The 255,741-nt window shown below is 40.3% G+C and overlaps 1 protein-coding gene and 3 long non-coding RNA genes across 7 annotated transcripts; 2 read left to right on the forward strand and 2 right to left on the reverse strand.

Moving 5' to 3' along the window:
• Positions 1 to 1,775: 1,775 nt before the first annotated feature.
• On the reverse strand, positions 1,776 to 156,072 carry GHR (growth hormone receptor). 4 transcript variants are annotated; one of them, XM_048291206.1, is made up of 10 exons: positions 155,938 to 156,072; positions 78,860 to 78,944; positions 65,769 to 65,848; positions 17,629 to 17,758; positions 15,238 to 15,398; positions 14,031 to 14,209; positions 10,252 to 10,423; positions 7,642 to 7,732; positions 4,831 to 4,900; positions 1,776 to 4,568 (listed from the first exon to the last, which is right to left on the reverse strand). In XM_048291206.1, exons 3-10 carry the CDS (start codon positions 65,836 to 65,838, stop codon positions 3,609 to 3,611), a joined length of 1,833 nt encoding a protein of 610 aa, XP_048147163.1. In that variant the 5' UTR covers positions 65,839 to 65,848; positions 78,860 to 78,944; positions 155,938 to 156,072; the 3' UTR covers positions 1,776 to 3,608. The 4 variants fall into 4 exon arrangements, with proteins under 4 accessions (XP_048147163.1, XP_048147162.1, XP_048147164.1 ...); XM_048291205.1 differs by lacking the exon at positions 155,938 to 156,072 and adding an exon at positions 120,211 to 120,417; XM_048291207.1 differs by lacking the exons at positions 78,860 to 78,944; positions 155,938 to 156,072 and adding an exon at positions 120,211 to 120,418.
• LOC125319718 lies at positions 125,924 to 136,500 on the forward strand. The gene is made up of 2 exons (XR_007200871.1): positions 125,924 to 126,112; positions 136,268 to 136,500. It is a non-coding gene; the product is annotated as an uncharacterized LOC125319718 (long non-coding RNA).
• Positions 156,073 to 229,529: 73,457 nt separating the features above from the next.
• LOC125320560 lies at positions 229,530 to 235,844 on the reverse strand. Its single transcript, XR_007201182.1, has 3 exons — positions 235,779 to 235,844; positions 231,141 to 231,253; positions 229,530 to 230,419 (listed from the first exon to the last, which is right to left on the reverse strand). It is a non-coding gene; the product is annotated as an uncharacterized LOC125320560 (long non-coding RNA).
• Positions 235,845 to 235,864: 20 nt separating this feature from the next.
• LOC125320559 lies at positions 235,865 to 236,747 on the forward strand. The gene is made up of 2 exons (XR_007201181.1): positions 235,865 to 235,950; positions 236,455 to 236,747. It is a non-coding gene; the product is annotated as an uncharacterized LOC125320559 (long non-coding RNA).
• The last annotated feature ends 18,994 nt before the right edge of the window (positions 236,748 to 255,741 follow it).

Raw genomic sequence — 255,741 nt, forward strand, 5'->3', positions numbered from 1 at the left:
CAGGTAGTCTGCATCAGGCACTCCTTTTTATCTGTCTGATAGTAGGCCCCTGAGATAGTAAATCTCAATGCAGGAAAGAAAGTTGCCTGTGGCTAAATGTCGTATGGTTTTAAGTTTCTCTTTGAACCAGAGAGTTACTTTCCATTCTTACAACTATGCTGATGCATACGTGATTATATATACTAAGCTGTAAATGACAGTAAAGTGTTCCCAACAGAGACTGTCATCATTAATTTGAAGCATTTCTAAAATCATGTCAGGTCTATAGAGCACTCAACTCTTTAATACTCCATTTCTAAATGGAAAATATACCTTTGGTAATGTTAATTTTCATTCAGACTGAACAGCTCTCAAAATTGGCTGATCTCACTTCCTGTATCATCAGTCAGAAAAAATGTTTCACCCTAAGTAATAAAGAATAGTAGTATAAGTCATTATGTTTGACAGAATTATTTCTTATCTTAATGAAAACTGGCATAGATTATGCTGTTTTAAGTTTCTCGTAACACTACGCCTTGGACATTTACTTTGTCTTTGATGGATAAAAAGAGGCTCAAATCCAAACTCTTACAAAGCACAGTGGCTTCTTGATGACACCAAAAGACAGCTGGCAGAGCAACTTGAGTTCTTGCTTTTCAGAACCAACATGGTTTCTGAATAGAGATATTGATACAGATTAAACTCTGACAGGTAATCTATGAACAAAGTGTCATTCTAAGAAAGGGAACAAGTGCTGGCAGTTTACATGCAGGCTGGCCAATGTGTTTGAGATGGGCTTTAAAGTGAAGGGCCTCAGGTGTGGGATCAAAAATGGCAATGCTCACACAGTTGCATCCAATTAGGAAATAAACTAGGCCAACCAGAGCAGTGACAGATGTTCCCTAGCTGCCTTCAAAGGTAAGAACAAAGAGGTCAGCCACCTCCAGGAGGGGGGTGTGTATGGTTGTGGTAATTCTCTTGCACCCCTCCTGGGAGACCTGCACGCTTGATTATCTCCCTGGAATGCTTGTAGACGAATGCATGTAGCTTAGGGACTAAACAGGAAGAATATGGTAGCCTTCTATTATGGAATGGCTGGCTGGGTAGATGAAGGAATACCAGTGGATGTGGTCTACCTGGACTTCTGCAAGGCTTTTTAACACTGTCTCCCATAACATCCTCACAGGAAGTTCAGGAAGCATGGGTTGATGAGTGGACAAAGAGGTGGGTTGAGAACTGACTGTCAGAGCTCAGAGGGTTGTGGTCAGCAGTACAGAGTGCAGCTGGAGGCCTGTAGTCAGCGGTGCTCTCCAGGGGTCAGTACTGCATCCAGTCTAGTTCAGTTTATTGATAAGTGACCTGGATAAAGGGACAAGTTTGCTGATGACGCAGGACTGGGAGGAGTGGTTGACACACCCAAAGGCTGCGTGAGAACTGGACAGGCTGGAGAAACTAATGAAGTTCAGTAAGGGCAAATGCACTGTCCTGCAGCTGGGGAAGAATAAACCCATGCACTGGTGCAGGCTGGGGACCAACCTGCCAATCACAGGATGTTCCAGCAGCAGGTAAATGGGTCTGCTAAACTGGTAACACGTCTTGGCCAGCTCTGGGTGCAATATGTCCTATCTCTCCATACATATTCATCAGTGAAAACACTGTTTCTGTTGTTTCTATTCTATGGAAAGTGGCATTATGCTTTATTCAATGAGAAATACTAGATTTCTCCTAACACAATCTCTATTTTCTGTTAAAAAAAGATTAATTACCTGCAAAAAACCACATTGTGTCCAGACAGATCAAAGACAATACATTTATTAAACTTTGAGAAAAACAAACAAAACACTAACATAGAGAAAATTAAATAGAAACTGAAAGACACATCTTCTGACCGGTGTATCATGGCTTGTGTGACCAGAAAAGTACCAAAATGACATTCTGAGTTTGACTGAGGTATTTAACTATTTTTGGCAATAGAAACAGAGTAAGAAACTTCTTTCAAACACACACATAGGCATTACTTGCAATAGTGTCTATCATCTATGAAATTTTATATGAAACTAAATAATGTAGCTGTTAGAAAATTATAGCAGCAAATTAGCAGAATATCTAATGCACATTTATCATAAAGTACGTGCTAAACTTAAAAATCCCACCCAGTAGTTGGGCCCAGTTGTGTAGCACTTGGTCACAAAAAGAGCATCAGTGAGTTCAGTTGGAGACATCATAAGCAAGACCTGAATTTGCTGCACATCATACACTTCTGTTCAGGTCAGAGTAAAGAAATGAATGTTCCTATTCGCTTTCTAAGAAGAACCCTGCTGTGATGAAACCATGGCCTAGGAAGGTAACTCCTGAAACAATAATAATTAATTGCAAAGCTCTATCAGTTTCTTAACATACACAAGAACATAGAGAGCTTCCTCACTGAGTTTCAGTTTTCTCTCCTTTCTTTCTGAAAGGCTGCCTAACACGGTCAGAGGAGATGCTGTTAGGCTGCAAAAATGAAAACCACGTTTGAACAATACTGCACTTGATCCCCTTGTTCCACTGAAGTATTTTAATCCTATTATATCTTTAAAAATTAACTGCTGGCTAACTTCTGAAGTCCTTAATTTATTTATTTTTATCAAGACTTTATGTGGCACAGACTAGTAAATGTAGCGATACCTTTGGCTGTGGAGGGGCTTCAGAAGTTGGTCAAATATGAAGATACTATGCTGCTAAGTTATCAGAGCTTATTCACATGTTCTCAAAAATTTTCAATAAAATTTTAGTTGCACAGTGTTTAATACTGTGGACAAAAAAATTTTGGTTATAAAAAATATATTATTATTAGCATTAACTAGAATCTGATGAAGAACAGAATAATTTGCCCAAGTGTTCTGTATATTTTAAAATTTTACACGGAACTTTAAATTGCATGTTACTAGTTACCATAAGAAAGTAAAAGAATCAGTTAATTTTAAGTTCCTACAATATTTCAAAATTTTTCTATGGGTTTCTTTGGAGGTATAAAATGGCTCTGTAAAAATCTATTTTTTCTTTTAGCTGTGAACAAAATTTTATAAAACAGAAAATTCCTTTTTAGGACTGCAGCAATTACATTACTTAAATGGGTCATCATAATTGAATTACAGTGTGTAGTGTAATAGAAAACATTTATGGTTTTATGACCAAAGTATTAAAATATATTTTACCAATTTATGTAAATCAAAACAGATGTGTTATTTAGTCAAGCTACTTTTGTGTTTTCACCTATATGATCAGTTCCCAATTATTGATATAAAGATCTCTGCCAACAGCAGTTTTTTCTAAATTCTTAGACTTTAAACCACCTGATTTTTAGCTTTATCAAAATGCACAATTTACTGTATATTAAACAGTAATTTCAATGTTTAATTTCACAAAAATCAACACCCACAAGAACAAGACAAAACAGCCTCAAGACAAATTCATAGATAATATTTACAGAACACAATAGGAATATTTTGATTTATATTTACGTTGCAACATTTCAGATAAAATTATAAGAACCACGAAAAACTTTTAGACTTCATTTTGGTTTCAGCATACAAGCCCAAAACTGACTCTCTGCTGTGAAACACTACACACACCTCATCAAAAAAGAGCTATGGCATGATTTTGTTCAGCTGGTCTGTGCTCACATAGCCACAAGACACGTTGAATTCCTTGTCTGGCACCGGCAGCGCAGTTGCATTTAGCACAAGGCCTTGTGGAGAGTGAACGATGTGGATTGACGTATAGTCTGCGACAGGCATCTCTGAACTTGGGGGTTCTGCTGTTGAAGCTCCAAAATTGCCAACAGTAGTGGTAAGGCTCTCTGTGGTGAAGTAACCATCTTCATTATAGCTTTGTTCCTGAACATGTGGCTCATTCTCTTCATGGGAAGTCACAGCAATGCATTTTTTCACATCTGCCTCACAGAAATAGGTGTTGTCCATGGTGAAGTCTTGCTCTGTGCAGCCTTCATGCTGTGCTCTCCCCAACTTGGATTTCTGCCCTGGTGAAAGTACAACCCTGCCTGCTGGAGTAATATCACTCACTTGAGCGTAAAAGTCAGTACTTGTCAATGAATTCTGGTTGCTTATCTGGGTATGGGCTGATGGACGGGGTGACTCAATGCTGTCTGCGAAGGGTGCCCATGGGTGGCTGTTTTCAGGCTGAGTATTCCCATGCTGGCGTTGGGGATCTGTGTTGGCAAGGCTCGGAAGTGACTCATCATCTTGTCTGTCAAGGCACAAGAGATCCTCTTCTTTTTCAGTAGCCTTTTTGAACTGATCACTGTCAGAGGTGGCATCACATGTGTCGCTTGCACTGAAGTCTGTCTCTGGAATATCTGGTTCACAACAACTGGCCCGTCCAGAATCATCATCCTTCACTCCCAAGCAACCATGAGATTTTAGATGATCTTCACTCAGGAGCCTGTCAGTATCTGAGGCTCTGTTCTTTTCATCAGGGTCTTCTATGTCCAACTCAATAAACTCAACCCACAAGTCGTCATTGTATAGCTGTGCCTTGTAGGTGTCATGGCAGGCTAAGATGGAATTCACTTCATCTAGCTTTCCTTTCTGCAAAGCAAAAAAAAAAAAATTATAAAGGAAATAATACAAATGCTTGTCCTTTTTATAATGTTAACTTAGGTAAAGGTGACTGTAGCTACGTAGTAATTGCAAAAGGCTTCAAAATTATTTTATGCAAACTAATTCTGTGGCAACTCCCCCAACATCAGAATTTTCTTCTACAAAACTTTTCTGCCTGGGACAACAGTTGCCATCTGCTACTACTACTACTACAGAGATTCCCACTGTATATCTTAGAGTTCAATATTACCTTCAAGAGATCTGGGTCAATCCCTTTAATCTTTGGAACTGGAACAGGAGGAAAAATAAGCATTTTTAACCTGGAAAAAAAAAATTATGGCTTTTAATTGACAGTCATCTTTTTAAAGGAAGTTAGAAATAAGACAGGCTTACATTGTATTTATATTTAATTAGTTCAAAACCCAAATGTTTGAAAATGAAATTTCAAATACTCCTAAGGAAAAGAAGTAATGTTTTCCCTCACTGCAAATTAAGAAACAAGCTTTCTGCAAGCTTCCTTGTTGAAATCCCTTACATTTATGAGGGAATCCGTTTTGGGGTCTGGTCTTTGACAGTTCAATGCTGTATAGAAAGAGAGTGAATTCCTAGTTTCCCTTTTTACATACTTTTCAATGGAATCTGATACAAGCCTCAGTATGCAGTGATTTTCCCAACAATTTTTTCAGGGACACAGTAGCTTTGCATACACCCAATAAATTTAAATAGGGGAACAGAAAATGGGAATTGGTGGAAAGAGTGAATTACTTTAGAAATAATAAATAAAACTGAAAAACTCTGCAAAAATTTAGTCTAGTATTTTTCCATCTCTATGATACTTCTGCTTTTTGAATCATTAGTGCAACAAGTAATATATAATTAAGGCAGGGGATTACCCTTGTAGAGAAAGGACTAGTAATTTGTTTGTGCATTTGCAGGCTGTGGAAATACGTATTATTATAATCCTTCATAAAGTGCATTCCTTTCTTTTTGAGGAGACCAAAAAGAACACCAAACCAAACCAGCCCCCCCGCGACTCCCCCCTCCCCTCCAATTCTAACAGAAAGATAATTTTCCATTAATAATAATCCAACAGTAGCTGGTCATGCTTTTCTCTTCTATTTTACCTTCCTTCTTCTTTTGCAAACAGATAAACAAAAGGAAAATTCAGAATTCTCTTTATACTGGGTTACTTGCCTATTTTAGAAAGTAAGGTGTGGGAACAGCAGATACAAATCCAAATATTACTTTTGCTGCCTTGTTAGTGACCTTGGTGAGGTCCAGAGAGGGTCACAGGACTTATAAAAGACTGCCTAGAGAGAAATTTAGGCACCTTTGGCTTAACCATAGCAGGTCCAAATTCCTCAGATGCTTCTGGTTTTGGGCAGAACCTCAGTGTTCTGCCCAGCACGCCCAATGAGAGCCAGAAATCCAGTAATTTTCCACCTAATCCCTGGAGAGGCAGTGTAAACTGGTTGGGCTATCAGAGTACCAGCTTAGGGCTTGTGCTTTACAGTTGAATCCACAAATCAGGTATTCTGACAGGACTGGGCATTGCTTCTAATGCAAAAGACAAAGAATTTTACCATTCACTGCCTGGAGAAGACATTTGGGAGGGAGAACTATGCTCTGCTCCTTTCTTAGCCTAGCATAACTCAAGCTTTCATCTCTCAACTCTAATGACCTAAACCTATGGCATCTGTCCTAGAGGGACTCGTTCTGAGCCTGTGAGATCAAAACTGAGGAAAATATGAATTGGTATTTTTGAGAATCAGGAGGAAACCAAGCCTGGATATTTCGCATTATGGAAAACTTATGCAGGCTGTTTTTCTGCAGAATACATTGCCATTCCACCACCAAATGCTTCAGTTTTGAAGGAAAGGGTGCACGCCAACCATCCAGTAAAACTTTCCCCATGAAGAAGTTTTCTCAGTGGAGAAAAGCTTCTTCCAGCATTCATGATTAGCATGGAAGGTATTTATAAAGTCTGATCAGAGATATGCTCCAGACCTCAGGATTTTCTGAGACTAAGCCACCCGTTGCTCAGTGTGCTGACCTTAGCTCCTGGTCCCACATGCACATTGCCCCATTCTCTCACCTCAAGCTTTTGTCATGAATTGTATCAGTAGCCTTGCTCTTAAATCTGGGATTGGGATGCTATTGCAGGGAATAGCTTCCTGAAATTAAACTCTGTCAAAGCATAGGGCCTACTAAAATAAAAAATTATTGTTTAATAGAATTTTCTTTTTATCTGCTCCAAATGCGCCATATAGTTTTCATCTCAGTACGTCAAATGAAATTTCACCATTAGCTCGTATGTGCAAAACTACTTAGTGTTCATTTTCAAAGTGTAAACACAAGACCACTGACAACATGCATGGGTGCACTGGGTCTTGACCATGGTGTTGCTCCATAGTGTGGAACAGTACTGGTATGACATCCAAGTTGAATTCTGCCAAAACCTATCCCTGAACACACATACCAGGGGATTAATTGATTTAAGATCTGTCATTTTTATGTATGTTTTCTTCTTTCATTTTTATATATCACAATTTCGTAATTTTTACAAACAATGCAATTCTGTGCTTTGTTTCATTTTATTCTTGTTATCTACAGAAGCTGCAATTTATCCACAGAGACCAATATTCCCCTATGACTCAAGCTCTTTCCCTTGGCTTCAAGAAGTAGAGTTTAGTGGAATGATCTAAGAACAAAATCAAATATATAAAATATATAGACACAGGTTTATATGAAACTTTTGAACAGCATGTGAATAAAAATAGTGTTAAGAAAATTTGAATTAACTAAAAAACCAACCCCCTTCAAAGCCTAAGTAAATCAATTGTGTAGAATAAAATGTTCTGCAGAGTAAGAGGAAGATCAACATAATCAGATTCCCCGTGCTGAAGGCCCAATACATACAAATTCTAGTTTTATGTAGTTTACAAGAATGGGCAAAAATGGTCACAATGGCTCCTAGTCCCCCAGATCTGAAATAATTGAAAAATTTTTTTTTTTTTTTAAGCCACAGGTACATAAAATCCAACAAATAAAAATTCTCTACCTTGGTTGTTTAGACAGCATGATTGAGATCACTGTTACAGCCAGCCCACACACTCCAAAGACAACAACTAAGAGCCATGGAAACTCAACTTCTGAAACAACAAAACATGAACATATAAGCAGGAATCTCCGTCACTGTCACATCTTTAATTTCAACCTTGTCTTCTACCACCTGAGGATTCCAAAGCGGTAAAAAGTGATGAAAATTTTTGTTACGTAAATGTGAAAGTTCTGTGTTCAGCAGAAATAAAAATGTGCTTTTGTTCTAGTTCTGGCCAGGACTCCGAGGTTCTTCGATACCACCGCATGTCGTTGCTAGGGACAGACAAAGGAACTCTCTGGCTTCCAAGAAAAAGGATGTGACTTCTGGTTGAAAAATGTGGTGGCATTGTCTGACATTGCTTGTCTGTGCAGTGAGCATCTCTGTGTGTGAACCACCCTCTCTTTTGTATACTTTTGCTACAAATATTGTTGCTGTTACTGTTTGTTCTCTTATCTCATTGCTATTTCCAGTAAACCATTCGTATCTCAATCCATGATCTTCACTTTTTCTGTCATCAGTTCTCAACTCCATCCCGCTGGATCAGGAAGGAGAAGGGGGTACCGAGTGAGCGGGGTGTGGTTTGGGACAGTCTCAGTCACGGCAGTGAACTGGGGAGTACCATTCCTAATCCATGGCAGCTTTTGGTCTCAGTATCTCTCCATGCATTTATGAATCCACTGAGACTCCTTGCAAAACCAGACTGATTTCATAAATCTAAACAAGATCTTAGTAAAGATAATACCTATAGCAAAATCAGCCATGAGGAACATTCTGCCTGCTTGGAACATGGTATCAGTAGTTCTGATAGTGTATAATGCCACAGACATGCTACTACTTGTTCATCCAGGCTGAGAGAATATTTAGTAATAGGACATGAATCACAGGCAAACTATTTTTCTCTCACAAAAGCTAAAGTGTGGTGGTGTCGAAAAACATACCACATCTCTTTCTAAAAGTTAAAGATTAATTATGTTGTGAACCAACTGAATCAACTGAAAAAAAAATATCCCTTTTATTTACCTTGTGGATGGCTACAAAGAATTTAGAAATTAATTGAGAAAAGCAATTCTGTAGAAATGAAGAACAATGCAGATAAATGAAATGCTTTATCTCTTGAATACTAGATTCCATTATGCGTAATATGACATTGTAGATTACAAAGCATAGAGAAATTTGTTCTATCTTTAGTCTTAGATTTTTCTCATTTCTTCATAACTTTAAGTTTTCCATAAAAATTTCACTCTTTTTTTTTTTTTGGACCAAGGAATACTAGACAGAAAGCTTTAGAACACTATGACGTGTTGTGATATGACGATAAATGACCTTTCAGAGAAAAAACAAAATATAGAATTCTGGTACAAGTTTGAGACCTGTATTCCCAGCTCAGATTTTGACCAGACATGCTTCCAGGCATCAGTTAAGTTCTATATGGGTATGTCTGCATTAAACAGGTCTCTCTTTTGGTAAGTCATTGTCATATCAGTGAGACCAGCAAATGCCCAGCTACTTCAAGAAATTAGAACATAGCATTAGACGACTTTAAATTATTAATACATGAAAAGTATCTGAAGTTTATTTCTGTGTTCCTGAAAGTGATATACAAATAAGTAAAATTAAATTCTCAATCAAATCAGCTCACTGCTGCTGTGTGAGGTGTGTGGATTAAGATCACCTTGGAGAATCTGAGTTGCAGTGACTGAAGAAAACTGACTGTAGGATGGCCTACTGGATTTTCCTAGTATTTTAATTTAATTCGTATGAAAACTTTGACCTCTTAATGCAGATGGGGTTAATAAAATGATGCCACATGTAGAAAACATTAACTGTTCCTATAAATTAGAAATGAGAACTAGTAATAGGAAGAGCTAAAAAGGAGAATATAGTAAGATTTTGAAAGTGAAGAGTTACAGATTGTTTGATGTTATACCTTCACTAATACCCTGGAAAATGAAGTGAAGCAGCTTGTTAAAATTACTTGCTGAAGACCTCATATTTTGAAGAGTTAATTTAGTAGCTCAGACCTGAGAACACTTCTGGGAAAGGAACTATATCATTCTTTCAATAGAAAAAATGTGATTCTTAATGGCTGCTTCTTCTTCTGTCTTTAACAGCACTTTAAAATGATTACCAGTCGCAAGCAAGAATGAGAAAAACACTCAAGGCCCTTGACAGTATATCAGGATGATCAGAAAAGCACATAATTCTGGAAACCAACTTGGCCAACAGTATTATAAGAAATCACAATTCTTCTCTTCCCAAATGAAGTGCTCATTTTAGATGATGAAATATGAGATTTAATTTTGGTTTAGACTCTATGAGATGTGCAACAGCAGTTATCTCTGATTCTTAAAGCTGTTCGTATTCTTGCTCTCTGATGAGCTGTGAAACAATCTTGCTGAGTTTGCTTTGGAACTTGTACATGGAACTTGAACATTCTTAATCTCACCATATGATTCTCAGTAGGCTGAATTATCTATGTATTCAACCATACAACATGGTGGAAAATACCCTCCATCCCATCACCAAAAAGACAATAATCACAGCTATAAAAACACTTTGCTTATTTACCTTCCGTACAATGATCACATCCAATGCCTATTTGAGAAAATGATACATAGAGGATTTCACTGAACTCCCCGAATTTTTCAGAAGTTCGTTGTCTTGATCGGATTCGTATCTCGTAATCTCTTGCTGTCTTCAGAGAGTACAGTGGAACCATTGTTGAGAGCCTGGGTTTTAACTGTAAAGACAGAGGGACTGTGATTTATTTGTTTGAGTTGTACCGGAAATTTTACACTACTGCTTGATTTCAGAAAGAAAAATTTGAGGGTGTTTTTGCTACTGGGAATTTTAAGGATACCGCAAGAAGGGTTCAGAGAAAATTCACACCATTTACTGTTGACTTAGTAGTCATCAGGCATTTCTGTGATTCAAGGCACCAAAAGCAGAGAATCCAAGCTCTATAAATACAGTCAGTGAAGAAAGGCAGCTTCCCCCAGTTAAAAGCCGTAAGTAGATAGTGTGAACATCTTTCACTGATCTTATCAGGTTGTAAATCCTTTCTACTGTTATAACACAACATTACTGATTGAAGAATGCCAAAAATATTGTTAAAATAACCGGAGAGTTCTAAAACTACTGCAATCTTCTCTACAGGTTTAATTGTTATAGCCAGACATATTGCATGTTAAAAGTGTTTTTATTTGGACAACACTGTATTAGGTCCCCAAAATCTTCAGCTATATACAAAAGGTGATAATGGAGACTGTGTGAGAGCTGGCATCAGACTGTTGGTCTTTGAAACTTCTATTTTAACTGCAACATACTTAGACACTGCTGCATATCAAACAGTGTGGGAAATCACATTAGAGATCCTAATGGGTGAAATTTCTCCCTTTTTCTATTACTCCTCTAAGAATATGCATTTTAATTCCAACAGCCCAAGAAAAGTATACAAAAAATAAGGAAAGTGTCCTCAAAATAGAAATTCATGTGGCAGATATTATATTCTACTCTTACTTCAGAATCATGGATGATACCAGAAAAAAACCTTCATGGGCTAGGATTTAAAATATCTGGAAAGCAGTGGGCTTTGGGAATTTGAAGGACAATTCAACAGTACAGTCCTATAATCTCTGTAGATGCATAACCTAAACTTGAGACACAATCTGTTGGTGGCTGTGTTCTCTGGAGTTGTCTGATCCCTGGTGACTCCAGGCTCCAGTGTTCTTAGAACCAACCAGTCAGATTTTGGAGGAGGCAGACTGCTTTTCTCTGCTAGTAGTTGAGCATAAGATTGTGGAGAACCATTGCTCTACACCACCAATGTTTTAACATGTGAAGAATATCCAGTTGGAAAGCATTAGAAGGAAATTCAATATATACCTATTTCATGCTATTAAGCCACAAAGAAATAGTTCACTGAAGTTTCATAGGTAAGTTTACATGCATCCCAAATAATGGTGTCACTTGGAAAAAGCAGTATGAATACAAAATCAGAGCCTTTATGAAAGACACCTGGATGAGGCAGGATGTATAGACTGGGGAAAGTTCAGCATGAAGTGAATAGATGAACAGCACTTTTCTTAGTCAAGTAATCAAGTAAAAGTCATAAGAGAGAAACATCATAAAAGGTAACTAATAATTTGTCTCATGAGCACCCATTATGTAAGGGTGGATATTTTATTGGGTTTAGAATGTTTCTCAGAAAATAATTTTGGTCCTCTTATCACTATAACTTACTGTTATAACACTTTACTAATTATTGTTTCATCCTCTTTCAATTAAGATGTTATTTATTTTCAATTAGTAAATATATTGAAAAATAATAAAGGCTATACAAGAAAAATCAAACAATCATCCCCAAACATATAAAAAAATTACAAACAAGTCTCAGTAAGGGGGGGACTTAGTACAATAAAGTCTTATCAGAGACTTTATTGTACTATAAATTAATTTTTGTATTAGTTATATGTACAAATCATTATGGTATATTTAAGCAGTCAAAGATTATCCTTTGTGTAAAAAACTAGTAATAACTAGACATGTATAACTTGACAATGTAAAACCAGACATTTATCTCTTAACGTGCTTCAACACTCATTTGAGAAAATATTTGTAGCAAGGAATCCAAAGAGTGAAATTCTAGCATTGCTTCAACACTGTTAATCAGAAATTTGCTCTTGTCGTCGGCCAGACCAGGACTGTGTTCAGAAATTTGTGCTCAGATAGTGTCTCAGTGAATTATTCCATGTTTATCCTCCTAAGCTGAAAGGCTTACAAAACCATACAATATACACAGCTTAAGTACAACATAATCTATAATACTTTGTCTCTTGAGGCAAGTATAGCAGTCCGGAATTCCTTATCTGTGTTCTGAAAGAACACTGATCTTCAAATCTTTGCTCTCCAGAGAACTCTTCTCAAAGCATTCTGGGATTATTGATAGTACTGGAGCAAGAACAAAGCTTTATTACAGTATTTATAAGACTGATACCTAAAGGCTTATAAGAAAAACCATCAAAAATGTGCATTTTTAGAGAGATACTTGTATTGACACTTTCTTTTGAAAAGCTACAGATTTTCAATTTCTTAAAGACTATTGATTTACTGCCTAAGCTTAACTCATTTCATAGGCTTTAAAACAGGGGCTAATATATTAAGTACAGCTTAAATCAGTATAGATAGAAAAGACAGAGAAGTATTAGGCAAAAAACGTTGCAGACATTATAGGCCTGTCTGGCTGTAGGCTTATTAATAAGGAGTAGTGTAAGGAGAAAATGCTAACACTGAGAAGGATCAGAAGTGAGGAGGGGGCCAAGGTCTTTCACAGGTGAAAGGCAAGCAAACCAGTTTGACTGTGTTTCAGTTGAGGATTTCCCTATGTTCAAATTGTTTAAATTTGCCTTTCATACTTAAAGACAAATTTGTAACAGTATTATCTGGGGTTTTTTTCTGCCAGCTAACTCAGTTAATACTAATAAGAAAGCAAAGGAAGGATTCTGCTCTGACATGATGTTCTTACTGCATTGAAGAAAAGTTCTGCATATACAAATATGCCATGACACACTGGCATTTAGCCTTTGCATTCAGGTAAGATGGGTACAATATCTGCCCTGTAACAGAAAAATGAACTTCACAAGAAGTTAAGTGATTTTCAAATTGAAAACCTAAAAGATTTGAAATATTTTGTTTTATACTTTCATAGACTATCCACATAGTCACAAATTTGCCCTTGATGTCTGTTACGCAATTTGTAAGTTTTATCTATGTTGCATTATTTTTATCTGCTTTTTGTATCAAATATTAAATTGTAACTCAAAGCCTTTCTTTCTTTCTTTCTTTCTTTCTCTCTCTCTCTCTCTCTCTTTCTCATTCTCTCTTCTTTCTTTCTCTTTCTCTCTTTCTGAAATGATAATTATAAATATTAAAATTTTACAGGCACTCTGAAGAACCTGAATTGACATGGTGGCATTTACCAAACAAAATATTCCTGTTCTGACTACTGAAAAACCATGCACTTTTTAAATAGCTGACGTTTCAAAAAACAATAGAAAAATATTTTATCCTTGAAGAAACTTGCATATATCTGGCTATTCCTGTAGTTACTTATCTAACACAGGGGTTTCTGGGTTTTTCATTATCCTCTCTGTCAACTATCTTGACACACAAAGTTACAGTGTTTGCTAGAAAATGTCAGACAAAATATAGGCATATTGTTTAAGAATTAAGGTATTGTCTAATTAGTAATTACAAACATATTTTTCATATGGTGGTACAAAAATGTTAGGGACAGAACAAGCCTGCCCTGTGCTATGACTATTGCATAATAAATATTTGTTTCATACCTCCTTCCATTTTGTCTCATTAACTTCTTTGTACTGCAACTCATACTCCAGAGTAATCCATCCCTTCCGAACATCTGCTGTTGGTGGTGGATCCCATCTTACCTGGATATCCCCATGGATCCCAGTCTGACTAGTATTTAGCAGAGTCCAGTTAAGGCGGACAGGAGGATCAGGTAGTACTGTTTAAACAGAGTATTTGGAATAAAACAGCCAGTTTTCAATATGAAATGATAATTCTTACTACACACTGATAAATTATTTCAGGACTTAAAAAGTATATTAACCATGTATTTTCTGATGAAAATTGAATATATTGCAATGACAAAGTCATTACAAGTTTCGTAACAAGAAGGCACCCTGCCATTGGCAGTAGACGTGCTCTGCACAAATCTCACCCAAGCAACTTATAAAGAAGATTAAGAATGTATTCCCTATTGAAGTATATTTCTGAACAGCAGATTATAAAACACTAGATATAAACAATTATCCATCAAAATTTAAATCTAGAGTTCTTACTAGAAATAAAAGCAATAATTGGAGTAGCACAGAAAGAGAAATATTTAGTAGCTAATATACAAGTACATTGAAAAACTTTGGTATTCGAAAAACTAATCTAAATTTGCTCAGCTGAATAAAAGAGAGCACTGGGTATTCTAATCATAGAAGGAATAAATTATCTGGATATGCAGTTAATGGTGGTACACTACCACTCTGAACAAGCAATAACATCTGTAAAGTTCCAGGCACAGCAAAGTCACAATACATATTGTCATAAATATAAATCCTAGCTTAGAAATACTAAACATCCTGATGCTTTAGATTACAGTTCATTCAGGAACAAAATAGTGTTTTGCTTCCAGAGCTTTGGAGAATCAAGGTTTTAATGCCAACCTTGCTGGACAAGGAGATGTAGCATCCATTTAGAAAGAACTCAAAGTGACAGCAAAGACAAGCTCATTTGAACATGTACACATTTAAGAGACCACTAGTATTTAGAAAAAGAAACTACATATTTGCTTTTATCCTTTAAGCTTTCTTCCAATCTAGGCAATATTTTCTGGTGTGGATCACATTACAGGTGTTACAAAATCAAATCCCTTCCTATGTATCATATATTTTAGATACTAACTTTTCTGAGAGGCAATGTTTAAATACAGTCTGAGTAATATAAAAGCTTATAGAGGTAAGATACATAATGCAAGCATACCTATTTCATCAACACTGAAACATTTTTTATCGTACAGTTCATTTTTACTGGCAAGCTGAACACAATATGGTGTCCACACAGAGGTGTAGGACGCGTTGAAATAACAGCTATTTTTTCCTGAAGTGATATAATCAGGGCATTCTTTCCAGTCTTCCTCATTACTAGAATGACAACAAAAATGCAATATTCATGAGAGAGAGAGAGATTTATAGACCTTACGAAGTCCAAATTACAGGTGTTAAAAGACACAGTACTGATAAGTTTTAACATTTATGAAAGGGAGAAAAATATGTCAGTATTGATGGTGATTTTCAATGAAACCACTACTGAAGCAACCTTCATAACTAAGTTTAGGCACTCATGTACTCTTAACGGCATTTCTGAGCTTTGGATGCTGCTTCAAAAGCACTGATGGCTCACACTCAGGAAAGTGCCCAGCTGTGGATGCTGCAGGAGCACAAACCAACCCAGGACCATACGATGTAAAAGAAGAGAAAAACAGTGCTGTGACTGAGGACGGGCTACATTGCATGGGATACAGAACTTCTAAAGCACAAGCTTGGAATTGCTAGCAAGAAAACCTCTTTTACATTTTCACAATGACTTTTTTCAAAAATTCATAAATGTTCTTTGTAAATAAAAGAACTGCAGCAGGAGATATCACATCCATTTCAGCTCATAAAAAAGACAAACCAGTAGAGTTATAGAGTGGCATAAACTTCAGATTGAGATAGCATTATTTTAACTACAGCTAAGCTTAGACTACTCAGTAGGTTCAGAAAGGTCTTCAGTTAAAACAAAATAGGAATGGCTAAGTAGTTATTAATACTCTATAGGAAAAGTGACAGATGTATTCAACATTTCTGAAGTCACCTTAGAAAAACAAATCTCATAGCAAACAGACCTGCTGTTGTTTGTTTTTATCTCAATACTCTTTCTCAGCACAAATACAAAGTGAAAAACGATCTTTTCAAAAATTACAGTCCTACTTTGTTAAAAATATGTACCATAAATGCTTATTCTTACTAAGAGCCACTGAAAATGTTCAGAGGCATGATTACATCAATTACGCCAAGTGCAGCCTTCAATACTGGAGTGGGTGCTCTAAAAACTAGGTAAGGCAGATGCTACATAAATTAGAGTAAGAAACATTTCTGCCACTGGTCTTGTGCCCAGCTGATGAGACCAGACACTATTCTGAATGAAATGCTGTAACTCTGCCAGTCAGGACTTGGTAAAGGTGCACATGATTAGATGCTATGGCTTCTGTGAACAGAAGACTGGTTTAGATGACAGAATTCAGTCCTGAGCTTTAGCTATTGCTTGCCTGTTGAAACAGAAGTACTTTTACCACATCTTTTATTGCAGTATTCTAATTTCTAGGACAAAGATGAAATATGTAATCTGCTCAATGTACATGGTATTGCTTCATCGTGGAGTTTAATTAATTTTTAACGTTTGTAACCTCATCATATATGCTATTGACAACTGTCAGCTAAACATTTAAACATAAGGAGTGTGTCCTTCCCCATGGCAGAGGGTTGGAAAATAGGTGAACTTTAAGGTCCTTTCCTTCCCAAACCATTCTATGATTCTGTTATTCCATGATTCTCTGATTTCTGAGCGGTCTCAGAGTAACTAAGAAAGCCAGCCTTGCTGTTAGGCTTAAGTCTGCTATGGAAATGTATCATCATCATCATAATCATCAAAAAGTGTCTGTAGATCAAAAAGATCAAAACTCTATTCATTAGAGGGAACAGAAATTCACATCCTCCTTTTCCTGTGAACAGAAGGCCTATTTTATTTAACAGCCATTACTGGTAATGTCCATGTCCTTTTTCAGGCTAATCATTGTAACAACCTGAAAATTAAAAAAGCTTGAAGAATCATAATTGAACAGGACTCAATGAAACATTATCCCCATATCAGAGCAGCCTTTTTACCTGGACCTGGACCTGTACCTTCAGACTTTATCACAGCAACTGATCAATGGTAACTTTATAAAACTTTAATAAAAGTTTGAAAACTTCCACATCTGTGCACAGATATAAGGAATCGCGGTATTGCAGTTTAGACAGATACAGAACAAACTGAAGTTGCCTACTAAGAAATCCTTACCCAAGCCATATAGTGTTCAGTTTTGGATTCTGCAACCTGGGCTAAATTTAATAAGAATGTGTTCTTAATTATCTGTCAAATAATGTTTGTTGCTGCAAATGGCATAATAATTACCAATAAATTCTGACATTGAAAAAAATGTACTTAAAACATAGTTTTATACCCTTAAAAACAGAATGGCTCATATCACAGCAAAAAAATTAACAGTAACAACCTAACAAGAATGGCAAAATAAGTAACTTCTCTCTCTTTTCCTGTTTCAGCTTTTATTACCTTTTCTTGTACAAGAGCTGTATTATTCTTGGAGCAGTGAGGTTATAAAAATTTCCAGCAGTCCAATAACATGAGAATGTCTCCATTTCAGGTGATCTGCATTTGCTGATTTGCGGCCACTGCAAAAGGTCTGTCAGGAAAAAAAGCAGGGGACAGAAGGATACACATTAAACAAATCCAAAACCCAGACTAACATGCTATTAAAATGAAACTCAGCACTTTTAATGAATAATTAAATTTTCTTCTAATCCCTTATGTATAATGAAGCAAGATTTAATTCTTCTCATGTGCATACATGTAAATGACTATAGAATCCAAATTTACAAGATGGGCCAATCTCTCTTTTGTACAGTGTAGAAGTGATAGTATTACAGCCTGACACTTGGCGTGGGGATTTGCCAGCCCTGTAGCTGTAACTGAATAGAATAGAAAAGTCTATTTTGGATGGAAGGGACCTAAAACAACCACCCAGTCCAACTGCCTGGCCACTTTAGGACTAACCAAAGGTTAAAGCCTGTTATTAAGGGAACTGTCCAAATACCTCTTAAACACTGGCAGACTTGGAGCATTGACCCCCTCTCTAGGATGCTTGTTCCAGCATTTGACCACTTAAAGAAACTCTTCCTAATGTCCAGTCTAAACCTCTCCAGGTGTAGTTTTGAACCATTCCCATGTGCCCTGTCACTAGCACTCTTACCAGCTTTGTTTCCCTCCTTGAGATGCAATCAAGGACCTTCAAATCAAGGATCTTCAAATCCGGTACTGCAGAGCTTCTACCACACTCACCACAGCTCAGCACGTACCTACCTGAGACGTGTCACAATGCCTGCTCATGACAGAAGCTACCTTGAGCTGAGCTCAGGTTTGTGTGCACAGCGCTGTGTGGATATAACCTTGTTCTGAGGGAGATAAGGGGACCTCTAAGCATGGCCTGTTAGGCCACATGCCATTTCTATATCCATAATTTCTATTCTTTGTCAAAACTGAAACAGTGAAAGGTCATAAAATGACTGCTACAATAATTTAGCCTCATCAACCCTTGTGAGAAAAATAAAAGCAAAAGTTTCAGGTATGACTCATTGCTTTCAAAGTAAAGCCTTAACTTTTTCCTGATTTTGAATGGTCTAATTGCCAGTGTTCCCTATTTGGCCTGGAAAGCTTTCAGAGGAAGATCAAATGCACATGGAATTGTCTACCTCTCTTCACAGACTGGGAAATATGATCATTTATTTAAGGAAATTTCTCCAAAAGACACTTAAGATGCAGATGTTCGTCAGGTATTGGGTGGTGAAATGATCCCTGAAAAGGGAATGACATGATGCTACTACACCCTGTGTGCAAAGTCCTTTGAGAATGTTTTGGCAGTATCACAGCTGTGAATATCTGAATTTCATTAAAGATATAAGGAAGAAACGGCTTATATCAGGGTGCTGAAACCCTGGAACAGGTTGCCCAGAGAGGTGGTAGGTGCCCCACTCCAGAAACATCCAAGACCAGGCTGGACAAGGCTCTGAACAACCTGGTCTAGTTGAAGATGTCCTGGCTGATTGCAGGGGATTGAACTAGAGGATCTTTACAAGCGCCTTACAGCCCAAACCATTCTGTGATTCTGTGATAGTACTTGATATAAGATATTTACCCTCAAAGTCAGAAAAAGCATTGAGATACAGTCATCCACAAGCACTATGCACTTCCTCCTACACAAGAGGATATTGTGGCCTTCCTGAACGTTGACTCCTTTATTTATGGCTCAGACAGACACAGCCATGCCTGAACAATCTGTGTTTCTTGGGCTCAAAGGTTTAAATTGTGTGCTCTACATTATACACTGCCAAGCATCCACATCAGACAGTAACTAATACATGAGTATTATGAATTTCTGTTTTGCTCATCCCATACAATTGTACACTTTGAACAATAAAAAAGGCCTGAGCAAATATATTTCACAACCTGGTTAGATTAAACTTCCTGCCCTCCCGTCCCCTCCTCTGCCTCCCCAAAGCATTGAGAATTCATCTTGCCATCCTAAGATAACTGAAGTTTGATTAGAAAGATTTAAACAAAGTTGGCTTTTTTTTTCCTTAGCCAGCATGTTATATTTCACTCAACTTTAAATAAGTTTTTTTTAAAGCTGAAAAAAATTTTGAAATGAACTGTTGCTACAAGTGGAAGAAAATGGCACTGTTCTTTTTTCAAAAAATATTAAACCAGAATATTTTTACTATTGTGCCTGAATTTTCTGGTATGGTATTCAATGTTTGACAGCTTTGGCAAAACTCCAAAGTGCTTCTGGGATTGACCAGAAGTTTTACAGTTTTCATGTGGTAGATGTCTTTGTTAGAAACAGCACATGATCACGAAACTGCAAATTGTCATAACATAAATCCAAAGTAAAAGAATAAAAGGTTCAACAATAGCATTATATTTATACTTTTAAAAAGTGTGTTCCAGCTTTCAAACTTGAATTTTCTTATTTAATTGAAAATCAAATACTTATATAAAAGCAAAACAAAGAAAGATAAACAGAAGAAAAAAACAGAAGAAAGAAGAATGAATTAAAATTTCTGCCTTTACTTCAAAGACATGAATGAAATTACCTCAATTGCATAATATCTATAATCAGGAAGATATGTGTCTCTCCCTTCTTCTATAAACAGATAGTGTGGAAGGAAGTACATGGCTTTTCCTGTTTCTATCCTTAGCTACATGCATATATAGTTATTTTTACTGTAACAGATTAAGAATTTGAGAAAATTATATACTGGAAAACTCCCCTAAATTATAATATTTTTGTTGATGTATTTATAGCTGTATTTATAGCTAGAATATACAATATTTAAAGACCATGCAGAGCCATGTTCTCATCTCTTGGGGTAAATTAAGTAATGCTGTCACTTTTTAACATAATGGAATGAACTGAATCAAATAAAACTTCACTTAGATTTTGAGAGGTCCAGCAGAATCTTAGATTAGATTATTAAGACATTGTAGACAATGTCTTAATAATCAATTCTCTGGAATTTACCAGCTTTATGGACACTTTCAGATGTACAAACTCTTTTAGGAAAATGATAATAACACAGCCAGAATGGCATAATTTGCAATGGAGAGGATTACCAATGCAGAAAACAAATTAAGACTTGGTCACTTACATCCTAACGTCAGAGGAATGCATCCCTAAGTCTCTCTTTTCCACTTCATCATGATAGGACTGTTAATTCTTTCTCTTATAGATGTTCCTTCAACAGACGCAAGAATTTTTGAACAGGGAGTATTTTTGTTTGGGATTCAGTATTCCCGGTTAACCGGTTTATAGCAATACATATATTTTAATTTTATGACTATTTGAAAGAAATATTATCTTATGATAAATGTTTCCAGTTTCTGTGTCAAGTTTCCAGCCTTCAAAACCACAGGTTTTGTGACTGACTGAAGAAAACTTTAACATATTGACTTGTGTAAGTCTTGGCATTCCTGGAGTAGAGCTCATGAATTCCTTGTTTCCCACACCAGTCAGTTATCAGCGTTGTGCAGGACCCTGTGTGAGCTCCATCTGAACAAACTGTCCCAGAATGTGATAACTGTAAGCAATAGCTCAGGTGAATGCATTTAGACAAAAAGGCAGCAGGGTACTGAAGGTAAAGGCTGTCAAACCGAGATTTTAAATAGACTAGAAGAGCAAAACAAAGAAGAGCAAAACAAAGCATGGATGTACACTTGCTCTTTTCCTATCTAATCCAGTAAGTTCCAGTCAAGCTGTCATTAATAAAACCACTTGCTTTGTTCAAGATAATGGCTTGACCAAATATGCCAATTCAACAGGGAAAAAAACATGGAAAAAAGTGTCAGAAAGCTAATTCCTTTAGAGATTGAATTTCCGTTTTTCTTTCCTTTTTCTTCTCCCTTCCCTCCCTTCCTTAAAAGTCCATCTAATGAAATAAAACTTTAAAAGGAGCTGCAAGTGGAAGAGTAAAGAACTGATATGTGTAACTGGGGTCTAGCAAAACAGTTTATCATCATCTTGGGGAAAGTCCTACTGCCAGAGGAGTACCAGACCTCTAGTACTTCTGCAGGGACAACGGTGGAGGAGTACAAAAGTTGTACAGAAATGTCCCACTTACTAGTGTGGAACCTTGGTAGGTGAAATAATAATGAGGATATGACTGATTCATAAAAACCAATCTAATTAAACAGAAAATGAAAAAAAGGCGCTGTACTTTAGTTGAACAAAAGGAGGTGTTTCTGGTTGTGAATTTTTGAAGGTATACATAGAATTATCCATTATCAGAACATCCTGTACCAGTCAAACTTACAGCTAAGTTAAACTTACAGAAGTATAACATGTCCCAATACGCAAATCAGTGATAGATGAAACCTTACGCAACAGCACATCTCTTCATATAATCCACTCTGAAAGCACATACAATGTGTCACTGCTAGAGCGCAATAGAAAAAGGTGGAAATGCAATATAAGGAAGGGAATTCGTTACATTTAACACTGAAAGCAGCTAAGAAGAGCTGCAGTGCTATTTCCTGTAGCTCGAATTTGTACATTGGCAGTAAATGCTCTGTCAATTAGGTCTTGCTCCTGAACCCACCAAGCTCATCAAAGGCTGCATCACTTAATAAGAGCCAGTTGATTTCTATGCTACCAGCAAATTCTAATTTGTTTAAATTGGGCAGCAAAATGAACCACATTTGGTGTCAGTGGATGATATTTTAAATAGGCACAATCTAGTACTAATAAATTGTCAGACATCCTATACAGAGAGTGGGAGACTCAGTACAGGGAGACAACAACTAGGTTGCTTCTTCATCAGGCTGCTTGCTAACCTGACCCAGTTTTTGCCCTAAGTAAAACCTGCCCATAAAGGACCAACAAGTTCTTTATTCTTTTTTGGGGAAAGAATAAAATTTCTTTCATAGCAGTAACAAATCAGATCCTTTTGTATGAAATACTTGACAGAAACAAAGCAAAGCTTAATAACTCAAATATGCTGTATTACAGTGAAAACAGAATGGAAATGCTGCGTAGGAGAATATTTTGCCCATGGAGTAAGTCTAAATATTTTAATAGTTCATGATAAATTCAGGTGTTTTGCTTAGAAGTATGAAAGTTGAATAGTGTTTACCTCTGCGTTGAAGACTAATTTGGTGACGGCTACTTTGAAATACATTATGTAGGCATCCCTGAAAAACAGATAACTATTCAGGCTGTTCTTTCAGAAAAAAACTTCTGTCTTTTGTCAAGTGAGACTGATGTAGTTAAAAGCATAAAAGCCTGCAGAAGCAGATCTTATTCCGTAGCATAGAAGTCCAACGGCTGTGCTGGTTTCCCACACTTCCTGTGCTACTAAGCATCCATAGAACAGAAATCAACATGGCTCATTGATGTGGTCCATAAGGGTAGTACACAAAAACTAAGTAAATAAAGCTCAGGATTGAGGGAAATAGCAATCATGCAGCGTTACTTGGTACCATTGCCCATGAGACAGTACAGGGAGCAGAAAGGATGTGCACATGTGTCATGTCCATGGCACTTGTTATGTGCTTTTCAAATCATGCCCTCCCATGTGCACTGGTAGAATCAAGTGATTTCTGTTGCAGGCAAGCCCCATCTACTGGCCTGCCTTCATATACAACAAATAAAGAGAAGCAAAGCCAAAGGTCATGGTATCTGTAAATGAAAGGCAGTTAATGTAAAAAAACCCATTTCCAATTCTCTCTTAATTGCTTACATAGTTGTAACTTAAATTGAAATGACATTTTCAAGAAATTATGTACAAAAATAATAATGTGTAATGTTTTTATCTGTTACAGCCATTGCTGGAGATGTTCAGTATTGACTAGCATTATGTGGTAGAGCATATGAGGAAATATGAAAGCACAAATGAGGTCCCGTGGGCAAATAGAATGTGCAATTAGCAAATACCACAAAAGGTCTTTCATGCCCTTCTCCATGGGCATGAAGCAAGTCCAAACAAATTCTACAGTACTGAAAAAATTTTCAACATTCTTCTTTCTCCTGCATATGTACTAGCAATTTCTTGTCTGAAGCCCAGCTCAGAGTTAGCAGCTGTCTAAAACTAAATACATTGCTCCCCACCATGCAACAATGAGGGGTTATCCTTGCTGAGATGTGGCCCCTCCCAAACTACCAGAGACTGGTGCTCAGAACCGGCACTAGAAAGACAAGCATTCTAGAAAGGCAAGCTAAATTCAACCCAGCATTCCCAATCCAGGCTAAAACACCTTCCCAAACTATAAGTCAAAAGCACTCAGAGGACATAGGGAGTTAGATTGTCAGGTGTGAACCCAGGTTAAGAGCTGCAACTTGACAAAACTTAATGAAAAGTCACTCTAGGGCATATCTTAACGGTCCTGCCTAAATTTTGCAACTCACTTCCCTTGTTTTAACATTAGCTCCCTTCCAATAAACAAGAAGATGTGTGGAGGGGGCACTTTGACAGCACTACGGCAACTACTGGAACCGGATAAGGGTAGCCAGGTCTTGGTCTGACCAGGGCACAAGGAGGAACCAAGTCTTGAGCCCCAGAGCCTGGTGGAGGTGTCTGGGGCATGGAGCTCACAAGGGGCAGGGCACTGTGGAGCACACTTCGCAAAACCAGGCAGCAGCAAACACCTGTACAGTGGTGTTTGTTAGGAAAGCAAACAGCACAAGTGCCAGCCTGAGAACAATACAGAACTTCCTTTAACAAAGGAAAAGCTACAGCACAGCTAACACCTGCAGTGGGAGTAGAGAAACAGAGCCAAAACAGAGAGAAAAAGAGAAAGAAAAAGGAGGACAAAGACATAGGAGAAAAGAAGGATGAAAAAATGACATGTTTGGAAAGCAAAGCACAAGAGGGCAGTAAGTGGGTATGAGAGGAAGGCAGGGAAGGGCAGCAGAAGACTTGAGGTAAAGGCAGAACAAGCATGATATTGACAAACTAGAAATGAACCAGTGAAATTTAAAAATCAAACCAGAGGAGAATCAAAAGTATTGTTTTCTCCTCCTTTTATCCTCAAACCTAAAAAGAACATGAGTCTATGCAATTTTGTAATGCTTTTGTAAGAACATCCTTTCGTGTGGGTTTCAAAAGGAAAATCACTGTGACAATAGTTCTTTCCCCTCTTAAGCAAAGTTCTAGTACTCCTACGAGCATTGTCCTTTTAATAACATTTGTAAAGCAACATTCTCCACTCCTAATGGTCAGAAATGAAGCCAGTATTGTGATAGATCATTTAAAAGTCCTGCTAATTTACAAACAAGTTTTATTTGAAAAAAAAACCCAATCAGCAAATCAGAGTAACAAGCAGTTCTCACAGCCATGACTTGACATATGTGCTTTGGATGCTGGCTGGATTCCTGCACATGAAAGGAAATGTATGTGACACAGCTGTAAATTACAAATAGGGAGTATCTGAAGTTCTTCCCAAAATGGGAAAGTTGCTGAGTTGGACGCATCTTGACTTTATCTGAAATTGAGGATGATGAAAATACCAAACAAAAGAAGAGATCATGTCAATGATATTAGACTGATGGAATTAAGTCAACAGTGGAAAAACACACCCCCACCTCCAGAAGTACTGGCAATTCAGCACTAGGATGAACAAAACACCAGAGAACATACAAATGGGAGACGCTCATGACTCAGAAGTGAGCTGGGCTTAAGGGAATAATACATATTTTCCTTCAGCTTTTATTTCTGTCATCTGGCTGTGAACCTAAAAGATCTGATCATCTCAATCAACATCATCTCTGGGTGGCCAGAAGTAAGCCTTCAGACTAATCCTTATTTTACTACTGCAGAGGAGATTTGGACAAAACAATCATATTCAAAATCACAGTGGACAGATTTATAGAGGAAATTTTTTTTTTTTACAGACTGCCAAAAGTGATTTACATTATGTATCCTCTGCTGAACTTGACTTTCTCTGACACGTGTTTTGTCTTTCTAAGAACCCAGTGCTGTCAACCCTGAACTTCAGAGCTTAGATAGGGAAGGGTCACAGACAGAACACTTGAAGTACTTTACAGTACTTGAAATAAAGGCTCCTGAGATATTCTTGAAGTTTGAATGCTATTAAAAAACGGGCCTTTCACATTTGGCTTGTTTCCCATGTTCCTCCAATGACATTTCAAAAACCAGTCTTTTCAAATGACCATACAGGTGTTTAGAGGGAAGACATGATTTTTTACATTTCTTAACAGGAAAAAACCAAGCCCAAACATTCAAGTTAACTACTAGGTCTCCCGAATTACTGCAGTCTTCAGCATTCCTAAGAAGACTTCATTTCTGATAAAAGCATAGACTTTTAACAATACTATGCCGAGGAGGGGCTCATTCCCCTGAGTGCCATTCATGCAGAAGGAATATAGTTTTCATGCTTTATTTAGATTAACAAAAGATTAATAGGCACTATCAATAAGGAAAAATCTAATGAGCCTTTAAAACAATCATAGACATATAGGTCAGTCAGGAAATGGTCTTACATACCATTTACAGGAACACACTTCCTTCTCCTCTAGGAGCTCTCCAGTATGCAGTTAAAGTCAGGAGCTTATGAATATTTTATACACAACACATGAAGAGTTTTCCAACTGCCCTCATTCAAGTTATCATTAAAAAGTTACACAAAATCTCCCCAAAACATTGCAGGGGAGAAACAGGAGTAGCAGAGAGGTTTGCTTTGTGAGCCCCAAATGAGTTCAGATGGTCACAACAAAGAACAGTTGCTAAGTCCAAAATGATTATTAAGAAAATCCTGCCATCAACACCTTGCTGCAGATGCGTCGGACACACATTAAAGACACACTAAGTGCCAGTCAGTTAGAAAGCTCCATTTGCAAACAGTTTTCTAAATGCTGGTGGTTAGTCACTGATTTATGTGCTGTTCACTGACACTAGGTATTACACTGAGATACACCTCGCCTGCTTTAGAGACCTTGTAATTTTGGAAACCTTGAAGGCAGGTACTGCAAAACTCATCTCCTACAGCAACCATGTGTCACCTCACTTCTTACCCAACTTCCCTTCCTTTCTTGAGTTCTCTCTCTGTAGCCTCTGCTAATCTGTAAATGTCAGCAAACACACCATTAAAGCCAGAAGTTTTTCTGTTATTTTGCTCCAGTGCCTTAGTAAGGGCAAATTGATCTTACAACAACTCACAGACCACTTGTGTGCATTTAGCCAGATTTGCCTGACTACAGTCTCACAACTGTGATGATTCCATCTACACCCCTGCACAGTGAGAGAAAGAGTTTGCTACTTAGACAGGTCTAAACAGTAATATTATAATCACACCATCTTGTCATCAGCAACTGCAAGCTGTAATTATGTAAGATGACCAAAATGACATTTTTGGCACACTGAGGAACATGAGATTAAGTGATTAAGTCCCTCTACAGGTGAGAAGAAAAACCTGATGAGCTCAAGAAGGTTAGACTCGTCTTTAAAAACAATGAATACGAAAAGCTGTGAGGATGACTCGTGTGAGATCATCCCTAAGTGATGACACGAAGTTTTACTTCAGGTAATTGTTCTGTGTCAGCAAAAAACTCCTCTCTAGTTAGTGCTGGTTGTACTACTGTATGAATCAACATCACCAGGTAAAATGGAGTTACACAAGTCTAAGACAGAGACAAAAACAAAATCCAGTTTAGTTTTGGGTAGAAACTTACTCTTTAATTTCCTACTACAATTAATGTTGGCAGCCTTGTTTCACATGCCATGTGGTTTACCAATTTTGCTCAGAATATTTAAATTTTTTTAAGAAATATCCTCAGAACATGTCTTTAAGGAAGTTTTATAGAAGTTACCATGTCACTGCACAGTCACAGGTCTTTTGTACTAGTCTTGGCAGGCGCAAATACAGTGAACCACAAAGAAGAACATTATGACTTCTTTTTCAACAAGAAGACATTGACAGCAATATTTTCCAAATTTCTGAGGTGTAGAATTTTAGTAATCATCAATCAGCATATGTTTGTTCTTAATAGACCATTTCTGAAGTGAAATTTTTGAAATCCAGGTTTTCAGCATCATGCTAAGAGTGGATCTTCCTATGGTACAAGCTGTTATATGCTAATGACTATGGGCAAATATCAATCGTAAATATTTTTACTGTTCACAGAAGTCTGAGACACTTTCAACAGTAATATAAAGAAATTTTTGTGAGATTTTCCTACTTTGTGATTATTTTTTTTTACCAATGCAATATGTTGTCTTATGAGTCTTTTAAATTTGAAATGTTATGGATAGTATTTTTCCTAAGTTTTTTAAATTAAGAAATATCTAAGGCTGTATTGATATCGTTTAAGAAAACAGAGACTAAATGATAAGACCAGAATCAGAAAACATCGGGCCATAAAGTAAATGCAAACACCTGTTTTAAAGCAAATAATGTGCAATGTTGATATGTGAAAGAAAACGAAAGGAAAACTAACCTGCTTTGGCTTGTTTTCAGTAATGTACTTAAGTAAAACAAAATCTGATTAAATAAAAGATGAGCTATATATTTGATCAGATTTCAATGGTGAAGTACTATCTGAAGATGGAAAACCTAATGTTTATGACTAACTAATGACTAACTTATCTCCCAAAAAGAAGTACATTTCTTGAATGCAATTCAAATTGGGATCAGAAAGCCTTTGTAATTATTCCCATATTTTTGCTGTAGAGATAGCTGCCTCTGTTATAGCAACAAGAGTGACCTTGTGAAATGTTACCCTTTTACTTAGGTACAATTCTTGATTATAGAGCAAATCACACTGTCTCAGTTTATTTAAACAATTGCCAAGTCTTGATGGTCCTGCAGAGCCAGTGCAAGTTTTGAAAGGTGAGATGAATTATGAATTATGGCATGTGTTTCAACAGACTTTGTCAAGAGACAGTTGCAGAATCCTTACCTTGAGACTTATACTGGTGAACCCCTCATACAACATTTAAATATTCCAGTATTTTCAGTTACTGCAGAAATTATTATGTTAAGCTAAAAGCAGCCCACAAAAAAGTGAAAAAAGACAGAAGAAAAAAAGGAAGAAAAAGCATGCAGAAAGAAGACAAGAACCCAATTATGAACTATAAATCCTATGACACCTATATTTGGAAGCAGCTTTTTAAAGGCATGTTGTAGAAAGAAGCTTAAACAGAAACTAAAAATGAACCTAAATTTTGTGATTCTTTCTATTTCAAAGAGCTGTTTGCTTTTGCCTGACCAGATGCTGGAGCTGCTCACCCCCACACAAGAAGGTTGTTTGCTTGCCCACACAGGCAGGGAGCTGCCCTGTCCCCGCACTCCGGACGGACATGGAACACCCCAGCCCAGCTCTGGCAAGGGTTACTGCTATCCTGCACCACAGAGAGCAGCAAAGCAGGGTGAGGGGACACTACCAAGCCAGTGGGGAATGGTTGATTGGTGCCAAGCTGATCTCAAGGGTAGGAGTTTCATAGCCGTTTCCAAGTCTGGACAGTGAGAGACAGCCTCAAACAAATTTGGCTGTGAGGGAGGAGAGCACTCCCTTCTGCCTTACTTGGTGGAACAAACACCTGGCTGAGTGCTGCTTGAGGGATCGCAGGACAGACCGGAAGCCACAGCAGGAGACTGACTAAATAATTCTGCATAAGCAAATAAGAAGGTGAGATATCAGCGACGTACACCTGCCAGTGAACAAAAAGCCCATGCACAAATGTTGTTACTCAACTGAAATAAGTGACACCAGTTAGTCTCTATTACAGCCATAGGTGATATTTATTCTGGTTTTCCAAAACGTCAAAAGGGACTGCACAAATTGGTATCTGCCCCACAAACCAGCCTAGGATCATTCACAAGCTCTGAGTAACAGACAAAACCCCCCTAATTTTAAGAAAACACTGGTTCTTTCAGAATATTTAATCTTTGCTATTCTGGGTAGCTACAAAATTATTTTTAATGAAAACATATAAAAAGAAAGAGCAAAATCTTTCTGTGGAAAGTTGACATTCAAGAAACTCAACAGAAAGGCAGAAGTTACAGCAAAATATTAGACCTCAAAAAGCTCAAGACAGAGGAAAAGGATTAGATGGCAGAAGTAATCATACAGTCTGTGTAACACGTTGCAACCTTTCAGACCTACTTGCACGTACTGGCATGTCTAAGAAGTGAACTTGTCAATAGCAGCCCATGATGTTTGCTCTCCATCATTGATTTTCAGGCCAGAATGATCCTGAACAGTCAGGCAGGTTTACATCAACCATTGTAGTTGAACTTTGCAAACTGTGAAAAACATGGATTTGTTTTCTAAAACACTGCAGTAAAGACTCCACCAAAAGAACAACACTATTTCCATTAAAAAGCCCTTCCTTGGCAGATGTTCATTTGTGTTTAATGCTGGTCCCAGCTGGATTAAACTCAGAAAAGCTGAGCTCAGCACTTCAAGCTTAGATGCTTATTTGCATCTCTACAGACAAATTCTTCTTCAGCTTGCAATCCAGCTGGGTATAGCCAGGCAAGGGTTACAGATTTTGTCCCATTGCTTTCAAAGCTGAGTTGAAGTCTCTGAGCAGGGGCTCCCCTGTGACTTTCAGCACCTTCCTTTTATAGCTGGGCTAAAAGTCATGTTAAAACAGGCAATGCAGTTATCCTTTGGAAAAAAAAAATATGCCTAGAGAGGCTATCTTGATTGCTTCCACCTACTCTGCACTGCATCACATACAAAGGTAAGTCTCTAGAGGGAATATGCAAACTGCAGAGGGGTCATTCAAAGCTCAAATCAGCATCAAAATCTGCAAAGTTCTGAGTTTATGGCAAACTTCTGGGTTTCTGCCACCTTGTTTATTTCAGTGACCAAGGCAATGTTACACTGAATGACATCAGCCATCATATTCTGATGGTTACCCCAGAAATAACGTGCAAATAATTTCTGCTGTGTCTGCACAACATGTGGTATTAGGGTAGTATATAGTATAATGTGATTACCTTCTGCATGATTAGCTTCTAGCAAAGACAGAGTCAGGCCCAAGAAAATAAAAATACATATCAGTATACTACTACTACTACTACTACTACCTGTTTTAATTTCAAAATAGAAAAAAATGTTGGTAACTTAGGAAACATGAAGATCATTCTGTCTTCAGATACTCTCAGCTGTTTCTTTTGAAAAGGTAAGAAAAAACAGATCACATCAGACAGTGTCCAGGCAATAACAGAGATCTCTTCAACAAATTGATCTTTCACAAAACAACAAGAAGCTGAAATACATAACAGCTTAGTCTAAAAAAATAAAAAGATGTCCAAGTAGTTATATCCAAGCAATGGTCCTTTAAGTTTCAATATTAAGCTCACCCCCATTCCCTGAGATAGAAGAGTAATACAATAAACAAGAGGGACTGACATGGAGACATGTCCACTGGTGACACAGAAAATTCCGTCTGCATTTTACAATATGTCTCTCTGTTCCCTTTCTCACAAGCCAGCCAAGAGACTCAACTGCTTCAGGACTCAGAGAAAAGAGATGAGCAGACATGATCTTCGTACACTTTGTCCTGGTGAAAGGCTCCAGATGTTACAGCAGAAAAAAAATGGCAACTGTTCTAAGAAGAGAGGACAACTGAAATATGAAAGATTATATTCCCCACAATAGCACCATGTTCCCTCTGCTGCACCACATGTGGTCAGGGTCAGCTCCACAAGGGATTTCTGAGTACACACTGCTGCTCTTAGGCAATGAAAACATAAAATTAACAGTGCAGTTACAATCCACATCTCAAACCCCCTTCTTCACACTTACAGGACCAGCATTGTGTTTTCATACAACCATTTGATGCAGCCTTGCCATTTTGTCAGGCTCCCAGGAACCTCATTTATATTGACTTGATCAATGTGACAGCAATGGAAGACAGCTGACTTTACATGTATACATCACACCTTCCTTCTCCCCTTCCTCCCTGTCCCTCCCATCCTTCTTCCTTTTCCCTGATGTTCAGTGTGGTTCTTCCTAAGATAGGAACACCACGTGGGTATTGCAGGAGGAACTGTCTGTGTGATTGCACAATTAATGCATTCCAGAGATGGGGGAGCTGAGATGTTTACATTTACTTTGGAGCACATCAGACAGTAAAAGGGTATGAAATGCTGCTGGAGACTGGGACAACTGCGCAATCCGGCCTCCCAAGGTCACAGGCAGCTTCTGTGTGGATGTCTCTTCCCTGCAACGGCAGCCTGCAGGGTCCATCCAGCCCAAAGATAGAACACTCACTTTTGGATACCTGATAAAAGTGAGTAAGATTCAACTAAATATGGAGAAAAAATCCTAAAGCATCTCCATAGGTGTTTTGTTGCTTTGTAGTTGTGAATTCTGCAAGACCAAAGACTGTAAACCTGTATGTTTCTAGCTGAACCTGCTTATAACTCTTTAGATAATGTAAATCATTGCAATAGATGATAAAGTTGTTATTTAGATACTGTATTAGTAATAAATCCAATCATAAACTTCCTCACAAACACTGTGTCCTACTTCTCATATCTGACCAAGAAACCTTCCCTCTACAACTCAGCTACACTCAGTTTGGTCCCTTTGCTGCCCATGAAGTATCCAGTGCCATCAGGGATTTCCTCAAACATCTCAAGATACATATGAGAAACCTAAACAGTAAATCAAATCACACCCTAAACCAATGTATTTGCCTTATGCAGGAGCCACAGGATAGTCAACAGTTACAGGCTGGATAATCTCTCTGTGGGCTTCCTACTATTATCAGAGCAAGGGAGCGCAGGGAATCTTTCCATGCTGCTATCAGTTGTGCCTGATCTCTACAAACAAGACTGGCATCCCCTCTTTAACATCTGTAGCACAGTGATGTCAGAACGGCCCCACCGAACACTTCCCAGGGTGCTATGGATACATGCCACTACTGTTGCCCCAAAGCCTTCCTTGTTCTGTGTGGGCTCTACCACTTTCCTTCTCCCTAGGCTTCTTGGCATGCTTTCTGGGTGCAAAGACATGGAATCTCACCCTCTAACTTCAAAGAGCTTAATTCATGCCCTGAAGAAAGGAGCTGAGATGCTTTGATCTCCCATATGAAGATACTAATCTGCCACCTGGAGATACTGATCTCTCCTCCTTGACTGCAGTTCCTTGCCAGCTCCTGCAGCAGGCACAGCTGGCTGTGCTACGGGAAGAAGGAGGCTCCAAGGCCACTTGCTCTCTCCTGGCCCTAGAGCCTGTATGACCTGTTGGTATAATGGACCAGGGAAGGGAAGCAGCTGACTGCTATCACCAGAGGTGGTATTGGGGTGGGTTGGGAGCATGGTGGGGAAAAGGGTGTTTTCCAGCCAAATCAGTTTGTCAAACCATCTTTCCATGTGACTGCAAAAACAGAGCTTTTGCCAGGCATGTGGGAGACAGCCATGATTTGGAAACAAGCAACCAGGCACAGATGAGCCCAATTCTTTCACTGGCAGTGAAAGCACTTATTTTGGGAAATAAAGAAACAAGAAACCACCCTTGCTCCTCATGAGGTGCCTAAGGCTGAGTGCCAGTGGTTCTGCACAGTTTAAAAATGATTCAGGGGTACACTGGGTGGAGTAAGAGGCACAAGCAGTACATTCAGTCCTTTGTCTTGGCCTGCAGTGTGGCTCCAGCAGCAGGAATGAGCATGAAAGACAAAAGAAATCAGCTTGCACTGTTTTCACTTGCCACACATGAACTTAATGTGAAAAATGTATATGGATTAAATGAACTTGAAATTTGGAAGAACATTTCTGTGTTGACTGTATAACCAGCTCCAGCAAGTTAGGCTCCAACGACTCTGAGATATGTGTATATTGAAGACTAATAAGCAAGCTGGTTTAGGAAACAACAACAGCATGAAGTTTTGTATAAGTTTACTGCCCAGCTTTACTTTGTTTGAAATTTGAAAAAATGAAGGTATTTTTTTACTCCTTCAATTTTTCTTAATCTTTAACTATGTTTTTTAGTTCTATCAGGAAGAATAAAAGGAAATGTCAAATTATAGTAACAATATGATTTTCAAGGTATAAATTACTCCAGCAAAACCAGAAACCAAAGAACATGGAAAATACTAACATATACCATGTAAAATTTCCAGGTTCATTTCTAGATGATTAAGCTTGAGAAAAACATCCAAATTAAATCACAACATTTCAATAAGGAGAGAAAGGGAAATTACGGTCTTCAAGAGACGGCGGCGATAACTGTAAAACAAAACTCAAAAACTTTAGTAGTTTTTGTGACCTCATCTAGCAAAAGAGAGAAAAATTGTTGAAAAATGGGAAGAGTAGTGAGAGTAGATTCAGGGTCTGCATGACAAAACAGAGATATAAGATAACAACCATGTTAAAATAAAACATGTATCTGTAGCAGAGCTAAGTCTTCCTTACACATCCCACAAAGAAATCTAGTATTCAAATGTTTTCCTCTTTGCTCGTATTTATTCATTTGAGGTGACAATCTCAGTATCAGGTACCTGTTTTTCATGGAAAACTCTGTCTGAAACAGTTTGGTGATTCTTAAGTGGTTTGCTCATGCTAAGTAAGTACTCTGGGTGTTCTTAATTTTGAAAATAGCTTTTGAATTAGGAACACCACGTCATTTTGTGGAAATTTGCTCCAATTCCACTACGCACCATAGGCTTCACACTGTGCCTAAATTTGCATTTGCCTAAATTACATTCCCTGGCATAAGGAACAATTTTATCATGCAAGGCGCAGCTAGACTTGTCTTAAAGTGACTGCTTATATAATGCTATTATAGGTCAATGTAGGTCTCAGTCTGCTGGTGAGATGTTTGTGCTGTTATCTGAGCTGGGAAACCAAACATAGGAGTGATCCCTTTTGAGTTCTAAGGGCACGGAGCATGGTGGCACACGTTGGAAATTCCTTACGACAGTGGCAAAATGCTGACAGATTAATCTACACCTGGCCCCTAAACATGCCTACGTACGTCTCACTGAACCATAAATCAAATATGTTTTTACAAGTTTTCTTCTTTTAGAAATCACTCAGCAAATATTTTCAGCTCAAATCAGGATCCTTTTTCCCATAAAAGTGCCAAGCCCTTTTCAAACCATACTAAGTGAGAAGCAGATTAAAGTATCAGTTGCTTAAGCATCTAGAGGAGTAACACTACAAAGGAGCACCTCTAGTGCTCCCTTGTGGAAGGTATGTCAAGGAACCATCGCCCATTATCACTGCGGAAAGCCTGTAAACTTCTTTCAAACAGCTGCTTTCACATTTGACAGCAGCTGATTTGCATGATGGGGCTCTCTGTGCTCCCCCAGCTGCACTGTGCAAGTCCTACCACAGAATTAACCTCCGAGGATGAAACAAGTGTGGAGTGGAGGGCAGAAGTTTGTGTACCCATTCATGAATACACAGGTACATCAGTTCCCTCCCCCCCTTCATCACAATTGGAAAGGAAAATCAACATCCTATCCTAAGCTGCTTTCAGACAAAGCTATCAAAAAAGCTAAAGAACAGATTTTTTAAAACAGATATGCTAGGGCTTCCCTGAATGGAAAAGAGATAGTTAAGCAGTGAGATTTACAAAACAAGAAAGAACAGAAGAGATGACCTGTGACTGATTAGTCGCTGTCTCTTTAAACTTATGAAAAGGAAAAAAAAAAAGCGCTAATGAAACTAGCAAGTAGCAGATTCAGAGGAACAAAAGGACACATTTCTCCACTCAACTTGTAGTTGAGCTGTGAAGGTCCTTACTACATGGCACTTAGGATCCTAAAATTTTCTACATCTGCATGTTCAAGAGGACAATCATCAACTTTACAACAAAAAGTATTCAAAGGTAATAAATCAAGGTACCACGTCTGGCTCCAAACCCCACAAGGCACACAACACCAGAGGAAGGCACATTCAGTGATTGCTCCACTCTTTTCACTGTGCATTTGGCAAGCAACCACTGGAGATGCAGGAGATAGGATACAAAGCTAAAGGAATTTTAGGTTTTCATTGGCACAACTATTACTGTTTCACAATGTTTTTGAAAAGACAGGCCTGCAACGAAGACAGACATGAGTAGCAACCTGTGGTAGTTCCAAATATTTTTTCTACTACAAAGTAAATTACTATTTATTTAATTAGTCAACCTAGTTTTGTTATCCCTTGTCGGTATGTCACAAACTTAATAACATTTTCTGTGTAGTACAAACATGATATGAGCTCTTTCTTCTACTTTTAGCAAAGAAATCCTGGGCAAGCTCATGTCAGTTCACAGCTGTATGCCAACAATTCCTATTTAATTACCAGAAGAAAACCCAGCTTATGTACAATGTATATAGAGAGAGCTCAGAAGGAGGTTTATGGCAGAGGTACCATGAAATTCACAATTTTGAAAGGTGTAAAGCCCTCTACTCTTCTCTTGAACTCTACCCTGTCTTCTTTCTGTAAATGGCACCTCTCAGGCTCACTTACAAATTACTGTGAAAGCACCAGTGTGGGAGTGCAGCCAAGCATGGGGAAGCCTAAGCTGCATTCCCTGTTTAGTCCACAGGCAAAGTAAACTGTAAGGAAAGGCAACTTAATAAAGCCCCTTAACATGAAGTAATTTAGCACCAACAAGACCAGTAGGTACTCCCTTGTGGAAAAAAACCTCCTAGTAATTTCTCCATTACCAGAATAAATACAGCATTCATGGTGGTTTTTTGACTGCTCTAAACCCAGCACACATCCAATAGTCAGCAGCAACTGGAAGTTCCACAGCCAACCTTTCTGAATTCTAGGCGGAGCTGCGACAAGCAAGAGTCATTTGAAGAACTAAAGGAACAGAGTATTTCCTGAACTTTTGCCATATGCTTATTCTGTTGCTGAGACTGTGCCAGAGATAGATGGAAAAAGAGTTCTTTATTACAGGTTATGATCATCCCCCCTCCACACATCACTATCCCCCTTGCAAATCCTGTGGAGCAGTTCATGCAGCATTTACTCTCTCTGTGACTTCTGAACCACACATGAAGATAAGGCAGAGGATGCACAGTTTTGGGGTCCAGTCACTGATGATAGACCACGATCAGTGAGAGATGAATAGGAGGGATGAAGAAAAAGGAAGGGGCTACCACGGCTTGTAAACTTGTAAGCTCTCAGAAGAGCAAAAAATACCTCTCGTTTTCAATTCCTCAAGAATCAAGTGTGTGGCACTGTTTCTGAATGCTGTGTTGTAGTGTGATAGGGCCAAGACACAATAGGAAGAAATTGTGCCTAGAGGAAAAATCTAATCCAAGTGTACAATTAACATTCATACATTTCAGTGAAAACTGAGCCAGGCACTTAGGAAGGTGAAAGTCAAAAGAAAGGCAATGCTAGGATTTTTTAAGTCCAGTTTGTAAAAAAGACAATAGCTAATATTCTTGTGGTGGGGCAATCACAGAAAACATTCCCTTTCATGCTGTTTCAGAGGATTCAGTGACTCAGATTTTGTCACTTAACCTAATGGCAGAAATCCTCTTGCACTTCTCATTTTCTCCTTTTCTTATCCCCTTCTTCCCTCCCTAAGGTCTTTGTTTCCACTGATGTATTCCTTGCATTTTTCCTCAAGGTGCCTTCACAGTATCACAGAAAGGGTCAGGCTGGAAGGACCCACTGTGAGTCATCTCATCCAACCTCTCTGCTCAAGCAGGGCCATCCCAGAGCACATGGCACAGGATTGTGTCCAGACAGTTCTTTAATATCTCTATTATGGGAGATTTCACAGCCTCTCTGGGCAATCTGTTTCAGTTCTCAGTCACTGCACAGTAAAGAAGTTCTTCCTCAAACTCAGGTGGAGTTTCCTGTGCATCAGTTTCTGCCCATTGCCTCTTGTCCTATTGCTTGGCACCACCGAGCAGAGCCTGGTCCATCCTCTTCACATCTTCTTCCCTCAGCCCCTACTTTCTTTTATTTCCTCTGATATCCCACACTACTTGACTTCAAGACAACATTGCCTCTAATGTGTGCACGAGGGAATGTGTGACATATCATTTCTGAATGGCAGCAGACTGCTTGCTGAGGGACAGATCCTGGTGTGGTCCCAGGACACAGTTCTGTTTTCTGTTTAGGACCAAGAGTTCCCAGCAAACCTCCTGAAATGGGATGGTGGAAACAAGCTAATTTAGCTGAATCCAGGGAGAGAAAAAAAAATCAGCCCAAAGGATTTATGAAAGGATCTATCTTGGTATCTTTAATTAGGGTGCATCCAACAGTTGTCCTGACTTCTCCACAGGAAACACTGGGTTTTTGCTATAGAGGCAACATAGCTGACTACTAAAATTCAGAAAATACATTTTGGCAAGCATTTAGGAAGAACATATAAAGAACTAGGAATAACTAACATTAGGAATAACATATTAGAATGAAATTCTTCATCATGAGGGTAGCAAGGCACTAGAACAGGTTGCCTAGAGAAGCAGTGGATGCCCCATTCATGGGGGTGGTCAAGGCTGGGCTGGATATAACTCTGAGCAGCCTGGTCTACTGAAAGATGTCCCTGCCCACGGCAGGGGGGTTGGAACTAGATGATCTTTAATGTCTCTTCCAACCCAAGCCATTCTATGATTCTATGATTTGTGTGAATTCTGTTTTGCCATTTGAAGTCCAGAAGGGTCTGTGAGAACTACAGCTCTGCTATGTGACTGTGAACACTTACCTAAGCATGTTTAAAGACTGCAGCAATAAACACATCAAACAAAACTCACAAGTATTACAAATGAAAACGTGTCAAGTCCTTAAAATACCACAAAGCTTTCTCCAAACTGCTGCCACAGAATCTTTGTCATCCTTTCTAAGATCCTTGCATAATGTGGGTGTTGCAGCATTTAGCTATTTGTTACAGAATTTATAAATGGATTTACTTTTTGTCACATGCACTCTGGTGAGAAACCTCTTGTTGACACAATGGCAATTTCTTCTATGAAAACTGCCTTTTAAGTTCACATCAAAGATACACTGAATAGCCATTAACATTTCAACAGCTTGTTAGAAAGCTGGGTATAAATTAGGCATGTCAAGATCATAGTGACTCCTAAAGCAGTTTAAGTCCTATCACACAAAAAAGGACACAAATTAATTATGAAATGAACACAGGGTGGGGCTGGCTCTGCCATGCTTACTCATGCAGAACAGGGTGTACCTAGACAATTCCCGCAGGGGACCCTTCTGCAAAATGTACTACAGGCCTGTTCAGATTAAATTGAGAAGAGAAACATAATAAAATATTCCCTCTTTAACTACTTAAAAAGCTAGTATCTTGCTTCTAAGGAGACCAAACTGGTGTGCTCCTGGTGCATTGCCTGGGTTAATCTCAGTCACCAGCAGATTTATGGGTTTTTTTTCTGCGGCTCCAGTGCACAGTGAAAAGAAAGTACTTATGTACATAGGAAGAAAATATGTAATAAATATGAGCCAACCTTCCTGAATTCCAACTGCAACAACACTGCCAGGATAGGGAAATGCCTAATTGCTGGCATTCCATATGTTCTTTGCTTGACATGTGCTTTGCCAGTGAGATTTACATCCCTTTGGCATGAAGCAGCAGAATGATGAGACAGAAATACAGATCTAATTCAGGCTCTGGAATAAAGCAGGCTGTAGGGATTATGCAGAGAGTTTCTATGCATTTCTTTGCCAGTGTGATCTCTTGAGCCTCAGTATCACAAACCTGTCATTTGCTTCTTGCCCTTATCACAGAATCTGCTCTTCAAGTTGTTGCGCTCAGCCCCCGTTTTCCATTCAGACCATCTTTATCTTTTCTTGGTGTGTCACCACAGTCCTTCAACACACAGCAAGCTGCTGTGCAGGGGCCTTTCCTTTCACCCTGTCTAACACAGTTCAGCCTGGCTCTCTGCCTGTGTATCCAGCACCGCGTGTCTCAGGCAACACAGACCCTCACCTGCCCTGAAGTTACGCAATGCAAGAACACCTTCAGGGAATATTTACATGATGTTAACAGTCATCAGGCTGTCAAGAGAGCTGGATCCAACTGCACCTCATGTAAGCTTCTTCTAAAGGACTATCCAAATAAAATTTCAGTATTTCAAGAATATTCTCCTGGAATATGGAGACACCACTACAGGAAGGAGCCCCAAATGCATGGAAGTGCTTAAGCAAAGCAGATGGGCATCTACAAGGCCACCAAGACACCTTCAGCTCACATCCACACAGCTGCATAAATACAACCCTTGCCTGTATCCCTTTCTCCCAGTTAATGTTTTGTCCCCACAAAATTTGAACCTATTCCCTTCTTCACACTGCTTTGGCATCAACAAAGGGGTCACTGAACGCACGCAGGAGACAGGCTTTCTGCTCTCGCTTCCCAGGCTTGGCCACATCCCAGCCCTCAGCAGCTGGCTCTGGCTGCTGGAGAAACTCTGCTTCATCTCTGCAGCCCTGGGACACAGAGTGCTCTGACACCCTCCGTCGGGAGCACACACAGGCTCGTCAGTGCTAATTGCTGGGAGAGCCTAAGCAAACTGTGATGTCAGGGTCTTTGGAGATTTCAGTTTCTAAGTGCAAGCAAGTTTCTACTGAGCACACACATACAGAACTGAGAGTTCTTGCAGGAGCACCAGAATTTGAGCACACTTTCAAAACACAGTGAAAGATAATTCTGGTAACCTACAGGCAACTGTGAATATTTCAGTAAGAAGACTACAGCAAATCATAACCATGTAACACCTTAGCACCACTGCCTACACTCTTTCTGTCATCAGTGAGCTTGCAAGTGCAGAGGAGCACATAAATTTGTGTATATTTATGATGCATATTTTTATGAGAATGACAATAATTTAGGTTAGGAGGGACTTCTTGGGGGTCATCTAGTTTAAACTCATAGCCAAAGTAGGACCATCTTTGAAGTTAGCTCAGGATGCTGAGGGCCTTGCCCTGTCATGCTTCAAGTACTTCAAAGATGGAGATCTTATGTCTTCTCTGGCAAAACCTATTCTGTCTGCAGAATGTTTTTCTTATGCTCATATGGGTCATCTTCTCTTGCAGTTTGTGACCATTGCCCCTTCCTATTTTTTGTGTATACCTCCCAGAAGAAACTGGTTTGTCCATGAAAGCTCCTGTAGGTAAAAGAAAACAAAATCAGTTTCTTCCACTTCCCCTTGTTTATCGTGTGCTCCTGCCCTCTACTCATCCTAGTGTCCCTCCACTGGACTGCCTCCAGCTTGTCAGCAATATTTGCAAGTATTTATAAAGCTCTCCAGATTGCTCAATCCCACAAGAACACACTGGCTTAATAACAGTAATATAAATATTATGAATACATTTTAGAGATCCTTCGTGATGCATTGAAGAAAATGATTGCTAGCAAAGTGGTGGATCTGGCCTGTAATTATAGTACAGTACAGAGCAGTTTCTGTAGGTGTGTTGTACAGTAAGGTTAAAAAATAAAGCTTATGCAAGAGTCTAACTATTAGGTAGAAAATGTCCCAAGGTATTTGGTAACTCTAAACCTGAAAGCATGTTGGGTGTAACTGCAAGGTTACAAATTTTGAGCCACAATTACTTTCTTTCAGAATATTCCACATATGGCAAAGCCCCATATTTCTGTGAACTGAGATGATTTTGATGTGCTTCTGAAAAATATTTCTGAAAAGAAAGCCTCATTAATTACTTTCCACACTTAAGAAATGGAAACACTTCTTGTGACTGAACATCAGTCAGTTTGTTTGAAGTGGTCTATAGAGAAGCTCTCCAAATTATCCAACTCTTGGGAAACAATAACTGGTGAAAACTCCTCCAGCATAGCCAGCACAGTTACCTTATCCTATGGCACTGTTCTGTTGCTCTCATGCAGGGTTTTATGAATTGTCAGGTCACAGTGAGTTTTGTTGTCATGAAGCCTGACTCCTCTCTTTTCATTGTACAGAGAAACAATGAGGAAAGTAGGAACTACATGGCACAAGTTCTGATATTCCCAAAGGACAACAAAAATGATGTATTTCTGACAATGCTTGCCACTGCAATCAGCAGGGCTGCCAACCTCGCTCCCATATTCCTAATACCAAAACCATTGTTAATGACTTTGGTGAAATTCAAGTTCAGGTTTCTCAGCAGCATACTTCCTCCACAGAGCAGAAGGGGAATCAGGTATCAATACTGCCTGACACTCATCCATATGACACCAGAGGTTCCACTCTACCCCCTTGGTCATGCAGTTATGGGTCAGTGCCTATCAAAGGCTTTGCTCTTCAATGCTCATTCATGGGCCGTAAGATTGATCCTACTTCTCCAACTATATTTAAAATTGCATTTAAATCTCTTTTAAAGACAATAAAATTAAATCTTTTGGATTAGTCTACAAAGTCTGGTATAAAAATTCAGTGAAAACACCAGTATTTATGAATTACAGCCTATCTGGTATACAAAGGACTGTAGTCATGGTGTTGAGTGAGACTGACAGAAACTTTGCAGTATAACTCAATATATTTATCAGAGTGCTATTCTGAAATAAAAATTTCACTGCCACCACCACAAAAAAACCCCATAAAAGAACAACAACAAAAGACCACCAAACCAAGCCCAAAAATTTTCAGAATCAGCATTTGGAACTGGGGAGGCTAAGTATGTTGAGATTGCTGCAAGGATATTTAAAGACCCAATAACAATTTCTGTTAAATATATATTGTCATTTACTGTATTCTTAATATCATCCGAAGTAATGAAAATAACAACAGTACAGTAACAGCATTGCATCTGATCTGCCTCCCATATACAACAGTGTGATAGCAAGAGAAAAAGGGGAAAAGAAAATGTGGACATTAAACTGCTATAAAGCTTCTCCATTTGCAGACAGGAGGAAAATGCTTAGATAATTTAAGCATAATTTTGAAGATTGATTATGGAGGTGTCTCTTCTAACTCCTATGCATTTTTGACAAATCTAAATAACAGATAAAGACTGCCACTGAAGAGAAGCAGGGGTCATGTGCTTGATGTGCAAAGTTACCTAAAAACATGTAACAGCTGCCCAATTTCCCTCCCTATCTTTTCAAAACAGCTGTTGAACTCTCCTAACAACTCCCTGCTTCAGCTTCACGTACTCCTCTCCTATCTGGCACAGCACCTTCTGCTATGATTTCCAAATGTCCTCTTGACACAACACTTGTGCACGTACTGCTGCATCTGTTACTAATTAGGGAGGGATATTTAGCCTGGTTGGAGAATGACGCTCTTTGGCAGGAAAAGGAAGCCTGCAAGTTAGAAACACCTTTTCACTCTACTCCTATTAATTTTTATACACAGCAAAACAAAAAGAAAAGAGCCTGTGAACCCTCTACAGAAGGCCAGTGTATCTGTGCAGAGTCAGGTTTCTTCCCAAGATGCTGGAATTTTTTTTTTTTTTTTGCTTTCCTTTGAACTCCCAGTCAGATTGGCATTTTTCCACATACCTGTCCATGACGGACCTTTTCTACTGACAGTTGTAAAAACTCTGTCTAGGCTGTCACAGACTGAACACAAATGGATACTGCCTAATTCAGCCAAAAACTATAGTATGGCACTGTGGAACAGAAACAGCAGACAAAATTATCAACTTGTCAGGAAATGTGCAGAGCAGACAAGAAAGCCTTTATAGTCTACATTAGTTTAATTTGCAAACATTTTGGAGCAAAGGAACAGGATCTTCAGTACCAATAAAAGCGTTATAGTAAATTAAAGTATATTCTCACCAATGTTAAATGGTACATATAGTGCTGCTTATGCCACAACAACACCCCCATATAGGACAGGACAGAATACTGCAACTATAATTTCAGTAAGTTTGTACTTTATCTTTCAGGATTCCCATATCCACAAGTAAGACAAAGATGTGATCATCTATGTCATCAAAGGTAAGATTAATCAAATTCAGTTTTAGATACCCATGATTTATATAGCAGTCAGCAGACTTTACAATCAGTGGAGAGAAACTGGTGACATGTAAAATCAGATGGACATCTGCTTTATGATGAGCTGAATCATGGTCGAAGCATGTCTGCTATTCTTGTGTTACTGTCAGTCTATCTCCAAAGTGTCTCTAGGTACAGGTGTGGAAAATTTCCCTATTTACTTTTGAAATCCAGGTGAACTGAGTCTATCGGTGACAATTTTTTACTGCCGACACTGGGCAGGACAGCTGAAGGAAATGCTTTGCAGGACCTGCAGTTAGGGAAGAGCTGGTAGGGGGTATGAAGGTCTACAGCAGCTTCAGCTGTGGAGACCATGGGAGTTTTTGGGACTGGTGAAGGCGCTGAAGAAGTTGGTGTAATGGAAATTCTGGTTAGACACAAAAATTGTTTCTTTTCCCCACAGTCAGGGTGGTCAAGGACAGGAATAGGTTTGCCAGACAGTTTGTGGAACATTCAAAACTTGACAAAGCCCTGAGCAACCTGGTCTAAGTTCAAACTTAGCCCTGCTTTCACCAGGTGGGTGGACTAGAGACCTGAAGAGTTTTCTTCTGATTTAAATGATTCTGTGACTGAAGGATTCTATGACTCAATAGAGGTCATAAAAAACAGATGCTTAACTGTTAACTAAGAAGGCTGTGGTTCTTCAGCTTAATAAAATGGGCTTCAGAAGTTCAACTTTGGATGAAAACAGTAATATCTGGAGATGTGGTGAGAACTGCTAAGGCTTTTCTGAATCAAGGCCTTCCTAAACATAGTCACTCCAGACACATTTGAAGACCCAAGATCATTTCTTCCCTGCTGCTGCAAAGGAACAAAGAATGAGTAAACTCTGACAAAAAGAAAATCAAAACAATCTTACAGATTCTGCCAGACTCTGGCCTTCTTGATGAGCCAGCATTTTGCAGCTTTCACTTATACAGCATTTTCAGAATGTCCCTGATTTTTGCTTTCCTCATATTGTTATTGTTACCCTTCCTCTCCCTTACTTCAGCTCTTTTATGCATTTCTAGTCCTCTTCAGCCATACTCTGCTGTCCAGTTCATTCTTGACTTGAACTGCAATCCTAAAAATTACTTTATTTACTCTCTCTCATGTGAAGACAAGAGATAAAAATGTTCAGTTGAATACACAAAAAACCATGCATATACACACTTGCTGCTTCTGTTTCCATCTAGTGGACAAATGGTGTTTAATTTTTCCTAACCTTCCATATGCTGGTCTGTTTGTTTTATTCCAAAGATCTTTACACAATTCACTACCAACCTAGAAAATGGGCATTTGTAGAACAATATATGAAATTCTACTGAATTCCTTTCATCATAATAACATTTAGAAATAGGCCTCTCAGACATCTGGCAGCAAGACTAGGAAAATGATAGTTGCACATCTCTGAGTGCACCATAAGCATTTCCAACAGTAAATCTCACTGTTTCCCTGGAACCTCTTATTCCTCACAAAAGAAAACAAATCTGAAAACCATTGCTTTAAATGCTTGTGCTTCTGTCAGTAAAAAATGGTGCCATTCATTAAGAAGGAAAAACCCTTTTTATGAGAACTGTAAGTCCTATTGACAAATGGAACAGCTTATCATGTCCAGGACAAATGTTATAAATCAATAATTAGTGACAACACGCAGAGATTTAGGGCTCACTATCCTGACATAGAAAAAAACCATCTCCAACTTCCATGGCAACACCATATGCAGAATCCAGTTGTATCTGCTCATAAGACCAGGCCAAGCCATGATTTGTTTTTAGAGTGGACTATGTCTGCTATTTAGAGAATCATCTCAATAAGGATCCTTAATTCTTCCTAAAGCACAAACAAGACTGTCCAGTTTGTGACAGCAGACAGGAAGGTCAAATCACACAATCAGCATGATGAGAAACTTACTATTTCCTAACCCTGAACAGAATTTGTTTGCTTATTTCTGGAGGCAACCTAGCTCAAAGCATTAATGCATTTATGTTTTACGTCCCAGATTTCCAAAACATAGGAATGGGTTCTTATGCTGACTGTGGTATGTATAGAACTCATGTATAGAGCTCCAGATACTCATCAATAAAAATTTTGCCTGCCTTTTTGTAATGTTGTTTTATGTTAAAAATACCTAGTTGCTACACATTCCTTTATTCTACTAGAAAAGAAAAAGCCTGAAATACTTTTTTTCTTGAACATATTCTGCATCCAAACGCAGAAATAGCATTTGAATAGCAGTATTGGCCTTCTTCATTTATCCCTCCTTTTTCCAGAAAGTTTCATACTCAGTCCACAGTTTTTAATTTTTTTTTTTTAATTTTTAATTGCTCTGATCTTCCAGTATTTTCTTTGGTTGCAATTCCATGTTCAATGAATGCTCAGTACCATGGGTCTGGCAGAACTGGTGTCCTTCAGCGCAGATCACCATTTTCCATGTTTCCTTCTCTGAACGACTTAACGATGTTGGCAATTTTCTCACATGAAGTAAAAATAAACCCAGGAAGTGCCTTTAATTTTGAGTGCTGTTGGGTGCAAAGGGTTTTCAGCTCCTTGTAGAATGAAATTTGCACCTAACAGGCATACTCAATCATTTGAAATACAAATGTTCAGTCAGAAATTAATAAATTATCTGCATAGGAGTATAAACTGCAAAACAGAGCACTAGTGAAAATCTACTCCGACAAGTACTTAAATATAAATGCAACCTAAAATCAGAAAACTTTGAATTTGCTGTTTTTTCAGAATACAGACAGCGTTGTTCCTACCTTTCAACTTAATACATATAAAATGATTTAATTATCATTACAATTACTAAAAGAGCATTGCTCTTGATAAGAGTGGTCCACTGTGTGGTCACTGTAGCTTTCAATCTCACCCATCATCATTCACCTCTTCTCCATTTCTGTTTTTCTTTTGTCTTATGTGGCATGGAACAATCTTTCAAGAAGCGCCCCGCCGTGAGTATCTGCAGAGTGCACTCTCATAAATTCAGTATTACCAAACAGCATGATCCCTACCGTAACATTTTTTTCTTTGCACATTTTGCATATATTTTTTACGTTTCAGGCAACCTTTAAATCATTCCACCAACATGATGATTCAGAAAAGCCAAAGTATTCTCATATATTGCAAATGGTAAATTAAGTGAAACTGTCAACACTTTATAGGAATTTTTTATCTCAGCAGACTAAAAACTAGTAAAATATAAGCAGTGTTACCAGCATTACAAACAAAATCTCTCTACTTCATGCTTTCAGTGAGGGGAATAGTACCTGAAGTAAAACACAAACACAAATAAAATTTTCTTCCACCCCTTCCCAAAACATCAGATTTGACTTGCATACACAAGTATGCAAGAAGATCTATTGATCTTCCCTCCCAGCAACTAAAAGTCACAACCAGATGTTCTCTATATTTCAAATTATAACCTATCAGTATAGCACATACATTAAAACCATCACTTTCATTACTAACACAATATAAATAATGCAAAAATCAGTAAAATGAGAAACCTGCTGCTCCATTAGGATTTTAGTTATTTCTCTGCCAAGTCAGCACATTCTCAATCATCACATTTCTGGAAAATCACTGTTTCTGTATACTGCTGTTTCCCTCAGCAGTTAAATGAAAATAATACTCATGAAACGTGTTGTCATTCTGTATTAAATCTCTATTAAGTATTTCGATAATGTCAAATGTAAGGTCTTCTATAAGAAGCATATTCAGGGGTCATTTTTCTCTCTATATATGGTTCTGTTACTAAGTCTGCACTGCATATGAAGACACCAAAGCTTTCTAAAGATCATTTATCACAACACAGTATACAACTACAACTGAAGTATTCCATTTATTTTAAATCAAGTTGTAGCACTAGTATAGTCCAGGGCTTTGTTTTGAAATTACATTGTGTCTTGCCTTCACTGGGTGACCAGGTCATAATCCTCCCACAGTAGTGGCTGGTGAGATTGCTTTAAATTAACAGGCACTGCTAACAATTACTTGAAAACAGATAGTCCTGTGATCCAAATTCCACAATTCCTTTTTTTTCCCCCACCAAATCTGCTAAAGTTTTATTGATCTATTTATCCAACATTATTGTTAGCTGTACCTCTTTGTCCTTAATATAAATGAGAAAACTGGAAAATAAGCCAACTACACTTACGAAACAGTGCAAAATAAAGACTGAACATTGATTTCAATGACTGAATTTTTTCCACATAATTCAAAACTACAGTGTGAGTGTTTGGATTTTATATGCAGCAGCAGGTTTGATAGAATTCACTATGTTCTGTTTTATCTTGGTGGGTAAACTGTTCAGCTGCTTATTTTTGAGGAGAAAGATTAAAAAAACAGCACCAACCCCCACCATTAATCTCTTATTCTCTAATCACACAAAAGAAATACTCCATAACCTAACAACATTAGGTAGCCATGCCTGAAGTTTCTCCCTTAGGAAAGCTATTTTCAGTTCTCTTGCTACATCAGATGGGACCAGCTTGCTGCCAAGAGCCTGTGTTCTTGGATGTAGCTGCAGTTCTTGAGGACGGATAAAGCCTCCTCAGCTGGAAAAACCTGGCTGCAGAAGGAACGATGAGAAGAAACACTGAGTGCTGCCCATCCTTGCTCTGAAATGTTCTGAAGTTTTTCTTCTCATGTTTTTTTCCTGTGTTTGTTATTGTTTTGTTGTTTTTTACTCTAACTCATGGTACTCATTTCATACCAGGAGCAGAAAAGGAGCCAAGGACTCCCTCAAGCTGTCTACAGACTAGACAATTTCCAGTATTTTTTGTGGAAATAGCACAAATACCAGAATGGAGGAGAACATAGGAAAACAGGAGCTGCCCTTATCCTCTACTACATTTCTATTACTCCTGCACAATAACTGAATTTTTATTTGGGCACAATTTTTTTGAACTCTAGCTTAAGGCTGGCAGACAAACAACCAGAGGAAAGTAAGACTTTTGAGACCCTTAGTCTTTCATGGTTTTCTTTTAAAAATTGGCTGTGTAGTATTTGTCTCAATAACTATTTTTGACCCCATGTCTGCAGAAAGCTTGTGTCAGATGCAATAACTAGTATAAGAGGGACTAGACCGAACCAGAATTACTTTCACTATTTGCACACCCTGGGACAGAGTGTAAAGTTAGCTATGCCAGAGGGCTTCTCTCCAGGGTATGGCTTGATGCAACCTGTGTACTGCCATCAGGTAGTGTCTGCACACAGAAACCCAGCTGGCCTCTGCAAGCACAAGTGAGAGACACCTTTGCTGTTGAGGCTCTTGGTTCTTCATTTCAGGATGTAGATTATAAGAGCATCTGAGGAGTAACAGCTTGGGAAATGTGAAGGTGAAGGAAGACCTTCAAGGAATCTGTTCCAGAGCTTTGTTCATCCTTATTGGCCTTCTCTGCACTTTTCCAGCTCTGCTGCATGTCTTTGGTGTGGGGAGGAACTGAGCTGTGACAAGCCGTGAGCTGACCTTGGGGACAGCCTGTCACAACAGCAACATCCCATCTCTGAGTCATAACATTTGGAGCACGTGAATTTATGTGCCACATTAGGGTTGCATTTTGCCTACAAGCATCATTTGACATTTATCTACATTGAGTATCATTTGCGGATTTATTACCCAAGCATTTTTCCTTGTAAGGACCTTTTGCAGCTCCTTAGCTGGCCCTCTGAGGTTTAGTGGGGCATCGACAAACTTCTTGTTTTGCAAACTTCGGCATTTGCCTCCTTTGCTGAACTGTTTACGAATACACAGAAAAGAACAGGTCCTGGCACAGATGTCACCTCATTTCACTGATTCTTGCTCTCTATTCCTTAGCCTCCCTCTCCATGCAAGTACTGCTTTCCCTGTACCTCTAAGGGATTAACTTTTCCTTACACAGACGAAAATGGTGTCCTTCCTACTAATGCTCACTTTACATGTGCCTACTGTTTTGTGTCTGTACACTAATGACAATTCAAGATCAAAGAAAAATTCCAATCAGTTGCAATGAACTGACTAGATTTCATATACTTTCCTAAACTGATGTACTCCCCAAAACTGCTTTGCTGGTTTGGCACACTGTGCCTACTGCTTTTAGGGAAGAGCTGTTAGCTTTCTTCCTAGCAGCTGGTACAGTGCTATGTTTTGGATTCAGTGTGGCTCAGTAGTGCTTACCCTACGTCAAGGACGTTTCAGAGAGGAGGCTCCATATCTGGCCCAAGAAATGTAATTTTTCAGGCTTTGTAAGTTTCCTGAACATTTTTATTCACTCATTCTGCATGAAATGTTAAATTGAACTAGAGCTCTCAGAAAATAACAGAAAAAGGAAAGAAGCTAATTCAGCAGGAAGACTGAATCCTGACTTGTGAGACTTTTGTGATCCAACTCTGCTCTGGAAGCATGTATTTTAAACTTTCCATACTATTTCATCTTTGAGGATGAAAGGATTTCAGTTTCAACAGCTTTCAACACACACCACTTTAAATGCACCAAAAAAAATTTTTAAAAAATTGAAAACATACAAATGGAAAAAAAAAGTCCCTTACAGTAAGAAACCTCCCACAACACTGAACTGAAATGACCAATATATATTTCTGTCTCCTCTATAGAGATTTCATTTGCTGTATTTTGCAAACAACAAACTATTTTAAGCTTCTAAATTGCTGTATGAGTCACACTGATGATAAAAGCCAGCAGAACGCATTTGAACTTTGCACACGTCCATCTCTCCTTGTTTTTAATGGTTTAGAACAGCCCTAATGTATTTACACAGGTTAGGCAGCTTAAAAGCTGGAACACAGGAAACCTTTGGGCTAAGCTCAATATGATTAAAGTTCACAGTAATGGATGAAAAGAAAAATCAGAACACACTACAACAACAAAAAAATTCTAAACAACTGTTTTGCAAACACTTTAAATTGCAGAATTTTGTTGTTCAAAAAACAACTAAATACAATTTTCTCACTTACTAAAAATACTTTTATTACAAAATTTTCTTCATTTTTCAAAAGGCGGTTTGGCAAAAGGATTAAATATTACGTGTGGAATATGTCCTTATGTAGTAAATTTCATGCTTTAAAGTAATCCATACAGCTAACAATTCATCTTCTCCAGAAATGCACTTAACAAAGTGAAAGAAAAAATGAAGAAAATTAGAAACTCTCATTGTGCTCATGTTCTACAGCTATAACATGACAAACATCTGTAATTGTATTTCAAGGAATTGAAACCAGAGATTTATCTACTTGGAGATCTATAAAGATATTTTAAGTGGCCCAAGTAACACATACAAAATATTATGGTAACTCATCAAAAATACAGATAGCAGTTAGACAAGTTACCTTGAGGGTGGAAAAACAAAAGTCTTCTTCTTTTACAACGTCAATATTTATATTTCACTAAAAAAGGTTCTTTCCAAGATCATGAAATCTTTTGTAGCTTGAAAGGTTTCAGTCTCATGTATGCAATTCAGTTTCACTAATTCTTAAAATTCTTTAAGACCATTTAAAAATAGTGAATCTTTTATAAAATATGTTTTAAATTCACATTCTTTTTGTAAGGTCTTTTCTTCATTAGTAAATTAATCAAGACTAGGAAAAGGAGGTAATGGGCATCAGGCCTACATGCAGAGATATTTAACTTGGTAATATCAATTTCAATATTACAGGATCAATTAGGTTGGAAAAGACCTCTGAGATCATCAAGTCCAACCTGTGACTGAACACTACGTTGTCAACCAGACCATGGCCCTGGGTGCCACATCCAGTCTTTCCTTAAACACCTCCAGAGATGGTGACTCCACCACCTCCCTGGGCAGCCCCTTCCAGTGTTTAATCACCTTTTCTGTGAAAAAATTCTCCCCAATGTCCAATATAAAGCTACCCTGGCATGGCTTGAGGCCATGTCCTCTCTTCCTGTCACTGGTTGCCTTCGAGAAGAGACCAATTCCCTCCTGGCCACAACCTCCTTCCAGGCAGTTGCAGAGATGGTAAGATTTCCCCTGAGCCTCCTTTTCTCCAGGCTAACATCCCCAGCTCCCTCAACTGCTGACCCTTCGCCAACTCTGTCACCCTTCTCTAGACTCACTCGAGCACCTCAGTGTCCTACAGGAAGTGTGTATTGTCAGTATGAGCTTCATTATAGGTAAAGGATTATAGCTGGTTGTGAGCTCTCCCACTTTAAAGCAAAATTGTCATTTAAGGAAATGCAAGCAGAACAACAGTGTGACAATTAGGTGTAAATCCCATCTCAAAATCCCACTAAGTATCTGTAGTCACCTGTAGTTATCTGTAGTACCATAATAAAACATAATCATAATAAAATTAAATTCATCATAATTAACTTACACTCTTAGTATGTAGTCTTCATTTATTCAGACTTAAAAAACCTTTCAAAACAAAAAAAGGAGGAAAGCAGGGGAACAACCTTATAAACTATACAAAGTCACACAGTTAGGGGATTATTAAGGCTCATTCTCGACTGTGACATCTGTGGCTCATCCTTTACTTAGGAAAGGGCCTGCTCATGGCTAAAGGTGCTCACACACAAGACTGAAGTGCTAGACAGGAACAAGTGCTAGCTTGCTGTATCAAATGATACTATAATTAACATTTATATTAATCCAGTCAGTATTTGTGTATGCAGAAGAAATTGGCAGGTTTAGACTGTTTTGAAGGCAGGGAGGGAGCCAAGCATTGCACTCTGCTGCTGGTGTTCCTTTCGTCTCACTGAACAGTGCCAAATTCACAGTCCAAAGCAAATGTGTAGCTCAGCCAGTGACAATGCAGCCTTTTCCACAACATTTCATCAATGTATTTGAATGTGCTTCACACAGAACTCCTTTGAAAGGACAATGGTACAGTGAGAGAAGCCCTTGTTTCTTGACCCAAATGATTCTGTAATGCTGCTTGCCAGCAAGTAACTTGGCTTCAGTAGCAGACCTAAAAAAGCTTTCAAAAACTAAGCAGTTTTTCAAAAATAAGTCCAATTAAACCTATCAAAAAGTGTAACTAGAATTGATTAGAGCACCTGCTTGTACGAGTACTTTCCACAAGCACTTGTTGGTTAGCAGAAACCAAGTGCCAGTGACACTGCCTTCTCCTGTCCAGCAGACATCTTGGTCACTACCTGCCACTGAGGATAGCTAAGTCACTTCCAGCTTCTCCAAACTTCAGCCATCTAAGGTGGGATTCTCCAAATCAAGTGCACATCTCACAGGGCAAGTATTTTAGAAAACTTCACACAGGACAATATGGCCTGAGTACAAGAAAATGGGAAAATGGGTTTATAATTCAAAACACAATACTTTCATCTTTGAAAAGCTCCAGTATTTGCACTTTTATGTTTGCGTCATATTTTATTCTGTGGGGAGAAGGGTTGCAGGGTCACACTGGCAACAATTAAAGAAAAAAGTGAAAATTTCTTAGGACTGGTTGTGCCTTTCTGTTGGCTCTGAGCACACCAATGAACTGAAGGAACATCAAGGGGTACTCTGGGCATGTCAGTAATGGAGCAGCCCCATAAGACACAGTGTTCCAGGTTCAGCTGATGCTTCCAGAATCTTTAACATGAAAGGCAACCTTTCATAATTCAACTTGACCATGCTACACCAGGGAAGAAACATACACACGCACTAATGTGCGTATGCTGACACACAGATGGAACAGTATGTCTGAACACAAGCTCCATTCAGATATAAGAGTGTGGGTGGCCATTTCGGAGTTTCCCATGGCAACAATTAGTTATGGGCCCACATTAGCACAAGTCCTTGCCTGTTGGAAGAAAAGCATAGTTTCTGCAAGTATGCAGATTTATGCAGAAAACAAATATGCACTGGAGGACACTTCAGTGTTTTCTCTGCTTGTGGGTGGTGTCCCTTACCTCCTGACAAGCACACAGTCACCTTTCCCTGCCTTGGCAGAGGAGGCAGCCTGCCAGCTTCATGAGTACTGGAAGAGGAGATACTATTTTCTATCATTTTGCTCTGCAGTTAAGGCAATGCTGTTGACAGAGGATGTTGCACAACCTCAGCAATTTCATTCACCATAACATCTCATAAACAGATTAAGAAGTTTATCCTTAAAGCACATTCTCACTTTTAAGCTAGGGAGCCAGGACACAGATATTAATCAATTTTCCAAGGACATGGATGAATTTCTATGGCACAGCCAGATGCTGAAAGCTTGTTTCAGACCAGTATCGTTATTACAGAACTATTGCTTTTTGGAAACACAGGGATTTTGCCTTCTTTAGGACAAGTAAATGGCTTTGGAAGCTCACCCATTCCTGCCAACATGCCTCAGCCTTATCTGGAGAGCTCAGATTATTGCTACCTCTTTGCCTTTCTGCTGAGACCAACAACAGGTATGTCTGCCAGTTGTTCATTCAGGCAAATGTTTCCCTCCAGGAATGCAAAAAAATGAAAATGGTAATTTCACACCAATCATGTGGGAATCACCTATGAATAATAAAAAAACTCAACTAACCCCCCATCTCATTCATGTCTTAGTACTGAAATAAACAGTTGGGAACTCAGGACAGCCTGAACCTCCTAGAGACATGCCTACCCTGTAGCCATCTCAAATATGGAATAACTTGTATTGCTTATTTAATATCTAAGACTTGCCCTGATTAAAAGGAAGTAAGTTTCATTTTTATGCATTTCTGTAAAAAATCATGTCTTTCTAACATGCTGCATTTAAATGCTATGGTGCATTAACAACTAGGAAATGCTGTGAGACTTCCTGACATATACAAGTCACAGCAGCTTTACCTCCGGTAATGATATGATGGATTCAGGGCTTTTCTAAAAGTAATTTGTTAGAAGACTATAGCAGCTTTTCATAAACTACAGCTGAATGCATGATGGGATTCCCACAGCAATTAGAACAACATACAGAGACCACTTCTCTTTATACCAAGGAGTCCTACCAATGCAAACCAAACTGGTATTTTTACCAGTGCCCACCTGTGTTCCTAAACAGGGTTAAGATCCACATACTAAGGCTAATATTCCGTTTTCTTTAGGGATAGCTATGACTTTGGGAAAAACAATGCTGTTTCTAGAAAGCCAGTGCTTATATAGAGGTATCTTGGGATTACGGGAACTGTTAATTGTATTTCACACATCTTTGCAAGTTGCTGAGATGTGAAGTCCATGAAGTGAGAAGCACTGACATGGTCATAACTCATGTGTTTTGAGAAATTTCCAGGGGGTATAAAGAAATTAAATAGCAAGGCTTTAACTGTTGACACTTCTTTAAAACAGAACAAAACACAGCCTTAAGAAAAAAATGCTCTTTTGGATTTAAAAAACTGGAAAAAATATTTACATTGAATTCTCATGGTAACATGCTTTCATAACTGAAAAACAACATTTAACAATAATTTATAATCAAGTCTTCTGTTATAATGCTGGACAACACAGACCAAACGCTAACTCTGATAGATATTATCCTTTCAGTCCTTCCTGTAACTAACACTGCTACTTAGGACTATTAGCTAGAAAAACTGGTGTAGTAGAATAGCAGCACTGCTGCAGTGAGGGGATAAGATAACATGTCAGATTGGGAGCTCTGCAAGGAGAATATAGTTATTTTGAGATGGTCAGGACTTCTGGAAAGAAACCCTCACCTCCTGCAGAACACCAACTGGAAGCAGTCACTCACTTATCTCAAGAAAACATTCACAAGCTTGTACCACATGCAAACGTGCCAGATTCTGTAACGCACGTTCCTCATGGTAAAAAACCAAATATTTCTTGACTCAGGGAGGAAAAAAAGGACAAACCAGAGAAAAATCTACTTTAAACTATGAACAGTGTTCATAGTCTTGGAAAACTACATAATATCAGCTGCATGTTTTGGGCCACCACATGAAATTCTGACAGCTTTGTCTCTGTTACCTCTCTTAACATGATGTTTCTGTCAGGAGGGTTTTTGCAATATTATTGCAAGTATTTTTGTAGACAAGGATTTAACTCTACTTAACTGGCTTGGCCAGGAATAGGAGGTTAAACTGAGTCAGCTGTGACAGCTGGATAGCCTGAAGAGCTCCCAGTGCATCCTTTCAAGAACAAAATCTTGCCCTCTACATCTGTAAAGTATGGCATCATCCAGCCAGGACTTTAATTGAGTTCTGAAGGTCCCTAGGTGCGTTGAAAGGCATGTGACAAGAGCACAAGGAGATACCTTGGGTTTTTCTGATAAACTTCTACAGCTTCCTATTGTGCAATTGCTATGGAATCAGAAAGGAAAGATAATAAATTATTGATCTCACATCCATTTCACTACTTGTGGAGTTGCCTTAGATGCTTCTCTTTTAACTGCAAAGTGGCTTAATAGATCTTCACAGCATGAAGGCTGAGCTCTGCAGCCAGGTGGAGATATCCTTGGGTAACAGGGCAATTTTACACAGGACAGTTACAGTCAAAGCTAACTCAACAAGTTAGCAAGACCAAACATCCTCTACAAATCCACTGAAGAATACACTGGAGAATGAAACAGCTCACTAGAAAATAAATTATGTTGTTTTTATATACATAAGCCAGCATTTCTGACATTTTTCACCAGTGTTTTATACCCCCCCTTTTAATAAACCACTCATATTTCCTTTGCCCTGTGAAATAAATGGGCTTAATTAAGTGGTGGAGAATAATCAGACCAGTGACTTACACTTCTCGACACCTCACTGGGATGAATCCCAAACATCACATAGATTGTGACAGAAAATACTTATGTGTTATACTCTACCCTCAACTATTTCTGGTGCCGGAGCCCTCTAAAAGAAACACCAAGAACTTGAAAAGGCATTTATTTTCCTTGCCAAACCATGAACCACTAATAATTTCCATTCCTTTAATAATTACTTTTAACTTCCAGAAAAACACTTCACTGCAAGCAAAGATCAACAGGGGATATATAAAAGGATTAAAACAGATGGTTTGGATTAAAACCTATACAACAGTAACTATAGTTGACATCAGCATTTTTACTGAAGTAATTGCATTGGCTATTAACTACTTGATCACTAACAGCAGATAATAAATAGACCATGTTAACATTTATAGTTATTTCCTACATTTCCTTCCTTAACACTTGCAGTTTTCCTGTTAAACTATCATATTATTCTTTGTTTGGTGTTTCAGCAATGAGGAGACCAGACACAAATTCAAAGGGCATAATGACATTCTTTGGCTTGTACACGTTTTTTGTTGATGGCTTAATATTTATTAAATACTATCTGTTTTTCCTGTTATACAGTAAGAGTAGGTAGCAAACACAAAGTGCTTTTAAAAACAATACAATGCACATGGTGTTTGCCTGCCAGGCACATAATTGGTCTTGTTATTTTGTCTTTACAAAGTAAAAAACAGAGGAGGGTTCTAGCAGATAGGGATTCAAGGTTAAATTCTTGATCCAAGTCAGTTTTCAAATTTGCTTGTGAAGTTTCTGTCAGTTTTTAAGCCAAGACTACACATTTCTAGGGGAGTAATAAATAAACAAAATCCCAGACCAAATACAAAATAAACATACTTCCTTTCAGCATGTTTCTCTGAATATGCTCAGGGTACAGTTTGGGATAGCTGACAGAAGACACACTTCTTGGTCTGGGTGAATCTCTGGCATTTCCCCGGGCAGCCCCCACTCCACCATTCCAGCAGTGCTGTGCCGAGTGTTTGCGCACACGGCTGTGGGGCTCCAGCAGCCCCCACTCACACCCTTCCCCGTCACTCCCTTGGTGCCCTGCAGAACTGCACTGCTTTCCATCCTGTCCTGCCACACACCTCTCCCAGCAGAACAGATCTTGATTTAATTCCTCCATGTGCAATCTGTAGACAAGAGACACCCTTGGATGTGGGAGCTCATTTGCTCCTCTTTTCCCCTTTTGATTAATTTTTTAAATCTATACAAGCCCTTCTATTTTATCCCTGGCATTTTTTAAAAGACCCTTTGTTTACAGTGCTTTATCAAAGGCTCTCACAAAACCCACAAAGCAGGGAGTGAACAACTGTCTCTCTCCCTGACCAGCTTAATGAGAATGAAACACAGGACTGCATTGGCAATATGCATGGCTCTTTAGATAGTCCACCAACTTTATTAGCCTACATTATGGCTATTCAACACCCCTTTGCAGCAAATGACTTAGTAAAAGACATTTAATTATCTGTTAAAAAAAAACCCCTGTACTTCTACAAAAAGAAAATCTTCACTGCATTATGCAGGAAGAATTCTAAGTCCCTAGCAGCATGACAATCTGTTAGATATTCTGGAGAAAACTGACCATTGCTGTTACTACTTGATTCCAGAGCATGCTTCTACAAAGGGCAAGAATAGCAAGCAAAGTAGAGAAACCTTTATCTTAAGTAGGAGGACTTTTTCCAGCTTTAGAAGCTAGAGAGTCCTACTGGTAGTTTGCAGCTCTGCCTCTCACCTACTGCATCATTCTTGCATAGTTCATTCCAGGCACCTCTCCAGTAGTACAGAAGGGAAAGAGATTATGCCAAGTGCTTTTATTCTCCAAGGGGAACCTTGCCAGAAACTTGTTGTGGAGGGTCACACCAGGGCCAAGCTCCCCAACCGTATCTCATTCCCATTCCCCTTTCCATCCTCAGAAGCTGTTAATCACCTGGGTACCAGTTCAGTGTGCTGGAGTGTAACAAGGAAGACTGGGGCAGTTGCCAGGGTTGGGAACAGGAAACTGGGGGAGTCTCTGGAGCCCAAGTGACCAAAAATTCTTCAAGGCTGGAATTAAGTACCCTTCAGATGGTGGCTCCAGTTCCAAAACTACCAAACTGTGCTCACAGTTCTGCTGCAATGCTGAGAATCATCTGGTTCTGCTGCAGGTGGTGGCCAGTGCAAAGCTTTAAAAGTCACTCTGTGTGACTCAAGAATGGCATCTTGTGAACTCCTGCTCTAGAATGTTTCTTGTTCACTTCTGATCCCTTGGAACAGCTGAGGAAAACATCCAGTTGTGCCAAAATATTGCTGAGGTACACACAATACTCCCTCATTTATACTGGTAGAAACCAGGTCTGTTCAATTACAGCTCTCCAAATTCCAGTCACACTTTTGCTCAGTTTCCAGTACAATCCCCACTGTCACTTCTGAAGAACACAGCATAGAAAGGGAATGTGCAACATTGCAAACAGTCTACTGGTTCTATAAATCTCTTCTCTTTTAAATCAGGCAGTGCAAGTTACTACACAATAACTGCATCATTGTTTAAATTAATGAAAAAGTCACCCCTTCTCTGAGCACTCCATTATATGCTATGAATATGCAGCAAATAGAGGTTCTTTTTCCTGTTAGAGTTGGACGGTATTGAAAGAAATTCGCTCTATGTGTACTTTACTGTATGGAATGATTAATTACAACTCATGTAATCTGCTTTTGTAATATAGAAATGTTTATTTGCTAGAGCTACTTTTCCTTCCCCTGATGCGGAGTTAGTTTATTAACTGCATTGATTTCACTAGTGCAGTACACCCTGTTTCACTAATTCACATTAAATACACAACTACATTTAAAATACAAAGTGGAGTTAAAGACTGTAATTAGGAATTTTCTCACTTGTTAGTTTCTTAGATAGTGGTAACAAACTGCTGTGTATGGTTTTGCATAATTTCTATCATCCAGTCTTCCTCCATAAATACACAGGCTTCACTGCATGTGTGGGCAAAAGTTCACATTTCAAACTGGCCTCCCTCCTCTGAAAGCAAGCCACAAGTGGCCACCATCTGGAGCAGTTCTGGTTCACAGGAGGACCAGCGTGTGTTGGTGGCTAGGCTGCAGTCTGTAAGTCTGCCTGGGAGAGCAAAGATCTGCTGGGATCACAAGCTTTCCTACTGGGAGGGAGAAAGACTGACCTCTCCTTCTGACAACACCAGGCACTAACCACTGATGAGTTGCTAATTCTCACAAGTTGTCTCAAAACACAGCAATCAGAGGACTGCAAATTGGCAAGTCTGTATTTAACAAAGAACATATGATGGCAACAAAAGAGCAATGAAGGAAATACACACAATAGCAGGAATATTAAGGATGACAGAGATAACTGGATGGGGAAACTTTGGCATGTACATTATTTTACAGGGTGTCTGACTGAAGCTGATTGTCCATGAAGTGTTTTTGGCAGGCTTGCAGGTGAAGGTATTCAAAGGCTTGAAAATCTCCAGTAGATGTTGGAGTCACAGATGTGGTTTGGAGGACAAGACAAAGGAGACTAGTTTCTGCACCCCAGGTTAGCATTTAAATCATTGGGTCTACTCAGATACAAGCCTAAACACAAACATTTAGGGGCACAAATACCTTAAAATGTGTTTATTTTTTGAGTTTTCTTATAAAATATAGCCCTGTCTGCAATTTATTTTCAGCATGTGTTTTCCACGTTTAGAAATCCCAAATAATTTTCTGTTAAAGACAGACAGGCAAAGTGAAATCCTTTCTTCTCCATGAGATACTGTCACACAGGCCCAGACAAATGGTTTATCTAAAATATACACTACTTGTTAGGAAGCAAGAGCAGTAAAAGCAACTCAGAAGTGCACTTCCTTGGCCTTCCCTCGGATTTTTCTGCTAGTCATCAAAGCCATCCTTAATCCCAATGGAAAGTGATGATGGAAATACTATTTTTCTCTCTGCCAAAATGAATCTTCCCTTCAGCTGAAATGGTTTAGCCAGATCACAGTGGTATAACTTACGCTTCCCTGTGCCAAGCTTTCTGATTCTGGCTCTTGGAATGTGTCTGTAGCAATTTCTTCTGCATAATGGAACACATTTCTAGCTCAGAAATACTTAAACTTCAGGAAATAAGGCAACTATTCTAAAGGCTTTGTTTTGAGGTGGAAGTTTTAAACCTGCCTTCTCAACAGTTTTGCCCCCATCCACGTACACCAGGATGCACCACATTGATCAGTGTTTTCAGCTTCTCAGATTTTACTGCCAGCTCTGCTTGGACTCATGTTCCATATCTAGCTGCATATAATTGAGAAAACAGGCAAAACAGAGAAAGGCCATAGCAAAGATGAACCTACTAGAAGAACTGAGAAGAGAAAATGACCACCATGAATGAATGATTACCAACTTTATTATGTCACTACTGTTTACCAAGAGAAGGCAAGAATGTTTGCAGCTTAAGCTAAGGAAGAGTCTGTCCTTTTGCTCCTTCCTAACAAGATTAGGATTGTAATATACACAAATATGTCTAGTCTTCATGATTATCAAAGAAGCTATTAAAAATAAAAAAAATACCTGAGAAATGGTTTGTCACTGCACTGACTGCATCTATAAAATTTGAGTTCACCTAAATCACAAAACATGTTTATAGACAAGACCATTTTTCTGAATAGTTCAGGCCAAGCGAGGAAGTCCCTGGTACCTCCCGACTCCATGAACTGATGGATGAATTTCCCTTTCCTAGAAGAGAATATGCTGCCATTCAAAGGCCCCTTTCTGCTTATTCTAATTCTAATAATTCCTTCACATGGCACAAAAGTCTTTAGACAACGTGTCTGCTACTAAACTCCATGGAGATGGCAGGACTCAACTGCTTTCTCTCAATCCAGTGAGAAGACCCCTCACCTTGGGAGCAGCAGAAAACCTACAGTGGGTGGCTGAGCAGCTATGACACTACCCAGAAGAAAGCACACAGAATTATGCACATTGAAACAAGGCAGCTGCAAGGAAGAGGCCCAGGTCAAAATGAAGACACCTAAATTTAGCTCTCTTTATGCCACATAGGGCAAAATGCAGTTGCCTAAACATGTGTAGCTATCTCGGACTGCCCAGGATACTCTGCCTGCCTTCCAGCTTCTGCTTTAAAGGCATAGGCGTGCTATCTACAAGTTTTATGGAGATTTTTTGAGTACCTAGAGGATATCCCTGTGATGAATATTATTCTTAGGTGTCCAAGCTCCCAATAGTCATTAGAGAGTTAATCAAAATAGGCCCTGGAACAAAGAGTAGCCAATAGAGTTGATTTAATTGCCTGAAAAGAGATGGTCAAATACATATCAAATACTGGCCTTGAGGTTTTCACAGAGCTCTTTAAGCTTCTGACCATTCCAGAAAGATGCAGATGTCCTGCAGGTGCTCTGGTATCACCAGGAGCCCTGCACAGAAGTCTTGGCTACTCAGGCATGTCTTTAATGACACTGAAGCCCTATGCACGCGTTATGGATTCAGACTCCAGCTCTGCAAGTGGAGCACTGATACCCAGTGCACAGATATAGTAGGTTGGTTTATCATGAATATGTAGTGCACACAAAGCATCAAAGTACAACAATAGACACCAGTAAAACAAAAGGACATCCTGATGGAAATAAAAATTTGATTGGATTTGTTTTAGAAAGGAAATAACTTATTCTATTTCTTACATAAAAGTTACGCAAATAGAATATTTGAGCATAGCAGATTCATCAAATAATTTTAAAAGTTGTAATGGAAAAAGATAAATACATTTTTCAAATCTGATTAGATAAAATGAACAATAATTTAAAGCTTGTAGCTCTTAAAATTGTCATTGTACAAAACCAGTTCACACAAAATTATTTTTCTTGTGCTATCATTAAATATGAATGCCTCTCTAAACCTGTTTCAGAGGATGAATTAACATAACTCTAATAGTCTGGAATGAACTTTGATCTATCATAAAAATACAGTAAAAGACATTTCCCACTTTTTTTCACTGGGAAGAAATTAATTTTGGAACTTCTTGAGCTTATGTATTGTTTTATTAACTGGGACTAATTCCCAGTTTATTCCTCTATGTCCTTATGTGAGCTACACTCATCAGTTGTAGAGAAGGAACAAGCAAACAACATTACAACTTTCATTTTGCTTCCTGAACATATTTCAGTCTGTGTCTGGAGCAAATCCCTTCAACTGCTTCTGATGTCAGCAGGTATAGTAACCAAAATACCTCGGTGAATTCTGGATATGTATTTGAAACATCACAGTTACATTAATGTAAAATCTCAAACACAAACTGTGTATTCGTACACAAATATAAGCTTTTTTTTTTTTCCCCCTGAACTACAATTAATACTGCACAGATGTAGGAGATCTGCTTATGAGGCAACACTCTTTCTTGTTTATGTACCTATTTAACTAAATTAAACTAAAATGTCAAAATCACACAATTCCCCATCTTCAAAGCAATCTAAATTCCCAGAAGCCTAATTCCACCGACAAAAATGTCTTAATCAGCTGTGAAAATGGGCCCTGTGCTTTCTAATCCTGAAGGCACAAAATCCATTTACCTATGGTAATTATGCACCTATTAGAAATTACCTTCCTGTTGTTGTGGCCTTTACTTTCTTTCTACCCCTGCCTCTGTTCTGCCCTTGTCATTGTACATCAGGCAGCTACAGGCATGGACAGCACATGGGTCAGCAACCCTGATAAAGGGCTGAAAGTCCCAGACCTGCTCAGCCCTGAATTACAGTCAGAGACCTGGGGCAGTGGACATGCTTGATCACTTTGAGCATCACCCTCTCAGAGACAGTGGGCACCGCTGTCACTTCATGCTAGCTGCAGTCTCAGCTTAGGGAACTGGCAAGCCAGACTCCTTGCAAGAGGAGAGCATGAAAAACAAGCTAAACCAATAGAAAGCCTCCAGCAGAACTGGCTACCAGCCTGGAGACAGCAAAGAGGTGACTAAATGTCCAGTGTCTGGTCTCAACTGTTCTGCAGTTGCCTGGCCAACTGCTGGCCTCCCACCCTTGATCCCACCAGAAGGAAATATATATGGGGTTTCACTCTGTCAAGGCTGGATCTGGCTTCATGGCACTAAGCCAGCCCCAAGCACCCTCTTGTAAGGCTGATCTTAAGCTTTGTTTACTTTCAAGACACAAAAGCATCCCATGTACAAGTCTGTATTACACTGGTTCAGTACTGGGCTTTGGTACAAGACTACCCAGCATATGTAATTTTTATTTCTCCTGCTGCCAGAAGAAATAGAACTACTGACGTGAATTTTTTAGGGAACCATGACACCATAGATCCAATCCCCAGGCAATATATCAGATATGGTACAAGTACAGAGCACATTTAATTAAGTTTATACGGAGGTGTCAGCAAGACTGTGCTGGGCAGAGCACTTTAAGATTGTCAGGATTCATCACCCGAGTGGGGCTGGATACTCACGAGAACTTTTGCAGATGTGAGCACACTCACATGGAAGAAAAAAAGAACAAAACATATAATAAACAGGTCTTGTCTAATACTCCATCCTAAATCACAAAAGAACAGCAAATGGATGTTCTTTTATGCTGTTATCTCAAATACCCATGTTCAATTTATGCTTCCTTCTCTGACATTCTCAACTGAGCATGTGCCCAACTCAGAATTAATGCGTTAAAGCATTAGAAGCAATCTAGTCATTAGCAATCACTAAACAAAGTGATTCCGTTCACATACACAATCTTTAATAGTACAACAAATCAGGACATAAATATTTAGTACTGTGTCTTGTATTTAAACACAGAAACAACCAAAATATTCTTAATTTTTTGTTCTGAAGGTAATCTAATGGAAGTTACTGTTTCATCAGTATAGACAGAGTCACACAAAGATGATGCTGTGGTCAAGTTTTATTTGTAACGCAGACTATTACTGCAGTTAGGACATCTGGACCACAGCTCATCTGCCAAGGATCATATAATCCTCATGTGCTGTTAAAACTCAAGAGAAAAATCAGTTGGTCCAGTAGACTGCCCTGGGGATTATTTTTGAGTTGAATGAGTCTACTGTAAAACGCAGACATGGCAGGGGAAAGGATCAAGTCAGGACACATTAATTTTTGTTCTACTGACCATTCTGTAGTGGCAATGAAGAGAAGCTGGTACCTCTATATATTTCATAAATGTTAAAGAAAAAGCCTTAACTAGCAGTCTTATAGATTCTTTTCCTGGTAACACAGAGGACAAGCATTTGAGACACACACATAGAAGTAAGTAAACAGAAACTTGTGTTTTCTCCATCCAAACCTGTTTGCTAATAAACAGAATCAACTTTATAGAAGAATTGTCTGAGAACCGATCACCTGAGTCTTAATTTTTTCTTATTTCACCTTAATGTCTCCATTAACATCAAAGTCACATCCCATATGCCTCTCCAGTGCTTCAGCATATACAAGATACCTAGAAATTCAAAGTATGCAACTCCAAGAAAATACAGAACTGCATCAGTACAAAGAACTATGGTTATACCTTTAAAATGTAGGCCAGTTGTGACTACAGGCAACTATGTCATAACCTTTTGGCTTAGTATCATATTCTAAAACTAGAACTAGAAAGGCTAATGAAACATGTCTTGCAATTCTATGTACATTTAATTTGCACTCAGTAACACAAAAGAATGGAGCTAAAGAAAAAAACTGAGAGATGTCAGAAATTTACATTGACAGTTGTATCACTTTATTTAGAGTTTGCTATGGAAGCTGTTTTCATTCCACTTTTAATAAAATTTCTAGACAAACTGCCCCTTCTGACTTGTTCTGCTAATACAGATTTTGGTTAGAAAGTCAGGAGGGGCACCTGTTTACAGAGCTGCAGCTGCTCTGTAACTTTGGGAGAAGCAGTGACACGTCTGCATGAAATTACTAATTATGGAAAACTGTTTCTGCTGTCTGTTCTGAAGACCAGAACAGCACAGAGCTGACCAGCTTGAGCTGCACTTCTTTACATAATTAGATCATAGCAAGCATAAGCAGATAATCTGGCACAATATGCAAGTCCCATTGGAGTTCACAGGTTTTGTTAAATGACTTTAAGACCAGTCCCAGCTGGCTGGTCGAGGGTACACATTCTTTTGAAATCCCATAGTCCCTACTCAAGAATTACCAAATTTATTTCTTATGAATCTTGTTCATATTGGCCTGAGATTTAAAGCATACAGTCTTTATATGTTTCCTCTGTATGTTCAAATAGTCCTATTCTTAACATATGACTATACTAAAAGACTTGTTTGAGAAAAAAACACTAGTTCATATAAAAAATGAACCTCATACAATTCTTTCATAACTTCAATACCCACTCAAAGAAAATCCAGATTTATCCATCTTGCTTACACATCAAAAACTGTCTGCGAAATTCACTTTCATTTGGCAACATGTCCCAATCTCATCCACTATGTCTACAAAAAGATTAACTGATGCATTTTTCACATTACATACATGGGTTACTGCAATCAAGAAAGTTGCATGAAAAATTCAATATAAAAATAGTGTTTATATAAATCTACATAAATATACACACACACAGAGAAAGGCATGGAAAGGTATCATAAAACTTACCATCACTTGCAGAAAGTGAGTCATTTGCACAGATCAGTGCCAAAGTAAACAGCAGACGCCGAAGATCCATACTTCTGACTCTGTCGTGACAAAAGACAGTAAGAGAGTTTCTTTATAAGCAAATACTACTAATATGATATGACATTTAAGATATCATCTAGTTTTATTGAATTTCTGATTGGATTTAAACCAGAAGTATATTTAGTTTACAGTTCATTGCCTCATAAAGTAATACATCATCTTGCAGTCTAGAACACATAGTAAATACCGCATTTACAAGAGAGCTGGCTTATGTGTCTTTAGTTCATTAAATAGAGGGTGGAAAAATCATGTATTGTCAATTGATAGACTGCATCCACAAATGACTTTACAACCTCCAAGAATGCAAACCTTTACAATCCTAGCAAACCAACAAGCCTTTACAATTTCCCCAAAAAAAGTACACTCCTCATTTTCCTTAATTCACTTGAGCCCCATTTTCACTTAGCTTACTCCACACATCATACAACCCCATTGCACAACCCTGTTTTGAGACACTACTTTGCTCCTGCCATTATCACCAGCATCTGGTAACAACAGTGAAGGGCAACAGCTGCTCTGTGCTGGACCTGCAGACTGTGCAGAGTTCTGCACAAAAGTGTACCTTGCAAAAAACCCAGAACTTCATGAGGTGTCCATACAGAAGTATGGGGAAAGCATCCATACCACGGATTATGACCTGACCATTTATAGCCACAGAGATTACCAGAGACCTTCAAAACTAAAGCTACAACACACATGCTAAAATGAGCATGGATGGCTGGACAAGTCAGGCAGCAGTGTTTTGTTCTGTGGCACCAAACTACCACGATACACTGACACCCCACTCAGAGAGGCAGAGAGAGAAAATAAGAGCTCGACCTTCATATTTGACTGTAAATTGATTTGACAGACCTTGATTCTACACTGGACTGTTCTCAATTAGAGATTTTCTTTAGGTGACAGCAGATTAAATCACAAACATTAAATCCAAACAAACAATCCCACTAGCAAGTAACAATTTCTAAGTGGGTGTTATCAAGTAACAAACAATTCATGCTATCAAATCTGGGTGTCAGAAACTAGTCAGTTTCTTAGTGCAGTTACCAAAGTTTGAATTAGGTTAAAAACCATAAGACACAAGAATGCAGAGTATGTAAAGCTATAGTAATGCCAAATTTAAAAGGTAATACTCTCAATTTTCTTACACTAAGAGAACAGAATGAATCACACTAGAGAAAAAAGCCAAAACTATTTCCAACTCCAGATTTCTCATCCATGCTATACAGTACAAAACTTGAAAATTAGAAGGTATTTTCTCACATCCTCATTAATGCAACTGCTCAATAATTCTCAGGTTAAAGGCTCAGTATAAAAGGCATTTAGTCAAACTGCTCTGGACTGGCAGAACCTCAGTCAGACCTGCAAAGGCAAGCCAGGAAATGCTCCCCACTGCACACACATCAGGACAAGGATGCCCAGCAGCACCACCCAGACAAGCTTGGGCCAGCCTGAGTGGGCATGGGGCTGCTACACAAGGAGAAGAGCTGTAGGAGCTCTGTGGACTAGCCAGGCATCAGCAGGCCTTTTCTCTGGCCAAGCAGACATGGATCACTCCAAACAGGACTCCCCTGTTCTCAGTGAACTGGGAGTAAAGAAGGGGTACAGAAGTGCTTTACTGAGGACTTGGGCAGTGTGGGAGTGAGACAGCTTGGGGAGCAGGACCAGGAGAAGTGACAACAACAACTGTTGGAATGTACCGACCTGGGACAAAGTTAATAAAGCAAATGACAGGCCAGCTCTCAGAAGAGAAGATATTCTGCCACAGTACAAGGTTCATCCAAGATCAGCCATATTTTCAGGTAGCTCAATTGGTCCCCCTGCTTCATCTGTACTCTTTGTTTAAAGAATTCTTATTATCTCTTATTAATAAATCTTCTACAAAAATGTGCCCCTGTGTTTGTCAATTCCTCTCTTACACTGTTTCTACCCCATCAGTCTCTTCTCCCCTTCAGCTCTTCCACTTTCTCCCTAAGTGGAGATTTTCTCTTTTACAGGCCTGAGCACAATGTCACTTTATTTACAACTCTCCTGTTCTCTTCCGGAACAGTACCCTGGCATCCCATGCTGCCTTCCTATTCACACTTTCCTGTTCTCCCCCATCCACCAGCCCATCTTCCAACCACTCTTTTCCAAGCCTTTCTACTACTTCCTGCCTAGTAACAGCCACAAAAGAAGGCCAAACCCTCACAGGAATACTCCCATGAGAACAAATGTGATCAGAATCCATCATTCAGGGCACACAGTTTCATTTTTCATAACCACACCGAACAACTCTGGTGGGACCAGGGTTGGTGCCCACATGCAGCTGTCACAGCATGGCTATCCTCTCCATCCCTGCACACCTGACTGGTGGCCATCTCAGCATCCTTCCAAAAAGAGTGGTTTGACAGCTGAAGCACTAACCCAGGAGCCTGGAAACATCACAGAGGTCAACAAACATTGCACTTCAGTAAGGTCATGTTATTGCAGATGAAAACAATCCCCTTCCAGTACTGCTGTTCCTCTTGCACTGGCAGACTTGTTTACATAGCTGCAACACAGTGAACTCCGTCAGGAAATTGTTCCAGTTAAAATGAATCCATAAATATTCATTGTAATGAACCTGTTTGCAGACAGGTTTTATTAGGACTCCACAAAGACACAGCCCAGGAGCAGAGCCAGGGCAGAACATGGGAGTGAGCAGTCAAGGTGGAGGGGAAGCCACAGCCACAGCCACCCTCCAGCAGCAGCTATTACTTGTTTAAGAGTAATTATACAATTATTGGGAAATTCCCTGCTCAGCCACAGACCTTGACTAAAACAACCAGCTCTCTGAAACAGGTCATAGGATTAATTCGCATTCCTAAACCTCAGAGGTGATCAGAATTGCTCCTTCATCCCTTGCCCTTTTGCCAGTAAAACGCTGTATAGAAACAAATGATGCTTCTTCAGCGGACTCTCACAAATGCCAGAATCTCAGTGAGACAAAACAACACTGCCTCTGCTCTGCCTAAAACCACATAGGGTATCCCACTGAGTTATCCATTCAGACAAGTTGTGTCTGTGAAAAACATCCAGTTGGTATACTCTGAACATACCCAATATGGACAGGACTGTGCTCAAAAACAGTAACTGCTCTCATACGGATGCATCATGCTCCACCCTCTGTCCAGCAGCCTCTGTAAAGGACAAGTTGTGCTATGTCCTTGGAGCTGCAACTCAGAGCCCTTGGGACAGGGCTTGTACTCAAGTCCTCACCCAGGCAAATGGAGCTCTGCATGGGGTGTGAAGCACCAGGGACGTGACCTCTGCATCCAGCACAAACACCAAAAGCTTGGCTGGGCTGCAGTTATGAGGGTCACTACTAGCAGTATTTGAGATTAAGAGAGAGCTACACTGCCACAGCTTCACTCTCATGGGAGAAGATCTGGTAGAAAGCAGGAGCGGCCCCATTATGAAACCACTTTTGGTGGTACAGAATAAAAATTCTGAGAGAAGGGTCTTCTGAAGTGCCACCTGCATCACCGTCAGACAACTACTGCCTTGCAGAAAGTTCTCAAAAATCTGTTCCGTAAATGGCCCTTCCTCTAAGACACTCTTGTGAGCTTGCTGTCAACAAGAACAGTATTGTCCAGAGGCTTCACTGTTAACATAGCAAGAGACAGCTTCTCTCTAGACATTAGGACAAACCTGACCTTTTACAATCCAATAGTATCTACCTCCCAACATCTACCCTATGTGCCTATGAAAGATAAATGGCACTAATAAAGTCCCTCTTATTCAACAGAAAAAAAACCCTCAAGTGTCTGTAACACACACTGTTCTAAAGAATAATATTCTATGTCTTACCCAACTCCAGCAGCTTGTAAGAATGAACAGAGTTAAAATCAGGGAAAAAAAATTACAGCAGCTGACTGTCCTCAAGCCAGCTGAAACTTGACCACAGAAACATTTGGCTAGAGGTCAGCTCAGGCTAATTACATCAGTACAGGAAGGGAGCCAGGAGTTATAAAAAGGATAAAAAAAAAAAATCTTGGCCCTTTTCTATAGCAATGTTGGAGTAAGGTCAATCACAAGTGAATTTAAACACAACATCTTTCCAGTGGGATGTGAATAGAGTCAGCATAAACAGGAGAAACTGGGCTAAGAAGCTCCCTGAGAAAAGAAACAGTTTAGTCACGGCACACTGAGTTTTTTTGCATCTGCTCTGGTCAGGTAAAATTGTTAACACTCAGAGTAAACCAGAAGGGGTATTGCTTATAAACAAAACTTGTTTGAAGTGAGATCTTGACCTTTAGATAGTTTCTGAACCTGAAAGAACCAGAAGGAAGGAGAAGAACAAGGACATTGAACTGCACCTATCACAGCATTTCTGCTTTTGCCACCACCATTAACTCAATATACTCCAAATATGAGAGTTTTTCCCCAGTAACCTCCTCGAGTTTATAATTTCTTGTCACAGCATCATCTCTGCAACTCGTACAGAACCAAAGGTAACCCCTCTGCTGCAAACCAAACCACAAAATTACTGAGTGAAGGATTAATCTGAAGAGTTTTCCATACACTGCTGTTTCATCATTCCATTAGATCATAAAAAGGCAAGAGCACAAGAGTGTGCCATGCACGTGAACATACACCAGCAGATCCACCACCAAATAAGAACAAGTACTGAGAAAGGAATGTAACTCCAGGCTTTCCAGGTCTGTCCTGAATCTTTATTGCAACTACCAAATATATATGCATGTACTTGTGAAGAATTTTTCTGGGTGAAAGGCCTTTATTTTTCACAGTGTGGACATTTTTTACAAGTTATTTCAGGGCAGGACCAATGACACCAAGAGGTAATCTTTCTGTGCTTGCCAAAAAACATCCACACCACTTTGGCTGATCATGCACAGCTGAAATCACTTTGCCTGCGTACCCTCCTTCCCCTGAGTGCCAACAGGATGGAGTCATTCTGCAACTGAAATTAGTTTTAGCCCTTCCAATCAACACAATCTAAAACTGCAACGGACTTAAAGCCTTCTTCCCTTTCTTGCTGATACTACAGCTTGATTAAGTCATCAGCAGCCCTTGGACAAGAGCCTGTTTTTATAGAGCCCTTGTCAGGGCTATATATTCAGCCACAGTAAGAAACAGAAATAACAAATTGTCTCAGCTGGTATGAGTAACACACCATTCACCTATTGTGTGCCGTTATCCTGGACATTGAAAGAACAAGGAATGATACCACAGAAGCAGAAGTTACGTACTCCAAATTAAAAAAACAACCAAACAAAAACCTCATGAAGGGCACATTTCAATTAAAAAAAAATAGAAAAGAAGTCAAAACCTTAACAACAAAAGAAGCACCAGATAAAGTTGCATTTACTATGCACGTTTTTATGCAAATTTGAGAACCATAAAAAAGTACTCTATAAATACAAATTAAACCTATGGAATAGAGGCAATTTTATATATTAATTAGGTCTTTATATAAGTTAAATAATTTATAGTAATTTCAAGTGTTAACATGTTAAAATTGCAACTGGAAGCTATTGAATTAATTGCTCACTTTGAGTTTAAAAAAAATTTTTTTCCCTACATTCACTTTTAATTTTAGAATAGAGAGTATATGAAATTTTAATATCAACACCCAGTTTATTTCTCTCTCTATTGTAATAGACACCTTTAGTGCTTTTAGTTGATTTGTTTTTCCTACGGATTGATATGTCAGCTAATGACTCTGATTTAAACTTGTAACAGGCCAAATGATTATCAGTTCTTGGATGTGGTTAAGGAGCCCTTCAGTGAATCCATACTTTGGCCATTACTCTGGGCTTGTACTAAAGCTGTTTAGAGTAATTCTCAAAAAACTTGGCTAAGATGTCTAAGGATGGCTGTGGCACGTGATGTATCAATTCTTTATTTACAATAAAATATGTTATACCTTGACTGCAGTAACCAAATGGACTAGGTACATAGAGGGTGGATCTCATCTCTAAGATTAGTAGATCTCTCCATCAGAAAACAATTCCTAAAAGAGGACTGCAGTTATAGCCTTAAATTTCTGTCTACCACACAGAAAAATTTGAACTTGGAATAAACTTAATTCCTCTGTTTGCCTTTCAGCCCGCAAAACAGTGAAATAGATGTATTTCAGGTAAAAGAAATTGCAAACATTTAGCTGCATAACATGCAGATGTGAATTGCTGAGCAGATACTCAGCTTTACATATAATTGTATCATTAAGGAAGATTCAGACCTGTTTATGAGAATGGTAATTTTTTCAGGCTAGAAACACTTTCTCAACTCTAGTAGTAATTCTTCCAAGGCATCTCCTTTTTTTAAAATTATTTTTAGTTATTATTAGCACTTAGATAGCAGTCGTCCCATCTTTGCTTTGTTATTTGTACAATGAATCACAAAGAAAAGTTGGAGAATTTCTTTATTTAAGCAAATGTATATTCCAGTTTGTTTGAAGAAATATAATGCATCCATTTAATGTCCAATATCATGTCAAGAAAACAAAGAGAAATATCTATGTCTGTATCTAGAACCAACACCCTAGTAATCTGTACTAAAAAAAAGTGGTTTTGCTCAAAAACATTTCACTGAGATAATTATTCTCACTCTACATAAAGAGATTAAATGATATTTCCAGTGCTGTGAAAAAAACTTTGTGCAAGTGTGAAAAAACCCCAAACCACAAACTCTTCAGTGTCTTGCCAGCAGCATTGAAGTTCAAATCCAATCAGGACTACAGCAGTATGGACCCAAGCCAGCAAAGCAGTATAATACATCTCATTTCAAGGAGGCAAGATTATATATTTAACATGAGAACACGGCTAAGTAATTCTCCTAGCACTGGAAGAGAGCTTAGCGCCTCAAAGAAATTAGGAAAAAATTATGAAGCACAGGAATCACGGTGCAAAGCAACCTGTGTGACACCACTGGGAGTTAGACTGGAACAGGAGGGAAAACAAACAGGAATAATTTCATGCTTGATAATAAATAACCATCTTACATGTGATGCTGGATCTTCACTATACAGCAGTCTTCAGCTGGCACATTCTCTGCAAGCCTTCTCTTGTGTGCCAGTATCTGCAAATCACTTGAATTAAAAAACATACTACCTGGTACCTGGGCAAATATAGTCAGTTAGGTTTCAGCACACATCCTAAGTAAATCCTCATCTGATCTCTTGGAGCTTTTCTGTAACATGAAAACCCTGCTCCCTCTGATTTCCTTAAACTGCTCTTTGAAGTCTGCAAGGCAGGTTTGGGTTTAAGGTGATTGGAAGAAATTGAGGATGCTTTGTTCAAAAACACTTGGCTATAACCTAATTCTGTTTCACTGGAGATCAGGAGTTTCGTCATTTTGAAACAGTTAGGTAATAGCCAGTCTTTTTTGCCCAAAGAGCAATTTCAGGAAATCAGAGGGAGCAGACTTTTAATTTTAAATAATATTTATGTTTAAAAAATTTCTTCTAGGAAAAAACATCTTCAAGAAGTTGTAAAATTTAAGTTCAAGACCTGGTATTTACCCTAGACTAATGAAATTACTTAACAGTTCATTACCATGGGACAAATTAATTATATGGTTTAATTGCATGCTAAATTATTCGTGTGCTCCTAATCAGATTAAAGACTACATAACAGAGCCTGTATGGCATTTAGGAAGTCATTAACTTAAATAGCACAGTAAGTGAAAGCTAGTAAATGACAGACAAAGCTTTTCTGGATGTCCACTCAGGACTCCAAGCACTCACGTATTTACTCTCATTTGGTCTACAGGAAAAGAATAATCATCTTGACAGAAGGTTTAAGAGCAATCAGTGCATTTTAATTTAGTGAGGTTTTTTATGTCCTGCAGCTCACATAGGTTTAAGATATGTTGTATATTCTTTTAATTTGAATCTGTAATATGCAGACTGAAGCAACTTTGAATTTCAGTTAAACAGGTGCAGAGTCAGAATATGAGCACACCTATTCAATGCAACTGTTTTTCACAATAACTGCAAAGCAAAATTATCTGTTTCAGAAATTCTGTGTCAATGAGAAGCAGCGTGATTCCATGTGTCCTCTCTAAGATCATACCAGCATTGTTCCCTCCCCTATTTACTGCTGATTTGGTGCTTTAAGTTCACACAAATCTGAATATATAAATGGTGGGGACCTACCAAAAAGTAGCTTACTGCATGCAACAGCTGCTTAAACTACTTCATCTAGACATACAGAGAGATTTTGAGCTAGATCCTTAATTGTGAAAATCAGCACAAAGTTGAAAGAAATAATGAATGAAACCAGCAAGTGGAGAAGATCACTTGGTATTTTTAAATGCAGCACTGCCAAAACAAGTTTTCATGAGGTAAGAAAGAACTTGTGAAGAAAATCTGATCTCTGTTCAAACCTTCATAAAAATCTTAAAAAATCTGTTAAGTTCTTCCTCCACTTGCAATGGTAAGACCTGGAACATAAAATACCCAACTTTTAAGTTTAAGGTATATTTTGATGAAGCATCTCGCATACAGCAAAAGACTATGCCCACACTTACCAAAGCGGCTTAGAAACATATGAGCATTTTTAGCTACCATCCAAACAGGATCTCTAAAACCTTTATACTGAAACAATCCCTTCTGATACACATTTTTATGATGCAGCTGTTAATGACATCTTTTAAGCCAAGAGCTGTAGGTGGAATGCTACTAATTTTTAATCAAAGATTTTTCCAAGGCTAGAGTGTCTAGTATTTCCAGATATAGGGGGACTAATTAGCTGATTTTGATGACAGAATTTACTGAAAGCCAGTCTAATGTACAAACTGTGTACACTGCTTGATTTTTCATGGGCTTCAAGTAACTTCTTCCAATTCACATTTTATAACATACCATGGCATTATTTTAGCCATTTCAATTACCACAGGTCCTGAAAGGCTTTTTCCCAAAGAAGCAGCAGAGGTTGGGTTTGGTTTGTGTTCACACGCTTACACACACTTAACACACACATGCACACAGGCATATTGGTGTTTTGATGAAACCTGAAGGTGTACCTTCACCAAGAACTCAGAGCATTATTTATATCCTCTGTGTGCATATATATAGATATATATTTATATCCTGAATATTGATATATGAGAGGGAGATATTCCATCCTGTGAGGCAAATGACCATGGGTTAGAAGACAAAAGACCTGATGAGCAAGAAGTATGGGACACCTCATAGAAAGTCTTTTTTCCTCCACTGGAGAGGTCAAAGGGTATGTGACATGAGATCCAGAACAACTTTGAAATGATTATTAAGGAAGTGGAGACAAGTTTGGATTGCCCAGTGAGTGATGAAGCCAGCCTGCCTTTCAAGGGGAATAATGCAAACAGACATGCCTGGTAATCTCTGGAGTTGATGACCTACTGAACAGTTACTAGTTTAGAGAGTTTACCTCCTAGTAAATCTGAGTGGGCACCTGCAGCTGACACAGCACTACAGTGACACCATCGTCTGCAATGGAAATAAAGAGAAATGCCAGATTGTAGTTAGAAATTCACACTGGAAACTGACAGAGCTGTGTCCCTCTAAAAAACTTTACCAATGAAGAAACTAAGAAGTGTCTGTAAAATAAGCCACAGAAACAACCAGATTAATTTTGAAGGTAATTTGACAGATATGTTTCTAAAGAGGTATTTTAATGATGTCAGATAATATTTTCCATCAGCAAATCCTGAAGCAGTCTGCAGCAGGAGTCAGTGGCATTATCCATCTAACAGACAGGGAAAGGGACACACTGGGAAGAGGAACAGCTTGCCTGCATTTACACTGCAGCCTAGCAGCAGAGTAAAGCATGGACTGCAACCCCCTCCAATGTCTTACCTATCTCAGAATATTACAGTCTTGTGGGTATATTGCCAGCCATCCCAGCAACACAAAATAAAGCTGTAGTGGATTTAAAAAATCCCAAAACCAAACCCAAACCAATAAATTGACAGGTTTTGCACTAAGACAGAAAGAATTGCAATTACGATAAAGAGAAGCTCACCTGAAACACTCAAGCAACTAGAACCTTCTTAATAAGTGTACAGCTCTTTCACAAACAATGGGAATGAAATGTGGCCTTTAGCTCTGGTAACACCAATGCAGTGGATTTAAGCCATTAAAAATACATAGCAATCATAGCACATATACCACTTCTCAAATGTCAGAGACAAAAGCATAGTTCAGCATTGCAACCTTTGATTTTAGACATCACACATAAAACACATGAACTTTAGACTGATCAGCTCAAAATGGGATGCTCTGCAACCAACAGGTGCTACAAGCAACAGAGCTGCCCAGCGCAAAGCTGGCTGGCTGGCCAATGGACAGCACATCTGCCTCCACTGGTTTTACGACTTCCTTCTCTGCAGGAACTGCACCACAATACCAACTCATTAAAAAAGTGAAACTTTGGAGCACATTCAACTGCTCATTAAAACAGAGTAGTGCATTCACATTTTTCCACTGCTGTTATTGTTATTTTACACAGGACCATGAGGAAATAGATATTAACAGATAAAATTCACAAGGTAGCTGCCCTGAGAAGCAGCTAAGAGCCTGGGCCTTCACACACATCCACAACTCTCAGTATTTCTCAGACACAAACCCACTCTGTGCAATCCATTCACAATAATAAATCCCATACCAAGCTAGATCTCAGACATACAGTTCAAAAAAGAGAGTGGACTAAAGGGCAGGACGTTGGAGGGAGGTTTGTAAAGCCCTGCCGGGGGCTTTTGTCATCTAGCACAACATCCAACTCCGCAGAAGTCTGACCAGCAGCCTTGCCTCAGTACCCATTTTTATACTGAAGCAGGGAGCAAGGCTGCTTGCACAGATGCCTGTCAGCAAAAGTCTTAGGAACTGGCTCTCTCCCTTTAATCAGGGCACCAGTGACCACCCTCACATCACTCAGCCCTGGGCTCTGAATGGCAGTCTCACCCACATGGCCATGTGGAAAGAATCAGCGTGGAAAGGAAAAAATGACTGTTCCTTTTTGTAGTTCTGATAGCAAATGAATTTAGTATCACAGGAAGCTGTATTTCTGGAGAGGTCAAAGGCTTCCATCTTAAGAAAAACTTTACTATATATAAAAAATTTTATCTTTTTTTTTTAAGAAGTCATTAGCAATAATACCATCTGCACCTGAAATATATGACTCTTACCAATCACACCAATCTTGTGAAAGCAGCCATGTTCACATAAGTGTGATGAGACTGACTGCTCTTAGGCTCACTACAAATTGTACAGCAATATTCAGTAAATCACTTCCTCACAGCGTATATTTCCCCCAACATTATTAAAACTGTGGAATATCACAGCAGGTGGAGTTTTGAATTGCCCTGATGCATAAATCAGTCCAGATTTTTAGGTCACTTATTGCATACAACTTTTTGTTCAGTAATCTCACTTGATAGCAGATGACTAGATTCATACACTTAAAAGAAAAAAAAATGGTTACACTTAATTGCAAAAGGTTTAAATTCTCCCCTGGTAACACCATGTCAACATCACATCAAATATGACACGGCACTGTGCAAATGACAGCATTTCCTAAGGACTGGGATCTTTTGCTCCCTTCTGAAAGTTCATAATTATCAGCCTTCATTTACAAACATGAAACTAAAACACAGAAAGGTTACAGAGGGTGACAGAACCTGAGTCTGTGGTGGAGCTCAGAACCAGGGCCAGACCCTGTGTCCAAGCTGTGTCCTCCCAGTGCTAGGCTGCTTGCAGAGGAATCTGGAATGGGAAGTTTATCTATGGATCAAATGGCTCCCTGGACACAGAAAACCAGGAAAACAGCACAGAAAGAGTTTTCTGTATGGCTGTTTTGACATGTTTCAGCTATAAAATCAAAGAAGTCATTCATAAACTGTTTTTCAGGTGTGCTGAACTCTGCATGAAAAGGCATGGTAACCACACCAAAGAAGGCTTTGGTTAAGGAGGTCACTAATGACTAATTTATACATAATTTACAAGCATTTTTACAAGTAACTTTTCACTATTCTGACCTTTTAATTTTCTTGGTGAAATTGGTATAGACAACTCTCCCAAGGAGAGACCCATGGTGCAATGAATGAACCTAGAGTTCTACCATCTGACTTCAGAAACAGTATGAACACAGACACAGGATAGATAACAAATTTTACCTACTGTTATTGTAACCAAAGCATGAAGTATCTAGAATTTCTCTTCTATTTAATGACAGTACAACTGTCTACACTTAGACAGGAATAGCCAGTTCAAGTCTCATAAAACTGCTACAGTACACAGATAGCAGCTGTAAAGTCTCATGCAGCAATTTAACACCAGATAACAGCTTTTCAGCTTCACACCATGAGCAATCACAGGTCTGAATCCCTTATACAACAGTGTATTTCTGTGATGTTTTGATTCAAATTTATGCCACTGTACTCTGATTAGGCTTTCAGTAATACATTCTGGATATGAATTAGAACCAATATATACATTCAAACTCAATGACACTTGTGTCATTTAAACCATTATTTGTTATCTACAATGTTCTGATAGGCATTTCACATTCTCCCTCACTTATAAAATATAGATTTTTTTTCTCTATTTTTTTCAATAGAGTGCATTTAAAGAGTCAGGCAATTAATATCCTAAATAACACACTAAGTAGGAAATGGCTCATTAAAACGCAGTATAATAATTTTTCTCTGACAAGGAAAAATGGCTTTTAACCACTTTTAAGGGTCACCAAGCCCTCTGTCTCAAATGCTGGTTACTAGAGATTGACAGAAGGGCGTGAAGTCATCAATTTAATCAGGACTGAATCTGACAGCCTTAATTCACATTTCTCTATTGTTTTGGGTATTAAAATATGACAATTAAATCCCAACCACAATTTTGTATAATGCCTATTATAATTACCACCTCCTTCAGGAATGAATCCTAGGATCTGTTATCTGTAGGGCACTACAGGGTTCTATTGATCAATCTGCTTAGCCAACATTGGTAATAAAGTCAGTTGCAGGTAAGACAAAAGTTATCACCCCACCTCAAATGTCAGCAGGGGATGGACGATGTGTCACGCCTCCCTCAGCTCAACTGCAAATCACGACCTTCTCCAGCCATCCCAGCACCTGCATGAAAACAGGAGAGACAGACAAGAGATGAGTTCTGGAACAGCGAAGGTCACCTACAGTGGGAGGGCAACATGACAAAATCCAAATGTGCGTCCTGGTCCTGCTGTCCCTCAGGGAAGGCCACCAGCGGGGCAGTTTGCTTGGCTGCCCTGAGCGCAGCACCTGGGCTTCTCACTCAAACTGCAGCAGCGGCCTTGTCACTGAGGGCCTGCCAAGCCACAGGACCCTGTGCTAACCTTGACATTAAAATGAACACACATTTAAAAGGCAAAGAGAGGTCAGGGTGACCGATCAACTCATTCCTAATGCACACTCCTGGTGAAAATCAGCTGCCCTGGAAGAAATCTCTGGACCATCAAGAGGATGAGTAGTAGCTCACTACCACTATGCCTACTACTACTTCTTTAGACATTATATTACAGTGCAGTAACTTATAAACTAGTAAAATTAAGAAAATAACATTTCCTTTTCCTCTAAAAGCACAGTGTCTAAGTCTCAGAAAGATGGCACGCTGATAAAAAAAGGTAGTATATTATGTTCTGAATTCCTAAGCACATTATTGCTGCCGTGATAGTTGGCACAGCAGCATGCAAACCAGTTCTGAACTAGTAGCATTTCTATGTTAAATAAAAAGAACATAAATTCAACATAGAAAGTTACCTCTTCCCAAGGATGCAAGTCAGCTTTTAAAAGCATTTTAAAAAGTCAGACATGGTGTTTACATTACTTGAATAATTCAAAATAATCTGGTTTCTAGTGGGTGGGACTACAAAAAGAAGACCAGATTTCACAGTATCAGGCTCTTTAAATAACCAGGGGAAAAAAAACCAGCCTGCCAGACCCCACAAATAACATCTAAAGAACTATTGTGTGCATGCAAACTGAATGCCTAGGGGCACACTGCCCTAGCCTGAACAAGAAAAAAAGTAACATTTTAAAAAAGAGTTTTCCTTTACTGAGTTACCACCAGCTGAAGAAAGAGCAGCAAGAATTTTTTTGTACCCCCAGAATTTTCTTCCTGTTATGTGTATAATTTTATTGTAGAGATAGATCACTAAATAATAAATAATGGAAAGTAAAATATGATTGTGAGTGAAAGTTTCATCATTACTTCTCTGCAATCTTTCTACAATGCAATGTGTAAAAGGCTATCACCTCTGTATTTATAATAAAAAATTCCCAAAACAATACACCCCCCAACTGCCAAATGAGAAAGTCCTTCAACAGAGAGAAAAATTAAACAGATGTTTGAAATAAATAGAAAGCATTTTCCATGCCAAAGCATGAATAATATCAGTATTATTATAAAACATCCTGCGTGTGGTTACTCAAAGTAAAACCTATAAGCAGGGTTCCCTCCTGGTTCACATCATGAAACAAGTGGATTAGACAAGTCCCTACATAGTAAATCTTTACGTCAGTCTACTCCATAATATGCACTGCCAAATTCTATTATCACACTTTTTAGAAAGTGCCTGCTCACATTTCAGCAGGCTGAGAATATAACTGATTGTGTGTCCCATTCATACGTAATTCCACAAGGAGTCTTGTGTTAGTTTAATTTCTGGGTTTCCAAAGATCTCTGAATTTCAGAAGAATAAATGAGCAGTGAGCAGCAACTCTCTTTTCCAAAAATAAAGGGACAGCTTAGTGTAGAACAAAGTTACAAAGTCTGAGCCAGCTGTTGACTGAAGTGAGCTACCAAGGACTACTGACAAATCCCTTTTTCAAAACACTCGCTATGGTATTAACAAGGGGAAATGACCTTTATATGACAAAGTCAGAATCCTATTACAATAAGACAGAAAAAATTATTCCAGTAGTCCTTCCAAAATATTTTGAAATCCTGCTCAGCAGCAGAAAAGATCTCTCAGCTACTTTGTGGGCAACAAAGAGAAATGTCCTAACTTCTGATTACCTGATTGTACTCAGAACATTTTGTTTCACTCTTGGCAGCTGCGGCAATATGCCCCAACCCCTGCCGTTTTCTGTTTGAGCAACAGCCACCCGGGGTGGTTGTGACGGCTACGTCTGGCTCACAGATATCAACACAATAGTTAAGGGCCATAAATCTTGCTTGACACCTAAGGGCTGTGAGTCTTGTTCAACAGCTGAGGGCTAGTTGAGCATGCGCCAAACGAAAGATGGCTGCTGTGCAAATATGACCATAAGTCAATCATCTTACTCCATTAACAGTGGACAGCCTGAGGTCTGTTCAGCTCTCCTGCATAGCAGGGGCTGTAGGCCAGGATCTCCCCTTCAGCATGACCACATCTTCTGGTTACTGCTTGAGGCTGAGAGATTCCTTGCCATAAAAGTGATTAGTAATATGCTAAAGTTTGAAATCTTACGTGACATAAAATATTGATTGTGCACATACAATCCTTTAGACATAAACTGTTGACTGAGTTTGGGACTAAGTCTGGATGCAGCCACAACTAAACTCCAAACAGAAAATTCAGAGCACAAGGGAGTCCTTTCCAAACCTCATGACTCAATGGGAGGGTCCCCTGGACAGTTTTGCCTGACCCCATCCTCTGAGCTGTAAACAATCAAGTATACCTTGCCATCGAATATTGTTAAACTGCTGACGCATTTACCGCCAAACTTTGTTAAATCGCTGTTTTACATCAATAAAGATATTGCTACTTCTTTCTTGCAAGTGAAGTGCGTCACTCTATCTGTGGCAGCAGCAAGTAATGTGATGGCACAAAAAATGCCGGCAGCAGCACCATTTATTTGCAGTATTGCAGTGTAGAACAGCCATACAAGCACAAAACCAGCTATATTTGCACTTGGTTTTGACAGTTCATTATGTGTGAAAAATAGGTAGTACTCTACAGAAGGTAGTGAGCTAGATTTAAATGATTAGCAAACTCCCTTCAATACGATTCTTGGAAAAACTGCAGCTTTGCAAAAGGATAACACAGATTCACATGAATAAGTGATACAGGTAAAGCTCTTTTTTTTTTGAGAGACATGTATTTTGTCAGAAGCACATTTAATTACTGTAACCCACAAGGCAAACAAAAGGATTACAAAAGGATGAGTTGACAGGGCCCATCCAAACTAGTTTGCTTCACAAAATAAGAAACAGACTCCAACTCATCAGTGCCTTGATTGTGATCTGAGGATCTTTGCCCATTATTATCTTCTCATTATGCCGCAAGCTAGCCTACCAAAAAAATAATAAACTGGACAAGATGAAATGGACCCAAATGTGCCAAAAGTTCTTTTGCTCTTCAAAAAAGCATCTAAGGAAAGGTCTGGTGCTGAAAAAAGGTTGGAAAGGCTTTTGAATCTGTCTCAGGTAAAATCTTTATGATGACGTACAAACTAGTGAAATGTACTGAAAACTGGGTGAAATGCCCAACTCAAAACATTTCAACCAGCAGCACAGCCACTAGAGTAAATGCTGTTTAAGTATTCATTAATGACCTTTTTCTTTAAAGAGGGGACAAAAGAGTGGAAGAGATTGCTTAGAGGTTGTGGAGTCTGGGGGTACTCAAAACTCTTACGGACTCAAAGCACAACCGCATTAATGAAATCTTGCTCTGAGCACAAGGGTTGGACTAGATGATATCCAGGCATCCTTTCCAACCTCAGTAATTCCATAATTCCACAATTCTGTACATTTACGTATCTAACTGAAAAGTTGCAGGCAGCAGGCAAAAAGAGGACCATGTAAACTACATGCTTTGCAAGAAAGATTGCAAACCCTGTGATTGCATGGAACATCAAAAAGGAGTGGATTATATCCAAGCAGACACATAATATGGATTCACAGTCCTGAAAAATGGTCCAGGAGCTCCTGCGTCTCCATTATGCTGGGATACCAACAGACACATCAGAGGATTCCTGGCACCTGCGAAAGCTGGAACCTATTTCCAGGGTATTTGTGCTTATGAGATTTGATCTAAGGAATACTAATTGTCTCTTTATTCTATTTCTCCTGTACTTTATTTATTTCCATTTCCAGTTAAACCACTACTCTACATCTTAACTCAAAGGAAAACAAAATAATTTGTCTGAGATGTATTCTAATTTTATCTGATAAGCACTTTATTTCCCTAGATTTCATCAACTGTGATGTGTGACACTTGCTGAGAGGCTTGAACTACTTTTTCCCAAACCTTTTGAAAATATTTATCTCAAACAGAAGGAAAAATGGACACTTCACATGCATTTTTAAGTTATTCCAACCATTTTATGGCAAGTTGAACATGAGTGAGCAGTGCCCTGGCAGCCAGGAGGGCCAGCCCTGTCCTGGGGGGCATCAGGCACAGCATCACCAGATGGACAAGGGAGGGGATTGTCCCACTCTGTTCTGAGCTGGGGCAGCCTCACCTCCAGTGCTGGGGGCAGCTCAGGGTGACAATATAAGAATGACATCAGATTGTTTAAGTGTGTCCAGACAAGGGTGCCCCAGATGGTGAAACGCTATGAGGGCAAAACTTATGAGGATCATCTGAGGTCAGTTGGCTTGCTCAGCTTGGAGGAGAGAAGGCTGAGGGGAGACCTGACAGCAGGGTACACCTTCCTCATTGGGAGGCCAGAGAAGGGGAGGTGCTGATCTCCTGTTCCTGGTGACCACCAGCAGGACACAACCAGGTGGAATGAAGGGGCCCTGGGGAAGTTCAGGTTTGGCATTAGGAAAAGGTTCTTCACTGAGAGGGTAGTTGGTCACCCCAACAGGCTCCCCAGGTCATGGCACTGAATCTGTCAGGGGCCCAGGGATTGTCTGGACAATGCTCTTGGTTATATGGTTTAGTTCTATATGGTCCTGAGAGGAGCAGAGCCCATGATCCTTATGGGTCCCTTACAGCTTGATATATTCTGTGATTCTGTGTTCTTTTTTAGGTTCAAACTTCTTACCTTCAAACTCTACCTCTCCAGTATAACAAGGCTTCACATCTTCAGCTGAAATAATGTTCTGCAACTGTGAACTCAATCCTTACATTCTCTCATCAATTTCCTCCTCCGTGTGGGAATTCCCTAAATTCCTTCAAGGAAATCCTAACAAAACACATCAGAACGTTCCATCAACATTCCCTTTTTCTTCTATTTAGATAGTAAAGACTTTGAATCTGTTTAACCTTTACACTTGTCTCACCAACCTACTCTGGACAAGAGATCACGTTCTAGTTCCAAATCAGAGCCTTTTTTTCCCCCCTCTCAATCTATTCATATCCTTAAGAGTCTAACAATAAATCTTGCCCTTCATGCTTTAAATACTTCACCGAACCACATTTCTGTTCTTACAGACTTGGCAGTCTTTGCCTCTTTGACATAACAATAACCGGAACATTTTCTTAGCAGCACTAAGCTGAGTAACAACTGATATTTTTTTTGGCACTCATGATAGGGATGAAAGATGAATTTATGTTTTCCACTGCATTATGGTTACAAGTATATATGTGGACAGGATAGCTCAGGAGGTCTGCACTGCAGTACAAGGCCAAATATAGGAATTAATACACCTCTTTGGCCCTTTAAAAGAAACCATCAGTATTGTAAAGGATGTAAACAGGCAAGAAATCCAAGCAATTTCACTGGACAAACAAGACATCTCTTTTGGTATCCAGAAATTCAGACTGCCTTCTAAAAGTGAAATATGTCATATTCTCAGCTACAGCTAATTATCTTCTTGTGTTGTAGGAATGTTATGAAGAATAGTTTAGTCAATGTCTATAGAAAATATTTTGAGACCTGGGCAGATGGAAATCCAGAACTCTATTAGCTGAAACTGTTGCTGACATGTCAGTAACTTAAAACAGAAAGTCTTTTGATAAATTATTAGGAAAATGCCAAGTACAAGATTAGAAAAAAGATGTATTACTGTTCTTATGTCCGCACTCAAGGGACTAACAAGCTTTAAAACAGCATGGACCTAAAAACGTTGTTTGAAGTCTTGTTTATAATCAAGGTAATAGCCAGTTAATTGAGAAAAAGTACATAATGGATTACCGTATCTGATCATAATCCATATGTGGAAGAAACAATAAGCAGTAGATTGCTCTTTAATGAAACATAAGAGATACTGAGGAATTGAAAATAGAAATAAGGAACAAAAGATCTTTGACAAGGCTGAAACAGAATGAAAACTGGAATTTACTAGAAGACGAATAATATTCATTTTTAAAAAATCTTCATCACTTCAACACGCTTTTCAAGTACACAGATTTCTAGGTACAAGTAACTGCTGACCTGTGTAACAGGAATACAGAAAATTAGGCAGTGCAGGACTGTCAGACAATATCTGGTCCAATCCCATTCTTCACAGCCAGATCAATTAATGCAATTAATGCAATTCAATTAATCTCTCTTTTGATTAAATATTTCTCAATAGGCACATAAAAGGTCAATTGATATGTAAAAACAAATCTATTGATATTAACTAAAGCAAGAATAAAAACAGGTTCGGGGAAATAAGATTGTAAAAAGGGTGAAGAAAGAAAATACAAAATTTTCAAAAAGCAAATACAGCATATTAAGAAAATCACCCAATAAATGTATGTTGCCAAAATTATCACTGGTCTAAGAAAAAACATAGTGTATAGAATGACTTGGCAAACTGTTAATACAGAAACATACGAACAGTACTTATTGAATCAAAAAAGCTCATGACTAACCAGCACAGTGGGTAAACATTTTAGGCTTTGAAGTACCGGGTTTATAATTTGGAGATACAAATGTTTTTTTAGGCTTACTGGTGCCTTAGTATGTAAGTCAGGCAAAGATGAAACCTCCATGACTCCCATTTCCCCCCTACTTTTTGAAATAGTGCAACCATAGCACATTGTTCTTGAGAACAAAGGAGGGAAATTTAGGGGATAGCAGCACATTTACCTTATCTCCATCACTGCTATGTTTGAGTTTAGTTTGGCTGTTAAGTCTTGCAGCTGCTGCCCTAAGCACTCCCAATTTTTAAATGACTGGCTTTCCAAGTTCTGCAAATTGGTGACTTTCAAACAAAGCATTACCCGCAAGTGGTCACTTTCCTCAACCTTCTCTTCACTAAACAGCAAATACAAAAAGCCCACTTTGTTGTCATATCCCAAAACAGTTACTCTGTTTTCTGCCTCACTGTCACTTTTTTTTCCTCAAAAAAGCTAACACTTGCCATTTCAGCTTAGCCGGGTTCAGATTTCACTGACATGAGAAATGTAACTCTTCATGAGTTACTGAGTAGCTTGAGTTTCACTCAAAATTATGTAGCATAATAGGCTGATCTTTCTAAGCTTTTGAAGTACATTCTCAGCTTTTCAGTCCTGAACTGCAGTTCCTCAGAGCTTTTGCAGAGTCAAGAGAATCTGGACATCACTTGGCTATGCAGAGCAATGCCTAAAAACCCACACCAGCTGAGCATACAGCTCCAAGGTCTGCTTGACCGGTGCTATCAAGAAGGAGCCCCTGTGAATAGATTAAGCGTTAAAGAAAGGGGTTTACAGAAGTTTGCTAAGAAGAAAGGTGCTGAAGTCTGGTGCAGGAGTGAAAAGTGCAGCTGGGAGGTGCACATGCATGTAGGGCTGAAGGGCTAAAATGCAGCCTTTCCACCCACTCTAGATCCCCAGCCAGGCGCTGAGTTAGGCATCCTTGAGTTAGGCATCCAGGCCTCACCAGACATTCCTGCAATATGCTGAGATACTTGTGGCCTCAAATACTGCTGGAATAAGAGTGAGTGTAGTAATCATGTTCAAAATAAATATTTTGTTAATATAAAGTACTGGTCTTAATTTTGTTCATCAACAATCACCACTGAGCTATCATGTAACAGGCAAAAAGAGTCACCAAGATTTACGTCTTAGTTGTGGCTTTTCTATTGCCCTCTGTTGCAAGCTACATATGTACTTTATGTATTTTCATATTCTAAATATATTTCTATTCTGCAATCCTCCACAACTTTGGAAAACAAATACTCTTAATGCTAGAGAGCTGTCTGTTTAACAAAGCCACAGGAGCCATATATGCTATGGCTTATAATAGCTGTTTTCCAAACTCTAAAAATTGCTTAAGAAACATTTCTTTGTTGGTTTTAGTCTTCCCTTTCTTCATGTCTTCAAAATTTGTAGTTTCTAAAATCCAAATCTGAAGAATGACCCTACAACGAAGAGGCTAATAGATCAGGAAAAAAAAAAAATCTTTTAAAGGTCTCAGGCAAGGACACTCAACATTTTATTTCAGAGCCAAATGTTTCATCTAGGGAGATCTCAAATCCAGTTCCTTAACTCAATAAAGATTTTACATGGCATTACTGGCCTGTAACATCCATGGAAAGAGAGACCCAGAAGAGATATTCCAAGGAAATAGAGACCCAGAAGAGATATTCCATGTCACAAATTCTGAAGCCTATACAGAAAAGACACTTTACAGTCAATTTTGTATTTTTCTTCCATTCTATTTTAAATATTCTATTATTCTATTCTATTATTACTCAGATCAATAGAAGAAGGAACACAGCTCCAGAATTCCTCCATGGAAGTCAATCACAATGAGGCACTTGGGAAATCTGAGCATTTAATTCATACCCTTCCATTCATCTTTCCTAGGACTGCATGGGCTTGCATATATGTATACATTTAAATTAAAGGATTTATGCATACAATACAAGTTTCTGTTTCATTTTGCAAGTTCTTGTCATAGCCATCATTTATTTTCTCTTAAATTCTTCTTCTGATTCTCATGTACATTTGCATCCACACTGCCTCTTTAGCTTGAAGTCTTTTTGATACATCTCAGGAAAAGAGCAAGACAACACGTTATCCAGCCGATGAAAAACAGAGTTCAACTAAAAGACCATCAGTATAAAAAATTAAGGTTTCTTTACCTGTGGCTAACTAAGGAACCGAAAGTATCTGTGGCAGGAATTTTTTTTTTTGTATGGGGTCAGAATTTACACAGGAATGGGATGGAGAATTTCTCCAGAGTGTGTTTAACCTGAGTTGTCAAGTGAGAACACATATCTTGTGGAATTCACATTTCCAGTCAAGTACTTCTCCATTGATTTAGGCTTGTTTTTCCTTCTAAAAATATTAAATCAACACTCTTAAATCAGACTCAGGAATTCAAAGAGGCCTATTTTCAGGGGCTGGCAGGAACACCACTGATGGCAGGACTCAGCTTCCAGCCTGTAGCCGTTAGACTGAATTAGGAATATAAATTTACTTATGTATTTACACACCTATACTTATTTCATATAGGTATTTATTGGCTATTCTCTCATGTTTTGTTATACACACCAGAAATACTGAATAATTGCAAAAGACAATCAAGTAAATTTACTTAACACTTTCAATTAAAAGAAATGGAGAGGGCTTCCTCTTCTCATTTCAGTATAAGAACATCATAAAGGTTCGCTGCAGAGATTCCTTTATGCCAAATCAGATAACCTCTAATAACTTCCTTATGAAACAGTTATAACTTGATGGTAAATGAAGTCATTAAAAACAAAAGGATTTGCAGTTTTCTTGCATTTCTAAGATATGTTTACTAATGTGTTTGTAAATCTAATTGCCTCAATATAGAGATGACTTGCAGTCCTATCAAGGACCCCAATATTTACAACAGGAAAAGAACCTAAAGCAAAGAGATGTGGGGTTTTTATATAATATGTATTGTATTTTTTATATAACCTCACTTTATTTCAGAAGTTTCATCATAATGGACTAATTGATGCTGGCAATAACTGAGTAGAAGATGTCACGGAGAATGCTCCTGGGAGTAACAGCTACTGATTCCCACAAAGCATGTGCATTTATACAGATGAAAATTATGTTTCCTTGTTCTTCCACATAATGGTAAGTTTAATGCAGAGTTCATTTATACTTCACCCATTATTATAAACCTGAGTCCTCCTTTTCCATTACTGAATGATTAATTTAATGAAGCTCTAATTTTCTTTGTCAGTGTTTAAGAACCTAGACTAAGGGATCAAGGGTTTCACTTTGTTACACTGTAAGTCTTTGAAAAGATTATTTACAGGCAGCTCTTTCTGTAAGCAGTTCTGTACAGGGCACAAAGGAAAATGAAGCCAACTTCCTGGAAATAAAACCTGAACATGATTTAAGAAAAATAATATACCAAACTCAGAATGAAAAAAACAAACTATACAGATAAACAAAAAATAAGTTTTACTGAAAAGAAACCCTCAGTTAAAAAAAAAAGCAGTATATTTCAAACAATTTTCAATTCAACTTGTTCTTCATAACTCTGGTGCATGCTACCTTGCCTTGCCAAAAATAATGAATCAGAACAGTGGACAGCAGTTAGATTGCCAGCGCAGCATGAATTACAGAATAGATCATTGTCAAACTGAAAACTGACAATAATGGTCATAAAGATAAAAGTAGCATTTCACGATTTGGTCACAGATCTGAAAAAAAACTGTGTAGATAAATGGTTTTGTGCAATCTTTAGACTGCTTTGTTTCCTTCTACAGTAGCACTAAGTCCTCAGACCACATGCTGATATCAGAACATTTCAGTAATTTTATGACTTGGAACTTCAGATCAATCAATGATTTAACCTTTTTATGATACATAGCTTACTTTGGTAGCTGATTATTCAAAGACCTAAAAAAGAAAGAAACTGTTTCCAGCAACTCAAGTTGCAATTGCAGTGTGAGAAACTGATAGTGCTTCTCACCACAGTGAGTGCTCTTCTCCAAACTCATGAATTTTGTATGAAAATTTTCACATAAAATCACCCACAAATACCAAAGCAAGATGCAGTTACCATGCCATGAATCTGTTGTTTCTGAGTATCAGCCTGCTACAGAGAGCCCAGCAGACAGAATAAGCTATACCCATTCACTTGTGAGAGCCAGTTCATAGAATACTGAGGTAGGATGAGATTTATCCTGCGATAGCATTTCCCACCAGTGGCAATCCATTCCTGTAACCACTGCTGAAGTGAGGTCCATCAGGAGAAATCACCCCAACAATTTACTGATTTACTTTGATAATTTACACAGGAAAGCCAGTTTCAAGCTAACAGCACATCCTCTGTTTTTTAAAGCATACTATAGACCCACTCCTTCAGTACGTCCCAGCTGCCTCAACAACTGCAGCACATGTCAAGATTGCAGCATGTTATGTCCCTGAGTCCCATCCTTCAAAAGGACTTCACACTCTTGATTAAAGACTCCTAAGAATCTTTCAGCTGCTGGATGAATAGGGCATGGTGGGTCCTATCACATCTCTGAGAGCTAGACTTGTCAATAGGGAAGTATTGTATGAACAAGGACATACCTGAATGAGCACAGATGGATTCAACTCTGACAGTGCAAAAGAGAGGTCAAATGACACTCCCTGTGTATTAGAAAAATTAAGTGAGAAGAATGAAGAGTCTAAAAGAGCCTGGGAAGAGGGTGTAATGAAATGTGGAGAGAAATTAATAGAGTAATAAAATATTATTCACTATGTACTCTTAGCTCAAAGGGACAAGGATGCACAGGCAGGGAGAGACCCAATGCTGGTGAGGTGGCTAGATGTCAGGCACCAAAATTTGGATTTCTTATTCACCATGAGCCAGAAGAAAGTCTATGACAAAATTTTCAAAATAATCAAGAAAGATTGGAAACAGACCAACAAAACTCACAGTACAGCGCAGTCTGTACTGATCAAGAGCCCATCTCTAGGCTGGCCCACAGATCAGCTCTTCCCACATGGGTGAGGACTCAAGGATAGCATCATTCAGACAACATGGGTGGTGTCGTTCTGCTTCTTTCCTAGGTATTAAAAAAGGGCTTCAGGGGCATTATGGAGAACACTGAACAAACTCTGTGTATCCTTTATGAGTCAACATTCAAGCCATTCTAAGGCAGAGCCCAGGAAAGAGAAGGTAACTACAGGACACATCAATCTCCTGCTTAGTGAGAGATCTTGGAAAAGTGCAGGTAAAATACACCAGGGAGCTGCCAAACAGCTACTCCAGATGGGCCACTGTCCCAGTGCTGCCACAGGGTCACCCGCCAGTATAACTAATCTAAGACTTTTCCCCTCTGGTATCTTTCCTTTTGGAGCAAGGAAGAAAGGAGTGGATTAGTGTTGAAACAAGATTTCAAACAAGAAATCTGAAGATTTTTCTCATGTATTAAGTATAGGATTTTTTTTTTTGGTCTACTTTAAGTCCTTCATCTCCCTTCTCTTGCTCTCTGTCCTACTACTTCTCTCTTTCTCTCCTTCATGCTGTCTTCTGACCTTTCACTCTAGGGCTCTACCTTTCCATTATAAATGTGTTCAGTATTTCTCATCCTACAAATTCTCTGTTCTGTCAGCCCAGAACTATTATAAGTCTTTCTACAATTTTCACCTCAAACTCATCAAACCAAATGCATCCACTCACTATAAGTCTAATCATCCAGTTTTTGGGCCTGACTTTAAAATACAGATTTTTTGCACCTAAAGAAAGTTCCTAAAGATCTGTTTTTGGAAAAAAAAAAATCAGAATCTTAATTCTGCCCCTCAGTCTCCTTTGCTCACTGTTCTGATTGAACTCCACAAATCTGTGGTTTTTTATGATGGTTTCCATTTGAGCTCCTCACTTTCACACTCACAGTGCTCCCTCCTTCCCTCTTGTATTTTGGAAATCTCACCCAGAAACACCAGCTTTGCATATATGTAAAATCCTCTGACTGAGGATACTCCTTCTACCTCTTACTCCAAATCAATTTCTCCTGTCACACTGAAAAATACAGTTGGGAATAAGTTGAAAGTAACTGTAAACTCAAACAGAATTTCACAGACTTGAGATGCAATAAAAGTCTGCAAAAATTTTCTTTTCTTCCCCCTGAACTTAGTACCTACTGCAGTACAAAAAGGCAGAGATTTGTTTAAAAATATTATTTAAAATTTGACCTAAATCTTACTTTAAAAGGTTAAAGGACAGCGGAAAGTGAAAGATAATATTTGAAGGACAAAGCAAATTTAAATTAATCACCCCCTCAAGTAATAATAATAATAAAAAAAAATAATTCAAGGAAATTCTTGCCAGAATATAAATTACTTGAACGGCTTAAAGCTGCACAAAGAAGAAAATTTTGAAGTTAAGAGTTCATAAGCCACTGATCTCATTTTTAGTGAAAGATTGCATACAGCTGAAGCACAGTTTTTTTATTGACATGTCAACACAAAAGAACACAAAGGGAAATTTGAAGTGTCTATCTGATATAATGAGTTCTTTATGGAAAATTACTTTGTTTCTTTTATTTGATGCCAAAATAATAGTAAATCAAGGCAATCAGAAGACGTTTCACTACCATTGCTTATACTTTGATAAGCACAAACACCTAATGCTTTTAAATGATAGTAGCTTTCTCCACACTGAGAACAAAATCACACTAGCTTCTGATTAATCAAAACATATCAGTTACTCTACTGTTAACTGCTTTGAGATATAGACAGCATCTATCTATATTACTTCATAAATATGCATTTATGAAAATAAAATGGCAGTTGCCTACCTTTCATAATAATTTGTGCTTATTATTAGAATGACTGCTGTATTTTTTCCTCTGAGATGAACATTTCCATGCCATATACTTATGCAGATGTAAATTTCTGCAGAGAAACATTTTAAAATGGATTTTCTTTTAAAAATATTTAATTTTTTTTAAGAGAAGAAGAGCAGGTACAAAACAAAGTAGAGTTAGTGAAATGTGATAGGCAGAAACAACAGATTAAGAATCCCAGAAAATTTCACATTATTTGTGACAGATGTAGGCACTAGCATCCTGGAAATCCCAACTCCCACACATACACATCGTGGCCATATGATGTGCTCAAGGGGTAAAAGCATCGCTGGCAAGATCAAGGTAGAGCTAAGCATTAGGAATGCCTTATGACAAGAGACACTAACCCAAATGCCACTCACTTCAAATGCAGAATAGTGATTTTGGCATTACTCATACAACTTCCCTCATTTTTAGACAGTAAAAACAAACTGGTAGGGCTATATATACATTGAGCCAGCAGTCCAGTCACTTCCCAGCTAAATTCTTCCTTTGTCCTAGCTCACAACTCATTAAACAAAATCTGATTATCTTCAAGTGCCATTTTGTTAAACACGCCAGAAAGAAACAAGGCCCCAGAAGCAGTGTCAGCTACTTTCCCCACCCCCCACCATACAGCAAATATAGAGTATCTACAACAGGAGTAGGGCTTCCTGGGAATAGCCTAAATCTCAGTCCTACCGACACCAACAACATGGAAAACAACTGAATATGTAAAATAAAAAGTTTGAAAATGGGAGCTATTAAGACTTCATTTTTAAATTAACACTTACTTCCCCCTACACACTACCTGAAATCTTTAGAGTGTGGTATTTTCCCCTCTGACTCAAAATGTTTCTACAGATCGCTCCTGGGTCCTCTGATACATTAGTGAAATCACACAAGGGCAGAGAATATATTAGTTCAGGTATGCTGGAGTTGAATTCTGTTCTTAAAAGTAAAAAGGAGAAGCATCTATCATACAGCAAAGAAGAGGACATAGAAAATGCTCTTTTCGTTTCCAGTGCTGACTAGCTAATTATGCGTATCTGTAACTTATGAGTAGCTCCTAACATGGAAAATCACCAGTGCCTGCTTATGCATCATTTACATGGAGAAGTGGACTCAATCCTTAGCTACAAATCAGTGTAGTTTAGAAGAGCTATGATTTCAAAGATATTGCAATACTCAGGCATGTTCCCTCACTCCACTCTTACTGCCCTGGGTTGCTGAGAGAATGGTCTGTAAAGCACCACTGCAGACTATTAGACAGATGGCAGAGTGATCCTGGACAGAAAATGGGGCATTTGTAATGAAAAGCTGAAAGTTCTGTTTCCCACAATCCCTTTGCATGATTTACAACAATCATGGTATTTTAAAACTGGCAACCGCAGACCAGAATGCTTGATTACTGTTGTTTCAGTAGCACAATCAAATTACCCCTTTTGGGCTTTTACAATTAACTTGTTACATGCATATGTTATCACTTCCTAAACAGTAATATTATCAGATGAAAAAATTCAGCAGGGAATAGCAACAGGAACAATATTGTGAATATAATTCCTAATCTGAGCCCCAGTGAGAAGTCCTTTATCATAATATGCATTTTATGCCTAAATATAATTTTAGAAACTTTTATAGTAATCTGTTCTTTTCCACTCCAGTCCTAGAAAGGGAATGAAGGAAGGTCTTTAAAAATAAACATAAAAAATTCCCGAACACTAAGATAATTGCATGTATGTTTAAGTAATCCCTCAGGCTCTCAAAGGTTTAGTTAAGACTTTAAGCTACGAAGAAACCAACTGCCAAAGCTAACTCCAGCCAGATACCTGCTTCTCTGCCATGTTAGGATTGTGAATTATGGCAAGATCCCCATGCATGATGAATCAGCCAGAAGTGTAAAAGGTCATTCTTTTCTTAGGCTCACTTTTTGGATGAGATTTCTCATCAACATTAATAAGCTAATTCCACATGACTAACATGCAGCTGTGAAACACACAGAACATTACAACAAACATCGCTGCACTGCTGTCACTGTGGTATTACACTGAGCAAGAGGAATGAAGAATAAAGCCTTCTTTATGCATCACCTTGAGGAACAAGTGATGAATCACACCAGGCAAGCAGCCTCACAGTACTTACTCTGTAAAACAAATGTACGGAAAAAAGGTGGGGTCACTTGGCACTTTTATGAAGGAAACTGGATGTATTATAAGCTGCAGATCTAAGAATTTCAGTGAAGGAAGTGGATGGTTCATACTAATCAGATCCTTTCCTATTGAAGCAAGGGGAACCTAAAATGGCATTGTAACACTGGCAGACATCAGCCCATGTTTACACACTGTCCTGCCCAGCCGTGGGTGAAAAATGAGCTGAATGTTGTGTGTATGCCCTCTGTTGCTGCTCAGATCCTGTCCTTACAATCAGGTTTGTTTTATTATGGCTCTGACCCCGGAGAGACAGCAACCCCTCAGAGGCATATTGACTGCTTGTTTACTCTGTGTTTGGGATTTCATCCAGCAATCCTGTGCCTTACTCCTGTTAAGCCCAACTTACATCTGCCTAAAGCATTAAGAAAACAGCCCAGAACACCAAACCTTCGGCAACAGTAGTTGCAGAAACTTCTTGTCAAAACAAAGGTTTTGCAAACAGTATCACTATTAGCTGCTCTTAAACGCAGCAGCAACTTAAAAATTTGCCTTCCATTAAATAAATATGATGACTTAAGAAAAGTTATTGCACTGCTATGAGAAGATACCAACACCCAGGTGAGCAATATCAGCCTCTTCAAAAACCTCCCTGGTGCTGGCAGCTGTGTGGGCATGAGGGTCTGCTGTACTATAAAAACCAAATACGTTCTTGAAGCCACCAAACAAGCCAACGGTGTTCATTTAAAGAGCATTACTATCTTTGGAAGCATTAAGAGATACTGATTTGGCTTTAACTGCAGGAGAAACCTGAAACAGTTAGGTTTATACTAGAGAGCAAACGTGTTGTGACCAGATCCCTACTCAGCTGAAAATTATAACGGAGAAATACAACATCACAGAAACCTATCTGGCTTTGCCGCAGCAGTTTTGAAACAAAGAATGAAGAACTCAAGTGAATTTCCCTTATTTTCTCTAAAGTTCAAATGCATAAATGCTTAAGAAGTTTACATAGATGTCAAGTTTAAATAAACCAAGTCAATACAGGAAAAGAATATTTGCACCTTTTAGAAAAAGTTGTAATGGTGAAGAGAAGTCTTTGCCTTTTCTTAACAAAAGATGAGCAGAGCCCTTACACTTTTGCTTGTGGGTCTTTTCCTGCTCTTCATCTGCCATTTACTTATTTTATTCTTACTGAAAACATCAGGGATTCACAATCACATTAAACAGTATTCAGCAAAAAAATAAGGGTCTATAATATTAAAAAGGAGAACTTCTCACAATGGTATAGACATAGCTCGAGAGCCTGACGAATAACAGACAAACATTCTTAGGCTTTTGGAGACAAAGATTTCACACCCACAGAATTATCAGTGTTTTTCAGAGTAACACTTGCAATTCTTGGGCTTGTTATTTCTAGCCCAAATCTTGAAGAAACTCACGTGCTTGTTCTTTGTGGAGAACATGTATTTCAGGTATTTCAAAAGCATAAGAAAAACACGCCACAGAGGTACAAATTATTATTTGTTTGTTTACTATCACCCACAGCTCTTTTCAGGTGTATTCTCTTACTCAAAATAAATATTGGTATTTTGATACCATATTCATACAAATCAGTTTCTTTTATTTATATTCTTTTCCATTTAGGCAATCCTGCCTTGAAAGCCAATTACTTGCCAGCTGCCAGTTTAGAAAGAAAACACAGAAAAATGCAAATTAATTGCTATTCAACAGCCAAGGAAAATTGCTCATTAACTATAGGTCATCAGTATGAATACACTCAAAACTTTCACAAACTTTATTTACCTTCTGTGCAACTTAAACTTTCTTACTGAAATGCAGAGGTCTATCGTTGTCTATAGAGACTGGGCTTGTGGCAAACTAAGTAGCTCCAACAGAACTACATGACTTCTTTATTATTGTTCCACCCTCCAAATTATTTATAAGTGAAATTCAGTAGCTGCGCCACCTGCACCGGGGCAGAGTGTTTTGTCCTCTCTCTGGACTGCACTGGGGGACAGGTGCTGGCAGCCCTGACAGCATGGGAAGATGGCACTTCCATCAGGTGCCAGAGGAGGCATCAAGAGCCACTCAGCTTCCATAGAAGCAGCATACACACAGTGTGTAAGATTCTGCACAATATTCCAAGGGATTTTGAAAGATATACTGGAAAAAAATTATTGATCGCAGGTATTTTTCCACTGCAAACTCATGCTGAATACAGCTCATACTTAATGCAGCCATCTTGTTTTAAGAAGCACCTACTAAGTTCAATGTATATCATGGGTTTTGTTTTGGTTTTATTTTATTTTTGTACTTAGGTGCTATTTATGCATGTTCCAGTAGTAGTAGATACATATACATAAAAGCACTTAGACCTGAAAGGTCACTTTCTGAAAACCTGGACCATTAAAGCCAAGCTTTTATGTTTTTAGTTTGACTATTTTATTTTTAATATAAGATGGAACCCCACAATGTTTCTGAGGAAGCTGCTTTGTATTTATAAGCTTTTGCATCCCCTTTACTCCAGGCATTCCTAGATACAACTGCCCAGTGACACAGTGGTGGCCATCAAAAGCTGAGGTAATGCAAGCACTAGGTATTATGATTTGAATACATTACTGCACTGACTGCCAAAATCACAGGACAGCACCAAAGTGTGCACATAAAATTCAAAGTGTCTTCATGTTAAATATGAGGTTCTGGGAAAACAGACCTTGCTAAGAGTAATTGTAACATATAAAGATTAATTATGTTATCGAGAGAGATTTCCTGGTTTTGATACTACCAGAAACCAATTATACAACATAATAAGCACAAGAAAACCCTTGTGTGATGTCTCTGTTGGAAACCCATTAAAAACAGTTTTATGCAGTAATGAAATTGAAACTAAAATGCTATTCTCTCCTTTTAAACTAGATCTTCACCAACTCAAGGCTTTCCTCCTATCCAAAATCCTTGGTCAATTTGGCCTTAGCATCAATCAGGACATCCCTTCTCCATCATAGGAATTCACCACGGTTTTGCTTTTTACTCAAAAACATCAGGTCTTCACCACCAGATTGCCAAAGCCATAATATCCTCCATATGGAAAGGCAGAGGAGGAGCAAAAGGACAAGTATCACATGTCCCCACTTGGGCTGGGTCTCAACCAAACACGGGAATGTTCCCAGGCACATTGCTCCTGAAAGAACGATCATCCCTTTTCCATGAAGCCTGGTTATCTCACCATGGTCCTTGGCAGAGCCCTGGCAGGTCCCTGGCTTGGGTCAAGTCCCACAGTTGAAAACAATTCTTGTGTGTTTTAAGAAGAAAATATTTTAATAGTAAAGAAGCAGCCATTATGCAGGTCCCAGTTCCAGATATGCTTAAAGTACCAATCCACAGCTCCCAGGCAGCCATTTCCACCTGCTGGAGAAACCAGTCTCAGAGGGATGCTGCAATGCCATTTTTAAGGGGCTGTGGTACAACAGCAGGAGCACTACAGCCACGCCTTGTCACTCCCTGACCTTAGTCCAAATAGCCCTGCAGTTCCCCCAAAATACATTGTCCAAGGAGGCTCTCTTGCAGAAAGGATAGAAGGATGAAAGCCAAGTGCTGGTGTTCAGCAAAAGCACTTATTGAAAATACTTCTGGCATGGCAGGATGCACAACTGGACAGTACTGCCTGGCCCTGTTTCACACCGTCACCAATCCCATGGTGCTGTCAGGAGTGGATCCCAGTGAAGTGATGGGGAACTGCCATGTGAAAGAGCCAAAAATAGTTTTTAACATCCTGAAAAGAAATGCCAATAACTCTACTAGTTTTGAATACTGTCAATCACACTAGTTGTCAAGCCACTTTCAGCAGAGTTGCAGTCTTACTAATAAACAGAAGCTATTAACAAAGACCAAAACTGTGGAGGTTCATAAGAGGGATGACAGACATGCTGGGAATGACAGACAACAGAATATGCAGAATGCAAAATTCTGAGAGAGAAAAAAAACAAACAAAAAAAAAGCCAACCAAAAAACCCAACCAAACAACAAAAAACCCCCAACCAGGCCTTTTAACAGACTACAATATCCCTAAGCTCAAAACTGTTTACCATACTGGTGGATGTTCAAAAGAGTTACAAAATACTTAAAACTTTCTATTATATTTGAAGTATTTTTCTGTAAAGGAGGGGATTTTTAACGAATTACATTTCTCACCAAATACATTATATACCAATATGTTAGGTTGTAATAACAGCTGGGAAAGGAATGCTTAGTAATGGTTATTATTTGTACAGAGTGATGGTAAAATAAAAGTGTGCTGTATATTTGTTTTGCTGGCTTTATGACTACATATGTCAGAACAAGAACAGTCCACTTTGGACTCAGGATTGACAACTGGCTTAAGAAACTTGTAAAAAAAGATTCAGAGTATAACTGCCCAGCCAAAATACATGTGAGATGCACGAAGTGAATAAGGGCATAAACCAGTCTCCAAGCACACACAAACCCTTGAAGGGACACATCAAAATCAGAACCTATTTCTCAAAAAAATGTTACTTAAATTTAGGTTACTCCAACTAAAATATCCTGTTAGATTTTATAGCTATTTTTCTAATTTTCCTAGTGTATTTGTCTTCCTTGTTGGTGTAGCACTGGATATAACTGTGACATAAATACTAAAAGTTAGTCTAAAATGCAGAGATAAGAAGAGAACAAAAACCACCCAGCAATAAAGAGAGAATAATAATTACTTATTAATTAAACTTTTACTAAAAATCAGCAATTAATTCTTTTTAATGCATTCTTTTACAAACTACCATTTCTCAGGTCATTTGAAACAAAGCTTACCTCCCACTAGGCATTTCTATATCAGTTAATGCAAGTCATATAAAATGATAACTAAATCAATTTTTAGGTAAAAATACATAAAGGGAAAACAAATACAGATATCCCTGCATAAGCTGATTACTTTGCAACCATTAAGTAATTCAGCACTAAAAATCTAACTCCTGAAATATACACAAAGGGAGATAGGGAAGAGGAAAACATGATGTGAATGTCACCACTGGATGATTTATGTCAAGCATTATCCATTCTCTGATAATGGCAATCAAATCAAAACCTCTAAGGGAACACTAAAGGTGAGTAGGATGAAAGTACAACTCCCATCCCTTTTGCAGACAGCTGCAGAGCTGGCTATGGTCTGCACGATGGGACAAGGTTCAAAACTTGATGTCTGCCCAGTGTGTGCAAATATAAAGCAGTAGTAACCCTGAGGACAGGGAGGAGAATGCCATCTCAGCCTTGTAACTAAACCTCACTTTCTGCACAGGTAAATAAGTAATAATTAGTTTATAAAAATCTGATGATACAGAGAGTAGGCAAATTCTATGTCCTTATTTCAGGGTGGCCTTCCATCAACTGGACAAAAATGACATTCAAGATCCACTCCTGAGATCATAATCAAAACCACCAAATGCTTTACAAGTAAAAAGGCAGACAAGGGTTTTGAGACTTTAATAAAACTCACTCCATCAAATAAGAAAAGCAATTATCAGAAAACTGAGACCAAATTAATGTCTGGGGTTTTTTGGTGCCTTTTTTTTTTTTTTTTTTTTTTTTTTTACTTTGTTTGGTTTTTTTTTTAAACTAAACTGATTGCAGCAATCAATAAATAAGTTTCAAAGAGTTCTTTCAGTAAAGACCAGGCCTAGCCAACAGGTATTACATTAACAGTCATTATCAATTAGGGCTCACTGGGAACACACATTATTTACAAAGCAAGAGTTCTGGGAATCCACTTGTGTTAAAAGAACCTCTGTACTGCTCCAGAGTGATGTTAGCAAAGCTAAGTGCTGCTTCATTAAGTGCAGTACGTACACCTCTTAATGGAGAGCAACTTTAATAGTCAGAGGGAGTCCATCTTTACCATCTAGTGTTGGATAAACACATTCATGTTAGGAATTTCAGAAACAAGGGAAAACATTGTCCATTTTTCTTTTTCTTTTTTTCTTTTTTCTTTCATTTTTTCTTTTTCTTTTCCATTTTTTTTCCCCCCCTTAGAAAAAGACATCATAAATAAAGGATCAGGGTAAACTGAACATTCTTCAGAGCTACCAAACTCTTTCAGGCCTTAGCAGGTATAAATGTAGTGAAGGAAGGTTAAAAATGACAAAATATTTCACCCCCTGAGACCCACCTCCTCAATTCCGTTCAGGCAAACATTGATCACTCTAGTTTATGATGGAAATAGCCTCACACGGGAAAGAAAAGAGGACAAGTATTTCTGATGAGTCATTTTGTTATTTCTCAATAAATCCTTCTCCTCCCTTCTCTAAAAGCCTCTTCCAGCAGATACAAACATCAGAAACATATTTATTAAGTCATATGTACTTTTCAAAAGGCTGCTCTTTTAACATTTTGGTGATAACAAAGTGTGCAAGTTACAGAAACACAGAAACATCACCGTAGCTGCATTCGACTTGAAGACACAAAGGAAACATATTAAACAAAACAAACCTCTGTTCTGGGTAATCAAGATTTGAAGGATTTGGGGTTGGGTGCAACAATATGAGCCATAGGTGACAAGGAGATGAACAGCACCACTCCCTGTAACAAGAGAAGGCTCTGAAATGCTGTTAGTATTTACACTAAGACAATGAAACACATACACAAATGAATATATCAGTTTCTTTTGAGAGGAAAACATCTTAAGTAGTACAATTAAAAAGATAAAAAAAATCTTTCACTGCAATCAATGAAACATAATTGTCTCTCCTTTTAATTAAAGGCCACTTGTCACCACCCCGATGTGACAAATAAATTGCAAAGGGCAAAACTTTTTCCCAGTTCAGTGTTCATCTATCTCCCAATGATAAGTGGCATTGAGTGTCATTGAAATGGTTTGACTGTTGCTTAAAGAAAAAGTAGGAAGAACAGAGGGCAAGATGAGTCTTCACTTTTAAAAGCCGCTTAATGCTGAAACATGCCGAAATTCCTTTATTTGGGAAGGTTTGGGTATCATCCTATTAACTGAGAGCACACTCTCCTGAAATAACAATTTAACTACATGAATTCCAGCAAGCAAACACAACTGCTGGTTATTTTAACATGAAAAGTAATTTTTTTATGTTTTTAAGCAAGGATGATTCAGTCCTATACAGTAGTTTTACTCCTGTCCCCTCCCTGCTCTTGAAACAGTTTGTCCAACATTTCCATGATGAAATGTGCCTTGTTGCTCTCTCTCAACACTGCCCAGACATGAAATGAGCCCTTTTCACAGAGATGCTTGTGTTCTCATCCTGCACCAGTGATTTCTACACTGGCTTATGCTTAGAAATTGCACTGCAGGATCGGGACCTAAGTTGTGTCCATCTTGAGAAAGCAACTAATATACAACATACATATCTGTACATCAGTTTGCTCACTGGCTGAGAAAGAAGATGTAGAGAAAAATGTTGTTTCTACTCTCTTTGTTTTAAATAGCTGGGGCATTCATACACAAAAGACAGTGAATGGGATTAAGTGTATTAAAAAGTTACTTGACTCAAGCTTACCACAGGCTTTCAGCATTAAAGAGGCTGTCTTAAAGTTGTGCTTAAACATGAGCTTTCTTATTCCTTCTGGGGCCTCAGCCTTTAGGATTTACATTTGCAAAACCCTGTAGGAAACACTGAAGGCTATAAAATTTCATTAAAAGCAAGGCATTTCATTAAAAGAAAGGCATATTGCACCTCTTTAAAAAAAATGCTTTTTGGCGTTTTACTGCACCATGTGTAAGATCAAATCTCTAGCAAGGTGCTAAATGGACACGGAGGTAAATAGGGAGTAAAACAAACAAAATGAACCTTGTTACATGCATTCACCTCTTTTCAGCATCCAACCCCCTCCAAACATGACAGTATCAATAAATAAACAGGACTAATGAGAATAGAGGCTATACCATCCCTCCCCCACCCCCCATGAGGCATTTACCACTACTGAATGTCACAATATTCAAGTGGACAGTGCCCTTTTCAAAAAACAACCCCTCTATTACAGTCAATTGGCTTTAGCAGAAGCTCATAGCCGTAATCTCTCAAAAAGGCACCAGGCTTCCCTCAAGTAGTTGAACATAAAGGGCAACATTGTACACAAAAACACTCTTCGCTCCTGCCCAGTTTGCAACTTTTTATTTAAAAATAAATAGCATTAACTTTCTCCATGTGCTCTCTTTATTTAGCAGGTTAAAAGGTTCACAGGAATATACAGCACTCATTTAAGTAGCCCATGGTGAGCAGTAATTATATCTGAGCCATCATAGTGGAAATGGAATGCGAAGTGATTAATGCTGAGCAAGGAAAAATATTCCTCAATACAGAACAGCCCCATCTTCAAAGTCTCTGTAAACCAGTCCTTATAACCCAGCACTTCTGTCCTTCTCACCCCCTAAATGCATGAAAATAACAATTAAAAGATAAAATAATCCAGCATCTGGATTAAGATGAGCAAGCAGGCTACTCAATGAGAGCTCACCTTTCGATACACATGCAGTCATGGTCAACTTCAAAGGAAAAAAGAAGCTGGAATATCCAAGAGGAGACAGGTTTGGGAGAAGGGGGGCAATCTGTGCCCAAGGTGAGTGGATGAAGGTAAGTAGGTGACCCCTGGCAAGTCTTACCTGCTGCACCTTCTCCTAGATACCACCCTGTCCCACTTGCCCAACAGTCAGAACACCCAGCTGAACATCACACCCATGTGCTACCTGCCCATCTCCATCTCTAGGTATGCACCTCATCCATTCTTTGTCTCTCGTAACGTGAATATTCCCATCCATGGTGCTAAAAATTCAATAACATCTAAAATGTCAACTATGTATCCCACCAAGTGTTTTCACAGCAAGAGAGAACAATCACCCTCAGCACAGTTTGGAAATTGGGCTTTTATTAAGTCTTCCAGGAATAAGCCCTCTGACAGAATAAACAAGAAAATGTGTTAAGGGATCAGCCAGAATTTTAAAGGCAAAACTATGTTGTGTGAGAGCAACAGCCCTGTGTACCCAAAAATCAACAACCAGATTCCAAGTATTTTGGAATATGAACTCGGTATTTCTTTTGTTATCAAAGTTTACAAACCTGAGTTGATGCCAAAGAGAAAGGGAACGTTCTCATTTTGCAACAGACCTCAGGGAGAGTGAAAGCTTTTATGAGGGCTCTCCCTGTAGCTGAAGACAAGCAGCCTGCCAGCTTAGGAGCTGTGTTTGCAAAGTTTTATAAGTAGCACCTAGGATCCAAAGGGAAGCTGTACTGTCAGACACTTGACTTGGGCACTGCAGTTACCACCTTAGCCCATGAAGAAAGCAAAGCCAGGACATTTACACACCAAAAACCAAACAGGACTTTGAGCATTGGCTCTGACAAGGGACAGCAGCAGGGCACCAATGTCACGCTAATGTAGCATGGGACTTGTCCAAAATCCAGAGCAAATCCTGTCATGCCCACCCCTAACCAGGAAATAAAGATGGATGTTGTGTGTTTCACTCAAGCAATTTTCAGTCTGAAGCTTCACACATTTTTTTGGGCAGCATCTGAAGAAAAAAAAGAGAAAAAGCAAACAGAAAAGACCAAACAAAAAACTGATTACATCTAGGGATTTCTCAGGATTTAATACACTTTTCTCATTGCTGTATTACAAGATTAAATGTGTCATGTTGTACCACTAACCAATGTCACATAAAGAGTTACAGGGTAGGCAGCAGTTTTGCAAGGAGAAGAGGGAAAAAACCCAAACCAGTGGAAATCAAAGGGAAAAAAGGTTGATGAAAAAATACCACTGTCTCACAGGCACCTGGAATTCTGTAGCACATTAATGGGAGCAGCACTTGTTAGAGGGTGTCTCTCTTCCAATACTCTTGCCAAATGAAAGACTGTGCCAAAGAGGGCAATGAAGATAAAATGTTCAGAAAACCTATTAGCGGAGAAAGTTTTAGGGAGTGACAGTTTGTTTACAGAGGAGATGCAAGATTTGTGAGGGAGCAAGGAAAAGGGAGGTGAGCCCAAAGCCCTGCAGCCTGGAAACCACACTGTTGGTGGTGAAGAAGTTCTTTTCCAGCAACTTCCCAGCTAAAGCAAAACAAAATGACCCTGTAGCAGACCCTGTGGAGCTCACTCGGAGGTGCTGAGAGGCTCTGCTGACCCACCAACACGAGAGGCAACAGCTGCCTACACACACTGCACACTCTCCAAAGGACAGAGGTACATCCATTCAGTGCTCACCATGGCACCAGGAGCAGCGGCATTATGTCTGCCATAATCCTTGCCCAAGAGTATTATCCTGCACAATCAATACCTTGCATCAGCAAGTAATCATTTAGTAAAATTCTGTCTTTTTCAAGGCATTTTAATATCTCCATGAACATTGTAAAACTCTTCTCTATAAAAAAAAAAAACAACTGGCAGCAGTTATCCTGGCAGCAAAAAAGAGTTTAGCAACAAGTGACATAAAAAAAATTCAGTTGGCTTCATGCATGTTGATGTATAATTCTATAGTGAGACTGAAATTTTTATTTCTAGTGAATTTGTACCATTTTATGTAATAGAAAAAAAATTTTATTTGTATGAAAGTACTTGAAGTTATTTGAATCTATTTGAATTTATTTGAAATTATTTTTGTTTAGCTGTTTTTTAACTCATTAAAATAAGCCTTCAGGCTGAAAATCTTTTATTTTAAATGTGTTTATCCAGTCCAGCATTTATGAGTTATACAATCATAGCTACTTCTGAGAGATCAAACTATTACTCTAATTCAAGCCAGAAGTAGGAACTAGTTGATTTCTTGAAAATGTTTGTTTTTACAGAAAAATTACTATTTATTTCATCTAGTCAGAGGCAAGCTTATAGTGAAAAGCTTATACACATCATTGCACAGAAGAGGCTAATTATCTTCACTGTAAGTTAAAGATTCCAGGATTCCTGTACTGTCATATTTCATCAGGTTATATTCAAAATTCTTTTAAAACCTCAGATTTCAGAAAAATATTTTCCTACAGCTATTTTAGCAAGGTACAAAGAAGCAACTAATATTGGGAATCATTAGATTAGGAATACGGTCTACAAAAAACATACTAAAAGCACAAGTATTCACTGTGCGGCACAGCTGCAGGTGACTGTGTTTTGTTCAGCACCATAAATTATCCTGCTATTCCTGAATGCTGTCTGCCAGCTCTCCAGGGCAGGTATCTTCCTTCATATTTGTTAAGCATAGCAGTTGATGGCTGTGGCGCTCTATAGGTAATAAATTATTGTCACCCGAGGCAAGAGTCTTTGCTTCTGTTTATCACAGCAGACAGCACATTGCCAGCAAAATTCAGCAGGTACCACCGAAAAGCAGGCACTAAACTGAAGTGGCTGACGCGTCCTTACACTTCTCATGGTCTGTTGAGTCTTTACAGAAGGCGAATTAATAATTCGGGTATCTAGTGGAGATACTTAATGCTACATCATATGAGTTCCTTTCAGCAACTTTAACGAACTTTGGAGACCACCCACACAGATGAGCTACCATTAGGTCACATTTCCCATGTGCTGGCTGGTACACAGGGCTGACAAAAAGCAGCTTTGTGCCTGGCCAAAACCAACCTTGTTGTGGACTGCTGCCAAAAGGACTTGACTAGCCCTTCCTGGTGACAAGGCAGGCCCCTGCCACAGGATCCCAATCTGGATACCCAATCCTGGTACCAGGCAGCTGTGGGACAAGTTGCATCAGCCCAGTAAAAACTGAGCTCCCAGCCAGGGGTGCAGCTCACGCAGCCTGTGCTGCAGCCTCCATGGCAGAGAGATGACAGCCACCCCAATTAATCAATCTGGGCTTTAATTTGTGGCCATAGCCTTTGAATGTATTTCACATTTGTATCTATTCTATGCAGCCTGTGTATCAACACACTCCCCACAAAGTTGAGTGACTCTTAATTTCAGTGACTGAAGATTTACATTCAGACTGAGGAACAACAGCTATTTTTGGAGGTAATAGGCTTCCTGTACTCCAGCATACTGCTAGAGTACTCAAGTTGTCAAGTGACTATCAAGACAGAACAGAATGTAAAGAAACAAAAGAAATGTCAGCTGGGAAACTCTTTTCTTCACTGGTGCAGTTTCTATTTACCACTCGCCTCAGGTGAGTTATTGTTGCTCACTTGGTAGCCTATCTGAAGGGTCAGAACTACAAATCTGCTTCCCTGTACACATTTATGAATTTGTGCGTATAAAATCTGATATGCAAACACAGTGTTTTCCCTTGGTAAAACATGCTGCAGTATACAGAATACCTGCAGGGAAAAATCACTTACTTGCATGCTTCGAAAATAGCAACATGCTTGATGATTAATTTCCAGTTATGAAATGCAATAGCCTTATTCCTTCAAGACAAAATACTTACTGATAATAAGAGACAAAACAAGTTACTCTTTTAGAAAGGAAGAAGTTATTATGACCACAAATTCTTTCTCTCAATAGTTTTCTACCTCACAGAATGACAGAATGGTTTGGGCTCCACGGAACCTTAAAGGTCATCTAGTTCCAACTGTGCTGCCGTGGGCAGGGACACCTTTAACTAGACCATGTTTCTCAAAACCCTATCCAAACCAGTCTTGAATATTTTCAGAGAGGGGGCATCCACCACCTTTCTGAGCAACTTATTTCTGTGCTTCACCACTCTCACAGTAAAGAATTTCTCCCAAATATCTAATCTAAACCTAGTCTCTTTCATTTTAAAGACATTCTCCCTTGTCCTATCCCTGCCTGCTCTCGTAAAAATTCCCTCTCTGACTTTCTCGTAGAAGTCTTTTTTTTTCTTTTTTTTCCTTTCTTTTTTCTGCTAGCCTAGCTAAAAAAAAGTAATCAAATGCATTTTCCTGTCTACAAAACACCCAGAAACGTGCCAGAAAGTAATTAGGAACGACAAGCATATAATGACATACAAGCTGCAAGTATTCAGTTTTTAGTCTGGAAAATAAAACACTTAACGGATATGGAATGCTTTTTGCTCCAGCTCTTTTATGCATAGCTGGCATGACTGATCTGAAAAATAAGAGAACATGTGCCAGTCTACTTTTCAGGCAGAGTTCAAACAACAGAGAAATTTAAACAGAGGAAAGAAAAATCAGACTAAATACCAGGTGACTGACTTTACTTTGCAGAGCAACAAGGAGTGTATCTGAGGGCTTGCGGTTAAGTCTCCACAAAGAGACTGGTTTTCACTTGAAGACTGCCAGATTCCTTTTTTTGCTAAAGAGCAAGTTTTTAGCCATTCTGAGACTGGTGAAGAAGTGCTTGTTTCCTGCAGATAGATAATCATGTGGCAGAGATCAGAGTTAAAAAATAAGTTTATCTTAGAGGATACCTACTAGTGTTGTTTTAGTTTTTTTGGATTTATGAAAATAACTTTCAAATAAGTTTTGACAGTCCAATGTGAATTTGCTGAAAGTATGCTGCGTTTTGAGCAAATGCTTAGAGATCTAGTACAGTATGGAAATCTTCAAAATAAGCAGATTTGCTAGTGAGCAACAGGATGTACTGACACCTTGACTAGAAACTTTCCCTTAAATCTCAACAGAAGCAGAGCTCCTCTGGCTCAGCTTGCTGATGAACAATGGAGGAAAGTTTTATGATGGAAAAAAGTTGGTTTTTTTATTGTGCAACTTGGCAGCAATAGGTTATCAAAGATGTATCTGCCCAAATAATGCTGGCACTGTATTTCAACTACTTAGCAAAATAGCTGTGCAGCATATTATTGTCCTGTGCCTCATAGGACAGGCTTGCTGCCAACTGGGTCATACAATAATCAACAAACCAGACTCCAGAAAGGATGCTAGATTCCTCCCAGAAGCACCTACCATTGAAGCAATTAAATATACTTGGTGAGTATAGTGCTGGATTGTCACTTTTTTAAGAAATTGCTCAAAGGGGCCTGATCAGTGAATAACTTCATACTCAGCCATGAATCTTTAATTCATGTAAGCTTTTCAGCTCATGCTACTGCCAAAAAGAACAGCTGGAAGAAGAGGAATAGTCTGTTTGTAGGCTCCCTAGACTCTTGGGTTGGATACATTATCCATGAAACACAAGCAACACCTGGCTTATTACTAATTCCACAACTGCATAAAAACTAAGAGCACAATACATTCAAAACAATACCAAAATACTCAACCAAGTATTCCCCTCTTCCAAGAGGAAAAAAAAAGTAAGAGGTTTTGCTATGGTTTGGAAACCAGTGCCATGAGCAGAAGCTTCGAAGGCTCACATCTGGCTGAGATCTTTCTGAACTCATTGCAGAGCCTCCCATGCAGTCATGGACAGGCTTATGGCTCTATTCCTAGCCACAAGCTGCATATCGCTTCCAGGAGCTACTGCTTGGGAAATACAGACCAAATTTTTCACTCCAATCCCACGATCTGTGCTACAATCCCTCTTTTCACAGCTACACTGAAATCCCAAAGAGAAGATGCTGTATGCATTCCCACAGCTAACAGGATAAGGTGAGAAACACCTCCCTCATAAACATAACTTCTACCTGCTTGTCCATCATTCAAACTGTAGAACAGTCCTCAGAGTATTAATAATGCCCTAAAACAACTGGACTGATAACTGGCTTTGAGCAATTCCAGAAAACTAATTCCCACCACAGCGGTTGCTGTTCTCTTTCATTCAGCTTGAGCATCTGGCAACAAGTGATTCCACTGAGTAATCTTGGCAAAACTTGGAGACATTGTTTCGAATTTCCTTCACAACCTCTCAATGCCCGGCTGTGTTAATAGCCGAAGAGAAGCTACTCTTGTGGGTCTTCCCCATGATAAATATTTCTAGTGGTCCGTGTGGCTCTTCTTGACCCTTTCAACATTTGCTTAAATTTATAACAATTGAATGACCATGCTCTACACAGTGATTTCCTGGTAATCCAGGGAAGAGCAGGCAGCACTTAACAACCATGAACACATCTTTTGAGCCAAACAATGTCAAGAAGTACTAACACTACATAAAATATACTTAAAATTTGTAATGCAGATAGCTCCCTAGGGTCTTATGTCATTTATCAGAAAGGAGTTGCAATGACAGTTTTGAAAGCATCATTCCTCACCCACCTCACACACCACGAGTCTGAAAAGAAAAAGTCAAAAGAATATGAGCATTTGTTTTTGCTTTTTCAAATGACAAAACAAATAATGAATGGCATTAGTTCTTTCCTGTAGTAATTGAAGTGCTCTGCCAAGACAAAGACATGAATGGTAAGAGCAGTAAGGATCAAAATTCAAAGAAAAAAGCTAGAGCTGCCGATAAGAAACTATTTATAATGTAGAACACACAGAAAGGTCAGTGCTGTTGAGGCAGAAGTACATACCCTCCATCCTTGATCTACACTGTTAGAATTATTTGATGTTTCAGTTCTTTCATGATCCCAGAAAACTTACACAAGGTAAAGTATCAATGCTTTTGTTTGTGCCCTTCATTGTGATTTTTCTAATGCCCAAATTCCTCCAGTACTGTTTGTGACTATAGCACCCATAAATGACAGCCAGTCACTTGTGTATGAACTGCACAAATGGAACAAAATGCAGATTGACATTCATCTTTCCCCAGAAAATGCCTCATTTCTGTCCAGTAATTGCCTTAATGAATACAGCTGTTTATTCAAACTTCCTCTTCTTCTCTATTAGCAAGTTTCTGCCTCCCCTGGTGCCACATTTCTACTGGCTTCTGCAGCTCTGCCCCACACTTAGGGATGGGCACTCAACACATGGGCTAGATCATCATCTGCTTCTCTGGTGTTAGGGGCCACAGATTGCTGAATTCATATACATCAGTCCAGACTCAGAAAGACTTCAACTTCTGCTCAGCAGAAGCAAAGGGAGAGGGGCAGGTGAGGAACACAGCATGGCAGCTGTGCTCACAGGTTGCTGGATGCTCAGCTGAAGCCAGAGCTGTCATCTCTGGCTGAGCACATTCAGCACTTTTCCCAAGCTGGTTTCAGCCTTTGTCATCTGAAAGGCTCCACAAGCCACAGCCTGTAAACAAGTGCACTGCTTCTGACCAGGTATTTTAATAACATTTGTAAGAGTACCTATCTGTATTCTTAGGGTAGGGAGTGATCAGAGCATCTGGAAAATACCAATCTACTGGGATATGAAGCAATAACGAAAAGTCCCAAGGAGAGAGAGCTGTATGACCTGCAGGTCCTGAAGCCACAGCTGAGGCTGCTGCTCTGTAGTATTGCTCAGTCTTAATGAGAATGAATGTACTTCTCACACTAATTTGCAAGATATTTGGTCAGAGCAGGTGCCCAAGATGTAGAAAGCAGGAAGGATAATTCTTCTTTTCCCCAGAAAGCCACAGTTCTGCTTCATATAAATGGGATTTTATATATGTACAGTTCGCATGAACAGTCACAGCCTCTTGTAAGACCAGGCTCCTTGGAAGGAACATTTATGAAGTTAAAAAAATGTAACAGACAAAAATGTAGCTAGTGAGGGATAGATCTTCTATTTCAGCCCTGTCAACATATGGTGCCAGTCCTTTTTTACTGACAGCTTACATTTTGTTTTCACACTCTAACATAAGTAAATAAAACACAAACTGCAATATAGACAAACAGCATGTGTACCAGCTGCTCACATATAAAATGAATAAGTGAATGACAACAGTTGTTTGATGCAAAGATACCATCTTCCCATTTCCTATATTTTTACATGCTGTTGCACTGACAGGCTGCTAAAAAATTCTGCAACCAGTATGCCATTTGGAAAGTACAGCAATGCAAACCACTGACAAAATCAGTTCTACTCTACCCAAAACATTTCTACTCCTAGCATAGCTCTATCCATGAAACACTATAATCTTTACAATAATAATAATTTTAAAAAATAAAAATCAGTATGAAAATATACTTCTTGGTGCATTTCAAATTACATTTGAATTTTTTAATCATTTTGAGGAAGTTGGGTTTTTTACTGTGTTTTAGTCCAGCCACCTCAAACTTCCTTAAACAAATCATTACTCTTGGTCTTAAACATGTTATTTTGATTACTGGCTGCCTAATGTTCAGCTATATGTTCACGTAAATGTCCACTTAAGACAGTGGAACCAAACACTTCTATAAAATGTCTATAACTTCAGTCTTTCCAACAACCATTAGCTCCCCAGGTTTTCATGTCCTGATCTTCCTACTTGCACATATTCCATTTTGTTTTAGAAATTATCCAGTATCTGTATGCAGTCCTTGGCTCTGGATCCTTCAACCTCTTCTTTTCTGCATGATTTAATAAACTGAAACACTGAACACATTCTAACACTGTGAAAAACTTCTTCCCTCTTCTAACCGAGGATCTCCTGTGGTTAACTAGGCTCCCAGTTTCCTTGGGTTTGAAATAACATTCAAACAATAGGCCAAAATTATTTTGAAAATCTGCAACTCCTACCTCAGCAAAGAAAACAGGAGCATGACTATAGAAGGTTCTGCATGAAGATGTCCATTATATAATTCAATGTCAATGTGAACAACTAGTCAGGAGGAGTCTCTCTTCCTAAATCCTATGTTCTTTCTTTTTGATGGATGGACTTTTTATTCACACTGGCTCCATAAAGCTCCCTTGGGCTCTTACGGAGAGATCTCTTCACCTTCATCCACAGTAGTAGAACGGGAGAGGAAAAGGGACATGCAATGATTTTCACAATATACCTGATTACCTCAATAAAGGTATTTTTTTTATATTTCAAAAAAAAGCAATAGAACAGGCCACAACAAACACATGGTTCCAACAGTAAACAAGGTTACTTTTTCCATCATGGCATTAAGTTCACTCATCTATGTCACAAGGTGCATCAAAGATAAAATGGCCCAATGTATTTCCCCTGTATGCCGGCTACCATTACACACCATAAGCCTGAAAAATCACAGAATCTTAGAAATATTAAGGGTTGGAAAGGACTGTAATGATCATCTAGTCCCAACCTCTGTCATGTGCAGGGACACCTCCCACTAGATCAAGCTGCTCAAGGCTTAATCCAGCCTGGCCCTGAACACTTCCAGGACTGGGACATTCACAGCTTCCTTGGGCAACCTGTTCCGCCACACTCATAGTAAAGAATTTATTCCTTATATCTAACTCAAATTTCCCCTCTTTCAGTTTATACCCATTACTCCTTGTCCTGTCACCCCCGTTCCTGACAGAGTCCCTCTCCAGCTTCCCTGTAGTCCCCCTTCAGATACTGGCAGGTTGCTATGAGGTCTCCACACAACCTTCTCATCTCCAGGCTGAACAGCCCCAACTTGCTCAGCCCATCTTTTTACGGGAGGTGCTCCAGTGCCGTTGTCAGCTTTGTGACTTCCTCTGGACTTGCTGCAGCAGTTCATGTCACTCTTATGCTGGGGACACCAGGGCTGGACACAGTTCTCCTGGCGGGAACTCACAGGAGCAGAGCAGAGCAGCAAAATTCCCTCCCTTGACCTGCTGGCCACTCTCCTTTGGATGCAGCCCAGGATTCCCCTGGCTTTCTGGGCTGTGAGCACTCACTGCTGGCTTGTGCTGAGCTTTTCATCAGCCATCACACCCAAGTCCTTCCCCACAGGGCTGCTCTCCATCACTTCTCTGCCCAGCCTGTGCGTCTGTCTGGGACTGCTCCAATGCAGGTGAAGGACCTTGCACTTGGCCTTGAACTCCATGAGGTTTGCTTGGTGCCACCTCTCAGTTCTGTCCAGGTCTCTGTGGATGGCATTCCTTCCCTCCAGCATTGTCTCAACCGCTCCACACAGCTCAGTGTCATCAGCAAACTTGTTGAGAGTGCCCTCAATCCTGTCACTGACAGAGGTGTGGAACAGTACTGGCCCCAGGACTGACCCCTGAGGTCCAGGACTGACCCTACTTGTCACGGGTCTTTATGTGGACAGTGAGCTGTTGACCACGACTCTGTGTGTGGCCATCCAGACAGTTTGTTATTCCCCAAGTGGTCAATCCATCAATCCATGTTGCTCTAATTTACAGACAAGGATGGCCTGTAGGACAATGTGAAACTGCATAACCCCACATAGACAACATCAGTTGCTCTGTCCCTGTCCACCAAAGCTGTAGCCCCATCACCAAAGGTCACCAAATTTGCCAGGCAAGACTTTCCCTTTGTATACAGCCATGCTGGCTTTACAATGATGGATAAAGCAAATATTCTTGTTCCTCTTGTTTCAATGCAAGTTACGCAGGACCCTCACACCACTTAAAGAAGTGAATGCCATGCTTCCTTAATGTCAGCACCAGTACCTCTGTGGTCAGCTAAAGCCCTGAGAACCATCAAGCAGAATTCACTGTAGTTTTGTGTGTGCCTTGTGGTGGATGAAATTACATACAGCCGAAAAAAATCTGGACCTAGTACAACCAAAGAATTTAATTTTCTCAAAGCTACCCATTATTTCAAGGAAATTAGCTTTTCAAATGAAATACTTACCTATGAACCAGCAGTAGTGAGGCACAGGCTGCTTTACAACAGTGACTTCTTTTTCTGAAACGTTTTCTCAACTGATATGGCCATCCTAATTAAAGCACCTCAGAGCTGGAAGATACCAGAGCTCATCACACAGTTCCACAAAAATAGTCTTTCTCACAGGGAAGCAGAGGGCCGTTTCTCCCCACCTCAGGCTGCAGTCCCTCCGTGCTGTACACGCTGTCCTGCAGCAGCAGAGCTGGCTGGTGTACAGCCAACCAGCAGTGACCATATCATGTAACAAGCACCTCTCCCGTGCAGTGTTTGTTAGCACCACCCAGCATGAGCAGACCCAGAGGCTCACTGACGCGCTCCAAAGGTCAGAAATCACAGCTGAAAAGTGTAAAGCACTGTCTCACACACTCTTTCTGATCCTACCACAGAAACATTGCAGCTGTAAGATAAGCTCATTCACACGTGCTGGACCAGTAGGCTGGGACTATTTGGAACTAGCACCAGCCGGAAACCTTTCAGTTGCGTGTGTTGCAGTTATATATGTGTGCCTCGATCAAAACCTGAAAACAGATTCTAAAAAAAGAGCAGTATTTCCCACTACACCCTGAAAATCATTCGTTCAGGTGGCTCAACTCACCTAGTATATGCCCTAAACCAGTCAGGACTCAACCTGCAAGACCAAAGCTCCAGCATAAGCACAGCTCAACGGGCTTCAGCTATGCGTCCTATGAAATAGATGACCTGGTAGAGTCCTGACCAAGCTGTATTCTACTCTGTTTACTTAACATCTGACTTAGTCCTTAGAGCTACTCTGTGTCTGAGTGCAAACTGTCACAGTCATTATGAAAGCTATGGTTTTCTTAGAGGTTTCTTTTTAAGTATTCCACAGTGCTCCCCTGACATACTGTAACAGGCTCAGCCATAAAATGCAATCAAAACCCAAAGATACAGCAACTTTTAATTGCTCTTCTCTTAATCCTCATATCAGATCTTCCTTCCTCTTGGCAGAACAGGTAAAGTTTAGTCCCAAAGTAATTGCACACAACTAGTCGTCTTCAACCCATGCAAAGCAAGGGACAAGAACCACCATCTAGAAGGAATCCTGCTTTGTTTTCACTCACTTTTTATAGCAACACATAAAGCCATTAGCAATGCCACAAACCATCAAAACACCGAACAGTTCAAGCTCTTCTGTATGAAAACAGTAAACAAGGCATTGCTCAGAAAATTATAAAGCAGGCTCATAATATGACTCTTAAACAAACATAGTTTAATAAGCATTCAATAACAAATTCAAACAATATTTTCAGTCATACAATGAAGGAGAGCCCAATAGGTAGCACTAACATAACACACATATGAAAAAGGCAAAAACGGAAAACATGGAATGCAGCAGAAATCAGACTGCTTGCTGAACATTTGAGAGCAGCTGGGAAACAGGCACATAAGGCAGAAACTGACTGCATCCTCATTTAACTGAGATAGCTGGAATAAAATGTGCTGGTTCTTTCAGTCTGTTTCTTCTGTCCTACAGACTGTACTTCATGGTCAGACTATCCCCAAACTCCAGCAAGACTAAGGGAGTTGTTTGGCTATAACAACAAGGTTGTAGAGATAGACTGTGTAAGGATTAAAACCCAAAACTCTTGCATACTGGTCAGGCACAAAGATATCTGTTCACAGACCTAACACAGGCAGAGTTTCTACCAACCAACAATGCATCCTAGAGATTTACTGCAATGTGGAGTTTTACTGATCCCATTTTGTCTTGAGGCAGCAAAAATTCAAATTCAATTTAAATGATTGAATGCTGTAACATGATAGTTGTTATTAATAACCTAACTCTTTCCAACTTTTCCTCAGAGTTGCTGTCTGTTAACTACTGACAAACTTGTTTTGTACAAAATTACTGTTGTGCATCCAAAAGAATATTTCATGTTTGGACTGACCACTTACAAATGGAGCTTGAAGACCACAATGGATTTGTGACAGTATTTAAGCAGCTTTTGAAGTTTTAAATATTAATTATTTCCATCTCTGTTAATGTCCTACTCAAATGCAACTGATAATTCATACTTATATTTTCATATATCACCTTTGTTGTAGGATTACAAGCAATAAGCTTATTAAGTGATCAGAGGCAGCAATCTGCTGCCTTAATGAGCACAAAGCCAGCAAAGCATCTTTGCCTTGCACATTCTGAGTTCAGTTTCACACATTATGAACCCATCCCCAGTAGTCACCCTGCGCCTCACATAGAGGACAAGCAGGTCTAGCACTGTAATACACTAATGCTCTGAGTCTCACTAAATGTCTATAGAAAAGGAGCAACATAAATCATTCCAAACCAACAGAATGGGTGTTGTGTTTATTCTCTTAATGCAGAGAGATTAAAATTTTCTGCTACATTTACCAGAGTTTCATATCCTCTCACCAGCAATCACTGTGCAGAGTTCTTCGTCTCCACCACCTCTCCAGTGTTCTCCATGCAGCCCTGTACGACCCTCCTCCACAGGATGACAATCCCACACAGTGGATCCCCTTCCACAAAACCTAAGGGCTAGTTTGGACAAACAGCAGGACAAAAGACTATGCTGAAGACTGTGTCACTACAAACAGGAGTACCTTTGTAACTCTATAAAGCTGAACATAATTTAGTAGGTACAGGTGCTGGCATTGCAGTCAGTGGATCTCTTGGCAAGCCAAAAGACAAACATAAATGATTTAAATCAGCATGGTAAGTATGACTAGCATGGCAGATGGAGTTCTAAAACTCAGAAATGCTTGATTACCTATGTAGTCCTTCAGCTACTGAGTATATGGATAACAAAGTGGGGCAACATTACATCTGAAAATTTACTCTGACTCAAGAGTCTGCACACAGGCATCCACCACCAATTGTGTTTTCCAGCACTTATTCCTTCAGTAAAAATAATTTTAATTGTCTTTTACACCCTCACAACACTGTACATCTGAAATGCCCAGCAAACAGCAAGGTACATTATATTGTTCAAGTGAGATATTAAATTCCACCCTGTTGCAAGCCACCGTGCTACTGTGAAGCATTTCTGAAGTTTATAATACCTTATTAATAATGAAGAAAAGAACTAATTCTAGTGATTAAGGTATTTTCAATAGAATACATGCTTTCTAAAGGTCAATAAAATATGTGCTTAAATGTATTTTCAATTCATAACCTGCAGTACACGTGATATGGACAACATTCATCTCTGTCAGAAAACAGCCTTTACAGTTTTCTGGGAAAAATTGTATCTCATACACTGAAAAACAGCTCTTTGGCAAGAGGATGCTTAAGAGAGGAAGCATCACCATCTCTCATGAACTAAAATGATGTGTAAACAAACACCCACCTCATATAAAGATTTAAACTGGGATTCATATACGGTAAAGGAAGATTTCCCTTGTGATAAACAATTTGAGCACAAAGTGTTCCTTCAAGTCCTGACATAAATCAGTTCCTGCCAAGCTAGTATCTCATTGCGTCAGCCTTTCGCCTTCGCCACAGCGAAGTAGCAGCCCTACTATCTCTCTCCCTGCTTTCCTCATACTCCCCTCTCCCCAGAATTACTACCTCAAGTCCAGTGGGCCAAGGAATTGTCTTTCCAACAGACAAATATTTGGTAAAAGGATAAGAAATGTCCTTTATTTAAAAGAAACCTGACACTCTTGCTAACCTATCATTGAAGGGCTGCCATGTGGACTGAGTAGACTCATTATTACACTGCTGGTAACCTTGCCTTTTCTTACCCCACCAGCTTTATCCCCCCTTCTTGTTAGTCCTATAATTCTTACTTATTTGTAATGCTTTTAAAATGTTTTGATGGGCATCTTAATATTGCGAGATCTTCAACTGAGCCGAATGCAAGCAAGTGCTGTCGTGTCTGATAGAGCACTTATTTTTTAATAAGACCAAAAAAAAAAAATCAAAGTATCTCTGCCTACATTGCTTTCTCAACGAAAAATATTCACAGCTTCTATTTTATCTATGGAAATCTGGTGTTTCAAATAAGATACATGATGTTATATTTATTCAGTTCAATGCTCTTTTTAATAGCACAAGATAAATACCAGCTTTGATAAAAAACAATTTCTGCAGCAGAAGTTTAATTTAACAGGATCAAGGCCTAGCTCCAGTTTATATAAGCACTTACAGACAAGTACGTACATTCAGGCAAAAGAGACCCTGTGAGTGAAGGTTATACTCTGACAGGACTACTGTATACTCATACTTCCTCAGTCTCCAGTTCATGAAAAGGAAAGGTACCAACCTATAAACAGAAGATTTTTCTTCAGAGTTTTTGATCATTCCTTACTGGAAAAGGGCACAAGAAGTCATATACAGTATTACATGCTACTTCAGTTTGTAAAGATGTTTAGAACTGAGCTCTCTAAATTTCCCCAACACAGCCAGTGTGGCACAGACACCCATGCACTCTCTGGGAGCAGTGCTATGGGCTGCACAGTGCTACAGGAATTAATATGTCTACAGAGCCCTCAACTTTTTATACTTGAATGGTGCTACACTGTGCTGTGCAAATACATCAAGACCAGGAGAGGAAACAGCCCATGGTAATGAAAACAATGATTGACCATACTCAGAGAATTTCAAAATATTTGGTGGGTGTCTATGACTTCTCTATACATTAGTGTAAGTTTCAGCAGTTATGTATTTGATAGAAGTACCACTACCACTTGCTGACAATGTTAGAAATTACTTCTGAGAAGGATGGAAAGCTGTCTTGTTTGTCAATCGTTTATAACTATTAGACCATGCTAATGTAGTGAATTAACACGGCAAGTAGCAATTCTAGTAATGCAGGACTGAGATGTGGTAGAGATGAAAGACACCACATTCCTTTTCAAACAGCTCAAGCTGCCTGACTAACTTTCAGTAACACATTTATCACTCAAAGCCACAAGACATCTCAATTGCAATGTACTTTAATCTCAATACTTTAAATAGCATATTTTAAATAAACACCAGCATTTAAATAAATTTTACCAAATCTCCTTAAGTTGATTCTATGCCCAACTACATTTTCATTGCTGATGTGAGCAACCAAGTCTATGCTATAGTTAAGTGTCTTTTGGATTTAAGCTAAAAAGATCTTTACTTGACAAATAACTTCAATTTTTAATATCAGTAAATACTTGCTTAAAGCATTAATAAAATGGGATCCAACTCAAGCAGTGGGCTACAGTTTTTTAATTGCTTCATTCTTATTTCTAACTTAATCACCACCAGAAAGTTAACCAGGTGTGGATCTTCTGCAGTTGCTACACAAAGAGAAAAGTGAAGCTGTGACTGAACACCATAAAGTTAATAATACACTATATTCTAAACAAAACCTACTGTACTGAAAAGATGAGTAACTAATTCACATCCTCTCACTTGCTCTCTAGCACTAGTCCCATGAGAGTTTGCAACAAGTTTTACTGAAGCCGTTACTATGATAAAGCACTAGTTACTGCTCTGCTATAACCCCTCTGCACACTTCTGCCCAGAACGTTTGCAGTATTTTTTTAAAACATTCTCTATTTTTTTTAATCCTATGCAATACGTACAACACGCCACACAACAAGAAACAAAATTATGGACGAATGGCATTTAAAAAAATAAAAAAGAGGGCGGAATTGCAGGGATTGTATAAACTGGAATAAACCATACAGAAGAAAAATTCTGATTAGGTCTATTACAGCAGGGAAGATTGTGACGCTGGCAGCAAAACGACGAGTCTTGCTCTGCATTTTAAACCCAAGTCCACACAGAAAAGAAGGTTTCTCTGAAGAAAACTTTCTCCAGATCTTCGAGGCCAAGCTTCTCTTCCCCGTCACCCCCTCCATCACCCACAGCACGCGACGTGACAAGAATTCTCGCCCCTCGCCCGCCGTCCCAGCCCCAGTCAGGGTTGACGCCGCGGTCCCGGCCCGGCTCCGGCGCCGCTCTGCCCACACCAGCGGGACACGCCGGGCGGCCCCGCTCTCGGAGCAGCTCCGACACCGGCCGGGACCGCGGGGCAAGCTCGCATACCCCCGCCAACCCCCGGCGAGAGCCGGGCGAGGTGAGGCGAAGCCGGGCAGGAGCCGGACCCCAGCCCGCCGCCGCCGGGGGCGGGGAAGCCGCTGCGCGGCCGGGGCCGGCGGGGAGCGGCGGGGAGCCGCCGCCCGGTACTCACCGACTCGCTCGGAAACTTCCCCCAAGTTTCGGCGGCGCGGCGGGCGGCAGCGGGCGTGCCCCACCTCGGCGGACACCGGCACCATGGGAGCACCTCAGCGAGCGGCCGCCGCGGCCGGCCCCAACTTCTGGGGCGGCAGCGACGGGCAAAAAACGCGAGCGAGAGCGGCGGGGCGGCGGGCTGAGCCCGCACTCCTCCCGCGGGGCGGGGCGGGGCAGGCGGAGAGCGGAGTGGAGGGAGGTCAGCACGGGGCGGGGGGAGGTGGTGGGGAGCGCTCCCCAACACCCCTCTGCACACCCTGTCCCCCAGCGGCGGCAGCGTTGGCACTCGCTTCACTCGCCGCAGTCCGCTCCGCGCCTGTCCTGCCCTGCCGGGGCGCGGGGCACTGAGCGGCCACTGCCGCGTACTCCTCCTTCTCCTTCACCACGGCAGCTGCCGACCCGGCCGCCGCGGGGAGGGGGTCAGAGCGGGGCCGGGCAGCGTGTCTGGCGGGGTGGGGCGGCTCGGCGCGTCCCGCGGATCGCTGCCGCGCGGCCCGAGCCCCGGCCGGTGCCGGCACTTTGGCTGCGCCGCGGGGCTCCGTCTAGGGGGGGACGGCGGCTACTGCAGCGCACATCCCGGCCGGACGGGCGGGAGCGCGGCCCCGGCGCCAGCTCAGCGCTGCGGGCTCAGTCCCGCCAGCGATGGCTACCGGGGCCAAGCCCCGGCCTCCTGGCCCGGCCTGGAGCAGGGGCTCAGCAGGGCTGGCGATCGCGTTCGTGCTCAGGAAGGCGACGAACAAGATTTTAGGTTGAAGGGGGTGTCAGTGTGCCAGGGGCACGTGAAGTGAAGTGGTCTTGCACTGATGAAAGGATGATGGCACCTTCCGCGACCAGGTGTGTGGCAGTGCACACACAGGGATGAGTAGTGTGAGTGTAGACAGGTGCTACAGCAAAAGAGAGAGCGGGTGCCAGGGATTGTCTTAAAATAATACAAGATTTCTCTTTGAGAAACAGTCTAGGAAAGAAAACATTCAAAAAGAGCATGGTGTCATCAGTTTATTTAGGTATAATTTGCGTTGACAAAGTACCAGAGACAGACCCACATGTGCAAAGGTGACCTCAGCAGTGATACATTGATCATTTAGGCCCTTGCGGGCCCCCTGTCATATGTGTGTCCTCCACCTTCAAAATGGCTCAGCATCTGGCTTCCTTGTAAAACAGAGGTGGGACAAGAGCCCCACGGGTCAATGTTGTAAGAGTTTCACAATCATTCAGTAAGTCACAAAGTTCCCTGTGAAATTAGCTGGGAAGAGAAGAGAATTGTATCTCGCCCAAGCTTTCTCCTGTGGTTTGGCGAACAGGAATAGCAGTGCCAGCATATGGAAGTATTTTGACTGTAATGACTGGGAACAATGCAGTTCCTGGCACCTCTGGCTGCTCAGGTTGGTGCTGCCCTTCCCTTGCTATTGAACCAGGTGCTCCCAGACTGGGAGCTGCTTGGCTTAGGAAGCTGGGGTTCCTCAAAAGCTGACCTGCAAGCAGCAAGTGATCTGCCCTCAACTGGGCTGGTGATCCAGGCTTGCTCTGCCTAGAACAAAGTGTGGTTCCAGGGGGGTAAAAACATGTACCAGGGGTAAGATGGACTGTAAGATGTGACCACATCAATTTCCAATTGACTTAAGAGAATTAAAATCTGACATGTTAATAAGTACACAACTTATTAACATTGTATCACTGAGGTTTTAAACTAAGGGCCACAGGTTCATCTTTCTTACTTCTACACCAGAACCATCTCCTGCCTTTTCCTCATCCAAAATCACAGAATTTTTTTAACAGTATCAAGCAATACCATAGTATTTGCATTAATACAGATGCAAAGGACATTAAGTTCCAGTTCTTACCACTGGTCAGGGGATTCACACCCACTTCTCTTGGGAGATGCCTCTGCTGCCAAACTAGTGGTTGTTATCCAGGCCTTTCATTCTTACCTCTTGTACTGAAGCTATGGCAAAGCATGATTAATAAGTCATTGTGTTAGAAATTGCAACCATAGATCTGATACTGGCCCTGTAGTTTTGTGGTTGAAGCACTGTGTTAAAAGAGGAAGATTCCAGGTCCAGAGATATTTATGGGGTTTGTTTAATACAACATTCCTATAACATAATAACACCTGAGACTATGACAAACTAGTTTACATTAACCAAGTAGCAGTGAGAGCTGAGCATGTAAAATAACACATAGATAAACCAGAGAAAAAAATTTACTGCTCCATCATTATATGTACAAAAAAACTTGGATAATAATAAATCCATAGATTTATTATATATTCTAGGTTTATATCTGCCTGGACTTTCTCTACACTATATAAAGTTTTTTATTTCTTCACATGATAGGTAGTTTAGTTTCATGAGGACTGATGTCAAACACAGTACACTGCCAACAAGACCAGATTTAGGCAAAAGCAGCCAAAGTAATTTTCAATCAGAAAGTTTGTGAGGGTGTGGGTGGGGCTGGAAAGACAGGAGACAGGTAAGAGTGGAGTTTCCACATTGTCTACAGCTGGCCTTGGATCTGTGAAAGCACAAGGCTGTGTGTAACTTGTGTGTATGACAAATATTTTGAATTTTCTTAATCACTCAAATACAAATAAATTGCATAATAAATGGTCAGTGGTCTTTTGGCTTCTCTCTTATTAAAAAGAGGTCTGTCTTTTAATAACGATTATTCTCAGTTTCTTTGGAGGATTTCAGGGGATATTACAGTTATTCTGTACTGCTAGTAGTAGTTAAATCGCCCAGAGAAATTAGTTTTAAAGTATCCAAGACTGGCATCTTATGAAGCATGAATCTAAAATGTAGCTCAGCAACAATATAGAAATTGCCTGTATTTTTTATACATCTGTTAGGAAACATCTACTTTTAAAACTATGTATCATTTCATCTATGCCCATGTCCTTCACTTTTTCATTTATGCTGCATTACCACTCTTCCAGATTCTGTCCAATCTCCTTAAAAAGACTGGAAAAGCAAGACTGGCTTGAGGACACTCAGTAAAGATACCTGAATTCTGACCATTTGTTCTGACATAATATCCAGGGATGCCTACACCTACCCTTTTCTCTGTACATGCAGTTGCTGCTTCATGCCTTTCCAAACAGCGTAGTGAAAGTCCAATCCTTCCTGAGCATGATGCTCTGGAACCAAGTGCTGAAGACAAAATCATGTCTGAGTCTGGTTATGCTCTCTGTTTACATTAGTGTATAATGCAGTGTTTATCAACAGGATGTCAAATAGGATTCCAACGCTCAGTCTCTGATAATTCATCTGAAAGAGGTTCCTTCACTGTTGAGTGTCTAAAGCAAGTGCTGATTGTAATTTCTGCCAGACTTACTGTGAGTGCCTACCATAAGCACTGACTAAAATCCGAGCTTTTGCAACATAAAGGTATAGCTGTGTTGGTAAAGTCTGTCAGCCAAACTCCTGTAGCTTGATTTAGCAGGCAGTAGCTGCTTATAATCAGCAAAAGCAGAGTTCATTTATTTATTTCTCTATCAATATAATGAGGCACACATGCAAGGTCCATGCTAGAAAAAAAGGGTTTTCTTTGCCTAGCAGAGTTTGTATTGAAAGGAAATACAGTGACGTTCTGTTGGGCTTTTTGCTAATACAATAGTGCAAAATGCACTCTTAATTGATACTGTTTTACCTGCAGAGCTTTTAAATGAGGCCTTAAAAAAGGTAGTTTAGTCTGAGTAGTTTAAAATTCCCTGTGGTTTGAGGTTAAAATGAGCATGGATATGTTTCTCTTGAGTGAAAAACTACTTATGTTAATTACAAAAAGAGTTTTTGTTTTTCAAAACTGCATGAAAAACTTCAGGAAACAGATGAAATCAAGATATTGTTCATGTTGTGCATTCATAACTGCATTTTAAATCTATCATCTTATTTTCTTGGGTTCTTGTTTGACACAATCATAAACACAGAAAGTCCACAGCTTGGAAAGGATCTCAGGAGCTCCCCAGTCCAACCTTCAGCTCAATACAGGGTCAGTGAAGAGAGCAAATCTTGCTGGGCTTTACCCAGATGGGTTTCAAACACTTTCAAGTATGGAGGCTGCATAGCATCTGGGGACAAACTGCTCCACTGCTGCACTGTCCTATAGGGCAAGAGGTTTCCTTACTTCTCCTCTCTGAACTTCCCAGTTCTCATTATGCCCATTGTCTCTCCTTTGTGCACCATGCACTGCTGTGGAGAGCCTGGCTCTGTCTTCTCAATGCCCTACTTGTAGCAAGGGGAAGGCTGCTCTGAGGTGCCACCAAGGCCTCCCCTTCTCATTGCTGAAACAGCCTTGTCCCTCAACATTATTTTGAGGGGCTCATGCTCCAGCTCCTGAGTTGAGTATCCTGGTAGCGCTTCACTGGGTCACTCCAGTTTGGCAATATCTCTCTGTACCACTTCATGGGCTTCTTTCTCCCCAGGGCAGGATTTTGCACTTGTCCTGGCAGAATTTCTCACAGTTCACATCAGCCCTCTTGTCCAGCCTGTCTAGGTCCTGCTATGAGACAGGCCTGCCCTTGAGCATATTGACCCTCCAGTTTGGTGTTATCTGCAAACTGGTCAAGAGTACATGGTACCTCTTCCACGTCATTGATGCAAATATTAAACAGGACAGGTATAAGTTACTGGCCCCCAAGGACAGTGACTATGAATCCATCATTTTTCGTAATACAGCACATCTTTTTCCAATTAATCGCCACTGATTTTATCTAGATGGTAATAAAAAATGGGCAATGTTAAAGGAAAATGTTAGTCTTTTGGAAATGAGAAAATGATTCAGATTATGTGTTTCCCTCTTTATGTCATGCTTTTAGAAAACTTAAGGGGAAAGAAAGTCCACTGATAGTGTGTGAAACTTAGGTGATAACCTTTATGGAGAGTAAATCAGTCTTTTAGGCATTTACTGTGTTTTCCATCAAGATATTTGTTTATAGGATGATAGCAAGTAAAAATTCTATGCAGGGGGAAGTCAATTCTTTCCTCCCTTCACCTTCCTAATATTCGTTATTCATATAAGGAATAAAGAATAGCATAGCTGAAAGAAGAGAAGCTCTCTTTTAATCTAAATTTCCATCATAAGTAGAATTGCAGGAAAAAAGTACCACGACACATGATTGCCTGCCACGAAAAGAAACCACACTAATAAAATGCATATTCCAACCATGATCAGACTTGTACCGAGAGCTGGGAATGCACAGTGCTTGCTGTATGTAAAAGTAAAAACAATATTTAATAGCAGCTCTGTTCTCAGCCTCTGAATATGTGGAAAAATCTAGTTTGTGGGTTGTCTGGGTTGCTTCCTTTAAAGCTACAGAGCAAAGCTCCCCCAAATACTTTATATGAAAGCAGAATAATTACCAAACCAATAAATATCTGTGGAAGCAGAGAATTTTCTCTGAGGAACTAATCTTCAAGGAATCAATGTGAACACGCATGCAGGATAAGAAGGCACAGGCAAAGCAAGGAAGGAAAAAATGAAGAAACACTGCCACAGCCTGAGGTCTCTTACTCTCTCTGTGTTGTTTCTAAGTCATCCATCATGTCATTATCTACAGCTAATATAAAACAAAGACCTATCTGGCCATGTAATGAATACAATGACTTTCTGGTTCTCTGGAAAAGGTGCAAATTGTGGCATTTTGCTGTCTCTTTTTTCTGAAGAAGGGAGATGGAGCAGTGTAGAAATGAAGGTTTTACTTCAACTGATTAATTCACTGGTCTTTTTTTTTTAATATAAGAAATATCAAAGCTGACGTCCTGGCCTGTTTCTAGCTCTATACTAGTTGTTCTGCATCCTAGATGTTACGCTATCCAGAAGAACTTCTCGAAATGAACAGTGAAAAACATCAATGAATACATACTATAGTACGTATATGTGTATACATATATTTTTAATGTATATATATGTGTGTGTGTGTATGTATATTATTTTATGAATGCGCTACTGTTGCCCTCTGGATCTTAACTGAATCCCGTCCTCAGCCTGTCAAGGGTTTATTGAAGACTGTGACTAGGCACATATTGCAAAGCTGGAATCCAGATCCTGAGACCACTTCCTGCACCTATGTGTCCACATTGTCCTCCATTTCATTCCACCAATAGGACAAGTTGTCTGGTGAAGCTTCTGCCTACAATGCTATTGTCTAAAGTGTCCCAAAGGTTTAGACACTTTAAACAAGGCTGTTGGGGTCCCTCCCCTGCCGTGTAGCCCTGGGAGAGGGGCCCTGAGGGCACAGACACGGGGTTTCCCTGCCCCTGCTCAGCCTCGTTCCCATTGGTTGGTTTGTGTTCCCTGCGCGGGCAGAAGGACCCTTGGTCCCGTGACTGGAACAGTTCCTGGGCAGAGCTCCGGCCATGCGGCTGGAGAAATAAACATCTCTGAAACATCTAGCAAGAATCTGTCTGTCCATATATATTTCCTTTCCACGGGACTCCTGGTTTGACATATGCGTGTTGCAGTATCCCCACTGCAACATAATGGTGGAGAATTGTGAGCAGAACGATCCCCGATCCCTAAGCGACTGATTTGTGTGAGTAAACCCTGGAAACTTTGGATTCCTCTTCTTGGTTTTGCTTTGCTATTCCATATCTAAACTATGGAGGAACCGTGGGAAGACTCTTGGCTCTCAGAGCCGCATATGGACATTTATCTTAAACTTAAAATGATTCTTGAACAACGATTTGTAAATTTTAGCTTGATTCAAGCTCAAAAAGAACTGAAACACTTCCTGGCATGGTTGTTTAAGAACTTTTTCTATGTTTCTTGGGATTTAATTCTTACGAAGGGCTTTTGGAAAACTGTTTGGACACAGTTAATATTGGAGTCAAAATATATGCCGATGGAAGAATATTTTCGTGAATATTATTTAGTTACCGAGACTGTTGAGCAATGTCAGCTGTGTCCTGGCGAAGGGAAGCCTGGCGCAGGGACCGTGCGGCCCAGGCCACGTGCGCCGAGCGCTCCGCGAGCAGCAGCGAGGCAGTTCCCGCGCGCGGGCGGAGCCACGCGAGCCGCAGTGTCGGTGGTGGAGCGAGGCGCAGCGGGAGCAGCGGGACCCGACGGTGCTCGCACGGCGCAGCACAGCGCGTGGTGGAGCGAGCCCCGTGAACGCTCGACCGAGAGGGGCGGCACGCGGGCGGCAGCTGGCGGCGATGGCGGTGGAACGGAGCCGCGCCGAACCGAAATGTGCGCTGGAGCAGGGTGCGGGGGGGTCGTCGCTCGGGGGCCCGGCCGAGACGTGGGTGCAGCGCCCGGCAGCGGCAGCGAAGCTGCGACCAGAGGAGGCGACGCACGGAGAACTGAGCGGCGCGGCCTGGCCCGGCCCGCGCAGCCCCGAACGCGACCCCGGGAAGAGCGCGCAGGCACCAGCAGCCCCGACAATCCAACACGGGAGCGACCAAAGGAGAGAGCAAAGACGCAGCGAGACAGAAAACAGCAGCCACTCAGAAAAAGGAAAAGATCATAGTAACTAAGACCTTAGGGATAGTAAAATGGTATAATGTTAAGCAAAATTATGGTTTTATAACAAGGTGTGACAACCAGCAAGACATATTCGTGCATAGAACTGCTATTAAAAAGAATAACCCTGAAAAATGCATCCCAAGCTTGGGAGATGGAGAGGTGGTGGAATTTAATATTGTACTAGGGAGAAAAGGGTTACAAGCATCGCAGGTCACTGGGCCTGATGGTGTTCCTGTAAAAGGCAGTATATATGCAAAAAATCGTAGTCATGTTAGACAATATCTCCATTGTAAGTCCCCCCTACAGTCTCCCTTTCCTAATCCCACCTTTCCCTTTTACCCTATGTCCTATTACCCCCAGTGTATTCCCAATCCGTTTTTTCATCCATGGTTTCCCTCACAAAACCATACCTTTGCCAATTGTTTCCCCAAAAATCCCTTTCCAATGCCGAGTGGGGGATGAAAAGGGGGAGGGAAGAAGTTAAACCTTCTCCTGCCTCAGTTTCCCCACAAAGCATGCTCAGAGAATTCTGTCTCCCTTCTGTCAGCCCTAAGATGTTCCAGAGAATCTGATTGGACATTTAAAGACTCAGGAGGGTGGCTTGTTTTGTCTTGAAACGGTTCTTGTTATGTTTATCCAGTTGTTTTCATTCTCCTTTTATTAAAATAAAACGGGTGAGGTGTTGGGGTCCCTCCCCCGCCGTGTAGCCCTGGGAGAGGGGCCCTGAGGGCACAGACACGGGGTTTCCCTGCCCCTGCTCAGCCTCGTTCCCATTGGTTGGTTTGTGTTCCCTGCGCGGGCAGAAGGACCCTTGGTCCCGTGACTGGAACAGTTCCTGGGCAGAGCTCCGGCCATGCGGCTGGAGAAATAAACATCTCTGAAACATCTAGCAAGAATCTGTCTGTCCGTATATATTTCCTTTCCACGGGACTCCTGGTTTGATATATGCGTGTTGCAGGATCCCCACTGCAACACAAGGCTACTTGGTTGTTTTCCTGTGTTTGAATCCCTAAATTCTAACACGTTATAGACCTAACTCATTCACTTCTCCAAGTATTTTACATTTTATTTCTCAGAGCATGTATTCATTGTCTACCCATGTTTCATGAGTATTTTTCTGCAATTTTTGCTACATATTCCTGCTCTCCATCTCAAGTTCTTTTGTCTCTCAGATTTAGGTGGAAAGCAGAACACAGAAGCTGGAACAGACACCATGCTTGATTATTTGTGTACTTAAATTCACTTTACGCTGAAACAGTAGTGCTGCCATGCAAAAGACAACAGACAATAATTTGGTCAAGGTCACAGTGTATAAAGGATGATACTTAAATTTCTTGGTAGTCAAAGAGTGTAAACAAAGCCAGACAGTAACTTTGTCTGTTGTTTTCATAAGTCTGCTAGTTCCAGGAACAGCAGCATCCTTTAATTTATGATTCAGCTTAAGGTCTCTAGTTGACAGATGTGATGTTTGTGACAACAAGGGATTTGAAATGGATGGACTGATAAAATACGTGCTGTTGCCATCTCTGCGTATCAGGTGTTCTTCTGTTCAAGACAACATTAACCTTTTTCTGACAAGCTTGGGTTTTTACAACAATTCACTATTTTGAGAAAATTATAATATCAGTAGAGGAAAATCTGACTTGTATTATTTTGTCCTTCAAATACAGGGCAGTTTCTTTCAAAGCAGAACATTTTTATGTACATGGAAGTTCTTAAGACGATGGCAGGTATCATTTTGACTCTTCAGAACGAATGTGTTTGTTCACGTGCTTTCCAGTTCTACTATCATCCATCTAATCGGGTGTAAAAATCAGACCCACAAGCCTGTAGTTTCCTGGTTTCCCTTCTAGAGCCTTTTTTGCAGATGCGATTACACCGATCATTCTCCTGTCAGTAACCTGAATGGAGCCATAACCACCTTATAGTCAAAATACAGATCTCTGGATCCTTTTGTTCTAACTTGAAGAGTTCTTCTCCTCCATGAGATCCTCCCATGGACTTTCCAATCCATTCACAGAAAGTGTTTTTGCTGTCCATCCACACAATCTGTGGTCGTCTAGCCCTCAATCACTGCCTGAGTGAAATTGCTGCATATGATTATTTCAAACTCTTCATCCTGCATGCTTGTACTTTGATGATTCTTAATGCTCATAATGGTACTGATGGCAGCAGTGACTCAAGTCAGCTGACACAGAAATGACCTCAAGAGTCATCCAGTTTGGCATGTCTCCAGCCTTTCTGGTTAACGGAGTTACATAACAATATTTTACCTTGGATGAAAGCCGTGCGATGCGTACCTTATGTCTTGGGAAGGCCAAAGAGCAGGAGTCCTGTGAACAACAGTGCTCTTACACAACTCCTGAGCTCCATCATGGGATGTGGGGCAAGCTACATATAAAGCTGGGTTCCAGAAAAATAGGTGACTTCACTCTAAACAGGATCTGATTGTAGGTTTATGGGCGGGTTCGGTCGGGACGGAGACGGATGGAGACAAGAGATCTCTATAGGCAGGTCTTGGGACACAGTCGGTTTATTGCAAAAGGCGTGGGTATAGGGGCACTGCTCAGAGCTGCCAGACTCAGCTCTGAGCAGGCCCAAGAGAGCAAGAGAGTAAGTGGGTGAGAGAGAGAGAGAGAGAGAGTGTAAGAGCAAGAGTGGAGTGGAATGGAAGTAAGGAAAGGAATGTCTGAAGTCCTGGTTACAATACAATAAATCATCTTCTGTACTGAATATTCTAATTGTCACTAACCAATCTAATACAAGATACAAATCCTATAGCATTTACATACAGCCTATAAGAGTTCTTATATTACCATAGAGTGTTACATCTTAACTTCTAAAAACTACTCTTTGGACCCCTTCTGCTGAGCTAGTAGGGTCTGCTCTGACCCTTGGACCTGTTTGCAAGCAGAGGGTATTGTTCCATCAAGAGGGGATTACCTTCAGTCGGCCATACCATTGTTTTCCAGTTGTTCAGTAACTAAGACTTGGTATTTCAAAAGTGGCTTTCATTTCGATGTTACCTGTAGTTTTCATATTCCCAAAATCTTTTGTCAGGCAGTCATATTTATAAGGCTTTCCTGTTTCATCTTCCCCAACATCTGATAACTACTTCTTTTCATCGATGGAGACTCAAATTGAGCTGTAGCTCCTACACCAGAACAGCCCACCTGCTCATCATGTGCTTGACATGCTCGACATGTCATTATTTTGACATGGTAACCACATTTGAATTACTGAGAAGCCAAATAAGCCAAAAGCTATGAGTTAGCTATTCATGGTGTAGTTCATTCATGTGTCCCAAAGCAGGATTTACTGCCCTTTCCTAATTCTTGGTATTTTCTTGACTAGCTTTATAAGTATCTCAGTGGCAAAGACTCCCTTGCCTACTAAAGCCACCTGTGTCAGATACTCACAAGTTTATTATTAGAATGCTTTCCATAACGCCTATTTCTTATTTTTTTGCTACAATTTAAATTCAAGAATTCTTCTATCCCCATTGAAATTGGTGGTCAGGTTATTCTCTTCTGTGTTTGAAAATAATTGCCATGTACTCGATAGTTTTTCCTTTGTCTTAGGTCAAACAATCTCTATTTTTAAAATCTTTCATCATGGATCACATTCTCTTTGCTTCTAATCATGTGCACTGTTTTGGGTGTTCTCCAGTTGCCCCACATCTTCTCCTAAGTAAAATGCCCCAAAGGGACCAAGTTCTCTACATGATGTTCTAAGAGTGCTCAGAAGAGAAAGGCTTGAAGGCTATATTGCTATTTATAAACCAGAGCATTAAATTTGATTATTTCCACCTAAGTGCAGTACCTCATGTAAAATTTCATCCATTTTTCATTCCACCACTGCAATTTCTCAAGCTAATTCTGAATTTGAATTATGTCTTCCAACACATTCATATTTGCACTTTTTTTCGACTTTGTCTCATCTCCAAGCTTATTAAGAGTGTTATCCAGATTGTTAAGAAAAGGTTGAATAAAGTCAGAACAAAGAAAGTCCTGTAATTTTGTGATATGACAGTATCAATAGAAAGAAAATGGGTCAAAAAGATATGCATTAGCAAATTAGTTTTTATGCTATTACTTTTCATTTAAAGGATTTACAAATAGTTTAATTGATTCTAGATATGCTTTGGATTTGGTTCTGGGGTTTTTTTCTGTGAGTTGAAATGAGATAGATTAGTTTATTATTTCCAGCCTCCTCTTCCTCTGCTTCCTTCCCTCTCATTATATAAGGCAGCTTTTATTTTTTGTCCTTTCCCAGACTGAAACCTTTTAGCCGTTTTTGACAGATTCTAAAGTAATTGCTAATCTGAAGAATTCACCTCATTCATAAAATATCCCAGGCCAAAGTCTGTCTTGTCTGGCTAACTTGAGACTATTCCATAATGCTCTCCTGTCATATTTCCTCCCTGTTTTACAGTAAGTACTTAACATTTTTTCATGAATGTTTAATGCTAGTGAGGTGTCTGCAGCTTTTTTTGTCACATGCAAAAAAAGGTTTTAAGTATTCCAGTCTTCTTGGGATCATCAGTTATGTCATTTCCTCGCCTCCAGTCTCACAAATAGGCAGGAAAAACAACCGTAATTTTCTTTTCTCTTTGTTATTTTTAATGCACATTTCCTTTTGAAGTGTTGTCTAGAGCTATGTTTGGTTTATGCCTTAGTTTTCTGATTGGATCTTACACATGTGCTGTTATTTTATATGTTTTACAATTTGATCTGATTTCCACTTTTCAGATGGAACTTTGTGAGTTTGAGATAAAGGAAAAGTTCCTGGCTTACCTAAACTAATCTCTCTCTCAATACTTTTCCCTTCTGATAAGAATAGCTTATGTTTTCTGCTACAACTTAGTTACTTTTTCCTTTGACTTTTTTATTGACTTGACTTGGTGAAAGTTGCCTACTTCAAGACCATGATTTTTTCCTGTTTCCCTATAGTCTTCCTTAAGATTGTATACTCTGTAATTTCAGTCACTGTCTCCAAGTCAGCTTTCATCATTCTTTTCTCAAGCAGCTACTTTTCACTGGTGAGAAACACACCTAGAAGAGCCTCTCTTCTCTCTGTTTTTAACACAGAAATAGAAATGGTGACCAATGCTTTTCAGTATAGAGCTTGCTAATTGATTTATTCCTGATGTTTCCTGTCCTACCCATTCTTTGGATAGTTAAACTCTCTCTTGTGGCTCTCTGCTTCTGTGCGTTGGGTGTTGAATGATTTGTTGTGTGTGTTATTCATGATAAAGGCTTCCACTACATATTCTCTATTCATGCGTGTCTCGGTTTTGGAGACAAAACTAAAGGAGGAAACACTTCGAAGGGGAAAGGGTCTCCCCTTTTCCTCCACCAATAAGACAAGTGGGTCACAAGAAGTGAAAGTGGAAAAAAACCAAACTGTTTATTAACACCAGAAAAAACCCCAGGGTAGAACAGGGTGGGAAAAAACCTCAAAATACAGCAAATTCTCAGAGAGGGAACAGACACCCAGGACCAGCCGGGGCCACCCCATGGGCCCACGGGGGCCACCCCCGCAGGCTCCCCGGACCGGCGAGGAGGGAAGGGAAGCAGTGAGGCAAGGGGAAGGAAGAGGAAAAAAGAACAAGAAAAAAACCCAACAGAACCTTTTCCCAGCTAGCTGGAACACAAAGGAAACCAAAAAGCAGCACAGCTCTCCCGGCGCACTCCCGCCCCCTCGGGTCCTGGCTCCGGCCCCCCCAGGTCCATCCTAAAGGCACAGAGTCCTCGGGCATTGAGTGGCCGGTTAAGGAACAAAGCGGCTTCATAACGTCACCCCAGGACAAAGTGGTTTGGTTTAATGATGGCAGCAGCTGAGTCCTCCTCTTCTTTCACCACCACCACTTTTAATGAGTCCAGCTTTCTCCTTTGTCTGGAGTTCAGCACCAGTGCAGGGCTATGTCCTTTAATGTTAGACTGCCCTACTACGTTAGTTATCTTATTCATAACTCTATTTTACCAACAAGGTCTTTTTTGTGGTCGTGTTTTAGATATCCTTACTCCTCTTGTTGCTTTCTTGTATCTCCTCATGATTTCAACTTGGCTCGTCATATTCCTCCACAACGCACACAATTTCTTAAATTAAATTTGTACAAATTTGATTACTGGACCTGAAAATTTCACATACAAAGAGTCACACAGAACAACACATACAGAGTGAACACGACATATAAAATTAAATCTAAGCATGTAATTTTTCCGCTGTTCTTTTTTTTTCAAAGGTTTTTTACAAGATTTTTATGTTACCTACTGTCACAAAGACCAAACCAACAAACAGGGAAAAGAGGTCTTTTATCAAAATTCTAAGTTATATTGTGCTTTTATTTTTCATTGTTTACTCGAGTCTAGTGCAGTTTAGATAGCAGCCTTGAAGTCATTTGCAACTGCAATATTTAAATGGCTTCAAACAATGGCAGTAACATTTATGCAATGTTGTTTGGTTATTTTATTTTTAATCACAACTGTAGTCCCGAAATGGAGCACCAACAGATGTGTCCTTTCCAGTTGCCTTTGACTGTACTTGATAACATTCCATCCATCCTGACGCTTGTAAACAGACGCTTGGATATCCAGCAAGCCCAAACCTTTGACACAGGCCACGTCTAGAAATAGCCTATAAAGAAATAATCCCATAATATAGCTGACACAGCCAAGAGGAGGTCTCTGTTATGTTGAGACTTGTGCTACTTCTTGTTTAACAGGAACACTAATGACTTTGACCTCAGCAGTCATGCTCTAGTAAGAAACTGTTACAAAACTGCTGTTTCCCATTTCCATAAATTCAATCTTTCACTTTTATAATTTTGAATTAGTGGTTTTCAGCTATAACTCCTAGTGCAGACACTGGCCTGACACGATGAGGAGGTGAGCAGCCAGGGCTGTGGACTCAGCATTGAAGCTCTGCCTCTGCCCTCACTCTCAGATCAATCCACGCCTGGTCAAAGCCTCTCCATAAGAGGCTTTTCCTGTTGCAGCCTAGAAATTTAATTTAAAATACGGAACAAATCATTAACTTTCCCAAGGACAGGGAAATGTGAGGGAAGTCTGTAATTCTGGAGATGCATCTCACAAGAAAGTATAGCTTCAGTTACTTGTGGAGCACAGACACTGTTTATGTCACCCTAAAGAAGTGGCAGCTCAGAGCTGCCTACAGGACTGGAATCTTCAAGCCCCATCCATTGACCTGCAGTGGAGAAATAGCTGGGAAGGATAGGCTGGGTCAGGCAGAGCAAGGATTACAATAATAAGATTACTGTCTTTCATATGTACATATTTCAGTGGTTTCAACAAAATATTGTCATGACTGTATATCTACTCATGTGCTGGGACTGCCTCATTTATTTTTTCCTCACAACCTGATGATTTTAATGAAGTGTAGAGACAGCAAAACCAGAACAGTGTGAGAAGTTTTGAATAACTGCTGAGAAGGGAAACAGAGGCTTCTCCATCACATAGTATCATGTAAAGAGCCTACATACATCCTCACAGCTAGGAATCATGAGATACAGGTGCACACCATTGACTCCAAACTGCTTACTCATGTAGGCAGAGATGGAAGATTGATGTTCTTCAACATATCCACTGCAGTTTATATACAGGTGTCCACAATTTCCAGCTCTTGTGTCATCTAAACCTCTCAAACTCTCTCAGAGCCCATTTTAAGCAACGCATCATTGAGATAGGAACATCAAAACTCAGCTTTTCTAGTGGTTATCAGTATTCACTGGACTTCCTGCTTAAATACATTCATGGACAGCAAAAATCCTTTTCTTCATGAGTCAAAATTGTCCTTTACCTGAAATTACTCACTTCCTTTCCAGTTCTTTCATTATGTATATTGATAGTTACATTATTGCCGTTTTGCTTTGACTTTGATTTTAGTGAGCAGCTGTAGTGACCTCTCAGGTAGAAGACTGACACAATCAACAGTCAATTCTAGTATGAATGGAGATTCACCTGGTGCTTTGTATTTCATTGTCCTAATAATCTTGCTGCTGACCTGCCCTAAAAGGAGAATTTCCAGTTCAATGCAAACATTTTTTTCTACTCCTTTTTTGTTTGCTTTGTTTTGATTTTGACCAAAATCTGAACATTTCAAAATTTCCGGTGAACTGAACTTCTAAGAATGTAATTCAAAAGCTGCCCACTTGAAGATCAGCTGTCATCTTAGTTCTGCTACCCAAGGTCCTAAGCCTGTGACTTTGGTTGGAGCAGTGAAATACAGGTATTTGGCTCCCATAATTAGATCTGTCTGCTCTGGAGCCACAAAATCTGAAATTCACATCAGTCCTGGTGTGGTCCACTCGCTGAACCTAGTGTGAGCAAAGTGCTTTGTTTCTTGGAAGCTCCCAGCAATCCAGCCCCACCTTGGGTTCTGCTGAGGTTTCTCAGAGATTACAGGGTCCAGATCACATGTTTTGGTGGGTGAAACACACTGTTCTGTGAATTGTCTTTTTTGTTCATTAATACTGACTTATCTCTGTGCAAAGTCCCTTGTCTGACAGATCTTTCTGCCCCCGGTTCCTTCTTTAGAGCAAGCCACAGAGACTACGGTGCTGCTGGAGCTGGCGATTGCTGTCAGAAGAGAGGCCACTGCTGCAGGGGAAGATGAGAAGCCTTGCCACCCTGAGGAGTGGGACAGGCAGCGGCAGGAGGACTACATGTACCTATGTACTATGATTCCCTAAACATTGCTGACAAAGCTGGATCCACTCATTACTTGTATTCCTCTTGTAATAAATCCCATCTTCTCTCTTTTAGTGAAAGTAATTTCAGTGCAAATTAAAAATGAAACAGGAGCAGGCAATGAGATTGCTCACTGGGCCCCGTATCACCCCCATCACTTAACACACTCTTAGGCATAGTTTTGACCTGAGTCAGCAAGTCCTAAACAATGCCAGGGGGATAGCACTGGCTGGGAACTGTTTCCAGTAGAAAGTACAGAGATGACTAAACCACTGGAGCTGGCTCCTTGCTCTTAGACTGTCCTCCAGCACTATCCCAGCAGCGCCTGAATCCCTGGGTACATGGGTATAGCATGGTACACATCAGGGGTATGCAGCAGATTTTTGCAGTTTCACACTATGAAAACACTGGTCTGGCAGACTGAAACCTGAGCCTTAACACAATTTTAGCAGAAATAATCATTATACTGTACGAGTGCTGGATGGGGGCCCAGAGGAAAACATGGCCAAAAGCTGTATAGTGTGGCATTGGCCATCAGTGACTGCTTCTGTTTCACTTAGTAGTACAGATGTAGACATGGTCATCTGCCTACTTGAGCTGTCTCTAATTAATTTCCATAACTTAAAACCTAGTAGCATGAAAAAAAAGCGGTTTTTTGTCATACTCTATCCAAACATCTACCAGTTTTCTGTCTATGTAACCCAAACAAAAGCTCTCTTTGAGTCAATTCACTCAGCTTTTAAATGGTGCTTTGTGTAAACTCCTGTGAGTTTTCCTGACAGCTAGTGATCTTCCACCACAACCTCCCCTCACCCCATCCAGACACAGCTGTTGGAGATCACAGTTCAGAAATACAGAGTTGGAATTAAAATTACTAGAGCAGCTATGCTCATTGTCTCAATTGCTCCTTTCAGTTGCTGCTTGATATATCAAGCCTCACTTTCTCGAGTCTCTTCCATGTCAAAAAAATCCGTTAATATTTATATATATTAATATTCTTTCCAAATCTTTGCCATCCTTTTCAGATCCCACCTTCTTCCTTCCCTGCTTTCAGCTGCACAGCTATGCTTCAGTTCAGGTTAATGTTTTCAGAGGCTGAGGCTCCTTATGATCAGTCCCAGCACACTTTTGTAACAGAACATAAATTTCAAAGGTTTTCTGGAAGAAGACTATCTTATCTAGTAACTGATCCATTTATTTGCTTCTGCACCCATGATTTCAGTGCCTTGGACTCACAGGCTTTTCTGTTACAGGACATCAATTAACTCTTTCCCTCCTGCATGGTGGGGGAAACTATCTTCCCTTCCCCACACTCAGGATTTATTTATTATCTTGAAAGTTTTTTATATATATCTGAAATATCCATCTGAATAAGTACGTTAGAGGAAAGGAGACAGGGAAGATATGTGTCACAAACAAAAGTTTAGTGCTATTCTGAATTGACTTGTTCTTTTACATAATTAAAATAAAATCTGTAAATTCTTAATCCTAGGAGATGGTTACTGTTCTGAACTCTGCAGTTTAAAAATTTTGGCTGTTCTTTGTCTGCCAGTTTCAAATAAAGGCCACACCACAGGGCCAGGCCATTCATGTACCCATGACAGCTTTGCTATCTACAGCAGCTGCAGCAATAAATGCAGCACCTGAATCCAGGCGGAACGGCCACTACACAGAGGTATTACACTGAGCACTGAGACATTTATTTAATAAGATAAGTAATTAGATGCATCCTTGCATGCCAACATTTGAGGTCTCTTTCCACAGCTTACAGGGTCTGGTCTGAGAGTACCAACTCCAAGAACGTGCTTGGTGTCTGATAATCAAAGTGGGGCTAAGAGCTGTGGCAAGCTCTGAAATCACAGGGCTGTGGGACTAGAGCAAAAAACAAACAAAACTTTTGTGCTAGTCTCATTTGCATAGTATCTATCAAGTCTTCTTCAATTCAATTCAATTCATTCATGAATTATTCAAACAAAAGAACTAAATTTACAAATATACACATTATTTTGTATAGCAGTCTAATCCCCATCTGTCCCCATTGGGTGGTAATCACCACATTTTTTTCCAAGCAAAATGAAGACCATGATTATTGTTAAGTAAAATTTGAGCAAAATTGTTAAGTAAAATGAGAAAATTTGTCATTAAACTAGACAAAAAAGCAACATTGATGTTAAACTGTGCATAATAGCAGAATGAGCTAATGAATGCTATCAGTTACGGTTTTGCTGCTTATTTTCTATAGCCATTTTATGGCAATAAAGACCTTGTGGTTTTGTTAAAATAGGAATGATAAACATCTGTAGTGTCCTGGGCAACAGACTGAAATGGTCTCTTTCAAAGCATGTGAAACTAATAAAACCTCAAAACCAGGTCTGAAACAAAATCCAGTGCTGACAGAATAAGCCAGAACTGTACTCCCTTGCTAATTTTTTACATAATTACACTCGATTACAACAGATGAAAATGACTTGATTTTTAGTGATAGAAATAGACTAGATGCACTGAATCTCGTGGTCCTTTCTCTTGTTGTAATGACCTGGATATCTCCACGTCGCAAGAGGGAGAAAAGGATCAATTTGCCTCTCAGTAGTAAGGATGATCACTTTTTCTTCATATTTCCTAGATTCTTTGCAGCATTCAGACATGTGCCACTTTATCCTGTAAGTGTTCTATCACTATACTACAAAGTACAAATTTGATATGATAGTTGTCTTTCTTACCATTTTTAATATTAAGCTCTCCTTTTTCTTCTCTATCTCAACCTTTTGTTCTTTCTCCCTCAGAAGGCTGCCAGCTTAGTCCATGGTTACTACCTCTTCTTGCCTTCTCTAGAGATATAATGCAACTCCGTCAGGACAGTAGACATGGAAATCTCCTTTGCTGGTATGTCTCTCACTGCTTCTTAACTTCCTTTTAGAGTATTGAGCCATTCGTCTTCCCGCCCCAAAATTGCCTCTTGTATTTCATTATAATTAAAAAAAAAATTCCTCCAGGTCCCCATAATGTAGCCTAACAACACATTTGGTAGTGCCTTGAACTATTAAAAAGAATGTTTCCATTATTTGGGCACTCAAGATATTTATTTATTAGTGTCCTGGCCATTTATAGGCAGCAGAGCAGCTGACTTCCATCTATTACTGTAGGGGTTTAATTCCTTTTTTAAATCAAACCATCATCATTGAGATGGATGAGGCTCCCCTCTTCTATTTCAAAGGCAGAATCCATGAAATTTTTATTGAATGTGAAATGCAGCTTGAAAGAGCAGAAACAAAATGCTGCTGTGACCATTACAATACTCATTCTTCTCGCTGTTCCATAAGCATCAAAAATTGGCCCTAAATGTAGGACTCAAGCAAACCAGAGACTCAAAAATAATTAAACAAGGCAATTAGAGCAGATATGTACTGGCAAGTGTTGGAAGCAGCAAGACTTCCTAAAGGTATGCCATTACCCGGTAATCCTGCCTGCAGGGACAAAGGGGATCTTGGTCCTGTGTATCCTCTGCTGATCTTCTGTGCTATTCCATAACATTCTGCTTATTTCACAATAAGTCAATGAGTCTACTGTGTTGCAACTCCACCCCAGAGCTACTTAATTTGCTGGGCTGGCAAGTGGACTGTTTGCTGGGATGATAAATACCAGCAGAACTCCCAGGTCACCAGGGTTTGTGGCATAACCTCTGATTGTAGTCTGGGCAGAGTCTGAGAGTAGCATGAGTGCATTCCCGCCAGACTCTGTCTTGTGACCAAGGCACCTCAAGGGTGTTTAAATAAAGGCCTTGTCCCTCCAGCTAGTCACTTTTTGATCCCTCTTTTTCCCTACTAAAAGCTATTCCACATGGTGATCCTATAGTATCTCTGCCAGTAACTGTGTGAGAATGGTTTAATACAGTGATTTCCCCTGCTAAGGGAAAAGGCCTCAGAAGGTGCATAAGTCTGTTTTGGTTTTTAACCTCGACAGATAGCATCTTTGGATTTGACTCTACTAAGCTGGGTGATTCAATTCACCCTTCCTCCTTTCCCAAGTGTTGGGTAGCCATGAGTCCTATCACACTCATGGCCCACACCACCACTAAGAGAATTTTGCTGTGGACATCAGCATCTGAGATCCAGGAGAACAGAAGGTTTCACTGTAGGTTGTTCTATGCAGAGTGCCATTGCTCTGCCAGTGCAAGAGAGCTTTTCATCCTCCCTGACCAGACTGGTCAAGATTCAGGAAGAATGGGTAGTGGAAATGAACACAGTAGTCTGTAACACAGATTGTATCCTCAGCCAGAAGAAGGCTAAACTAAACAAAGCACAGAATCCACCAAAACAAACGACACTAGCATAAAAGTAAGGCATAAATGGCTTTCTGATGGTAGTTTTGTTATAAAATCCTAACAGATATCACTAACGGAATTATAGAGAAAAGCCTTCTTTTCTGTGTGCAGAAAGGAGATATGCTTTGAGGTACAAAGCACTTGGGATGTGAAGGAGGTCTTAATGGGTGACTTGCTTTGATTAAGTCAGCCTGTGAACTTTGAGCATTTATTTCTTGGGCAATCTTCAAAGACTGCCTTCCCTCCAGATTCCTCAGAAAGCCATGCCTTTACACAGAATGTACTTGTCTTTCTACTGAAGAGTTGTTGTTTGCACTACAGTAATTCTTGCTTTCTCAGCTTACTGAAACCCCCATTAGTCCCTGTGATCAGTTGCTACCACAATTCATTTTCCATTTTTGTGTTCTGCTTGAATTCATTTGGCTTTCAGAGGACTGCTCATCTCTGAGCACAAAAAGGCTCTCAGTTCTTCACTATCTGAAGGAAGTAATTACTGTGCTCACAGCCTCTGGCTCCTCAGCCATCACTAATGCCTAAGGAAATTGCAGAAGCATGGGCCAAGACAAACTCTATTCCCTATCACACAGTTACCCTGACACAGTAAATTTTCTGACATTTTTGTTGCAAAGCCTCTGTAACGTGGTCTGTGTCCGGCACTGACAGAGCTGTAGTGTCAAAGTGCAAATGCCTGACATTCTTCAGTGCACTTATCCTCATGAGGAATACATTTCAGATGCAGAGAAGTCCCTTCTCCCTGCTTGTAGATGGGAAGTGAGGTCTCCAGAGGGTGAGATTTAAAAAGTTTCATCCCCGGACACATTTGTCTATTCCTCCTGCCTGCAGAGAGACCCTTAATAACTGCAGGAACTAGAACTTCTAACCATGAGTTAGACCCTGTCCTTAATTTCTTACTAAAAACTGCAGAGGAGGTATTTTAAGATTCGGGGAATTGGACAAGAGTATTTTGCAGGCCAAAGTATTACTGAAGGTGTTGGTTCATTTCTCCTATTAACATTTCTGCCTTCTTGTGCTTGGTTTCAAGAGGCAGCTGATATATTCTGTACTCTGAAGAAAGATTTCATTTCCCTTGCATTTATTGGTAAAAGACCAAGAAGGTACATCTGATTCCAAACAGAAGTTAGAAAGACAATAGGTCCATCATTTGAGAAATGACCAAAAAGAATAATTGTGATTTTGTTGGGTTGTTTCCTCTCACGAATGGTTGGGCTCCAAGAAAAGAAGATGCACTTGGCAGTGAGAGACAGCTACTCCCACTGCACTGTCATTATAAGTCATTATAACTGGAGATGCATAAATAAATATACAGACAAGATTTGTAAAGACAAGCTGTCCCTAAAACAGCAGCTGAGGACTGTCGGTTAAAGTCACAGGCAACCTCCAGCACACCTTGAAAACTGATCACTGAACATTTATAATATTTGCATTCAAATTGTACCACACTGTTACCTGAAACTAGGCCATAAACCATTTTTGGCAACAGCAATGATTTCAAGATTAAGCCACTTAGCCACTTTTTCCCCTTTTGAGGTAGATTTCAACAGCAGAAGCTAGGCAGAAGTTTCTGGGCTGCAGTATGAGGACTTGCACATGAGCACCGACCTCATGGTGCAGCAACACTCTTGAAATCTAGGACTGTAGTAATTTCCAAGGTAACAATAGCATCTGTTTCATGACTGTACCATAGTAATCTTTGCTGACTAAAAAGAGATGAAAAACCTGATTTATTGCTGATAATGAGATCAAGACTGGGCAAACTGGTTTTCTTTGGAGAGTTGTCAGAGATTCTAGGCATTTTCTATAGTAAATGCTGTTCATCAAAAACAGAGCAGCACTGTAACTCTTCTCCTTTACAGATGCCCATGTTAAATATGGCTGATCAGGTGAACAGTAAAGTTCAGAGCACAAAATAAAAATATCTTTAATTTAATAAACTCAGTAAATAAACCTGTAAGTTCTCAGCTGGAAGGATAGAAAGTTGTATGAGAATGAAAGCGCTTGACTGACTGTTGAATGGGGGCTGTTACATTAGGGATTTTATTGCATGGCACTTACATGACGTGCCTTTATAATTGGTTGAAATAGTACAGAGACAGTTTAGCTTATTTTAAGACATGAATCCCAACAGCCTTTGACAGAAAAGAAAAACTACAAACAAACAAACAAACAAACAAACAAACCATCCCCAACTCCAAAACACACTCCAGAGAAGTTAAAAGTTCATTCCAGATTAAGCTCAGATGTCATATATATGTCAGCTGCAAGGGAAAAAGAATCAGGCTGAACCTGTGAATTGAAGCTTTTATAGTTTTGAGTGCCTAGTCTTGCAAGTCAGTGAAATTAATTTTCAGAAATTGACTACTGTATTAATATAGTAATAACCTTATAACATTCTGATGAATGACCTTCAAATGCTGTGTAAAAAGAGTATGCTAAGAAACTGGCTTGCAACCATTTGCTAGAGAGATTCTTTTTGAAACTGATTCTTAATACAACTTCAAGAGGTCCAGTTTTATATGGGGGTTTTTTTTCAGAGGAAGGGTGGTGGGGATATCAGCCTTGCTGTCTTGCTAGTGAAAGGAAAATTTAAAAAATCCCTCGTGTTTGTATTCCTTGGCAGTAAAAGCCATGGTAAGAGAAAACCTTTATTCCTCTGCTATTCTTTTCATTGATGCCATCCTCGCCTCGGTCTGCCCATGCATTCCTGTTTCTTAATCAGAATATGCATGCTTCGGCTAGCCTACAAGTTATATTATCAGTTGTTACTGTCCATTTCTTTTCTTGGTGTTCTTAGCAATCCACATTTCTTCCCCTTAGAACATAATAACATCTAGATTTCCCATTTTTCTTTGTCATGGTTCTCATAATCTCTAACTCTCCCACTTTCATGCAGCCTCATAATTCCCCGGAATGTCTATATCCATCTCTTTGGGTTCAGGGTTCTTGGTACTCCTAGGTTGAATTTTACCACAGGCTTTCTGCCCCACAAGAAAGACACAGCACTGCAAGAGCATAAGCTTCTCCTTCGTTAGTGATAACAGGCAGAGAGCCTTTTTTGTTAGTCTCACATACAAATCTAAAGCTGTCTGTTACAGCAACTAAAAGTTAGTGCAAAAGAAGTCAATGAAAAGTCATACAAGTGAGATTTGAAATGCCCTTACACATGTCCACATTCAGTGACTTATGTCGCCTTTTAGTGATGCTTCTGAGGATACTTCAGTGGAAGTCAGATGCTACAAAAGCATGTAGAGACAAATTATTTATTTCCACAAGATTGCTGTAAAGCAAAAGCTCCCTTCCCTTAACTTGAGCTAAAGTTATGCTGGGGAATTTTCATAGCATCTGTCAATACTGTTGAGGGGAGATGGATAAACAACCCTCCGTAATAATGTTAATAGCAAGGACTTAATCTGAAATGAAGAGAAGAACAGTTGTTCTTCTGATGCTGTCCTTTGCACACTCTCTGAATCAAATTAAACATGCTCACTACATTTGCTATTCATTTTAATCAATTTCAATCCCAACCAGCAATATTACGGCCCCTATATTGTTTCTTTATTTCAGAACTTCATTTTCCCCATATATTACTGTTTCTGTTTGGTTGGATATTCAAGTATGGCATGTTTTCCTTTAACCACATCCATAGTAGAGGATCAAAGTATGTAAATGGTGATTAAGTGAGCCAGGGAAACTTGTACAGTTGTGGTACAAAACATTGCCATAAAAAGCTATGAAGGTGTACTACAAAATGACTACTTAGCCCTTTCATTAGAAAGAAACCAGTCTTCCTGAAAGATTAATTCATCTTAATTTAGTAGGCATTATGCAGGTACTTCAAAACACCTCTGAGATTTTCATGTATATTTGATTAACTGGTTTCCAGCCTGAAAGATAAGATCCAAATCCCACCAGTCATAAAACCTTTATACTGATTTCAGTGGGTTTGGATACAGACACAAATCCACACAGCCAGGAAAGCAGTTACAAATGCAGGGGAAAGTACTACAATGACAAATACAGCTCAGACTGACTCTACATGCTGCCACTGCACAGATCTTCTCTGAGAAGAAACTGTGCAAAATCTGTGCAGTGAGAGTTTCTAAAAGTGTAAAGAAATAGTTCAGCAAGCATGGAAGGTGTTGAACTCGACTTCAGGTCTTGTTATGGAAGATAAATTGGAAGCTTGTGGCTGGCTAGGAAGTAGGAATCATAAACTAAATGTGTTCATTAACACTTGCAAGAAGCCAATACAAGTCCTACCAGTTCCTTCGGAAAGCTTAAGAAACTGTGTTTTAAGATTCTTTCTCAGAAACCTGAGAAATAAGGCATAAAAATGTGAGGAGTACCTGTACCAGTCAAAGTGATTTGAACAAACATAACTTTAGTAAGAGGATAAAGAAACACAATAAAACAATAAACCAGTCAGAGATTAAAAAATAATCTACAAAACAAGCTATGTCAATATTACTAACCTTCTCACATGTCCATTGCAGCAGTCCAAATGTAGACTAACATCCTTATCCAAGATAAGAAGTATCTGAAATCGTCAGTCTCTGCAGTATGTGGACTTCTAGGGCATGTATTGCTGGGTAAAAGGCAGCTTTAGTTATTTGTGCTGCTGCTCTTCAACTCCACCACCACTCTTGCTGCCTTCCTACCCACATCTATCATCATTGCCAGAGAACTCTCCCAGCTGCTGTTGGTCTTCAGCCTGTGAGCTCTTCTGGCCCTTCCAGAAGACTACTGCAGTGCTTTGCTCTTACAAGAAGTATAAATTTACCCTTCAAAAATGGACAGTATTGGCCCTGATTTTTACTTGTCTCAAAATCTTTCACCCTCCCATTGCTGGCTGCAGCCACTGTCACAGCAGCATTTGTCTATAGGAATATTTGTCAAAGATTTAATTTCTGGAAGTTTCCAGACATGACTTGCAGTCCTGAAGTCACTTCAACATAATTTATTTTTTTTCTCTAATAGAACTATTCTAAGTTATTCCGCATCTTGCACATAAATGATGTCTGGTTGAGCTGTTCACTTCCCCTCTTTCTCAATAGGCGCCAAGAGAGGACTCTTCTCTCAGACAGGTTCCTGCCCACAATGAGTACTTTGGTAGCTACAAAGTATTTCTACTTCTGTTTACTTTGAACTGAAGAGCACCTCCAGTAATGGGAACAGTAAGCTGAAATTTCCTTTCAACACTGCTTGGTTTTTTCTAGTAAATCTCAGAATTCAGAGGAATTATTTCTGAAGTAATTTTCTGGGTAAGAGAATATGAGGGAATAGTGTGATTTGAACCCCATTCTGTTAAACACATACACCATCTACTTTCAATTACTTTGGTCAATTGATAACTATCACCTAAATTCAAGAGTCTAAATTCTCTATAGCAGCAGGAATCGAGGCACCTTTGAATGGTGATTCTTAGCATGTAAACTAGACACATAAATTCAGAATATGCAACCACACCTTCTATAATCTACAGATCAAAGAGAAACGTCTGCAGGAGTGCTCTGCATGAAGGATGGGTAGCTCAGAGAGAATATGGTTCAAAGCACCACCAGTGTCTCTACTAGGAAATAAATACTCTTTATTTAACAAGTTTTGGCCTCATCTGCCTTGCACAGAGCAACTGCAATGTACTTCTGTGCTATCCCTGGTGCTTTGGATGAATGTTCTGCCTCCAGCATAGCACAACACAGTGCAAATGCAAAACCCAATATGCATTCAGGGCAGCACCTCCTTCTAGAAGCCAGAAAGTGCTGAGACTTGGGTACGATAAATAGGAACATAGACTGAGTCTTCAGAGGAAAAAACATGCAGTAGATAATGTTCTCTGCAGGGACCAGCCCTGTCCCTTGGGATCAGCATTGGTCTCCCAGCTTCTGGCTTGTTGCTGGACTCAACACTGTGCTAAAGCCCAGCCAGGTCCAGGTGTTCCCATGGGTTTGCACTGAACCTAACAAGCTTCTGGGACTCTGAGATCTGTGGGTGGGGTGTATTTGTACTCCCCAGCAGCCCTGGTCTTCAATATGAGATCAGAAGGCACCTGACCTGGATGGGCTTGCTGGAAACCAGGTTGCATATGCCAGGGTGTTTTTTTCTTGTGTTTTGCTGCAGGACAGGGGTGACACTGGTCCCAGATGTAAACTGGTGTGAGAATGGTGCTTGTGCCAAACTTTAGCAGTCCTTCCATAATTCACATAAATAATCTGCTATCCAGATAACTGATATTTGACTGTTGTAAGAAATACAGATTCTGGAAGTTTCTGGTCTAACAGACAAAAACCAAACCATGAGTGTAGACAGAATATTAATTTTTTTAAAAAATTGCTTATGTAAAAACAAAAGGAAAAACCCGGAAAGAAAACCTTAAAATTCTACCATTATCAAAGGTGAAAAATTAAAAGGATTATTTAATGAATCTTCAAATAAAAGAGGATGTGAAACAAAATTCTGACAGACCTGTTCTGTGAAGAAATATTTTCTTTCTAATCAAATGTTTATAATCTTTTATAAACAAGTGCATTTTTTATGGGAGTGGTATGTACCACAACCTAGATGCAATCATGATTCCTCCAATGAAAATGAAAATATTTTTACTCTTCACATTAGTTTAATGCAGAAAAAAACCCCTTAAATAAAGTATGTTTGTTGACCTCTGCTTGCCTAGTAAGTAAATAGATATTAATCACAGCAGCTCTCTTAAGTTTTCTGAATGTCTTTTGGTGTTACACATGAGAAGACTGACATATTGACATTTATAGGGCACATACATAAAGAATTCAACTTGACTGGCACACCTTGTCCCTTGGAAGGAATTGCACTACTATTTTCCCATGAAGCTTGTGTATATATAAAGGAAAGAACTGCATGCATTATTTCAAGGGATGAGGTTAACAATAGAAATTCAAACAGATAGCTATAAACTTAGGAAAGTGATGATTAGTACAGACCGTTGTGCACATTGATTCCAGACTGCAGATTTGTGGACTTTAATTTTATACTAGGTAAACAACCACACTGGACCACTAATGATATGCTGCCTGCTTTCCGGGTCCCCAGCCCAAGACAGCCACAGTCTGCATTTCGTAGATGCTGACAAGTCAGTGCAGCTGAAGGCAGCAGATGCCATGAGTGACTGGTGGCCATTGGACAAGTTCCCGGCATCTCCAGCGAATAACACAGGTAACGAAACAGTTTAGTGGCTGCCTCTGTAAATTCTGGGGCAAATATTTATGAAGTTTACAAAGTACTGTATCTGGGAGCTGAGATGGCCAACTCGTTTGTGTTTGTAGGCTGCTCTGATCCTATGGTAACAAGCATAAAGGGAATAACTCATTTAATTGTGGACACAAGGTTCAGATTACATACAGTAAGCAAGATAAAATCAGACAATGAGTGAGAGGAATCAAAACAAATATTGGGACATTATGTCACCTACTCAGCACTTTGCATTTACAACACAGAAGTACCTTCTTTGGGGGACTAAGGAAAAGTTCCAAGCGGCTTCCTCTGAGCATCGAAATGACTTTTTTAGCTGAATAACAACAGTGCTTGTGTTTTGCCAAACCACATTCTGTATCACTATAATCCACTGGATGACATAAAGGTTAAACAGACTTCATTTTGGCATTTCTGCTGTTTCTTGATTTTAAAATTCAGAGTAAGTAACAATACTATAAAGACACTAACAAGTTATACCCTACCATACAATCTCTTATCCAAAATGCTGCACAGTTAACACTATCTGCCTAATTAATGTACCTTTACCTAATATAGCCATTTCATTAATTGTTAATTATATTGTTATGTAATTAATAAACAGCATGTAATACATATAATATGCAATCTTAATATATTGAACATTTTAATGTTATTTTCGTTTTTATAGAAAGACATTTATGTCATTTATAGTTATAACTGAATATAAAGTATTATTTAGTATGTTGCTCTTTCCTTAAAAACCACTTTCCAACTGGTATACACACTTGACAGCACTGGAGACATTTATGTTTGATTAACTTTACTGTTCTGTTTACACCAATGATTATTTGAGGGCACTAAAGGGATCTTAATTTAAAGACAGGAAAAGCATCCAGAGAACTATTAAGGATAAAAAATTACTTGTGACAAAATCAAAAGTTTGCCCTCTGAGATTCAAAAATTGCACAGAATTGGATGCAACTAGCAAGAGAAAAGTAATAGTGTTACAGAGACTAAAGAGTACACAGTCCAAGCCTATTGGACTATCTCCAGTCCATTCAGATGAAAAGCTGATATACCAAAATCAGCTCATCTTGTCTACATGACTGTACTGCTTCAGTGAGAGTATATGGCACTGAGCTGGGGGACAAAGTAGGTTTTTATTCTGAACAAAACTAGGTGAAGATCCTAAAACAGTGGGCAATTTACCACTGAAAGGTTCTTTGGAAAATGTTCCCCATACACACATTCACAGCATGTGCATGCCTATTTTCAGCTATTTGACCTAGAACAGCCTCAGCCTTGCCGGTATTCAGAGGCTGCCTGTCCAGGCCCTTCCTTGCTCTCTAACCTCCTCTTTGAACACTATCTATATAACTCTCCATTACATCTCATGAAAGATTCAACTGACAAGGCTTTCAAAAGAAGGTCTATTCAAATTAATAGTTCTTAACATATGTGTTTCATACTAACATATGTCAGTTTCATACTATAATCCAGTAGTGCCCATTTATACTTAAACTTCACATACTGCCCAATCTTTGCAATCCTTATGATGAAGCTGAATTCTGGTTTTGTAATGTCCAGACAAGATTGTATATGAATATTTAGTAACTATGTGCCTATAACCACACAAAATATTTGTCCCTGGTGAAACCAGAAGAGGGAATTCTAAGATAGCTAAATTTTTTTTAAAAGTACTTCAGCTTCAAAGACTATATTTAAAACTTTTTCCCAATTATCCAAGGTTCCGAAGAAAAGTTAGCCTATGCATGCCAAATATACTGCTGTCATAATTATTAAAGTAACATTATTGATCATGTTGTATGTTAAAAAATATTCATTGGTCTTTTTTTCCCCTAGGATGCATAACAGAAAGACTTGTACTTCTTTTCCAGAAATCATTTTGAGACAACTTCAGAGTCGGCAAGCTGGCATATAAGTGGCACCAAACTGCACCGTTCAGATGACTGGGATTTTTGACATATGAGCACATTTTTTCTTGCAAGAGTTTGCAAATGCTTGAGTGGTACTTGTATTAATGTAATAAAAGAAGTGCAAGACCAACCGAGGCATGAGTATTTCTTTGCTATTGCGCTCTCTTCAATTGCAGCCATAACTATTGTCATAACAATTCTCAAGGCAGTGGAACAAATGCAGCACCAATTAAAAGAGGAATCCTAAAGGGTTCTTGCAGTCAATACAGATGATTGCCATAGTGTGTTATTTAAACTCACATTTGTCAATCCTTTGGCGTTACATCTGCTACATGGCAAAACACTCGTATTCTGACAAATTAGTCTTTTTACATGGTGTTTGAAAAAGGAACTTTTCAGGCTGATAGCAGGACAAAAGATTTGGTGTACTGCTAATCAAGGGTATCACTAGGATTTTATGGATAAATTACAGCGCACCTCTTGGCACCTCCTTCTCTATCATTTTGAGAATATTGCAGAAAACTCTTCTTGTCTAGGAGGTTAAATGACCAGAAGCAATAAAACAAGTCATAGAGAAACAAATGAGGGTTGCTACCACTATCTTCTCTGCATAACCCACACTGTGCATAGCATGGCTTTGTGAGTAAACATTTGGTGTAAGAAATACTACAGACATCAGTAAAGTAATTTTTTTTTCACAAATAAGTATTTATAAACCAGGATGATTTGCATACAACATTTAAAGACAGAATTTGTCATAAGGTGTGGTGTGGTGACTTGGTGACCATTTTGGTGATAGATGTGTTTCATTCTCTTGCCATGTGTGCCTTGGTCAGTGCTGTGCAATGCATGTAAGGGCCTGACTCCTCACAGGAGAAGCAGGAGAGCTGGGCTGCCTGAAGGACAATTACTGCTGCCACTGAGAGTAAGCAAAAGATATTGCTTTCCTCCTGGCTTGAAATTTCTCAGTAGAGAAAATTTAAAAGTCAAACTGTGGTTAACACTGTGATAGTACTCACTAGAAACAAATATAAGGCAGAATAAAGCCTAGGGCTTAGGTTTCTGCCTAAGGCATTCATGCCTACAGAGTCCCCCAGTTCACAGGCACTCTTTTGGCAGCCAGGGAAGAAATAAAGATGCCGGCTTTGGGTGAAAGAGTTCATTTGCCCAAGGAGGCAGAGGTTTCATGGAGAGTTGATCAGAACAATCCATCACTGCTATGAAATACTAACTTAGCTTTTTTTTTTTTTCCCCAAGTACCTAATGTATTGTCTGGACAAGTTTTGAAGCTGTCCTACACTCTCACAGAATGCAAAAAGCTTCAGATTGCATACTTGATATTTCCAAAAATCTTAAAAATTAATATTTGTGTTTCTGTAACATGTATGTTCATACCTGTATATGTTAGAATAAGTCCAAAGAAACTTTCAAAGTTATTTTAAGTGGCATGATTTTCTTTTAGTGTGCATATTTGCTTGAAATATTCATGTTATTTTGTGCCATATATTGCATACAGAGAAGAGGTATTCTGGATCCTCTTTTTCTTTTTCTTTCTTTTTCTTTTTGTTTGTCTTTCTGGTTTTTTGTGTTTTGTTTTGTTTTGTTTTGTTTTGCTTTGTTTTGTTTTGTTTTGTGTAACTCCTCTCAGCTCTGCTGCCACATTGGAGCCAGTTACTCCAATTATCTGAGATTACAAGATTAAATTTTGCATATTCATAGTCTTGGGAAGAAGGGGAGTTCATCAGGAGGATGACAAATGTTGCTTGTTATGAGAAGAGGTAACATTTAACCTGGTGACAGCATCATGCACAAATACAAAGGAACTAAGCCATAGTTCAGAGTGAAAGCTCCAGTTGCAGCTGGACACATTTTTGAATTAGACAAAATAAGCAAGAAAATCAATGTTTTGAAGATTAAGCATGGGTTAGTATAACATTATTTCCTGAATATTCAGGCAAATTTAAAGTATTATTTCCTCTAAAATTAGGAAATGGTAACATATTTAAATTAGGTTGACTAACACATATTATTTCTATGCAAAGCTAACCAACAAGGTACTGTAGGTGCCTCTGTCTAGCCTGAAAATGAACTTAAAAAATGAAACTTGCAATTAAACCCCTTTCATTTTTGCATTCTTCATCTTTGTAATATCCTGCCACAGTTGCATTCTTTTCCTGATCACTGCCAGCAGTAAGAAATGTTCTTGTCCAGAAATGGCATGGACATCTATTTCTCTCTTCAATCTGTTCCATTATTTTCTCTGATTCTCCTATTACTTTCTTCCGGCATTATTTCTTATCTTCTGATTCATTGCAGATAGAGTCACAGACTTTGAGATCCTTGGGGTCCAGCTCATCAGTGTTTTTTCTCAGTGTTTTGTTCTTAGCAATGCAATACATGGCTAGCTTATATTAGCAGAAGACAGAACTCCACAGACATCAACAGCTACATAGCGCAGAAAAACATTGACAGCAGGAATTTTTTCTGGCATTGCATGTGGAGGGAGAGAAAGAAGAAAATGACATAAGATACTGAAATACCACAGATGAGATTTAGGCAGAAAAATGGCTTAGTAATCAGTGACTATTTCTTCCACATTGAAAGCTGAAATACAGTGTTTCTCTACTACCTTCCTATTCCAAAATGGAAGCAAATGTTCAATTTTAGTTTAGAATCAAGAGTTCGTTCTTTGCTAAATTTGTTGCGACCTGTCTGTCTCGTTGCATTTCATTGCATATATTCATTTTTAAATTATATCTCCATTTTAAAATTTAGCAAGTAAAATAGGATTAAAGAGCTTAACAAGCACTTAAAAGAAGGCTAAGCACTGTGGCCTTTCCATTTGACTGGTACTCCTTTTTCAGAAGTAGTGACTTTGAATAGCAAAAATAACAGAGGATATTGAGTAAAAAAATAGTTAATATGGCAAATAGGAAACTCCTGATTTTTCCACTAGTTGCTTATGTGACTTTGGATCAATCACTGACTCACTGTGCACCCCTTCCTTTGCTTGTAACACAGGCTCTGTAGGGCAGGGACTGCTTTCTGCTCCATGGTTTTATAGCTGCAATGCTTCTCTGCCGCATTGGATGCAGGTGGTCACTAAGGATGGACCTTACAGTTTGGGGTGTATGAGTTTTCTGAGACCAAGTACCACAGAGCAGTCAGAATCAATGATTTACTGGATACCGCCTTTTCTAACTTGCTAAGATAACTGAAGAAGCACAGACAAGGACATCCAATGCATTAGCTATTTTAGTGAGAGATAAAATAATGTCACCACTTAGTGACAAATGCCATATAATCTTGCTGAACATTACAAGTGTACTTCTAATAGTCTTGCATTATGTAGGCTTGTAGTTAAGATAAATTGAGATTTACAATTTAATAAGAATTACTTTGCTCTGGAAAAATTAACTTATTATTTCTGTTATGAGGCAATAACCAAACCAAACATAGGTGTTTAAGCTCTCATTCTAGCCACTAAATACCTGATTATTGCTTCACAAAGTAACCTGAATATCATAATCTGATACAACTACCTTGTTGTTCAAGTAGTTAGTAAGCTCTGGGCAAATTCTCAGTATCAGTTCCAAACCTCAGATAAAGAAAATTATGTGGCAATGTAGGGATTCATAGCTGAGTCTCTCAGATTCTGGCATACTCAAAGCATATTCCATTTGCTAAGATTTGTGACAAGATTTTCAGGCCATGTGCCTAGAGCCTGGGGAAATGCAGACTAAGGGTTTTCAGGAATTCCTTTAGGAGATGTATGGATGCAGTGCTGGGTCTACAGAAGCTGCACAGATTTGTTTTCACCAGTCTAGCCTCACTGCAGGCAAGAGTATAAATAAGGTCAACATACACCACTGAAGTCAGAAATAACTGGAGTAGAGTTTATGGAGTTTTCAAAGGATTTTGTGATTACAAAACCATTACAGTGATTCTGCATAATTTTTAGTATACTTGTGTAATGTGTAAAATCTCCCAAAGAGTTCACTTCTATTTTTATAGCAAATACAAAACAAAAATATTTGATAGTATAATGAGAGAAATCATAAAAAGAGCTAAAGTTAGTACTCTGATAGAATGTAGCTCTTCAGGAATGAGGAATGCCAAATATTTCAGACTTTTTGACTATTCTAAAAATTAACAATATTGTGGTAAAGTAATTTAAACTACATGCCACCAAAACCAGTTCCAATTTCTGCATAGAGCGTCAGTTGATTATAAATATAGATAAATAATTATGATGTTTTAACAGTAAATTAACCAAATATAGATTTGAAATATTAACTAAAATGAGATTATTTCAATACACAGTTTTGATTAGGAAAAGACACATGGAAGAAATTTTGAAATTACTGCAAATGAAATATATAATTTCAACATGACTAAACCAAGATTTTCTTTAAAAAATTTGAAATGACATATGTTTACAAGCTGATACAAAATTTTTAAACATAAGAAAAACCCCACAGAATGTTTTATAAAAAGGGCTAAGTACACAGGAGATAAAACAAAATTATTGAGTTTGTGGATGCAGATTTTGAAACATTTGGTGTTGATCCAAAATTAAATATTTGTGTGTTATTTTGTAAGGAATCAGAAAATCTTTTATAATCCTACCTGAGTAAAATCTCCCTTCTCCCATTCTACATCTCAAAAATTTCTCTCTTACAACATGGAAACAAACCCCAATAGATTACATAAGTCAAAATCTAAGAGTCAAAGTAATCCATTGTCAAGATGGGAAACTTTAGGTCTGAAAAGACTGAAAAGACACACTTGAAATATTAGATTGAACAGACACACCACAAGACCTTCATGAAGCCCAGGTACTCTGCTTTCAGTGTACAGGGAAACTATATCTTCTGTATACTTCATATGAACTGTAAATACTCTTATCAATGTTTAAAAATATCTGGATATGCAGCAGAGGAATCAGGGTTTTACAAAGGGCAGTAGGTCTGAGCCAAGGAAATTGTAGTATTCCCAAACATACCTAATGTTTCAACTCCGAGCATTCCTGGAAGAATTGGATTTACCTTATGGCTAGTGTGCCACATCTGTGAAGCCCCACTGAGGGCTTTAGCATAGGCCGTGAGATCCCAAGTGGGTTCTGTATTAGCTCAAGATTAGTTAAATCTTGGAACTAACATTGACAGGATCTCCAGAAACTGATTTAGAGAAAACAATTTTAAGATTATGTGATTAGCAGGTAAATTGTTACATTTATTTCCTCAAATCATCACACCATCTATTTAACCACTGTTGCCTCTGTGTAAAGTGGAATGCAATTATGACATAACTAAGAGATTGCTTGGGCTGTTTACCCAGCAGAAAAATGTTATTTCAAATGGTATACATCTCATTTAGTTTTCTTCTCAAAGTTATGCCACACATCACATTTATATTTTCATTTTTTGTTGATGATTCTACAATAAACTGTTATGCACAAACATAAAACTGAAATTATTTTCCCAAAAGAAAACTTACAGTGAAAAAAGAGGAAAAAGAAATTGTAAAAATTAAATGTCAAATTTCTAGGCATATCACAAAATTGTCATGAAAAAAATGGAACTTAAAGGCCTGTTTTTTCAGCTTCTTGTTTTGTTCTGAAAACAGAAAGTATATTTTAATCTGTAGAAATCCTGTGTGTTTCCTAGATTTGTTAAAACTTCCTCCCCCAACCACATTTTCTCTTCTCTCCATCCTCAGTGCAGATGAGAAGGAAAAAGAGCATGTGAGAAGAGACAGACAGATACAGGCGGTCACTACCTGAGTGCCAGCCTCAGCCCAATCAGCAGTTCAGACTGGACACGGTGGCTTAGCTGGATAAACTGCAGGAACAGAGCCCCTCCTGTCTCACTGTACAAGCCCTTGAGACAAGGCGGAAAGGTTTCTGACAGGTCCTTTGCTTTAGAAATGCCGGGTTCAGATTTCCCATGCTTTCTCCTGCAGCCTCTAATGATGACCATCTGGATTAGGTGGTGTTTTGGTCACCTGAGGCCCTATAGAAACCCCCGTGCTCCTACCTGGACTGAGCAGCACTGTGCCAGGCCAACAGCGTGTCTCCTGCGTGTCTGTCCTGCTCCCCCGCTGGCCTGGTGGCTGGGAGCCGGCTCCGTTCAGAGCCTGCACAGCAGTGCTGGAGTACTGCTGGACCTAAAATAAAAGTCTTCAAAGGGTAAAGTATGGGTTTGTGGTGTGTTTACATGAGTTCAAGGGTTCCTGACCAAAGCTGGTCTGCACCTGCCCAGCCAGAGCAGGGGTGAGAGAGATATGCCATATCTGCATCCACCTATGTCAACATGTCCCCTGCATGGCCTTGGAGCATGGATTGCTCACACAGTGTGACACAAAGCAATTATTGCATCTAAGGCCCTTTCTTTGCTTGCTTCTATTTTGTTATGAAGACTTAGAAAAATAAGTTATTTCTCTCCCAGGATTTATGAATTACATCATCTTTGCAGTCTGTGCTTGAATACTCTCTGAATGACATCAGGGTTTTATCTCTTGTAAGCAGAGAGTCTATGCAAAGAGGCTGGCCCAGAGGCCCATTACAAAAAGCATTATTTGGGAAGGGATCTCAGTAGGGAGAAACTTAGTTTTGTTAGTTTTGCAGGCCAGACAAAGACTTTAGTGGCCCGTTGAAATAGAAATGTCACCTTGCCAAGTTTAACACCCCTGAAAAATCTATGCTAACCGTTGGGTAATGAAGTAAATTGCTTCTTTGAACTCACATGGATCAGATCTTCCATTCCAGGGATACCTAGTAGCTTCATGGTTAATGTACATCAGTTGTTCATGATGCTATCTTCATATATATGCTATCTTTATCCCTTTCATCTGTTTTGTTGCTTTGAAACTAAATATGTCTTTTTTGGGACCTAAACTCTTCTGATGGACCTAAATGCTGGTTAACTGATTGGAAAAGTAATTTTGAAGTAAATGGTACACATTTATATGAAGCACTTGTTCTGACAAGGGAAGGCTCATTCTTTGATCGAAGTCCAATCATTTTGTACCTGTGCTCCTCTATCACAAAAAATTGATATTTTGAAAGCACTAATATTGTGTACCTCCCTAATGCTTGGATCAGAAAGGAAAAAGAAAACCTGAAGTGATGTTATGCAGATGCAGTGTATATTGGGCATGAAAATTTCTTGAAAGTATTTTCTCGAGTTCTGACCATGCAGGTTCAGGTAACTCAAACCTCCATGAAACCACACCTGTGAGTGGCAGAGGAGAATTTGATCCTGATCCAAGTTGTTGTCAGAACAGTGTTAATTCACACCCAGTATTTTGTCTTTTGGGTAATGAATACAGAATCATAAGATTATAAAAATATTAAAACAGGATATCAAAGTATTAGTAGTAATCTCTAATATTCCCTCCTCCTTGTCTTTTTCTGGTTTTATTATTTGATTAAAGTTTTTCCCCTCTAGTTGGTGAAATTTAAAAAATTTACCTGGCTTCCAAAATGGCTTGAACTTTAAGAGAGAAGGGGTTTGGACATATCCTAGATGATATATTTTGAACATGGGGAAAAAACCTTCCACTTTTTTCTTCCTTCAGGTGTTGCTTTACACATACACACATTCAACACTGTGGGTCCATCCCAACACTGTTACTTGAGAGAGATCTCAGGAGCTGAAAGACAGCCTTCCTTATAGGACAGATAATCTTCCTTTACAACAAAGAGAAGTATTTTGCAGTGGGTTTTGGTTTTGTTTTAATGAGCACTGTCACAGCTGAGCTATATGCAGTATATTTTAAAACAAAACAAAATGACCCAGTGATTCATGTTCTCAACCTAGAGCAGCAAGGTTCTTGTAACATCTACATTTTTTCAGAGAAAAACTTGAAGCACAAACATTCATTGAAAATATTCTCCACTGATGCAATATTACTTCATTTAAGCATGGCCTCCACTGAACATTACTGGGTTGTTGCTAAGAAACAGTGATACATGACACCAAATTATATTACTGACATTGAATTTTTACTCCTTTTCATGTTATAGCTTGCTTGAAAACAGCTGCAATTATACCTTAAATGGAAGGAAAGCTACCAGCCTCTATTCAGTGCCTTTTGTATTTTAGTTACAGGCTGAAGTCCTTATCTTTTTACTATATGTCTGTAACAGTCCTACAGTATTTCAGTTAAAAGGTATAATACCAACATTATTGATGGTCTGCATCTGCATCTCCTACACAGTCATCTCAACAATAAAACAAATGTTCTCTTTGATTTTCACCCAATATATGCCCAATTGCAGGAAGCTTGGTCTTAGGGTTTCTCTATTTTCCATGTTAATGTGACAATCCATTTTGACCTGCAGGTAATAAAATAAAAAACATTCAAACTCATAGCTAATGTTTACAGGGTACTTCACCTTCGCTTGTTTGGATCTATGCAATTGACCAGTTGAAAGCTGAAAATGAATGGATGTTTTTCAATATGTATTTAAAACCCCTGTTCTTTTGTATAGCATATTGATAATTTTCTTCTTAAAGAGCCACTCATCCAATAGTTGATGTATAGCAAGTACACACAGCTTGTGCTGTGTGCATGTCTTCATTTATACAAACATAGCACAGCTGTTTGATTATTTTTTTAATATAAAAACAGAGCCCGGAACACCTGTACCTGAAACTGGGATCTCAGCACAGCCAGCATTACAAAAATATGCAAGTGGAGAGGGGAGTTCTTCCTGTAGGGGTTAAACCTCAGAGAGTCAAAATGGACAAATGCTAAGACAAGCAGTGCTAGAGTCATAAAGATTTTACAAAAGGACTAATAATCTAAACCACGTTTGCATGTATAACCTTTAAGTAGCTTGCCCATCATTTCCGTTCCAGGGCTGGTGCAGGTCCATCTATCTGAGATGTGGAAAAGCATCTTCAGTCATGGGCTTGGTAAACTGATGAAGAAGGCTTTAAACTATAGTTGCCAGGGGAGGGGAGCCTCAATCCATTCCAATCCTACCAATTTCCATTCTGATACCTGGATCAACAGGAGAAGCCCAGAGCCTGGAGAAGGATCACAGGTCAGCAGGAGAGCAGCACAAAGGAATTCCAGCCACTCCAGACAGTAAGCTGGCTTCATCGAGGCCAGCTTCTATGGGAATGCACTCAGCATGGGGAATAAACAAGAGTGAGAGACAGCTCACGTCTACAGGGCTATGAACTTATCAGCTTCATGGAGATGTGGTGGAATATCTCCTATGACTGGAGTGTTGGAATGGATGGATACAGACTCTTTAGGAAGGACAGGGAAGACAAGGAGGACGTGTCACCCTCCATGTCAGTGACCAGCAGGAGGGCATTGGATCTCTGCCTGGGGACGGGTGAGGAGCTGACCTATGTCATACAGTAATTACTAAAACATATGAAGGGTCACATCACTCAATTGGAAAAAAAATAAGTAATTTGCAGAACAGAAAAACCACAGAAACATGTACAGAAGTAAAGATCAAAATAAATCAGTGCAGTACATGGAACTACATGTTTGTTGGCCAAAAATAAGGAAAAATACAGGATGGTTGGCGTCTGAAGAAACATGCAAGAAGTTCAGAGGACTATCTCACATTTCAGGAAAGTGGTCAGAATGTTCCACCTTTTGCCTTTTTCCTGTGAAAGGAAAGTGGATGATCAGGATAAAAACTACCAGTAGAATAATAAAAGAAGGAGTCTTTCTATAAACATGCCTGAAGAAAGGTTGTGGAAGCTGTAACAGAAAAAAGGAAAACTCACTTTACGGTGACGAGCCGAACCTTCCTTAAAAGTACAGCTAAACAACAAAGAGGAGAAAAAGAACAATAAAGGCTGAAAATCTACACTTTTTCAGCCTCATGAATACCAAAGAGAAGAGTTCCAGGATATCTTCTGAAGACTAGGGAAACCCCCAGTAGAGAAGACAATAAAACTGAAGGAATTTAACTCCTTCACCACGGCTTCTGGGAAATTCTCTATAAGTTTGACTGTAGGAGCAGCTAACTCACTGTGTTCGCAACCATAAAGCAATAAACCCAGAATATGTGAATGAAATAAAAGAGTGGGTTATTGTAACAGCCAAATACCAGATTATCAGATCACATACCATGCTATCATTCACTTTTTAGACAGTAAGATATTATATCACTCTATTTTCAATTTGATGATCCTTATCTCCTCTTTCTTGAATTCTTGTTTCCCTTCCTTCGTCTGCTTCCTATTGCAAAGATTTCTGCATACCACCATGGTTCCCATCTCCCATTTCTTTGTCCGAGTGCTGAAAGGCAGCACAAACTTTTTAGGCTTTGTCATAGCCTGAAATATGCCCTGTGTTCCCCTCAGCTGTATATCTTGCTACTGAGAATATACGTATCTTCTGGTTTGCAACATCATCACTGGGTCCATGTGTGCCTTCTGGCAAGGAATTGCTTGTACTGTGATTGCCAGCTGCACAGTGGGGAGGTAAGAGACTTCTGAAGTTTATTGTGCTTGTTTTACCTAGAAAATTACAGAAGAAAGGTATTGAGACAATCTGGACTGATACACTCCATTTGCTTTTTGTCCTGTTCTATTATTGCTTCCCTGACTTTGATTATTCATTCCTAAAAATGTCTTCTAATGCATTGTATGTATTGCTTTTCTTCTTCCCCAGACATAAGCACTACATTTTTCAAACAATCTTGGGTTTAAAATATTTATTAAGATATTAAGACCCACTGGGACTAGGGGTTTCACTTGATATGCAAGTAAGTTCTAACAGAATTGAAATATGCATATTAACATAGAGTAATAGAGCTACAGAAGGATTTTAACATTCTCCCACCTAAGTAAGGTATTGCAGACTGTCAGCCTTTAAACAGATCTGCAATTGCTCCAGAGCTTGGACAGGAAAATTCTTATCTCATTCACACATAACCTGAGACATCCTGATGTGGAGTACCTTTGATGTTTTAGTCAACTTGCTTTTAATATGCACTAAACAGTATTTCTTGTGAAAGTTTCTTTCCATCTAAGAAAAACAGGACTTATGGTTTTGGTCCAAAAATATAACCTTGATAATTTGTATCATCAAGCACTATTTAATTGCAGCTCCTCTTCCATATCTACTTGTTAATCCTTGTGTTTTCTGATAAAATAAAAGGAGAGTGTGTCTGTAGTTTACCACTGAAAAATCTGCAACAGTTACCTTGTAGATTGAAAGACTTGTTATTTCTTATATAACTGTAGCGAAATGCTGCGCTCCAGCATTGCAAGGACACTACAATAATAAATTGAAGGGAGGCAGAATTAGCTCCATAACAATATTTCTCATAAATAATATTTTTTGTTTCTTTCCTTGCCTGCAAAGAACGTTTACTGATCGTTTCACTCTCAGCAATGGGAATATCACAATTTGTTTTAATATTCCCTATCACAGCAGATACTAGAAGCTCTGATTGTTTTTCTTAATAGTCTGAATTGTTTTCTAATTCTTGTTAAAACACATATATGGATTTAACTGTTAACCTTTCTTGGGATGAAATCCATAAACCTTGTAAGTCAATGATAAAATTGTGATTAACTGAGATAAACTTTAGCCTTGCTCTTTACAGCTTTGAAACATGTATGGGCCACTGTTACACTGCCAGTTGTTCCTACGTGAGTACAAGGACAGAGAAAAAAGCCTCAGAACTGGTTATGTTCTGCTGGGCATTCTAGATTTCTCTTGAGGGATCTGCACTTGCTTAGTAACTTAAGTAAGTAACTTAAGAAACTAGGGTTTCCTACAGATAGGCTTCAGTATTGTTTTGGGATTCTATGTTTTGAGACTACTGAATACTTCTATATGGAATTACATTCTTACATTCAAGTGCTTCTTGAGTTCATAAGAAACAAAACCAAAAAACAACCATGAAAGCAAACACAAAAAAGAAACAAGCACACATACAATACCTCAGCCCAAAGCCAGTATTTGCATTCTATTAGCCTCAGATTTCTCAAACCTACACAAATGAGTAAACACCATAATACAAACATGAAGAAAAATCTTGAGAGATCAGAAATTAGGAACCCTTGGCCTTAAGCATTAAGTATTTCTCAATCTCACACAAATACAACCATAAAAAGAGCATGGTAAAAAAGACAACTGGAAGTAACTTATATAAATCTTGTTTCAGAAAAAACACAGTGTAGATGGATATACTGGCAAGGTACTTGTTATTCTCAAACAGAGTGGAACTGATAGTAGGAGTCTACTGCAGTGATTTCAACAAGGTCTGTATTGACTCAGAAAAATTTAATCTATAAAAACGTTTTTATCCTGATTCTCTTAGTCCTGATACTAGACATCTATCATTCGTGTAAGTATCATCTTGCAGTTTGCAAGGACACTAAAGAAATAAATCCAAGGAATGGCAGGAACTATTCAATTTATTTCCTATTATTTAGGTTGTCTGTTTAGAGGCCACAGAAACCACTGTCCTTGCAATTTCTGCACAACACAACTCAAGAAGCAGCTCATTCAGAAAACACTACGCCTCTGAGCCAATGCCTTGTCTGAACATTAAGCACCCTAAAGTTTTATTCAGAACATACCTGAAAATTCTTCATTTTCCATTCATTGCCTGCAAACTTTCCCTTCGATTAGTCCTAACTATGATTCTTGAGACTGTTAGTGTTTTCCCAGGGTTCTGTGTGTCTGTCAGACTAGGTTCCAAGTAAAAAGCAGCTAAAAAACCGCTTGGTTGTCCTTTTCACTTGTCTCAAAGATTGGACCAACATTCAGAAGCAAGAGGTAGAGATTTTGTTTCCTGTCTTCCAGGATGGATCTAAACACACATGTTCTACCTCCTGGAAGAAAAAACACATGTTACAAGTGCTGGAATTGAAGTCCATTCTGTCCTCCCCAGTGCTTTTTCACTTTGTGTGGAGTAGTTGAATATTCATGTGAAATGGTAATGCTTTCCATGACTTCATGCTCTAATGACTATGGCAGTTTCCTAGGAGAAGGGAGAGCTGGTGTTCTATTCTTGTTCTAATTAATATTTCATTATTTCTATTAAATGGAAAAAAAAAAAAAAAAACAACTAAAAAAAGAAGAAATCAAAACTCTCTCACTCCTGATCCACTCAACTCCACTACAGCTCAAAGTCCAGAAGCAGAAATATCAATGCGGTCTGCTTGCAGTCAAGAAGGAATCATCATCAGCCATTTCTGAAGAAAAAGGACTTTTTCTTCCTCAATTAGCAAAAGTGTGGACCTATGACCCACACTCTCCCTCTCTCCCTCTTTCCCTTCCTTCCTTCCTTCCTTCCTTCCTTCCTTCCTTCCTTCCTTCCTTCCTTCCTTCCTTCCTCCCTTCCTTCCTTCCTTCCTTCCTCCCTTCCTCCCTTCCTCCCTCCCTTCCTCCCTTCCTCTTTCTTTTTCTTTCTTTCTTTCTTTCTTTCTTTTTCTTTCTTTCTTTCTTTCTTTCTTTCTTTCTTTCTTTCTTTCTTTCTTTCTTTCTTTCTTTCTTTCTTTCTCTTTCTTTCTTTCTCTCTTTCTTTCTTTCTTTCTTTTTCTTTCTTTCTTTCTCTCTCTCTTTCTTTCTTTTTCTTTCTTTCTCTCTTTCTCTCTCTCTTTCTCTCTTTCTCTCTTTCTTTTTCCCTTTCTCCTTTTCTTCCTTTCTTTCTCTCTCTCCTTCTTTCCTTCCTTCTTTCTTTCTTTCTCCTGCTATTACATCATTTTGATGCATTTCATAGGCATCTTTTCACATGCTGTTTACTGAGTCTGAATGCCAGACACAGCAACATGGAATATTCTTTCAAGACCAGATACCTGGCTGAGCTCTGCACTGTGGTGACTGGATTTCTCTTAACTATAGATCTTAGAAAAGCCACAGATAATTGAAAAATGAGCAGTTAGGTAAAAAATTCAAACATAGTTTCTCAAGAAATTTGGTTTGCTTGTCTGTAGTGGATTACAGCTGGGAAGAAAAAAAGGCATGTTAGGAAAATCTTTAAAAAGAATTTTGAAGAGAATATGAAAACAAGAGATCTTGGAGACAGAATAAGAGAATAAGACATCTTTGGAGAAATGCTATTTCTCTAAAATGTTGAGGTAGGAATGAAAAATTAAGAAATCAAAGCCCAAATTCTCCTATTACTTTTAGTGTTAATTTGCTGTCATTTTAAGTACAATCCCTGCCCTGACAAAATGCCAGGAATCTGCCCCGTAACTCTGATTTTCCATTTTAATTGATATTTCACCATTTATAGGTCATTTTCTATGCTAAATAAGGCAGAAATAAAGCATGAAAGAGAATACTTTAGAAAGATTTCTTCATGCTGAGTTCTGCCATGCGGAGTATCAAATGTAGTCTGCCACACAAGGTGGAACTTTAAAGCAAAGAGCCCAAATAGTTGCATACAGAAACAAGCAAACAAATCAGGCTAAATAAAGTGCAAACAAAATTTCAAAATTTTGGCTCGGATAGATTTGATTATTGAAAAAAAGCATAGTAGGAACCCTGCACAAAATGGTGTTTGGATGTTTATGCAAAAGGAAAAGGTTGAAATACTACATATACATATATTTTGCATATGATAATGACAGCTGACACAGCAGATGCCAGATCAGCTAAGATAGCACAATACACCCAGAAAGTTTCTTAGGGTTGCTAGGATAAGGTGAAACATTTTGTTGGTTTTGTGGAAGTGTTAACCTTATCACTCATTCCATTTATGCCCAGTTTGAAACAACATGAATAATCATCCCCAGTTAATACCTTGAGCTCATCCATTTATTTGTATGACCAGTTTCAGTGCCTTCTTACTATTTTTATTTCCCTGTCCTAGTCACCTAATATAAAAGTTATTTTTTTCCCCAACCTTTCAGCACAGGTACTGAGTTGTTATTTCCAAATCAAAAGCTGATGTGCAGACCTCTAGTAATGATGATCCTGTTTTCACAGGTATAATCTAGTATAGTTACAAGGCAAGTGAAATATCACAACTTCTGGTTTTTTTCTCTTGAATGACAAGGAACCGGATTTAAAGCTTTGACCCTCTCTATATTTCATCATGTCATTCAACAGCTCAGACCAAGTTTTTGAGATTGACTTTCCATTTATCAACACTGCTATCCACCAGGCCCCACAATGTGTTGTGTTTCCAAACATTTTTCTTCTGGATCTTGTGACCATAGGTGATAAAGAAAAGGAAGCACATTCTTTTGTGATCCTACAGCTATCAGACAAAGGCAGTGACTGTGCTCCTTCTTAGGCATCAAGGCAGTGTCTACCAAGCCATCAATTTTCAAGGAACAGGGGCAGGTGATGGAATTTTCCCATGGGCTACAGGTTGTTATGGCTGCCATTCCCTGTATTCAACCACAAAGCAATCCTCTTCCATATCCCTTCTCTAACATAAGCACACAACGGTTTATTAGAAGCACTTACAGAACATTGTATTGACAATATTCTCAAACTAATCTTTTCCTAGGAGAAGATAATGAGAACTTGGCACTGGTTATAAGCCAGCAAAGGACACTTCTTAAGAACTTGTAGTCACAATGGCCTAAGAGCAGCAAAGAGAAGAAGAGATTTCTTCAGTGTTGCTGTTAGGTTGGATAAATGGAACAATTTCTAAAATGTGTCACAGCAGAAAAGTACAGAAGATAAGTCCAAAGGACTGGTGTGTTCCTAGCTGAGCTGGGAATATGCAAATTTGTCTGTGTCACATGCAGCTGGAAATGCAATTGCCCTTGACTTTGGGGGCGTCAGTAAGAAACTGGTTTCTGGAAGCTCTGGCTCCTTGGAAACCACCAGCTCCCCAAACCAAATTTGACACATGAGTTTTCCTGGGAGCCCAGGTTATACTTCTGCAACAGTTATTAAAAGGGGAACATAGCTGTAGAGTACTTAGCTTTCAATAGAGTGTTTTTCATATAACATTTGGTTTTCAACTGCAAGCAGTTCTAATTAACACCAAAACAAAACAAAAATTCCCAAACCAACCAACCAACCAATCAACCAACCAACTAAAGACCAAGAGAAAAAAAAAAAAAAAAAGAAAAAATAGAAGGGGGAAAAAACCCCAAACTTAGTAACTCACTGTTCCTGAGCTGATCTTTGATCTTTAAGCTTGTTTAGTGCCAAAAGCACCAGTTGGCACATTCTAAAAGTCTGTATATTTCTGATATTTTGTCCCAATACAGGAAAATTAGTTCCAGAAAGGCAAGCTGGGAGATTTACTGCTTTTGTCTCAAGCAGCCTACTGTCTTTAGGTGTTGATAACAAATTAGATACAAAAATAGAGAAGGGTTCAGAAAAAGAACCAAGTAAGTTAGCCAGGCACTACAATACCCTGAAGCCCACATTTTCAACTGTTGCTTAAAACCAGGCCAGATTACTAACAGAACTCAGTTTCTCTTCAGGTAACTACATGAAGTGAAAGTTGGAAGAGGGCTAAGCACTGTGGGTGTCACCAGAGAAATAAAATATTCCTGTGTCTGTGGGTGGTGAACTCTTGGGCAAAGCTGTACCGTAAAGCCACAAAGTCAAAATCAGCACTTCTGAAGTTTAAAATGAAAGCAACAATGAAGCAGTCTATTCACAATCTTTTAAAATATCACAGTGCATTGACTGTGCACACTGAAAATGCTCATTATTGTGGTTAAAAAGACAGAGAAGGACAAGTTCTCTCTTATTCCACTCTTATAGATTGGGAGTACACACCAAATTGCATCATGATGTCTCCAAGATTTGAAATATTTTAAGTGGATTTAAATCTTTCAGAACATTAAAATGCCACATGAAAACACAATAATGCTCGTTACTGGTCTGAGGAAGGTACAGCATCACAGCAGTCATGCAGAAATTGCAATAATGAGAACTGAAGTAGAAAGACTTGATTTAAACCTCCCTTTTTGTTCCTGCTGGAGGGTGAAAATTTATCATGAATATTTACACATGTGAACATCTTAGATTCGTAAAATGGCACCAGACTCCCACTCTCCTGCCACTGAATCATAGAAGTGCCTAAAATATTCAGCTACACAGTGCTGACATTCAAAATCCCACGTGTCTAAGCTATATGGGTTGACATCTCCAAATGCTTTCTTAACTGGAGGAGCATGAATAGATATTAACTATTGCATCCTGCTGGAACCCACAGACAAGCTGGTTGTAGGCCAGCCTTTATGTCTGGACTAAGCCCAGATCCCTGCTTGAAGCTCTGCTTATGCTTTTTATTCAGCCATTCTCCATGTAAACTATACATGGCTTCAATGGGAAATGGAGACCCTTTCATGCCTCCACCACCTGAAAAATATACCATTGGGAAAGCAAGTCACATTTATATCCTACCAACCATTCAGTTTAATCTACCAATCGTTTTAGACCTTTTCAGGCAAAGAGAAATAGTTTAAACAGGAAGAATGTGCAACCCTCTCCTGCTCAGGGGCTGGACTAATTTCTAGACCTGTTGAGTGTGTGTTTCTGCAGGTTGAAGTGATCATGGAGAAGAGACATATTTCCACTAAGCCGTGTTTGACTGTATTCAGTGTATTATGTTACAATTATGCCTGTGGCAAGGAGTTTGTGTGCTATACAGCTTACAGTACTTTGAGCTAATTCTTTTGAAGTTAAGAAAAGATTAGTTCAAGGTACTTGTTTAGGGACCTATTTATCACCTTCTGGACTTTGAAGTTCTCTTTCCCACTCTTCACTAGTGAATTCACTTTCAGTTTTGATCTTTCTTCGTACAAAGTTGAATGATCTCATTATTTCATGGTTTAAAAAGAAAAGCCCACACAGGTATATTAAGGATCTGTAAGTATTTTGCTGAAATACTACATTCCCAGCTTGAGAGGTACGTATTAAATCTAACATCATGGGTTTGATGAAATTCCAAATTCCAAATGCCTGTTTCATAAGTCTATCAAACTGTTAAAAACTATTTTAGTGAATGAAGGGATTTCAAATCTATGTTGTCACTCATATTGCAGGTATAATATAGAACAGAATATCAAATTGTTCTTATAATAACAGCCTGTTCCCTTTTTCTTTGAAAAATTTTAATTCTGTGCCTTACTGATAAGGAAAATATGCAGTTTTTCAACAACTTCACATATAAATGTTTTTTTAATAGACCACTGACAATTATAAATGATGATTCAAGGTTGAAACATGATAAAGTCTGTTACAGAAATGCTATGTGGTTTGGCAAATCATGCCTTTTTCTGTAAACAAAAGCATACTGGGTTTTAATCTTCTTTCAAACACTCATTTCAATGATTCTTTCATCATGTTTTCCTTCTCTATTTTGACTAAAGGTCTTGGGAGCAGGAACCCTCTCAACTTATGTTCGAACAGCAGCCACCAAAATGAAGCACACAGCTCACATGATATGCCTAGATACGTCTAGAACTACTACAGTTATAAAGGCAGCATTAATTTTTAATACTATTAAATTAATGGTATTTAAGAACTAATGTCTTGTTCACTTATCCAACAAAGTCTTTTCTGGACCAGAATTCTGTTATCTGGTCATGCCTTAAAACAGGAAATTTTTTTTTTAGATAAGCTCACCCACACAAGCCAGCAGGAGCCAGCAAGAGAAGGCAGCTGTAGTCTCACAGAAGTCTTATAGAACACAGGCAGCTTACAAAATCCTATCTATGTAAACTTAGAGGTTGGGGTCAGACTGCTTCTGTAAATATATCCAAGTGTTCCCAATTAAATTACTCCTTTAGATGACAGAATATTTATTAATTTATGGAATCATTGTTTTTTGGTAGGCTCTGCTTGGAGTTTCGGGGAGAGAACCCTAATAACATTTGCCACTCCGTAGTGTTTAGGTCCTTACAGTAAACATGCATTCCTTCCAAAGCAAAACTCTAAACAGCCCAAACCACCTAAAAACCTCTTTAAAATATAGACAGATGTGTTTATTTCTGTCATTCTTTAAACAATCTCCACAGTAATAGCAGTATTCTTCCATGACAAATACAGCCAGCCAAAGGAACAATATGATCTCCATATCATAGGTGGAAGAGAGAAACTGGCAGGTGACATACTGAATCTGTTTCATTTCATTTTTCTTCCAAAATTCTTAGTAGTGTTAGGGCTGTACCAAGGCAAACATATTAGGATGTGGTTATACAATCATCACTGGCTGACCGGATAGATGTCTTAGGAATCATAGAATATTAGTCACTTGGAAGTTAACTTGGAAGTTAAATAATTTATTATTATATTTTTCTGATGCATAATATAAACATAAAATGCTGTACTACCTACTTCCCAACTTAAAAAGTGCAGGTCAAATAAAATGTCACAAAATAAAGCACACAAGCCTCCTCAGAAGAGTAAGACACAGAAAACATGAGGTTTGGGTATTACATTTAGTTTTTTGGTTTGTTTGTCATATTTAAATTTCCCCCGGAGTATATTTTTTTCCTCCCCATTTTTCTCTGTCTCAAACAAATCAGTAACTACACTAAAGCATAATATTATTCTTAGATAGGAATTCTCAGTATTTTCTACTCTGCTCTGGTTGAGACTCCCTGGAGCACTGCATCCAGCCCTGGTGTCCCCAGCTTAAGAAGGACATGGAACTGTTGGACCAAGTCCAGAGGAGGCCTCAAATTGACAAGAGGGCTGGAGGACCTCCCTTTTAAAGACAGGCTGAGTAAATTGGGGCTGTATGGCCTGGAGATGAGAAGGTTGTGTGGAGACCTCATAGCAACCTGCCAGTATCTGAAGGGGGACTACAGGGAAGCTGGAGAGGGACTCTTTGTCAGGGACTGTAATGACAGGACAATGGAGTAACAGGTACAAACTGAAAGGGGGAAATTTAGGTTAGATATAAGGAATAAACTCTTTACTGTCAGGGTGCTGAGATATTGGAACAAGTTGCCCAGGGAGATTATGGATGACCCAGCCTTGGAAGTGTTCCAAGGCCAGGTTAGATAAGGCCTTGAGCCACCTGGACTAGTGACAGGTGTCCCTGCCCATGGCAGGGGTTTGAGACTAGATGATCTTTAAGGTTCCTTCTGATCCTTAACATTCTATGAGTCTATGACTATTATGAAATATTATGAAAATTATTAATATGCTATGAATATTGTGAAAAATGCTATGAATATTATGAAAATTAATATGTTATTCTAGCCATTTGGAGGATTCTTCCTTTCCTTCTTCAAGCCTTTCTTTTCAGTCCTCCTTACAATTAATTCTTCCCACCAAACTCCAGATCAGCTGGGGACTTCTCACCAGATCAACTCCTGTACACACTGTGGTCTTCTGCATTTGTCCCTCCAAATAACTCTCTATTATTTTGTTCCTGGACTAGTTCTGACCTCCAGTTCTCTTCTGGTTCACCTGCAGCCCCTGGATCCCTGGTCCTTGTTCCCCTTTCCTTGCGATGAGCACAGAGCAACCAGGAGAAGGGTGGAGAGCAGTTTTCTTGATCTCAAATTGCATATGAGTATTACCAGCATGTTACACAAATTATCACAAAACCTGTAAAAATTTTGTCCCCCTGCTCAGTCCTAGTGATGCCTCACCTGGAGTCTGTGTCCAGTTCTGGGCTCCTCAGCACAAGAGAGACATGGAACTGGAGCAGGTCCAGTGCAGGGTGACAAGGATGATCAAAAGACCAGAGCATCTCTATTATGAGGACAGGTTGAGGGAGTTGGGCCTGTTCAGCCTCAAGAAGAGACGACTGAGAGGGAACCTCATCAGTGTCTGTCAGCGTCTGAAGGGAGAGGTCAGAGGAGGGACCAGGCTCTTCTTGGTGGTTCTGAGCAATAGATTGGCAAGAGGCAATGGGCAGTAAGTGATGCAGAGGAAATTTCACCTGACATGAGGAAGAACTTCTTTACTGTGACACTGACCACACACTGGAACAGGCTGCGCAGAGAGGCTGTGGAGTCTCCCGCACTGGAGATATCCAAGCATCATCTGGATGCAATCCTGTGCCCTGTGCTCGAGGATGGCCCTGCTTGTGCAGGGAGGTTGGACCAGGTGATCCCACTGTGGGCCCTTCCAGCCTGATCCATCCTGTGATTCTGTGAATATTATATTTCATAAGGTGAGAATCTTGCAAATTGTTTTTGTGCTAATTAGTATTCTTTAGATAACAGAATAATCTGAACCCCATGCACCAGAAAGAAAATTAAAGTCAACCCAGATGTACTAAATTTCTAAATATCTTCTGAGGTTCAACATAAGAGATTTGAAACTCCTAGTTTTGGAAATACTGGATGTGTATGGCTGATAAGAAACAACTTCTTTTTGGTGTAACATGTTTTCATTGGAAACATTCTTTCATCTAAACCAAAATATTTTGTGGGAAAATAATTTTCAAAAAGTTTCTTGAACATTATTGAACATTTTGTATTAACACTTTCAAACTCAAACATTTCATGGACTAGAACACTCTGCTAGAAGCCCCTATGCTAGGTCTATGCATAGTCACATTGACTCATTTAATGTGGGAGAACCATGACCAATTAAGTGGCTGAGCTGTATTATACCAAAACTACTTTTTCCAACAGCATTTCATTAATAAAGATAACTTTCCAGGTCTTCCTTATGAAGTATGAATCCACTTGAGAAGACAAAAAGAAAAGCTATCAGTTTAATGGTGATTTCGTAATGTGTGTATAATTTTGCTGTAGGGAAAAATGAAACAAGCGAACCCCTGAATTTCTCAAGAGTTTAACACAGAATGGGTAATTTTGGAAGGAACCACAATGGGTCACCTGATCCAACTTCCCTGCTCAAGCAGGGTCATCCTAGAGTACATGGCACAGGATTGCATCCAGGTGGTTCTGGAATGTCTCCAGTAAGGGAGACTCCACAGCCTGTCTGGGCAACCTGTTCCACTGTGTGGTCAGTGTCACAGTAAAGAAATTCTTCCTCATGTTCAGGTGGAACTTCCTGTGCAGCAGTTTCTGCCCTAATTTCTAATACTAAAGTCAGAAGAAAAGGATTTTGAGTATTTTCTAATAGTCAAGTGCAAGCCTATGATTCTTCCTCTCCCCCACCCTTTATATAAGATATCCTTAAAGAATAAGTACCAGGAGCTAAAAGTAAAATATTAACAGGGGCAGGTGGGTGAGGTGGATGAACAAAGTTTCATGTACTGGTATTATTTAGGTTTGGAGCACATCTTTTCAGTAATGGAATTTCTTAATCAAAGATTTAAGAGCTTATGGTTTTTTGAGGTTATTTTAATGGGGAAAAAAAACCCCACAGAGACTGAAAATATCCCATTATGAGCACAGCAATGAACCAGATCTGCAGTTAAGATTGAGAAAATAAGACATTTGGAAGAAAAGCAGAACAGTAACATTAATTTGGAATTTCCTGTTTAGTAGAGAGATTTCAAACTGGGAAATTTTGTCTTGAAAATTTTCCTCAAATTCCACACATAGGTTTCTTTCATCTAAAGATTGAGGTGATGCTTTGTGACTGCATTTTTCAAAGTCTAGAGACAGGTTTTTAAAAGAGGGCATAACATTCTCTGCTGTCATTTCTATTTCCTGTCTCTTGAGCTCTGTATCTCTGTCCTTAAGAAAACAGCATCATTAGATATAAGTTCTGATGCTACTTTTATTCAGATGATGCTAAAGTGACCTAAAGGAGAGAAATCTCTATGTTCTGGCCAAGCATGAGAATGAAGCATAGCACTCTTTTTAATGAGCATGTCTATTTCTTACAACACATAGAATCAAAGCAGGCTCAAATACATAAATTAGCTGAGATTTATGTTAGGAAATAGAGCTTATGCAATCATCTGAAGTTTTGCACAGCAGGGATAGGTTAACTGCCATTCTTGTAAAGTGCGGCAGTGAGCGAGAGCTGAGACCACATGGAAAAGGAGGGCAAATAGTCTTTTCCAAAAGTTTGGCCCTTGTGAGTGTTAGGCAGCAGCTTAATTCTCTGAACTTTCTTTTTTGGTTAGGTAAAGTGATTGAACTGGCAAGCCAGATGAGAACAAGAAATAAAAATGAGAGAATCTGAGAGACAGTATAAATTTAGCGATTGGAAGCCATGCTGCAAGTTTTTCTTTTGCACTTGCAGACATACATAGTAGCACGTGGATAAAAAAGAAACCTTAGTGAAAGGAAGAAAGATGACATTTGAACCAAGAGCAGCTGTGGTGTGTTTTCAGGGAGCACTCTTCCAGCCAGTGCAGTTTCAGCCCCAGTTCCCATTCCTGGAAGCACAGGCTCATACTGGAATAGTGAAAAATTATGGAAGATTGCTTTCTCTGTGACCCAGGTTGTGGTGTTACTTAGTTGGTAGACTTCCCAACAGAGAAACAAGCATGCTTGAAATGAGGCTCCAAAGATTTGTGGGATGAAAAAGGGCAATGATGAAGTGCTGTCCTAAATAGATGTATGGGAACAGAGTGCGACATGATGTTCCAGTCCAGCTCATCTCCAATTTTTAAGTTTAATGAGTATATCAGGTAGGAAAGTTGGGTAGGAGAAAAGAGGAGAAAGAGAAAAACTTCACAGCTGTGACTGAACATATCCACACTAGTTGTGAATGAGGCATCTGCTACTGTAGCAGTGAATCCATGACAAGGTGAAGCTTAGCACACTCCAAATCCAGTGATTTGCTTGCATTTTTGTGTATATGTCAGCTACAGTAGCTTACCAACTGTGCTGCCTCACCTGCATTGCTGGCAGTGTCTCAGCTGGGAATTTTAAAGATAGTTCAAATACACTTACACAAAAAAAATCAGGAATATGAGGAAAAAATATCAGGATTTATTTGTCTCTGCTACAGCTTCTTCCATGACCAATTTTTGTCTCTGACAAAAAATTTTTGAAATTCCTTTAAGGCTATGTCTCAGATGGCAGGGGCGAGTGTGTGAGGAGTAGGAAGCAAAACACTAATGCTTTCATAATATGATCTTGCTTTTATGCTTTGATCTTAAAGATCGCAGGTGATAGTAGCTGATCCCCTTCTACTCTATCCCATTCAAACATTAATCTTCAGACAGTACAACAATCTCTGTCCAGATTTGTCTGTATTCATCTGGTGCCATCAGTCATAATCCTGTGAAGGTATTCATAGAGAAATCGAACTTTCAGAGTTTTTCTTGTACTTGGTGTTCTCCAGCTCTACACTTAAGACATGAATATTTTTTGGAATAGTGCGATATTATGATTTTTCTCCTATTTTCTACTTAAATGCTTTTGTCTTTGAGTTATACACTAGATTTAAAAACTGGCTTTAATTTACTATAATATCTTGTTAACTTGCATTCCTATCAGCATCTTTCATCTCTAAAGCAGATTGCTTCATCAGAACTATTTATCAGTGAAATTTCAAAGACACTTAAATTAAATCAGGATGACAACTTGAATTCCTTCAGCCCCACAGAAAACATAATCATGTTGCTCTCCTTTCTAATTTTGTGTTCAAAACTTTTAGTTTTACTTAATAGAGCAGCTGAAGAGAAGTAATCAGAAAAACATAGTTCCTATAGCAGAGCCAAAAGGAACATAACAAACTGCTCTTAAGTCTGAAAACAGTTGTGATAGCCAGGGTGGACCTTCAACACACGTATGTCAGCTTTTACAGAAAGGGGTAAAAACAAATTTGTGGGCCTAGCTCAATAGGAAGGTTGCTTACATGTTCAACTGAGGGTGACGTGTAAGTAAAGACTAGTAGTCCAGATCTGTGGTAAATATCAACAATTTAAAAGGTCAGAGTTTCTGAAATAAGGACTACAATGTATGTCTCTCTAAACAATAAAATCCAACCATGCTTAACTGGTGTACAGTGAAAGCATAATGAATACAAAACACATCTTCATATTAGTTGGGATGGAGGAAGTGCTTACCCAGATTTTAGAGGCAAAGTCTTCCAGCATCTCATATATTGTACTTCTAATCATGTAATACCTATTTTACTCCATGTGTTTTCTGCTTCGTTTGATATACTTGGGTTTCCAAGGGGTTAATTAAAACATTAATAGAGACAACATGATAGTTTGATAAATAGTTTAATGGCTTTGTAGAATTTTTTAAATCCTGGTATTTTGGTGGGTGACTGAATATGACCCAGCCATGAGCACTCACAGCCCAGAGAGCCAAACATGTCCTGGGCTGCATCCAGAGCCCTGTGGGCAGCAGGGGAGGGAGGGGATTGTGCCCCTCTGCTCCGCTCTGCTGAGACCCACCTGGAGCACTGCATCCAGCTCTGGGGTCCCTGCACAGGAAGGACAGGGACCTGCTGGAGCCAGTCCAGAGGAGGGCTGTGGTTAGAGAGCGCTGGAGCACCTCTCCTACAAGGACAGGCTGAGGGAGTTGAGGCCGTTCAGCATGGAGAAGAGACGGCTCCATGGAGATCTTATAGTACATTCCAGTACCCAAAGGGAGCTTCAGGAACAATGGGAAAGACTCTATCAGGAAGTGTGGTGATGGGATGAGAGGTAGACATTTTAGACAGAAAGATAGTAGATTTAGATTTGATTTTAGAAAGAAATTATGTATTGTGAGGGTGGTGAGGCATGGGAACAGGTTGCCTGGAGAATCTGTGGATGCCTCATCCCTGCAAGTGTTCAAGGCCAGGCTGGATTGTGACCCTGAGCAGCCTGGTCTAGTGGAAGGTGTCCCTGCCCATGGACGGGAGGTTGGAAGGAGATGATCTTTAGAGTCTCTTCCAGCCCCAAACATTCTATGATTCTGTGATAAATGTCTGGTAAAATGAGATTAAAGTTTTGTTTGGCACATTTGTTTGTGTGAAAACTGCAAATTACTTATTTACTACACACTGTGTGGTAGAAGATTGAAAATCCTGATTGTGAATTCATTGTGCCAGAAGAGAAAATGGATATACTTATGTTAAAGCTTCAAGTCAGCTTCTTATGGTTTAAAGATCCACGATTCTGGCTATAGCTCCCATTTGCATTCTATACATTTAGAAGATTCTATTTTAACTTTTCATGACAGTCTTGAGGAGTGCAGTAATGCACTGCATTTATATAGGAGGAAATAAAATAGAAATAAAATAGAAAATACATGTCATGATATGCCATTATTGCATGACCTCTCAAAAAAAAAGGCAGTAAGAGGTAATTTTAGGGAAATATCAGCTCAAGTTTGTGAAACAGAATATTGGAATAAATTACAAAAGGTAAACCCATCTATCTTTTGAACCTTTGTTTTAGTGCAACTAAAGTAATTCTGAATTTGCTATGCACTTGCGATCTGCCTCTCCATTCCCTGAATGAATTTGTATTCACTCAGAGGAGATGCTTTTTCATGAAGGATCATTTCTTGTCTCCCAATATGATACCAAAAGCAATGTCTGGAGATGTTGCACATCAAATTTCAACAAACAGGCATGATAAATTGCTTTATTGTCTAATGAAAAACATTAAGTAATTTGATCCTGCTCACCCTTCAGTGAAAAAAGCTGACAAGAAGCTGAAGAACACACCACACACCAGCATGTGCTTTGCAACACACATCAGAGGATAATTTATCATGCAGGTACATGTTCAAGAGTCTAAGCCGTGACACTTGCAGAGGGGATAATGGGTTCTCATATCCTTTGGAGTGTGTCAGAGGAAACAGAGCTGGGCGAGATGGGGCAACAGAGTGTTCCAACAGCTTTCTACTGCTGTTGTCATGCCACCATCCCTTGATCTGAATGCTCCTAAAATGAATCAAGGTTCTCTATACATAATTCACTGTCATTGGCATTGCTGTCTTTCTCAATTTTTCAAGACAAAGAAAATGAAATTAAGAAATACAGAGTAAAGCTACCTCAGAGAGCAGACGTGACTTTAAGAGGCTCAGAACTGATATCCAGCAGTATAACTTCCAGTTACCACCAGAAAGTAACAACAAAAATTTCTGCAGAAGCTACCTCAGGTAATAGAAGTCATTGTTCGGTGCATTACTGAAATGAGTTCTATTTCTTCCTAGGACACTCCCTCATATTTATTTTCCCTGAAATTTAACTCCTTTCAGTTAAGGACAAGCTTAAGCTTCACATAATTTTCTACAGCAAACAAAATTTGTATACAGTCATATATGTCAAGCTTTGCAAGTGAAAAAACATTAGTATTTATCTAGTCCTACCTGAAACTACAAGGAAGAGTTTTCCCTGTCTGTAGATTTTTGGATTTGTCTCAAACATTACAGGTCTGTCTGCATTGCTATTTAATAGTACAGTATGTTCTCTGCTTCTACTACTGTGTCAGAGGTATACGGCATTGACTTGGTGCCTTAAGCAAACAAGAGAGTAAAAGAATAATCAGATAGTCGATAAAAGGATTTTCAGTTAGAGTAGACTTTGACTTTTGTAATTCTTTGCAAATACCAGTTCATTTAAGGTTACCTTGTTTGTGCAAAGTGAAAACTACTTGTGATGAGTTCAAACCCAGCCTGTTCATTGACAGGGTGAATCTCATTAGCAATTTAATGTGATTGAAATTATGAAAACCTTCAATGTTACAATAGAATGCCATTCAATAATAAATTTCTTCACCAACTTATCTCTTGGCATTCAAAAGAGTACAAACTGCAAATAGGCTAAAAGAATCACTTTTATCATGGCCACTGTTTTTGCACATGAAAGCTACTATAATAGCTCATCCTCATTAAAATAAATATGAAAATAAACTCATGAAGATCTGCAGCTGAAAAGACATCCTTTCCATATCAGCTGACCTTTATGAGCTTGAGGCGTATCCAAGCTTCCCCTAATCAGTGCCAAATCCTCCTCTTGTTTCAGAATCATTACTACCCTGAGATATCTTTATCCTGAAACATCATGGAAGAACTTTGGGTGCCCTCCCTCAGGTAACCAATACTACTTCACTACAGACCTGACAAAAGCAATTTTCTTGGTAAAGTAACAACTTAATCAAGGCTTGTGTCCTCCAGGTGGAGTCAGTCAAGAAATCAGACCTGACATATCTTTCTACTCTGAAATGCTGAGAGAAATACAAATTCATCTGAACATTTTAAAAAAACCAACAAAAAACCAGTGATAAAAATATCTTTCTGAGGGTTCCTCTTACCAGGGGAGACAGAGAACAGGTATTTTCATCAGGCAGAAGACAGATCAGAAAAGCCTGAGAGATGCTTTAGAAGACATGGCTAGCCAAAACAAGATTAAGAGGAAGATATACCCAAAGACAAACACCTGGACACGTATGAGGAGCAGGAGGGTATCCAACAGGACTATGAAACAAACAGATTTTAGCAAGCAGGTGACAGGAACAGAGGAAACAACCAAGTACAACAGCAATGAGGTAAAAGGGTCAGGCACTAGGAATGAGGAAACGAAGGCAGGAGCAGGGTCAAGACCGAAGTGGGGGCAATCAAAGGAGTAACAGACACAGAGGAGTGGACATCAGGCACTCCAGGACATGAGACGTGCCTACATCCAAGGTCACACTGAGGAGGAAAAAACAATTTGTACAATCCCAACATATACCTTGTATTTACAAAGCATTGGACAGCCTCCTGGGACAACCTGCAGCTGCAGCAATATTACACAACTATTCCAATAACAGGCTGTAGACAAGTGCAGATCTCACATCCTCAGCAAACATAGGAGAGACTTCCAGTAACCAGACGACTGGTTGCAAATCACATTATAATCTTCTAACATGCACAGAGCTTCAGTTTGTCCCCTCCACTTTCCCATGACCATTAATGGACAAAGAGATCCAGCATTTAAAGAATATGCTTTGAAGAACCTGGGTCTCAAGGACAGCTTTATTCCAAGGATGGATTTAACCATGGTGATAACGAGGAGGGCTGAACAGTCACAGATGTAAATAATGCTTTCTAATTAAAAAAAACCAAAACCAAACACCAACAAAAAACAAACAAAAAAATCCCCCCCTCCCCCCCCAAAACCCCCCTGGACATTAAAAAATGTTATATATTATACCCAGAATTACACAGGGTTCCAGAAGGTTGTCCACCTAATTTTATGGAACTTTCTATCACAAGACACATTTACTATTGATATATTGCAATATTAGTGATTTTTTGCTTTAACTCTGCTGTTTTCGTAATCCCTTATGGTTCAGAGTCACAGAAATTTATATGCAAAAAACCTAAGGAAAACAGAAAATGAGACTAAAACAAAATCTACAGACCGGTGAAAATCTTTGTAGTTTCAGGTAGGACTAAATAATTCTGGGCAACAGAAAAATTCTTGATGATGTCCTTAGTGTAGTGAGATTCTGATGGAATTCATTAGGAATATGGAAATGAAAGACTTCATTCTCTGAAGAAATACCTGGGCTTATTCATTTACAGATACCAATTAAAATCTAGGATGTCAGCCCCTTGTACCATCATCTAAAATACAATTTGAAAAGGGATGGCAGAAAGAACTGTCAAGGGATCTTTCAGACAAGAGAATACCCTTGGGTCTATATCTGATGCTAAAATACATTGGTGCTTATGGAAATGTGTAGATTTCTCAGCACCCAAACTGGTACTCAGTGTTGAACTGAAAGTGAACTGATTTATAGACATATGTTTTTTAGATGCAAATTCTGTTCTTGGCTAGATTTTGAAAATTATGCTAAAATATTTATACAAACTTGATACTTTTGTTATGGAAGCAATATTTCTTAATAATTAGATTTTATGATTTAATAACTAAAGATTATGCAATATTTCAGAAATTCACATAGTCCCCTGTTCAACTGACTGTTCAGAGTGTTTCTGAAGTTTCTTGCTAAGTATTTATACACTCTACCTTGTTTGTACAATCTGATTCTCCAAAGGACATGGCCTACACGTTTATTTCACATCTTCATCCCAGTTCCATAGAGAGCACCCTGCCTGGTATTACTGACATACACAAAATCATTTCAGATTATGATAGTCTAAAAACAGACCCTATTTCAACCTTTCAATTCTTAGAGCGGGCTTTAAAAGCAAGGTAGATACAGACCTTTTAATAGGGCCTGCAACGATAGGACAAGGGATAAAGTTTTTAAACTAAAAGAGGGCAGTTTCAGGCTAGGTATAAGGAAGAATTTTTTTACAACCAGGATGGTAAAACACTGGAAGAGGTTGCCCAGACAGGTCGTGGATGCCCCATCCCTGGAAACATTCAAGGCCATGTTGGACAGGGCTCTGAGCAACCTGGTCTAGTTGAAGATATCTGGGCTGATTGCCAGGGAGGTTGGACTAGAAGACCTTTACAGGTTCTTTCCAACCCAAACCATATAATTCTATGATTCTATAATTCATTAACAACAGTTTTCGTTAAAAAATAAAGATAAGAACAAGGTTGTTGCATAACATAGAGGTACTTGAGATACCTGAATGAGATGAAAACAACCTAAGCAAAGTAACGGAGCTTTGTTCCTAAGCATATTGCTCACAGTACATGACACTGCATTGTGAGATGAAGATGTACCTGACCATTTGAGTTTTAGATTCAGGCATTTTAAATGACCGTATAAGGGAATTCTAATTTTTTTCCCACATATTTACCTGTGGAGCTATCTAATACTAATGCAAAGCTTCATTAATTTTTGTACATCAAGTAGAGGTGTTATGTATCAGTAACCTGTGGGTCCTGGTGGATGGCAAGTTGAACAAGAGTCAGCAGTGTCCTGGCAGCCAGGAGGGCCAAGCATGTCCTGGGGGGCATCAGGCACAGCATCGCCAGCTGGGCAAGGGAGAGGATTGTCCCCTCTGCTCTGCTCTGCACTGGGGTGGCCTCACCTCCAGTGCTGGGGCAGCTTTGGGTGCCAAGAAAAAAGATATTTAACTATTAGAGTGTCGAAAGGAGGGTAACAAAGAGGGTGAATGGTCTGGAGGGGAAGCCATATGAGAAGAGGCTGAGGTCACTTGGTCTGTTCAGCCTGGAGGAGACTGAGGAGAGAGCTCATTGCAGTTACAACTTCTTTGTGAAGGGAAGAGGAGGGGCAGACACTGATCTCTGCTCTGTGGTGACAGTGACAGGACCCGAGGGAATGGCCTGAAGCTGAGTCAGGGGAGGTTTAGGTTGGGTATCAGGAAAAGGTTCTTCACCCAGAGGGTGGTTGGGCACTGGAACAGGGTCCCCAGGGCAGTGGTCACAGCAGCAAGCCTGACAGAGTTCAAGAAGTGTTTGGACAGTGCTCTGGAACACATGGTGTGGCTCTTGGGGTGTCCTGTGAAGGACCAGGAGTGGGACTCAATGATCCTTGTGGGTCCCTTCCAGCTCAAGATATTCTGTGATTGTGATTTTAATTCCTGCCTATTAAACGTCAATAAAATTTTGTTGCAGGAATAGTACAGGAAATTCCACCATTCCTATGGCAAGGGCCTAAACTGACCAGAGTCATTAATCTGGTTTGTAGAATATCTGACCCTGACATGTCCCTTTAGATAGTAGTTGAACAGCCAGCAGAAAGCTAGGAATGTCCAGAATTTATTAAGAATTACTGAAAAAAGAAACCTAATTTCGCATGTAGTATATAGCAACACAAGCACAGGCTGAAGAAAAAAATGCAAAATTATCAGGGAAATTAAAGTAACAGCAGAAGAACTTGAAAAAGAATAAAACATGTGATATGAAAAAACTCATTTTAAAGTGGCTTGACAGAATCCCTCAAATAAAATGTCCTTGACAGCTAGTATGGTTGAGGGACATTATTAATATATGGTGTATACGCAAGTCCATGCTTATTCCAAAAGATCAGTGAAAATTGCTGGCTATAGAATAATATAGGTCTTGTTCTTCCTATTTGAAAACATGGCTATCATCAGAGCAGTATTCCAGATTTTTATGAGGCCAAGTCTGAAGCTTTTTCTATAGGAAACAAAACCACTTGAAAATAAAAATATTTGGATAATTTGAAGGCAGCAAGGCTCACAAAACCAATGGAAAACCAGAAATAATCATTCTCCCAGGAACTACAGAAGTATAAATGTGCATTTTAAAAGATTAAGTCTAATGTGCCTCTCAGTGTCAGACTGTTGAGCTGGCACCCTGAAAGCAACCAACCTTCCAAGAACACTAAAGCACACATTTAGAAGTGCTCAGAAAGGCACAAATTTGCCATTCTAGGAACGGAGGCCTCGAAACTCAGTTTTGTGCATCTTGATTCATCCACCCCGTGGCACTGAGTTCTGTGCAGCTGAAGTGATAGACAAAATGATACTTTGACAACAGAGCTGCAGAGGTGAGAGGAGAGAAAGAAAAACCTGTGATGTCTTTTTGAACTTGCAGAGTGAGACAGTTCCCGAACTGTGTGCTGAGCCTGCAACAACAAAAAAAATCTCCTGTTGACATTCAATTGAAAAGAAAGATTATCTAAAGTGTGACTCACCATTCATTTGTACCTGTGATGTAATTACATGACAGGACCTTTGTCAGTCCCTTGCTCAAGAACTTCAAAGATCACGTAAATATATAGACCCCCTCTTCCTTTTAGAAGTGGATGTCTCAATGAGATTTCAGAAAGATGAGACTGTAGTATGGAGATTCTTCATAAATTTATCCTGAGTAAGAGTAGTTGGTGAAAAATAAATAGTTCATGGACTTTACATAAAGCAAGACCCATCACACTTACTCTTTGGATGTATTTGATTAAATTCATGTACCAAAAAAAAATCCCTGTAGAAATAAAATAGTTAACTCACTGTATTTGTTGGCATATCCTTTTAACTTAAATAGCATTTCTTTCTTCTTGCCTTGTGAAGATTTTCAATTTATTCATCTATAATTTGTGCCAGTACTTTTGTCTTATAACTGGTATTCCTTTTGTTCTCTAGTGGATAAGCAGACTTCTGACAGACTGATGGAGCAGGCAACCCAAGAAAAATAGCAATTTATTTCTAGGAATGCCATGAACTGGTCATTACAAAAACCTTTTTATTGCTTGATATATCTCCTTATTTGCAAAGGAAGGAGAGCAATGTAGAACAGTCAGGAAATACAAGTAGCTCCTACTGGCATGAAATGGGGCAATTAAAAAATGACACTTTTCTCACTGATTCTTCAGCAAAAGCAAGACAAGCATCTTTATACCAGAACCAAAAGGTTTTCTATGTGTTTTGTGAAGAAAAATCATCTTCTCATTCCTGTCACTAGTCTTCATGAAATAGTTAGGTACTGTTAGCAGCTACTTCTTAACGTCCTTTAAACTTTTACTACTAGTCTACACCAAATTTTTTGAAACACACATGCTCTTAAACTGGGATTGTAAACATCAAGCTATTAAAGTGTAGCCACTGATAGGAAAAATGAATTATCATCACCAAAACTTGGTTTTATCATGAAATGGCCCCTTTGTACAATGTCCTACTCTACAAAGAGTGCTGATATTTAAGTCTAGAGAACCTGTTGCCCTTTGAGAGCTAATGTTTTCCTGAAAAGTAAGTTACAGTTACAGTTAAAATCATGGTGTTGACAATCATATCATTATTCCCTCTCTGTCAAAATACACTGCAGTGAAATCCTGGAAATAATAGACACACACTTCACACAAATCTCTCAACCACACTTCTGTGTCCTAGGAAACTATTTAGAAGGGTAGCAGGATCTTCTTTACAAGTTATTCCATATTATACATATTACACCAATTCGAACAAAAAATCAGAAAACAACAACAACGCCCCCCCCCCCCCCCCCCCCCAGCCAATAAAACACTTCAAACACACTTCTCATAAAACAGATCTGTATAAAGCAATCCATGGAAAAATAAATAATCAGGAAAACTATTCAATCATCTAAAGTAATGGAATAATTTATACAACTGAAAAAATGAAAAAAGGGTAGAGGAAGAAATGCATTATTTAAGTGCTGAGGAATTGAAATCCAGAGGTTGCACAATGCCATCATCCTGGAGTTGGAGTGTTAGTCACATAATAAATTGCAGGAAGCCCCTTGAAAGCTGATTAACATAAATTATAATATTAATACACAAACCTATTCTAAATTTCTAAACTGTCTGCTGCAGTACTAAGTATGTATTCTCAGGGCTTAAAACTATAGGATCACAAAAATATCCCTAGAGGCAAAGATCTGAATTAATTTGAATTCCATAAATCTTGCTTGACTTAACAGGATGGCCATTTCTGTCTCAGCAGAGGCTTTATGTTTTTTGAAGAAAGGAAGAGTGATTCATTAACTTCATCATGCTTTGTGTCAGGCTACATGAAAACAATGACTCCCTGAAGGCAAATCAGTTTTATTTTCCTGCGATGTAAAGAGCAATAGCTGGGAAGCTCAATAACCTCTATGCAGCATAGGATACTAGGCAAAAGTCCTGCTGATAAAATTTCCCTGTCTGATGTGGGCAAGCAAAAAATAACTTTAGAAGTGGCATTCCAGAAATCAAGAAGAAATCTTGTCCTGAGGCAAGTGGGCAGAAATTTTTTTCCATGATATTCAAGAAGGCAGCAGCATTATGTCCTCACCTCACTTCCATTTATTGTCACCACTCTATCACTATATTTATTATATGAATCAATTCTGCTGTTGCTTTGTTGGCACCACTGGCAGAAATCCCAATTAACACTGTTGAGGCTGAACAGATTTAATACATACTAGCATTTGGTCTGTTTCAACCAGCAACCGAGAGAAGGAAAAAAGGTTCTTAGAGAAAAGTAACTTTACAAAGTACTGTATTACTCCCTTTCTATGTCTGTTTTCTTTATTTCTGTACACCCACAGAACAAAACTTAAAAAGAAAAACAGGTAGGCAGACCTGATATCCCAGTGCCATGGAGGCCTCCCCTTTTCGACCTTTTGCATAGTCTGCTCAAACATCATTCCCAGATGGGACAATTTCAGTGTCTGTATCTCAGCACACTCGAAAGCATCTCTGTGACTGTGTTCTCTGTGCTCTCTGTGTAAGCCCCACCCGGGAACAGAACTCTTGATTTGTTCATCTCTCTGGTGAGCTCAAACTAGCAAACAAAATAGGTTTTCAGAGTTTGTTTTTTTTTTCCTCATTAAGCCTCAGAATTTGTTTCATTTCAGATATATACCCTATGGCAGAAAACCAAGCAAATCAGATTTCAGCAGGAGGAAGCACACAACACAACTGTGACAATTACAATTGAGTGGGCTAGGATTTGTTGCTAGTGTATGGCTTAATTAAATAGAACCCAATTTTAAAAGGTTACCCTGTGTGCAGCTGTTAATATGTAAGCACTCAGTACTGAAGGTGGAGAAAAGTTTCAAGGCAATTTACTCATTTAAACAGCAACAAAAAAAAGCACCTAAAGAGAAAATTGGAATTGATTTTTTTTTTTTAATTCTACTTTTATTAGTTAGAACCAGGTCCTTAGTTAGCAGATTTAGAATATGCAGGCAGAAAAGTACACTGTGAAGTCGAAAAGCTCTTAGACCCATATTCAACAGCAGAAGGAAACAGAATAGGACAGAAAATATTTTTACACAACAAATAAAAGCTGAGCCTGCCAAAGATGACTACAGTTGCAGCTACGTTACTGCCAACTGTGCATATGTTTCATATGGGCAGCTGAATGCTTTCTACTCAGTGTGTAAGAATCCTGTTCTCCTGGCCTATATTAACTGCAAATGCTCTAAAATTTTCTGAAACAGAGCCATACAGAAACCTCTCACATATAATTACTCCCTGCTCTGTAAAACTTCTGAAGGTTTTTTTACATATGTATCTATGGGCTATTGTTCTTAGTATTCCAATGAAAAGATAGCTGCCTTCACTTCAAATTCAGAGAAAACTGCCAAAACCCAGTAATTCCAAATATGACTAAATTGCATCCTAAGTGGGCTTCTTGGTAAGCCTAGAGAGTCCAGATGAGGTATATTGTGAGAATCTGCTGTTCTCCATGCCCAGATTTTCTCCTTAGAAACAGTGTCTGTATATGTGTGTGTGTGGATGGAAAACAGCACAGACTTTGTCCTACAGGGAATCAGCGTGCTCAGGGCAAGTGTCCAGGTCTGGAAACTGGGAAGGTTTCCCGGATCCCAAAGTACAGACATAGACACTGAGAGACAGGGTCTGGCTCCTCAGTTCTCTGGTTTTCATAATCCAGTTGTCCAAAAGGGTCTGAAAACTGGCCTAAAAATCTTCACTGTCCTCTGGTTTTTGATGAAAGCTGTCTTCAGGAAAGAAAGAAGAATTGTGAATTCTGACATGAAAAGCTTCAGGTGCCAGCTCTCAGGTCCTTGTGTATCAGTTTGTTCAGAAATCAAAATAAGGACCCATATAAGCCAGAGGAGTCTTGATTAAGACAGAGGAGAAAACTAAAGCAAAGCACATGAGAAAACACATTTCTGAGGAAAAACTGTGGAACAGCTATTGAACAGCATCCTGTAAGCAGAACAAACAATATAATCCGGTAGCCATTCCTTCTGTAGGCTTAGGAGAGAGCATTCAAAATTAAAAATACATGAAAGAGAGATAGCTACACCCAAATATGCCACCAAGACATGGAAAATCCATACATTTGCATCTAATATAGTGGCTATAGACAGTACATTGTTTCCTCATGTCCCATGGATTTGTGACCTATGTAGTCTATGGAAATATTTCTAGTGTTTTAAATCACCATTTTTGAATTTCAGAGGCTTTTCCAGGCACTTCCCACAACAAATATTAAATCACTCCAAAACTCGAATGCAGCGGTTTTACATCAAATATGCAACAGGGTGTACAAGTAATACATAAAAATAAACACTTTCACATCTCACTGAAACTCTAGGTAGCACTTTTTTTCTTAAGAGGTTTTTCACACAAAACATTGACAAAACTACTTTGCTCACTATCGGGATCAGTCAACAAAACAATAAATGAAAGTGATGTAGTAAGTAGTATAACACAATATTCTCCCATTTTCTTCACCGAAAATATTCAAATAAATAATTAGGTCAGACTCATTTGGAATTATAGTGATCTAATCCCTCCATTAAAGTTGCACTTTTCTCTCCATACTTCTGACCATCAGAAGACAGTTAATGTGGCTGATAGAAATCTTTATGTTGATCTCCTTCAGGCTACTAGTAACTTCATCTACTTCAATGCCAGTTGCCAAGGGAACAAACAAACTGAGTCCATGATAAACAGGGTAATCAATTTTAGTTATTTCCTCTGCCTTTCTCTACTAAGCCAAAATGTCCTTTTAGTTCATTAAGCTAATCCAGCACGGGTTTGGTCTCTTGTTCACTTAATACTGCTCTTACAGAAAAAACAATCCCTCTGCTGCATCACAACAGTAGAGCTTGACAGCTGGGTGAACTGAAAACTAGCCATATTCACAAATTGCAAATCAAAGCTTGTAAAAGTGGCACAGCTCTTAGTAACTGACTTAAGAAATGTCCAGCCCTTGAAAGGCAGATAGGCAGTATGGACATATCCACTAGAATTAATTTGTTCTTCGTTTTTTTAATCCACAGCTATACAGAGCTAGCTGAACTGAGAAGAAACAAACCAGAAGGAAGCAAATTGTGGGCTCATACTTTAGACACACATGAAATAAAGACACCTAAGAAGAGCTTGATGGAGTAGAATAACAATGAGATGTAAATCTAGAGAAACATTTTGGAGCAAATTTTTAGTGGAAAAAGTCTTGCTATTATAGTCTTAGCAGAGACAGCTAATGTGGTTACCATTTGAAGTCCCTAAAAAATGTCTGAATATCTTTGGATGTTTTCATCCCCCTCTTCTGCTGACAAAGTCAGTAGAACTCTTTGGAAGGACTGTTTGGAAACTGCTGCCAGTGAAAAAGGTTGGTTCTGTTGTTTTGTTCATAACAGCTAGACTTAAAGGTGGTACAGAATAGGTAACTACAGCCCTTCCCTGGCTTCCATATCTTCCCAAAAGGTTTAGCTTTTGAATCAGATTTCAATTCCATTGAAAATTTCCTGGAATATCCTTTTGATAGGCATAATTAGTATTTGGATTGACTAACTTAGGAAAGAGTAAGAATCCTTCCAGAGGTATCCACTCAGGCCTGTGTCTAAACACTGATACCCATTAATTCTACTTTTATAATGCTATTAGATATTTATTGTATTTTTATGGTATACACAGAAATATCCCAGATAAAGAGATAATAAACTTTTGGAAAGGTTCATTTAAAAGTTTCCTGGGATAAATACGTAGTTAAAAGATTTAGAATTGGAAGATCCTACCCTACTAGTTCTGGCTTCTTAAACTCTTACTCTTGCCAAGATGTTACCATAGGGAATGGCTTTGAAGAGTCTTGAGACCTGATCTCTCTGCAGTAGCTCTGCCAACCTTCATCAGACTGGAATATCACGCCAATGAAACCAAAGATCTGGAAAGTGTTTGGCAATTTGCTCAGAGCCCAAATCACAGTCGTGACCTAAAAAAAAAAATCTCCTCAGTGTTTAGAATATAGATAATTCAGAGATTTTTTTTTTAATGGACTACCCTCATATTCAAAGGTCAAAAGGTCTGTTGAGATGTCCCATTACCAGATTACCTTTTGAGACCTTTCACCTGGCTCTTACCCAATAAAACAAATTTTTACTAGGAGCCCTGTGCACTTCCTGTAGACAGCAATTCTACAAGTTCTATAAATATTCCAGCCAATAATAAGACATTCTACTTCTTGTTGTTGTGATTATTTAATAATAATAATTATAATAATGATAATGTCTTTTATTGTATTTTGTGATAAGTCATGAAACAAGAGATTACCTTCTATGAAAAGTATTGAACATCTTTACTCTTTTTATGCTAAGATTTTTGTGCAGTTTTTAACAGATCTTTAAGTTTTAAGAGAGAGGGAGATAATTTGTCATGTTATAGTCTGTCTACTTACTGGACCATTATTAAAGCATCATAACATTTAAAAAGCATGTTTAGCATTTAACACTGCTCTCAGTTGCTTCGTTAATATTTCTTAAATGGCAACATACCTAATGACACAAATTAAAGCCATTAAAAAGCAACAGATATTTAAATATAAACCATTGCTTTAGCACTCTATCTAATCTCTTCTTTTGTTGATGGCAGTAAAGGAAGGAATTTACATATATCCTTTGATTTAGCAATTAAGGTTGAACAGATAAAGGAGACCTCTGAGGAACAGATAATTAAAGTTACAAGTTGTAATAACTGGTGGGTTTGGAGGACAGCCTTGGTAGATGGCCCAACCTTTTAGTACTCATCAGGTTCTGTTGAACCTTAGCAGTAAGAGAAATGTGCAAAATAAATTTAAATATATGATAGATGTGCTGTTAACACCTTCAAATGCTTTAACATTTCCTTCTGGATTTATTTTATTCTGATTCTCTGGTAGCACTGAGAGACTGTTGCTTATATTGTTTTTTTTCCTGCATGACAAATTGTGTCCACTGTAGACCAATCAACTGTGATTCTAAGCACTGAAGAGTGTTTTCTATCTCCATGGCCTCTGAGGAGCTTTGGCTGCTGGAAGTCCTGGTGATGCCATTTGGAGAGATAGAAATTCAAGACTCATCAGTGATTTCTAAACAGTACATCACAGAATGTGTTGACCACAAGCACCACATGGCTGTGAGAAATGTTGTACTTTGGTTCCAGAGTGCCCCCTTAATTGTCACCATTCACTGTGCCTTGGCTCAAAACATGGGGAGAACTAAGAGCATCCAACCTTGTTTCCTTTCAGACAATGTCAGTCTGGAAGAGCTTCTCTTCTCCTCCTTCCATGCAAATTACTCTCACAGGCACTGCCACTGTGTACTAGTTTGAAAACAAACCAGTGGGAGGCACCAAGTCAGAATAACAATTTAATGGAAATTAAAGAAAAGGAAAAAAAAAAAAAAAGTAAAAGAAAACGCTGGTTCAAACTGACAGAGTGAAGATACAACGTGTCACCCTGTTAGGCAAGGTGGTGGTAGCAGTCTGGTAGAATGGTGGCTGCAGTCCTCTGAAGCAGTGATCCTGTAGTAAAGGAGTCTGCTCTTCCTCAGAAAGTCCAGTGGTGGCTGTGTAGCTCCTGTCCTCTGGAAATCCAGTGGAAAGGGCTGTCTGGTGTTCAGAGTCTCAGATTATATCCACAGTGGGATGCTTGGTTCCTCCCTCTGGGTGGAGCATCTCACAATGGGGTAACGAGTCATGAGGCAAAGTGTTGATTAGGCTCATTAACAGAAGATAGTCCGGAGGGAGTTATCTCTGAGTCATGCGGCAGGACAGTGATGGGCCATTAACAGCAAGCTAGTCTGGGGGGAGGAGGCAAGGAAACACTGCCCCACCTGGTTTCAACAGCTCCTGAGGATGGTAATAGAATACACTGCAACCCAGGACACACGGGCAGGATCTCTTTAAAGCTTGTGTTTCCTTCCCAAGCAGAACTGGTTCCAGAATTGCGGACCCGGCCAACAAATGCAGGAAGCTTCATGTTCAGAACAAGACTTGTCTGTGGTTCTGGGCTATAACCTCTCTTTCTGTATGCATTGCTTTGCACGTAAGAGGAAATGGGAGGGCTGTGAAAGACAATCTGATGAGCATACAGATAAGCAAAGTCCTCCACATAAGAGGTAGCAGCAGCAAGTGTATGAATGGGAAGAAATGCGACTCATAATCATGAATTTTTGGTTCAGTCCAATGCAGTTTCACTTCCCTCTTTTTTTTGGGCATGATCCTTCTTTTTCTTGTCCTTCTCTCTTCATGTCTTCTTCTCCCTTTCTATTTGTATTTGCTTATTCATGAGGAGAAATTGGTCCTTACAGAAACTGTTATCTCATCTGCTCTGTACTTCAGCTAAGGCATATTTGACTAAAAGACAATGCAACAAAGGAAGCCCTAGTCATGTGCTTAAAAGCTTGCCAAGTCCAGTCCATGGTGGGATAAATGAGTAGCCTCAGTCCACTGTGGGATAAATGAGTGGCCTCAGGAATGTTTTAGTAAAGATTTGCACCAAAGTAAATCTGGATCCAGACAAGACTCTTCTTTTAAAGTCATTTTGAGGCTGGTAGGTCAGTTTATTTGCCTCCTCTCCTAAACTAAACATGTATTAAGTTTTTAAAGGCACCTATACCTTCATCATTACCCTCCTTCCTCACCCCCAACTTCCTCTCTTAAATGGCTACTGGTATGTAGTTAAGACTGAATTAAAGTACTAAAATATTTATCTGTAAATAATAGCAATCTTAAAGCCCCCAGATGTGCTTGTCCCTTCTTTACCGTAGATTAGATTGAAAATACATTTGTGAGAATTACCATAGTCTTAATAAATTCTGGTCAGACTTTAAATTATTTGTTTTATCTTTTGACCATAAGCAAGCAATTTAAGGTCTTCCACTTAATAATTTATGCTGCTGTGACTTTCATATTTTCAAGCTGATATAAATTAAAAACCAGCTAATATCATCAATTTTAACACACTTTAGGTTTTAGAGCATTCCATTTCTTACATCTATACAAATAATTATTTTTCAATTTTGAATTTAATATATGCAGTACAATTATTTGATCTTTCAGAATTATCTGTATTGGTTGAAACAGAAATAACAAGTGCCATAACACAATAACACCACCACAATAACTTTATAATTAATTGAGAAACTGAGCATTTATTTCCCACCTGCTTGTGGAGTCCACAAAGTCCAGAGTCTGCCCTGTGATAAACAAGCTGTGCTTCCTTTAATTATGAATGAAACCATGGCATCATAAACTAATAGATACAAAGTAATTATTTTACAGAAAACCTAGAAGAATACCACCAGAAAATCAGGTCTGCCATATTTTTTTTTTAAATTACTACTGGCCCTCAAACGTGCAGGGTGCAGACAAGATTTTTCAGACACATTTCACTAGAGTCTAACTTTGCCTTGAGCTCCACATTTTCTTATGCTGTTTTCATTTGGGGTTTTTTTTGTAATAGATACATCTTTATGAGATGTAATTGGAAATCTGCCTGGGGTAGAGGAACATGTCTATCTGGAATGGATCAGTATTTGCACCCTGATTTGCACTTCTCTGGAAAATAACAGCTACAGAATACCCATGAAATACTTCTACATCTCATCCCAGACCAACAAAACTTAAAATATCGCGTATGTAAAAAATCACACTATCTGTGATGACATTAATCACGTGCTAAAGTCTGTGTCAGGATAAGGCCTGACAACAGAGGAAGGCTGTGAAAAGAACACAGATAATTCTCACAACCATCAAAGAAGTTATTCATAAAGCAATAATAGTCATCGTGTGCAAAGATGGTGGAATCTAGCCCCATCTAACCACTATTTTGCTCAGATTTGAAAGCACTGAAAACTATTAAATGCCTACTTATTCCTTAAACCAGTTTTGTGCTAGTGTATACAATGATACATTCTATTATGTGATGGGAAAGAAAAATTAATGACATCCTACAGCACTCACTGGGGGTTGGGGGCTGTGGATGGTGAAGGGGGAAGAAGGAAAATAAAAAGTAGGCAATTTTTATGGTTTTACCTTGGACATCTATTTAATCTCAAATATTCAGCATAATGAGTTGAAATAAAACAGTGAAGAAATTTTATCTCCTTTTCAGGATTAGTTGGTATACCCTCTTGTTAGCTGTCTGGTTTAGGATTCAAGTTAATATTTCAAAACAAATCCTGCAGGCAAATTGTTTTCACTATCTGATGAGAGACAGTGAGCTCGTTTGCATGGTGATATTTAGCTTATGACACTTTTACAGCACTCTGACAGTTTGCAAAATAGAGTGGCCTCTGCAGCTTTTTGAGAATGATAATTACATCACTCCATTTCATTTATTTAGGATGTACAGGCACAGTTATCTTTAAATGGTTGAAATTGCCTGACACTGAAAAATAATTCCACCCCGCTTTACTTGTAATTGATCTAGCTGGAATAATCCTGTATTTCATACCTGTATCATCCTTTCATGTAAGTAATCAATCTGAATGACACTAACAAATACAATACAAGAGAAATAAACTTTAAATGTTGAGGTTTTGAGGTTTCTACCACAGGAAACATTGTTCTTTGTGTTCAGTTTGACAGACCTCACGCATTAAGTGACAATCAAATGGCAAACAGAGGTTGGTGCTGACGGGCAGCTGTTAATCTATACAACATGAGAGCTGTCAGATTCCCCACGCCATGGTCAGAGATAAACCTTACTGTCTCTTCACAGTAATTCCCAGATCTTATCTGAGAAGCACAGCTAAACCTGTCCTGATAATGATTTCCATTAGGCAAACATCCACTTCTAACCACTTGGAAGTGTCATCAAGTTACCACTTTCATTCTTTAGTTATCAGTAAACGATCCAGTGATGAATTTTGCCCTGGATCTGTCTGAAGGACAAAGATTCAGTGTCAACACTGCCTCTCAAAGCAATTACCTGGAGAACCATAGAAGTCAAGGAAATTTAGCTTGGTCTTGACTGATATTTCTGAAAGAGCAAAAGAGCTCAGAATACCTGCTATTTCTAAATTAAAAAGAAAAAAGAAGGAAATAAAAAGAAAGTACTCAGAAAGGATAAAATTCAGACAATTTAAAGACAACTTGATCTTCACTGTGTGCTTGTTTCTCCAGATCATTGACAAAAACACTGAATAAAACCTGTCCCTCACGAGCACTGCTGACTCGCTTTCCACTATGAAAAGCCCTAGCCTTCACTTCCTACACCTTAATCAGTTTCCAATCCTCAAAAGGACCTGCCCCCCAAACGCATGGCAATTTACAAAAGAGAAAACACCCAGAAATTCAGCCCAATCCTACTTAAAATCAAGAATTGGGCCCTTTCAAAATTTTCCTGTTACATATGCACATGCACACAGAGAACGAGGTGTTAATAGGACAGGTCAGGGGTAAGGGGTGGAAGAGAGAGAGGGAAAGAACCTCTGCACTTATTCATTGCCTCTTTTTTTTGTCAGGGAGTGCTACAGAAACTATACTGGTGATCAGGAATATTAAATAGTACAAGAACAGTACAGGTGGTCCAGTGCTCTAAAGAACACACACATAATTAGACCCTTGAATTAATAAACCATACTGTAAAGGGAGTTCCATAAGCAGCCTAAGAATATTCTTTTTCAGCATTCTTGACCATAAAGAATGCCAGAAAGACAACTATAATGAAAGAACTCACAAAGTAAAACAATTAAAATGCTATAGAAAATGCGATGTTGGAAAAATAAATGGCTAGGACAAATTACTGGTATCTAGGAAACTTGAAAAAAGTGAAGTAACAAGGTAAAAGAATTTATTTTCTCCAGCTGTAACAAAAAGTCAGGGAAGCTGATGGTAAATACAAGTGAGTAAGCCCTACCAAACTGCAAAATGTGATTGAGAAAACCACAGTTACATCAGAGGGAAAAACACCTTCCTAGTAGAAGGACCAAAATGACAGGCATAGCTTTGTTTGCCCAAAGGCTATTCTAAAACAGGTAGGGATGATGACACTCACAAGATATCTGCAAAAATAGGACATGAAAGCACAAAGCAAAGATCCCTCAGAGAACAATCATCTCTCTCTGGTCAACTGAGTTTTTAAGCATGACCACAAAACGCTGTATTATGGAATTAGTCAGTATGTTACTTGGCTTCCAAAACAGGGACAAAATAAAACATATATTAGAACCTAACCATCAGAAAACAACAACAACAACAAGAAAAACCCTTAACAAAACCAAAACAGAATAACCAAAAGAAAAGCCATAAAGAGTGAGAAAAAGGGACTATGAGACTGGAAATTCTTGTTGAAACATAGCATTTGATGGGCCATAGACATAGAGGACATGAGGAATCCTATGTTTCTTTCTCAGGTACATGACTTCAAAATTATATTGTCACTTCAAGACTATTTTCTTCTTCTGTGCCATGCACAAATGCTGCAGATGTGTTGACTATAACAGCTTTAGTTGTTATGCAAGTCTGGCTGAGACTAAACATTTCTTCATATTGAGTGGGCTACTGTAATGAAGATCATAAGACCAGCCCACTTGGAAACTTACACAATCTTTAAAGTATACTTATATTTACAGGAGGAATCTTTGTCTGAATGCATTATAAGAGGACTTGAGAGTTGGTATTTTAAATAAAGCCCTTTTGCTTTTAGCCGTCTATCATGTTGAGCTCATATCATGTTCTAGGCTTGTTCAAAGTACCTAAAGTCTGCAGATCCAATACAAATATTTCAACAAAACTTATTTGGAAAAATGTTAAGAATGCAATGTGGTGCTACAGAGATTAATTGAACTACCGTGTTCCAAGGTAGTCTGTAATGAAATTACAAAAAGCTGCCCTGGAGTTTTCATTAGCACTAATACATTTGTGCTTGAGACAGAAATTATTGTGTTTTTCTTAATACAGTATAATTTGGTTAGGAAGAAAATTTGATTGTTCTTATAATCTTTCTGCACACTAATGATTTGAAACCAGTATATTCAATATACCTCAATGAGCAATGTAGCATGGTTGGCATGGCATTGGCTAAGAGAAATAAGGGTATGTTTTGAGTACTGAGCTCTCACCCGTCCTTGTTTATCTGTATCTCAGCATGGAGATTCTGAGGGCTATGCACATGGCCTGGTGACACCGCTTATATTTGACAGTATCTACACTTGCCAGTCACCCCACTGCTTTCAGAACTCATGGAGAGGAGTGGACTACTGCTGCGGTTTATCCCCATCCAGCAGCTCGGCCCGGCAGAGCTGCTCACTTGCTCCCCAGGGCTAATATGAGGAAAAATAACTCCACCCCAGCCAAAACCTTCAGAGTTGTACCACTGCAGGTCTGTCAGCCAGCTATGAATAGCTTCAATAATAGATCTGCTCCTGGAAGAGGAAACTGAAAAAGAGACGAAGACCTGGAAATTATTCAGAAAAGAAGTCTAAGAATGATCCTGAAAATCCATTCCTTAACCCCACCTGGACAAGATGAAGTGGTCTGTAACTGCATACAAGAGGAAATCTCTAATGCCAGACAGTTCCTTCATCAACCCCAAAAGGCATAACAGAATTCAGCAATTACAAACTGACCCTAGAAGACATTATTGTTTTGCAGCGCTGCAACAATTCGTGTGTGTACACAGTGTACATACACTTTGTTAGTTGAACAATGCAGTTTAAATCATTGATTGGATGTTTGTTATTCTGGCACAGAAATTATTGGCTTATGAACATTTGTTTTGCAGCAGGTCAGGATGATGTATTGTAAGATTTGTCCTCTGCTCTTAAAATCCATGGCCACGCCATTTTCATGGAATGGCATCATTTATTACAAAGGCCACCTTCTGGCATTCCTGGGGACTTTGAATACACTTTTTTCCCTCTGTTCATTCTTACTGAACAAGTTTGACACTTTAAGCAGATTGTCAGAGACAGTGATGTCAGAAAGTGAATAAATAAGAGATATGAGAATAAAAATGAGTGAGATAGCATCTTGAGAATCCTGCCTACCATTTGTATGGTGCTTTTGCCTCAAAGTACTTTGCAAAGATTTATTACATTATCATTATTATAATAATTTGAAGACTAGATAGACTTAGAAAAAACCACTTAAATAAAAACATATGTAAGAAAACTTTAAAATGGAGCTCAGCTCTTTTTCCAGTCCCCAACCTTGAGCAAAGGGAACTACCCTGCCTCCTTTAGAAACATTAAATATGTCTGAACTATTGACAAAGATCCCAATCTAACAGAGGAATTAATAGATCGCTTACTCAAAAGCATAACTGTGAGCTTTCAGAATGGCGAGCTTTAAAGTGATAAGCACAGGACAAACCCAGAGTGAAAAATTGATACTAAACAGGAAAATTTAAAAAGGCATTAAATGGAGCTAGCACCCATACATCAGAATTTTTCTTCATACTATTCATACTAGACAAACAAGAAGGAAACTACCACATTTGCTCCAAAACCACATCAAAATAAAAATAATTTAGCTCAACGGAACTGCAAAACTGTTTTCAAATGAGTTCTCACTCTTTGCTTTGTTTGGGTTTTTTAACAAAGTATTCTATGGCTAGAATGAATAAATTTTACCCAGGCAGTATAGTAACACAAGACAGACAAAACTCACCCATGACACACAGCTTGGTGAGCCATGGGGAATGGGATTACCAAAATGCAACATATTGGTGAGCCCAATAAGTGACAAGGTGAAAATGAGGGACACAAGGTTTAGCATCCCTGTTTCATATCCAGTCCAAAGGGGTAGCAGAAGCAAGTGTCCCACGTGCAGTTCCTATGGGAGCAATCACTGCCAATCCCCACACATCCAGCAATGCATGTCGAGGCATTGCTTCTGGGGATCTGTTTTAAACACTGGGGATGTTCCTATTACCAAAAAAACCAAGAACTTGTGTCCTGTGACCATATTGTCTATTCTTGAACTGTGAATTTATTACTGAAATAAGTATAATAAGCAATATAATTGCTGAACCAGGTCCAGTGACTAGGTACAGTCACTAGGCAACAATGCTTATTGTCGTCACTGGGAGGGGGTGGCAAGAATGTCTGGAAATAGATACTACATTTGAATTGGCATAAATTAGGAGAAAAGAAGCAAAGAACTAATGGTTGGATTAACAAAAGCATTAGAAGACATTGTCATCACTGTAAATTAAAAAAAAAAGTCCTGTTCTACTGCCATCTAGACATGAAATTGTACTAGTCTTTGGTGATCAAAATTCCAAGATTATTGCTAACAAGCATATGAGGGATATTACCATGATACAATTCTTTGGGCAGTTTTGATAATACTAGGCAGCTTATTGCCTTCCTCATACTTTGAAAATACCAAGCAGGTACTTTGTTTCTCTTCCCTGCTTTGGACTATATTTGCACCAGTTTTTGAAGCACGCCTGAAAGATGTCCAAGTAGAAAAATGACAGGCTCGTTTGTCTAGAAGCTGTGTGTGATGAAAGGTATTTAAATTGAATAGTGCATGATACAGCTTCAAAACCTACCTTTGTCTCCCAGAAACATAAACTAATTAACAGGTGATTAAGTGCTCTCTGAACCCTTCACATGGAAGGATGTTAGTACAAAATTGCATTTTCAGCTATGTGGACAAAATTACCTTGCTTTTTGCTCATAGCAGTTCCTATAAGTACATTAATCCAATTCTTCAGTAGTTACTCACCTTTTACAGTTTTTACCTGAGGTTTTTAGACTTAAATATGAAGTGTATTTGTGCATGTTTTTGTAAATGATTAACTGAAAACACTCCCCCACTGAGAAAGCCAGACAAGCCAGACCTGATGCTGAGTACACTGTTCATGTGAGGTTTACATTACTAAATTTAAGTGTTGAACTGTGATAAAAGAAGAATTTTCTTCATGACGTCTGAGGGTAAATAATTGCATTCATATGGTTTACCTCCAGCACCTGACAACCGAAGTGCACCCTGATACACTTGTTTCCACTCCCTCTTCCCTCAAAGGGAGAAGAAGCAGAAACAAATCACAAGGGCACTGAATATAAATCAGATAAAGGAATAAGGCTCTTGAGTGTTTGTTCAGAGTACATTAAAGCTGTTTCCCTGGAGTGCGTAGCATTTTCACCCTTTGCTTACATGCTTGGTGTGCAGCATATTGAAAAATTAGATACTGCAGATTTCCCCTAATGCCAATAGGAAGATTTCCATTTATCTTTTGTCAGTGCTAAGACAAGGTCTACAGTCATTTTGTCTAAATCTTTTACTTGCTATGGTACAAAAATACAAGCAGCATGGTTCCTGTCTTTAAACTTAGCTCTAGCACATTATTCACTGTTTTTTACAGTGGTACTAAGAAAATGGGTGGTAATCACCTTGGTCAAAGTCATCAGCATGTGGTAATGCTCTCAGATATTCTTCACTGAAGTAGCACTTAACACACAGGTTCTTTTTCTCTTTTTTTTTCTTCAGAGCTAAGTCACCAGTGTCTGTGTCTGGTGTCTCCTTAAGCCTTCTCTTACCTGTCTGCTCATTCATCCAAAGAAAAATCAACTTTCTTTAAAGAATAGTAAACACTGTCTTTGTTTTCAACAGTGATGAGATCCTATCTGTGGACACTCCCTATTTAAATTTGTTGGTTTTGTGAAAGATCTTAACAGCTTCTTACTGTTTAGTGAGCCAAAAGAAGTGTTCATGTTTTTCCAGGATATTACATGTGATGTGCTAATGCTGAATTTCCAACTGAGTGCATTTTAGCTTTTAAAAGAAGACACTCTACATGTCTAATAACTAGCACACAGCCCAAAAACCTTATATGGATGAAAGAGATTTACTTTATTAGGTGTACAAGCATAGAGTCATTATTTACCAGGTATTAATTTTCAAAGTATAGATCAGAATTTACTGAGTATTTCCGAAATTATTTTCTCTCTTCATTGCATTCCCTCATGCTGTGTTTTTGGTTATTGGTTAGTACCTTTCCACCAAGAAGAACAGGACAAATGTTTTTGATTTTTCATTTATTCAAAGCTCGTAACTAGAGATATATTAATACCTACTTGGATGAAAAGATCAAATTAGGTCAATCAATGTCCTGAAAAATACGTATTTATCAAATAACCTATTCTGCAAAGTAAATACAGTATCTATCTCCTACAAACAGAGGTGGACAGTAAGGCCCATGGTGGTACATCATGATTTTTGTAATACCTATATTATCAAAATACAAATCAGAAATTTTTCCTCTTTTTAACAGAACTGTTGCCTTCACACTCATCTGTGAAAGAAAATTAAAGGGAAAGCCTAAATGAAGACCAACCTCCCTTTTTTGTATATAATTTTCAGTTAACGGCTTGGAAACTTTTCAGTTCACAGGCTGAAGGAAAAATGCAGAGGAATTTGCTTTTTTAAATTAAGCAACACAAATTCCAGGATTTTTTTGCTTTCTGTCTACCCAGACACAGTACACTCATCTTTTTTATTGAAACAGGTTCATTTGTGCTACCCACACAACAAAGAAAAGTTACTTATATGAAGCAAGTAACTTGAAAGTAAAGACACACGAGTGAAGCTCTGAAGGTGATAATTTGCTAAGGAAACTTCCCGGCTTGGCCATTCCCGAGGCCCCCGGCAGTCTCACTCCCAAGTTCAGAGACTTTCACTGCGGGGACCGAAGCCCCTCCACCACGGGTGGCTCCAGTGCCCCGAAGGGTCCCTGCTCGGCTCCTGCACATCCCACTCAGTCAGACCAGGTTTCCTCACTGGCCCCACCCTACTTTTCCCCTGGCAGAGTCTCAGATGTTTCATTCCATAAAGCCATTTATTCACAGCACAGTAACACAGAAACAGCCTGAGCTGGTGCTGCTGAGGAGGGACCCCTAACAAAGGAACTCCTGGGCTTTCATCCCCTCACAGTCCAGGCCGGGTGCAAGTCTTGCTCTTCCTCCTTCCTTCTACTTCTACCCTCCTCTCCTTGTCTGTCCACCTTCACACATCTTCATCTCCTTGGTTATCTAAAAGGTCAACGATTCCCAGCTCCTGCTGTGTCTCAGTGTGCATTCACCTGGATGGCCTCGTCCATCTTCGTGCCCTTTGTTATCCCAAAGGTTGGCAGTTCACAACCGCTTGTCTTGGGCTCCCACTCAGTCGTCAGTCTGCATTTCAGTCTTGATCTCAACCTGCAGCTTCTGAGTCCTGCTACCTGGACCTGGTATTTGTCCACCAGTTTAACACAATAATAATATTTTTATAGACTGAGATTCAAAAGGAAAATTCTTAATGATTTCATACTAATTCTGTTTATTTCGTTTGTGAGTCACCCTCATATCTCCTCAAATGTATTACACTTGAAAGGCAAGAGGTTCTTGTCTTCCTTTCATTAGCTCAAGTCACTTCTAAGGGAACAAAAAGCTGTTGCCATGAGCTTGCAGAGATGTCATCAGATAAACTGATAGGTTTCATGCGTTCTGTTATTTATGCACCAGTGATATCACTTGTTCAAATTCCAATTTCAGTTACACTGACAAATAAGAGATTTCCTATACATAAAAGGGTTTCTTATGCTTTACAAATATAAAAATGAGAAAAAGCTCTGCCTCAACAGAGAACTACAGACAAGTAAAGAATGCTGATAAACATTTAAAGACAAAAGGAAATAAAAAGACACTATAATATCTCAGACTCATTTCAGAGCTTGGCTAAGGTGTGATGTCCTAATTACCATTTAATTAAGACAGTGGTCATTCAGTCTTCTGACAAGCTTTCAAACAAAGCTGAACATGGTATATCAACATTTGCCCACAGGCTGGCAACACAAGAACTATAAAGACTGAAGAGCAATTGAAGGAGCTTTGGAAAGAGAATTTCTGTGCCTGGAGAAAGGGAGATCTGTAACGTATAACACAACATTATGAATGCTACTGGGCAGGAAACATCACCAACACTATTTTTAAAATTTTTTTTTATTTATTTAGCTCAGATGCTAGCAAAAGCCACCCAGCCCTTCTTCCACAGTGGAAAAAATGTACCTTCCATCTATAAACACCCCTTTTTGCATCCTAATTTATGTAACGATAAAAAGGACATAAACATTACAATCGCTGCAGGAAGAATTAAACTTAGAAGGAAGAAGAAAATTTATCCCAGCTGTATTTCTGTGTTGCCTTTTTCCACATTTCTGGAAAGAACACACTGAACGAAGCATCTTCCTTCCTTATGAAAATGCAGATTTCTTCAGCAATCTTGACTTTGGCAATAAAAAGTCATTCTCCAGATGGGGATTTCTAGAGGACAGATATTAGCAGTAACATCTGCTGCCTGCCTGTGCTGGCTGGAAATTCAGTTTACATACCAAATTCTATTCCCAACAGAACTTTTTTTTAAATGGCACATTAATCTAAGTGTTTGAAAAAGCTAAATTTCATATGACTCATACCTCTTCCTGTCAGAATAGATAAATAGTCATGTTTATCCACACAGCACATGCAGCCCTATCAGTAAGAGATGGGCTTTCCTGGACTTGAATACATACCACTAGACTGCCATCAGCCTTTTTGATTTATTATTTCAGTAGGAATACACAAGAATGAGAGAGCTGGAAGATGCAGGTCTTCTGGTCTACTACTTCTCTAGTCCTCATCTAGCTCACTCTGTTTCTCTCAGATCCAGATAAGGACAGATAATTCAAATCATATAATCATAGAATCACAGAATGGTTTGGGTATGGAGGCACCTTAAAGATTATGTAGTTCCAGGGACCTCCCACTAGACCAGGTTCCTCAGAGCCCCATCCAGCCTGGCTTTGAACACTTGCAGGGATGGGGCATTCGCAGTTTCTCTGGGCAACCTGTGCCAATGCCTCACCACCCTTGCAGTAAAGAATTTCTCCCTAATATCTAATCTGAACCTACTCTCTGTAAGTTGGAAGCCATTTCTTCTTGTCCTGTCACTACATGTTCTTGTAAAGTGTTCTCTATCCTTTTCGTAACTTGTCTTCAAGTACTGGATGCCCACAATTAGGTCACCCTGGAGCCTTCTCTTCTCCATGCTGAACAATCCCAAAAATCTCAGCCTTTCCTCATATAAGAGAGGTACTCCATCCCTCTGATCATCTTGGTGGCCTCCTCTGGACTTGCTCTGTCCCTGTCCTTCCTGTGCATCCCCAGAGCTGGATGCAGTGCTCCAGGTGGGTCTCACCAGGGCAGAGCAGAGGGGCAGAATCCCCTCCCTCCCCTGCTGCCCACGGGGCTCTGGATGCAGCCCAGGACACAACTCTGGGCTGTGAGTGCCATGGCTGGGGCATGTCCAGCCTCTCACCCACCAGCACTCCCAAGTCCTTCTGTGCACGGCTGCTCTTGGTCTGTTCATGCCCAGCTTGTCCCCCATACTGGGGGTTGTCCCTCCCCAGGTGCAGCATCAGCACTTGGTCTTGTTAAACCTCATCAGATTCCCATGGGCCCCTTCTTGAGTTTGTCCAGGTCCCTCTGGATGGCATCCCATTCTTCAGGTGTGTCATCAGCACCATCAGGTTGGTGTCATCTGCTAATTTGCTGAGGGTGCACTCGATTCCTTTGTCTGTGTCATTAATGAAGATATTAAATAACACTGGTCCCAGTATGGACCCCTGAGGGACACCTCTTGTCACTGATGTCCCCTGGGAATCTGAGCCATTGACCATTAACCTCCAGATGCAACTGTCCAACTCCTTTCCTATCCATCTAACAGTCCACCCATCAAATCCATGTCTCTCCAACTTATACAGAAGGACGTTGTGGGGGACCCTGTCGAAGACTTTATAGAAGTGCAGATAAATCTGTAGCCCTTCCTTACCCACTGATGTGGTCACCCCATTATGGAAGGCCACTGGGTTGGTCAGACAGGACTTGGTGAGGCTGTACTGGCTGTCTCCAATTACCCCCATGTCCTCCAAGGGATAGCATAGCTTGTAGGAGGATCCGTTACATGATTTTCACAGGCACAGACATGATGCTGGAAGGTCAGTCATTCCCAGGATCACCTTTCAAGCCTTTATAAAGATAGGTCCAATGTTTGGGACTCCACCTGACTGCCATGACTTCTCAAATATCATGGCAAGTGGCTTGGCAACTACTTCAGCCAGCTCTCTCAAGACATCAAGTTTCTAGGACTTAAGTATACTCAGGATCTTCAGGTGGTCACAGACTCGATGTTTACTGGCATTGGTGGTGTGGTTTAAGCCCAACTGGAAATTAAGCAGTATGCAGCCACTCATTCAAGCCCCTTCTCTACCCTGCCAACCTGATGGAATATGGAGGAGAATCAAAGCAAAACTTGTAGGTTGAGATACGAACAGTGTAATAATTGAAAATAAAGTAAAAAATACAGTAATAATGAAAATAATAATCATAGTAACAAGGGAAAAACAAGGGATGCCCAGTGAAATTGCTTACCACCCACTGACTGATGCCAGACCCCCTTTCCTCACCCAGACTGGCCCCTCTTCATGGTAATTGCCCACAGTTTATATGACATTCTATAGTGTGGAATATCCTTTTGGTCAGTTCGGATCACCAGTCCCAGCTAGGCTTCCTCCCAGTTTCTTTTGTGCGCCTCCTCAGTGGCAGAGAAAAAAGTCCTTGACTTAACATAAACACAATTAGCAGAAAACCAAAACATCAGTGTGTTATCAACACCATTCTCATTCCAAATCCAAAACACAGCACTGTAACAGCTACTGAGAAGAAATTAACTCTATCCCAGCCTGAAACCAAGACAACTGGGAAGTACTTTGTTTGTCCCATCCCCATAAGGATTAGCAGCCCTCTAAAAGACAAGTAGCAAAGTTTGATCTATGCAACAGGTCCTGGCCATCTGTAGGCATACAAGGGAAAAGCAATTCAGTTCATGAAGCTTGTTCTTATCTTTGGAAAAACGGATTTGAATCTGGGCATTTCTCCAAAAGCCTTTGGAGGGTCATAAATCCTTTGGTGGATGGGAAAACAACAGTGCATTTGAAAAGAGCAATCCCTGTCCCACTGGGAGAAAAGGGGTTTTAAACTTCCGCTTTTAGGATAATACTCTGAATTTCACAAACTAAATGGAGACGGTAAAGTAATACCTGTCTAACTATATCATATGAAAAAGTCTGCACAGAGATGTATGTAGAAAGTTGGCATAGATCTTCATGATACTGGACTCTGGATCCAAGTTAACTGTATAAAAACCAAGTACTGCAACATTTAAACTTCTTTTTTTAGAAATCTAGCCCCAGATTTATACATATAATTGTTGCTAATATGTTTTATTGTGTTTACAAATTAAACTGTCATACAGAAAATTCCTCAGCACATTGTAGATGTGGTGGTTAGTCCTCTTGGGACAGAAGTGGCCAGCAGCTAAAGCACTTATTTGTCATTGTCCTTATTAAGCAGAAAGACTCCACATCTAAACACATCTACAGCATTAAAATATTGCACAACTGTGAGGTAGCTATGACTAGAGCCTGGCATTTGCAGGCTGGTTTCTGTTCCCAGTAATATGGATCTCTCCCTCCCCAGGTGGAAAGAACTCACAACTCTCTTTTGCAGACAGAAACCACCTTCTCCCTTAACAGAACCTGCTGCACTGGCACACTGTATACAATAGAAAAGAGATGGAAAACAGCAGCCTAACACAGTCTGAGGATGGGACACAAATGCCCCAACTCCTGATTATTAAAAGCCACGGGAACCTAGACACAGAAATTATTCCATGTACCAGACTGCAATCCAAACCCAAAGACAGTCATGACTGAGACCTGGAGGAATGTCCTTACAGGATCAGTGGTGCTCAGCATGTACCAGTTCTGCAGAAAATATTCTTATTTTTGGTAACGTGCATGTTGTTTATCAAGATATTTTTATTTCTTAATATGTATGCTCTGGAAAGAGACTGCTGAAGGGGCTCAGGCAACTATATAGAAAGAAATAGAAATTAACATAAAGAACAACAAAATTTGTCGGTTGTCACAGAATCATAGAATGGTTTGGGTTGGAAGAGACCTCAAAGATCATCTAGTTCCACCCTGCCATGCAAAAAGACACCTTCCACTAGACAAGGCTGTTGAAAGATAGTCATGAACCTGATCTTCGTTTATCATCTGTTATATCAGCTTTGAGATGTGATGCAACTCTTTTGGATTTAATTCTTGAGTTTGTAGTAGTTGTGCCTGCCGAAGTGGTACAGTTCATACCTACAGGTCACTCACTGCCGTCCCAGAAAGAGCTCTGGATGTGTGAATGCTCAAGGTTTGTTAGCTATTAACAAAACCAGTCACAGGTAGCACCTTATTGAGGGCAGATATTTTCTAGCTAAGGTTTGAACATTCTTGGTATTGCCAGTACTCTTACAGTTCTGTATTTTACCTTTTTTCCTTTACTTTGTGGTACAATTTGGCCTACATTCACATCTTTAACTACACCATTTTAGCATGCTTAGCAATTTCTTTATTTATCCCATACTTCGGAATGCATGCCAGTTAATAGGAACCATGCACTGAACTTTCAGAACTATTCCGGGGGATGCATCTACTTCCATTTCCTGTATGCATCATAAAAAACCAGTCTGCAGATACATACAAAAATAAAAAAAGTCTCCCAAAATATCCACTCCAACCCCCCTTCCTTCCCCCCATGAAATTCATACACATAAAAATAAATAATAATAGAGAGATCAACATTAGACATAAATCAGATTGGTTTTAGGCAAGTTTTCACAATACCCCAATACCACAAAACCCAAAATAAGACAACAAAGGAAAAAGAACGTAATGTTCACAAAGAACTCTTTTCAGCGTATTTGTGAAATGGAGAATTTTACAGCACTGAGAGGAAGAAAACGAACACATCAGTTGAGAGACACCCAACTGAGAAGGGCTGAAAAATGGAAGAAATAACGAGACAGGTGAATGGTCTGCACTGCAGCCATACGGGGCGGTGGAATTTGTGCAGACTCTTGAAGACAGTAGGATCACCAGAGTTAGGGGTCATAGAACACAGGAGCACAGGCAGAGTGGACTTAAAACAGTCACTTTTCCTGGGAAATGAAAAGCAATACCTGAGACACAGAGTGATGATCTGGAAGAAAAGTATCAAAAATTTGCTTTGAAAATTAAAAGCTGTTCTAAAAATGGAAAGGGCATGAACAGCTAATGTATTTGCAGCAACTTGGATTATAGCTATGGATGTGCATTATCCCTTTGCAACAGCATAGGCCGTGGTAAGTGATATTAAATGATTATGTGCTAGGAGAAATAGCATGAATGAAAACTAAGCAGCATAACAAGTACATTCATTCACACCTTGACGAAAACCTTAGCCATACAATGGTTAACAAGACATCTTTGGGATGTGCCTCTGCTACTTGCTCCCCTCACAAGAGCTTTGCAAATTCTTTACTTAGGGGGGAGAGAGCAAAGATCAGTTAAAATAGTGTGTGTGAGTGGGGAACTGCTATTGAATACTTCTTAGAATAGATAATTAATGCTTTTCTCTGAAGTTTCACTTCAGGATGTTTGATACAGACTACAAAAGTACATTCTAATTACACTGGATCAGCTGATAGAACTCACCCTTCCCGCTCATCAAGAAGGCCAAAGGCATTGGACCAATTCAAGGAATACAGACCATCTACCCCTACTAGCCTCCAATTTAGTGTGTCCCTGAGCCACTGACTGCACAAAGCCAGGGAACACGGCAGGGAAAAGACCAGTCCATGTTTCCTCTTATGCTCTCTAATAACTTGCCACTAATGGAGACTAGGATACTTTGGTTTGATTCAGTACAACTGTTCTTTAACCAGATCAACATGAAATGATATAGCAATGAAAACTTTAAATGGTACAACACATAAAATCCAGAAAACAATACACAGCAAACTATCTGTCTGCTAGGACTCCTTCAGCAGAACAGTTTTCTTGAAATTTTACTTTCAAGGTTTACTGTCATTTCCCAATTCAAGACTTGGACTGAGAAAACAAAATGAGCACAAGTCTTTCTACCAACTGAAACTGCCTACTTGCTTTCAGTGTTTAGGATTTAAAACTGTAAAGCAGAAACTGAACCACTACACATGAAAATTAAAATACTTTGTGTTCATTAAATACTATGAAATAGTGGAAAAAATCCTGCAGCCTTTTTGCACTTTGCTTAGCTTGAGTCAACATCTTATAAATCCTTTGAGCCTCTCCAATTGAAACGGATCCCAGGTCCAGCATAATTTTGCAATGGCCACAGATTGGCTGAAGAAGCACATTCCAATCCAGCTATTCAAAGATAGTATTTTTATTTTTACAGTTTAACTATGGGAAGTGTGCAGTGGCTTCCACATTTTTAACCACATGGAACTCATCTTGGTTGCAGCAGTAAGGATTATATACCATCTGATTGTCACGATCTAAACCTATAGTAGGACAAAGCGTTGTGTCTCCACTGTTCTCTTTAAAATTCAGTGTAAAAAGGTATTGTTTAGTTACTTTTGGAAAGGAATTTGAGCCAAATAGTCTTGAAATTAGTTGCTTTTAGTATATGTGGTTTTGATATAGAAACATCGGGGAAGATACCCTCCAAAATTAAAAGCCAGAAATATACAACACTTTATATGATTTCAAAATACACAGTGAAGTAACAGCTCTGCAAAGAGTAGAGTTCAGAGATGTCAAGAAGTTGGCAATATCTTTTTTCTACTACCCAAGCAAGGAATAGAAAAACACTCCACAGTATTGAATACCATGCTTATTTTCAAGCCGTACACTATGCTGCAAACAAAGCATTATCTCTCTTGCCCTCAGCTTTCTGCCTGCTCAGAAGACAAAACCAGACCAACCAGATAAGCCAAACTGTGTGTAATATGAAAGAAAATGGCAGTTAGTGAGATGTTTTTGTCTTTGTCATCATCAGCTTGATTAAGATACCCTGGTCTGATGAGAAAAATCAGACATTGAAGTTCTAAACTGCAAACAGATCCTCAGAAACTAACATAGCCTACATGTTGCAACACCCAGTTTTTAAAATTTTTTTCATGTCTCATTCATATGTTTAACACTGCTCATTTCAATATAGGGTATGATTTAAAAAAAAAAAATTAATTATTGACTTCAAGGTGTGTTTAGTATTACAAACTTTGGAAAAGCTCAACCATTTGGGCCACACACATCCCATGCTTTGTATGCAGAGTCATAACTGGTAATTCTGAAAAAAGATACCTAAGTGTCTAAGAAGCAAGTACAGAGCAGCTGAGTCTAGGTTAGGAAGCCCACAGAAATCAGTGCATAAATGAAATGTAGTTATGAACTTTAATCTTTTCCACATGGAATTCCAAGAGCCTATTCAGATTTTAATAACAAAGTATGAAATATGTTTGCTCTGTACATGAATAAACTCAATTACAAAAGCCACAATAAATACAGCAGAAATCATATATTCATGATGTGCTGAAAACCTTGTTTAACTGGATCTGAGTAGGCTTCTGCCTAAAAGGCACATTTCTTTTTCAGGAAGAATTTCTTCATTGAAAAGGTTGTTAAGCATTTGAACGGGCTGCCCAGGAAGGTGGTGGAGTCACCATCCCTGGAAGTGTTCAAAAAATGACCGGATGTCGGGTTTAGTGCTATGGATTAGTTGACTAGGTGGTGTTTGGTCAAAGTTTAGACTTGATGACCTTGGAGGTCTCTTCCTACCTTAATGATTCTGTGATTCTTTTCTATGGTTCTGTATATTCCCTTGGACTGCCAGCAGTGCTCAGGTGGCTTCACAATCAGCCGATAAAAAAGCTTCAGTTTAATCTAATTCTAAAACTGTACCCTTAGAAGCATTTATTAGAGAACAGATTCAAAATTCCAATTTTTTTAATCAACAAAAACTGACATAATTTTACTTTTGAAAGTGTAAATATAGAAATGGTTCCTAGTTCACATAATGTATTTTACTGCAAACAGGGACCTACAGAAAGTTATTTGTGTGTGTCCTGGTTTCAATTAGGATAGACTTAATTTCCTCTCAGTAGCAGTTACAGTGCTGTGTTTTGGATTTGGAATGAGAATGGTGTTGATAACACACCGATGCTTTGGTTTTTTCTAACTCATGTTTATCCTAAGTCAAGGACTTTTTTCTTGTCTCATGCTCTGCCACCGAGGAGGTACACAAAAAGAAACTGGAAGAGAGCTTTAAACTGTCTAAATTCTGAATTTTGAATAGAGTTCCATAGTGATTCAATCCCGTGGCAATGATTTGATATACGAGGTTGACAATAAACATTGCATATTGTCAGAAAAAAAGCTGCGGCTTTACTGCCAGTAGTTTCATTGGTGAAATTCACTAAACGCTACCAATATTGGAAATCACTTTCAAATTTAGTTGCACTATTTCAGAATACTTTTCAAATTTCAGTAGGCAAGATGCCCTCATCACCTCTCCTTCCAATTACTGCGGCAGTCAACTGTATCCACAATTGATCTTGGATACAACTAAGAGCATAAGAGTTCGTGCTGCACCTAGAGCACTCACCACTATTAGCAGGTGATTCTTTTCATCAATCCTTCCCTATTGAGCTAACATATCTCATAGCCATTGATTAGTTCCTAATGCTGATAAGGAAGATCTAAATGGATGTTCCAATTGGTATAAATCACTTGTTAGGAATTTATTTTGTTTGCTAGGAGTTCAGTATCCATCTTATTAAATACTCCTAATCCTTTCCCAGGGTGCCTGTCCCATCTCCCCTTGATCATTCTAGAGAGGCAAGGGTCAATCCATGCAACCCTGCTGGCTGTCCTGTGTAAGATGTGCTCAGGAGTGGTGAGGAGGCAGGTTTAATTGCAGAGATATTAATCTGCACTGATAATTCCACTGATTTCAGAGACAATGAAGGACTAAATAGCACTTGTTGCTGGCCTGTATTTTTGATGGCATAGGATCCAATATTAGAAATTTGTGGCTATACAGTTTCAATACTCTTATTGGGGGTCTTAGAAATAGTGGAATGCATTGTGTAGATTACGTTAGCCTCTGTTGTGTCAATATATATTGTGACAATGTACATTTATCCCAGTTACAGTTGTGCATGTATCTTCATGTGCATACTACTTCCTTTTTTACATCTTGTTTTAATGCCAACACTTACTGAACAGCAGCTAGTCTTACAAGTCTTTGAAATATCTTCCCTCTGATTGCTAACCTTATTTCTCTGAACTGGGGGTCCTCTCAGAACCACATGAATTAGACCCTGGATAGTGCTGCTAGACTGTCTTTGAATTGCAGCTCTTGGAATGCCTAATGCTGAGACTTGATTACACAGCTCTTCCAAGTCTTGGGTGGATGATCAGGGAGTTCTGGTCCCAGGGAAATTTTTGTCTGATCTTGTAACTCGTATTTTTGGTTTCACTAGATATATTATCCCATCCCATCACTTGCACACAATTTATGATAGCATGCTTTAATGTTGCCATCATAGGGATATCTCCGCATAGTAGGACTTCTTCCTGATCTCCAACAATCTCTGTTACAGCCAACAGATAGCGCTGAAGTCAGTGTCTATCTCAATTTCATGTCATTTTGCAATGAGATAACTTTTGAGGATGGCAGGGGCTTCCTTAATTAATGGATTTAGTATGTCATAATTTATAGGCTGAAATAGGAACATTAATAGGGTTATGCCGGTGCATGGCCTGGATACAGGCAGCTTTTGTAATAGCTGTGGAGAGTCCATTCAAGGATCTAACGGGTACTTAACAGGGTGCTTCTCTCTTCAACCCATCCACTCATCCCAATATAGCACTTTGCTTGTTATCAGGTGGGGAGCATCTGGGGATTTGGGTTCAGAATTTAGACACCAAAATCCATTGGATTCATCACTATTTAATAAAATTCTATTTCCAAGACACGCTTGCCATAACTATTCAGTTTCATTTTTACCTGGCTTACAGCCATGGTATTCTCACTGCCTGACTAGAATCCATGGGATCATTTTCCAGGTGTGATTTCCTGTTCCACCCAGTGGTCTAGTTGGTACTTCTGATTTTATAATTTGTCTGGCTTCATATTCAGGGAGATTTGGAAGATGAGTTCCATGCTATACCATCTGCGTTCTTGGAACCATCATCATCATCACTGTCATCATCATATGAACCTTTAGTTTTAGGGACCCATATGGCAATTAAAGAACGTGCCATAAAAAGCGACAGCAGGCCTTAAAAAGTGTGAGACATTTATGATGACAAAGCTTAAATGCCACATGATAAGTGGCAGAGTACAACTGATAAGCACAGACATATGCCTAACTGATTTCTCCTTACAAATCTATGATAGTCACTATTGACAAATGTCTGTTACCATTGTTGACTTTTAGGGAAAAAACTCAATTTTAGCCTCAGCAAGCATGCTTGTAAATATGTTCTTAAATCTTTGTTACCTGCAAACTTTAGCTAGAAGCTAAATCCTCTTAAATTTAAGGTTTTTAGACAATATTCTATCCAGATTGCTTCATAGAAGTTCATCTCTCCATTGAAAATATGCAGGAAACAATGATTACTAAGGTCAAGTGGCACAAACTGCACTGAAGTCAGATACTTAAAGAAGGCAAGTGAATACTCCTAACACTGCACTATTTTTATTTACTTCTTTGTATTGAACACTATGGGCTGCTGCAATACTCAGCTGGGGCCTGGGCAGGGACAGTATTTTTTAGTCAATTTTTAGCAGAGACTCCAGGGGAGCAGTACAACCATCTATTAGAGAAGTGACCTCTCCACACTCTCCTGCAGAGAGGCTTGCATCAGAGAAGTCAGCAAACTGCCAAACTCACACAAATCTGACAGTGTACAGTCAGGATACAACCAAAAGGAACCATATTCTGACCCTGTCACAGGAGGCACATCCCATCCATACAGTTCTTTGAAGTCATATATGCTATCCTGAGATATTTCTATGTCATTTTCAATCCAAAGTGCCCAAAGGAATGAGGGCTGTACTGCAGCTTGTCAGAGCGGTGCTTTCACAACACGGAGCTGAAGTCAAGAGTATGTGCTGAATGCCCAGGGGTATAACATGAGAGCACACAAACATCTAAAGATTCAGCGACAGTGCTTAGAGGGCAATTTCCATACCGACTACTGACTACAGCCTTGGTGCACGGTAACCCTTTAGCTGTGCCTAGACCAGCTGGCACAGGTTAGTGGAGAGCCAGCCAGCCAGCCAAAGACTGGTTGGCATAGTCGTAAGTGTAATGGGTTGCCTTCTACTGACTAAGGAGACCAGGAGTAGTCCAGTGTTGAGTTTTGCTCCTTGACAGCTTTGTTTTACAATATACAGCCAATATCCATGCCAAAGCATCAAATCCAGAAGAAAAATTCTCTTTATCTGGTAAGGAAATTAAGACTTCTGTAGTTATTATTTACTGCCATGGAGGCATGCTGCTCCTGTAAAAAGGCCAGTATCCCAGTTACTCTCTTGAAAAAGCGCAACTGCGAGGCTGGGAAACAGCTGTAACTGTGTGCAAAGTTCACTATCTCAGCTTTTTGAAACCTTTGACTCGTACACTGGCATTTGCACAAAGTTACACCCCTCACTACATATCAGAGAACTAATAACACTGCTTGTAATCTCTAAAGATCAAAGTTACGGTGGAGTGTTGGTAGAAGTTACACAGTGCTGGTAATATGCCAGATTGCACATGTGCACCTTAAACAGATTTATCTGTAGGACAGTTTTATCATTTATGAAACTATTGTACTGAAATTCAGTTACTCACCTCAGGTCACCTTGGTTGGATCACCTGCATATGTATCAGCTTTCATTCTTTTGGAATGTATTCCTTTAACTGTATCTCCATACTACATGAATTGGCTCATGCTATATGACTCACCTAAAAGAAAAAAGGTTCCTTTTGCTTTTCATTCTATGAATGATTTAGCTTTAATAGTGTAGAACAGAAATATAAGATGAATTTACTACAAAACCAAAAATAGTTTTTTAAAGTCCACCTGGAAATAAAGATATTCTAGTCATGATTTTTGCTCCTCCAGTGTTAGCTTGCTAATATTTATGAATAAGATGACAAAAGAAAAGCTTTAATTCTTTTCCTTGGTGTCAAGCAGCAAAGTTAAATTTAAATATATGTTTAACAGAAAGGCCACAAGATATATTCTAAGGCTAGGATAACATTGACCGAGTAACTTGAATTTTTGGTTCTTTCAAATTTGTTCATCATTTGGTTTTCCAATCCTATCACTTTTATAAAAATATATTATTGCAACTGTTAGAATAATATCTTACTTAACCCTATTAAATAAATTATTACACATTATAGGTTATTACTTTAGGAAGCTAAAATGAGGCATATCTGAAAACAGCAACATCATTCTGCTCCAAAATTCAAAGAGGACTGAAGATTTGCAGTAATTTGGGGAGGACAAAACAAGTTTAGAGCTCCTAAAAGGGAAGTAACTGGAAAACTGTGATATTGCACAGGCTTCTTGACAAGGCCTGTAATTTTTCTTTTAAAAATCTTAAGTCAGTTCTTCCCTCTATCCTGCTAGTGACCCACCTCTCTAACTATGGAAAAAAATGCCAAAGACAAATTAGTTCCTAGCTGAAACCTTGACGGGATGCAGAGTCAGATAATAAAACTCAGTTATAAGAGTATGAACAGGTAACACAGATTGACTGGGTACTTCTTTTTGGGTTTGTTTTGGGGGGTTTTTTGGGTGAGGGCGGGAGGGCTATTTTGTGAGTTTGGGTTTTTTTTCTGTTTGTTTGTTGGGTTTTGGGGGTTTTTTTTGTTTCTTTGTTTTTCTTTTTGTTTTTCTTTTTTTTTTTTTTGGCCTTTTTGGTTTGGTTTGGTTTGGTTTGGTTCGGCTTTTTATTTGTTTTCTTTGTTTTTTGTTTGTTTGGGGCTTTTGTTTGTTGGTTTGGGGTTTTTTTTTGGTTTGGTTTGGTTTTTTTTTTTTTTGCAATGTAGATGATCGTCCAGTGAAAGGAATATTATTGTAAGAAGTAGATTTTAATTTCACAAAAATTCTTGAGGAAGATTTATACTTGCTTTTTTCAATTTAAAGCACTAACAATCAATGAAAGAAGAGAAGTGCTGTTTATGAAACCATGTACAATATCAGGGAATAAAAGGCACTCATATAAGGTTCATTCACCTAGGGACTGAAATTCTAGAGAACTGAGGTTTTGTATTTGTGCACAATCTATCCACAAGCTTATAAAAGTCAGTGAGACTGAACAATAAGAACTCCAACCACTGCCCTTTTATGGGATACATCAGAAAAGACAGTTCAATATTAAAAGGTGGATTAGAGCAAAAATTGAATCTTTGACTGTTCTTAGCTCCCCAGTAAGCCACAGCAGAGAGAGACCCAAGATTCATGATGGTGCACAAAATTACCACAAATCCTTCAGTCTTTCAGTGAGCATCTTTGGGTCCATGGAGAAAAGACCCAATGGTCTTCCTCATGCAAATACCACCCTGCACTTACAGGCCTTCACTCTGCAGCCACTGGAGTGTGAAAAGAAGCTCCAGTTGTGAGTGGTCCCCAAGAGACGCACACCAGTGCACACTCCACAGCCAGTGCTAGTACAAACCAGCACATTTACAATGCTGGAATGTTTCTGTAAATACAAGCACTGGGAAAATTCCTTGGCATGCAAGGTAGGCAAGTAACAGCTCTGCTCATGGATACATGCTGTGGCTTCCTTAATTGTACTGGCTCATTTGTCAGCCTTTACTGCACCCAGGAATTCCACTTTCTGACTTCTTGCTGTGTTTAAAGACTTTGAGCACAGAGCTACAGATGCACGACAGAGAGTTTCATTCCATAAGCTTGGCAGAAGATACTTCAATTCTAGTTAAATATTGAACCAAGGGATGACTCAGAAATTTTCCCATGAATGCTTGTAAAATAAGCCTGGAATAAGCTCCTTTAGACTACAAATATTTGATCAGCACCTCTAATACTCCTTTTATCCAGAACAAACTGATTTGTCCTACCAGTTCTTTAGCCACTAATATGATCAACAGAATACAATTTATTTTGATGCAAAAGACATGTAAATAATACCAATGCATGCCCATCATATTGCCATTTCATAGGAATAGAAAGATGCCTCCAAAGTTTGATACACAAGGGAGGACCACTGCCCTGCATAAGACACCACTGCCATCTCAAGGTGCTGCCAAACATTCTTCAGCAGCCTATAAAAGGGGTCTGATAGTGGTTGTTCACAGTGAATCCACAGTGATAGTGTAGGAAAAAGGTACCATGTGTCAACACAACCATGATGAACCAAAGGTTAGTTCCAGACCACTACATTATTTATACACACTAGTGGCAGAATACTCTCTGTTATTGCTCGATGCTTTCTTCTCTACATAATCATACTTTCTTGTCACGCTATCTTTCCTTCCTTCCTAAAATTTATTTCTGCATCTTATAAATACAGAAAATCCTATAAAAATGTTCTTATAAATTATAATTCTATATAGATAACATAAATAATGTTTTCCTCCTGTTTTTGTCAGGGAGAACATTTCCTTCTTTCTAGCGGTAATTGTCAATTAAGTAATTAACTGATGCTCAGCATGGCAGTGTCTGAATACTAAGTCCTCCATGCCTTCTTCTATCTATGAAACAATGGCAACTAGAATTCGATTAGTTCTAAACCTGTTTGCTAACAGCATGAGAAAAAGTAGGAAAAATTATTTTTGTTTCTATGTAGACACTAGAATGAAAATGACATTTTATGGTTTTATAATCAGAATTCCCTATATTACAAGATAAAATGCAAGTACATTCATCATTTATTAATATATATTAAAATGAATTGAACATTGATGAGTTGGGAAAACAGAGCAAAGGTTTGTTTGCTTCATCTAAGTGATACATTAAATAAACTAAAGCAGACAAAACAAACAGTCTGGCAAAATGCTAACAGTGGGTCTAGAATTCACTGCAACCACAAATACAGAGAATCTTTATTAGCAGTGAATCACTAATAAAAATAACATTCAGTTAATGATAAAAAGAAGATCCGTTTAGAGATAAGTGAAAATTGACCTGATATTAAACGTTGTGAAAAAAAAAAATCAGCTATTATGAGTCTCCCATCCCTCTCTAGAAGCCACTGAGGCAGCATTACGCTTCTGGGAAAAAAGGACAAAAAAATTAAGTTTTCAATAAAATTATCAAGAAGCTTAACAAAGACATATGAATACAACCAGAATTAAATAAATTAAGAAATCAAATTCCTGAGGACAGAGTATAATGAGGGGTGTAATGCGAGTCTTTCCATTATCAGCTTCTGAATCTAGAAGATTATTGAAAATTCTGTGCAGTCATCCAGAAGACTACTTTTCCTGGAAAAATTACAAAATAAATCTAGATGAGCTGCCAGAAATTGAATCCAGAGGTTGTTCCTCAGTTTACTAACAAAAGGAACTTGCTAGAAACAAAGACAGTAAAATACAGTTTCTCTGTAGAACAGATTTACAGAAAAAAATCTCCCAACTGCCAATTCCAGTAGGGGGTAAGGAAAAGATGAGGGAATGAATAAAACAATATGGGAACTGGAATCAGTGATTTGTTACTGAGGAGATTTGGTGCCCAGAGCACCCACAGTATGCCAGCTACCAGTCATGGGGGAATCAGATTGGGTGTGTCATCTGCAATATGGTAAACTGCTTTTTAAAGGGCTCCCCAAAGACTATTTATATAGAGTGTCAGACTATTTTAGACTGACAGACTATGAAGGACTCAGTGCTCATGAAGTTCAAGGCTACCTCAAATCCTTTAGCTGGTCACACTTGATGTATGATGATCAACCAGCAAACGAGTGCAAAGTGCTGTTCCTCATAGGTAACTAATGATCGTAAGACTTCATGGCAGGAAAAACTCAGTAACTTGGCAGTTCTCTAAAAAACTGGTTTCTAGATCCTGCTCAAGCCTTCAGCACTCACAAAAGTCCTGGCTGCTCAGCATTTTATGATATTCTGTGGACTGGCTCTCACACATTTGTCCTTCTAGAAGAAAGATCCCCAGGTAATGGTGGGTGACATCTCTGCCCATGGCAGGAGGGTTGGAACTAGATGATCTTTGAGGTCTCTTCCAACCCAAGTCATTCTGTGATTCTGTGAAGTAGCAGTCATAGAAATTTTCTCACAGAATGTCTCTAGCTGCCAAAGCCTTCCCACCCCCGAGTACTTCTGGCTGCCTGAGCCTGCTTTTCCCCTCTACACCAAGCTTCATATTGTGAATGAGGAAAACTTGCAAAGTGAATTGAAATCTGATTTCACAATGCTAAGCACTCCATAGTATCTCACTGATCTATTTTAAGGAATCTAATTTAATGAAAGCCCCAACACTGAAATAATTTATACTCTGTGCAAAGTTTCCCAAGTGGCAGATGAACTCCAGCAGAATGAAAAAGAGACCAGCACTGCCAAGCCCACCACTAATTCTTGTCCCTAAGTGGCACACCTATATGTCTTGTGTATCTCCAGGGATGATGATTCCACCACTTCCCTGGGAGCCTGTTCCAGTGCTTGACAACCCTTTCTGTGGAGAAATTTTTCATAAAATCCCATCTAAACTCTCCCTGAAAAAAACTTGAGGCCACTGCCTCTCTTTCTGTACTTGTTAGCTAGGAAAAGCGGCTGACTACCACCTCATTATAACTTCCTTTCAGGCAGTGAGGTCTCCCCTGAGCCTCCTTTTCTCCAGTCTAAACCACCTCTGCTCCCTCAGCAGCTCCTCACAGGACTTGCGATTCAGACCCTTCACCAGCTCCACTGCCCTTCTCTGGACACACTCCAGGACCTCAATGTCTTTCCTATGGTGAGGGGACCCAGAAATGAACAGAGAACTGAAACTGCAGTCTCAACAGTGCCAAGTACAGAGGGACAAGCACTGGTCCTGCTGTCACACTATGGCTGATCCGAGCCAGAATTCCATCAGCATTTGTGGCCACCTGGGCACACACTGGCTCATGTTCAGCTGCTGTTGACCAGCACCTCCAGGTCCAGCTTGGAGTGCTGTCTGTAATAGTTGTGAACAACAAGGCACTTGGCCTTGTTGAACCTCACACCACTGGCCTCAGCCCATGGATCCAGCCTGTCCAGACCCCTCTGCAGAGCCTTCCTGCCCTCCAGCAGATCAACACTCCCACCCAGTTCGGTGTTGTGTGGGGAGAGAGAGGATGGAATTGAGCTGCAGGCTGTGGGATGTGCCTGCAGAACGCCATGGCAGCACAGAGAAACTTGTCTCCGCCCAACCTTGGGGGAGGAGATGCCACATGGCAGAGCCCTGTAGAGAGGAGCCTGCCAGAAGCTGCCAGATGGGTGGGCAGCACGTGATCACCCCATATAAGGGCATTAAGAAAGTGTGTTACTGACATGGCAATGTGTGACAAGTTGCTCAGCGAAAAATACCATTTTTGGAAATACTGGGTCTTGAAGAAGTGTATAAAACCAGCTCGTTTCTTTGAATAAACATCTCAGATTCCCTGCCGGTCTGAGTCTGTGCCTCAGTCGTTACGTCAGTGTTGCCTGCAAATTGACTGAAGCTGCACTCAAAACTCTCATCCAGCTCATCAATAAAGATACTACACAGGACTGGCCCCAATGCTGAGTTCTGGGGAATTCCACTAGTGACCAGGACGTAACTGCATTCACCACCACTCCCTGGGCCCAGCCAGCCAGGCAGATCTTTACCCAGTGAAGAGTGTATCGGTTCACACCATGGGAAGCCACCTCCTCCAGGAGAATGCTGTGGGAAACTGTGTCAAAGGCTTTACTTGAAGTCCAGGCAAAGAGCCACTAAGTGGGTCACATGCCACATGAGAGATCATGTTGGTCAAGCAGGACCTGCCTTTCATAAACCCATCTGGCTGGGCCTGATCCCCCAGTTGTCCCGCATGTGCTGTGTGATGGCACTCAAGACTCTCCATGGCCTTCCCCAGGACCAAGGACCGGTTGACAGGCCTGTGGTTCCCTGAATCCTCCTTCCAGGCCCTCTTGTAGATGGTTTTCACATTTTCCAACCTGGGACCTCCCCAGTTAGCCAGGACTGCTGATAAATAATGTAAAGTGTCACTTCCACCTGCTTCTTCAGTATCCTTGAGTGAATCCCATCTGGCCCCATAGACAATGTGTGTCTAAGTGATGTAGCAGGTCACTGAGCATTTCTCCTTAGACTATGTGGGCTTTTTTTCTGCTCCCAAACCATGTCTTCCAGCTCAGGGGGCTGGGTACCCTGACAGGATCTGTGTTTGTTATTAAAGACTGAGGCAAAGACAATGAACAATGCTACATCTTAGGACTTTTAACATAACCACTGTGGCCTCCAATGCATCTCAAAGAGATTAATCTGAAAATTTTAGAGAATACCCTTGTTGATTGTGATCTTCTATTCAGCATGGATGCTTGCACCCGTGTAGAATTAATTATGACTGATACAGCCTCCCTGATCCACAACAACTATGGTAATGTTAAGAGAAAATACATTTTATCAGTGAGAATTATCTGAATCCTCGTAATTGGGTCTTATCACTTGCTTTTATGTTTTATTTTTTATATGTTGCACCCTTACAGCCTGTTCAGTGAGGTCACTGATTTGGCTGCACGGTGGCCATAGCCGGTCTCTGCAGATGGGGTGCATGCAACACTGCTATGAACAAATCCAAGTGGCAGTGTTCCCTGTAGAGCACTGCCCTCTAGCTTGATTTTACATCAAATGTTGTTTGCACTCAACACTTACTCTTTTTGCTTTGCCAAGACAGATTCATTATATGTTATGTCCTGATGATGCTGTTGTGAAAAAATTGAACACTTACTTCTGGCACATGATACAGATGTACCGTGTCCTTGGAGAATTTTCTAACCAGCACCTCAATTCTCTTCCACATTTTTGAGCTACAAACATTTAAGAATTTTACTAAAAGCATATCAGTTTCACCAGGATATGGAGAGACACAGTTTGAATAAGCTGACGGTAGAATCACATAACCAGAAGATAAAGGAAAAAAGCAAGGACGTCTTATTTACGCAATTTCTTAGGGGTTATAATACCATTAATGTTACTGTTAATGACAGGAAAAAGCGTTCCCAACTGAAACAGTTGAGAAGCATTTTAAGTAACTTTTGGCAAGTAACAGTGACAGAATATTTTGTCCAAATCTACGACACATTTGAGTTGTGAGAAGGATGAACACATCAGTATGAATATTCTCCCAAAGTCACTAAATTTTAAAACATGATTATATCACAGCATTGTAGGAATTTGGTTTTTTTCTGACTGATTTCCTATGGATGACAGGATCATGAGGGCAGCAGCAGGCCTTACACCCCAACCCAGCATTAACCCAAGATCTCGTTCACCGAACTGTAGCTTGGGATCCTATCTGACACACCCCAGAGCCACAGATCCATGCTTCTTCCTGACTGTGGACCTTGCTGATTGCAATCCCTACCCACAGGACTATGTCCTGGCCAAGCCTCAGCTCTTCCCTGAATCGAGGAAAGTGCCTGATGTCCATGACTGAGGCGATCCAGCTCCCTGGCCGGCTGCTTGGATGGGGCCTGGCTACCAGGCTCCTGCCCTGCCATCCTGGGGATCCTCTGCATCCCTGTGGAGCTGCCAACCTATGTGCTGCCATGAAAATTCAAATGCAAAAACCTTTCAGAGGAAACTAGGAACGCTAATATTTCACAATAAACAAACAAAATATATTACTATAAAATTACTTATGAATGTATTTACATGTTATAAATTTACATCATAATTTAATTAGTTTTTACAAACCTGTTTCTTGTAAAAAACAAAAAAAATAGCCCATACTTCTACATGATTCAAACAGTGTATATTGCTAATAATAATTCCCAGTAAAAGATAAGATTAGTACATACTGTTGCATTTTCCACACAAAATCCTTAGGGCATTATTGCAGCTTTAACTAGAACATACATACTTACATCTATTTCATATATACTAACACCTTTTCAGTTTCTATACTCTTACTAATGAGATTAAAATGACAACTCCAATCGCTTATTACCTAGATAAGTAACTTGATTTCATTCTTTTATTCTAAGCAGTTATTATTGCATTGCAAAAATCTTGAATTTATATAAAACAACATGCCATGTCAATAAAGTTTCCATCTAGACAAAAAAAAAATGTACTTCTTTTCACAAGTTACCCTCTCAGAAATTTCTTTAATATTGCCAAAGACAATGGAATCAATGGCATAGATCTGACTACAATAGGGAGCATTTGTTTCAGTATTACGAAAACTCAGGCCCCTGAGCAAACCTGCAATAAAATTAAGCATTGAAAGTTTATGCAATATTTAAGAGTTGCTTTAATGTCTGGATATAACTTTGTGATTCCTTGGATTTGCATGGATATAGTATTCCTCTGGATCTTCAGTTTTGCATTAAAAAAAACCCCACGCAATTTCCATTCTGAATACATACATGTACTTTCTTCTTCTGCTTCCCCAGCTGATACTGATAGCATCCCACTGAGAAATAATTGCATGTCAATACACCAAAAATCTGAGGTATGAGCAGATACAGACATGGGAGTATAGAATCATGCAGAAGGCATCTTAAGATTCAATCCTTTGTTCTAAGCAGTCCAAAAGGAAGTAAACATTTTGTATTGCTTTCTAAGAAGAAAATGAAGCACAGATTGAAGGCATCCAAATCCATTCTAACACGGTTTTTTTTCATAAGATCATTTTACCTACCTAAATGAAACTACCATTCCCTTTCTAAGTTATTTGGGGAATAGAAATACGTCACTTGTCATGCTATTAATACTGAATTGTGTATCTCTTCACAGTACTTACTGTGATACCACAACTCTGCAAACCTAAGTTCTTTGGAGCAGGTTAACTGGAACATATTTAATGGAAGAACTGTTACAAAGCTGAAATATTTCTAGGTTCTAGCAATAGGAGTATTACACCCACTGAAATTTATTTGGACAAAACTCTTGCTGTCTTATAGGAATTTAGTGAAGATGAGCAAATGGCAACAGTCAGCTGGTAGGAAATGAGATGCAAAAAGAGTTTAAAGGAGACTAGTTTGCTGTGGTCTTTATCCTAAGGAACAGCATTAGAAATTCAGTCTCAATGCTGAATCACTGGGAGCAGCTAATACTCCATATTTTAAATCTTCACCTCCTAGAGACTCCTAAGGAATAAATATCACTTTGTCTGGCTACTTCTCTATTCTTATAGAGTTTCTATTTTCCTAGGAATAAAATCTGCTTGCATCAAATAATGGCTAAGCTTCAACTGATTTGCAGACAAAACATTAAGTAAACTTTAAATTATTGTAAGGCTCAGTTCTAAAAGATAGAGATAATACTACCCAATTTGGTCAAGAAGAGAAACAGGAACATTAAGCCTCAGTGGCTTGCCTGGCAATTTTGCAGCCATTCAGTGGCAGGACAATGATTAAGATGTTTTAGTTCCCTTTCTAAATCCATTTGAACAAGCTGTTTCTGTTTAAGAAATTTAGGATCTAAGGATCTCAGTTTTTACTTGCTGCATTGAGAAAGTTAGCTGCTTCTGTTCCTGGGTTTCCAGCATGGCCACAAAATGGCACAATGGAAGCAACACCTTAGGTATAATATATGAGCAGCATGAGAAAGCCCTCTCACACAGCTTTCTGCTGAATTTCATCATGAACAAACTCAGAGGAGTTCAGATAAAACCCCAGAAATTCTGAACTCCATTGTCTTAACAACTTAAATATATTCTTGTCCTTTTTTTTTTTTTTTGCATAGTTCCATCATAACATTATGTCCTAACAACAGTAAAAGAGGTGGAGAAAAGAAGATGGCTGTGAAAGTGGAACTCCTACAGTAAACAGGAAACTAAATACATCAGTCATGACAAGAAGGATCCTAATGGAAAAAAAGCCAGTAATCTTTTTTTAAAAGTTCCCTCATATACAAATACCTGACAAAAACTGAAGACAAAGAGAAAAATGTTTTAGAAAAATAGTTTTGAGACACTTCTTGTATTTCCTTATAGAAGAAACCCATGTGAGATTTTTGTTCATCTATACTCAGGTTTTCTTTGATCTTTACTTAAAAGCTACACAGAGAAAAAGTTTAGACTCACATCCATTGCTATAGGTAGCTTCCATGCTGAAATTGTCAAATTCAAACAGATGCTTAAGATCTTTCCTCAAATATTTCATGTCAAATTTACAACTATGAACCAAATCATCTGTTCTACTTCTCCCACAACACATAGCATCTTTTGTTGAGGACACTTAAATTCTTCTAGAAGATCCATGTCCCCTATGATACCTGCAAGAATGACCATGATGATACTTAGACTTTATGCAATTCAGTTACTTGATAAAATCAAAGGAAAGAACAAATGATACAAAAAGAGAAACTGATAAAAGTTCTCCCTTAAAATTCAGAAAAAATTTGATTTCAAAATATGTTGCCTGGACTGAGGATGTCCTCTATTCAACCTCTGTCCCAAGCTGGTTTTGTTGTTTCCTTTAAAATATCACTCATGTTGTTGTGTGTTCTGATGCCGCTAACATTCATTATTGAAACAAAATGTTTTCTATTGAAAAGCACGCTTCCTGTCCCTACAGGCTTTCTTCTTAGTAAGGAAAAGAACCTTAATGAGGTTTTCTTGTAAACTAATGCCACTAATAAATGCATAAACTGGGAACAAGAAAGAAATGAGGAGAGACTACTGATTGTTTTCAGGATCTTCCTTTCAAAACAACATGTTCCTTTTAGTCCTTAAATGCTGTGGTCTCATGAAAAGCCACACACTTCCTAAACATAAAGGCTTCACAAATTCTCAAACAGGTAACACCTATTTTTGGGCCTATTTCTGAAGGCAGTAACAGAATCACAATGTTATTTCAGGTTCCAGATGCAAGGTGCAGTAAAAACATGCAAGAATATCCTTATATGTGAAAGTGAGACCCTGACGCAAACCAGTCCTTGTTCTGAGACTCAGAAAATGGAAAATTAAAAAACCACTTAACTGTTGCTTGTAATGAAGGTGTGAAGGAAGCAATCAGCAGCCAGTTAACCTACCATACGGATTAAAAAGAAAGATACATTCTGCAGAAAGGTACATTCTGCAGAAGAAAACACAAGAATAAAAAAACCTCTTCTCCTAAACAAGCCATTTTCTCGCCTGTGTGTAACATGTTTGAAGAGTCAGTCTGCTTCAACATGTGTTTGCAAATGAAGTGAAACAGGTTACTATATATGCTAGTGAGATATTTCCCACCTTACGAGCTGAAGACACATGGAAAAGTATAAAATAGTATCATGCAACGACAGGCTGGACAAGCTATTATATTCTGCAAAAGTTTTAACCCCACAGAAGATTCAACTGCTTCTGTATGTATTTTTTGGATTGTATGTTACTAAAATGACCTCCAAAGGTCCCATACAATCTCTTCCATTCTGCAGTCTGTGAGTACTAATAGAAAATAGGATTTGCTCTGCATATTTCTTTTTGTGACTCTTTATTACATACGTCTCAGCATTATCAGACAGCACATAAAGTACTAATGTTTCGAGGGAAAAATGGATTAAATTTGTAGTGCCAGAGTTACATAAATATGGAGGACAGGAAACTTACATTGACTAAAAATTTTTGGGATTATGTTGTACCTTGGCAACTTTAATGTATTTTGATGAAAACTAAGGTATCTGGCAGGATAGAAGTTTGCTCTCTTTCAAAGGAAGTGTAATGAAGATCTTGCACATCTCATTCAGCATGTCACAAAACAGGGGAACAATCCAAGGTATGCCAAAAAGAATTCCAAGAATTTAGCACAAAACTTGAAAGAGCTAAAACAGTGTAAGATGTAATACACACATGATCAGTGAATTTGAGGGCTGAGCAGAGGCTAGAGATTTGAATCTGAAATAGATATTCTGCAAACTAGTTCTGCTCCTATAATAGCTGTTGTTCCCTGCTGCTTTAATATTCACCCAATATTTTAAAAAGAGTAAGTGATAAAGCTGATACTTATAGCAGTATGTCAATAGCACTAAAACCAGAGGGACACAAGCAGCAGTTCAGTTGTCTTGTTGAGGTCCCTCTTTCTTTTTACAGCCACAGTTTTCCCAAAATGGATGATACCAAAGATACAGATAAGGGGAGATTAAACCAGATGCCACAGATGTAAACCTGACATACCTTCACCTTTGACATCAAAAGAATTCACACTGCTTTCATAGCTGAGTGCTTCAGAATTTTTAATGTCTCTTTATCCTTGTGATGGGCAGATTTATTCTTGACATAGGTGCCTGATTTCTACTGATATGAGAAAGTTACCTAAAAGAAGAGGGGCAGGGCTATAGAAAAGGTGTAAAGAAATAGAAATTAATTTCTGATTCCTGGCTGCTAGAATATGGGTTTTCTCCAGAACTGGTTCCACCAACTGTGGAACACCAGACTTACGGTAACACAGACCTCTTATTTTTCATATTATCACCAATGCCACAAGAAATATTACATTCATTAGCATGACTCAAAGTCAAAACACAGAGATTTAAGCCTAATTAACTAAATATTCAGATACACTTTCCCCATGCTACTTTAGAGTTACACTCTAAGAAAAGGACATACCTTCAGCTACTTAGATGAGCACAAAAGCTGTGTCTGGTCACATTACATCGTGATTACTGCTATATACTCTTTTCTGACCTGACAAACAACTCTTGTCCTGCTAATATCTATGCACAATGCTTCTAGTAAAGCAAAAAATCAAGAGGATAGAAAAATTAATTTAGTATGTACAGAAAATGCTATGAACACCTTGTATGAATTTTTCACAACAAGAAAGACAATTGTCTTAACTTTTATTTCCATTTTCAAGACCTATCAGTCCTTGTCCTTGAATTGCAGTTCTTTATTGAGTATACACAGTTCAAGTCTGCTCCAAACAGGCAGTCAGCATTGCCTCCTACTTATTTCCAAGCAGCACTTGCTCTTTTTCAGACAACGCATTTTGAGGAAGCTACTTACACAGGTCCATGAAGCTAACCTTGTTCTAAACCAGCCCTAGCATAGCTCAAAATACTGCAAATATGCTACTTTTTTCACAGAAGAAAGCGCACAAGTGCCTCCCTTAGAAAACCATACTTAGTATGGTAATTGCAATATCCAATCCTCAGCCCCTCTGGGGAATTGTGACCTCTGCTATCTGGTCCTCATCTAGTTAGGTCTTTTCTTCTAAGACATAACCTCCTGATGCCTTATGTTTTAACTTTTATATTTTTCAAGTCCTGTACTGCCTAGTGTGCAACTCTGAAGTTTTGTGTGGCCTGTTAGCTGCTGTTCTCTCATGCTGGTTAGACATAACAAACCTCTCTAGGTTTCCACCTCAAGGACACCAGGCCCCAAAAAGTGTAAACTAAAAGCCTCTGAAGGGGGGCAAACTTGGGGTAATTACATCATGAACTGAGGTTATAACTGGACAATTAACCCTGATACACAAATGAACCAAACTTATAAAAGTGTGAAGAATTTGTGACCCAGGGTCCATCCTGGGTGTAGCCTTTTGACAGCCCAGGGTGTACCTTTGAAGGCCCTTCAAATAAATACCTACCTTTATTCTCTTGTTCTTGTCTAGTCTCTGTGTTTTAGGTGGCCACCTCAGGCATCATCCCCACCAACTTTTCATCAGATTGTCACTTGTAAAAATCCAATTGGTATAGGCATTCTAACCAACTAAATACAATCTCCCTGGAATTCCCTCTGCTCTGCTTCAGGCAGTTGTACCTCAGTATGGGTTAGACTGAGGACTGCCTCCAGTGCCCACGTTTTTCTTTCCTCTTTTGCATTAAGATTCTCCTGGACTCCTGTAGTTGGGGCCAGGAAGGTGCTTGAGTGCACCCCTCAAACTCTGCCCTCTGCAGGCAAGTCAAATGGGTCTAAGATCGCAATACCAGAAAGAACTGAATCTGCCTAAAAGCTACTATTTCTCTAGGTATTTATCAGCCTAGAACTAAAGCTTCCAAACACCCTTTTTAGATGAGACATGAAGTTTCTCCTCATCAAAAATCATGTTATTTCCTCTCCTAGAATAAACAAACCATTTCATGTATCATTTTTTTCTGGTCAAATTAAGCAATTTCTTGCACAGGATTAGATGCAAGCTAAAGCCAACCATATAAACTCAGGAACATTTTGTTCTTTTTGACAATGAAATACTGCAACAACATTTGAAACAGAAGTAACAGTATAAATCAGTACATTATTTCCCCAGTTCAGATAATTTTATTATAGAATTTGATTTAACTGGTCCCATACCAGATTTTCGGTCTTTTGTATGCTTCCTTTTCTCCTTAACAGCAAAGTGTTTTTGATAGAATTATTTTGGTGAAGGTAAAACTTCTGTGTTTATTCTCTGATAAAACAGAGCCACCCTCATTTACAATCTCAGCCTTACCTAGTCTCTGTGACATATTTCATTTGCAGCTCTGGGTCCCAGGACAATCATAAAAGTGATGCAGAACTGTTACTAATTCAGTCATTTAGAAACCTGAGTAGTGAGGTTAGTTATGGGGAGTAGTTATTTGTGAGCTTCTACTTGATTCTCCTTGTGCTCACCTTGCTCCTGTGTCCATTGCCTTTTTTCCAGCACTCTGGTGTTGAGAAATAAATTTGGAGTAGGTAGCTTTGCATGCAGCTGCAGCGGAGCTGCAGGTTGAGCTCTGGGTGGCAGGAGCCAGAGGCAAGAGGCCATGAATTGCCCAGTTTGTGGTGAGGTGAGCAGGAGTCCAGCAGGGACTGTCAGGTCATGAGAGCCTCCTATGGTGAAAGGGCTTTGGTTCCAGCAGTGAAAAAATATTGTGGGTTCGGGCTTTTTTTGTGATACTCGTATCTTCTCTCAGCCTCCCGGTATTCTGACTAAACAGTAACACAAGCTTTACGTTACAATCACATTAGGAGGGTCATGAACACACGACTGAATACAGTACAATGTTCAAATGGCACCTTAACATTTCCTAAAACCAAAAAGGCTGGACAAACAGGTAGAATTTAGTGTTCCATGAGTAAGGAAAAAAAAGTTAAACTGATCCACATACAATGCAGTTATACAGTATTCTAGTTAAGGTACTGCTGAACTTATGATGCAAATCATATGAACCTCTCACTGAAAGATTTGAAAGTTTTGAGTTTGTTCATGTGCAAGACCTTTTAATTAATCAGTGATCAGCAAAACACACTTCAGAACCTTGACTTTTTTATGACTAAAGAGCACTTGGAAATTACTGGCATAAACACTTTAATTTTCCAACTCTTTTAAAGCTATTCAGATGTTCAATTAATGTGGCTGTGGAAGGGAATGGAGTTATCATAGAGTCTATATTCCACATTTTCAGTAAGGATGGTTTCTCACCATTTGCATCATTTTAACTCTACAGTTAAGGTATTTCATTTACTTGTTTAGTATTTAAGTAATTATTACTAATTATTAAGACTCTGCTAGAAGTGTTTGCTTTCTTTTTAAACAGCCTAATGCTAACAATCTCAAGAGTTTTCAACAGAAATTACTTACTGCTGTATCTCAAAGCTCTGTGACATTTAACTTCCAAGAATAAATATGTCTGGAGATTCACAGATGCATATGATTTTATAAATATGATTAAATACAATTTAGTGTCTGCCTTTTTACATATCAAGGTTTTCACACTTCAACAAAATCACAACCAAAATGTATGAAGAGCCCAACAGGCTCCTTTTCTGTAACAGCAGAAAGACTGTCCTTCATAAACTGTCTGTTTTGTAGCTAGTTTTTCCAGTTTGCCTGGGTGCCTTACTCTTGGAATTTACTGGTCAGGTTAAGTTTTAGTTTTGTAGTAAGTGCTGTTCATGACATCTGTTTTTGTACAAATAGTTGGTGTGGAAAAAACAATCATGGATAATGCATTCTTCACTGTGCTCCTTTACGTTTCTCTAGAGGTATGCTCTGCAAGATGAGACACTGCTGTATTATGCAGTGCATACAGCAGTGGTATCTTTGCCCATTTGCTGAATTTTATAGCTCTTCCCTGGCTTTAAAAAGGCACTCCCCAAATTTTTTAAAGTTTTTTCTGTAGGGTAATCCAAGTGAAGGTCTGGACTGGGAAAATAAAAGAGTATAGGCCAACTTATGTCAAGACTTTCTGGAGAGCTAATGACATACACAGAGTAGGGCTGGATTTTACATCATTTCAGGTTTTATGCACTTGTGATACTGAAGAGTTTAAGTAGTTAAAAAATATATGAGGACACCCTTTCCTCAAGTATTTTGGTAGGGCACTATAGGGCACTTGGTAGGACCCTGCTAAATGACGCTTCATTTTCCCTGAGTAAAGAAGAGCTACCTCCTTGTACATGTTTTGGATGGAACAAGACCAACTGGTTTTTTATAGTTTACATTTGGTTTGTGCTTTGTGTTTTCCCATTGAGCAGACCCCACCCTCAAAACAGTTATACCTGACCTGAAAATCTGGGTAGGAGAAGGCAAGTCTGACCAGGCAAAAGATTTGAGGTGGCCTTGAACTTCATGAGCGCTAAGTCCTTCATAGTCTGCCAGGTTTTAAAGTGCTTTTGGGGAGCCCCTTCAAAAGCAATTTACCATATTGCAGATGACAATCTGATTCCCCCGTGACTGGTAGCTGGCACACTGTGGGTGCGGCGGGCACCAAATCTCCTCAGTAACAAATTAGTTCACTGATTCCTTTTCCCATTCCATTTCATCCAGCCCCTCATTTTTGCTCTCTTTTCCCCTTCCACTTAGCAAACTAATGTATTTTACTGTCCTTATGTCTAACAAGAGTTCCTTCTGCCAGCAAACTGAGAGCCTCAGCTTCTGGGCCCAGTTTCTGGCACCTCATCTAGAAAAGAAAATGTAACAAAATGAAACCTCTGGCAGGCTCTTCCATAAGATGAAGTACAGACAAATGTATATAAAACCACCGTGACTTCCCATTTTATGATGTAAATAGGCCACATCAGAACAGACTATTTTCTGTGAAGGTCTGTAAAACTGCACTCGTGTAACAGGAATGAAAAGATTCCCCTGAGCCAAAGTACAAGCTGAATGGCATCTCTCTACAGGGGGCTTCTTCTTGTTGCAGCCGGGTTAGGCAAATGCTTTCTGTGGCTGAAGAAAACCTGAGAATCATTGCAGCTCACTGTACATACCTGAAAACAAAGACGAAAACAGCCTAATTAGGCAGTGTGCTGGACAGTATCACAATACCAGGCATGAATGAAGGCTTGGGCTCTTTTCCACAGTACTCAGAGCCCTGCAAGCTAACTTACTACCTGCAAACACAAAGTTTTAGCCTCCAGAGAGTCCTATCGAAGACATGGTACTGAGACTCAAGCTTTCTGTCAGATTAGGCAAGAGCACTGCATTGCTCAGCACCTTACAGAACAGAGGTCTTTCAAAGAGGTGAAGCCCTAAGGCCATAGTAGGAGAGAGATTAGGAGAAGATGGCAATTAAAAAAGCATTTAATTTTATTTTCCAAAATAGGTCACCCAAGACTCTTAGTCTCAATGAGCAGTCTGGTATTCTGCTCATCAGTCTGGGTGAACAGGTTGTTGCTCTCATCTACTACTGACTGCTCTGCCATTTTTTTGCCTGTGTGGAACACTGTAGTGTTCCGAGGTGGAGACTCAGGAAACCTACTACTGCAAATGCATTAGCCAACCTAGAATGCTTCAACGAAACTATGTGAGGTAGCAAAGCCACACCAGTTACTGAAGAGCAATCCAAAACTTGTTGTATTCATAATTCACAAAGAGCAAACTGTAATGCCTTTGAAATGAAAAAATAGATAACATCTCATCTGAATTATAGCATCTGATCTGCAACTGAAATCCTTTGACTCAAACAGATTTAAAACAAAAACTAAGTACCTAGTCTTTTACCATGACAGCAGGGTACTCCTTCTGTTCCACTAAGTGCATCTAATCGCAGTCCAAGGCTGCACCGCTTCTTCATCAATATATAATTTGTTTTTCAAAGCACTCTGAAGAGAAAGAGAATGAGTCAGAGAAGACCAAAAACATGCTGATTGATCTTCAAATCAGTGCATTTTAATGTGCACTTAGAAGAGGAAGTTTGAAGGCATGATGAGGCTGACAGCTGGTCTGGGGGCCTCACAGAATTAGACCTAAAGACAGTCAGAATTTACCTGTGAGAATATTACAATGAAATTTTGCAGCTTCAGTGAAACCCACAGAAAAGGCCAAGAAGATAATCAATGAGAGAAGATACTCTGGACACAAGGAGATGATGTTCTTGTTACGGGACATTAAGAGTGTACAAGGAAGAACTTGTGGATAACATGTAGCAACTATACCTTTGCTTGTATAGCTGATTGTTTTACTGCTTGAATGGTCACTGTTTGTTAGACAGCCTTGTCATTGTTTGCTAAGTGGCCAATCTCAATAGGCCACAGCAATTGTGAAGAGATATAAGAATAGCAGTAGAGAAAATAAAAAATCTTTCTACCTCTCTCGACTATGGCTTACAATTAGTGCGTGCTGTTATGTCTGCCTCAACAAAAGCCACAAAGGCAGATACAGCATAATACTTCATTTTTTGGTTTTTTTTCTAGAGAATTACCTGATCTGACTCAGAGCAGCACCAATAAAAAGAAAGGTAAAACAAACAAACAAACAAACAATTAACTGTTTAAACTATTTTTTTACGCTGTTTGGAAATATTTCATTAAAAAAACCCCCAACCTTTCATCTTTGACAGGAACAAAAAGATAGGGCAATTCCAGACCTCAATCTGAAGGAGACAAATAAAAGTAATAAAAAGAAGGGGTAAGAAAAAGTTAACAGCAATAATCACAGTATTAACCTTTCCTTCAATGATACTAACTCAAAGCATATGCCATCCCAGTTTGTTCTCACCTTCAAGTATCTCCTTTATTGGAGAATCTTCTGCTTCAACTGTTCTATTAGAACTGCTTTGAGGGAAACTACCTTCAAAAATATTTACTTACATTTTATCTATACTGCAGTTAAATCAGTGCACAAAACATGCCCACGGAACACTGGAGAAATTCCTGATTTAACTCTGAATTAGCTCTTATTGATACTACTCTTACCTTAAATACATAGAACTTAGAAGGGCTCATTTCAACAAAATTGTCTGCCTCAATAAATCTCCTCTAAACTTCTAGATTATTTCCCACTATCTTAAAGGAAAAAAGACTTTTTTCGTTTTGAACTTGTCATTCAGGAACTGATCCGAACATCTAGTTTATTTCCCTGCTTGTAACAGCAGGAAACAGTGAACATGCCAAAAAAATGCAAGAATCTCAAACAAAGAAAGCATTATAACATGCATGAATCTCATTCTAATCTCTCAGACTGGTTTAAACTCAGAAATGTGGATCTTCATTTATCTGACAGTTGTCTCCAGTTACGATTACCCCAAGTAAATTATTACTCCTGTATAACTCAATACTTTGAAGCATGATTATACTTTTTAATATAACCATATATGGGTATCAGTTTCTTGTGTCAGCCTTAAATTAGCCATTACATGGATTTCCTGTGACAGTGAGCTCTGTTGTTCAGAAATGTTAACTCTACAAAGTGTGAAAAAAGGGAGTTAACAGAGAAAAATCATCATGGGCAGAGGAGACAATGCCCTCACCAGGGCCTCCTGAATGTTCAGCCGAAGTTCAAAACATTTGAATGAGAATATTTAGGTAAAATACTTATTACATTGAATACACAGAATCTGGTTTTCACTAGGTGTTGCATTATACAAAGCATGGTACATCCACACGATGTTATTGAATATTGTGAACTAGATTTCTAAAGTAAGAATAAATGTACCGACTTAAACGTGATCAGTAGTACACTTTTCACAAAAGGGGCAAAATGAGCATCTGAGTACAAAATTCATTACAGCTTTGTAGAATTGCTTCCAAACATGAAATGTACATGGAGGAGGTTCTGAAATATTGAAGTGATGAAATCCTGGTTAATTGAATAAATAAATGTGATTAGTGAATTAAATTTTTATTGTTATTCAAACTCTTTTCTTCTGCTTTAATTTCTACTAACTTCATTCTATGAAAACAACTAAAGCCAGATTGTTCTCTCTTTAAATATGCAAACTGAAAGTGGAGATTAAACTTTTATATAATTTTTTATTTAAAGCTTTATAAAACCAGAGTTTTTTTCTTGTCCAGCAACAACTAAGTTCAAGATTTTCCTGCATTAGGTCTTTTATTGATGTGTTCTTATAATACATCCATATATAATTAAAAATATTACTTTCTTGCATTTTTCCTATAAACTTTAGTAATACTTCCCCTTCCTTTTTCAAAAGGACTTCTGCTGGTCCTTGGGGGTTTTTTTGCTAATCTTTTTATTGTTTATACTGTCTTGAAAAACGAAACATATTCGTTCAGTGAACTTCACTGAAAGTATTTTCATTATGTTAAAATATTTTCCTCCAGGTCTCCTCTACCTTTTTTTTTTTTTGAGTTATAATTTTGAGTTATTTCTAGAGGCGGGCTGTGTATACTGAGTGCTAACATTAGCAATTTAGTGTCTGTCTCCCAGAAATGCCTACAATCACATACATACTTCATAACACTTAGAAAATTAAATCTGTCATGACATGAATTATTAAATTGTTGAATAGACATTGTGAATGAAGCTGTTTTACATTTGCAAGATTTTCACTGGATCAGAAGTTAGGTCCAATGCTGATCTGTGAGCAAAAGCTTTTTCTGCTTCTGGGTGTGGAAGACAACAAATGTGTGAAGACATCAAATAATTTACTTCCTCTGTGGCAAATGGTTTTTATAAAAACCCTGAAAGGTAACAAGCACAACTGCTTTACAAGTGAATCAGGGAGATGGGAAGCAGGAGAATTAGTTTGTCAGGAACAATGCATCCAGCTTGGTCAGCATACCAGGGCAGGAAGAAAAGGTAAGAGAACTCTGATAAAACCAGGGGGGGTCTCAGACAGACATCCTGCAAACTAGCTGAAACCAGTCTCAAAGGCCAGGGATACAAAAGAGCATGCGCGGGGAAGAAAGGTTAAAAGTTCAGGACAAGGAAGACCGTCAGCCTTCTTCCAAAAGACCCCCCAAGACCCCTACCAAGAAAACACCAAACCACCCTGCGCAAGCGCAACGCGGATGTAGATGACTTTTGGGTTCATTATAATACGAAGCGAGGCTGGGCGGGGCTAGGTGATGAATATGTATAGGCATGCTGCGAAACTTAATGAATATGGAACTTGTAACCCGGTAAATACCGAGCTGAATGCAGCTGTCGGCACGCATGGCTTTGGAGGAGCGATCCCCCGTGCGTCCCAGCTGGAAATAAACATACCTACTTTACTACTTCTTTAGTAGTGGAGTTCTGTCCGCTCTTCACAAGCATTAATCAAATTAATCTTTAACAGGCTCTCAAGAAACATACTTATACAACTGTAGTGTGGTATTAATATTTTTCCTTGACTTGTAATTTAAAAAGCATCAGAAAAAAGACCCAAAACTACTTCACAGAGATAACCCATTTTATATGATTTTTTTTAAATAAACCTGAAGTTTTCTAAAGTTATTAGCTAGCTAGTTTGTTCTCTTGCTGATAATGAAAAGTGAACTCTAGGTAGGTGTGAGGAACTAATTTAATTTTGATTTATGCCTCAACATTGTTTGAAGATTACCAGAGGGGTGGGGGGAGGGGCTTCACACGTGCTGGCAGCCATTTCACGTCTCACATGGAATAGGCAGTCAGCATCCATGAAAAGAGCACCAAGAACCATGTGCCCTCTAGAAAGGTTCTCCAACTGACAGGAAAAAAGTCCCCACCAATGGACTGCAGTCGAACACTTGACTGGCCAATGGTCTCCTGCCAGCGAGCAGACCTGGGAAGGAGCCGGGGGGATAAAAGTAACTGCATCACAAGCTGCAAGGCTCAAGTGCTTGGCTTGCTAACTTCGCTTTGCTGATTGACTGCCTGAGACCACCTCCAAGCCGTGTGCCTAACCTGTGTCCTGCCCCTACCGCTGCTTCTCCCTTGCCTGCTCCAGCCTTTGCTTGTCCTACCTCCTTGCATTCCTGCCCGACACCCCTACCTGCTTTGTCCCTGCCTACCTTGTTCCTGCTTGAGCCACATGCTTCCAGCCCTGCTTTGCTGATCCAGCCTGCCGCCACAATACTGCTGCCACCCTGTCCAGGATTCTGCACCTCCTGCCCAAGCACCCACTCGCCTCGTGTCTGGCTGCCCATCGATGCAGGAGGGGTGCCTTTGAAGCTGCGTTGCTCCGACAGCGGCAGAGGCTGCCCAGCAAGGCAGCGTGCACACACCCCCTACTGCTTGGATGTCGATGGCGCATTCCGAAGTTCTGGTGGTAATGCCCATTTTTTCTCCCCGTCTCTCTCCTCTCTCTCTTTCTCCTCCCTATATTCTTTTTCCTTTTCCTTCCCCCTTTTCTGCCTTTTTAATTTTTCTTTAGTAGGGCAAGGCACATTTCATCACCAGTGAACAGTTCTCAGATATATTTACCTCATTTGTGCTTAATTTTGTCCTAGAGAAATCTGTTGTAAAAGAACCTTCCGCAGTTTCCCACTGTAGAATATGACAACAGGGTAATTTTTATATTTCAGTGCTGAAAGAGAGAGAACAAAGAGAGCAGAGTTATCATAGACTGAACAGCCATCTGAGGCCAGAACATAAAGTAAGTATTTCCAGAGAGAATAGATTCCTTGGATTAGAGGGCAAGGAACAAAAGCCAAACCCAGCTTTCCTACCCTGAGGAAAACTTCACAAGTAATTTAGTATTAATCACTGTTATAAACAAAGTTGGAAAAGTTGGTTTTTGCATTAATGAATAATAGTTAATTAGTTTGTGTTATTAATTAAAATTGCATAATTAACCAATTAAGCTGAATCATAAAAGTTAAACCCTCCAAGTTTTACTATTGTTATGTAATAAATGGTTAAAAGTAGTTTTTTTTTGGTTGAGAAGAAGTTAAAGGTTGCTTGTTAAAAGATTGGGGATATACAGTTAATGAGTTAATTGTTATTGTGACTGTACGGGTGTAATGCTGCTATGTGCCCACTAGATGGTGACACCAATGGGGGAAAGTAATGGGTCTACAGAAAAGAGGAGAATGTTCAAGAATGTTCTTAAGATGACTTAATAATTATGATGTAAACATTTTGGGGAGTTATTGGTTAGGGGGCAAACCAATCAGTCAACGCCCCAGAGACTGACGGAACTGAACACCAATGAGGACCTGAGCAACGAGCCATCAGAGGGAGGATCTGAGCTGCACCAATCAAAACATCAAGAGAGACTATAAAAACTGCCCTGGGGCTCAGCTCCCGGGGGTCTTCCTGAGGAACTTGAGTCAGAGGAAATGCCCTCCACTTCGCAATGTTTGTTTTTTTCTGGGTTGACGAGTGGGACTTGGGCTTACCTGGTCTCCGTTCCAGGTTTTCTTTTTAATAAACGAGCAGACTTTTACTCCACTCAAAAAGTCCAAGCCTCGTTTATAACACGTGCTTCCTGGGCAATTATTACCAAAGATGTTCTGTAAGGCCTTCCAAGAGATTCTGAGCCTTGGGGGCCGTGCACGCGTAAGTCATGAATATTTCCTTCCCAGAAGAGCTGCTCAGCTGAAGAGCCGCCCATGTTAACTCCTAGCTATGCCTTTGTGTGTGTCCCATGGCAGTACCTCGTGGTGTCTGAGGACAAGCAAGAGGGAGCTCAGGGCCTCTGGAGGACTGCTGGAGGGATCTGGGGCACACGGAGTATTTTCTTCTGCCCCTTGCAGTGAACCACCGGGGCAGACACAGGAAAATCCTACAGGTGAATGAATACCTTGGCTCCGAGGCCGGCGTTCCCAGCAGAACTGGCGGGGTTTGACCGTGGGTCGCTCTACAGGACACCAGGCCTGGTGGTGGGCACACGGACTACGCCTGCCTCAAAGGGGAAAAGGATCTTTGCTCAGGAGTTAGTGGAGCTTCTTGAGAGAGCTTTAATCGGGGTTGGAAGTGGACGGGGAATAAACCAGGCTCATTTGGGAGAAGCCATGCTAGAGAGATAGTAGAGGAGGGAAGAAGTGTTGTCTTCAAAGGTCATGAAACTGTAGCAAAACTACTGGAAAAAGCAGGTTTCTTGCCAGAATGCTGTCAAGACAGAAATAGTACCAAAGAAAGGCACGTGCACTTGGCTTTTCTTATGCAGCCTTCGTACAGGGCTTTTGAAAGGGATTTCTGAGGAGCACGACCAGAGTGCCTCTGCATTCCTATTCACAGTGCTGCCTCCCAAAATACATCCACCCTTCTCTATCATGCTCCTTCCAGGCCTGTGCAGAGTGAGGAAATTCAAGAGGGGGAAGGTCCAAGAATTCACAGGTAACAGGAGTACGTTGGGGAGCACTGGCAGAGGGCCAGGGCCCAGTGATGATGTGAGGTCACAGACTCCACTTTTTATGAGGTCAAAGAGCCCCGTTTGCTGTGAGGTTCCAAAGCCCCACTGTGCTCTTCAGTGCTCACTCTGGGCAACAGTGCAGCAGTTGCAGCAGCAGTTGCAGCAGCAGTTGCAGCAGCAGCAGCAGCAGCAGCAGCAGCAGCAGCAGCAGCAGAATGTTGCGAGCAGGGGGGGTCATGGTCCTCACCCACTACCTCCTGCTCCTCTTTCTCTTGGCCTTGCAAGCCCAGAATGCCCACAGTGCTCCAATACATGGCCAGGGAGCAGGTAGGCACACAGGGACCAGCAGCCAGCCCCAGGTGGCAGCAGTGGGGCCAGGGCTAGGGCTGGCTGAGCCAGGAAGCCACCATGGTGCGGGCAGTGGGGCAGACACGCCAGGGGAGGTGTGAGGAGCTGCAGCTGCTTCAGGGTGCGGCGTGGAGAGGGGGTCCTAAGGAGCAGGGAGATGGGGAGTGGCAGTTCAGGGCCAGAACCTCGGCACTGAGTTGTTGGTTATCCATCACTCGGCACTGGTTATCCAACCTCCTGGCCAGGCCCCAGGGCTGACCTGCCTCCAGGTCGTGTGGGCATGCCATGGCTTTTTATTCCTGTGAGAGCTGCCAGCTCAGTGTCCCAAGGGCAGCCAGACCCCCCTGCAGCTGTGTGAATACAAACCTGCCAGTGCGTGCCCTGTCAGTACCTTCCACATCCAGGTCTTGAGGTGTGACCATGGGAGCAGTGCCACATGATGGGAACTCCTTGTGGGTGTTTGATTGTAGTTGTGGAGAGAGAGAGTGCTCTTTCAGCTCCTGAGTTAGAGCCAGATTCCGTGCTGATTCCGAGCTGGTATCTCAAGCGTGAGTAGTCAGTCTCTAATGCCTTCACAAGAATGAGCACTCCTTTCCCCTGTGTTATGCATGGGAAATGCACCTTCATAGGTTAACATCCTTTTATAAATCTAACATAGGGAAGGATTACGCCAAGTTCCTTGAAGAATTGCCTGAAGGATTCCCTGAAGCTCCACAGGATTACCTGACAGCCGTGGATGAAGCCCCATCTGGTTCGTATAGCCCACTCTGTTGACCTGGGAAGCTGAACTTTTGGTTCCTGTAGGGATGTGCTGCATCTGACGCAGCCAGAAGGGCTCTCAGTCAGAGCCTTGCTGCAGGGACACTGCATTTCACACCTCCTGGGCTGAGCCACAGAGATGGTGCAGCACAGCTCCTGCTCCCAGTTGTGCCTCCTGATGACTGCCAGGGACAACTGCTGCTGCTGCTGCTCCACTTGTACCATTACTGGCCAGAGCTGCTGTGTGCAGACACTGGCATCCAGATGCTGGGAACAGGCCTGTGCTGAATTTGTGTTTGCCTCACACTCAGCACAGCACTGAGGCAGAAATGATACCCCATGAAATCTTGGCTGCCCCTGCCAGACCTCAGCGCCAGGGGTGGGTTGGACCTGGACCCCAAGCAGGAGTGTGAACCTGAAGGGGTTCCATATACGGGTCATTTTGTTGATTCAGTCTTGGGTGGCTTGGGTCTGCATTTCTTGTTGCAGTGCAGAAAATTTGGCTGTGGTTTCCTCTTGTCTTTGGGGACAGAAGGCTCCTCACTGCCACTTGTCAAAGTGTCCAGGCCATGTTACTGTGCTCCCGGTAAGGGACAGTGACTTCTTTTTTAAAGTGTCCCGTGTTTCTTCTAAAGTGATGGATCCTGAGACTGTGCCGGAGACCCTTCCTATAGGAGAAAGTGACAGCGTGCCAGACTCACATGAAGAAACAGAAGAAATAGAGGACACCAGCACTCCTGAGCAGCCTGAGGAACATTCAGGTGAGCGCTTCGGAGAGGCTGGCTTGGGGAAAGAGGAGCATTTCTGCTGTATCCCTGCAGTGCTCTCCATGGATGACTTGCAGGTGCCCGGCACACAGCCGTGGCCTGCAGCCCGGAGGAGCAGATGGGATCAGTGCTGGTGCAACTGCTCTCTGACACACACTGGGCTCTTCTCCATGAGAACTTTATGGGATCCCTCTTGTTCCCTTGTGCTGAGACACCAGAGCCAGAGGAACTGATCTCTGAAGACAATAATCCTTGGGCACCTGAAGCGCACTGTGAGGTTTATCCCTGGTGCAGAGCACAAACGTTGTCTCTTGCGTTGTCTTTTCTCCTGCCAGGGTCAGCTGCTGGGCAGAAAGCCAAAACTGCTGGAAATTGGGATGCGAGCAAGAACTACATCCTAGGGACCGTAGCAGCCTCAGTTTTGCTTCTGCTTGTGGTAGTGTCTGGGTGTATAGTCATGTATCAGCTGCTGAAGAGAGACACGTGAGTTGGCTTTTCCCTTGAGTTATTTATTGCTGCCATTGGCAATGAAGTGTTTGCACAGCGCTGGAGTGCCAGGACGACTCCTGGCAGTGCTCTGGGGAAACCTCTGCAGTGCAATCCTTTAACTGTGCTCTAAAATCATATCTATGAGGGGTCTTCTCAGAAATCAGTTTCTACAGGACAACCCAGGGAGATAAAGAAGCACCAGGACAAGTCTACACTGACTCTTCCTGGGAAAGCAAAGATCACCCTAGAGGTACAGGTGAAGCAGAGTCAGGAGAAGGGCCAGGAAGGGGCGAGAGATCCCAAGCCAAGAGGTTCAGGGAGAGCTGCCACCTGTTTCCTGAGGTCTTTGCGGCAGAGCTCGCCCAGCTGCACAAGAACATGGGCGCAGACTCCTCACCTCTGCCCACCTGTCCCTTCTGTGCTCTGGCTGATGGTGCCTCTACAAGGGACCACTGGATTTCCCTGGACTCACCTCAGCCCACGCCGTCCTGGTGTTCCTGCTACCAGTACCAGCAGGAATACTTTATATTAGAGGATGACGGTTATTTTAGTGATAGCGTTTAAATAAATACATTTTTAAAAGCAGAAAGTTCTTGCCTGTTGCAGCTGTTTCTGTTGGGGTAGAATGCACAGAGCCGGGAACAGGGCTGGAGCGGTGAGAGGAGCTGAGAGAGACGTGCACTGCAGTGCAGGACCTGTTTGTGCCAGCCTCAGCCTTCTTTCCCGGAAGCGGCCATCAACAAGGCTTTCCTGCACCAGAATGGGGAGATGATGGTGAGATGTGCAAAGGCTTGCCCATCAGCTCATCTGCCATGCTGTCTAAAGGACTGTGCCCCATGGAAGAGTGACCCACACTGCAGCAATTCGTGCAGAACATTTGCCCATGGGATGGACTCACGTTGGAGAAGAACACAGGGGACTGTCTCCTGTGGGAGGAACCCCGGGGAGGCGCAGAGGAAAGACGCTTTTCCCTGAGCAGCTGCAGGAACAACTGTGTGATGAACTGACTGTAATCCCTATGTGCTGTCTCCCTGCACTACTGGGAGGGGCGGAGATAGAGCTAGGGAAGGGAAGGGAGGAAAGGTGTATTTTAAGATTTATTTTACTCCTCATTATCCTGCTGTGATTTCCTAATTTTACTAATTAGATTTTACTAATAAAATTCAATTAATAGCCCCGAGTCAAGTCTGTATTGCTCATGATGGTGTTCATCAAGTGATCTCCCCTGCTCCTTTTCACAGTTCAGGAACCTCTCTTATACTTCCTGTCCTCTGCCCAGCTGAGAAGGGGAGTGACAGAGTGGCTTTGGTGGGTGCCTGGCATCCAGCTTCAATGTAGGGAAACCACTGCTGTAGCAACCCACAGGAAGAGGGCCGTGGTGTTTTGCTTGTGCGAGTGAGGCAGTTGCAGGTTTTGCACGTCTTTTTAGTGGCCGCTTTGGGATTTTACTTAACTTTGGGTCACGGGGTAATGATTGAAGACAAAATACACCTGGGTATTTCCTGCTCAATTTCTAAAGAGATGGAATGTAAGATGGTGAAGAAGGAGGCCTTCCAGGTGGGAAGAAGTGACAGAGTAGCAGTCTCAGATAAAGAAAGCGAGGTACCGCAAGAAACCAGCTACGCCAAGGAATTGCTGTCCTGGCCTCACCAGTCAGATTCACTGTGATCCTGCAGGCTTTTCACTGTGATCCTGCAGGCTTTTCCCTGTGCCCGCTCCTGCTCGGCCATCAGCAGCCAAAGCTGGAGGTGTGAGTGCAGCAAAGCTGTTGTCCAAGAAACTCAGCACAGCTCTCTGAGGCTGCAGTGTCTGGGGAGGATATTGCCAGCAGCAGTTGCCAGAGGGATCCTTGAAGGCATCTCTGGACGCTGTAGGATTTGCCGGAGTTTCTTACACTTTTGGCTCAGGTGGTAAAGATTGTCCCAAGACAGTGCTATTCCCTTTGAAGTGGTGAAGAGGAACCACTGAGCTGCTCGCCCATGTCCCTCTCCTCTCCACAGTCAGCTCCAGCTCCAGCTTCAGCTTTGAGCTGTCTCTCATGGGCTAACTTAGCAGCCTCGTAAATTTCCACCTCTGGGAGGGCAGCCCAAGGCTCTTTTCAGAAGACAGCTTTGCCTCAACCCTTGAGTCAAGCCCCACAAGTCCTTCTCACATAGACACCCGCAGCCGCAGCCCTGCAGATGCCCATGTGAACTGAGCGCCGTGGGACACACGCAGGGTCATGCCCTGCAGTGCCATTTCTGAAATGCCTCGGCTGCTTCCGAGGGAGCTGACACGGCTACGTGCCACTGCAGCAGGAAAGTACCCCTGGATTCAACGGCGTGCAGCAAAAACCGCCCCCGGGTTTCTCTTTGTCCTGATCTTGTGTGTTGCTCTGTCCAGCTGCCAGGCCCTTGGTTTCTGGCTAGATCTCTGTTCCTTCCCACTCCCTATCAGGCTTGCTGCCCATCCAGAGCGTCTTCAGCAGTCTCCATCCTGCCCCCAGCCCTGATTTTCTTGCTCCCTCCTGCCCATTCTGCCTCTCGTCCTCTTTCCCTGCTGCCTCTTCCTGCACTTCTGGTTCCGTCCCTTGCCCCGCTTTTGCTCTCGCTGTCTCCCTGGTCTGCTTCCTGCCCCTGTCTCTTCTGGCTTCACTTCTCGGCTCCGCTCCCTGCGCCACGCTCAGCCCAGACTGCCAGGCGAACTGCCCCGGCAGCCGTTCTCTGCAGGCGGGATGCGGCGGGGAGCTCCCTTGCACCGGCACGACCTGCACGTCGGCCTTGGGACAGGGGCAGCTGCGACCCCGCGGGAGCAGCCGGAGCAGCGGCCCGTGAAGCGCGGCCGGCACAGCCCCACAGCGCCGTGCCCGCCCCTCGCGGCCCCGTGCGAAATGGCGGCAGCGCGGGCAGCGCCGCCTCCGTGCCGTGCCACATGCGGCAAGCGGCTTCGGGAGCAGCGCCGGCGGTCTGGGGACACTGGTCGCAGAGCTGGTGAGGAGCCGGCGAGCAGCACAATGCCGCGCAGTGGATTAAGGGAGAGACTAGGTGTGTAGCGAGTTAGGGAACAAAGAGAGGTAGTGTTCATCGCTGCCTCCCTTCGCGGAGGAATGGAGGGCGCGAGACCCAGACCCAACGCCGAGGCAACTGGGCAGTGTGCCTGGGTTCTGGGCAGGCGATGTCACCAAGAGACCCTCCTCCAGCCTAGTACGGCCCTCTGCTCATTCCGCGCTTCAGCCGTCATGGTGGGCAACGATCTGTGCTTGATTCCAAAAGATGGCATTGGCTGACTCTATGCAGCTGATCAACTGGAGACTGCTTCTGAGCCTTGGAGACACCCCAGAGTTGTCAATGGAAAGTTGTCAATGCCTGTCTGCTTGCAGCTATAAACACCTGGGGTTTATTGGTGCTTCCTGGGCAATTATTACCAAAGATGTTCTGTAAGGCCTTCCAAGAGATTCTGAGCCTTGGGGGCCGTGCACGCGTAAGTCATGAATATTTCCTTCCCAGAAGAGCTGCTCAGCTGAAGAGCCGCCCATGTTAACTCCTAGCTACGCCTTTGTGTGTGTCCCATGGCAGTACCTCGTGGTGTCTGAGGACAAGCAAGAGGGAGCTCAGGGCCTCTGGAGGACTGCTGGAGGGATCTGGGGCACACGGAGTATTTTCTTCTGCCCCTTGCAGTGAACCACCGGGGCAGACACAGGAAAATCCTACAGGTGAATGAATACCTTGGCTCCGAGGCCGGCGTTCCCAGCAGAACTGGCGGGGTTTGACCGTGGGTCGCTCTACAGGACACCAGGCCTGGTGGTGGGCACACGGACTACGCCTGCCTCAAAGGGGAAAAGGATCTTTGCTCAGGAGTTAGTGGAGCTTCTTGAGAGAGCTTTAATCGGGGTTGGAAGCGGACGGGGAATAAACCAGGCTCATTTGGGAGAAGCCATGCTAGAGAGATAGTAGAGGAGGGAAGAAGTGTTGTCTTCAAAGGTCATGAAACTGTAGCAAAACTACTGGAAAAAGCAGGTTTCTTGCCAGAATGCTGTCAAGACAGAAATAGTACCAAAGAAAGGCACGTGCACTTGGCTTTTCTTATGCAGCCTTCGTACAGGGCTTTTGAAAGGGATTTCTGGGGAGCACGACCAGAGTGCCTCTGCATTCCTATTCACAGTGCTGCCTCCCAAAATACATCCACCCTTCTCTATCATGCTCCTTCCAGGCCTGTGCAGAGTGAGGAAATTCAAGAGGGGGAAGGTCCAAGAATTCACAGGTAACAGGAGTACGTTGGGGAGCACTGGCAGAGGGCCAGGGCCCAGTGATGATGTGAGGTCACAGACTCCACTTTTTATGAGGTCAAAGAGCCCCGTTTGCTGTGAGGTTCCAAAGCCCCACTGTGCTCTTCAGTGCTCACTCTGGGCAACAGTGCAGCAGTTGCAGCAGCAGTTGCAGCAGCAGTTGCAGCAGCAGCAGCAGCAGCAGCAGCAGCAGCAGCAGCAGCAGAATGTTGCGAGCAGGGGGGGTCATGGTCCTCACCCACTACCTCCTGCTCCTCTTTCTCTTGGCCTTGCAAGCCCAGAATGCCCACAGTGCTCCAATACATGGCCAGGGAGCAGGTAGGCACACAGGGACCAGCAGCCAGCCCCAGGTGGCAGCAGTGGGGCCAGGGCTAGGGCTGGCTGAGCCAGGAAGCCACCATGGTGCGGGCAGTGGGGCAGACACGCCAGGGGAGGTGTGAGGAGCTGCAGCTGCTTCAGGGTGCGGCGTGGAGAGGGGGTCCTAAGGAGCAGGGAGATGGGGAGTGGCAGTTCAGGGCCAGAACCTCGGCACTGAGTTGTTGGTTATCCATCACTCGGCACTGGTTATCCAACCTCCTGGCCAGGCCCCAGGGCTGACCTGCCTCCAGGTCGTGTGGGCATGCCATGGCTTTTTATTCCTGTGAGAGCTGCCAGCTCAGTGTCCCAAGGGCAGCCAGACCCCCCTGCAGCTGTGTGAATACAAACCTGCCAGTGCGTGCCCTGTCAGTACCTTCCACATCCAGGTCTTGAGGTGTGACCATGGGAGCAGTGCCACATGATGGGAACTCCTTGTGGGTGTTTGATTGTAGTTGTGGAGAGAGAGAGTGCTCTTTCAGCTCCTGAGTTAGAGCCAGATTCCGTGCTGATTCCGAGCTGGTATCTCAAGCGTGAGTAGTCAGTCTCTAATGCCTTCACAAGAATGAGCACTCCTTTCCCCTGTGTTATGCATGGGAAATGCACCTTCATAGGTTAACATCCTTTTATAAATCTAACATAGGGAAGGATTACGCCAAGTTCCTTGAAGAATTGCCTGAAGGATTCCCTGAAGCTCCACAGGATTACCTGACAGCCGTGGATGAAGCCCCATCTGGTTCGTATAGCCCACTCTGTTGACCTGGGAAGCTGAACTTTTGGTTCCTGTAGGGATGTGCTGCATCTGACGCAGCCAGAAGGGCTCTCAGTCAGAGCCTTGCTGCAGGGACACTGCATTTCACACCTCCTGGGCTGAGCCACAGAGATGGTGCAGCACAGCTCCTGCTCCCAGTTGTGCCTCCTGATGACTGCCAGGGACAACTGCTGCTGCTGCTGCTCCACTTGTACCATTACTGGCCAGAGCTGCTGTGTGCAGACACTGGCATCCAGATGCTGGGAACAGGCCTGTGCTGAATTTGTGTTTGCCTCACACTCAGCACAGCACTGAGGCAGAAATGATACCCCATGAAATCTTGGCTGCCCCTGCCAGACCTCAGCGCCAGGGGTGGGTTGGACCTGGACCCCAAGCAGGAGTGTGAACCTGAAGGGGTTCCATATACGGGTCATTTTGTTGATTCAGTCTTGGGTGGCTTGGGTCTGCATTTCTTGTTGCAGTGCAGAAAATTTGGCTGTGGTTTCCTCTTGTCTTTGGGGACAGAAGGCTCCTCACTGCCACTTGTCAAAGTGTCCAGGCCATGTTACTGTGCTCCCGGTAAGGGACAGTGACTTCTTTTTTAAAGTGTCCCGTGTTTCTTCTAAAGTGATGGATCCTGAGACTGTGCCGGAGACCCTTCCTATAGGAGAAAGTGACAGCGTGCCAGACTCACATGAAGAAACAGAAGAAATAGAGGACACCAGCACTCCTGAGCAGCCTGAGGAACATTCAGGTGAGCGCTTCGGAGAGGCTGGCTTGGGGAAAGAGGAGCATTTCTGCTGTATCCCTGCAGTGCTCTCCATGGATGACTTGCAGGTGCCCGGCACACAGCCGTGGCCTGCAGCCCGGAGGAGCAGATGGGATCAGTGCTGGTGCAACTGCTCTCTGACACACACTGGGCTCTTCTCCATGAGAACTTTATGGGATCCCTCTTGTTCCCTTGTGCTGAGACACCAGAGCCAGAGGAACTGATCTCTGAAGACAATAATCCTTGGGCACCTGAAGCGCACTGTGAGGTTTATCCCTGGTGCAGAGCACAAACGTTGTCTCTTGCGTTGTCTTTTCTCCTGCCAGGGTCAGCTGCTGGGCAGAAAGCCAAAACTGCTGGAAATTGGGATGCGAGCAAGAACTACATCCTAGGGACCGTAGCAGCCTCAGTTTTGCTTCTGCTTGTGGTAGTGTCTGGGTGTATAGTCATGTATCAGCTGCTGAAGAGAGACACGTGAGTTGGCTTTTCCCTTGAGTTATTTATTGCTGCCATTGGCAATGAAGTGTTTGCACAGCGCTGGAGTGCCAGGACGACTCCTGGCAGTGCTCTGGGGAAACCTCTGCAGTGCAATCCTTTAACTGTGCTCTAAAATCATATCTATGAGGGGTCTTCTCAGAAATCAGTTTCTACAGGACAACCCAGGGAGATAAAGAAGCACCAGGACAAGTCTACACTGACTCTTCCTGGGAAAGCAAAGATCACCCTAGAGGTACAGGTGAAGCAGAGTCAGGAGAAGGGCCAGGAAGGGGCGAGAGATCCCAAGCCAAGAGGTTCAGGGAGAGCTGCCACCTGTTTCCTGAGGTCTTTGCGGCAGAGCTCGCCCAGCTGCACAAGAACATGGGCGCAGACTCCTCACCTCTGCCCACCTGTCCCTTCTGTGCTCTGGCTGATGGTGCCTCTACAAGGGACCACTGGATTTCCCTGGACTCACCTCAGCCCACGCCGTCCTGGTGTTCCTGCTACCAGTACCAGCAGGAATACTTTATATTAGAGGATGACGGTTATTTTAGTGATAGCGTTTAAATAAATACATTTTTAAAAGCAGAAAGTTCTTGCCTGTTGCAGCTGTTTCTGTTGGGGTAGAATGCACAGAGCCGGGAACAGGGCTGGAGCGGTGAGAGGAGCTGAGAGAGACGTGCACTGCAGTGCAGGACCTGTTTGTGCCAGCCTCAGCCTTCTTTCCCGGAAGCGGCCATCAACAAGGCTTTCCTGCACCAGAATGGGGAGATGATGGTGAGATGTGCAAAGGCTTGCCCATCAGCTCATCTGCCATGCTGTCTAAAGGACTGTGCCCCATGGAAGAGTGACCCACACTGCAGCAATTCGTGCAGAACATTTGCCCATGGGATGGACTCACGTTGGAGAAGAACACAGGGGACTGTCTCCTGTGGGAGGAACCCCGGGGAGGCGCAGAGGAAAGACGCTTTTCCCTGAGCAGCTGCAGGAACAACTGTGTGATGAACTGACTGTAATCCCTATGTGCTGTCTCCCTGCACTACTGGGAGGGGCGGAGATAGAGCTAGGGAAGGGAAGGGAGGAAAGGTGTATTTTAAGATTTATTTTACTCCTCATTATCCTGCTGTGATTTCCTAATTTTACTAATTAGATTTTACTAATAAAATTCAATTAATAGCCCCGAGTCAAGTCTGTATTGCTCATGATGGTGTTCATCAAGTGATCTCCCCTGCTCCTTTTCACAGTTCAGGAACCTCTCTTATACTTCCTGTCCTCTGCCCAGCTGAGAAGGGGAGTGACAGAGTGGCTTTGGTGGGTGCCTGGCATCCAGCTTCAATGTAGGGAAACCACTGCTGTAGCAACCCACAGGAAGAGGGCCGTGGTGTTTTGCTTGTGCGAGTGAGGCAGTTGCAGGTTTTGCACGTCTTTTTAGTGGCCGCTTTGGGATTTTACTTAACTTTGGGTCACGGGGTAATGATTGAAGACAAAATACACCTGGGTATTTCCTGCTCAATTTCTAAAGAGATGGAATGTAAGATGGTGAAGAAGGAGGCCTTCCAGGTGGGAAGAAGTGACAGAGTAGCAGTCTCAGATAAAGAAAGCGAGGTACCGCAAGAAACCAGCTACGCCAAGGAATTGCTGTCCTGGCCTCACCAGTCAGATTCACTGTGATCCTGCAGGCTTTTCACTGTGATCCTGCAGGCTTTTCCCTGTGCCCGCTCCTGCTCGGCCATCAGCAGCCAAAGCTGGAGGTGTGAGTGCAGCAAAGCTGTTGTCCAAGAAACTCAGCACAGCTCTCTGAGGCTGCAGTGTCTGGGGAGGATATTGCCAGCAGCAGTTGCCAGAGGGATCCTTGAAGGCATCTCTGGACGCTGTAGGATTTGCCGGAGTTTCTTACACTTTTGGCTCAGGTGGTAAAGATTGTCCCAAGACAGTGCTATTCCCTTTGAAGTGGTGAAGAGGAACCACTGAGCTGCTCGCCCATGTCCCTCTCCTCTCCACAGTCAGCTCCAGCTCCAGCTTCAGCTTTGAGCTGTCTCTCATGGGCTAACTTAGCAGCCTCGTAAATTTCCACCTCTGGGAGGGCAGCCCAAGGCTCTTTTCAGAAGACAGCTTTGCCTCAACCCTTGAGTCAAGCCCCACAAGTCCTTCTCACATAGACACCCGCAGCCGCAGCCCTGCAGATGCCCATGTGAACTGAGCGCCGTGGGACACACGCAGGGTCATGCCCTGCAGTGCCATTTCTGAAATGCCTCGGCTGCTTCCGAGGGAGCTGACACGGCTACGTGCCACTGCAGCAGGAAAGTACCCCTGGATTCAACGGCGTGCAGCAAAAACCGCCCCCGGGTTTCTCTTTGTCCTGATCTTGTGTGTTGCTCTGTCCAGCTGCCAGGCCCTTGGTTTCTGGCTAGATCTCTGTTCCTTCCCACTCCCTATCAAGCTTGCTGCCCATCCAGAGCGTCTTCAGCAGTCTCCATCCTGCCCCCAGCCCTGATTTTCTTGCTCCCTCCTGCCCATTCTGCCTCTCGTCCTCTCTCCCTGCTGCCTCTTCCTGCACTTCTGGTTCCGTCCCTTGCCCCGCTTTTGCTCTCGCTGTCTCCCTGGTCTGCTTCCTGCCCCTGTCTCTTCTGGCTTCACTTCTCGGCTCCGCTCCCTGCGCCACGCTCAGCCCAGACTGCCAGGCGAACTGCCCCGGCAGCCGTTCTCTGCAGGCGGGATGCGGCGGGGAGCTCCCTTGCACCGGCACGACCTGCACGTCGGCCTTGGGACAGGGGCAGCTGCGACCCCGCGGGAGCAGCCGGAGCAGCGGCCCGTGAAGCGCGGCCGGCACAGCCCCACAGCGCCGTGCCCGCCCCTCGCGGCCCCGTGCGAAATGGCGGCAGCGCGGGCAGCGCCGCCTCCGTGCCGTGCCACATGCGGCAAGCGGCTTCGGGAGCAGCGCCGGCGGTCTGGGGACACTGGTCGCAGAGCTGGTGAGGAGCCGGCGAGCAGCACAATGCCGCGCAGTGGATTAAGGGAGAGACTAGGTGTGTAGCGAGTTAGGGAACAAAGAGAGGTAGTGTTCATCGCTGCCTCCCTTCGCGGAGGAATGGAGGGCGCGAGACCCAGACCCAACGCCGAGGCAACTGGGCAGTGTGCCTGGGTTCTGGGCAGGCGATGTCACCAAGAGACCCTCCTCCAGCCTAGTACGGCCCTCTGCTCATTCCGCGCTTCAGCCGTCATGGTGGGCAACGATCTGTGCTTGATTCCAAAAGATGGCATTGGCTGACTCTATGCAGCTGATCAACTGGAGACTGCTTCTGAGCCTTGGAGACACCCCAGAGTTGTCAATGGAAAGTTGTCAATGCCTGTCTGCTTGCAGCTATAAACACCTGGGGTTTATTGGTGCTTCCTGGGCAATTATTACCAAAGATGTTCTGTAAGGCCTTCCAAGAGATTCTGAGCCTTGGGGGCCGTGCACGCGTAAGTCATGAATATTTCCTTCCCAGAAGAGCTGCTCAGCTGAAGAGCCGCCCATGTTAACTCCTAGCTACGCCTTTGTGTGTGTCCCATGGCAGTACCTCGTGGTGTCTGAGGACAAGCAAGAGGGAGCTCAGGGCCTCTGGAGGACTGCTGGAGGGATCTGGGGCACACGGAGTATTTTCTTCTGCCCCTTGCAGTGAACCACCGGGGCAGACACAGGAAAATCCTACAGGTGAATGAATACCTTGGCTCCGAGGCCGGCGTTCCCAGCAGAACTGGCGGGGTTTGACCGTGGGTCGCTCTACAGGACACCAGGCCTGGTGGTGGGCACACGGACTACGCCTGCCTCAAAGGGGAAAAGGATCTTTGCTCAGGAGTTAGTGGAGCTTCTTGAGAGAGCTTTAATCGGGGTTGGAAGCGGACGGGGAATAAACCAGGCTCATTTGGGAGAAGCCATGCTAGAGAGATAGTAGAGGAGGGAAGAAGTGTTGTCTTCAAAGGTCATGAAACTGTAGCAAAACTACTGGAAAAAGCAGGTTTCTTGCCAGAATGCTGTCAAGACAGAAATAGTACCAAAGAAAGGCACGTGCACTTGGCTTTTCTTATGCAGCCTTCGTACAGGGCTTTTGAAAGGGATTTCTGGGGAGCACGACCAGAGTGCCTCTGCATTCCTATTCACAGTGCTGCCTCCCAAAATACATCCACCCTTCTCTATCATGCTCCTTCCAGGCCTGTGCAGAGTGAGGAAATTCAAGAGGGGGAAGGTCCAAGAATTCACAGGTAACAGGAGTACGTTGGGGAGCACTGGCAGAGGGCCAGGGCCCAGTGATGATGTGAGGTCACAGACTCCACTTTTTATGAGGTCAAAGAGCCCCGTTTGCTGTGAGGTTCCAAAGCCCCACTGTGCTCTTCAGTGCTCACTCTGGGCAACAGTGCAGCAGTTGCAGCAGCAGTTGCAGCAGCAGTTGCAGCAGCAGCAGCAGCAGCAGCAGCAGCAGCAGCAGCAGAATGTTGCGAGCAGGGGGGGTCATGGTCCTCACCCACTACCTCCTGCTCCTCTTTCTCTTGGCCTTGCAAGCCCAGAATGCCCACAGTGCTCCAATACATGGCCAGGGAGCAGGTAGGCACACAGGGACCAGCAGCCAGCCCCAGGTGGCAGCAGTGGGGCCAGGGCTAGGGCTGGCTGAGCCAGGAAGCCACCATGGTGCGGGCAGTGGGGCAGACACGCCAGGGGAGGTGTGAGGAGCTGCAGCTGCTTCAGGGTGCGGCGTGGAGAGGGGGTCCTAAGGAGCAGGGAGATGGGGAGTGGCAGTTCAGGGCCAGAACCTCGGCACTGAGTTGTTGGTTATCCATCACTCGGCACTGGTTATCCAACCTCCTGGCCAGGCCCCAGGGCTGACCTGCCTCCAGGTCGTGTGGGCATGCCATGGCTTTTTATTCCTGTGAGAGCTGCCAGCTCAGTGTCCCAAGGGCAGCCAGACCCCCCTGCAGCTGTGTGAATACAAACCTGCCAGTGCGTGCCCTGTCAGTACCTTCCACATCCAGGTCTTGAGGTGTGACCATGGGAGCAGTGCCACATGATGGGAACTCCTTGTGGGTGTTTGATTGTAGTTGTGGAGAGAGAGAGTGCTCTTTCAGCTCCTGAGTTAGAGCCAGATTCCGTGCTGATTCCGAGCTGGTATCTCAAGCGTGAGTAGTCAGTCTCTAATGCCTTCACAAGAATGAGCACTCCTTTCCCCTGTGTTATGCATGGGAAATGCACCTTCATAGGTTAACATCCTTTTATAAATCTAACATAGGGAAGGATTACGCCAAGTTCCTTGAAGAATTGCCTGAAGGATTCCCTGAAGCTCCACAGGATTACCTGACAGCCGTGGATGAAGCCCCATCTGGTTCGTATAGCCCACTCTGTTGACCTGGGAAGCTGAACTTTTGGTTCCTGTAGGGATGTGCTGCATCTGACGCAGCCAGAAGGGCTCTCAGTCAGAGCCTTGCTGCAGGGACACTGCATTTCACACCTCCTGGGCTGAGCCACAGAGATGGGTGCAGCACAGCTCCTGCTCCCAGTTGTGCCTCCTGATGACTGCCAGGGACAACTGCTGCTGCTGCTGCTCCACTTGTACCATTACTGGCCAGAGCTGCTGTGTGCAGACACTGGCATCCAGATGCTGGGAACAGGCCTGTGCTGAATTTGTGTTTGCCTCACACTCAGCACAGCACTGAGGCAGAAATGATACCCCATGAAATCTTGGCTGCCCCTGCCAGACCTCAGCGCCAGGGGTGGGTTGGACCTGGACCCCAAGCAGGAGTGTGAACCTGAAGGGGTTCCATATACGGGTCATTTTGTTGATTCAGTCTTGGGTGGCTTGGGTCTGCATTTCTTGTTGCAGTGCAGAAAATTTGGCTGTGGTTTCCTCTTGTCTTTGGGGACAGAAGGCTCCTCACTGCCACTTGTCAAAGTGTCCAGGCCATGTTACTGTGCTCCCGGTAAGGGACAGTGACTTCTTTTTTAAAGTGTCCCGTGTTTCTTCTAAAGTGATGGATCCTGAGACTGTGCCGGAGACCCTTCCTATAGGAGAAAGTGACAGCGTGCCAGACTCACATGAAGAAACAGAAGAAATAGAGGACACCAGCACTCCTGAGCAGCCTGAGGAACATTCAGGTGAGCGCTTCGGAGAGGCTGGCTTGGGGAAAGAGGAGCATTTCTGCTGTATCCCTGCAGTGCTCTCCATGGATGACTTGCAGGTGCCCGGCACACAGCCGTGGCCTGCAGCCCGGAGGAGCAGATGGGATCAGTGCTGGTGCAACTGCTCTCTGACACACACTGGGCTCTTCTCCATGAGAACTTTATGGGATCCCTCTTGTTCCCTTGTGCTGAGACACCAGAGCCAGAGGAACTGATCTCTGAAGACAATAATCCTTGGGCACCTGAAGCGCACTGTGAGGTTTATCCCTGGTGCAGAGCACAAACGTTGTCTCTTGCGTTGTCTTTTCTCCTGCCAGGGTCAGCTGCTGGGCAGAAAGCCAAAACTGCTGGAAATTGGGATGCGAGCAAGAACTACATCCTAGGGACCGTAGCAGCCTCAGTTTTGCTTCTGCTTGTGGTAGTGTCTGGTGTATAGTCATGTATCAGCTGCTGAAGAGAGACACGTGAGTTGGCTTTTCCCTTGAGTTATTTATTGCTGCCATTGGCAATGAAGTGTTTGCACAGCGCTGGAGTGCCAGGACGACTCTGGCAGTGCTCTGGGGAAACCTCTGCAGTGCAATCCTTTAACTGTGCTCTAAAATCATATCTATGAGGGGTCTTCTCAGAAATCAGTTTCTACAGGACACCCAGGGAGATAAAGAAGCACCAGGACAAGTCTACACTGACTCTTCCTGGGAAAGCAAAGATCACCCTAGAGGTACAGGTGAAGCAGAGTCAGGAGAAGGGCCAGGAAGGGGCGAGAGATCCCAAGCCAAGAGGTTCAGGGAGAGCTGCCACCTGTTTCCTGAGGTCTTTGCGGCAGAGCTCGCCCAGCTGCACAAGAACATGGGCGCAGACTCCTCACCTCTGCCACCTGTCCCTTCTGTGCTCTGGCTGATGTGCCTCTACAAGGGACCACTGGATTTCCCTGGACTCACCTCAGCCCACGCCGTCCTGGTGTTCCTGCTACCAGTACCAGCAGGAATACTTTATATTAGAGGATGACGGTTATTTTAGTGATAGCGTTTAAATAAATACATTTTTAAAAGCAGAAAGTTCTTGCCTGTTGCAGCTGTTTCTGTTGGGGTAGAATGCACAGAGCCGGGAACAGGGCTGGAGCGGTGAGAGGAGCTGAGAGAGACGTGCACTGCAGTGCAGGACCTGTTTGTGCCAGCCCTCAGCCTTCTTTCCCGGAAGCGGCCATCAACAAGGCTTTCCTGCACCAGAATGGGGAGATGATGGTGAGATGTGCAAAGGCTTGCCCATCAGCTCATCTGCCATGCTGTCTAAAGGACTGTGCCCCATGGAAGAGTGACCCACACTGCAGCAATTCGTGCAGAACATTTGCCCATGGGATGGACTCACGTTGGAGAAGAACACAGGGGACTGTCCTCCTGTGGGAGGAACCCCGGGGAGGCGCAGAGGAAAGACGCTTTTCCCTGAGCAGCTGCAGGAACAACTGTGTGATGAACTGACCTGTAATCCCTATGTGCTGTCTCCCTGCACTACTGGGAGGGGCGGAGATAGAGCTAGGGAAGGGAAGGGAGGAAAGGTGTATTTTAAGATTTATTTTACTCCTCATTATCCTGCTGTGATTTCCTAATTTTACTAATTAGATTTTACTAATAAAATTCAATTAATAGCCCCGAGTCAAGTCTGTATTGCTCATGATGGTGTTCATCAAGTGATCTCCCCTGCTCCTTTTCACAGTTCAGGAACCTCTCTTATACTTCCTGTCCTCTGCCCAGCTGAGAAGGGGAGTGACAGAGTGGCTTTGGTGGGTGCCTGGCATCCAGCTTCAATGTAGGGAAACCACTGCTGTAGCAACCCACAGGAAGAGGGCCGTGGTGTTTTGCTTGTGTGCGAGTGAGGCAGTTGCAGGTTTTGCACGTCTTTTTAGTGGCCGCTTTGGGATTTTACTTAACTTTGGGTCACGGGGTAATGATTGAAGACAAAATACACCTGGGTATTTCCTGCTCAATTTCTAAAGAGATGGAATGTAAGATGGTGAAGAAGGAGGCCTTCCAGGTGGGAAGAAGTGACAGAGTAGCAGTCTCAGATAAAGAAAGCGAGGTACCGCAAGAAACCAGCTACGCAAGGAATTGCTGTCCTGGCCTCACCAGTCAGATTCACTGTGATCCTGCAGGCTTTTCACTGTGATCCTGCAGGCTTTTCCCTGTGCCCGCTCCTGCTCGGCCATCAGCAGCCAAAGCTGGAGGTGTGAGTGCAGCAAAGCTGTTGTCCAAGAAACTCAGCACAGCTCTCTGAGGCTGCAGTGTCTGGGGGAGGATATTGCCAGCAGCAGTTGCCAGAGGGATCCTTGAAGGCATCTCTGGACGCTGTAGGATTTGCCGGAGTTTCTTACACTTTTGGCTCAGGTGGTAAAGATTGTCCCAAGACAGTGCTATTCCCTTTGAAGTGGTGAAGAGGAACCACTGAGCTGCTCGCCCATGTCCCTCTCCTCTCCACAGTCAGCTCCAGCTCCAGCTTTCAGCTTTGAGCTGTCTCTCATGGGCTAACTTAGCAGCCTCGTAAATTTCCACCTCTGGGAGGGCAGCCCAAGGCTCTTTTCAGAAGACAGCTTTGCCTCAACCCTTGAGTCAAGCCCCACAAGTCCTTCTCACATAGACACCCGCAGCCGCAGCCCTGCAGATGCCCATGTGAACTGAGCGCCGTGGGACACACGCAGGTCATGCCCTGCAGTGCCATTTCTGAAATGCCTCGGCTGCTTCCGAGGGAGCTGACACGGCTACGTGCCACTGCAGCAGGAAAGTACCCCTGGATTCAACGGCGTGCAGCAAAAACCGCCCCCGGGTTTCTCTTTGTCCTGATCTTGTGTGTTGCTCTGTCCAGCTGCCAGGCCCTTGGTTTCTGGCTAGATCTCTGTTCCTTCCCACTCCCTATCAAGCTTGCTGCCCATCCAGAGCGTCTTCAGCAGTCTCCATCCTGCCCCCAGCCCTGATT

The sequence above is a fragment of the Corvus hawaiiensis genome, chromosome Z (assembly GCF_020740725.1).
Source record: "Corvus hawaiiensis isolate bCorHaw1 chromosome Z, bCorHaw1.pri.cur, whole genome shotgun sequence".
In the NCBI taxonomy this organism is placed as follows: Eukaryota; Metazoa; Chordata; class Aves; order Passeriformes; family Corvidae; genus Corvus; species Corvus hawaiiensis.

Excerpts from the sequence above, each read along its gene's own strand:
- GHR (XM_048291206.1), bottom strand. The coding sequence starts at position 65,838 with ATGGATCTTCGGCGTCTGCTGTTTACTTTGGCACTGATCTGTGCAAAT. Across the intron at positions 14,210-15,237 it reads TTTCAGTGTTGATGAAATAG|TACTACCTGATCCTCCTGTC; the intron begins GTATGCTTGCAT and ends CTGTTTAAACAG. Across the intron at positions 4,569-4,830 it reads TTGACCCAGATCTCTTGAAG|AAAGGAAAGCTAGATGAAGT; the intron begins GTAATATTGAAC and ends TTTGCTTTGCAG.